This window comes from Bos mutus, chromosome 15 (assembly GCF_027580195.1).
Source record: "Bos mutus isolate GX-2022 chromosome 15, NWIPB_WYAK_1.1, whole genome shotgun sequence".
Taxonomy (NCBI): domain Eukaryota; kingdom Metazoa; phylum Chordata; class Mammalia; order Artiodactyla; family Bovidae; genus Bos; species Bos mutus.
The window spans coordinates 62,115,328-62,403,685 of NC_091631.1; the positions used below are offsets into that span (position 1 = coordinate 62,115,328).

Sequence of the window (288,358 nt, forward strand, 5' to 3'; positions counted from 1 at the left end):
ATCCGGTCCCATCACTTCATGGGACATAGATGGGGAAACAGTGGAAACAGTGGCAGACTTTTTGGGGCGGGGGGGGGGGGCTCAAAATCACTGCAGATGGTGACTGCAGCCATGAAATTAAGACACTTACTCCTTGGAAGGAATGTTATGACCAACCTAGATAGCATATTCAAAAGCAGAGACATTACTTTGCCAACAAAGGTTCGTCTAGGCAAGGCTATGGTTTTTCTAGTGGTCATGTATGGATGTGAGAGTTGGACTGGGAAGAAAGCTGAGCACCGAAGAATTGATGCTTTTGAACTGTGGTGTTGGAGAGGACTCTTGAGAGTCCCTGGGACTGCAAGGAGATCCAACCAGTCCATTCTGAAGGAGATCAGCCCTGGGATTTCTTTGGAAGGATTGCTGCTAAAGCTGAAACTCCAGTACTTTGTCCACCTCACGGGAACAGTTGACTCATTGGAAAAGACTCTGATGCTGGGATGGATTGGGGGCAGGAGGAGAAGGGGACGACAGAGGATGAGACGGCTGGATGGCATCACCAACTCAATGGACGTGAGTCTGAGTGAACTCCGGGAGTTGGCGATGGACAGGGAGGCCTGGCATGCCACGATTCATGGGGTCACAAAGAGTCGGACACGACTGAGCGACTGAACTGAACTGAATATGTTGCTCAGGATATTTGTATCTATATTCATCAGAGATACTGGCATGTAGTTTTCTGTTCTTTTAGTGGATTTTTTGCTTGTGGTTATCAGGGTAATGATGTTCTATAAAATTGTTTGGAAGGATTCCTACCTCTTTTATTTGTTGGAAGAATTTGAGGAGAATTAGTATTAATTCCGGAGAAGGCAATGGCATGCCACTCCAGTATTCTTGCCTTGAAAATCCCATGGACGGAGGAGCCTGGTAGGCTGCAGTCCATGGGGTCGCTAAGAGTTGGACACGACTGAGCGACTTCCCTTTCACATTTCACTTTTATGCACTGGAGAAGGAAATGGCAACCCAGTCCAGTGTTCTTGCCTGGAGAATCCCAGGGAAGGGGGAGCTTGGTGGGCTGCCATCTCTGGGGTCACAGAGTCAGACACGACTGAAGCAATTTAGCAGCAGCAGCAGCAGTATTAATTCTTTAAATGCTTGGTTGAATCCATCTGAAGCTATCTGGTCCCAGACTTTTCTTAATTGGAAGGTTTTTGATGACAGATTCAATCTCCTCAGTAGTAATTAGCATATTCAGATTTGCTTTTGTTTCATGCTTCAGTCTTGGTAGGCTATATGGTTCTAGAAATTTTTCTGTCTCCTAGTTTGTGCAGTCTTTTAGTGTATAACTGGTCAGCATACGCTCCTATAATTCATTGTGTGGTACTATTAATAGTTGTAATATCTCATTTGTAATTTTGAGGCTTCTTCATTGTTAGGTCTAGCTAATAATTTGTGTTTTCTTTAAAAAAAAAAAAAACAGCTCTTCTCTTTTCTATTATCTTTTTAATCTGTGTTTCATTTCTTTCTCATCTGATCATTATCATTCCCTTCCTTCTCCTAACTTTGGGCTTAGTTTGTTCTTTTACTGTGAATTTAGGTTGTTTGTGTGAGATCTTTTTTTTTTTGTTTTGTTTTGTTTTTTAATATTAACAAATACAAGCAGCAGAGAGGGCCAATTGCTCTCTGCTATTCCCTGAGGGGAACCAGAGGACAAAGCTGTTCCTCTGGTCTTCCTCTAACCGCAGGGCCTGCTTAGCTCCTCCTTAGGCAGAGCTGTTATCCAGCCCAACTTCCCTCCTCCCCACTCCCCAGTGTGTGAGATCTTTCTTGATTCTTAATGCAGTATGAACTTCCCTATCAGAACTGCTTTGCTGCATTGTATATTTTTGTGTGTTGCATTTGTTTTCATTTGTGTCAGAATATTTATTTGTTCAGTTTTCTTTGACCCATTGGTTGTTCAGTAGCATGGTTTTTAATCTCCACATATTTGTGGATTTTCCACTTTTCTTATAATTGATTTCTAGTTTCATACCTTTGTGGTCAGAAGAGATGTCTGATGCAATTTCAGTCTCCTTAAATTTATTAAGGGCACTTTTGTGGTGTAACATATGCTCTGTCCTGGAGAGTGATCCATAGGCACTTGAGAAGAACATGTATTCTGCTGCCCTTGGATAGAATGTTCTAATGTATCTAAGTCCGCCTGGTCTATCATTTAAATTCAGTCTTTCCTTATTGATTTTTCAATCTGGATGAAATATCCATTATTGAGTGGGATGTTGAGGTCCTCTATTATTGCATTACCATCTATTCCTTCCTTAGGTCTGTTTTTTTGTTTTTTTCTCCCACCAGCACCACACAGCTCGCAGGATCTCAGTTCTTCAACCAGAGATTGAACTCAGGCCCCAGCAGTGAAGCACCAAGGCTTGGGATTTCCCTGGAGGTCCACTGGTTAAGAATCTGCCTTGCAATGCAGGGGATGCAAGTTCAACCCCTGGCCAGGGAACTAAATCCCACATGCCACAGAGCAACTAAGCCTGTGCACCACAGCTAGAGAGCCCATGCACTCAACAGAACATCCTGCATGCCACAAATAAGAGCCCAGGCAACCAAATAACTAAAACTTTTTAAAAAGCACCAAGTTTTTTTTTTTTTTTTTTTAAAGCACCGAGTGTTTCTAACCACTAGACCACCAAGGAATTCCCTTTGGTCTGTTAATATATGCTTTATAGATTTAGGTGCTCCTATGTTAGATGAACCCACTCCAGTGTTCTTGCCTGGAGAATCCCAGGGACGGGGGAGCCTAGTGGGCTGCCATCTATGGGGTCGCACAGAGTCGGACACCACTGAAGTGACTTAGCAGCAGCAGTAGCAGCATGTTAGATGAATAAATATTTACAATTGTTTTTTTTCTTGTTGGCCTGACTCCTTAATCGTGACCTTTATAGATTATTACATTCTGTGTCTTATTTTGTCCAATATAAATATAGCTACCTTGCTTTCTTTTGGTTTCCATTCATGAGATCTCTTTTTCCATTCCTTCAACTTTCAGTCTGTGTATGTCTTTAAAGCCTAAGTGAGTCTCGTGTAGGCAGCATATAATTAGGTCTTATTTTTGGCTGTGCTCAGTCTTAGTTGCCTTGTGCAGGCTTTCTCTAGTTATGGCAAGCAGGACTCCTCTTGGTTGCAGTGCATGGGCTCCTCACCGTGGGGGTGTCTGTTGTGGAGCCTGGGCTCTAGGCATGTGGGCTTCAGTAGTTGTAGCATGTGGGCCCTGAGCTCAGTAGTTGTGACACATGGCCTTAGTTGCGTGTGGAAATCTTCCCAGACCAGGGACCAAACTCATGTCCTCTGCATTGGCAGGCAGACTCCTATCCACTGCACCATCAAGCCAGTCCAGTTCTTCTTTTTTTTCCCCCAGTCTGTCTTTTGAGAATGTAGTTCATTTAAAGTTCATGGATGGATAGATAGAGACTTATTATTGCCATTTTGTTCATTATTCTCTGGCTGCATTGTAATTCCTTTGTTCCTTCATGTCTTGCTCTCTTCCTTTTTGATGTTTTTTTTTTTTTTGGTAGGGGTGTGCTTAGATTCCTTTATCTTTTGTGTATCTAGTATAGGTGTTTGCTTTGTGGTTACCAGAAGGCTTATATAAACCATCTCATATTTATAACAGTATATTTTAAGCTATAACAACTTCAAATACTTAATTTCTACACTCCTCCCTCCATTTTATGTTTTTGATGTCACAATTTACATATTTTAACCCTGTGTATAACATTAAAAAATCTAAGCTATGGTTATTTTTAATATCCTTTTGTCTTTAGCCTTCATACTAGAGTTATAAGGACTTAGCTGCCACCATTACAACAGTAGTGTATTCAGAATTTAACTATATATTTATCAGTGAGACATACTTTCAAAGGTTTCTTTGTTACTAATTAGCATCCTTTGATTCAGGTGGATGAAGTCCCTTTTAACATTTTTGTAAAGCTACTCCAGTGGTAATGAACTCCTCCAGCTGTTGCTTGTCTGGGAAATTATCTCCTTCAATTCTGAAGGACAGCTTTGCTAGGTAAAGTATTCTTGATTGCCATTTATTTATTTTTTTTAATCTTTCCGTCCTTTTGAATGTATCAAATCACACCCCTCTGGACTATAAAATTTCTGCTGATAGTCTTATGGGGGCTCCTTTGAACATAACAAGTATTTTCGTGCTGCTTTTAAGATTCTCTCCTTTAACATTTCACAATTATAATGTGTTTCAATGTGGAGCTGTTTAGATTTATCTTTTGGGGATTACTCTGTGCTTCCTAAATTTTGGTATCTGTTTCTTTCATCAGGTTAGGAAAACTGTCAGTGATATTTCTTTGACTAAGCTTTCTGCGCCCTTCTCTTTTTCTTCTACTTCTGGAACCCCCTATAATGCATATATTTGTTCACTTGATGGTGTCACATAAGTCCTTTAAGGTGTTTTTACTCATTTTTTTTCTTTTGTTCTTCTGATTGGATGAATTTTCATTGCCTTGAGTTCACTGATCCTTTCCTCTACTTGTCTGCTGCTGAATTCCTCTCCTGAGTTTTCCATTTCAGTTATTGTATTCTTCAGCTCTGTGATTCCTGTTTGGTACTTTCTTATAGTTTCTACCTTTTTAAAAAAATTCTCACATTGTTTAAACATTGTTCTCCTGATCTCAGTAAGCATCTTTATGACCATTATTTTTAATTATTTATTAAATAAATCACTTATCTCTGTTTCATTAAGGTCTGTTTCTGGAGTTTTATCTCATTCTTTTGTTTGAAACATATCCTCATTTTTCATTTTCATTGACTCTTTATGTTGGCTTCGGTATCTTAGATAAAAGAGCTACTCTCTCAGTCTTGACAGAGTGATCTTGTATAAGGGAATCTTATACATCAGCTTGGCCAGATCTTCTTCATGTCTTAAACTTTTGTGATTTTCAATGCTGCCCTCTTTGTTCTTAGTGGCTCGCAGTAGTTCAGAATGTGTAAGACCTGTCGTCATCCTAAAGAGGAAGACTGCAGTTAGTCTTTGGATGCAAGCTGACTGAAAGCTGTACTGGTAGGCAGCAACAGCGGAAGTAGTAAGGGCTCTCCTACAGAGAAATCAGGGTGATGGGCTTTCTTGCATGTTCCCTCTACACTGAGCCCAGGTATATACCCTTGTGAGGTGTGGGCAGGGCTGCTATACCCATTAATAACTGATTCTTTGCTACAGTTCCATGGCATCTATAAGCATAAAACCTGCTGGCTATTTGAGCCAGGTGATCCAGGGGCCTCTCCCTTCCATAGCAGCTACAGAAGTTGAGGCAGCAGACATGTGTATAAGCTCCTTTTAGTGAGATACTGGCAATGTGCAGTGGGTAGACAACTCATTGGAACAGTCCCTGACACTGGGAAAGACTGAGGACAGAAGAAGAGGGCATCAGAGGATGAGCTGGCTGGACGGCATCACCAATGAACATGAACTTGGGTAAACACCAGGAGATAGTGAGGGACAGGGAGGCCTGGCGTGCTGCAGACCATGGGGTCGCGAAGAGTCAGGCACCACTGGGTGACTGAACAACAAGTGGGCTAAAGGGCTTCCCTGATGGCTCAGATGGTGAAGAATCTGCCTGCAATGCAGGAGACTCAGGTTCAATCCCTGGATCAGGGAATGGCTACCCACTCCAGTATTATTGCCTGGAGAATTCCAATAACAGAAGAACACAGTGGGCTACAGTCCATGGGGGTCACAAAGAGTTGGACACAATTGAGTAACAGTAACTTGAGTGGGCTTAAGTGAGAAGGTATAGATGGTATCTGCTGGCTTCCCCAGTCTCCAGGGAGGGTCCCAATCAGCTCCTAAATGCATGCTAAATTCTCGTGTCATCCTTCATAAGAGCCAATTCTTCTGTGACCATCTTCGGTTTCTCCATAACTTCATTTTGAGTAATTGTCCTTATACAGAATAGTTCTTGTCCTATTTTAACACTTTCTGCATTGATGTCTAATAATTTATGATATATGCCAGTCTTCTCTTACTTACTGGGTTTTTCAGCTTTTATCTTCCATAGTAATTTAAAATGTGGAACTCCTTTTTTCATTCCACTGGCATTTGGATTTAGCATATTTATGTTTTTTACCCCTACCTTCCCTTGCTCTTTACTCAGTCCTTAATCATTTTTTAAAAATTTAACTTTCATATTCCAAAATTCATGATTACTCTCTCCACGTGCTGGTATAAAACTGGCATTTTTGAAGGCAACAGCAGAGTACTATATTTTCTAAGCTGCTGCATGCCTTGATACTCCTTCTAGCATCTTCATCACTCTTATTCCATTAAAAATATGTAGACGTTGTTCACTTGTCTTCTGATAGTTAATATAATAGAAACAAGGAGTAAGCCTTCCAATTTTTCTACCTAGATGTCCGAAGAATTTTTTTACTACGTTTCCCCAGAACATTAACATTTCTGTTAATTTTGTTAATGAAGTTGTTCTTGTTGTTCAGTCACTAAGTCATATTTGACTCTTTGTTACCCCAATGACTGCAGCACACCAGGCTCCCCTGTCCTTCACTGTCTCCCAGAGTTTGCCCAGATTCATATCCACTGAGTCAGTGATGCTATCTAACTATCTCTTCCTCTGCCAATCCCTTCTCCTTTGGCCTTCAATCTTTCCAATCATCAGGGTCTTTTCCAAAGAGTCGGCTCTTTGCATCAAGTGGCCAAAGTATTACAGCTTCAGCCTCAACATCAGCCCTTCCAATGAACATTCAGGTTGATTTCCTTTAGGATTGACTGGTTTGATCTCTTTAGTGAAGACACCTTAATGGAACAAAGCCTTTTAAATCTGCCCAATTAGTAAAAATCTTAAGTTTTTATCTTATATTAATTACTGCTTTAGAGTGCCACTTATTTTTCTTTTTAATAAATACCATTTACTTGTTGGTCCTTTATTTTTATTTTTCTTTCATTTTCTTTTCCCCCAGATTTAAGAGAGTTTTGCAGGTGTTTTCCAGATGACTGACTTTTGGATTCAATGTTAATTATGATTATCTTCAGTGAAGTATTCTATATTTGTTTTTTTCCCCCATGTATTTTACCTAGTTCCTGTTATAGTTAGGACAGATACTTATTTGAAAGTACTGAGGAGACAAACATAGTGAATTAAGAACTTGAGCTCTGGAGTAAGACTGCTTGGAACTGAATCCATCTCAGCTACTTACCAGGTAGTTGACCTGAGGAATTCCATTTTACCACTCATGCCTCAATTTCATTATTTATATAGGAGGGATAACAATGGTACCTACCCTATTGAATTTTTGTAAAGATTAAGGGAGTGAATACAAATAAGGCCTCTAGGTCAGTACTTAGCACACAATGATGTACAAAAGGGAGCTAGCTGTAACGACTACAAAGAAATTTTTGAAAGCAGCCTGTCATAGTCCTAGGAACAATTTTTTTCCATATGTTATCTTTTTGTTCCTTCAAAGATAAGGAGTCACTGTGAATTACTTGCCATGAGAGATCTGTAATACCACATTTCTGTCCCCTCAATCATCCACTATTGTCAGTATGAACTTGGACAGAAGCTTTCCCTTCTCTGAACTACAGCTGAGGTCGGTGTGCATAGACCCTGCCTACAATGTGTTTTTTTTTTTTTTTCTAGATAAGATGCAACACAGGATACTTATGCTGCATTTTTTTTTTCTGCTTAAGAACAGGCATTGTAGCATCCTGAATATGACAATCTCTTCTCTTCATAAATCCATTCCGTTGAGCAATTTAGTTTCCACCTTCTTTCCCACTCTCTGTGCTGCTGTAGTAATGAAAATAAAATCCCTAACCTCACCCCCAACAAATTCTGAATGATGAGCTTATGAGAAATTGCACCCACTTCAGACCTGAGTGCATGGGTTCCTCTTATTTCTAGCAACACTACACACAATGTCTTTGGCTTCTTGACTAATAACATAAGACATCCCTAGTTTGCACAGAATAATTACTCTCACTTTGAAGAGTCTATTAAATCTAAATTAGTGACAGGTAATATTCACTTAATCTTTAACAATCTTCAGAAATATAAATTAAGATTTATTCTCTAACATGGAAGCTTCTACTTATAAGTCACTAACATAATCAATCATGCACAATGGTATTTCAAACAATATAGCTTTATAACAAAAATCTGTTCAACATTATCAAAAATGTAAAGAAGAAGAAAAAACTTCTATAATCTCAAAAGGTTTTGGGATTTGATCTTTTTACTTATTTTTTAAAAAGAGTTGAAAATAATCAAAATTTAAATAAATTGTTTCAATACAGGCAGACTCGATTATTCTGACAGAAGTCACCCTGATTATAGCAGGCCTTTCTAGCTACATAGGGTTGTCGCCTTAGACAACAGAAGTCGTCTACAGCTTTTGGATCAGCATGGCAGAAGCACCTCCTCCTCCGTTGCAAATACTGGCAAGACCATATTCTCCTTGCTTCAATGCATGAGCCAAATGGACGACAATTCTGGCTCCAGACATCCTAGGATTAAGAAAGCATTTTGGTACTTTAATGGTTTATAGACTGTGTGAATAACCAAATTAGCCATGACTTATAGCTGAATTTAACTACTTTAACTTGGGAGACTTGTTTCAAGAATGGTTACAGCTTTTTTTTTTTTTTGCCACTCTGAGCAGCATGTGGGAGCTTGGTTTCCCAATCAGGGATTGAGCCCTACCCATGGCAGTGGAAGTGCAGAGTCTTAAACAGTGGACAGCCAGGGAAGCCCCACAAAAGCCCAAACATAATCTTCAATCTTAAATTATCTTCTTCAGCATAAAACAACATTAGTTTTCAAGCAACAGGTGTGACAGATCTCTGTGTTCAGAGGGGATCCTATCAGAAATGGTATTTGGCTTATGAAGGATGAGAAGGAAGAAAAAACGGTAAACCAAGAGCAACAGGCATTATCACGAAGCAGTTTAAATTTAGAGAGAAACACAAAGATAGCCATTAACCTAGCTTTCTTTTTCTTTATGATTTTACCTACCCAATTGGATGTCCAAGAGAAACAGCTCCTCCGTTGATATTCACTTTTTGGGGATCCATCTCTAGCATTTTAATGTTTGCTAGTACGACCACACTAAAGGCTTCATTTACTTCCCACATAGTAATATCTTCTTTTTTCAAACCTGCATCTTTAAGAACCTGAATTTGAAAAAAATAAAGATTATGTTCAGATAATTAAGTCAAAACCTACTTTATCTTCTCAAAATTCTGCAATTTTCGTTTGTGTCTCCCTTGCTCCCAGCAGTAGAAGTGTGGAATCTGACCACTGGATCACCAGGAAATTCCTTAATTTCTCATCTTTATTTGCATTGTCATATTTCTATTTTGAAAAGAGAAAACAATTTTCTTAACCATTCCATCGATCTTGAACATTCCATGGAAAAGAACACATAGTCTTTATTTGGGGGTACATACTTGACATGTACTCTTAAGATCTACTTTACTGATTATATGTTCCTTAGTTCTAGGTTCTTTATCTGTCAAAGAGAGAGGTGTATTGTGTGTGTGTGTGTGTGTGTGTGTGTGTATGCTCAGTCACTCAGTCGTGTCCAACTCTGCGAACCCATGGACTGTAGCCCACCAGACTCCTCTGTCCATGGGATTCTCCAGGCAGGAAAGCTGGAGTGTGTTGCCATTTCCTACTCCAGGGGATCTTCCCAACCCAGGGACCAAACCTATGACTCTTGTGTCTCCTGAACTGGCAGGAGGATTTTTTACCACTGTACCACCTGTGAAGCCCTTACCTGTCAAAAGAGTTCCATTAATCTCTAATAATTTTTCATTGCATCCCCTAGAGTTTCTGCCTTATAAAAGGTTCCATTGGGTTATGTGGGGCACAGTTATTCAGAGCTATTGTGTCTTCATTGTGAATGATTTATTTAAAATCTTATTATGATTTCTTGTTCTGATAGTTCCTCAGCTATTGCAGATGTTATCTTTATGCTTTTATCTTTATAAAATATTGCTAGAGCCCTTTATCTTTAGAACTTTTTTGTTCTGAGCAACAAAAAAATTAACATGAAACTTTCCCTCCTCCTTGCTTTATTCTAACAGCAGGCTCAGGTAGTTTTCAAAGCTGTAGAGCTCAAACAGCTTCCCCTAGTTTCAACAACATGAGATAAAACAGGTACCTAAGTGCAACCACTTTTTTCACTCTCAGAATCTAGCTGAGAACTATTTATCACCCCTCCTTTCCAGTGTGATGCATTCACTTTCAGAAGCTGTTTAACTGTGTGGTTTTCTGAGGTCTGCCACCTCTGGACAGAGCGTCATCACTCCCTGTTGTTCCTTATCCTTTGCTATCCTATTCCCCTCTGGTGTTTTTTTCTCTTTAAATCTGGATGTTACCCCCAGAAGTTCTCTCTCAGGGTGTGGCCTTCTACTTCTGAAAAGGAATATTTGCTGCAGTCTTCTGAAATCCCTTAACCCCTAAACCAAAAAAACACTCTTGTCTTTTCATGTGACCCCTTAGCAACTTCCCACAAAGACTCAAACTGACAATTTGGAGTAGAGTTCTTGCTATCTGTAGTTTTACTCTAACACCAGCTACCAGCAGTTCCCCTCTTAGAAGACTGCTCCTTCTAAATAATGAGTATCTGCTTTGAATTCTAGAACCCTGGACTCTCAACGTTCCCCTTTCTCTGCCATACCAACTTCCCACTTTGTGGTTACCATTCTTGGTGTGTGAGTTCAGCATAAGGAATTCAATTATATAGTTTTTATCTGCTCCACTGAAGACATAGTTTGTGTGTTGCTCTTTTACTTTTGTTGTTATCCTTGTTGCTTTCATTGTTTTCTTCAGGAGAAGTGAGATTTGAAACTAAGCTACTGCTATGCTTTGGCAGATGAATAACACTTAAAATCTAAAACATGCAACCTTGGTATAAGCAAAAGCAGAAATTGGCAGAATGAGATATGATCTATTATTTTGTTCTCACCTTAGGAACAGCATATGCAGGCGCAAGTGGAAAATCAATAGGTTCTACAGCAGCATCAGCAAATGCTTTATATATATACAAAAAAAGGTCATTAAAATCTTTTTTACAAGTACCCAAAGCTATATCTAACAACTTATATAAATGCAAAGATTCAAGTTTCCTAACCTTTTAAAATATTTAAATTTGTTTGTGCCTTTTCTAAGATTCTGTACTTTATAAAATTATACCAATCATCTAAGCCATTGATTTTCACACACAGGAAGTTAAGAGGGAATTGCCTCCCAGGACACTGGCATTATCTAGAGATACTTTTGGTTCTTGCAACAGGTGGAATGCCACTTATTGTAGTATCTAGTGGGCAGAAGATGCTGCCAACTAGATGCTGTTAAAAATCCTACAATGCATAGAACAGGCCCAAAACACAATTATTTGTTTTGCTGAGGTTAAGAAACCATGATCTAAACAAAACGGTATCTGTTTAACTCCTTATGAAGAAGGCAAGGCAGACTTTACAGCTACAAATATGCTTAAAGAGACTGAGGAAATGCTGAGACCACATAGTTAATAATAAATGCCAGTACTATTACATTTTTCATACTCCTAAGCTCATATTCTTTTTATTTTAACTGACAATGCCAGAGGAAAACATGTACCTTGTACTCTCCCACACATCATCCAGAAGAAAAAGATTTTTGAAAACTTTCTCTTATATAAATTAAATCATAACAAAAATATTAAAGGAGATTCTATCTCAATTAAAATGTGTACTAAATTATGTCAAAAAGTAAGACTTACAGATAAAAATCTGTAAGCCAACTTCTATGTATTACTGAGAAAGAATCTCAATATCAAGAAGAGTTTACAGGGGTTTAAGAATAAACAAGGTCAGAACATTTTCTACCTGCTATTCTTGCCAGTGGTTTAACATTGAGCCTCTTAGCTGCATCTGCAGTCATCAGAACCACAGCAGCTGCTCCATCATTCAGTGTGCTGGCATTGGCAGCTGTTACTGTACCTGAAAGTATCAATGAGCATGACATCAGAACATTCTTTCACACTGAATTCACTTGGGTCAATTTAACAAATTCCTACAGAATACTGACTGGGTTGCTGGATGCATGAAGATATGGATGGAGATAAGTCCTGCCCTCAGGAAACATACATAACTAAACGTGTAAGTGTACATAACACAGTGCAAGTAAGTATGTCTTTTTATGTTAGTTTTTTGTATTTATTCAAAGCTAGCTCAAAATGCATACATAACGGCACTGGATGCTGCTGCTAAGTCACTTCAGTCGTGTCTGACTCTGCGCGACCCAGTGGACGGCAGCTCAGCAGGCTCCCCCGTCCCTGGGATTCTCCAGGCAAGAACACTGGAGTGGGTTGCCATTTCCTTCTCCAATGCATGAAAGTGAAAAGTGAAAGGGAAGTCGCTCAGTCGTGTCCGACTCTGAGCAACCCCATGGACTGCAGCCTTCCAGGCTCCTCCATCCATGGGATTTTCCAGGCAAGAGTACTGGAGTGGGGTGCCATTGCCTTGATTCTGGTTTATAATTCATCAAAGATAAGGACCACTTCATGTTTTTCCTAACTCTACATCTTCCCTTATCCACAAAAGAGCAGACACTCATCCCATTTTGCAAATCAGTGTCAAAATCAGATATTTCTTCTTCTCTACAATCACTTGAAGTTAAATGAATACTAAAAATCACTAAGCTATACATTTTAAACAGGAGAATTTTATGGTATACAAATTATATGTCAATTAACCTGTCTCCTTATAAATACCAATGAAGATATTACTATAGACTGCTGCCAAAATTATAAAAATATACTTTGGCAATATAATTTTTTTTTAGCCAAGCCATGAGACTTGTGGGATCTTAGTTTCTGACCAGGGATTGAACCCATGTCCCCAGCAGTGGAAGCACAGAGTCCTAACTACTGTACTGACAGAAAATTCCTTATAATATAAACTTGTGAGAAAATTCGTTACAATATTAAAAAAAAACAACAAACACTGATCCACTCCTATAGCTTGCATTGAGAAACTCAGTCAGAAAAGGGGAAAAAAGTTACTTCAGATTATTATCACAGCTATATACAGCCAATTTTAAAAGCAGAAGTGACCTTTTCTCCTCGAAGGATTTAGAACCCTGGGACCCCATTTAGATAAACATTCAACATTTATTTATTGAGGACTAGAGATAACAACAGTAAAAAAAGAGCTATCAGCTTAGTTCTCCAGAGGCTTATAGACATTTAACATAATATGTAAACTTGACTTTCATATCACAAAAAAACTTTCAAGATGAAATGCAAATGAAAAACTGAATTATACAGTCATCTACAATCTGTTCCAGAGGCTATATATAAATATTAAAAGTATTAACTGTATATAAAATAGATAACTAATAACCTACTGTATAGCACAAGAACCTCTACTTAATACTCTGTAATGACTTAAATGGGAATAGAATCTAAAAATGAATATATATATATATATATATATAAACTGATTCACTTTGTTGTACAGCAAAAACTACTACAACACTGTAAATCAACTATACTTCAATAAAAAATAATTTTTAAAAACTTCAAACACACATACACAAAAACAAAGTATTAATTATTAAACAATTTAAAATATACCTTGGATAAATAAATGTTTTGTTAATTTCATTTGAGCCTGATACACTGAAAATGTTAAATAACATCAAGGTGTTTTCTAGAATTACTTTTTAAAAATCCTTAGGCAAAAAAAAAAGAAAAAAGAAAAAAAATCCTTAGGCAGTTCTACAACTAGATATGGTATACTGTCACTTTTTTTTTCATATGCTTCATTTCTTAATACTAACCATTTTCTCTTTGGAAAACTGTCTTCAGCTTTGGAATTTTGCTAAAATCAACACGTTTATATTCTTCATCTTCTTTCACCACTACATCTGGTTTACCTAAAACAAAAATCTTTTAAATTAAGTCATCTTTGCAGTAAAGACAATAATGACCTGCTCAGTAAGAAACGGTGCAAAAGGTGCCTGATAGTCTCTGCTTCCCTTTGTGCGCCCACATACCTTATACCATCCCAAGTAAATTCCACTCAAGAATCTACCATCTGTAATTTGTTAGTATCTTCAAGAAGAGTTTATTAAGTAGCTTGATGCAATTTAAATCTTCTATTCAGCCACATCCCACTGTCTTCTCTCTTGAGCTCATTCTCTATCACAGACATTCTTCTAACCCCACGGGAAGACGTCCAATGTAGACGCAGGCTGGGTAAGTTTGGTTAAGTTTGGGTCTTCCATCATTCTCATCACAGTAATTATGTCTAGAATGGAAATGTAACCTAAACCAAGTTAATGTGTCTATACTGTGGATGTATTCTGCTGCAGTTGGTGAGAAAGTATCTTTCCTCTGTGACTGAGAGCCCTACAGATGGACTCTGGAGATGGAGGCAGCAGTGGAGGAAGCTGAGAGCACAAAAGCAGCACTGAGAAGCCAAGACAGCATGTCCTAATGGTGCTGCCCATTCTCTTCCAATCCCTGAAGTTCCCAGTGCTGACTGGTTGCTGCCATACATCTTTCAGTTCTGGGACAAACACCCAACTAGCCTTCTAGTAAATACCCCCTTTTTACTTCATGTGTTCAACAGTCTATCAGTTATATTAGAAAGCGTTCTAATAAATATATTTCTCAAAAAAATATGCATAGTGGAATTTGCAATTGAGTTGGAATCAGATATTAAATTGGGTTTAATTATCTCTGAACTAGCAACATTTCCCTTTACTAATTTAGTAGCAGCAGTGTCAGTGTTTTCAGTTGAAATTTAAAAAGTACCAATTTAAAACTTAAACATAAAAAGTTTAGCAACAACAACAACAACAAAAAAAGTTTAGCAACATGTAAAGTCTATTAAAAATTAAAATCTATCTTGGAACATAATCCTTCAACCTTTTACTGTAATTGTGACAGGAACAACTTCATTTCCAAATCTTCCAGCTTCCCATGCTGCTTTACTTCTGGTATAGGAATTAAGAGCATAAGTATCCTGTTCCTCTCGTGTAATATTCAGCTTCTTTGCGGTATTTTCAGCACAGTTGCCCTGATAAAGTTGGAATTTTTAAAGAATCTAAGTAACTCTGCAAAACTTATAAAACATTTGCTTTTTATAACATAAAACAGTGGTTAGCAGTTAAATTTAGTTCTTAAAATATACTTCTTTCTGTACTCAGTAACTCTCTCACTCACATCTCAGCTACTTGAATTAGCCCAGAAGTTGCTATTTTGAGGAGAAATAATTAAACAGTTATGGTATCCATTATTAGAAGTCAGAAAATGCACTATGTCAGTGTGGGGCAATTTATTAAAACATTGAGCCAAACTGATATAATAAGCATAGAAAAACATTTTCCTAAAATGAATGGCTAAATCAACATATTTATATCCTTCAGTTTCTGAAAACAAAAACAAAAACATTTTTAACCAAGCAGTATTATGTATAGATGGCATTTCTCCACTAAAAAGCAATAATTACCATATGAATTTTATTGTAGACATCAGTTAGTCCATCTTTTACAATCAAATCTTCAAGCTTTACCCCACCATATGGTGTTGCTCCTCTGTTCATTACATAGGGGACATTGGACATGCTCTCCATGCCACCTGCCACCATCACGTCCTGCTCAGCAACACATAAAAACCCAGGGTTAATTCAAATGGTACCACTGACTTTTGAACACCATAGTTAGGAACATCAACCCTCCACACTTGATAATCTGGGTGCAACTTCACAGTTGGCCCTTCTTATCCACAGTTCTAGATCCACAGACTCAACTGCAGTACGTATTTATTGAAAAAAAAATTGTGCATTAAGTGGACCCAGACACTTCAAATCTACGTTCATGGATCAACTGTAGTTGCAAATCCATTATACCCTTTACACAGCAACAAGGATTCTACATGAACTTTATGAAACATTGCTATACAGTCAATATAAGAAGTACCCTCTTGATTCTGGTAAAACGAAATGGTCTGAAATGTGTAATGATAATTAAGATCAGAATCAGACAGTAATAAGAATCTTTAATGTAAAACCATCTTCTGAAATTCTTCTAAATCCTTCATTTCACTGACACTGCCAAAAATATAATCTCAGTTCTCAGAAATAATCCTACTTCCTTGATTGTGATCCTCCTCATCAACTCTTTCCAAACAGCTATAATAACTTTCTAACTTGGTCATCTGACAGAAAGCCTTTCCTTGCATCCAAGTGTCATCTACACTCATCTGAGTCATTCTGGCTAGACTAAATCTGGTCATTCCACTCTGTAAAGGACTCCCCAGCATAGTATATAAGACTCTTTACAATCTGACTTTTCACTCCCTTTCCAGTCTCATGCCTGGACCTACACGAGTGGAGGTCATACAGAATTGTTTAAAGGTCTTCAAACAGACCTCCCTGGTGGTCCAGCAGTTAAGATTCTGCACTTCCACGGTAGGGAGAATGGGCTCAATCCCTGGTTGTGGAAATAAGATCTCACATGCCGTAAGGCCAAGAAGAAAAAAAAAAAAAAAAATCAAGGTCTTCAAAGATACCATGCTAATTCACACACCTCTGCACTTCTGACCTATTCACCAACAAGAAAAACACTGTCATTTCCTTTAAAACTAATGAAGACACAGCCCCTTCAACCCAACAAATCAGTTGTCAGCCACTTTCCCTGACTACCTATTTCTATCCCTTTTTTTCCCCCCATCCGTTTTTGGAATAGTCTCCCTTCCTTCTTTCGTGTTCCCCAATTATTGTGTATTCCTTTTATTAATAATATTACACAGTATTGTAGCTATATTTATATGTCAAACCTTTTCACTAAACTAGTGAGGCCTTTCTGGCTCCTCTGAGGCCAGAAACTTTGTCATATCTATTTTTATGTAACTAGTGCCTGGCATATATAGAAGTTTAGTAAATATTAATCAACCAACCTGTAATTACAGATCAACAAGAGAAAATTCATTTGCATTACAAAGGCTAATTTGAAACAAAGTTTAATATAAAAGATAAATGTAAACATAAAATTAAAACTAACGTTATATTCTCACAATCTTTAATTAGGAATAAAGACAAACAGAAACTCCGTACCAAAGAAACCTAAATATTTTGCCTATTTTGAAATATGGAGAGTCTCAAATAGTTCTCATATAAGTTTTATTCTGTTATCCTGAAATACTGAGTATTTCCTGGGGATGATGAAAATAAGTGATGGAAATCGTTATCAGTTCTACAGTCTTAAATAAAATTGATCATTAGATAATATTCAAAATAAGGCAATTCCTAATATTCCTCTAAGTCAGATAATTTTAAAAATATAGATATGAATCAAGAATATTAACTAAAAGCATTTGCTAGAGAACCACAAAAGAATCAACTGAGACAAAATTATTCTTGTCATTCAGTTTTCAAACACCTAACAATCTCATGAGCATTTTCACCCACTGGTTTGACTAGGGTTTGGTTTGGTAATACCTGATGTCAGTGTTACCTTATTATAAGCAAACAAGCTCTCACAACCTTTGGACAATATGTAACTGGTATAACTTTTTTATGGAAAGTATTTGCAAATATCCAAATTTTGAAATCTGTGACTCTGAAATTCTCCTCTTACGAATTTTTCCAAAAGAAAGACCTACACATGATAAGATTTTTTTAAATGTTTTATTCACCTGTCTCCAGTGAATGTCCACATGTAATTCCTCAGCTGATGACAGGCAATGCTAGGATTTGAAATTAGTCTGGCTCCAGACTTTCCGTTCTTAACCACTACATTATAATGTTTAGTATAGTGAATTAAGAGTTGATTTAAGTATTTATAAGTACACAAAGATACACGCATAGGGGTACTCTCTGGAGCATTATTTAAAACAGAGAAGAACTGGAGACAACCTAGATATCCATTCAATAAGGACCCCCAGAATATATTATACTTGTTCAGTTCAGTAGAATACTATCTCAGGTGCTGATAAAGAAAGATCTCCAAGATATTACATGAGGCACAGAATCTAAGCAACTTGCCCAAAGTTTCTCTGCTCTTAGGTGGCAGAATATACAAGAAAGTGATGAATAAATTAGACACTTAGAGCAGGGTAAGAAGAAAGATTTTTCATTTTATAATTTTCTAAACCGTTTCAGTTTTTAGCATACGTATCAGGTATCACTCTTTTTTTCCCCCTCTGCCTTGCCTTACAACTGGAAACAAAGCAAGGGACAAGTAATAGCAAGGGTATGCAAAACTGTGATTCTTATATATATACAAGAAATAATCTGCAGACACCTCACAACTGGTTTTTACCTTGGTGTATTATGCCCTGATAGGCCAGAATGCACTACACAGGGATAGGGACACCTGTTTTCTAATGTAAGCCCTGTAACTATGTTTGTAGTCATCTCAACCTCTTTCTTCAACTGAAAAAAGGGCTTGGATCTGATAAACTCTTAGTTCTGAGTCTAGGTCTAGTCTCCTGATGCAACATATTATTTGCTGAGCAGCCTGTCTCTTGCCCAGTCTCAAACAAAATCAAAATCATCAAGGCCAATAGAAAGCCGCACAATTTTACAGCCAAACCTGGACATGAGGCACTACAAATCAATCATCAATTCTGGGCTCAATCAATGATTTGATCCCCAGGGTAAGCACCTTATTCTCATTTATAATGAAAGCCCTTCTCAATCTAGCAAATACAACATTTATGATGTCTTAAATCCCCCAGAATCTCTAAGTGAAAGGGGGCACTAAAACATCCTAGCTGGAAACTACTTTTAATACGAGACACTTCAGCTATCAATCTAACCTCTACTTCAAATGGAACTGAAATCCAAACACTCCTCAGTGTCTGAAACAACACAGGAACTGCACTTACGAGAAAGAATTTCACTTCTAAAGTAGGAATATGTTTAGGTTTTTAGTGTTTTCTTAGCACTGCATATTATTTTAATTATAAAGTGGAAAAGAAGGTATTTCTTACCTGATGTCCACACATAAGATTCTGAGAGGCCATCATGATGGCTTTCATTCCTGAGGCACAAACTTTGTTTATAGTGGTACATGGAGTAGAAATAGGTAAGCCTAAAACCAATATAAATCATACTTTTTTTGAAAAACAGATTCTTTTCAAATACAACTATGATAAAGATAGAGCATGTTAAACTGTAATCTGAAACATTTCTTTGGTGAATATAAGTCTATTATGCATTTACAGTCTATTTAAGCTGAAATGACCTCCATTTCGCCATGTCAAACATTCAAGTATAAACGCAAAAATGTATTCCTAGTACCTGCTCCCAGTACTGCTTGCCTTGTAGGGGCCTGTCCTTCACCTCCTTGTAGAACATTGCCCATGTATGCTTCTTTCACTTCTTCTTTTGGAATCCCTTTTTTAAAAAAGCAAGAAGCATTTCCATATTTTATTCAACTCAATAATTAGTAATTACCTAGTAAAGTACATGACATTATATAGCAGGAATGGTTTTTGTCAATTTTGAGTTTTATTACTAACACTGTAGTCCAAGGACTTCTTTTCAAGAGAATTCAAAAATGCATTCATTAATTCATTTCTAAGTGTTATGTATATAGTAAGTGCAAAATAAACATTTGTTCCAATGAATCACTATCCTCTCAACACAAAAAGTAAAGCAACTACTGACCTGCCTTTTCAATGGCTCCCTGAATTGCAATGGAACCAAGTTTAGTGGCTGGCAGAGAGGAAAGACTGCCTAGAAAGGATCCAATGGGTGTTCTTATAGCACTTACTATGACCACTTCCTGGCAAGACAGAAGATGGTAAAAATTATTACATTTAAATATTTCATCAAAATCATCTTTCATAAATAAACATGATTCATAGATACATTATTCAAGAAACAGACTTTTATGAATGTCTAATTATTCATCAAAGATGAAAATCTCAGCATTTGAACAGCACTAAAACCAGTATAATGCTAGCACTTTATGACTTAAAACCTAATAGAAAACTAAGACAAACCAGTCCTAAAATAGGCATGGACCATAAGCATAAGTTTCAATTCTATTACTTAGTCAAAATTTAAGAAATGAATACTTTACCCTTGTGAACTGCGTAATAAACAATCCTAATTAATGGGCTTCCTCACTGAAAGGAAACTCTAGGCTAGGAATTAAGAACCTGCATGCTAGTAGGGGCAACACCGCTTAACTGGGACACAGCCAGAGCCATAATTTCTTTGTATTTTATCTGTTACTTGGCTGCACTGGGTCTTTGCTGCTGCACACAGGCTTGCTCTAATTGTGGTGAATGGGGATACCCTCGGGTTGCAGTGCTGGGCTTCCCACTGCAGTGGCTTCTCTTGTTGCAGAACATGCACTCTAGTGCGTGCGAGCTTCAGTAGTTCTGGCACAGGGGCTGACTTGCCCCACGGCATGTGGAATCTTCCCAGACCAGGGATCAAACCCTTGTCCCCTGCATTGGCAGGTGGATTCTTAACCAGTGGACCACCAGGGAAGTCGCACAGGCATAACTTCTTAAACTATTAATAAAACAACATAAAATTGAAGAAAAAATAGATAAAAACTCTCTTAAACACTGCAAAACACTATTTTAACAATTCTCTCCTTACACTTGCTTTCTACTTTCTCTTAAATACATACATACATACATAATTTATCATAGATAATAAGAGAACCATTTTCTACATTCTGGTTGGAGCTTATTACTAAGTCTTTTTAGGAATCCCTATGAAACAAAGAGAGAACCCTTCAGAAAGCATTAGGTGACCAAGTAATGGTTCTTCTTGTCTAATCTCCAGCTCATTCAGCATCTTTCTTCTAGTATCTTCCATGTGGCCTCTGCAATGTACCAGTACAATATCCAGGGGTCCCCGAGAGTAAAGGAAGAACACTGCCTAATTTTAGAGAAGGCTGTTTACCGTAGACAGTGATTGGGGAAGAAGCAGAAATTATGCAGGGCACTAGATCTAAAAAATTTTATGGTAATAAGGGAGTTTGACTTAATGTTTCAGTAATTAACTATCAAGTTGACACTCACCTATACATGCAGTAAGAATATGCAGTTTTTAATTGACTACATTTCCTTTAAAGCACATTTAAATTTATACTTACATTCAAAGTGGGTTTTGATACATAACTTCGCTCTGCATACCTTATTTCCTGTAATATAAATATCTGTTATGATGTAAAAAGTATTAATCTATATCACTTTATATTACTCAGTAATGGGATTATGGTAATTTCTTTTTTATGCATTATACCATTATTTCTAAATTTTCCAGTTAGCATATATTACTGTTGAAATTTAAATATTACTACTTTTGCAATACTCTTACCTGATTAACTATTCATTGGAAATGTATGTTTTAACTTCTGATAAGTTTATCATATTAAAGTTTCTAATCCTTTAAGTATAAACTTTATAAAATGTAATTTTAAATTAAATCTGAGTTCTAAATTAAGTAAGCCCAAATTGGGCTGCTGCTTATATAACCTACTTATACTAAAAGATTTGAGCATATTATCTGCGACCAAACTTTGAATTAAGTTTCTACTTGTAGTAAACATGCCAGTCATTGTCTTTCCAACTACACCCTTTACTCAGAGAGTCTGGGAGGGACAGCCCTAAGTACCTACAAGGTGATTCCCATCCTCCTCCCACTGGCCAGAGCTGATGGACCAAAAACGGAATGAACTATGCCCCATTTCACAAATGGAATGAACTAAGCTAGCACTCTGAGAAACCTGATCATCTGGAGGATGGGCACTGGAAGTGAAAGGGCCAAGGGGCTAGAGTTAGTTAGCAATGCCATGTAAAAGCAGAGGTTACAGTAAAGAGAAAAGCCATGAGTAACCAGAGAAGCAAGGGAATGTAACATATACACTCAGAAAGGAAGGAAAGACCATGGCATACTACAAAAGACAAAACAAGGTAACCTAGTTAACGATTTTCTAGATAGGCTTCCACACCAAGGCCAGCTTCACTTTATTTCCTAACTTTGGATGTCCAAGAGCTTACCTAGCGTATATCTTCAAATAAGCCACTTTCTACTTAGCTAGTGTGGATATTTTTCCTTGCAATCAAAGAGCCTTTTCTAAACCTCTTTGAAGTTTCTGGTTCTCTTTAACTAAGTTCCCTGGGCCTCTCCACTTTGCCCAGGATCCCATTTCAGTTGCTTTTTCAAAGGTGCCACATCTTCAGTTAACCATTCCCTCTTCCATCATTCATCCCCTTTACTCCTCGACTATTCTGCAAGCACAGTAATAGTCTGGCTCCTCCCAACTAAAAGAATTAAAGACAAACAAACATCTCTTAACCCAGAGTTCCACTGAGCGTTCACCCCATTTCTTAGCTCCTCCATACAAGAGAAGTTCTCCAAGTTATCTAGAATATGTCTCCTGTCATCACCTCCTATTTACTATTCAGTCCACTCAGTCTGGCTTTTATCTATCCTACTGTTGGCTTTGAGCAAGATTAACAATATCTGGATAGCAAAATCCAATAAAGACCTCGGTATGTTCATCTCATCCTCATGGCAACCTGGGACTCACTTTTCTTTCTTGGGAAACACCCACAGTGGTTAAGAGCCTGGGTTTACCAGCTAAGTTTTCCCTTTTCTTTTTTTTTTTAATTGGTAGAAAATTACTTAAAGATATGTGTTGGTTACTGTCATATAACCATGCAAATCTGTCACAATTACATATATATGAGTGAGTCTCTTGAGTCTGCCTCACTTCAGTCACTCAGTTATGTCTGACTCTTTGAGACCCCACGGACTATAGCACACCAGGCTTCCCTGTCCATCACTAACTCCTGGAGCTTGCTCAAACTCGTGTCCATCGAGTCGGTGATGCCATGCAACCATCTCATCCTCTGTCGTCCCCTTCTCCTCCTACCTTCAATCTTTTCCAGCGTCAGGGTCTTTTCCAATGAGTTAGTTCTTCGCTTCAGGTGGCCAAAGTAATGAAGTTTTAGCTTCAGGATCAGTCTTTCCAATGAATATTCAGGACTGATCTCCTTTAGGATGGGCTGGTTGGATCTCCTTGCAGTCCAAGGGACTCTCAAGAGTCTTCTCCAACATCACAGCTCAAAAGCATCAATTATTCAATGTTCAGCCATCTTTATACTCCAACTCTCATATCCATACATGACTACTGGAAAAACTGTAGCTTTGACTAGACAGATCTTTGTCAGCAAAGTAATGTCTCTGCTTTTTAATATGCTGGCTAGATTTGTCATAGCTTTTCTTCCAAGGAGCAAGAAGTGTTTTAGTTTCATGGCTGCAGTCACCATCTGCAGTGATTTTGGAGCCCCAAAAAATAAAGTCTGTGACTGTTTCCATTGTTTCCCCATCTATTTGCCATGAAGTGATGGGACAGGATGCCATGATCTTAGTTTTTTGAATGTTGAGTTTTAAGCTAGCTTTTTCACTCTTCTCTTTCACTTTCATCAAAAGGCTCTTCAGTTCCTCTTCACTTTCTGCCATAAGGGTGGTGCCATCTGCGTATTTGAGGTTACTGATATTTCTCCCGGCAATCTTGATTCCAACTTGTGCTTCATCCAGCCTGGCATTTCACATGATGTACTCTACATATAAGTTAAAAGAGCAGGGTGACAATATACAGCCTTGACATACTCCTTTCCCAATTTGGAACCAGTCCATTGCTCCATGTCCAGTTATAACTGTTGCTTCTTGACCTCCATACAGATTTCTCAGGAGACAGGTAAGGTGGTCTGGTATTTCCATCTCTTGAAGAATTTTCTGCAGTTTGTTGTGATTTACACAATCAAAGGCTTTGGCATAATCAATAAAGCAGAAGTAGATGTGTTTCTGGAATTCTCTTGCTTTTTCTATGATCCAATGGATGTTGGCAATTTGATCTCTGGTTCCTCTCCTTTTCTAAATCCAGCTTGAACATCTGGAATTTTTCAGTTCACATACTGTTGAAGTCTATCTTGGATAATTTTAAGCATGACTTTGCTATCATGTGAGATGAGTGCAATTGTGCTGTAGTTTTAACTTTCTTTGGCATTCCCCTTCTTTGGGACTGGAATGAAAACTGACCTTTTCCAGTCCTGTGGCCACTGCTAAGTTTTCCAAATTTGCTGCCACATTGAGTGCAGCACTTTAACAGCATCATCCTTTAGGATTTGAAATAGCTCAGCTGGAATTCTATCATTTCCATTAGCTTTGTTTGTAATGATGCTCCCTCCCTTGAGTCTCCCTCCCCTCCCCTTATCCCATCCTTCGACAGACTGAGAAACTGAGTATTCTTTAGTGTTAACCTTGGTTTTCTAAAATACTCTGCACAAGTAGTTGTGAGAATGAAATGAGGTAATATGTATAAACCATTACCCAAACCCTTTTTCTTGGCTTCCATCTTAACACAATCTTGTGGTCCACCTCTTATTTCTCTAGTTATTTTCTTCAGCCTCCCTATCATTCCCTTTCCAACCTTTAACTGCTGGAATGTCCCAGGGCTTTGTTCCAGGCCCCTTTTCATTTTCAAACTTAACTGTCTCCATAATCATATCTAGCCCCACGGCTTTAAACAGCAATTATGTCCTGATGATTTCCAAATTTCTATCTCTAGTCTTGACCACTCAATTGACCTCCAGACTCATATATCCAAGTGCCAACTTGATTAGCCTGATTTTACTGTCCAGCACATGGCTCTCAATTGCCACGCTAGAACACTAGTTTCTTTCCAGTATTTCCCACCTGAGGACATCACATCACAATCTGCCCAGGAGCTAAGCCAAAAATCTAAGGACTCACCCTCCATCTAAGCCTAATAGTCAGAGATATTCTATCACAGGTACTGTCAATATTGTGTCTAAAATATACCTAAATTCTTCCACTTTACTTCATCTACACAGCCACCATTTCTTGCCACTATTACAGCCTCTACTTCATTTCCTGCATCCCCGATTTCCCTTCTTCAGTGCATCTAGTTTTTAAAACGTAAATCAGGGAGTTTCCTAGAGGTCCAATGGTTAGAACTTGGCACTTTCACTGCTGTGGCTCAGGTTCAATCCTTGATCAGGGAATTGAGATCCCAAGGGAATTAAGATCCCATAAGCTGCATGGTATGGACCAAAAAGCAAAATCAACATACACACACACACACACACGTGCATGCAAAACATAAATCAGATTGTATCATTCTCCTGGTTAAAATCCTGTGATGGCTTTCCACTGCCCTTGGAATGATATCCAAAGTTTATCCCTTACTCTACAAATTCCTGGCTCTTGGAACTGGAGCTCCTAATGACCTGGATGGTATGATCTGGCTCCTGACTTTCTTTCCATCCATACCACTCTTATTCTGTGCCAGCCACACCAGCCTCCTCTTTGTTCTGAACCCATTTCCACCTCAAGCTCTTTACAGTGTGTCTCCACCACTTAACAATCCTTCTCCAGCTTGCCTTGCCTGGTTCATTTTTGTTCTTCAGATTCGGCTCAAACAACACAACCACACAATACCTCTCCCTGACTACTTTTAAGTCAGCTTCTATTTCAACATGATTATTTCCTCTAAAGCACTTCTCATACTGTGTAAATACAAGGTGTATATATTTATTTTCTCTGCACATAATACAAGAATCCTCTCTTCCACCTTCCTGGCTCACTGTTATATCCTTGTCACTTGGCATAATGCCTAGAGCTCATTAAGTATCCCAGGAATGGCAAAATTATAGTAGGATCAAGACACATGATGAATGAACATGGCCACTTAAATTTTATTTGCATGTCACAATCATCTTTCAAGGACAGCTCATCTGCTCCAAGCACTCTAGAGACCACCCCTGACAATGCAGGCAGGCACTTCAATCTTAGCTTCTGCAGCACACCTATAAGCATGCTCTATTTTCCCGAACATATAATTCCCTCACTAGCCTGACTGTCTCCCTATCAGCCTGTGAGTTTCAAGAAGAGACTAATTTTATTTTTTTATCCCAATGATGACAAGAAACACTTAACAAATAAACAAAGTCTGGTCTTACTAGTACCTCTGAAAAACATTTCAGGTAGGGTAAGTACATTTTGAAGTCAACAAAATGGGATAATGAGTTACAGAATGAGGGCCTGTTTTACATAGGATGGTCAGAAAAGGGCTCTCTGGAGGTGTCACTGGAGCTGAGAAAATGAATATTAAGAGAATCGGCCTGGGAAAAGTCTAGGGAAAGAGCATCTGAGGCATTAGGAAGAACTAGGACAAAGGCCTTGACTTAGGAACAAACGTGACACATGCATAAGTAGAAAAAGTGGACTAGTGTAGTGGGAGCCACATACTCAAGAGAACAGACAGTCTGGCTGAGACTAAAGAAGCAAGCAGTGACCAAACAGGGCCTGAGAAGGAGTCTGGACTCTAGTCTGTATAACAAGAAGCCACTGAAGGCTTTACTATTATAAAAAGACCACTCTGGCTGAAGTGTACAGAATAACTGTAGGAGCGGGAGTAAAAAGGGGAAGGAGACTGGGCAAGAGCTCACGTGGCAAACGCTAGGGAGGTCACAAGTGGGGTGGATACAAACAGATGGATACGGAGCATGTTTTATATACAGAACAAGCTAATGGGTGGGTATCATTATTTTTATTTTACAGGTAAAGAAATGTAAGCACTGGCAGGTCAAGTAACCTGCCTAGACTCACAGAGCCAACAAGGTGCAGACATGGGATTTCAAACCCAAGCAGTATCACCCTATTATGGATATATATGGTTTACATATACATACATATGATATAACGGTCCACTGCAAAAGGGAATGGCAAACCACCACAGCATTCTTGCCTTGAGAACCCCATGAACAGTATGAAAAGGCAAAAAGATAGGACACTGAAAGATGAACTCCCCAGGTCACTAGGTGTCCAATATGCTACTGGAAAAGAGCAGAGAAATAGCCCCAGAAAGAATGAAGAGGCTGAGCCAAAGCAGAAACAACACCCAGTTGTGGATGTGTCTAATGGTGAAAGTAAAATGTGATGCTATAAGAACAATATTGCATAGGAACCTGGAATGCTGGGTCCATGAATCAGTGTAAATTGGAAGTGGTCAAACAGGAGATGGCAACAGTGAACATCAGCATTTTAGCAATCAGTGAACTAAAATGGACCAGAATGGGAGAATTTAACTTAGATGACCATTATATCTACTACTGTGGGCAAGAATCCATTAGAAGAAATGGAGTAGCTCTCAACAAGAGTCATAAATGCAGTACTTGGGTGCAATCTCAAATATGACAGAACCATCTCTGTTTATTTCCAAGGCAAACCATTCAATATCACAGTAATCCAGGTCTATGCCCCAACCACTAATGCTGAAGAAGCTGAAGGTCTTCCATGAAAACCTACAAGGTTTTCTAGAAATAACAACAGCAAAAAAAGATGTCCTTTTCATCATAGGGGACTGGATACAAAAGTACAAAGTCAAAAGATATCTAAGGTAACAGGCAAATTTGGCCTTGGAGTACAAAATGAAGTAGGGCAAAGGCTAACAAAGTGTTGCCAAGAGAATGTGCTGGTCATAGCAAACACCCTCTTCCAACAACACAAGAGCAGACTCTATACATGGACATCACCAGATGGCCAGTACCAAATTCAGATTGATTATATTCTTTGTAGTCAAAGATGGAGAAGCTCTATAGTCAGCAAAAACAAGACTGGGAGCTTGACTGTGGCTTAGATCATGAATTCCTTATTGCAAAATTCAGACTTAAATTGAAGAAAGTAGGGAAAACCACTAGGTCATTAAGGTCTGACCTAAATCAAATCCCTTATGATTATACAGCGGAAGGGACAAATAGATTCAAGGGATTAGATCTGATAGACAGAGTGCCTGAAGAACTATGGACAAGGTTCCCGACACTGTAGAAGAGGCAGTGATCAAAACCCACCCCAAAAAAAGAAATGCAAAAAGGCAAAATAGTTGTCTGAGGAGGCTTTACAAATAGCTGAGAAAAAAAGAGAAGTGAAAGGAAATGGAGAAAAGTAAAGATATATCCACCTGATTGCAGAGTTCCAAAGAATAGCAAGGGGAGACAAGTAAGCATTCCTAAGTGAACAATGCAAAGAAACAGAGGGAAACAATAGAATGGGAAAGACCAGAGATCTCATCAAGAAAATTAGAGACACCAAGAAAAAATGTTATGCAAAGATGGGCACCTAGAAGATAGAAATGGTATACAGACCTAACAGAAGGAGAAGATAATAAAAAAAAAGGTGGCAATAATACACAGAAGAACTATACAAGAAAGATCTTAATGACCCAGATAACCACAATTGTATGATCACTCATCAAGAGCTAGTCAAGCTAGAGTGCAAAGTCAAGTGGGCCTTAGGAAGCATCACTACGAACAAAGCTAGTGGAAGTCATGGAATTCCACCTGAGCTATCTCAAATCCTAAAAGATGATGCTGTTAAAGTGCTGCACTCAATGTGCCAGTAAATTTGGAAAACTCAGCAGTGGCAACAGGACTGGAAAGTCACTTTTCATTCCAGTCCCAAAGAAGGGGAATGCCAAAGAATGTTAAAACTACAGCACAACTGCACTCATCTCACATGATAGCAAAGTCATGCTCAAAATTATCCAAGATAGACTTCAACAGTACATGATCCAAAAAATGCCAGATGTTCAAGCTGGATTTAGAAAAGGCAGAAGAACCAGAGATCAAATTGCCAACATCCACTGAATCACAGAAAAAGCAAGGGAGTTCCAGAAACACATCTACATCTCCTTTATTGACGAGGTTAAAGCCTTTGACTTTGTGGATCACATCAAATTGTGGAAAATTCTTCAAGAGATGGGAATACCAGACCACCTTACTTGCCTCCTGAGAAATCTGTATGCAGGTCAAGAAGCAAAAATTAGAACTTGACATGGAACAATGGACTGGTTCCAAATTGGGAAAGGTTTATGTCAAGGTTGTATATTGTCACCCTGTTTTTTTAATGTATATGCAGAGTCCATTGTGTGAAATGCCGAGCTGGATGAAGCACAAGCTGGAATCAAGGTTGCCAGGAGAAATATCAATAACCTCAGATATGCAAATGAGAACACTGTAATGGCAGAAAGCAAAGAAGAACTAAAGAGCCTCTTGATGAAAGTGAAAGAGAAGAGTGAAAAAGTTGGCTTAAAACTCAACATTCAAAAAACTAAGATCATGGCATCTGTCCCATCACTTCATGGCAAATAGATGGGGAAACAATGGAAACAGTGACAGACTTTATTTTCTTGAGCTGCAAAATCACTGCAGATGGTGACTGCAGCCATGAAATTAATTAAAGACACATGCTCCTTGGAAGAAAAGCTATGACCAACCTAGCCAGCATATTAAAAAGCAGAGACATTACTTTGCCAACAAAGGTCCATATAGTCAAAGCTATGGTTTTTCCAGTAGCCTTATATGGATGTGAGAGTTGGACTGTAAAGAAAGCTGAGCGCTGAAGAACTGATGCTCTTGAACTGTGGTGTTGGAGAAGATTCTTGAGAGTCCCTTGGACTGCAAGGAGATCAATCCTGTCAATCCTAAAGGAATTCAGTCCTGAACACTCACTGGAAGGACTGATGCTGAAACTGAAGCTCCAATACTCTGGACACCTAACGTGAAGAACTGACTCATTGGAAAAGACCCTGATTCCAGGAAAGACTGACGGCAGGAGGAGAAGGGGACAGCAGAGGATGAGATGGTTGGATGGCATCACGGACTCGATGCACATGAGTTTGAGCAGGCTCTGGGAGTTGGTGATGGACAGGGAAGCCTGGCGTACGCAGTCCATGGGGTTGCAAAGAGTCAGACAGGACTGAACTGAACAGGATCATGTGCTGTGTGTGCTTAGTTGCTCAGTCACATCTGACACTCTGTGACCCTATGGGCTGCAGCCCGCCAGGCTCCTCTGTCCATGGGGATTCTCCAGGCAAAAATACTGGAGTGTGTTGCCATGCCCTCTTCCAGGCAATTTTCCCTACCCATGGATCGAACCCAGGTCTTCCATATTGCAGGCAGATTCTTTACTTACTGAGCCACCTGCGAAGTCCTATGTATGTAGGATCATACACATCAATAATTATCTTACGTGTAAATGGATTAAATGCACCAACCAAAAGACATAGACTGGCTGGGTGGATAAAAAAAAATAAAACCCATATCTATGCTGTCTACAAGAGACCCACCTCAAACATGTGGACACTTTCAGACTGAAAGTAAGGGGATGGGAGAAGGTATTTCATGCAAATGGAAATCATAAGAAAGCCAGAGCAGTAATATTCATATCCGACAAAACAGACTTTCAAACAAAGACTGTTATAAGAGACAAAGAAGGACAGTACATAATGATTAAGGGTTCAATCTAAGAATAAGATATAACAATTATAAATATATAGGCACCTCAATATGTAAGGCAAATACAAACAAACATAAAGGCACAAATTGACAGTAACATGATAATGGGGTGGACTTTAATACCCCAATTTCATCAATGGACAGATGATCCAGACAGAAAATCAATAAGGAAATTCAGGCCTTAATTGACACTTTAGATGAATTAGGCTTAATTGATATTTATAGAGCATTCCATGCAAAAGCAGCAGACTACTCATTCTTCTCAAGTGCACAAGGAACATTCTCAAGGATTGACCACATGCTGGGCCACAAGGCAAGCCTTAGTAAATTTAAGAAAACTGAAATCATATCAAGCATCCTTTCTGATCACAACACTATGAGATTAAAAATAAACAAGGAAAAAAACTCGAAGAAACACAAACACTTGGCAGCTAAACAGTGTGCTACCAAACAACCACTGGATCACTGAGGAAATCAAAGAAGAAGAAAAACAAAAAGACCTAGAGACAAATGAAAATGAAAGCACAATGGTCCAAAACTTATGGGATACAGCTAAAGCAGTTCTAAGAGGGAAGTTTAGAGCAATAAAATCTTACCCCAAGAAACAAGATAAATTTCAACTAAACAATCTAACCTTATATTTAAAACAGCTAGAGAAAGAAGAACAAACATAAAGTTAGTAGAAAGAAAGAAATCATAAAGATCAGAGCAGAATTAAATGAAATAGAGACAAAGAAAACAATCTCAGAGATCAATAAAACTAAAAGCTGGTTCTTGGAAAGGTAAAGAAAATTTATAAACCATTAGCCAGACTCATCAAAAAAAAAAAAAAAGGGGAGAGGACTCAAATCAGAGTAATTAAAAATGAAAATGAAGCTACAGCTGACTCCACAGAAATACTAAGGGTCATAAGAGACCACTATAAATACTGTATGCCAATAAAACAGACACTTGGAAGAAAGGGACACATTCTTAGAAAGGTACAGTCTCCCTCAGATGAACCAGGAAGAAACAGAAAATATAAACAGGCCAATCAGAAGCACTAAAATTGAAACGATGATTAAAAACCTCCCAACAAATGAAAGTTCAGGACCCTACAGCTTCACAGTTGAATTTTTATCAAATATTTAGAGAAGAGTTAACACCTACCCTTCTGAAAGTGTTCCAAAAAGTTGCAGAGGAAGGAACACTTCCAAACTCATTTTATGAGGCCACCATCACCCCAAAACCAAAACCAGACAAAGATACCACAAAAAAGAAATCTACAGGACAGGATCACTGATGAACATAGATTCCAAAATCCTCAACAAAATACTAACAATTCATATCCAAAAATACATTAAAAAGATCATACACTGCGATCAGAGATCATGATCTCTGGTATCCATCCGAGAGATGTAAGGATTTTTCAACATCCCCAAATCAATAAATGTGATACACCACATCAACAAATTGAAGAATGAAAACCATATGATCATTCAGTAGATGCAGAAAAAGTTTTTGATTTCATCACCCATTTATGATAAAAACTCTCCAGAAAGTGGACATAGAGGCTATATACCTCAACAGGCCAGATATGACAAATCTACAGCTAGCATCAAACTCAGTGGTGAAAAGGTAAACACATTCCCTCTAAGACCAAGAACAAGACAAACATGAAAAGGACTGCCGGGAGCCAGCATATTGCATATTGAGTGCATATTGCATATTGAGTGCATATTGCATATTGAGTGCATATTGCATATTGAGTGCAGCACTTTCCACAGCATCATCTTTCAGGATCTGGAATAGCTCAACTGGAATTCTATCACTGCCGGTAGCCAGCGTGAGGAACTCCGCCCATGACAAAGGTCATGAGGAAGGAGGCTCGGCATACGCAAAGGCGGGATCGAGCCTCAGGAGTCCCCCTGGAAATTCTCGAGCATTTACACCCAAACCAGAGTCTGCCTACTTTCTGCTTTGTGCTTTCACCTACACCTCTGACTCCCACTACCTCTCTGAAAAAAGAGTTAGCTTACAGCTCCAGTTAATAATTCCTGGGTGTGACAGTGTTTAACCTACAAACTCCTTTGGAAATCCTCTAGCCTGCCTGAATAGGTTTTTCCGGCCACATGTGATTGTTCAGAGCCTCCCAACTGTGAGAGGCAGGAGATGTTCTAAACTGTCTAAACACAGATTCTTTTGAGTAGTTAAAAGATTGATTAGAAATTGTATTGGTGAAGGGATTTTCACTTGTTGGGCCAATGTTTGCTGCTAAGTTTCCATATCCCTTACCTGCTGTGTCCCTGGCAGTGTATTGATTAATATAATTGGTGTAAATAGTAGCTTTAATGTTTGTAACCTGGGACCCTTGAGTTAATTCTTTTTCTTGTTATAGCCCACCACACCTTTGCTCTGTAGGAATGCAACTTTATCTAATGCTTTTGGAGGGTGGCTCCTGACCAATCACCTTTAGAGAAAAATAAGTTTTCTGAAGAGAAGGTCTTAAAATGTTAACAGGCCTCCGGGCCAGAAGATGATGCAAATCACCTAAGCTTTTGCATATGATAAGTTTGCAGGAAGAAAGCCTGGCTTGCTGCCTGACTCTACCCCTTCCCCCATTATCCTCTATGCATAACTTAAGGTATAAAAACTACTTTGGAAAATAAAGTGCGGGCCTTGTTCACCGAAACTTGGTCTCCCCATGTCGTTCTTTCTCTTACCTTCTGGCTGAATTACTCAGCCTCTTTTCTCCACTGAATTTCTTCACTGAGCTATCCTCATTCTATTAGTCTTTATATCCTTAATTAACATTTAATTAAGCAATTGTTTCCTGATCTTCGCCTACGCCGTCTCTCCTTCGAATACCCTGGATCAGCCGGTGCTGGTCCCCGGCAAAGGACCACTTTTATTCAACATAATTTTGGACATCCTAGCTAAAGCAATCAGAGAAGAAAAACAGGTAAAGGGAATCCAAACTGGAAAAGAAGTTAACCTGTCACTGCTCGCAGATGACAGAATACTATACATAGAAGATCCTAAAGATGCCATCAGAAAACTACTAGAACTCATCAATGAATTTGGTAATTGCAGGTTACAAAATTAATACACAGAAAACTGTTGCATCTCTATACACTAATAACAAAAGATCAGAAAGAGAAACTCAAGAAGCAATTCCATTTACCATTGCATCAAAAAGAATAAAATACCTAGGAATAAAGCTACTTAAGGAGACAAAAGACCTGTACTCTGAAAACTATATGATGCTGATGAAAGAAATTAAAGAAGATATACACAGATGGAAATATATACCCTTGTAGTGGGTTGGAAAAATCAATACTGTCAAAATGACTAATGCCCAAGGCAATCTACAGATTCAATGAAATCCCTAACAAATTACCAATGACATTTTTCACAGAACTAGAAAAAAAAATCTCAAAATTTGTATGGAGACATAAAGACTCCAAATAGTCAAAGCAATGTTGAAAAAGAAAAAGGGAGCTGGAGGACTCAGACTCCTAACTTCAGACTATACTACAAAGCTACAGTCATCAAAACAGTATGGCACTGGCATAAAATAGAAATATAGATCAATGGAACAGGATAGAAAACCCAGAAATAAGCCCATGGTCAATTTATCTATGACAAAGATGATTCTACACAACGTTGGAAAGAATCTCTTCAACAAAGGGTGCTGGGAAAACTGGACAGTCACATATAAAAAAATGAAATTAGATCATTCCTTAACTTCATACACAAAAATAAGCTCAAAATGGATTAAAGACCTAAATGTGAGACTGGACACTATAAAACCCCTAGAGGAAAACATAAGCAGAACACTGTCTGACATAACTCACAGCAACATCTTTTTTGATCCGTCTCCCATAATAATGGGGGAAAAAAGCAAAAATAAACAAATAGGACCTACTTAAACTCAAGAGCTTTTGCACAGCAAAGGAAACAATAAACAAAATGAAAATACAACCCACAGACTGGGCGAAAACATGTGCAAGTGATGTGACCTTTAAGGGATTAGTCTCCAAAATTTACAAACAGCCTAGGATGCTTAAAAATAGCATCAAAAAAACAACCCACTCAAAAAATGGGAGACAACCTGAATAAACATTTCTCCAAAGAGGACAAAAAGATGGCCAATAGGCACATGAAAAGATGTTTAATGTTGCTAGGTATTAGCGAAATGCAAACCAATACTACAATGAGATATCACTTCACACCAGTCAAAATGGCTATCGTCAAAAAATCCACAAACAACAAATGTTGGAAAGGTATGGAGAGAAGGCACCCCTCCTTCCACTGTTGGTGGGAATGTAAATTGGTACAGCCACTATGGAGAACAGTATGGAGGCTCCTTAAACAACTAAAGACAGAACTACCATATGCCCCTCCAATTGCACTGCTGGAATTAATGATCCAAAAGGATACACATATCCCAGTGTTCACTGAAGCACTGTTTACAATAGCCAAGACATGGAAGAAACCTAAATGTCTGTCAACAAAGGAATGGATAAAGAAGACGTGGATACGATAAAATGATAAAATGGATAAAGATATACAATGGAGTATTACTCAGCCATTAAAAAGAATGAAATAATGCCATTTGCAGCAACATGGATAGACCTAAAAGTCAGTCAGACAGAGGAGGAGAAATCTCATATGGCATCCCTTATACATGGAATCTAAAAATAAACTATACAAACGAAGTTACTTACAAAACAGAAAGACTCAGAGACTTAGAAAATGAATTTATAGTTGCGGGGCGTGGGAGGGAGAAGATAGGGACTTTGGGAAGGTCATGTACATACTGCTATATTTAAAATGGATAACCGACAAAGACCTATTGTGTAGTACATGGAACTCTGCTCAATGTAATGTGCCAGCTTGGATGGAGTGGGCTTTGGGGGAGAATGGATACACCTATATGCAATGCTGAGTTCCTTCGCTCTTCACCTGAAACTACCACAACATTGTTAACTGGCTATACCTCAATACAAAATAAAAAGCTCAAAGTTTAAAAAAAAAAAGAAAGAAAATGAACTTGGTTCAAAACAGCAAGACAGGAGTTTAAAGGAGGGAATAATCAACAGTGTCACGAATACTGGAGTGGGTTGCCATTTCCTTCTCCAGGGGATCTTCCTGACCCAGGGATTGAACACCACGTCTCCTGCACTACAGGCAGATTCTTTACGGACTGAACTACCAGAGAATCCCACAGAGTTACCAGGGAGGCCCCATCAACACTGTCAAATACAGTGTAAATAAAGGTCAAGAAGAAGAAACACAGGAAATGAAAAGCACTGGTATTCTTCAGTTGAGTAGCATAGAAATCAAACTGCAGAGGTTTAAAGGGAAATGGATGTAAAGAAGGGTGACAAGGAGGACTACTCTTTTGACCATAAGAAAAAAGCAATTCCAGTTGGAAAGCAAAAAGCTCTGTTTAAGTCCATAAAAGTTTGTTGCCGATTAAGGGAGACCTGTGTGTTTTCGAAGGCAAACGAGAAAAAGCCAGTTAATAGGTTAGAGATTACGTTTCATTCCACAAAATGGCACGGAATACTGAAAACCCTGTTAAAACAAACTGTATCTCCATGCCTCAGTAAATGACCACTTAATTTAAGTAACAAATGAACACCACAAATCACACACTATATAATCTTCATTTTTCTCATCAGCAACATTTGTGTTTGATTTTGAGCTGTTAATTAAACTAAATTAAGAAGGTTCTGCATTTCGTTTATGTTTTGTTTTTTACTAACTTACGTACCTAGTTTTCACCTAATTCACCTAGTAAACTCTAGTTTGAAACTCAGGATGTGCTGACTTCTATTATCTCAGTCACCCAGGATTAATTTTAGACTTTTCCTTTTCCGTTGGTTCTCCATTCTCACTCTGCATTTGACAAATTCTACATTTATTCTTTCACAATCTCTTGTGATTTTCCCTCTTGCGATCCCCCCCCCTTCAAATCGTTCTAGACCTCTAACTATGACAATAACAAAAATATAAACGGTCCTCACTGACTTAAGTCAAATTCAAACTCTTAACAATAGAACTAGATTTCAAACTTTGCTGCTCCAACCAAACTAGAAAAGTCACGCCTCACAACCACACCCTGAAATTCTAGACCTACTTCTCGGCTTTTGCCAGACCCTAAACCTGTGGTGCAAGCTAGCTTGCTCTGATGGATGGAAAACTGTAGATTCTTCCAAGGCTGTCGCTCCTGTGTTTCTGTTCTGGCACAAGAAGCCAGAACAGAAACAAGGCTCTGGACGCCCTTGGTACGTAAGCGCTCAGTTCAGTTCAGTCGCTCAGTCGTGTCCGACTCTTTGCGACCCCATGAATCTCAGCACGCCATCAAGAAACCGAGGAGCCATTTATTTTCCCTAATAGGCCTGAAGTTGCTCCGAGTTGACAAATCGATTTATTATCACTCTGTAAGCCCAAAATGATCACCTACGGCATGAAATTAAAACCTCTTGACAGTAACGTTCACAAATATGTTTCGAAAAAAAGCTGGGAAGCAGTTTTAGCGGACTTCGCTACCCGTCAGGCAAGGTCGAGACCAAGCCCCGGACTTTCTGCGCATCAAAACACCTGCCCGCTAGAGACTAGAAAGCGATGTCTACAATCCGACAGGGCCGCGGCGAATGGAAACGCTGCGTAGAAGCCTGCGCTTCTGGACGCGAGCGCAGGGTTCGGGGCGGGGGCGGGGGCGGGGGTCTTCCCGAGGCCCTCATTGAGGGCTCCTTCCGGCCGCACGCCCGCGGCCAAGGCCTCGCGAGGCGAGTCCCAGCCCCTCTCACCTGCACCCGCCTCTGAAGCAGGGGGCCGCGCCGCAGAAGGGCCGCTAACACAGGCATGATCTCCGACCTCTCTCTCCGAAATAGAAGTGCTGGCCGGCGCGGCGCGGCGCGACCCCGACTCAGCTCCTCCCGCTGCGCCGCCTCTTCCAATAGCAGCCTCGGACCGCGACGGCCGGCGGCCATTGGCCGGCAGCCGAGGGGTCGGGCGGAGCCTGGCGCAGCGCCAGTGCAGAAGCCACTAGTTCTGAGGCCTGTGGTGTCTGTGTAAACTGAGCCTGTTTTTCTCATTTACACACGCAAAGCACAAAGGAAATTTATGAAAATATTTTTAAGCAATCCAGTCTAGCTTTTCACTTATGATAATTTTTCAAGTGCTTCTTAAGTAGGAGGACGAAGAGGAATAGAAAACATTAATGACTTTGAACAATTAACAAGATTATATTAACCTTCATCAAAATTCCATAAATTACATGTTATTATCTACTCTTTCGGAGAAGGCAATGGCACCCCACTCCAGTACTCTTGCCTGGAAAATTCCTTGGACGGAGGAGCCTGGTGGGCTGCAGTTCATTGGGTCTCTAAGAGTCGGACACGACTGAGCAAATTCACTTTCACTTTTCACTTTCATGCACTGGAGAAGGAAATGGCAACGCACTCGAGTGTTCCTGCTTGGAGAATCCCAGGGATGGGGGAGCCTGGTGGGCTACGGTCTGTGGGGTCGCACAGAGTCGGACACGACTGAAGCGGCTTAGCAGCAGCAGCATCTACTTTTTAATGAGATAGCTCAGGTACAAAGAAGTTAATTTTTTTTGTGCATGCGTGGAAAGTTGTAGAGGTGGGGTCTGGACTGGAATCATTACGTGGAATTGCTTTCTTACACTATTTCCAGAGAATGATAATACTGTTAACTAACATTTGGGGAACCCATTGCTTAATTTTGGATCTTCAGCTGGAGAAAGCAAAACTTAGTTACTTTGTAACATTATTTTTCTTTATTTTTTTATATTTCTTTTGTTGTCGTTGTTGTCTGGGGTTTTTTCCGGGGGCGGGGGGGGGGGTTGGGGGCGTGGTCTGTGCCTCTTGTGGGATCTTTGTTCACCAACCAGGGATTGAAGCCAGACCTTTAGTAGGGAAAGTACAGAGTCCTAACCACGGGCGGACCAAGGAATTGTCTATATTTATTTTACACAGAAGATAAGGTTGTCACGAGGACTTCACTTACCCCAAGGCAAACCCACGTTTTTCCTAAAGTAAAATACCCACCCTTAATTAGGTTTTGTAACAAGTGGGAGATTGTATTTTTCAAAGTTGACCACACTTAAAGTTAGGGTTGACCTGCACCCGGCAGGGCTGAAAGCCTTTTAATTGCTCATCCTCAAGATGGAAAGAACACAGAGTTAGCAAGAGAGACATCAATGGTTTATTGGATAGGGAATCTTACCAGAAGCAAGAGGGTTCTACAGAGACACACTCTTATGGGTGACAGATGGCAGGTTGGCCGTGGCAAGAGTCTTCCCTGTCAGAAGAGGGAATTGTTACAGAGAAAATTGGTATCAGGATGGCTCATTGGTTACCAGGAAAACCAGCAGAAGAGCACAATCCTCACTGCCCCTTTGATAAACCATCTTTGTGAATTGTTCTGATTTAAAGATTACAACAGTCAGTAGCTGGGGTGGGGGCAACTATGTAGGCATTTACTGATCAGGCTCTATGATTAAGAGGCAAGATAAGTCAGGTGAGTAGGATGTAGCTGAAGCAGGGTCTGATTATGAAGGGGATGTACAGCCAGCAAGAGAACAGCCATCTTGGGTGGCCTAATCATACAATTAGTTCACCCTACAAGTTCTTTCAATATGACTTATGCTCACTCCTTCAAGTAGAGGTGGGGGTCTGTGTTCTGTCCTCCCAGGCTAGGTCTAGACAGAAATATGGATAAAGAAGTTTGTCTAATGATTCCAGTCCTCAGACTCCAACCTTCCCAGCTGAGACCCTAGACATCATGGAGCAGAGACCAGCCATCCCTCCCTTTGCCCTGTCTGAATTAATGATCCACAGAAACAAAGATAGAAAATAAATGGCTATTGTTTTAACCCAGTACATTTTGGGATCATTTTTACATAGTAATAGATAAATACAGCACTCCTAACTTCCCTAGTCACCCAAGGTTGGTCCCTTAGAGTGAGGTGTGATGCCTCTGTGTACCAATAGGCTATCAAATCCTGCTTCCTTCCTTTGAATGTCACACTCAAATCTCCTCTCTTGCTGACCCTACTCTAGGCCAGGCACAAACATTTTCATACCTACTGCTATAATAGCTGTGGAAAGGAAATCATTACAATGTGTACCAGTTCTTTAATTGTGTTTGTGTGTGTGTGTGAAATGTACAAGATATATCCTATCTTTATCTGAAAAAGTTGAATTTTTAAAGAACTCAGAAAATTTAACAGCTAGTCTGGCCTAATAAACAAAGGCCAAGGCTGATAACTAGACATGGAAAAAGCAAAAGATGACTGGTTATATTAATAGCTCCTTACATATTTCTAAGTATGGGGCATTTCTTTCACTAATTAACTTAATCCTCACAAAAATTCCATGAATTAGGGAGTTTTATTGCTCACATTTCTATAAAGAAACAGATAAGTTATATAAATTGTCCAAGGTCACAGAGCAAGTAATTAGTGATAGAGCTACAATCTGAACCCAGACTGTTTGGTTGCCAGGACTAGGGTCTAAATCTCTAAATTAGCTGTGCCTTAGGAGAATTCCCTTAGAAGCACAGGGGGTCAACTTTGACTTGGCAATTCTGTTATCAAAAGCACTATCAGGAAATATTGCCTTTATGTTGGACAGGATGACTTCTAGAGCAGTTCAAAGAGACTTAGGGGCAGTTGGGAGAGAAGGATAGCAAATATGCTCCTGAACTACAGCAGATAACTCCTTCAAACTTCAAAATATGAGCATATTCAACATAAATATGAGCAGAAGGCCAAAATGTAGTTAACAATTTCATTTAAGAGTCTAGGATTTTGAAAAGTCAAATTTTTTTTAAGAAAATAGGGAAAATCACTGCAACGCAAGTGTAAGCACTTGAGTGCTTTACACTTAGAACCTAAGTAAATAAAATCTAATTCTGATCTTTATTTACATTAATCAAAAAAAATTAACTGGGAACCAATTCAGGATTAAAGCATAAAATTGGGACTTAGGGCAGAAAGGTAATTACTGAAGGTACTAGGTAGATGAAATTATCCAAAGAGTCTACAGAGAAAAAACTTGGGGAACACCTACTTTTAGGTGGAGGAAAAGGACTTATCAGAGTAGATGGAGCAAGAATTATAAAAAGAAAGGTGTCAGAGAACCAGATTACTCTGTGAGCTAAGCCATGCTGCACTCTCCACCTCCACTTCTTTACACACCTGTGATAATTCCTCATTCACACCTTGGATGTGAAGCAATAACCGCCTTGAGGGGATACAGATCCAAAGAAAACAGACAACAGGACGCTAATTTTTTTTTTTTATGGAACGCTTCACGAATTTGCGTTGTCATTCTTGCGCAGGGACCATGCTAATCTTCTCTGTATCGTTCCAATTTTAGTATATGTGCTGCTGAAGCGAGCACAGGATGCTAAATTTTTTATTCCAAAATTCTGAAGTCACAGTTCAGGTAGAAGACAAGAAATATTTGAAAATCCATTTTTCCTACCCCTACCCAATACTAGTTAAGTAGAATTCAGGAGAAAAAGGCTAGAGCTGGAGAGGAAGCCAGAGGGAGGATCAGCCACTGATGAATATCCCCAAGAAAAGGCCATGATCCTTGTCTCCTCCTAAAGTCCGGCCACAGGGGAATGTGACAGAACCATCCCCTCTACACCCACACACACACACACACACACAGGATACATTCAGGATTATGAGGGAGAGAAGATCTGTTCCCTGATTCAAACCAGCTTATCTGAAAAAGTAGCCCACGTGAGCACTCAAGGTTAAATGGAAGATTGAGGTGGTTGCTTAGGGTGTTTGGATATGAGGAACCTAAGGTAGCCTTACAGAAAGTCCTCAGGACACCAAAAGCCCCTCAAAGAGCTAAATGGATGATTTTTCTGTTATAGCTGTGAAGAGTACAGAAGTTAGCTGAACTGGAGCTGGTGACCCTCAAGAGGCTCCACTACAGGAAACTGGGCCCTACAAGTCTGGAGCCATTACCATGCTGGATATGAGACAGACCGGGATGGTATAACACCCAGGATAGAAGAGGTGAAGCAAACAATCTTCCAAGCAACCTTTAACCTAGGATGTATTAAAAGATGACTGAATTTGACTGAGTTTAAGTGAAAATGACTAGATTAACATTTCTTCCATGAGATAGAAATGAAGTGCTTAAACAAAAACAATTAAGTCAATGGAGAAGGAAATGGCAACCCAGTCCAGTATTCTTGCCTGGGAAATCCCATGGACAGAGAAGCCTGGTGGGCTCCTCTATAGTCCATGGGATCACAAAGAGTTGGGCACGACTTGGCAACTAAATAACAACAAAGAAGCCAAAATAAAATATGGAAAGGCAAGTGACAAGAATTTTCAAGACTGGGGCTTTGGTTTTCTTTGTGTCTTGATCCATAACCTTTGGACAGGTTACCATTCACGCCAATGCTGCCTTTGGCACAGTAAGAACCTCTGAATCACAGACTGATCTACAGCTTGCACAATGTGAATCCATTCCATTCTGCAGTTTTGAGTCAAGGCCCTGGCTTGTTTTTATTGGGCATTACCCCTTAACTGCACAAATAAAGCTTTTTTAAAAAAATTTATTTTTATTGAAGGATAATTGCTTTACAACAAATAAAGCTTTTGATAATTAAAAAAGAAAGCAATGAAGTTCAGTTTAAAGAGAATTAAAGCTTTTTTTTTCATATATGAATTTATAACTTTTGAGTTATTCCTGTCACAGTAGATAACAGTGTTCAGACACAGAGTCACTAATAAAGAGCAACATCTTTTGAAATGTACCTCATCTTAGATTCTAAGTTAACTACAGTTGTTAACCTAGCCAAAAAGTTAGGTGGAGACTTATGTCTTGGAAAGTATACTATCAATATTGATAAAATAAATGTTTTGGCCTCTTCCTCTTTGCAAACATCCGTAACTATAGTCATAAGACCCAGGGTGCTCTTATAGAAGTATAATTTAGTTTTAGAAACATTAGAACAATAGTTCCATAGCAGGGAACAAAGAGGAAAATAACAAAAATTTAAGAGTTTAGAAAAATGTGAGTGTTAGATTCAAAATGCAAGGATGTTTGCTATTCACTTCTAATTAAATTCTTCTATAACAAGTAACTTCTGGGACTTTCCTAGTTGCCCAGTGGCTAAGACTTTGTGCTCCCAGTGCAGATCCCTAGTTAGGGAACTAAGATCCCACATACAGCAATTAAGCCCAGGCATCACCTCTACTGAGCCCACGTGCTCTAGAGCCCCCAGGCACCACAACAAGTGAGTCTTCATGCTGAAGGAAGACCCAGCACAGCCAAACAAGTAACTTCTATTATACTTAGTCTGTTGGAATAACTCATTGTACTAGGTTGGCTAGTGTCCCCCACAAATCCTGCCTGTGAATGACTTGACTCAGAAATATGGTTTCTGCAGATGTAATAAAGATGAGGTCATAGTCCTAAATACAATGACTGATGTCCTTATGAAAAGAGAGGGCACACACGAATGAGAGAGCCATGTGGAGGCGGCAGGTTGGAGTGATTCACCTCCAAAAAATGAAACACCAAGGAGTTCCAACCACCACCAGAAGCTGGGAGAGAAGCAAGGAATATAGATTCTCCCTTAGAACCTACAGAAAGAGCCAACTCTGCCAACACCTGGATTTCAGACTTCCAGACTCCAGAACTCCGAAAAAACACATTTCTGTTGTTTTAAGTCACTCTGTTTGTGGTACTTAGTTATGGCTGCCATAGAAAACCAATCCTTATCTTTTTTATTTATATAACCCATAACCCACATTTTGTGAAATCCTGGGAAGGACAGAGTCAAAAGCTTCATCAGACCTTTGGGAATGTTTGTACTCCATCGTTGAAACAATTTTCTAAGCCCAGTATGAAGCTACTCCTGCCTTGGGTGCCAAATCAGCAAACTGAAACTTAAATAATATAATATTCATGTCCCTATAAATGCTCCACTTGCCCAGAAATAGAGTATATCAAGCCAGAAAATTCCCAATTGCAAGAATTTTTAATAACTTTTTTCTAAGTAAGAACAGATACGCAACCTCAGACAAACTCAAGCCAAATACTCTTTCCTTATTCCCTGATTGACCTAATAGCCTTATAAGGAAATCTCTGACCACCAAGCCAATCATGTGGTTTCCATGTTGCCACTTCTAAAGCTCTGTAAAACTTGCTCTTGCCCCAAATCCCTCAGCAAGAGTGGTCCACTGCTTGTGAGGCACTCTACTCCCCTAATCCATGGCAACTGCATGTTTTCTCTTGAATAAAGGATATCAAACTTGTTATTAAGTTTATTTTTGTCATTTGACATGTATTTGAGTTAAGAAAATGATTACAATAGGAAGATGCAGAATAGTAGCGAGTTCCTAGAAGTAACTTTTATATAATTTATCTTGGAATTTAGAACAAAAAGATACAAAATAAGATATTTTAGGAAATTCTTAGTGATTTAAAGACAGAAATCCTACTTGTCTCAAGAATGACTTTTGAGCTTGTTCCATGTTCCTCCACCTTTGAGGATGGTTTGGTCTGCTCAACAGTGGCTCCCAAGCCTTTCAATTTTACAAGCAGTGGGTCCCCATTGAACAAGGAACTGCACTAAAAATGTGGGAAATTTTTTAAATTATGAAAATCTTTTATGTTTTAGATTGGGGTGGCTCCTCAGCCATAGGCTAAAAGGAATAACTCAATTCATATCCGCTGGTGTCTTAGGCCTCAGCCATTGAGATATGAACTCCAGAGAAAAATTTGACATAGGCCAGTGGTCCAGAAATGCCATGGATTTAAAGCAAACAATCTTACTGACCACTACTTACCACTCTGAACATTTATTCTACTTCCAAACATAGGCCAAGAAGCAACCCAACAGCTAGTCCCGACTTACTTCGCCTGGTATACGCATACTATGAAATGTTCCTATTCATTCAGTGAATACAGTAGAAGTGAACACAAACAAAGGTCAGGTTCTAGAGATACTACCCAAGTAGAATCAATAATATGGTACAGGGAGGGAAGCAATAATCAGTTGCATGATGGTTGCTAACCTGGGAGATGGAGACAGTTATTAAGTGGAGCAAGTCTGTGACAAAAGATGAGATGTTTAAGAAATAGCTGGAAATACATGTTGATCAGTTGGGAGCGATTTGAGACAGTCTGGCACATCAACATTCAGAGGTTGAAGCCACAGAGGTAGATAAAATCACACAGGAAGAGCATGTAGCTCAGTGAGTTGAAATGGAAATGAAATTCTGGGGTGTGCAGGTAGAGGAAGAGCCAGAGAATGAGAAAGCTAAGTGAGATAAATGTGGGACCAGGAGAGAATGGCATCTTTGAAGTCAAGAGATGAAACAAATTAACAACCAGGAGTGTTCAAGGTTCAAATGCTGTAAGGAGATCAAGTAAAAGGAAGATTGAAAATGAACTTCTGATTAAGCAATAGGAGGTCACTGATGACCTTGGCAAGAGGACCAGTGGGACATAAGCCAATGAGTAATAAGTAGAAGAAATAGAGACAGACTGTACTCTTCTTTAAAGATGTTTAGCAGAATATAAAGGGAGTAAAACAAGGTCATAACATGACCAAGGTGGTGGGAGAAATTTTTTTTAAGAATGGTGGATACTTGAATATGTTTGTAAGCCAGTGATTCACAAACTTTAGTGCATCAGCCTCACCTGGAAGGCTTATTAAAATTCAGATTGCTCCCTGGCCCCCCATACACTGAATGGTTGGTCTGGGGTGGAACTCAAGAACTTCGCTTTTCCAACAAGTTCTTAAGTGATGATAACGCTGTTGGTCTGTGGACTAAAACTTTGAGAACCCCTGTTGTAGGCTAAGGAGGAAATAATCAATAGAAGGATGTTTGGAAGATATACGAAATGTTAAGTATCCTGGAGCAAAACACAGAAGCACTTCAGTGAAAGCATAAAAACAGTTGGTCTTGAGTAGGAAGTGAGGCAGCCCTTCCTCTGAGATAGGTAGGCCGATGAAGATGTGCATTACCAGAGGTAAAGTTTAGAGGCAGAGAAGCAGGTTATGAAAGTGCATGTTTCAAAGTCTTATTTTCTTTGCTTATTTTCTCAAAGTAAAGTCATCTGCTGAGAACGGAGGAGGTAAGGTAGAGTGTGTGTGCGCGCTCAGTCACTGAGTCGTGTCTGACTCTTAGTGACTCCAAGGACTGCAGCCCGCTGAGCTCCTCTGTCTATGGGATTCTCCCAATATTCATAAGAATATTGGAGCGGGATGCCATTTCCTTCTCCAGGTGATCTTCCCAATGCAGGGATCAAACCTGTGTCTCCTGCATTGCAGGCGGATTCTTTACCACTGAGCCAAGGTAGAGTAGGGGGAAGGATAATTACACTTAGCAGCCATAGGAAAAGGCCTTGTAAAAATAGTCCCATGCCCCACCTTTTCTTAGAGTTACGAGAATTACAGTCTCTTAACCAGGAGTGTTAATTTTCAAATCTGGCTCATTGAAAGTTGGCTCTTTATTCTCTGCCTTCCTACTTTCCACTGCTACCCTTCAAACATCAAACACTGTTGAAGAAACTTGTAAGTAGTATCAGTCTGTTTCAGCAACCACACACACACACACAAAACTCATTTATCATTAAGTGAAAATAGCAAACCTCAGTACACCCAGGGAAGTTTCCTGTCATTCTTTTAGATTGTTGTTGTTTAATCTTTAAGTCATGTCTGACTCTTTGCAACCCCGTGAACTGCAGTATGCCAGACTTCCCTGTCCTTCACTATCTCCCAGAGTTTGCTCAAATTCATGTCCATTCAGTCCGTGATGCCATCCAACCTCTCCTCCTCCCTTCTTCTCTTGCTCTCAATCTTTCTCAGCATCAGAGTCTTTTCCAAGGAGTCGGCACTTTGCATAAGGTGGCCAAAGTATTGGAACTTCAGCGTCAGTCCTTCCAATGAATATTCAGGGTTGATTTCCTTAAGGATTGACTGGTCTGATTTCCTTGTTGTCCAAGGGACTCTCAAGAATCTTCCCCAGCACCACAGTTCAAAAGCATCAATTCTTCAGCATTCAGCCTTCTTTATGGTCCAACTCTCACATCTGTATGTGACTACTGGAAAAACCATAGCCTCGACAATATGGACCTTTGCCAACATACCCTATCTAGGTTTGTCATAGCTTTTCTTCCAAGGAGCAAGCACCCTTTAATTTCATGGTTGCAGTCACCGTCCAGAGTTTTGGAGCCCAAGAAAATGTCTGCTACAGTTTCCATTTTTCCCCCATCTACTTGCCATGAAGTGATGGGACTGGATGCTATGATCTTAGTTGTCTGAATGTTGAGTTTGAAGCCAGCTTTTACACTCTTTTCTTTCAACTCCATCAGGAGGCTCTTTAGTGTCTCTTTGCTTTCTGCCGTTAAAGTGGTATCATCTGCATATTGGAGGTTGTTATTTCTCTAGGCAATCTTGATTCCAGCTTGTGAGTCAATCAGCCCCACATTTTGCATGATGTACTCTTCATGTAAGTTAAATAAGCAGGGTGAAAATATACAGTCTTGACGTACTCCTTTCCCAGTTTTGAACCTGTCCATTATTAGTTACAACCATGTCAGGTTCTAACTGTTGCTTCTTGACATGCATACAGGTTTCTCAAGGGACAGGTAAGGTGGTCTGGTATTCCCAACTCTTGAAGAATCTTCCAGTTTGTTGTGATCCACACAGTCAAAGGCTTTAGTGTAGTCAATGAAGTGGATATTTTTTTGAATTCCCTTGCTTTATCTATGATTCAGTGGATGTTGGCAATTTGATCTCTGGTTCCTCTGCCTTTTCTGAATCTAGCTTGTACATCTGAAAGTTCTTTGTTCACATACTGCTGAAGCCTAGCTTGAAGGATTTTGAGAATAATCTTGCTAGCATGTGAAATGAGTGCAATTGTACAGTAATTTGAACATTCTTTGGCATTTTCTTTCTTAGGGAATGGAATGGAATGAAAACTAATCTTTTCCAGTTCTCTGGCCACAGCAGAGTTTTCCAAATTTGTTGGCATATTGAGTGCAGCATCATCTTTTAGGATTTTAAATAGTTTAGCTGAAATTCTGTCACCTCCATTGGCTTCATTCATAGTAATGCTTCCCAAGGTCCAGGATGTCTGGCTTTAGGTCAATTACCACACCACTGTTGTTACATGGGCCATTAAGACTGTTTTTGCACAGTGCTGTGTATTCTTGCCACCTCTTCTTAATCTGTTTCTCTTAGGTCCTTGCCATTTCTCTCCTTTATTGTGCCCATCTTTGCATGAAATGTTCCCTTGGTATCTCCAATTTTCTTGAAGAGATCTCTATTCATTTCCATTCTATTGTTTTCCTCTATTTCTTTGTATTGTTCACTTAAGGCTTTCTCTCTTCTTGCTGTTCTCTTAACTCTGCATTCATTTGGGTCCATCTTTCCCTTTTTCTTTTGCCTTTCACTTCTCTTTCCTCAGCTGTTTGTAAGGCCTCCTCAGACAACCCCAGACAACTTTGCCTTCTTTATTTTTCTTGGGGATGGTTTTGGTCACCACCTCCTGTACAGTATTATGAACCTGTCTCCAGTTCATAGAGGTGGTACCAGATCCATGACAATTAGTCCATAGTTGTTCAGGCACTCTGTCTACCAGATCTAATCCCTTGAATCTATTGGTCACCTCCACTGTATAATCATAAAGGATTTGAATTTGATTTAGGTTATACCTGAATGGCCTAGTGGTTTTCCCTTTGCAATTTAAGCCTGAATTTTGCAATAAAGAGTTCACAATCTGAGCCACAGTCAGCTCCCAGTCTTGTTTTTGCTGACTGTAAAGAGCTTCTCCATCTTCAGCTGAAAAGAATATAATCAATCTGATTTCAGTAGTAACCATCTGATGATGTCCATGTGTAGAGTCATTCTTTAGATAAAAACAGTCAAAAACTAATGTAGACCCAAGTTGGGATTAGCACTTGTGACATTAGGATGTTACCAATTGGGACAGCAGGCTGCTACTTAACTCTCTTTACCCACTGTGGATCTATCAAAGATGTTTTAATCTGGAATACTTAAAATTTACACAGAATTGTTTGTATCTTTATGTCTTTTTCTTTAATCAGATGCTCACCAAGTCTGTAACTCCTCAACAGTTTAAGGCACCTGTTTCAGACTGTCCATTGGTTAAAAATAGAAGTTTAGTGACATGCAAAAGCCATATTTGATTTTATTGTCTAAGAATAAGGAATTAGAAAATAAAGTCTTCCCATTTAAAACTTAAAAGTATTGAACTCTACTTTGTTCTCAAGCACAGATGCTCTCATTCATTTGTTCAATTCACATCTCAAAGCCAGACTGTTTCTTTATGCATTGTTTTATCAAGTGGATCCAACTTTGGATATTTAGGGGTATCTCTTTGAGAAAAATATAAATTACAACTAATAAAATATAAATTATGAGTAACAAAATATAAATTACAAGTAACAAAGCTCTTAGGGCCCTTTCCAGGGCCTTGGGAGGTCTAAGGGACCCAGAAGCTAATGACTAATCTGTTCGTAGGTTCTGGTGAATCTTAAACTGAGGTCACAATTTTTACTGCCTTCATTTCCAAGTCAATTTCCACTCACTGCTCAAATCCCAGTTAAAAGTCCAAGGTTGATTTTAGGGTCATTGCCGCTGCTGCTAAGTTGCTTCAGTCGTGTCCGACTCTGTGCGACCCTATAGATAGATGGCAGCCCACCAGGCTCCTCCGTCCACAGGATTCTCTAGGCAAGAATACTGGAGTGGGTTGTCATTTCCTTCTCCATTTAGGGTCATTATGAAGTGCTAAAGACTGAATGACTGCTTCTCTCCAAAGGTCATATGTTGAAACCTAACTCTCGATGTGTCATTACTGGGAGGTGGGGCCTTTAACTTTGGGAGGTAATTAGGTCATGAGAGTGGAACCCTTATGAATGAGATTAGTGCCTTTATAAAGGAGACCCAAAGCCCTTTAAAGTTTCTTTCTGCATGTGAGGACACAGTGAGGTATCAGCGGTCTGCAACCTGAAAGCGGTTCCTCAACAGAACCAACCATGCTGGCACCTTGATCTCAGACTTTGAACCTCCAGAACTATGAGAAATACATCTGTATTGATTTATAAGTCATCCAGTTCACGGTACTTTTTTATAACCACCAAGACTAAGACACAGTCTGTCTTCATAAACTTACTACTAAACTATCTCTAGGTTTGAAATTTAAATACTTCAAAAATTTCAAAATACACACAAAACATTAAATAATTAGTTTTATATTTTTTACTTTGATATAAGATTTAAATTTTGGTAATGACACGGCATATCTAAACAGATGAATGAATGCAGTTTCAGGTTTAAAATTCTGACCTCCTCCAGGCATGACAGCCCTATGCTATCATCAACAGAAAAGATATTCCTGTTAGCTTTCCTTTTGAACTTGAATTTGAAATTTAAAAGAAAGAAGTGGGTTACTTTTTGTATTTCTGATTCCTAAGCCTGGCTAAAATTTACCATTTCACCATGAAATATGTAAATGCACCTATTATAAAAATTTTAATTAAACTCTGAGAAACTACTCTACAGTAGAACATCAACATTTTCTTGATAGGTGAAAGCTTTTATATTACATTTTTATTTTGCAAGAAAATAAATTATACAACTTAAAAAATAAAATCCAAAAATTAAGCAGTTCATCAAAATATTTCAGCCTACTACATACAGAAACTGCTACCATTTAAAATTGTACAGCATTATCATCTCAGTATGTAGTGGCACACATTCAAAATCGTATATACCATACGAGGATAGATTACAACTTAGGAACTCAAATTTGTTCAACACTCCAGACAACGTATATAGTGTAGATGACAGGAAAGCTCTCATTGTAGTGTTTATTTCACCAACATAACATTGGAAGAGTTTATAAGACAGCATCCCAGTCATTTACATGAAAATAGAAAAAACAAGCTTGAGTTTAAGATAGCAAATCTTTCTGGAAAACTAGCAGATCTTTCACACAAATTGAATTTTTAAAATTTGCCCTTTGAGCAGGGCCAATGACATCCTACTCCAAATAATGCAAAATACTTTTAAACTACTCCAGTCATATTTTGTATTAAATTTAATAACAGGTAATTTATTAAGAAAGCTAACATTTCCTTTTTGGAAATTTTAACATTTATGCACAAAATAAGAGTAAAGAGATTTAAATAAAGTTTGCCAGAATGCAGGGATCCCTCCAATAAATGTAAAAATTGGAAGACTTCAGAATTTATTTCAAGATCCTCATTAAATCACTGGAACAGTAGTATTCTAAATATTTAACTCATTGTAAGCATTAAAATTGTTCTATATTTTCACTTGGAAAGTTTTGCTTCATATCTCCTTACTCTGGCAATGAGATGGTAATAAAGGTTAGCATTTGCAAGATGGCTTCACCTTTATATTAGAAGATGAATGCTCAAATCTTAAATTAACCTCTGAAGTGTCCTATTGCCATACTGCTCATGAAAAAAATATATACGTATATTTGTATACATTTTCCCTTAACCATGTCAGATTTCATCCCTGCTCAGATAGCACTAATTTTTAGTTCACATTAGAGCAAAGGGACTTATTAATAAAGGATACTAACAGTGATTCTGTACCTTTAGCAAATTGCTGGTAGGTTTTTGTTTCCAGATCCTTTTTTTTTTAATTTTTAATTAGCAAATTTATTGTCAAAATATATTTAAAGAAAATTCAACAATGGAATAGGCACCTTGTCAACTAAATGATTTTCATGAACACCAAATTGTAGTTAGATAAACTTTTGTATACATAAAGAAAAAAATAATGAAAACTGTAAGTCTACAGTATTTGCTGCTGTTCTATTCCCCAATATACAACTAGGACATAATAAGCTATTAAAAAATTTATAAAATTGTATAGAAAACTTTGCTATGGATTTAGAGTTACCCACTTTTGCATTAAATTTACCTTTATAAATCAAAATATCATGGCTCTCATTCTTAAACGACTGAAAAAGATTAGAAATTCCAAACAAGTTTTGAGAACAATTCTGGTTTAAAACATCAACAAATTTTAAACTTTAAGAAACAGACTATAATTTTTCTTTCCATTGCTTTTTCCTTTGGTGTTCCTGTACTGGATAAGCAAATATGCCGATACCAAACTATTTGTTAAACATAAGGGCCACAATTATTACCAAATTATCAGTTTTTTTTAATTTCAAATTTATTCCATTGTTAACAGTCATCTAGTCAAAGAAAACAGTAAGCACTAATTTAGACTAATTTTCACAATATTCTTAGTCATTGCCATATGCTACCTAAGAGTTCAAGTGTAAGATTTTCCTGTGAATTTCAGAATAGGTCTTTGACTATAACCAGCAAAACCTTAAATGTTTTAAGTTTGCTTTCCTTCATCAGGCCATCTCACAAAGCCTCTTGGGACTGGGGACAGACTCCATGAAATGCTGTTAAAAGCACTCTACAATAATACTGTATGCTGTTCAACACTCTGGCACTCCATTTTCTACTACCATCAAAATCATTTAAAATATTACTTAATATCAAATAAAATATAATTTGCAAGAAAAGTTTTGAAATGGGCACCACAATGAATAAAATCCATGTTGACCCATTCTTTCCCAGTGGGGAATAAGTTTTCCTTTTTTAAGTTGTTCATGTCCTCAAGTCCAAAAATCTCCATTACTCTGGGTATTCAGTTGCCAGCAACTAAAAAGTTGCTACTTTGGATTGACTGAAAAAAACAAGTTTAAGTGTTGCCTTCTGAACATTATTTAAATGTTTACTTTTAAAATATATAAATATACATATACATATTATTTGGCAAGTTTATTGTTCATATTAAGATTGCAACAATTCTGCTTATGCTTTCAGGTCTATGTTGTGGTTTTTCTTTACCTCCTAGGTGACTGATAATTATTACTTTTTAAAACAGAATGTCTTCCTTTCCAGAAACCTGAGGCTACAAATCCCTAATAATGAGACTTTAAAACTTCAAAGTATTTCTATGCTACAGATTAAGAGGTCAGTTATATAATTGTATTATATTAAAGCAGGAGATTTCTGCCTTGTTTTTTAATGAATTCGAGTGTAGCATAATAAATATTAGGTATATAATATTAAGTGTCTTAGTAAACACTTAATACGCGAGTTTTGCTATTTTTGACTCTGAAGTTGAAATGATCTATCTCCATACATTTTTTTAAACAACTAAAATAACAATATGAGCTTCACTTTTTCAAAACAAACTCTCTGGCCATATAAGATAAAAAAAAAAAAACAAAAAACACTCCATTTAACAATGAACAACTAAAACAGTAGTCTCCTGCTTAATGAAAGCCAACATTTTTTAGGTGGAAAAATTTACTATCACTTTGAAGTCACCACTAAAATCCAGTTGTTATACTGAAGCAGTGTTTGAACATATGATAATACTAAATACTTTTCATCTATATCTGCCCTGTCCCAATGTTGTGTAGACCAGCTCACTCTTTTGATCAAAAGAAATCAAGAGTGCTATTTCTAGTTTTAATTGCATTTTTAAAAAAAACAAAACACAACAGCATTTTTCAGTGCACAAACATCTGAAGATCCTTCCTTGTGCAAATACATTTTTCTAAGAGAGGAAAAAAAAAGAAAAAAAAAAGCAACAAGAACCCCACTTTCACCCTCCCAACTGTTATTTCTTCTGGTGGGTATAAATCAGGTTTTTAAAAGCTCATAATGGGCTCTTTGTGAATGCAAGTTTCTCCACAAAACAGCATGCTGTTAAAACAGAGTGGTGCAACATGAAAGGAATGCCACCATGCTAACTAATGTGATTGGCAAAATATAGTTGTTTTGTTAGGTAAGGCAGAGATTTTAATATTTATGTAATCAAAGTCCAACTAAACCTTCCCCTAGCACAAACTGTAAGAACTTTCTGCCGAAGCACTCCAAAATTTGGGTTCTTAATATTGTCCATGATATTCAAAATTATGCCATATATATGAAAGTGTTGATATCAGATTCATCTCTTCTGATGTATTTGTGCTCTATTAGCCATTCTATTTGCTCTTTTATCATTTTCTTTTGTGGCAGGAACATGTTTTTCAAAATTTCTACTAATTCAGTCTGCAGCTGAGCATTACTAATTTTCTTTCTCATCTTCATTATTTGTATGATAGCTTCCTAAAAAAAAAAATAAAAATAAAGTATTAAATTATTTTAAGTAAAACAAAACGAAAAATGACTTTTAATGTTTTTTATCCTCTATCCAACATCTATCCAAAGGATTAGCAATCACTGGATTAACCTTGAGACCCGTAACAAACAAAAGTATCTTCTTTTCACTCTGGAAAACAAAATCTGCATATTATGGATATTCTGAAAAATAAGGAAAAGCAAAATTACTCATATCCCTTTTTACATACTTTTCCCCTTGTATTTACAGTTACTTCTTTGTATAGTAGTAGCAGTCAGTTGCTTTAGTTGCTCTCTGTTTTAAAAATTAATAATCATTACTTTTTATATACTTATCAGATTAATGAGCTGTACTTATTCTCAAGTACCTTCAGTTTATAATGACTCGACTAAATGGTTCAACTTTCTGGAGGAGTAAGCACTTTTCATCTAAGTCAATCTTATTAATAATTTCCTTGATGATTTAATTACTATTAATCTATATAATATAGATAATTAGAAAATTACTAATTATTCTCTCTTTTGTCTTTTCCAGTACAAGGTCTCTTCTTAGTCAACAAAAGGCATCCATCTGCCTTACTGGAGATTAGAATTCATTATAAAAAGTTTGAAAACAGAAATGTGTTAATATTTGCTTTTAAACACTGAAAAACGGAGATTTGCTACAAGGCAATAGGCTTGGGACTCAGGCACTATTCAGTATGAGAAAAGTATACCATCAACTTCCTCTGTACAGACATGAGAATTCCTACACTGCCACTAGCAAGTCAGAAGAATTACTCCTAACAGTATGTCCATATCCACACTCTGGATCACAGGGGTTTATGTCAAGGGTTCAGGGAGAAAGAAGGAAGAGGGAAAAAGTATGTCTTCCTTCAGGCACTTGTACATTACAGAAACCAGTAAGGAGGAAAGAACAATTGTAAATATTCTAATTTCTCTTACTCTAGCTTTGGTGGAGGTGAAAATGATGGCTGTGTTAGAGATGTTAAGAGAAAAACAGAGATCACAGGGGTTCTGGCCCTGGTCTCATTTAATATGTTGGAGGTCACTTGAAAAGTGGCATGATATGATGGAAATAATTTGCAATTCTGAATTTCTCAGTTTCCATATGATATAGATAGAGTTTAGAGCTCATGGACCTGGCACAGGGCCTTCAGTGGCAGGAAAACATGACCCTGTAGCAGCAGATGATAATAACAGTGTGCCATGTAAGCCAAAGGCCACAAAGAATATGTAACAGAGCCTTAGAGGGCTCAGGAACTCAGTAAGAGCAGACAACAGGCAACCAGACCAGGAAAAGAGGCCATGCAGTCTTACTGCTGGAAAAAAAAATGAACCATAGTTCATTTGCTACAGATATCAGCAATATATAGTAACAAAAAGTTATATTTCCATAGGTGACAGATAAAGCCCTCTATAGCTGACAGAACACTGTCACAACCATATAGACATGATAATCCCTTCACTGTCACTATGAGGTCAAGTGAATTTCTCAACTTCAGTACATCCAGATGCCTCTGTGAAAATAGCAAAGAATGGGGGATGGGTGGAGCAGAATCAGGGAGAAATACAGAAAGTCCAACTATAACTTAAAGGGACAGCTTGGATTAGTAGACTGAGCATAATTATGAATTAGTTTTAGACAAAACAAAAAAACTTCATTTTCTCTGCACATCTTATGTTAATAGTATGACTATACCTGCCCATTTCGTTTCATATCTCAACAGAATCCATCTGGATTTACCCTGGTGTAGCCATAAACTAGGACTATGTCATGCTTTTTCCTCCCAGAAGTAAAATTTTCCGAAATCTCTTACTGAGTAATACATTCCCTTTTCATGGGACATAGAAATCATTTCCTTTATTGCAAAGTTCATCTACACTTATATAGGAGGTTTAATTCTGAGTTACTTTCTTCAGTTAATCTGTTTGTTATACTGTTTCATATTTGTAGATACTTTCATAAGTTTTAATATTTGGCAAGGCAAGTTCCACCACCAACACTTTATATTTTAAGGTTCTTAATCACCCTCATCTATTTATTCTGGTAAAACTGTGAATCCATTTTTAAAATTACAAAAATATTCCTTGTTGAAAATTTTTTAAATTTAATTAATTTATTTATTTTTGGCTTTGCTGGATGACTGTGCGGGTTTTCTCCAGTTGCAGCGAGCTAGGGCTGTTCTCTGTTGCAGCATGCAGACTTTTGACTGCAGTGGCTTCTCCTGTTGCCAAGCACAGGCTCTAGGCATGTGAGCCTCAGTGGTCGTTGCACATGAGCTCAGTAGTTGTGGCTCCCAGTCTCTGGACACAGGCTCGATAGTTGTGGTACACGGACTTAGCTGTCTCATGGCATGTGGGATCTTCCTGGACCAGAGATCAAATCTGTCTTTCCTGCACTGGCAGGCGTATTCTTTACCACTGAGCCACCAGGAAAACCTCAGTTGAATTTTTATATGATATTCAGCAGACTCATTACTAGTATGGGGTTAATTCAGCCTTATCATTAAAAAATATGGTATTTCACATTAAACAAAAGCCAGATACAAAAGCATATGCTGTCTGCTTCCATGTATATGAAGACTGAAGAACAAGCAAAACTAAGCAACAGTGACGGGAATCAGGTAGGTTGAAGGGGGAGATTGGCTGAATGAGAGACATGAGGAAAGAGTGATAGAAATGTTCCATATTTTAATTGAGGTGACAGTCATACAGTGATACACATTTAGCAAAACACATTGAAAACTATGAAATGTGTATTCTATTGTATGTAAATTACACCTCAATAAAAAATATACAGTAAGTAAAAAGGAACATGATCTATTTATTCAAATCTCCTTTTGAATCTCTTAGGTGAAGGCTCCTCTCTTCATATAGGTCTGCTGCTGCTGCGGCTGCTGCGGCTGCTGCTGCTGCTACGTCGTTTCAGTCGTGTCCAACTCTGTGCGATCCCATAGATGGCAGCCCACCAGGATCCCCCATCCCTGGGATTCTCCAGGCAAGAACACTGGAGTGGGTTGCCACTGCCTTCTCCATCATATAGGTCTAACTACTTTTTAAAGAAATGTCTGTGAATTCTATGTTTATCACCAAATAGAAAAGCATTTAATTTTTACTTATCTTTTCTCTGCTCCTTTATTATATCATATAATCTACAAGCACTGAAAAATTTTAATCTTTTCTTTTTTGTTTCATGCTTGATTACATTGGCCAATAGTTTCAAACAATATTAAATGAAAATAGTAAAAGTGGGACAACTTGGTTTTAATTAGTTCTAAAGTTAAAACAGTCATTCATTAGTTTGCAATAGGTATTCTTATCATGTTCAGAAGGTTATCAAAATCCTAGTTTTAAAATGTTTAAAATAATCCCTCATTTCCCATTACAATGGAATCAGAAATCTTAAGATTAAATAAAAATGAAAATACTCAATCCTAGAATTGTAACCTGTCACTGATAATATATATATATTCTCTTTGACATACAGTCAGAGAAGCATAACCTAAAACCAAGGTTTGGCCCAACCAATAGAATCTACCATAGACCATCAAGTCATACAAATACCTCTACCAGCAACTAGGAGAATTCTATTAATATAATTTTTAAATTTCAGGAAAATGAAGTAGCTTTCCCGTTACAAGAGGTTTGAGTACCTACATTTCTTTAATTACAAAAAAAAAGATTTAATGATTAAAAAAAAACAACAACCAACTTTTTCAAAATTTAGACATTCTATCTTAACATTACAAACCTGGGTTCTCAGTATTCTTAGTTGAACTATTCCTTCATTCTCTTCCTCTCTCATTCTTTCTGTAGTGAGCTGCAAGCGTCCAATCAAGTTGATTTTACCCCTTTTCTGAACTTTTGCATTTTTTCTATAAAAAAATTAAATCAAATATTTTACGGTGAAAGGTCTTTTAAACATCATTTTATAGCAACAATGTCTAAGAGAAAATATTTAGAAATATTCTAAAAATTAATATTCAGCATTGCTTAAGGGAAAAATAACAACATATAGCTTTATTAAAATGAACCCTATGTTTTCCCTCAAACATGATCAAAGCTCTGTTAATACTTAAGTATGAGTACACTCCATATAATAACAAAGTAAATATAATTTATATTGTCATGAAAGTCATTAGATAATTGAAGATATATCAGTTATAATTCAGCATTATCTTCTAATTGGGATCTCAAGGAAATAGTTCTCTGTGTGGATAAAGTTGCTTTAGAGTACAAAAGGATGTTTATTTTAAAGATGAAAAGCAATATGGTGTAAAGTCAGACACCAAAAGTATCCAGTTCATTCAACTAAATGGCATAAATCTAAAGTGACGGCAGCACACAGATATGCTTTAAATATCATGTAAAGAAGGTAATTATTTTCCTAACAATAAAATATCAAAATTCAAACATGCTAGTTTTATTTTAGATCAACCAACATAAACCTTACATTAAACTGAACTCCTGGTTCACTGAGAAGAGGGTACCTTCTGTAAAGTCTTTGGGTGAGTTGACTTGAGGTTCATACAATAAAACTTGCCGTTTGAGCTTTGGAAAAGCTACTAAAGACTGTGAAGAATAAAGAAAAAAAAATATTTTCTATAAACACTATAGAATTCTCAAACATGACCAATATAGATGAGAAAAATTATGAGCACAAATTCTGAATTCAAACTTTTATTTGCTACTTCATAAACATAACAATGTTCATGCATAATGAGGAAAGAGAATGAGAAAAAGAGTTGGTTATGAGGAAACAATAAATGTTCTCTTTACAATAAGACAAACAAAAACAAAACAAAACTAAAGGGATTGATCATATATGACCACAGCAAACACCACTGTCAGTTACAAACCAGCTGTTTCTCTCTAGAGAGTAATTTATTTTGCAACTATTAAGAGGCATATGGACTAGGGGTAAAATTTAGTTTTGAACAGGAGGGCTAATAAGTACATTTTGCGGGGCCTCAAAAGAACCAAAGTTTTCTAATTCTTAAGAGTTTTGGTTATCATAAAAATCACTGAACAACATTCTCAATACGAAATCTTTGGTCATGCTTTTTCACAGGTAACATTTAAATAACAACTGAATCTTTCTCTCTCTTTTTTGCCATTTGGGCTCAGTAACTTTCATGTTTTCAATTTCTTATTGTTCCATAAGTAATTCACTAGTGTGCTTTTCTTGGTTAAAAGTCATTTGATTGTTATGAATTCATAAATTTATTATAACACAAGACAATACCTATTTCCTGCTATGTGAGAGGACACAATTAAAAAAAAAAACATAAAAACAAACCAACCCATAAAGTCCTCCTAAGCTCAGCATCAGGGAGTTCAGTTGCAAGTTTTAGATTTTCAAAGCTGATTTTCTCTCTGGGTCTTTGGTTCCATGCAAACAATACAGCCAGCTGAAACGTTGTTACCTCCAAATCATATTGGCCTACTTCATTCTTAAATGTTATCTATAATAGATAAAATAATTTTAAAAATAAGAATCTCTTTATGAGGATTACCATTTATCTACTATAATATCTCTTATATGAGATTATATATAAAAGACTGGTAGTTATCTTCCAATATCCATTCTTCCTTTCTTACATGGTAATAAAAATTTCAGCAGACCTTAATGACTATCCAAAATAAAGGCTCATCTCTCAGCTTTCCTGCACAAAATGTGGCCATGTGACTAAGTTCTGGCCAATGAGATTTGAGTAGAAATAATAGGAGAATCTTCCAGAAGTTGCCATTAAAGGAAATTATACCATTACATCTTTCGTCTCCTGTTGGCCTAGAACACAGACATAGTGAGAGGATCATACTGGATTCTGCAGGCAAGGGAATACCTTAAGGATGGTGCTATAACCAATAGTTTATGTCCCTAACAAATTCATGGAACAGATCCACTATACCTGATCAAACTTTCACTTGCAAGAAAAGGAAAGATCTACCTTGTTTGAACAAATCTTATTTGGAGTCTTGCTACAACCAAACCAATATCTGAACTAACACACCATCTACTTACAATTCCATTTGACATGAGATGATGCCAATGTAATTTTCTTCCACTATGGTTCTTTTTGTAGAATTCTTCTACTTCAGGTATCAAATCCTCCAGTTCAGTAGGAAGTGAGACAAAGACTTTTTCAGAGCTTCTTGACCAGGCACCAGCATTCAGAATTTTTATATTAACTGAATCAGCTATAGGAATGTATGTCAGAAAATATAAAGCAAATAATCTTAACAATGGATAAAACTCAAAATACATAGACAGTGGGTAAACTTTGGTGTAAAATAAACAGTACTCTAAAGATTTTGTTAAAAGTGTCTTTTTGTTTCAAAGATCCAACCAGTCCATTCTGAAGGAGATCAACCCTGGGATTTCTTTGGAAGGAATGATGCTAAAGCTGAAACTCCAGTACTTTGGCCACCTCATGCGAAGAGTTGACTCACTGGAAAAGATTGTGATGCTGGAAGGGATTGGGGGCAGGAGGAGAAGGGGACAACAGAGGATGAGATGGCTGGATGGCATCACTGACTCGATGGACGTGAGTCTGAGTGAACTCTGGGAGTTGGTGATGGACAGGGAGGCCTCGCGTGTTGCAATTCATGGGGTCGCAAAGAGTCGGACATGACTGAGCGACTGAACTGAACTGAACTGAAGAGTTAGTAAACCTAATTTCTGCTTTGCAGGATATCTTCAAGGAATGTGGACTTAGAAACATACTTGTATTGATTGCTGCTTAGGTCTATTTTTAATTTACTAGAAAACAAAGTTTTTTTTAAGTTTTTTAAATGTATGTAATTATAAAATAATACCTGGTAACGCCAATTTATTGTTTTTGTGCATTTCCTTAAAAGCTTGGTTCAAATCTTCAGATACTTTTATGTCCTGAAACATTCTAGCAAGCTTGTTTACATAATCTGCTGGCATACCAACTTCCTATGAAAAGCAAAGACAGAAGAAGTAATAAATGATATACTATTAGGAAAAATTTTAATGGAAAACTAAATTTTATATGCTTTAATACAAAATTCTTCTTCTCTTATATTTATATTTATAATCCAATACCTATTAAATTTGATTCTTTGAGACTACACAGAATATACAGGCAATTCTGGCTTTTTGTGCACCATTCTAAAATGCATGAATTTCAGGTACCACAGTGTAGTGAAATAATACCAGTACCTCAACAACACTGCTCAACTTTCAGTTACCATTATACATTAAATTTGAGTAAGGCATAAAGCTCAAACTTTACTTCTAGCTCTTCATTATACAAACCACTAACAAAGAGCACATCCATCAATGACTAATCACAGTATTTCTTTCAAAATCTGTTAGTCATCTGTTTATTCAGTTCACCCACAGACAGCAAAGATGTAGCTTTGTTGCACCCATGTCAACTGATAAATCATGTGATATTTTACAAAAATGGGTAACTGAGAGAAGTCAAGAAAGATGATAAAAATACAGACAAAAAAGAGAGAAAATAATGTTGTAATGAAAATAAAGCAGAACGTAAATGGAGCTTTAGAAGAAAGGGCTGACAGTGACTGTAATGTCTGTTGATAATGCCAATGCGAAAGACTCTATGCAGGTATAGAAACTTAATGAAGGCAAATAATCAACATAAGTGAAAAAAGTGGTATTGACTAAAAAAAAAAAAATTGATGAGGAAGTGATGCCAGCAAAAACTCTGTAAAATCAAAAGTTTGGAAGGTGACTCAAACTTACAAAGAGTATGACAACTCTTCAAAATAAACAAAAGGTGCTCACTAAGTAACTTGTCACTCACATGACAAGAAAGTAAGTACTAGTCAAACTACTCTTCATTTTAGTAACAGTGCTATTGAGATATAAATCATCTATCTCAAAATTTGCCCTTTTAAAGTATATAATTAATCAGGTTTTAGTATACTGAAAGAGTTATGCAACTATCACCAGTATCTAACTTTAGAACATTTTCATCATCACCAAAAGAAACTCTACTTACTAGCAATCACTACCATATTCCTCTACTCTTCCATTTCTGGTAATTATTTATATTTTGTCTCAACAGATTTGGCTACTTTGTATTGGGGGAATCATACTGTATGTGAAACCAACCCTGAATACTCATTGGAACAACTGATACTGAAGCTGAAGTTCCAACACTTTGCCACCTCATGTGAACAGCGGACTCAGTGAAAAAGACTCACTAGGAAAGGCAGAAGGAGAAGAGGGTGACAGAGAATGAGATGGCCGGATGGAATCACCGATGCAGTGGACAAACTTGGGCAAACTCTGGGAGATAGTGAGGGACATGGAAGCCTGGTGTTGCAAACAGTCAGATAAGACTGGGTGACAGACAACAACTGTATGTGGTGTTTTGTGAATGGCTTCTTTTGCTTAGCATAGTATTTTCAAAGTTCATCCATGTTGCATGTATCAGTACTTAATTTCTTTTTATTGCCAAAGATATTCAACTCAGTTCAGTTCTGTTGCTCAGTCGTGTCCAACTCTTTGTGACACCAAGAACGCCAGGCCTCCCTGTCCATCACCAACTCCCAGAGTCCACCCAAACCCATGTCCATCGAGTCAGTGATGCCATCCAACCATCTCATCCTCTGTCGTCCCCTTCTCCTCCTGCCCTCAATCTTTCCCAGAATCAGGGTCTTTTCAAATGAGTCAGCTCTTTGCATCAGGTGGCCAACGTATTGGAGTTTCAGCTTCAACATCAGTCCTACCAATGAACACCTAGGAATGATCTCCTTTAGGATGGACAGGTTGGATCTCCCTGCAGTCCATGGGACTCTTAAGAGTCTTCTCCAACACCACAGTTCAAAAGCATCAATTCTTCGGCGCTCAGCTTTCTTCACAGTCCAACTCTCACATCCACACATGATCACTGGAAAAACCATAGCCTTGACTAGACAGACCTTTGTTGGCAAATTAATGTCTCTGCTTTTCAATATGCTGTCTAGGTTGGTCATAACTTTCCTTCCAAGGAGTAAGCGTCTTTTAATTTTATGGCTGCAGTCACCATGTGCAGCGATTTTGGAGCCCAAGAAAATAAAGTCAGCCACTGTTCCCACATCTATTTGCTATAAAGTGATGGGACCCGATGCCATGATCTTTGTTTTCTGAATGTTGAGCTTTAAGCCAACTTTTTCACTCTCCTCTTTCATCAAGAGGCTCTTTAGTTCCTCTTCACTTTCTGCCATAAGGGTGGTGTCATCTGCATATCTCAGGTTATTGATATTTCTCCCAGCAATCTTGATTCCAGCTTGTGCTTCTTCCAGACCAGCATTTCTCATGATGTACTCTGCATATAAGTTAAATAAGCAGGGTGACAATATACAGCCTTGACGAACTCCTTTTCCTATTTGGAACCAGTCTGTTGTTCCATGTTCAGTTCTAACTGTTGCTTCCTGACCTGCATACAGATTCCTCAAGAGGCAGGTCAGGTGGTCTGGTATTCCCATCTCGTTCAGGATTTTCCGTAGTTTATCGTGATCCACACAGTCAAAGGTTTTGGCATAGTCAATAAAGCAGAAATAGATGTTTTTCTGGAATTCTCTTGCTTTTTCGATGATCCAGCGGATGTTGGCAATTTGATCTCTGGTTCCTCTGCCCTTTCTAAAACCAGCTTAAACATCTGGAAGTTCATGGTTCACATATTGCTGAAGCCTGGCTTGGAGAATTTTAAGCATCACAGACAGCTAGCCAATCTGATCACATGGACCACTGCCTTCTCTAACTCAATGAAACTAAGCCATGCTGTAGGGGCCACCCAAGACCGACAAGTCATGGTGGAGAGGTCTGACAGAATATGGTCCACTGGAGAAGGGAATGGCAAACCACTTCAGTATTCTTGCCTTGAGAACCCCATGAACAGTATGAAAAGGCAAAAAGATAGGACACTGAAAGATTAACTTCCCAGGTTGATAGGTGCCCAATATGCTACTGGAAATTAGTGGAGAAATAACTCCACAAAGAATGAAGGGATGGAGCCAAAGCAAAAACAACACCCAGTTGTGAATGGGACTGGTGATAGAAGCAAGGTTTTATGCTGTAAAGAGCAATATTGCATAGGAACCTGAAATGTTAGGTCCATGAATCAAAGCTAATTGTAAGTGGTCAAACAGGAGATGGCAAGAGTGAACGTCAACATTCTAGGAATCAGTGAACTAAGATGGACTGGAATGGGTAAATTTAACTCAGACAACCATTGTATCTACTACTGTGGGCAGGAATGCCTTAGAAGAAATGGAGTAGCCATCATGGTCAACAAAAGCGTCCAAAATGCAGTACTTGGATGCAATCTCAAAAATGACAGAATGATCTCTGTTCGTTTCCAAGGCAAACCATTCAATATCACAGTAATCCAAGTCTATGCCCCAACCAGTAACGCTGAAGAAGCTGAACAGTTCTATGAAGACCTACAAGACCTTTTAGAACTAACACCCAAAAAAGATGTCCTTTTCATTACAGGGGACTGGAATGCAAAAGTAGGAAGTCAAGAAACACCTGGAGTAACAGGCAAATTTGGCCTTGGAGTACAGAATGACGCAGGGCAAAGGCTAATAGAATTCTGCCAAGAGAACACACTGGTCGTAGCAAACACCCTCTTCCAACAACATGAGAAGACTCTACACATGGACATAACCAGAATGGTCAACACCGAAATCAGATTGATTATATTCTTTGCAGTCAAAGATGGAGAAGCTCTATACAGTCAGCAAAAACAAGACCGGGAGCTGACTGTGGCTCGGATCATGAACTCCTTGTTGCCAAATTCAGACTGAAATTGAAGAAAGTGGAGAAAACCACTAGACCATTCCAATATTATTAGACTAAACCATATTTTATCTATTTATCAGCTGATTGACCTTTGGGTTCTTTTCACTTTTTAGCTATTATGAATAATGATGCTATGAATATTCATGTACGAGTTTTTATGTGTTCATATGTTTTTATTTCTCATAAGCGGAATTATCTAGGAGTAGAATTGCCAGGTCAACACTATGTTTGGCTTTCTGAGGAACTGTCAGTTTTCCAAAGTTGCTGCACCATTTTACACTCCTATCAGCAATGCATGAGGGTTCCAATTTCTCCTCTTCCTCGCCAATATTTGTTATGGTCTGAATTTTCAGCTATCCCAGTGGAAGTAAAGTGGCATCTTATTGTGGCTTTGATTTGCATTTCTCTACTGACTAATGATGTTGAACATCTTTGCATGCACTTATTATACATTTGCATATCTTTGTGAAGAAATGTATACTATTCTAATACTTTGTCCATTTTTAACTGATTGTCTTCACTGTTGGGTTGTAAGAGTTCTTTATATATTCTAGATACAATATCAGACATGTGAATTTCAAATACTTTTCTAACTACTCTTTAAGACTTTTACAAAGAAAAAAACACTTTAAATTTGAAAGTTTGTTTTAAATATTTACATGGTATACTAAATACATGTTAATTTTACTAATTTTTCTTTTTCCTATAATTTATAACAGATAGTAAGAGTTTCTAATATTTTGACAAAAATTTCCAAGTCATAAAACATTGGCACCAATAATTCCCCAGTGATTGTTTATATTAAGATAACCTGCACAGTAATTTTTACTATCCCACACTACCATGCAAAGCAGGGCTATTTGCAAATCTTTAATGTAAAATACACATATAAATGAAAAGCATATATATATATATATATATAAAATACAAACATGCATACAATTATATACATATTTTACTATCATATATTAATATAATATTTATAACACCATGTATATAAATCAAAGACATTCACTTATGGTATGCTAATATAACTCAAATTCCACTAAAATGAACTGAAAGGAACAGATTTAAAGCATTTTAATATGGGAATTTGACCATAATTAGTACTCATTAACTTTTCCTTTATAGGTGTATTTATTTACAAACATCTCAATGGCTAAACATTGAGTACTAAACTTATCTTAAAATTGGCTAAACATTGAGTACTAAACTTATCTTAAAATTGGCTAAACATTGAGTACTAAACTTATCTTAAAATTGAAGTGATTTGTCCTTTAGCTTATTTAATAAGGTCAGTTCAATGAGGGTGGAGATACAAAAGAGTGAAACAACAGAAGCAAAGGAAGAGCAAAGGCACTTCGCTCTTTATTAACAAAATATATTTTATTTTATATAATTGATGCTATAGTCTTATAAAATGTTCCCTATTTCTTCAATATTAAAATATCACCAAAATTCATTACTTATGAATACATATGAACCATATGCTATCTTAAGAAAATCAAATAGTTTTAAAAATTTTACTTACTCTTAGCCACTCTACCATATTCTCTTCAATTTCACTATCAGCAGAGATGTCTAATATAAGACGTCGTGTCAAATGAGCTTTGTGATATCTCATAAAAACGTCTTTGTTTTGTACGTATTTAAGTACCAAGAGCTGTATAGAAAACAAAGTTATTTTCAATATACACACACTCTTAGCCATTCCTTTCTCACTTGGACTTTTCTATATCCCTTGTTGTCAAAATTCAGAGATTTATATAAGCATATACAGATAGAGGCCTACTAAATTGCCCATCTCTGAAAAACAACCAGTCCTGATAGACTACTTTAATACTTCTTCAAGATGTTAGCAAACTTGAGACTATAACCAAATAGCCTTTAGGTCCTAGAAACATCAATTTTTGTGATTTTACATAATATGTGACAAAACTTTACATGAAAATCAGTAGTTCCCCCCTACATTTTTTTCTTCTATGTTTCTTCTTCATTTTATTCTGACACTAATCTGCCCTCTAACCACCACTCCACCCCACTTTTTGGCTGTGCTGTGCAGCTTGTGGGGGTCTTAGTTCCCTGACCAGAGACTGAGCCTGGGCCCAGACAGTGAAAGCTGTAAGTCCTAACCACTGAACCACCAGGGTATTCCCTTTCTTTTTTTCTTTTTATTTATTTTATTTTATTTTTTTTACTTTACAATATTGTATTGGTTTTGCCATACACTGACATGAATCCGCCATGGGTGTACAGGTATTCCCCATCCTGCACCCCCCTCCCACCTCCCTCCCTATCCCATCCCTCTGGGTCATCCCAATGCACCAGCCCCGAGCACCCTGTATCATTCATCGAACCTGGACTGGTGATCTGTTTCACATATGATAATATACATGTTTCATTGTTATTCTCTCAGATCATCCCACCCTCACTCACCCTCTCCCACAGAGTCCAAAAGACTGTTCTATTCATCAGTGTCTCTTTTGCTCTCTTGCATACAGGGTTATCGTTACCATCTTTCTAAATTCCATATATATGCGTTAGTATACTGTATTGGTGTTTTTCCTTCTGGCTTATTACTTCACTCTGTATAACAGGCTCCAGTTTCATCCACCCCATTAGAACTGATTCAAATGTATTCTTTTTAATGGCTGAGTAAAATTCCATTGTGTATATGTACCATAGCTTTCTTATCCATTCATCCGCTGATGGACATCTAGGTTGCTTCCATGTCCTGGCTATTATAAACAGTGCTGCGATGAACACTGGGGTACACGTGTCTCTTTCAATTCTGGTTTCCTCAGTGTGTATGCCCAGCAGTGGGATTGCTGGGTCATATGGCAGTTCTATTTCCAGTTTTTTAAGGAATCTCCACACTGTTCTCCATACTAGTGGCTGTACTAGTTTGCATTCCCATCAACAGTGTAAGAGAGTTCCCTTTTTTCCACACCCTCTCCAGCATTTATTGCTTGTAGACTTTTGGATAGCAGCCATTCTCACTGGCATGAAATGGTGGGGTATTCCCTTTCTAACCCTAACCCTTTTCTCTACATCTTCACTTACTAATTTTTTCCTCTTTGATGTCCTTGGCTTATATCATATTACAACAACAAGCAGAGATAAACAAATATAAAAGCAACTAACTTTTTATCTATACTCATTTATCCATGGTTATCTATTTTGGGCCCTCACAAAAAAGAAGTGAAAAACTCCCAGTCTCTCAATTGGGGATCCAGACACCACCAGCTAGCTCTGTTTTTCCTTTTGCTGTCCTTTAATAGGAATTAGAATTTAATTGACTTTTAAAAAAGAATCAAGAAAGGGGAAGAATTAAATGCTATTTCCTTTTCTGGCAGCTATAGTGTAAACATTTTCAGTAAAAAAACCAAAGAGGTCTTTACTGGCAAAATTTCATAATATTAGTTGCTTATAGGTATATACTTTAAAGAAAAACTGATGCTATCACAGAAAGCTTTATAATCAAAACACAAATTCAAAGATAATTACAAATTTGAAGTTAGAAAAAATTACGTACCACTTCTTTAAGCTTTGCTTCAATCTCTTCCGAGGTTAGCTTTTTGCTTAATGGCGTTTTTCTTAGCAACATGTCACAGTAATTGGCAAGCAGCTCAGGGCATTTTGATTCAGGCTGAGTTTTTAATCCTACCCTAAAAAACACATTAAAAGCAGGTGATTAAAAATGATTGAATCTGCAAATATTTTTTCTAAAGCCAATTTTTCACAGATTTGTTATGTTCTATAAATCCAGTGGGACTAGGGTGAGGAAGTCTACACTGAGGTTGCATAGCTCAAGAAGGCACTCACTCTTGGGCTCCTGTAAGTACACTTACAGAACACTGACAGAGATCTCCTTGAATTTTGTGAGCTACATGCTTCCTAGCCTCATTCTAGAGGCAGCTTTGCCAATAATCTTTAAAAGATTTTATTCAGATGCTGCTAAAATAGTATTGAAAACTGTGTAAATCCTTGTATACTCACAGCAAAAGTCGCTCACTCGTGTCTGACTTTTTGTGACCCCATGGACTATACAGTCCATGGAATTCTCAGGCCAGAATACTGGAGTGGGTAGCCTTTCCCTTCTCCAGGGGATCTTCCCAACCCAGGATCAAACCCAGGTCTCCCACATTGCAGGCAGATTCTTTACCAGCTGAGCCACAAGGGAAGCCCAAGAAGACTGGAGTGGGTAGCCTATCCCTTCTCCAGCGGATCTTCCTGACCCAGGAATAGACCCGGGGTCTCCTGCATTTTAGGTGGATTCTTTTACCAACTGAGCTATCAGGGAAGCCTTGTATACTTATAAGTTAACAATTAAAACTTTTTGTTTTAAAGCACTCAGTGTTCAGTTTATTAGCAAGATGTCACACAATATCCTCTTCTGCTTTTCACTGACCTGACTCAGAACATCAATTAAAAATAGGTTAAAATAAAACTGTTACTTTACTCTTTGAAACATATCAAATGTAACCTAAATTTCACAGTAATATATCTATCATTATCCATTAAAAAAAAAAACTATAAACAAACTTTCCTTAAACAATGAACTTATATCACTATTTCACTTTCCCAACAAAACTTTAAAACCAGTGTATTGTATTTTATGCTTCAAAGTCTTTTATTCTTTACCCTACTTCTCTAAGCTATATATGTAAATAAAATTCAAGATTTAAAGATTGTATATATATAAAATTTAACTGTTATCAGAAATTATAAGTACACAACATAACAAAACAATGTAATTATATTGTGTATGTGTATAAAACATGCATGTGCAAAATTTTTTTGTCTAATGAAGTAGATGTAACGTTTTTTCCCCTTCCAATTATAAAATCAGGAATGATCAATTTTACTTCTACTTAAAAAAATTTTTTTTATGGCTGTGCTGGGTCTTTGCTGCTGTACACAGCCTTTCTCTGATTGCAAGGAGTGGGGGCTACTATTTAGCTGCAGCATGAGGGCATCTCATTGTGGTGGCTTCTCTTGTTGCAGAGCATGGGCTCTAACGCATGTGGGCTCAGTAGTTGTTTTGCATTGGCTTAGTTGCCCCATGGCATGTGGAAATCTTCCTGGACCAGGGATCGAACCTGTGCTCTCTGCATTGGCAGGCAGATTCTTAACCAATGGACCACCTGGAAGTCTTGCTGCTGCTGCTGCTGTTAAGTCGGTTCAGTCATGTCCAACTCTGTGCAATCCCGTGGACGGCAGCCCATCAGGCTCTGCTGGCCCTGGGATTCTCCAGGCAAGAACACTGGAGTGGGCTGCCATTTCCTTCTCCAATGAGTGAAAGTGAAGTTGCTCAGTAGTGTCCAACTCTTTGCAACCCCATGGACTGCAGCCCACCAGGCTCCTCTGTCCATGGGATTTGCCAGGCAAGAGTACTGGAGTGGGGTGCCATTGCCTTCTCCGACCTGGAAGTCCTACACCTACTTTAAAAAATACATAAATATTTAATATTTATTTGGTTGCTTCAAGTCTCAGTTGAAGCATGTGGGATTTTTGTTGCGTCATGTGGGATCTTTCCTCGTAGCGCATGGACTCTAGTTATGGCATGTGGGCTTAGTTGCTCTGTTTGTAGGACCTTAGTTCCACAACCAGGGATCAAATCCATTTCCTCAGCATTGCAAGGCAGATTCTTAACCATTGGACCATTAGGGAAGTTCCTTACTTCTAAATTATATTTATAAATTAATGTATTTTCCCAAAAAAATCGTATTCACATAAGTAAGTGAATAGTACTAGAAGAATTTTTCCTTACAATGTTACTCAATTCATTGACCATTTCCTGAATTATTGTTAAAAAACACATACTGATCTAACAAAAAAAAGTTACTTTTAATAATGGATCAAATTAGTCATCAATTGTGTTGAAAGCAAACAATTAGAAGTCATCTTGCAAACAGATATAATACTTGGTCATCAGAAATTCATTTTCTGTACAATGGTACCAATACTTCAAAATATTCCTTTGTTTACAAAACAGGGAAGAGTAATTCTAGAAAGAAGTGGAAAGGAGAAACTGCAATGATACCTCCACCAGAGGGCTCAATTTCAGAAAGTGATTTCCTGAAAAGTATCTACATTGGCATACTTTGGGGAATTCCTTCTGTATCTCTTGAGGGAGAAACAGCCAGTCTGAAGACCACTAACTTACTTCACAAGAATCTATTCATCTCCTCCGATCTATTTGCACTGCCCATGCCTAGCTTTTGTGTGAACTACTATAATAGCTGAGTGGTCTATCCCCCTTCTTTCAATTCAACAGGTTGAGAAAACAGCTGTCAGTCTTTTATTGTTTCTCTGAAGGTACTGTGTCATTCTCTCTGCTCTCTAGATGTTTTAGTGCTTTGTTCTGTTTCCAGTTTCTAGCTGTTTTAGTATGATGTAGCTAGGAATGGTTTAATTTCTAACTATTATGTTTGGGAATCAAAGAGAGATCCTTGAATATAAAGTTGGCGTCTCTCTCAACTTGGAAAAATTTTGGTCAACAGTTCAAGCCTCCTTTCCCTTTCTCTATTATTCCAATTACATATTGTTATAGATATTTCACCTTTACTCAGGTAACAATTTCCACCTATTTGTCTATTAATTATCCATATGTATTATTTACTCTTTATTATTTATGACCTATTTAAGATTACTGAGATATAATTCACATACTACACAATTTATCCATTTAAAGTGTGCAATCCAATGTTTTTAAAAGTATATTCACAAGGTTGTACAACTATCATTAAAATAAAATTTTAAAACATTTTTATTACTCCAAAAAGAAACCCCATACTTATTAGTAGTCAAATCTCATTCTGCAGTGATGCCTGCCTCTCAGTCCCTGGTTATTATTAATCTACTTTCTGTATCTTCTGGACATCTATAAATGGAATCATATAATATGTGCCCTTTTGTGACTGATAACTCTTATTTAGGATGATGTTTTTATGATTCATTCAGATGATAGCACATATCAGTTCGTTCCTTCAAAAAAATTCTACTTTTAAACATGGTCAAAAGATTTAACATATTAGCCATTTTAAGTGTACAATTTAGGGGCATTAAGCATATTCACAATGTTCTGCAAATATCATCACTATGTCCAGAACTTTTTCAGTATCCCAAACAGAAACCCTGTAAATAATAATCTTCCATTCCTTCTTATCTGTATCAATAACTTTTCCTATCCTAGATACCTTGTGTAAGTGGAATCATAGAAAATGTTTCTTTTTGTGACTGGCTCATTTCACTTAGTAAAATATTATCAAGATTTCACTCATATTGTAGCATATATCAGAATCTCCTTCCTTTTATAACTAAATAATATTTCCATTGCATAGACAAATCACGTTCTACTTATCCTTTCATCAGATAATGGGCACTTGGTTTCTTTCCATTTTTTGGCTATTAAGAATAATGCTGCTATGAACATTTATCTCCAAGGTTTCTAGCAGATGCACAATTTCTTTTCTCTTGGGTATATATCCAGGAGTGGAACTGTGGGTCACATGTTAACTTTATGTTAAACTTCTTGAGGAACTACAAAACTGTTTCGATAGTAGCTACACACCAACTATATATGATTCCAATTTCTCTCTACATCTTCACCAACACTTGTTAATGTCTTTTTAACTTCAGTCATCCTAGTGGGTGTTAGTGGTATATATCACTGTGGTTAAGCTATCAATTTAATTACTTTTTAAAAAATTTTTATTTATCTATTTGTTTATTTATTTTTGGCTGTGTTGAGTTTTTGTTGCTATCTGTGGGCTTTCTCTAATTGCAGCAAGTTGGGGCTACTCTCTAGTTGCAATATACGGGCTACTCAAAGGGGTGGTTTCTCTTATTCTGGAGCAAAGGCTCTAGGTGCATGGGTTTCAGTAGGTGCGGCTTGTGGGCTCTGGAGAATAGGCTCAGCAGTTACGGCGCACAGGCTTAGTTGCCCCACGACATGTAAAATCTTCAGTCTTCCCAGATCAGAAATTGAATTCAAGTCACCTACATGGCAGGCGAACTCTCAATCATTGGACGACCGGGGAAGTCCTAATCTTAATTATTTTAAAGTACTTATCTGATAACTCTAATACGGGGTCATCTGAGAGTCTGCATCTAAAATTATTTTTCTCTTAGTTGACCATAAATTTCTCTGCCATCTTAGGAGTAGTAATGTCACAATGAATACTAGGCACTGCATATAAAGAATCGGGGAGGAGGGGCTGAGGGGTAAATGAGGAGTTTGGGATTAACATATACATACTATTATATATAAAACAGATAACCAAAAGGACCTACTGTACAGCACAGGGAACCATACACAATATTTTATAGCAACCTATAAGGGAAAAGAAGCTGAAAAAAATATATATGTGTAACAATCACTTTGTTATACACCTGAAATTTACACAACATTATAAATCAACTGTATTTCAACTAAAAAAAAAAATCACAGAGGCACCACCAGTTCAGTTCAGTTGCTCAGTCGTGTCCAACTCTTTGGGACCCCATGGATTGCAGCGTGCCAGGGGACCAGATGATGTTTATCTTCCATTAAGAGTGTATTCACCCTTTGTTCTGCTAAGGAAGAGGTTGATGACTTTAACCCAATCAAACTATTTTGGTTCAAGGATGATGACTTGTAGTTTTGAAGAATTGGTCTACATTTGGTTAGCCAATGAGTCTAAGGAATGTTCCTTGCGGGCTTTCAGTTGAGAGCCTAGTGGGCTTTGTCATTCAATACTGTGTGACGACCAAAAGCTCTACTGTTCCCTAGCGGTACTGCCCAGTCTAAGCTCAATCTAGATTCTCAGATACTTCTTTGAAACAAAGCTACAAAGACTCAGCTAACTTCTGAAAGGTTATCCCTCATTTCTATAACTTTTGAGTAGTGTGTTCTAGTTGCTTCTGTAGCTCTTTGATAATATTATATTAAAATAACTATTTTCTAAGTTTACCTGACTCTCCTGCTTGTTCTCAGTGGAAGCATTGCCTCACCATGACTACTATACTCTTCCTCAGAAGTGAGTCTTCCAAATAACCTGGATGTTTCTAGCAGCTTTATTCTCCTAGAACATTAATTACTTTAAGCACCTCCAACAGCCCCAACACTCATGTTCTGCTGCCTGAATAAGCTAATAATACTCATTTTATTCCGGAGAAATTTTCTACTTAGTGTGGACCTAAAGATAGGACATGGTCACCTTAGAATAAAAATAATAGACAGGAACCCAGTAATCCCCACTTCTGGGAATTTAGAGTACAGAAACAAAAAATGGCATATATACAATATTATCCTCTGGAACACTATTAATAAATAGCAAAGTATCAGAAACTACTTAGTGTATAAATAAAGGATAAATTAAATAAACTATGCTGTATCTGGGCTTTCCAGGTGGCACGAGAGGTAAAGAACCTGCCTGCCAATGCAGAGAAAAAAGAGACGTAGGTTCAATCCCTGGGTTGGGAAGATCCCCTGGAAAAGAGCATGGCAACCCTTTCTAGTAGCCTTGTCTGGATAATCCCAAGGACAGAGGAGTCTGGCAGGCTATGGTCCATAGGGTTGCAGAGTCAGACATGACTGAAGCAACTTAGCATGCACATGCTGTATCTACCAGTCATAACACCATGCTTTTTATTAAGAATAACAAAGTTATAAAAAAAGAAAACTACAGATAACATGCTAAGCAAAAATGAGAAGGATGTTTACTTTCACCACTGCTGTTCATCACTATCTAGAGCTGGAAATTCCAGTTAGAGCAATTAGGCAAAAATAAATGAATAAACAAAGTCTTCCAAATTAGAAAGAAAGAAAAATAAAAGTATCTTTAGTAAGAGATGTAATGACCTTCTATATATAAAGTTATTAAAGAACCCACAAAAAAGCTACTTAAAGCCAATGAATGAATTTATTAGCAAAGTTGCAGGGTACAAGATTGACACACAAGAATTAGTTGTGCTTTCACACACCAGCAGTGAACAATCCAAAGGAAATTAAATGAACAATTTCATTTATAGTAACATCCAAAAGAAAAACATACCTAGAAGTAAACTTAACCAAGAACATGAAAGCCCAAGCAGAGTAGAAGAGCCATCTTTGCAGGGTTTAAAGCCTTGCATGCAGTGTTAGAGCCTGCTGCTGCTGCTGCTAATTTGCTTCAGTTGTGTCTGACTCTGTGCGACCCCATAGACGGCAGCCCACCAGGCTCCCCCGTCCCTGGGATTCTCCAGGCAAGAACACTGGAGTGGGTTGCCATTTCCTTCTCCAATGCATGAAAGTAAAAAGTGAAAGTCAAGTCGCTCAGTTGTGTCCGACTCTTCGCAACCCCGTGGACTGCAGCCTACCAGGCTCCTCCGCCCATGGGATTTTCCAGGCAAGAGTACTGGAGTGGGGTGCCATAGCCTTCTCCGGTGTCAGAGCCTAAGCTTGGCAAATTAGACGTTCACTAGAAAGGACTAGCATCCAGGTGTCAAAAACCAACAGACAAGGGATATATGGATGAGACGGAGTGGCCAGGTATGGAGGATGAGAGAACAAATAGGTAAGGAGGGTTTCCACGCAAAGGGAAGGCAAAAGGGGAAGTGTTAAGGCTCCAGTTGGATGAGGAAGGCATTCATGTAGGGGGCGGCCCAGTTGGGGGAGTCAGAGCCTTAGCACGGTGGGGCATGTATCCACAAAGAAACAAGGCCAGGTACTATAGATTTAAATGCTTTTGTGTATACCCACCCTAGTTTGCCAACTGAGGGGGACCAGACCAGTGAAGCAACAATACCAATGAATACACCCAGCACCAGATTTTGCTCACTAAATACCAACATCCACTAAAATCAACTAGGACTTTGTCAAAGTTGCCAAAATGGCTAATCCTGTGGCCAGGCAACGTAAATTGCAAAATGAATCTGGAAATCTCAAGTGCCAAAAAGAAAGGAAGAATTTACTGTTAAAAGGACTCAGAAACCAGTTGCCACTATGAAACCTAGGATAATTTGAAAATGAAAATAAAAAATAAAAGCAAATTATGGGAGTTCCAGAAAAACACCTACTGACTATGCTAAAGCCTTTGACTGTGTGGATCTCAAAAAAATGTGGAAAATTCTTAAAGAGATGGGAGTACCAGAGCACCTTACCCGTTTTCTGAGAAAGCTGTATAAGGGTCAGAAGCAACAGTTAGAACCAGATATGGAACAACTGAATAGTTCAAAACTGGGAAATGGCAAGGCTGTATATTGTCACCCTACTTATTTAACTTCTATGCAGAGTACATCATGCAAAATGTCAGGCTGGATGAATCACAAGCTGGAATTAAGACTCCTGGGAGAAATATCAACAACCTCACATACACAGATGATACCACTCTAAAAACAGAAAGGGAAGAGGAATTAAAGAGTCTCTTGTTGAGGGTGAAAGAGGAGAGTGAAAATGCTGGCCTGAAACTCAACACAAATAAAATTAAAATCATGGCATCTGGTCCCACAACTTTATGGCAAATAGATGGAGAAAAAGTGGAAGCAGTGACAGATTTTGTTTTCTTGGGTCCCAAAATCACTGCGGACACTGGCTCTAGCCATGAATTTAAAAGACACTTGCTGCCTGGGAGTAAAGCTATGACCAATCTAGACAGCATATTAAAAAGCAGAGACATTACTGCTGACAAAGGTCGGTATGGTCAAGACTATGGTTTTTCCAGTAGTCATGTACAGATGTGAGAGCTGGACCACAAAAAAGAAGGCTGATCACTGACAAATTGATGCTTTTGAATTAAAGTGTGGAGAAGACTCTTGAGAGTCCCTTGGACTGCAAGGAGACCAAACCAGTCAATCCTAAAAAAAATCAAACCTGAATAATTCATTGGGGGGATTGAGGCTGAAGCTGAAGCCCCAATACTTTGGCCACCTGATGTGAAGAGCTGACTCACTAGAAAAGACCTTGATGCTGGGAATGATTGAAGGCAAAAGGAGAACAGGGTGGCAGAGAATGAAATGGTTAGACTGTATCACCAACTCAATGGACATGAATTTGAGCAAATTCTGTCAGATAGTAGAGGACAGAGGAACCTGGCATCCTTTAGTCCATGGAGTTGTAGAGAGTTGACAGGACTTAGCAACTGAACAATAACAACAACAAAATGAGAGTTCCTTGGTGTCTAGTGGTTAGGATTCAGGGTTTTAACTGCCATGGCCTGGGAACTGAGATCCTGTAAGCCATGTGGCACAACACCCTGCCTCAAAAAATATAGCGAACCCACTGAATAAATATAGTAATAGTAAACTGAATCCATACTAATAAGAAAAATCAATGTACAAACTGAAAATTTAACAAGCAATGATGGGATCTAAAGGAAATCAGTTCTGAATATTTATTGGAAGGACTGATGCTGAAGTTGAAGCTCAAACACTTTGGCCACCTGATGTGATGAACTGACTCATTTGAAAAGACTCTGATGCTGGGAAAGATTGAAGGCAGGAGGAGAAGGGGATGACAGAGGATGAGATGTTTGGATGGCATCGCTGACTCAATGGACATGAGTTTGAGCAAACTCCAGGAGCTGGTGATGGACAAGGAAGCCTGGTGTGCTGCAATCCATGGGGTCACAAACAGTTGGAGATGACTGAGTGACTGAACTGAATTGAACTGATGGAATCTTTACGTAGTTGTAAAGTACTTGTCAACAAATACCTAATTACTAAACGAAAAGGAAATAACTGAGTGGAGAAGTGTGGCAGGCACCAACTTAATCAGGTGACCAAACTAAATAAAACTGATACTGCAATAAATCAAAATCATGCACTGTTGTTTAGATAAGATGCAGTAAGGGAATTCCCTGATGGTCCAGTGGTTAGGACTCCACTGTTTCACAGACAAGGGTCACTTTCTGGTTGAGGAACTAGGATTCCATAAGCCATGTGGCATGGCCAAAACAAAAACAAAAAATGCAGTTAGAATAATAGACTTTCATTTCTGCCAAAGATGCAAACCTGACTCTTAAGAAAAAAAAAAACCCAACCCATCAGATTAACTCAAACTAACAAACATCCCACAAAAAATCTGGACTGTAATCTTCAAAAATGTCAAGGTAACAAGAGTCAAAGGAGAGATGGTTCCAGACCAAAGAAAAAGGTCAGTTCAGTTCAGTTCAGTCGCTCTGTCGTGTCCGACTCTTGCGACCCCATAAACTGCAGAGTGCCAGGCCTCCCTGTCCATCACCAACTCCCGGAGTTCACTCAAACTCACATCCATTGAAATATAACAACTAAATGTAAAACACGATTGTGTACTGGATCCTTCTGCTACAAAGAATACAATATGGTCAATAAGCTTAGTGATCTGAGTAGAAGGTTATTATGCATCAATGTCAATTTTAATTATTTTGATAGCTCTATTGGGATTATATTTGTAGAAAATATACACAACTGTACTTGGAATAATAAACAACTTACTCTCAAATAGTTCTAGAAAAAAAGTTTTAATATATTTTCAAAGAGAAAAAGATAATGAAACTTCCAACTTTGTGTACATTATTTTGACAACTGAGAAAAAATATGCCTTAAAAAGCACAACCAAAACTAAAATGAGATTAAATTTAAAAATTTGAAGAGCCCTGTATCTATTAAGGAAATTGAACTTGTCAGTATCTGCCCACAGAGAAAACTATCAGCCCAAATGGTTTTACCAATGAATTCTACTAAACATTTAAGGAGAAGTAATACGAATTAACCTATTTCTTTTAAAACCATACAAAAGGAAAGAATAACTCTCAACCCTTTTTATGAGGTCAACATAATCCTAAAATCAGAAAACAATAAAGATATCACAAAATGAAAATTATTCAAGGCACAAAGGCCAGAAAGAGGTGAATCATTCCCCAAAATAAACAAAAATATTTAACAGAACATAAGCAAATTAAATCCAGGAATATACAAAAAGAATTAATACATCATCACCAAGTAGAATTTATGCCAAGAATTCAAACTTGGTTAAATGTTTCCCTAAAAAAATTCAGTGTTTCCTGAGGAAGAAAAGCAGAGCTGAAGGAATCAGGCTTCCTGCTAACTTTGGACCATACTACAAAGTTCAGTCATCAAACAATATTGTATTGGCACGATATTGATATAAAAAAACACACACACACACCGAAATATGTATCAATGGAACAGGGTAGAAAGCCTAGAAATATATCCATGCATCTATGGTTGATTAATCTATGACACAGGAAGCAAGAATATACAATGGAGAAAAGACAGTCTCTTCAATAAATGATGCCAGAAAAACTGGACAGCTACGTGCGAAAGAATGAAATTAGAACACTTCCTAACATTATATACAAAAATAAACTCAAATGGATTAAAGATCTAAGTGTAAGATTGCATACTATAAAACTCGTAGAGGTAAACACAGGCAGAACCACATAAACTGCAGTAAGATCTTTCTGGATCTACCTCATAGAATAGTGGGGAAAAAAAAGGGGGACCTAATTAAACTTAAAAGCTTTTACATAGCAAAGGAAACTATAAACAAAATGAAGACAACCTACAAAATGGGAGAAAATATTTGCAAATGAAGTGACTAAGGACTAATCTCCAAAATATACAAGTAGCTCATGCAGCTCAATATCAAAACAACAAACAACCTAATCAAATGATGGGCATGCGTGTGTACTAAGTTGCTTCAGTTGTTTCTGACTCTTTATGACCCTATGGACTATAGCCCACCAGGAATAATGGGCTTCTGTCCATGGGATTCTCCAGGCAAGAATACTGGAGTGGGTTGCCATGCCCTCTCCATGGGATCTTCCCAACTCAGGGATCAAACCCACGTTTCTTATGTCTCCTGCACTGGCAGGCAGGTTCTTCACCACTAGCACCACCTGGGACACCAAAGAGTGAAGTGAACTGAAGTGAACTGAAGTGAAATGAAAGTCATTTATTCGTGTCCCAACTCTTCGCGACCCTATGGACTGACTGTAGCCCACCAGGCTCTTCTGTCCATGGGATTTCACAGGCAAGAATACTGGAGTGGGCAGCCATTCCCTTTTCCAGAGGATCCTCCAGGTATCGAACTTGCGTATCCTGCACTTCAGGCAGGTTCTTTACTGTCTGAGCCACCAAGGAAGCCCAAATAATGGGCAGAAGATCTAAACAGACACTTCTCAAAAGACAACAGATAGCCAAAAAGCACATGAAAAGATGCTTAATATGGCTAATTATTAGAGAAATGCAAATCGAAATACAATGAGGTATCACACCACCAGTCAGAATGGTTAGCATCAAAAACTCTATATATAAATAGGGCTTCTCTGGTGGCTCAGTGGTAAAGAATCTGTCTGCCACTGTAGGAGACATGGATTCAACCCCTGATCTGGGAAGATGCCATGGAGCAACTAAGCCCATGGGCCACAACTTTTGAGCCTGGGCCCTAGAGCCTGGAAGCAGCAACTACTGAACCCACAAGCTGTACCTACTGAAGCCCATGCACCCTAGAGTCCATGCTCTGCAACAAGAGAGGCCACCGCAGTGAGAAGCCTGTGCACCGCAACGAGAGAGCAGCCCCCTCTTGCTGCAACTAGAGGAAAGCCTGTGCAGCAACGAAGATCCAGCACAGCAAATAAATAAATAAAATGATTTTTTTTTAAATGTCTAAAAAGTCTATAAACAATAAATACTGGAGAGGGTGTGGAGAACCCTCCTAAACTGTTGGTGAGAAGGCAAGTTGGTACAACTGTTATGGACAGTCCTTAAAAAACTAAAAATAAAACTACTATAGGATCCAGCAATCCCACTCCTGGGCATATATCCAGAAAAAAAAATAATTCAAAAAGATACTGTAGGAGACAGGAAGAATAAAAGAAAAACAGGCCCCGTCAAGGGCCTGTTAATAAATAAAGATTTTTATTTATTTATAAATAAAAGAAATTTATAATTATTGATAAACTGGATGCTATAAGGCATGAGACTCTGGAATAAGTCCAGAGGGAACAGTTCATAATCTTGAAAACAAGAATGATCCTGGGGTCGGAAAACCGACCCCAGACTGTTTCTCAACTGGCGTCTCAGAGTCACACGTTTAACGTATCTGGTGAAAAATCTATAGATGAGAATATTAGTCTTAGTTACTGATTTGTTATTGATTACTGTTTCCTAATTACTCAATGGTTAATGATCATTTTGTTCTTTGGCCCTGAAGGCCACAAGAGTTATAGTTTAACTCCCCGCTTACTCTTTCCTTCACGGCTGAAAGTCTAATAAAGCTGGCTTGGATTCAGTTTCGGCACCTTCACCTTGGAGTGGTGTTGGTCCCCTGATCCTTGCTTTTCTCTAATTCTTGTGTCTCGTTTCTCATTCTCTCGCTGTATTGCGCTTTCGGAAACCCTGCTTGTCCAGCTCGTCTCGACAGATACAAGCAACCCAACATTCACTGCAGCATTATTTACAATAGCTAGGACATGAAAGGAACCTAAGTAAATGGCCACTGACAGAGGAATGGACTGCAAGGAGATCCAAACCAGTCCATCCTAAAGGAAATCAGTCCTGAATATTCATTGGAAGGACTGATGTTGAAGCTGCAACTCCAATACTTTGGCCACCTGATGTGAAGAGCTGACTCATCTGAAAAGACCCTGATGCTGGGAAAGATTGAGGGCAGGAAGAGACGGGGAAGAGACGGGGATGACAGAGGATGAGGTGGTTGGACGGTATCACCGACTCGATGGACATGAGCTTGAGTAGGCTCTGGGAGTCGGTGATGGCCAGGGAGGCCTGGTGTGCTGCAGTCCATGGGGTCGCAAAGAGTCCGACATGACTGAGTGACTGAATACACAGAGGAATGGATAAATAAATGCGGTACATGTATACAACAGAATATCATGTAACCAGAAAAAGAACAAAATAATGCCATTTGCAGCAGCATGGATGGACCTAGAATCTGTCATATAAGTGAAGTAAGTCAAAGACAAATATCATATGATTCCATTTACAAGTAAAATCTAAAAAAAAAAAAAGATACAAATGAACTTATTCACAAAGCAGAAACAGAATCATACTTTGAAACCAAACATGGTTATGAATGGGGAAAAGTGGGTGGGGAAGGATAAACCAGGAGTTTAGGATTAACATATATACACTACTGGGCTTCCCTAGTGGCTCAGGTGTAAAGAATCCACCTGCCAATGCAGGAGACATGGGTTTGATTCCTGGTCTGGTAAGATCCCACATGCCATAGAACAACTAAGCACATGCACCACCACTACTCAGCATGTGCTCCAGAGCCTGAGAGCCACAACTACCGAGCCCACGTGCTCTAGAGCCCGTTCTCCCACAAGAGAAGCCACTGCAATGAGAAGCCCATGTACCACAGCTAGAGAGTAGCTTGCGCTCACTGCAACTAGAGAAAAGCCCATACAGCAACGAAGACCCAGCACAGCCAAAAATAACCAGACAAAATTATAAAACAAACATATACACACTACTCTATATAAAATGGGGTTTCCCAGGTGGTGATAGTGGTAAAGAACCCGTCAGCCAATGCAAGAGACATAAGAGATGTGGATTTGATCCCTGGGTCAGGAAGACTGTCTAGAGGAGGAAATGGCAACCCACTTGCCTGGAGAATCCCATGGATAGAGAAGTCCGGCAGGCTACAGTCCATAGTGTCGCAAAGAGTTGGTAATGACTTAGCACGCACACATGCATATATAAAATAGATAATCAACAAAGACCTACTCTAAAGCACAGGGAACTCTATTCAATATTCTGTAATAAGCAAAGTGGGAAAAAAGTCTGAGAAAGAATGGATATATATATATATATATATCAGTTCAGTTCAGTTGCTCAGTCATGTCCAACTCTTTGCGACCCCATGAACCGCAGCATGCCAGGCCTCCCTGTCCATCATCAACTCCCAAAGTCCACCCAAACCCATGTCCATCTAGTTGGCAATGCCATACAGCCATCTCATCCTCTGTCATCCCCTTCTCCTCCTGCCCTCAATCTTTCTCAGCATCAGGGTCTTTTCAGATTAGTCAGCTCTGACATCAGGTGGCCAAAGTATTGGAGTTTCAACTTCAACATTAGTCCTTCCAATGAACACCCAGGACTGATCTCCTTCAGAATGGACTCATTGGATCTCCTTGCAGTCCAAGGGACTCAAGAGTCTTCTCCAACACTACAGTTCAAAAGCATCAATTCTTCTGCGCTCAGCTTTCTTTATAGTCCAACTCTCACATCCATACATAACTGCTGGACAAACCTGAGCCTTGACTAGATGGACCTTTGTTGGCAAAGTAATGTCTCTGCTTTTGAATATGCTGTCTAGATTGGTCATAATTTTCCTTCCAAGGAGTAAGCATATTTTAATTTCATGGCTGCAATCACCATCTGCAGTGATTTTGGAGCCCCCCAAAATAAAGTCAGCCACTGTTTCTACATCTATTAGCCATGAAGTGATGGGACCAGATGCCATGATCTTAGATTTCTGAATGTTGAGTTTTAAGCCAGCTTTTGCACTTTCCTCTTTCACTTTCATCAAGAAAGTTTAAAAAAAAAAAAAAAAGCAGAATTGAGGTTTCTTTCTAAGAAAAAATTCTGCCCCAAGTGTAGAATCAACTCCTGCCCAAGAGTTTCCAGCCTGCTAGCCTGCCTGACAAACTCCCACAGCTACCAGATGATACAGAGTCTGCCCGCAAGGCAGGAAACTGGGGTTCAATCCATGGGTCAGGAAGATCCCCTGGAGAAGGAAATGGTGACCCACTCCAGTATTCTTGCCTGGAAAATCCCATGGATGGAGGAGCCTGGTGGGCTACAGTCCATGGTGTCTCAAAGAGTCAGACACGACTGAGCAACTAATACTTTACTTTTACAATTACACAGTACTGAGGGGCTTCCCTGGTGGTTCAAATGATAAAGAATCCGCCTGCAATGTGGGAGAACTGGGTTTGATCCCTGGGTTGGGAAGATGCCTGGAGGAAGGCAAGGCAACCCACTCCAGTATTTTTGCCTGGAGAATCCCCATTGACACAGGAGCCTGGCGAGCTGCAGTCCATGGCATTGCAAAGAGTTGGTCATGACTGAGTGACTAAGCACAAGACAACACAATTACATAAGCCAATTCCTTCAAATACATCTCTCTTCAACAATCCTCAGCAATCCAACACCCATCAGTGTATGTCACCACATCAAAAGAGGAAGGAAAGAGACTTCCCCGGCAGTCCAGTGGTTAAGATCTCCCTTCCAATGCAGGGGACTCCGGTTCGACCTCTGGTTGGGGATCTAAGATCCCACATGCTGTGGGGAACTAAGCCTACGTGCTGCAACTACTGAGCCCACACACTGCAATGAAAGATCTCACATGCTGCAACTAAGACCTGACACAGCCAAATAAATTAAAATACTTAAAAGAAAAAAGAATAAGCAAGAAAAACCTTATGGTCATTTGACACAGGAAAAGCATATAGTAAATCAACACCCATTCATCATCAAACTTTCCAGCAAATTACGAATAAAAAGCAACCCTATGAAAAATCCTTACCTAACTTTGTTCTTAGAGACAAAATATTAAGGCTTTTCCTCAAAGCTTGCAGAAAAAGGTAAGGACGCCCACTCTCACTGTTTCTTTTTTTTTTTAATTTAATTTTATTTTTTAACTTTACAATATTGTACTGGTTTTGCCATATATCAAAATGAATCCGCCACAGGTAAACATGTGTTCCCCATCCTGAACCCTCCTCCCACCTCCCTCCCCATACCATCCCTCTGTACTTATGATCCTATCCAGTGGGTCAAACCATAAAAAGAAATAACTCTTTTATTTGGAGATTACATGATTTTTTACATAGAAAATTTTAGGAAATCTATAAAAGAACTACTAGAACTAATAACTTTAACAAGGTAACAATATAAGACCAATTTATAAAAAACAACCATATTTTTATATACTAGCAAAATACTAGAGTATCAAAAGCACTCAAGAAAAAAACAAGAACAAAGTTATACCAGCTGACTTAAACTTTTTGCAGAACTTTATTAATCATAACTATTTGAAATGGCCTAAGGATATTCAGTTAATTCACTGGAATAGAATAGAAAGTCCAGAAAAACATACATATTTTTAAGTCACTTGATTCTTCATAAAAGGCACCAAAACAATGCAGTGGGGAATGGAAAATATTTCCAATAAATGGTGATGAAACCACTGGCCACCATACAGAAAAGAAAAAAATTAAACTTAACCCCTAACTTACACTATATACAAATATCAATTTAACGTGGCTCTTAGACTTAAATGTGAAAGCTACAAATTACAAAGCTTCTAAAAGAAAACAGAAGATTATCTTCTTGTCCTAGTGGTAGATGTAGACAGAGGTTTCCTCGATAAAACATAGCAAAATCCACAAAAGAAAAGCACACATATAACAAAGGACCAATATACAGAATATGTAAGAACTCACAGCTCACTAATAAACAGGCAAAAAATCTGAACACTTTATAAAGAAAAATGTAAGAATACCCCAAAAATACATGAAAAACTGTTCAATATCAAGAGTCATGAGGGAAATGGGAATCAAAAATATACTTAGGGGACTTCCCTGGTGGCCCAGTTGTTAAGAATCTGCCTTGTGATGCAGGGGACCTGGGTCTGATCCTTGGTCAGGGAACGAAGGTCCCACAAGCCTCGGAGCACCTAAGCCCACGGCCGCAACTACTGCAGGCTGTGCGCCCTGCAGCCCACACACAACTGGAGGCTGTGTGCTGCAACACAAGGTCCCCAGGCCGTAACTGAGACCCAGCGCAGTTAATAAAACAAAACTGTACTGAGATAACGGAACATACATCCAGTCGATTCTGGATGTATGAGAATACCATTTAATCCTCATTCCCCAAAAATATAAGAATACCAAAAAAATACATGAAAAACTGGTGGGAAATATATGAAAAAATCATGCTAGTGTGAGTGTAAAATAGTACAACCACTTTGGGAAACAAACCACTGTGACTTACAAAAACATGGATAAATCTTAAAAACACTATGGTGAGTTGAAAAAAAGTTTTACACAAATAATACACTATTTTATGAATTCAATTTCTATGTAGTCCTAGATCAGGCAAACCTAACCTATGTTGAAATAATCAGAACAACAGTTGCCTTCTGGAAGAAGGTGGGGATAAGGGTGGGACTGATTGGGAATGGACATGAAGTATCTCTCAAGGATAATGAAAATAATGTTTATTTTAATAGGGATGTAGGCATTTGTCAGATCTCACAAAATTAAAAACATAAGATTTATAGATATGACTGTAGGTCAATTTTATCTCAAAGCAAACACAATATTCAATTAATGACTGCATGATAAAATGTTTAGGGAGTAATGGTTACTGATGCTTGCAACTTCTTTTGAAATGTACTTAAAAAGTTAACTGATGGATATACAGGGAGATACATTATTTAATAAAGCAACAGAGGTGACTTTACTCTTAAGTCTGAATATTTTCATTGAAAAAAGGTGGAAACGGGAGAATAAGGAAGACCTTTATGTATTTATATGAAGAAATCTCCAAGATGCAGGGTTATACGTTTCATATTTATAAAGAGAACACAACAAATGCCCTTCTAAACAATGCCAATTACTATAAAAGTGTATGACCCAGGTGTCTTCCACTGTACTAGTACTTAAATAACTTATATGGTTTAAAAAAGACAAAATGAAAATGATTTAAACAAAACAAAAAACAAAGCCCTATTTTCAAGTATATTAACGTTATGTATAATTTATTTAAAATTACAAAAGATCATTTTTCAAATTAACTTTTAGTGCTACTTAGTACTACTCTAAAGATACTATAACTAGCTTAGATTAATGAATAGATGATTACATTTTCATTTTCAGATTTTTTATAATTGTTGTTAGCATGAATAAATCCATCTTACTTGAGATGAGAACTCACCAACAATGAGTTTAAAAAAATAGTAACATAAACATTTACATTGAAATTTATATCCCTTTGGAAAAAATTTACGTATTTATTTGGATGTGCCAGGTCTTAGTTGCAGCATGCAGGATCTTTAGTTGTGGCATACCAACTCTCAGTTTCAGCATGTGGGATCTAGCTCCCTAACCAGGGGATCAAACCTGAGTCCCCTGCATTGGAAGTGTGGATGCTTAGCCACTGGACTAGTTCCAATTTCTCTTTTTTTAATCATCATGGTGAAGAGAGTCCTATTCTATGCTTTTATACATTATAAAATAACTGGTGAATGATGAGGAAGAAAAAACGAGCAAAGAATCTGAAAGAACAAAACTTTTTTAACTTAAAAAAATAAGGTTAACATTCTTTGGTCACAAGAGGAAATAATATAAAATTTAAAATAAAGATAGAATTTTTAATAATCAAAGGCAGCAAAACCATAACAGTTAAAAAAACAAAAAATAAAGCTCATAGGGTTAGGGAAATAGGGCCCTTTGCATATGCATGTCCAATAACATATAACACACTCCGTAAAATGCAATTATAAACATGATTTAAAACACTTACCCCTTCTGCTTCAAAGGTAATTCAAGTTTAAATATGGTAGCATCATTAACAACTGCTTTATATGCCTGCAAATAATATAAAATAAGATATGAACATTAGTTTTAATACTTAAAATATAGTCAGAGGAATTATTGTAATTCTAAAAAAATCAAATTAGCTTTTTTTTAATGATGCACCTGGCCTGATAGAATTTTTCAAGTGAAGGATTTCAACATGCTCTTGTCATGTTATGATTATCATTATTCTCAAGTGAGGTCTTAATACGGCCTGATAACCATAACATTATCTCTTGTCCACAGTCTCCTACAAAATATTTTCATATCACCTCCTTTTTCTTCAAATCTCCAGTATTTCCTCCCTCATGCATATTCTCAGCTGATGATATGGACCTCCTATTTCACTGAGAAAACCAAAGTAATCAGAATTCCCTCCTCTTTTCTCCAGCATCATCAATTTTCCCTTTCTCCATTATTTTTATAGCCTCAGTATGCATATATATTATTTTAAATCTTAAAAGATTCTCGCTTGGCTTTGTCCACCTTCAGCTACCGCCCCATATTTCTCTCTCATTAAGCTAAACTTCTAGAAGAATGATCTAACTCACTGTCACTAATTTCACTACTACCATTCTTATTTGAAACTGTTTTAATCAGGCTTTCAACACTTCTACTCCAATCAATCATTCTTGTCAGTCACTCACAACCTCCATGTAGCTGAAGACCACAGTCGGTTAGATCCTTATCTTACCTGACCCGTCAGCAGGATTTGAAAACAGCAAACCATGCCCTCCTCCTGCAAAGAGTGTTTCCCACTTGTTTTCTAGCACAGCATTCTCCTCTCTCCTCAGGAAAGATGGTTCCTATTGGGTTTCTTCTCTTTGCTACCCTCACTCTTAATTTGAAGTGTCAGAGCTTTAAAAACCATCTATATGCTGAAGGTCTCAATTTTATTTTTGCAGGCCCACCCCCTCCATTAAGTTCCAGATCTGATGTTGCCATATGGATGTTTAATAAACATTTCAAAGTTAACTTTGTCCAGAACCGAGTTCCTAGTCTCTCTTTAACCATCTCCCCGGAAACCTGCTTCTTTCAAAGTCTTCATCTTCCCTCACCTCAGCAAGCATATACTTTTAACTGATCAGAAAATCTGAGTGTCATCCTTGACTGATCTCTTTCTATCACATTCCACATCTGATTCCAGTATCAAGTCCTATATACTCTATTTTCACAACACATTAAAAATCCAACAACTTTTGACTACCTCCACCTACTATCCTTCCGGGCTGCGCTTCCATCATTACTTAACTGAATTACTTACATAGGTTCTTAACCCATAATCTTGCTTCCTCCCTTGCTTCCTTCAGCCTATTCTTTTTGTAGCAAGACAGGTGATTCTGATAAAACATTAAGTCAGATCCTGTCATTTAGTTTAAGATCTTTCTATGAGTTTCTACACTACTCAGAGTAGAAATAAAACTCCTTACCATGGCTCTCACAGTCTTATGATGATCTGGTCTCCTGTTATCCCTGACTACCCATTTCTGATTTCTTACTATTCTCCCCCTCACTCGATCCACTCTGGCCACAATGATCTCTTTCTTCTCTGGTTCTGGAACATGACAGGCATAGTCTTGCCTTAGAGTCTTTACAAGTGCTGTCCCTTCTGGCTAAAGCATTATTCCCTCAGAAAGCCAGGTGACTTATTTCTTAATCAACTTCAATCTTAATCTGAATGTCACCTCAATAAAGCCTTTGCAGGCCATTCAATTTAATATTTCAAACCACCTTATTACCTCCATACTCCCTTAAATCCCTTTCATATTTTATTTACCTATGTACCTTTCTATCCATTTATCTATCTAAACATAGTGGAGAAAGCTACTATGGAGAAAGCTGATTGTCTTTTTAGAGTCGAGAAAAATATTTCACTTGGGAAGTAAGGAAAGGTAGTTTAAGAGTGGAAAAACTAATGGTAATTTCTAGTGATAGGTTTATGACATTGAAAAAGATACAACTTTAAGGATAATATTATGTTTCATTATCATTATCCTAGACTATAATGATGGGAAATAAGGTATGGAAAACAGGGATAAATGTGATATAACTCTCATAAGAGCCGTAGGAAAGGAAATAGGACAAAGAAATCAACTCTGCTTGGGACAGGATGTTGGAAGAGGCAGAGTATCAAGGAAATTCCAAGAGAAGTATACTTTGAACTGAGTCTTAAGGAAGGATGAGTAGGAATTCAATAATCAGTAATATTCTAAAGAGGAAAACATTCTTGAAAAAATGAGGAAGAGAGCTAATTTCTAGCTAAATTCTGGTCCACAACCATACCCAATCCTTACAAAAGCATATAAGAAATCATATGTAATACGGTTGCCCTCCACTGTTGAAAAATAAGAGTTGCTAGGTTTTTTACTTTGTAGTTTAATAGCATAATGATGCAAGTTTCTTACTACAATTAAATTATGACAATAGTGTTAACATACAGGAATATTACCTTGTCTCTTGCAGTAAGAAATCGTGGGTCATCTTGAAAAGCTTCTTTGACAAGTTTACTGAATCTATTAAATAGTGTAAGTAACTGCTCAACATACTTCTCAGAGTCCTAAAAAATAAAGTGTTTTATATTAAGATGAGTTTTAAAAAAGAGACTAATACACAAAAAATAAGAAAATATAAACATAATTTTAATAAATCATTATAGCTTTAAAATTTGGAAAATTTTCTGAAATATTTTTTTCTTAAGAAAGGTGTTCCAACATCACTGTTTTGCCATCAATTACTAGTTTAAATACCTGATCCTGCATTTACAAATTAACCTTGATATATACCTATTATTGTCATTGAGGAAAACTTACAGTAGTAATAGTTTCAGCAGCTGCTACCATATCTGCCAGGCCCGCACTGATGATATGCTCCTCCAAGTCTTTTAACATTGGTTCTATCCCATTAGGAACTTTGTCCATCAATGAAAACATTAAATGTAATTCTGAAAGGATAGGACATACTCATGTAATCATTTCATCCATCAGAATAGATTTTCTCTTTGATTTGTATCATGGATCTAGAAAGCCTATGATAATAAGAGTGTGGGGAAATATTAGTTGGAAGTTGACAGCTTTAACAGTATTCTGCGAGTACAATTAGTTTAGGAGTTGTTATAATAAGCATAAGCATAATACTATAACTGCCTGACCTACCTTCTCAGTCTGACACAAATTATTTTTAAAAGAAACTCTAAATAAAGTGATCACATACTGTAAAACCCAACTCCTCTTAAAAGGTGAGTCATCTGACTTTCAATAAAATGGAAAATATTTATTCTAAGAAACACAAAAGTTTACACAGAAGATAAGTACATTTCATAAGCTAGATGTAATATTAAACACACGATACACAGCAACATCAAGGGGTAAAATAATCATGTCCTTAGATTATTCAGAGTGATAAGATAATATAAAACTGTATTCATAAAGCATTTTTCAGTTTACAAAATTTTCTCCTGTTAACCCCCACCTTGGATCAGTGGACTCTACTTAGTTTGGCATACAGAAATTCAAATATTTCATTTGTACCGAGTGAGAAACTTGCTTTTACTACAAAAATACTTCTGAAGAATGTATAGATTTAAGTGAACTGAAATACACACTTGAAACACAACTAGAGATTAGATAGGACCTTGCAATTTTATAACATGAAATCTAGAGAGCAATACATCAAAATGTGAAAAGTGGTTGTCTCTGAGCAGTAAGGATATGGGTTAATTTTTCTTTTTGGTATGTATTTCTTTTGGTATTAATATACTTTCTACTTTCCCAAATATAACTTTATGGGGGAGAGGGATCAAGATTACCAACACAGGGAGTTCTATTGCTTTCTAAAAATATTAGTCATAAAGTTCCACACCAAAGTCAAATTACCTAGTTCTATCCTATACTGTACATTTATCATTTAAATTAGCCTTTAAAAGCAGAGTCTTACTTTTGAGAACAAATTGAAATGTACATGAGCACATACAAACATACTGATACCCAAGGAGAAAAAAATCCTTAAAATACAAGTTCATAATCTTCTTTACAGCATTTCTAACTATGCTAAATATTTTTATCCTTTTCTTTACACAGTTTGCCATAATGAAAATACCTATGTATAAAAGAATGATCTAACAGTAATGTATTAAAAGCGATGTGCTTCAAAGATATCCTATTAAAAAAGTATAACTTTATGTACTGTTTTACCTACTTTCAGTTTCATTTCGCTTGATCATGCCTTGGCACTCTGCTAAGATAGTCTCTTTAAAGGATGTCACCAGGGCATTTACACAGCATTCCATGAGCTGAAATATATCAAAAATTGGTCAAGGCTATTATAAGCACAAATAAAGCACAAATCTACTCCACTCTATTTTGCTTTACAGTTCCATAAAACCACATTGTACAACAACAGCAAAAAACTAAGTATACTGAAAGTAGATTTTACTTACCTTTATTAGAGGGTTGATGAAGATAGATACTCTATATTTGTTTACCAAATATACTCCCCCATAAGGAAAAGCCTAGGAACTCAGGTTCTCTATAGAAATTTCAGTAAAAGTCCCCAGTGAGGGAAGGAAAAAAATTTTTAATCTACAAAATCAAATTAAAAAACAAACAAACAAACTTTAATTAACTCTTATCTGGAGAGAACCTGTGTTGGAGTTAGATGCTAAAATTCTAAAAGTATGAACATTCAGTTCAACTCATAGTAGGTATTACTGCTGTGGGCACCAAAGAAGTGTTAGAATACCAAGAAAAGAAAGCTATAACCTCAGATCTGGAGAAGATCACTATCTTATAAAGGGCAAACTTTAATAAATAAACTAAGTTAAGTGGCAAAACACACACATACAAACAAAGGAACTATCATTTTTTCTGGGTAGTTAAAAAGGTCTCATCCACCTGATGAAATTTAAATTGGATCTTGAAAAGTGAATACAGGTCTTAAAATGGATTGGTTATTCTAAGAATATGAAACTGACTATGGCAGTGAAGAGATAATAGGAGAGAAAGCTAGAAAGGTAGACTGTAGCGAGATTACGAATAAAGATCTAAGGTTTGGGACTTCAAAGGTTGTTGTTGCTGCTTAGTTGCTAAGCTGTGTCTGACTCTTTTGCAACCCCTTGGACTGTAGCCCACCAGGAGCCTCTGTCTATGGGATTTTTCAGGCAAGAATATTGGAGTGAATTGCCATTTCCTTCTCCAGGGGATCTTTCCCATCCAGGGAATGAACCTGTGTCTCCTGAATTGCCAGGCAGATTCTTTACTCCTGAGGCACCAGGGAAGCCCATTCTATAGGTATGAAAGGTTTTAAACACAAGATAAATGTAATGAACTTCTATTCCCCCACCAAGTCATTTTTAAAGGATCAGTCTAACTGATCAGCAAGGTAGGTAGTACTGAGTGGTAGTAGGGAGACTGACAAACAAGGCTGTTGAAAGATTCTAAGTAAGATGATCAGGGTGTAACGTTCTGGTTGGGTCTCAGGAAAATCCACCCCACTCCATCACTGCTCCTCTGTGTCATATATTTTTACTCTCCTTGCAGGTATCAAAATGAATAGGTTGTGATTACCTACACAAGGTACACTAAGGCTGATATCTCTCTTCTTCTTAAAATAGATCAGCTATCTGTATTAAGGAAAGGGAATTATATGTGCCTTACAAGTTCTTTGCTAAAAATTCCTCTTAGAACTGACTTAATGTTGCTAATTACTGAAGCTGAATTTGGGAATGGAGATTCATTATACCACTGTTTCTACTTCTTAAAATGTTAAAAAAAAATTCTGCAATAAAAGTTTTCAGGTCCCTCCCTCTTTGAGAATTATGCTAATGACTTTAAAGTCCATGTATGTCAGTTCTGTCCTAAGACAAGCAATAGATATATGACGTGGTTGAGAAATTTCTGCCAAGGTGGGGAGCTCTGACCCAATTGCTGAGTAATTTCATTCTATACCGGCTCTGGAATATGCACAACAGAACACTCCCACTTTCAACAGAGAACAGGTAAATCTAACTATATATAACTTATAATGAATAAGAAAGTGCAACCAGAATAAGCTCTGTTTTCTAAAATAAGCTCTATTTTCTATAATCATCTGTTTTCTATTTCACTGAAAATTTACACTTGAACATAATCTAGCTCTGGAGTAGTCCAAATTCTGCAGACTCTAAAAAATCTAGAGTTGTGTGTTTCAACCTGTTTGTTGTGAAATGTTTTAATGACTGTGACCAGCTTTTCTTTTTAAAATAATATAGAACAGAACTACAACAAAAATATCAAAGTGCTTCACATACAATAACAATGAATATTATTTCATATAATTTTGTTTCAGATATGAGTAAATAAACAAAGAACATACTAAGTTACAATAAAAAATGTATTTCTTATTATGGGTTTCAGTGAGGATTAAAAGGAGAGGCTAGGGAGGCTAGGTGGTACAATGGTTATGACTCAGCCGTTCACTGCTAAGGGCCTGGGTTTGGTTCCTAATCAAGAAACCAAGATCCTGCAAGCCATGTGGTACAACCAAAAAAATAAATGAATAAATAAATAAAATAAAGGAGAGGCTACATTGACAAGATAGCTGAAGTAAATTGAGCAGAATTTGGTAACTGCTTAGATGACAGGAGTTAGGGTTATAACAGGTTACTGAGGAAAAAAAAGAAAGGTTACTGAAGCACTTTCTAGCTTGAAAGGTTAAACAAATTATTACAATAACTAATATCTTTTAATAAGAATCTATGCTGTACCAAACATTGTGCTAAATCCTTTACATACATTATCTGATTAATACCAATATGTCATTTAACCCATGACAACCTTATGAAACAGGTATTTAACATATGAGCAAATACGCTTAGAGAGGCTAAGTTACTTTCAAATATTATACAGTTCATAAGATCTTGAGCTGTAGTATCAGGTCAGGTACGTTACTCCAAGCCTATGACTTTTGATACTATATTAGAGAGCAAGTATATACTTAGTAATGGCTGTGTGCTCAGAAATTAGTTAAGTGTTGTAAGAAATAGAGAAGATAAAACATGGTTTATATGCACAATACTCTCACAATATAGTTGGGGTTATGCAACTATAGTATATCTAAAAATGTATGTATTCTTCATACATAACAGAGGTATATGAAAAGTTCAGTTACAATAAAGCAAAGAAGTGGAAATAAACACACTATTACTACACTATAAACTTCACAAGGATAGACTGTGCTCTGTCCAGCTATATACTTATGGACTCAACACAGTGCTTGATAAATAACATAAAGCAGCCTATAATCTGCTACTAAATCAAGTTGTAGAAACAATAGCTACAGTGGGAATTCAAATAAGAGAAAACGGATGAAGGCTAGAGTATTTAGAGAGACTACTGCAAGATGGGCTTTAAGAATTCTGAAGGATTTGAATAGGAAGAAAAGAATAGTAAAACGATACTTAAAAGCATGAATCCAAGAAAAAAATGAACAGAATGAAGTATATGAATCAGTAATTATTTCTTAGTGGGTAGGATGACTCTTATTGGACAGTATTAAGTTGGAAACAGAACTTAGGACCAAATTATGAAGGGCCTTGAAAATAATGATATTATGGTTTCTGAATAAATAAAAATTGAAAGTGATGCTTATAAAAGAGTAGCCTGAACTCACAAAAGAAGAAATACAAATGGTTCAATATAAGAATAAACACGCTCAGCCTCATTAATTTTTCTTCTTCTTCTTTTCTTGGTCATGTCATACACCATGTGGGATTTTAATTCCCCAACCAGGGATGGAACCCATGCCCTCTGCACTGGAAGCACAGAGTCTTAACCACTGGACTGGCAGGGAAGTCCCCCAGTAAGTTTTAAATGCACATAAAAAATCTTTTAAAATCTACAACACCAGGAAACTGGAAAAATTAATAGACTGACAAAACTCAGATCAGCAAAAATAAACAAGCATACTGTTAATGGAAATAAGAATTAACAACAATATTTCTGAAAATCAGTTTGGTACTATATAGCAATCTGTAAAAGGTGCATACTCTTTGCTTCAGCAATCTCATTTCCAGGAAATTCCATTCCAAGAGAATGCCACATGTAAGAAAGATGTATGCATAAAGATGTCAAAAATATAGAAGGATATAAGATATAAAGATATAAGCATGTAAATATATTCCAGGAAGAACTATTCATAAAAAAAAATCTATAATAATAATGAATAATAATGAAAATTCCCATCAGTAGAGAATTGGTTTCTATAGTGCATATATATGATGAAATACTTAGAGGCATTAAAAATAATGTTATAATACAGACGTGTTTAGCATACCAATGTACATCATATTTTTTTTCAAACTTTGGGGAAAAAAGAGAAGAAACAAAAAAGGGAATTCCCTGGTGGTCCAATGGTTAGGACTTTGCACTTTCACTCTGAGGGCCTGGGTTTGATCCCTGGTCAGGGAACTAAGACCCTGAATGCTAAAAAAAAAAAAAAGAGGGGGAAGGAAAAGAAAGAGTAAGAAAGGTGGAAAAGGAAAAAAGAAAAGGAAAGAAATGAAAAAAGAGATCTTAACGAAGTAAGTATTACAAAACAGTGATGATTGTTGAATCTGCTGGCTGAGTTTGGAGGGTGGGGTTCATTCCACTATTTTCTATACTTTTGTAAATATTTGAAAAGTTTCATAGCAAATAATTTTTTAAAAAAAGAGAGAAGAATTATGGTATAGATCCCTGTGTATTGAAAAATCCTTTAGAAAACTACTTTATATAGGCAAAAAGAAGAAAGGGCAGTTGCTTATTTCCAAAGAGTCTCGCCATCACAAGAGGGTCAGATCCTTGAGGGCAGGGACCATGTTATTGCTCTTTTGTATTTTTCTCCCCATCATTTACCAAAGTCCTACAAACAGAGTCAACCCTGAGTATATACTGGTTATTTGAAAAATACATCTTGAATGGAAAGGATAGTGATAAACCATCTCTCTCACCTTGTATTCCCTTTCTGTCTCCTTTTGCTAGCTTCCGTGAAGAAAAAAACTTTTTGCCATATGTCATCAATTCCTGTATTTTGCCTGAGATGAGCACAACTTCTAAATCCATAGCAATCTCCCCAGAGGTCTGCAAGGTGAAACACTTTAACTATCAATGTGCTTGATGTTTTTTTTACCTTCCTTTATAGCAAAACTCTTCAAAGATGATGCCTGCCATAAAACACAGCAGGCACTCAGTATTTGTTGAATGAATGAATGCATAGGTCTGTGAAGATGAAAGTTTGGATAGGTAGGCTAACTGACATAGTAGAGTCTTTTTTAGTGGTATTCAATTTGCACAATTAATGCTACTTCACTGAAGTTTAATGAAAGCAATAGGAACAGTTCTGACTTTTGTTATGTAATTTCATACAAGTAATAATTTGCTTTTCCCTGAGCTATAAAATAGAGTCATCGAATTAAAAGTTATTCTAGATTACTCCACCTTAAGATTCTACTTTATCATTATCAGGTCTTTAACCATACAAAGATATCTATAATGTATTCAAGAATTCATTTATTCCATGTATGGCTATTCTCAACATTAACTTTTTTTTTTAAAACTTTATAACCAGTGTTAAGTTGCTTCATTTCTAAACTAATTATACAAGTAACTCTCTATAGACCAATGAAGCCAATTAGACTCACCTTGACTTTTTAAATACCACCCTTAATATACTTAAATACTTGAAGGTTAACAAGTACTTTAATGCTAATAACTTATGACTTGTGACCTTGTTGCTAATTCAGTTTTTTACTCAATGTTTTGCATATGTAGTAAAATAGTTTCTGTCTGAGAATAAGTAAGCAACTTCTGTAAACCACAGCCCTAAAAGTAAAAGTACCATCCTAGGCACAGCACTTAAATGTTTTGATATGGTAGTGCATTAAACACAAGTAGGTATTACCCCACTTTACAATTTGAAGAAATTGATAACGGGCACACAGCTAGTAAAATGACAGTGGAATTAAACTCCTCACCTTCTTCCAACATGTATGCCCCTAATCAGTGTAACACACTGCCTCCCTTTCAGAGCTTTGGTCACTGTGAAGAAATGAAGACTAACCATCACCATTTCACTCTCTCTATTCCATCATTCCATTTAACTCTAGTGTTACTTTGAAGACAGGAAGCAGTTCTATCTTCTTATTCTTGCTATCACAAGGCTTGACATAGTTCAGATGCATAATAAATAATAAACATATGACTTCAGGTAAAACCAAGGTATATAAGACTATCACCTAAAATACTAATAGCCTCAGAAAAAAATTTTTTCAAGTTATTTTCTTCTATATTTTTTCTCATTCTTTTGGGCATGAATTGATACATAAAAGGAAATACTTTATATACTTTACATAAAAGAATAATCTCACTACAATGAGATTATTGTAAATAATCTCACTATTTGCTACAATGTAGGCAAATGCCATGCTTTTGTTAACAGTTTGTCCCAGGCCCTCTAATCTACTTAATAATCAGTAAATTTGCCATAAAATTTCTAAATTTGGAGAAAATGGAAAATGTCACAATATTAGCCACACTTTTAATCCAACAGTGTTAATTTTCTCAACTTTTTAATGCATAATAATGTGAAAATTTTTGAAAGAATGGCAACATCATTTTAGAGGGACTGTTTTTTTCTCATTCTTTTCTTACTGTTAAGTGTCACTTTCTGTGGTCAATAGCACCTCTTCAGGCAGCAGAGCTCTGAAGTCTTTTACCCAGTTCTGTTCATCTGCCACAGGCCCATCAATGATAATCAATCTTACTAAAACTGTGTGTATAACTGGATCTAAGTGGGATTAAGTTGCTCTCCTATAAGTAAAAGTTGAAGTAGGCCTATCAGACATCTAATACAATGCAGCTGCTCAGAACTCTTGGCCTAACTTTCTAGTTTCTCCACTGAACTGCAAGTAGCTAAAGTTGCTAAATGGGTTATCTTCTAGATGAGTCAAGTATCACTATATAATACCTACTACAAACACATATATACTGATGACTCAAGCATGCTTGCAACATGTATACAAAGACACACTTACACACAAAGTGTATGATCCACTCAGCCCAAACTAGGCCAATTAGAGTGAGGCTAATTAAAACCAGTGGGTTAAGACTCCTCTCAGGTCACAAACCGGAGGGACAAACTGGCAGCATTCATGATCCTGACTTCAATTCAACACAGGTGCACTGGTGACTCAAATAACATGAACACTACTACTATAGATAAGATAAATATCCAACAGTGAAAAAAATTTAAGATTTCAAACAAAATATATATTCAGTTCAGTTCAGTTGCCCAGTTGTGTCCAACTCTTTGCGACCCCATGAGCTGCAGCACGCCAGGCCTCCCTGTCCACCACCAACTCCCGGAGTTCACTCAAACTATATTACCATTCTTTAATTTACAAAATAATATCATACCTAGAAAATGAGGTGTATTACTAGTATCATGCAAAAGTGTTTTGGTTTATAAGTAAAATAAAATTAAATTCTAGATTCAAATAAGTATAAAAAAGATTTTCTCTTACATGAGTGGCCAGTGGGACCACTGAACATTAAAATGCCTCTACAAATTCACACTTCCTGGAGGTAGACACTACCTTCACTGAAAACTTTTAGCCTAGAGATTTCAGTTCAAAATATCCAAAACAACTATTTAAACAATTCACAGCATAACTCACTTTTCTTTGACTCATCTATTATAATCTGCTGTACTGATAACAGAGAAATTAAAATGAAAGTTACATTAGGATAAATCTATAAGGGGATCCTAAAAATATTTTTGTGATTATGTACTAAACATAAAATTTAAACATTTTACATATAAAAAACTGTTAGAGAAAAATCTTGAGAGTAACTTTTATTGGCTATACATGTAAAAATCCCTTTGGGATATAAATTTTTATCCATTAAAAATGGGACTTTGTGTTCATTCTTAAAATGAAAGAATGGTATAATGTTAGAAACCCTGTTAATTCAATTTCCTGATTAGTTCAATGGAGGAAAATGCCATATGATCATCTCCACTGATGCTTCCCACCTCCCCTCAAAAAAAGGCATTCTTCATAATATCCTTTTTTTTTACATTTTATTTTCATTTTGGCACATAAAAGTAAAAATAACAGAGCATGCCCAAACATACATCACCCCATTTCCTATAATGGTAACTTTTTACATAACTATAGCACAACTATCAAAACGAGGAAAATAATATTGATTTACCGCTATGAATTAACTATTGTTAGAAATTCACCAGTTTTTCCACTAATGTCTCTTTCCTGTTCCAGGATCTTATCTATAAGCCCATGCTGTTTTTGGTTGTTAGTTTTCCCAGTCTCCTTCAACCTGTGACAATTCCTAGGTCTGTGTGTGTGTATTATGATCTTGATACTTTTAAAGAACAGTAGCCAGTTATTTGTAGACTGCCTCTCAAATAGGGATTGTCTAGAATTCTCTCATTTGAATAAGTTATTCAGTTATAAATTTTTGACAATAATTCCATAGAAATGATTTTTGTACTCTTCTTAAATGTATCATATCAAGGGGTACATAATGTCACTATGTCCTATTACTTGTGATGCTAATCTTGATCACTTGATTAAGATAGTGTTTCTTGAGTTTCTCTATCTTGAGTAAGTTAAAGTCACTCAGTCATGTCCGATTCATTGTGACCCCAAGGACACCAGGCTCCTCTGTCCATGGGATTTTCAGGCAAGAATACTGGAGTGGATAAGCCATTCCTTTCTCTGGGAGATCTTCCTGACCCAGGGATCGAACCCAGGTCCCCTGCATTGCAGGCATATTCTTTCTGTCTAAGCCACCAGGGAAGCCCATCATAGTAACTATTTTTCCATTACCAAACACTTAATACTAAGTCCAACCATGTTGCTGCAAATAGCAGTATTTTGTCCTTTATGGCTGAGTAATATTCCACTGGTGGTGTGTGCGTGTGTGCAGACACACACACCCTCCCTCCCATATCTTCTTAATCCAGTCATCTGTTGATGGGTACCTGGATGGCTTCCATGTCTTGGCTATTGTAAATAATGCTACAATGAACACTGGGATGCATGTATCTTTTCAAATAAAGTGTTTGTCTTTTCCAGACACATGCTCAGGAGCGGAGCTACTAAATGGTGATGTAACTTTATTTTTAGTTTTTTAAGGAACCTCCATGTGTTTTCCATAGTGACTGCACTAATTTGCATTCTCACCAACAGTGTACAAGAGTACCTTTTCTACACATACTCGCCAACATGTGTGATCTGTAAACTTTTTGATGATAGCCATTTTTATAGGTGTGAGGTGGTACATCACTGTAATTTTTATTTGTATTTCTCTAATAATTAGATAGGTTGGACATCTTTTTGCGTGTCTTTCAGCCATCTGTATATCTTCTTTGGAGAAATGTCTGTTCATGTCTTCTGCCCATTTTTTTTGATTTGGTTGCTTTTCTGATATTGAGTTGTACGAGCTGTTCCAACACTGCAGACATTACATTCTCAGCTGTATCATTTGCAAATATTTTCTCCCAGGTTGCTTTTGTTTTGTTGACAGATTCCTTTGCTGTATAAAATCTTTTAAGTTTAATTAGGCCCTACTTGTTTATTTTTGCTTTCATTTCTTTTGCCTTGGAGACTGATCCAAGAAAATACTGCTATGATTTATGACAAAATGTCTTGAATATATTCTCTTCTAGGAATTTTATGGTTTCAGGTATTACAGTTATATTTTTAAATGACTTTGAGTTTATTTTTGTATGTGGTGTGAGGGAGTGTTCTAATCTCATTGGTTTAACATGGTAATATAGTTTCACCAGACATCACTTGTTGAAGAGACTGTCAGACTGCTTTGGAAATCCAGGGTCTTCTACAGTTCCATATAAGTTTTAGGATTATTTGTTCTAATTCTGAGAAAAATGTCATGGGTATTTTGATAGGGATTGCATAGATTGGGTAGTATGGCCATTTTCATAGTATTAATTCTTCCAATCCAAGCCAGCATGGGATATATCTTTCCATTTTCTTGAATCATCTTCAAATTTCTTTACCAACAGCTTATAGTTTTCAGAGTATATGTCTTTCACTTCCTTGGTTACGTTTATTCCTAATAATTAAAACTTTTCTTGATAATTTCAAATTTTTTTTTTTTTACTTTCTCTTTCTGACATTTCATTATTACTATATGGAAAGGAACAGATTTCTATACATTAACCTTGTATTCTGCAACCTTGCTGAATTCATTTCTTGGTTCTAATAGTTTTGGGGTAGAGACATTAGGGTTCTCTATATCAAGTATCATGTCATTTACAAATAGTGACAGTTTTACCTCTTCCCTTCAATTTGAATATCTTTTTCTTTTTCTTGTCTTACTGCTGTGGCTAGGACTTCCAATATCATATCAAACAGAAACAGCTAGAATAGCCATTCTTATCTTGTTCCTAAATGTAATGGGAAGGCTTTCAGCTTTATGGTGTCTGCGGGTTTACTGTAAATGGCATTTGTTTTGCTCCCTCTATACTCACTTTGGTAAGAGTTTTCCTTGAACAAATGTTCATTTTTTTCAAATGTCTTCTCTGTTTCTATGGAGATAATACTGTGATTTTTATCTTTCCTTTCTTTAATGTGGTGTTATCACATTGATTTGCATTCACTGAACCATTGCTGTGATCCTGGAATAAATCCAACTTGATCATGGTATATGATCCTTTTTACGAATTATTGTATTTGGTTTGCTAATATTTTGCTGAGGATTTCTGCATTTTGTATTCATCAAAGACATTGGCCTGTAATTTTCTTTTCTTGTAATGTCTTTGCTATGAGGACTCACAGAATGAATCTAGGAGTACTGCCTCCTACTCAACTTATTTTATTTCTATGGTTTTAGCTGTTCTTTCTCCTCTTTTATTATTTTATTTTGGCCCTATCTCTTTTCTTCTTTGTGAACCCGGTTAAAGATTTATCAATTTTGCTTATCTTTTCAAAAAATTAGCTCTTGGATTCAATGATCTTTTCAAATATTTTGAACTTTATTTTCTCTATGATCTTTATTATTACATTTCCTTCCTTCTGCTGACTTTTGGCTTTGTTTGTTCTTTTTTTATTTCTCTTAGGTGGTGAATTAGGCTGTTTGAAATTTTTCTTATTTCTTGAGGAAGCCTTTAAATGCATCAACTTCCCTCTTAGAACTGCTTTTTGCTGCCTCCCACAGATTCTGGAAAATTGTGTTTCGATTTTCATTTGTCTAGAGGTATTTCATGATTTCCTCTTTGATTTTCATCACGTACTCTTTGAAGTTTTAGGAGTATGCTGTTTAGTCTTCCCATTTGTTATTTTCCCATTTTTCTTTCTTTAGTTATACTAGTTACACACTATTGTCATTAAAAAAAAACAAACTTCTTGATAGAATTTCTATCCTTACAAATTAAGGTTTGTCTTGTGACCTAGTATGTGATCTGTCCTAGAGACATCCCAGGTACACTTATAAAAAATGTATTCTGCCTTTTTCCCCCCCATGGAATATCCTGTAGATAACAAATCCAACTCATCTATTCTTTTTTCAGGATCTCTGTTGCCTTACTGATTTTCTGTCTGGATGACATATCCACCCATGTCAGTGGGGTGTTAAAGTCTCTACTATTACCGTATTACTGCCGATTTCTCCCTTTATATCTGTTATAATTTGCTTTATATATAGATGTTCCTGGATTGGGTGCATATATGTTAACAAGTGCAATATCCTCTTCTTGTATCATACCTTTTATCATTATATAATGCCTGTCTTTGTCTTTCATCATGGCCCTTGTTATAAAGCTTATTTTTTCTGAAATGAGTATTGCTACTCTTGCTTTCTTGTCATTTCTGTTTGCATGAAATACTTAACCCAACCCCTCACTTTCAGTCCCCTTTTAGAGAGAGTCTTTTGTAGGCAGCATATTGATGGGTCTTGTTTATTATCCAATCAGCCTCCTATGTCTTTTGATCAGAGCATTTAGTCCACTGACATATAAAGTAATTATTGATATGTATACACTTACTGGGGCTTCCCTAGTGGCTCATATGGTAAAGAATCTGCCTGTAATGCAGGAGACCTGGGTTCAACCTCTAGGAATTTAAGGAAGAACTGACATCTATATCATTTTGAGTAACAAAATTTAAGAATAAGAGGTATCTTCCCATTTTTTCAAATCTATTTTTGTGTCTTTGGAGTGTCTAAGGTTTTCCTCTTACAGGTTTCACAAATTTATTAAATTTTATACAAGTATTTAATTTTCTTTGTTGTTGCTGTAAGGTTTGTCCTAATGTTATAGCCTCTGTTTATTATTTGTATATACGAAGACTGATATTTGTATGTTAATTTTATATCCTATTACTTTCCTGAATTACTTTACAATTTGAGTTAGTTTTATCATCAACTGAAGTTTTTCCAAAGTACTATCATATCATCTTCAAAGTGAGAGTTTTCCTTCTGGCTTACCCATTCTTTTGCCTCTAATTGATTTCTGTAATTTAGTTTCATGGGCTAATACTTCTATTGCAATGTTAAACAGCAACAGAAATAATGGATACGTTGCCTTGTTAATGATCTTCATGGAAATGCCTCTTATGATTCTCCATAAAATAAGATACTGGCTTTAGGGCTAAGGTAGATACATTCCTGATAATATTCTTAATAAAATAAAAGTAAACTGAATACTTTATTAGCATCATAAAATGCATACATCATGCCAAAAAGAAGCATCATGCTTAATGGTGAAAATTTAGAAGCACTCCTTTCAAAGAGTGAAAGACAAAGATCCCAATATTATTAACATTTTTCTAAAATAAACCACTAGCAGATTTAATCCACTGAAGGAAAAAATGAGATATTTATACTAGAAAGATATAATCAGATGCTTGGAATACCCCAAAGAACAAAATAAAACTCTTATAAATAAGGAAGGAATTCAGTAAACTGCTAAGCACTATATGAATATTACTTGAAATGTGTATTTGGTCTTTATTAGGCCTGGCCTCATAACTGGGTACTACTTAGGTAAGACTTGTTCTATTATATAGAATACTAGTCCAGAAATTTGTTTTCTTGCATATAAATTATATGCAAGGTTTTGAAGATTAAGTCTTACAACTTTCAAACAAGGTAACATATATCATAATAATTTCCTAATTTTCAGAGAAAACACAAATGTCAAAAATGTACATACTTTAAAATTAAACTTTGGTGTGCACTGCTGTGTATGCATCATGCATACACGTATCCCCATATGAACTGATAGGCAATTGTCCTCCACTAGTAAGAATAGCCTAACAGGTAAGTTTTGATTAAAATCAGTATCAATAAAGCATTAAGAGATAGCATACCATTTTCTGATGGCTAATAATTCCTCTAAAACAGAGTTTAGGCTAGTAAATTTGGTCTGAATAATTTTCAGGGATGGCAGTAATTCTTTTCTGATCTGATCTGATTCAAACTGTTCATACTTTGTGGAATTTTAAATTAGAACCCAGGACTTGGTGATTTTTGGTTTACTGTTCCTTCTATTAGAACTTATTTCATCTTAACACATCATTTCTCTTGGAAACAGAAACTGTAAATTAACAAATATATAACAAATATTATATATGTAGTATAATAGCCTTACCTCAATGAGATATATAATAACGTATCTGCATTAAGCCTAAATTCCCAGTGTTACAGTTAAGTCCACAGTTTTCATGCTTAATGTCTTCTCTGCACCAAATTTTGCTGTACAAACTATATAAGTGGTCACTGATTAATATTAATCTATGTTCCTAAAAGTTAGAAAAGTGATAACCTTTGGGGAAAAAAGATGGTAATAATAATTTGCAAGAGCATGATGGAAGGCTCTTAACTGCTGATAATTCTTGTTCTGGTGATTTCACAGGTACCTTCAATTTGTGATAATTCACTTATTAACCTCAGATTTCTGTACACTTTCCTGTATATATATTTCAATCAAAATAGTTAATTTATAAAAATAAACAGAAAATAAAAACAAACCATACAAACAGACTTCTCACCTCCCCAGTAAAGCACCATTTCTTTGCAAGCATATTATATTGCACTTAGATCTTTCTTGAAACAAAACAAAAATGTATCTTTAGACTCTAGAATCATTCAGCATGATAAGATGTTCATACTACTTGGATTCCTTGAAAGAGCAAGTTCACATCTTCTATCTCAAGTTTTTTCCCAAAATGTATAGATGCATATTTTAAAGTAGAGAGGGAGATTTAACTGTTCTATATAAGCTTTCATGTGTATTTGTTTATCTCTACCTTTCTCATTCTCTTTTTCTTCCTCTCTCTTATTCACCCTATTAATTGGACCTCTATAGTTGAATTTCTGTTCAGGTTACTATAAATATGATACAACTAAGATGTATAAACTATAGTATAAGAACAATTCTACCTTATAAAATTACAACATCCCCATCAAGTGATACATGCAGACCAATCAACTCAAAATATTCAAATCCCTCTAACTAAACTCATCTCTCTCCCTCACTACCAAGATATATTATTATACCAAGTCTCTCTGCAGCAGCACAATTCTCCTAAGCCAAAACCTCAGAAACATTGTTGATTTTAGCTATATCATCCCCATTCATAAGACATAATGTTCCACCTCTGGGAAGTCTGTTTCTACCCTCTTTCTTTCCATTTCCATTGCTATAACCCTATTTGGTACTCCAAATACCCTGCTTGAATTATTGCAAAAACCTCCCACTTCTAACCCAAGCTATTACCCACTCCAATTAATCTTTCATATTGTCACTAGATTAATCTTTCTGAGGGATAACTTTGAACATGGCATACTTGTTTTAAAAATATTCAATGGCCTTCCCTAACTTCTGAATGAAGCTCAAGTGAAAGTCACTCAGTTGTGTCCGACTCTGCAACCCCATGGAAATCTCCAGGCCAGAATACTGGAGTGGGTAGCCTATCCCTTCTCCAGTGGATCTTCCCAACCTGGGAATCAAACCAAGGTCTCCTGCATTGCAGGTGGATTCTTTACCAGGTGACCTACCAGGAGCTACCAAGACTGGTTTTAAATCTCTACAGAGAACTTCTAAAAACAACCATTACATATGCTCCCTTTTCTGCCAGTATCAGAGTTATTTGAAAGAGGAAATGTACTGCACATAATAAAAAGCAAAACAGACAAGAGAAAAAAGGTCCAACTCAGTCCAATTACTAAACAAATAAACATCACTATCACTCAAGATGGAAGAAGCCAAAGAAAAATCAGAAGTAAGAAAAAAGAAATCCCAACTGTAGTTCAAAAGTCTGGTTGTAAGCAAACTTGAATGTTACATTTTTGAATGTAAATCTAAATTTAGTTAGTAGGCTCCAAAAACTGAAAGAAACTAGAGGAAATATTACTTCTACATTAAATTTGATTCTTAAATTGCTTAACAAAGCACACTGTCACCCTCCCTGTAAGAGAAAACACCAGAATATATACTGTAGCATGGCAAATACCTCTGGTCATTTTTTTAAAATGAGGAACTTACAACATAAAACAAACACTATATAAAAGACTGATGTTCTCTTATCAAGTAATTAATATTTTATTTCCTACAAGAGAAGTATGAAAACATCTTCCCATAGTAACAAGAAATATCCCCCTGTAGTAATGATTTGGTGCTCACTCATTTGATGTTCGCAGACACTATTTTATAAAATGTAATTACCATGAATAGTGAGAATTAACTATATCTCTCAGGAGCATATTTTACTTGCCACCTGAAAATCCATAATATGATTAACTTTAGGTATGCACAAAATATAATAAAAGGTGACTGATTAAAAACTAAATAAATATAGAAAAGTCTAGAGCAGGAATGGCAAACAGATTTTATCTTGCACATCACCTCTGTGGAAAAATAATGAGTTCTGAATAAGGTGCCTTCTGAAGCTGTGCTTTGGCTCAGTGGGAAAGAATACTATAATCAATTAGTAATACTGGTCACAGGAGTGAGAAATGATAAATAATGTTACTTGCATCATGTAGTTGCCACCCTTGTGCTATTGCACTTTAAATAATGTCAAAAAACAAACAACTACGAAATTACTTACTGCTTCAACAGAGTTACATTCTCGTCTTGTTTCTAAATAACGTAGGGCTCGTTTTTCTTCTTCTTTTAATTTAGCATCTGCCTGTCCAGAAGCAAAATAGCAATCATTTTAAGAACATCAAGAAAACAGCTCAAATGATCACATATACTAGGTTCTGACTTACATATTTCATATAATTCTGTACACCATTTTGTTGTAAATACGAGGGTGCCTGTGTTCTATAAAATCTCTCTGTTGAATCCAAGTATGCCTTCTCAAAATTGTCCCTATAAATTTGGAGCTTATCCTCTGGATTAGAACAAAGGTTAACTGAAAAACAGAAAATAAAATTTTACTCTAATTATGATTGAAATCAGTATTTTGAGTACAATAAATGAAAAACAAATATTGAGGAGTCATGTTCAAGGGACTGTGACCATGCCCATAAGAACACACAGTCATATAAGACAAAATCCTTCTCTATAAAAAACTTGAAAAGGTAAAAACACAAAGGAGTAAAGTGACATATAGTACAGAAAATGTGAACTGTTTTTGAATGGGAACAAGACTGATGAATAACTGGATGATCAAGAAACCATTCACAGAAAAGATGGGATTTGAATGCAGTCTTTTGGAACAAATTAGTATTTACACTGGTTAGTAAATACTCAGAAGTAGAACAATACAAGATCAAACCAACATAAAACAATGAGGTTATCTGAATGGATTGTAAGGTTAATAGAAGATAAGGCAGAATGGCAAGCTGGGAATGTTTATGGAGAACCTCAACTCTCTGGTTAAGTAACCTAAATTTAGCATGGCATACCACTAAATGGGTAATACCAATACAACAGTACTTAAAAATTAATCTTGTGAAAGTATATGGGTTCAATGATAGCAACAGTATCACTATAAGAAGACTGTTTCAAAAGTCTAGAAGTAGAAATTAAAGAAGTCTAAGCTGGTGGCAATTGAAATAAAAAGGAAGAAATTTCAGGGACATGGCTAAAGAAAATATAGATTTTATATCTAAAGAAATACAAGGACAACACAGAAAGCAAGTCAAAGATAACCAAAGGTTCATTAATATAAAATCTTCTTACTGAAAACTAGTTTGTGTCAGACATCCTATGATCAGTAAAGATACAGTGTCAAGAACACAGTTAAAAATGCTAAAGTATTATGACAGGAAAGCATAGGTACTATGAAGCACCTAACCTAGTCTGGGAATTAGGAAAGACCTCTATGAGGAAACAGAGGATTTGACTGAATGAATAAGAAAAGTCTGGAAAGGAATGTACACACATGAAATTAACTGATGCCCTAAAAATATAAGTTAAAAAAATGGTTACTTTTTATAAGCTAGAATTTTAGGACTGTTTCTCTAATTTACATAGCTAAAAAGATTTACTAGCTAAGAGATGAGTGAAATGGAGAAAATAAATATTAACTACACAAATATGAATTTTTCCAGGTTTCATTGAAGAATATCTTTTCTGTACTCTTAAAGCATAGGGCACTAAAAGCAGATGTCACTATATGCTAACAAACATAACTGTGATAGTACTATTCTATAATTGTCTTAGAATTTCCATGAAGAGGATATTTGATCATAAAGTTCAGAACATACCATAGGATTCTCTTACTCCAATGACAAGCTGGGAATCAAAAGCTTCTCCTAACCTTTCAGCATGGACCAGCTTCATTGCACTATCTTGAAGTCTGTTTTTTATATTTGAAAAGATTGATTCATTCCATGTATCTAGCATGAGCTAGGAAAAAAAGAACAAAATAGGCAATCATTTTAATTATTAATATACCAAGTACCATATATACACACAAAAATTTTAAGTACAAATGCTAAAAAAGGAAAGCAAACTCTTAGTCCTACATTCACTTGAATACTATAGGAAACCAATATATTTAAATTTGGTAAATATCATCTGGTAAACAACAGCAAAGAACAAGTGTTTGTTAGAGTCAAACACAACTGGATTTGAATTCCAGCTGTTATTTATATGTCTCCTTTCTCAACTGTAAAATAGTGAAAATAACAGTACAAATTTCATGTGTTTGTTGCAAAATTAAACATGGTAATACATGGAAAATGTTACTTTCTCTATATAGTTCGAAGGTTGAATTTTAGAAATAATGATATGTGTTTGGGACATTCATATGCATAGCTGTATAAAATATGATAAATGGGAAAAGGATAAATTGAAAATACGTTTGATAATAAATCACAAAAGAATATACAAATTTACTTTATAAATTTTCTATTTATGGAAAGAGCACATACATACTCATGAATATGCTGTCAGTATTAGCACAAACTTTAAGGCTGGGAAAAGGCAACAAAGTACAGGCCACTCTGAATGCCTATGTTGGTTGCTATAACCAGTGAGGTGTTCAACGTTCAAACGGAATATTTTACTTTTAAAATCTGTGGTTCCATTTGATTCTCACAAGTAGAAATACATATGTATTAAATACATATGAAAAACAAGGACAGCAAAGTTAGGTTGTAACTGATTGAAGAACTGAAAGGGAAATCTGGAACTCTTCAATTTCAGAGCTGAGTTCTTTCTATTAATTCATGAGTTGTCACTGGGCACAGAGTTTTTACAGCAGTTTAGCCACAATTAAACACAAAAATTCCAGAAGGTAATATATTAATGGAAGGATTTTTTGAACAGAAAAAAAGTAATTTAATTTATAAAAAAGTAAAAGTATAAAAAAGAAGGAAATAAAATTCTGAAGATAAAACTAGGAAAAGGAGAAAATGAAACAGAAAAGGAGAAAATGAAAAGGAAAAGCAAAGGCGGTAATGTCTGAACACAGATCTACAGCTTAAGACCACATAAAAGAAGAGAGAACTAAAACTAAAAGTAGATGAAAGAAAAGCAGTATTAGTCAATACAACACAGCAAAAGCCGAACAAGAGTTTGTTTATATGTGAAGTAGAAAAACCCATTTCAGTGCAAATTTATTTCAAAAGTCTTCAACTCATCCTATTTCTGAAGAATATTAGGGAAAACTGAGGAAATTGACTTACCTTTCTAACAATACTGTCTTCTACATTTGATTTTTTATTGCTGCCCTGTTTACCCATTAAAGTAATCTCTAGTTGACAGAAAGGCTTCGGTAAAATATCACACTGTGTAAAGAATTTTCGCCATTCAACAATGTAAGCTTTTAGCAAAGCTGTATCATCTTGATGGCTCAGTACTCGCTGAAAAAAAGAGAATCAATTTTAAATAAATACAAGTGCTAAAAGAAAAATAAAACATATTCATGCCATCATAAATTTAGGTTATTGTATACTCTAAATTATACCTAAAAGAAATTAAAACATATATATATATATATACACAAGAAAAAAACATATCATGCCATAAATTTAAGTTATTGTATACTCTAAATTATACCTAAAAGAAATTAAAACTTATGTATATCAGAAGAAAAAAACTATACTATACTATAGTATAGTTCATTACTATAATGAACATTTTACAATATATACAGATGTTGAATCACTACATGGTATACTAATAAAATGTTATGTGTCAATTATATTTTAATTAAAAAAAAATCCTATATCCTTTTAGCTATTACCTTCCTACTCTCCTCCTTTCTTGCTTGCGCCCTCCTCACCTAGCCCTAAGTAATCACTAATTTATTTTCTGTGTCTATATATTTGCCTGTTCTGGGCTTTCATATGGATGAAACTATATAATATGTAGACTTTTATGACTGACTTCTTTTACACACCACAGTGTTTTCAGGGCTCATCCAAGTAGTATTGTAGGTCAGTACTTTATTCCTAAATACTATTCCATTTCATGGACATAACATATTTTATTTATCTACTTATTCACTGGTGAACATGTGGATCATTTCCAACTTTTGGCTATCATGTACAACGCTACTATAAATGGCTGTCTACCAAAATAAGAAAATGTTCACAAAAAACTTATGCACACTTACCAAAAAAAGAGAGAGAGGATTCAAATATCTCAATTCAGAGATGAAAGAGGAGACACTACAACTGATACCACACATGTAAAAAGGATCATAAGAGACTACTATGAACTACCGAATGCCACCAACAAACTTGACAATCTACTAGAAATGGATAAATTCCTAGAAACATACAATCAACCAAAACCTTTTTGTGAAGAAAAAGAAATGTACACAGATTACCGGTAAGTTATTAATATGTCATTCACAATTTAAAAATTCCCAAGAAGGGAGACTGGTTCAAGATGGTAGAGTAGAAGGACATGTGCTCATCTCCTCCTGCAAGAGCACTGAAATCATAACTAACTGTTGAACAACCTTCAACAGGAGGATGCTGGAACCCACCAAAGAAAGATACAAAAGACAAAGGGAAAGTTGCAACAAGACGGCAGGAGGGGCACAATCACAATAAAATCAAACCCCATACCTATGAGGTGGGCAGCCCACAAACTGGAGAACAATAATACCAAAAAAGTTTTCCCACTATTGTAAAGGTTCTGAGCCCCACATCAAGCTTCCCAGCCTGGAGATTCTGGCAAAGGGACAAGGAATTCCCAGGGAAACTGAAGGCTAGTGGGATTGGATTATAGAACTTCCACAGGACTGTGGAAAACAGACTTTGCTCTCCTGGAGGGCAGACACAAAATCTTGTGTGCATAAAGAACCACAAGAAAGGAGTAGTGATCCCATAGGAGATTGAGCCAGACTTACCTGCTACTGTTGGAGGGTCTCTTGCAGAGGTGTGAGGTGGCAGTGGCTCATCATGGCACTGACAGCAGCAATCCTAGGAAGTGCCACTGACACTGGAGGATGCCATGTGCCCTACCATAGAGCCTATAGACTCCAGGGTTCCATCGCTTCAGGCTAAACAACTAACAAGGAGGGAGCACAGCCCATCCATTAGCAGAAAATGGGATTAAAGTTTTACTGATCATGGTGCTGCCCACCAGAGCAAGACTCAGTTTTTCCCACTGACAGTCCCTCCCATGAGGAAGCTTGCCCAATCTTCTTAGACAGCCTCATCCACCAGAGGGCAGACAGAAGAAGCAGGAAGAACTACAATCCTGCAGCCTCCAGAATAAAAACAACAATCACAAAAAGTTAAATAAAATGAAAAGGCAGGGGATTACATCCCAGACGAAGAACAAGATAAAACCCCAGAAAAGCAACTAAATGATATGGAGATAAGCAACCTTCCAGAAAAAGAATTCAGAATTATAACAGTGAAGATGATCCAGGATCTTGGAAAAAGAATGGAGAGGATGCAAGAAATGTTCACCAAAGACCTAGAAGAACTAAATTAAAAACCAACAGAGATAGACAACACACTAGAAAGAATAACAAAATAATTGTGGTAAGAGAATGGATAAGTGACCTGGAAGATGGAATGGCTGAAATCACTGCTGCAAAACAGAATATAAAAAGAAGAACGAAAAAAAAAAAAGGACAGCCTAAAAGACCCCTGGGACAACCTTAAACACACCATTTGTATTATAGAAGTCTCAGAAGGAGAAGAGAGAGAGAGAAAGGACTCAGGAAAGTATTTGAAGAGATAACAGATGAAAACCTCCCTAACATGGGAAAAGAAATAGTCAACAAAGTCTAGGAAGCAGAGAGTCCCAGACAGGATAAACCCAAAGATGAAGACACTGAGACACATAGCAATCAAACTGCCAAAAACTGAAGACAAACATAAAATATTAAAAGCAATAAGGGAAAAATGACACACGCACAAAAGACATACAAAGGAACTCCCATATGATTATCAGCTGATTTCTCAACAGAAACTCTGCAAGTCAGAAGGGAGTGGCACAGTATATTTAAAGTGATGGAAGGAAAGAACCTATAAGCAAGAAAACTCTACCCAGCAAGGATCTTGTTTAGATTTGATGGAAAAATCCAAAGCTTTACAGACAAGCAAAAGTTAAGAGAATTCAGCACCACAAAACCAGCTTTACAACAAATGCTAAAGAAACTTCTCTAAGAAGGAAACACAAGAAAAACAAAAAACATACAAAAATAAGCCCAAAACAATTAAGAAAGTGGTGCCACCAAGGAAGCCCAATAGGATCATACATATTCACAATTATGTTAAATGTAAATGTATTAAATGCATAAGCAAAAGACACAGGCTGGCTGGGTGAATAGAAAAATAAGACCCATATCTACAAGAGACCTACCTCAGATCTAGGGATACTTACAGACTGAAAGTAAACAAATGGGGGAAGGTAGTCCATACAAATGGAAATCAAAAGAAAGCCAGAGTAGCAATATTCATATCAGACAAAACAGACTTTAAAACACAGACTGTTGTAAGAGACAAAGTAGGACAGTACATAATGATCAAGAGATCAATCCAAGAAGAAGATATAACAATTATAAGTAAATATGCACCCAATACAGGAGCACTCAACATGTAAGGCAAATACTAATAACCATAAAAGAAGAAATTGACAGCAATACAATAATAGTAGGCAGCTTAACCATCCCACTTTCATCAATGCACAGATCATCCACAGAACATTTATAAGGAAACACAGGCCTTAAAAGAATGACACATTAGATCTGATAGACTTAAGTGATATTTATAGAGCATTCCACCAAAAAGCAGCAGACTATACATTCTTCTCAGTGCACACAGAACATCCTCCAGAACTGATCACACGCTGGGCCACAAGGTGAATCTTGGTAAATTTAAGAAAACTGAAATCATATCCAGTATCTATTCTGATCATAACTCTAAGACTAGAAATAAACAAGGGAAAAAGAAACTGTAAAAAAAACACAAACATGTGCCAGCTATACAATATGTTACTAAACAACCAATTGATCACTGAAGAAATCAAAGAGAAAATTTAAAAATACCTAGGGACAATAATGATGAAAGCACAATGGTCCAAAACCTATGGGATAAAGCAAAAGCAGTTCTAAGAAAGTTTACAGCAATACAATCGAGAAACAAGAAAAATCTCAAATAAAGAACCTAAGCTTACACCTAAAGAAACTAGAGAAAGGAGGACAAACAAAACCTAAAGTTAGTAGAAGGAAACAAATTATAAAGATCTTGGCAGAAATAAATAAAATAGAGACAAAACAATCACAAAGGCCAATGAACTGAAAGCTGGCTCTTTGAAAAAATAAACAAAATTGATAAACCTTTAGCCAGACTCAGCAATATAAAAAGGCTGAAGACTCAAAGCAATAAAATTATAAATGAAAAAGAAGTTACAACTGACTCCAAAGAAACACCAAGGATCATATAAGACTACTATGAGCAACTGTATGCTAATAAAATGGACAACCTGGAAGAAATGGACAAATTCTTAGAAAGGTACAGTATCCCTAGACTGAATCAGGAAGAAACAGAAAGTATGAACAGACCAGTCACAAGCACTGAAATTGCAACTGTGACTGTCATTTAGAGAAGATTAACATTTAGAGAAGAGTCCACATCTATGCTTCTGAAACTGTTCCCAAAAAATTGATGAGGAAGGAAAACTTTCAATTTCCAAATTCATTCTATGAGGCCCCCATCGCCTTGATACAAAATCAGACAAAGATACCACACACAAAAAAGAAAATTATAGGCCAGTATCACTGATGAACAAAGATTCAGAAACCCTCAACAAAACACTAGCAATTTGCATCCAACAATACATTAAAAAGATCATTCACCATGATCAAGAGGGATTCATCTCAGGAATACAAGTATTTTTCAATATCTGCACAGCAATCTATATGACACGTCACATCAACAAGTTGAAGAATAAAAACAGTATGATCATCTCAATAGATGCAGAAAATTTTTCACAAAATTCAGAACCCATTTATGATAAAAACTCTCCAGAGAGTGGGCACAGAGGGAACATACCTGAACAGAATAAAGGCCATATACAACAAATCTATAAGTAACACCATATTCAATGGTGAAAAGCTGAAAGTATTTCCTCTAAGATCAGGAAAAAGACAAGGATGTCCACTCTCACCTTTATCCAACATAGTTTTCAAAGTCCTTGCTACAGCAATCAGAGAAGAAAAGAAAGTAAAGGGACTCTAAATTGGAAAAGAAGTTAAACTGTCACTGTTTGCAGATGCCATAATACTATACATAGAAGATCCTAAAGATGCCAACAAAAAACTACTAGTGCTCATAACTGAGTTTAGTAAAGGTGCAGGTTACAAAATTAATACACAGTAATCTGTTGCATTTCTATACACTAACAATGAAAGACTGGAAAGAGAAATTCAAGAAACAATTACATTTACCATCACATCAAAAAGAATAAAATACCTACAAATAAACCTACCTAAAGGGACAAAAGACTTGTACCCCAAAAACTGCAAGACACTGTTGAAAGAAAAAGACAAACAGATGGAAAGTCATACCATGTTCATGTGTTGGAAGAATCAACATTGTCAAAATAACTATACTGCCTAAGGCAATTTACAGATCCAATGCAATCCCTATCAAATTACCAATGATATTTTTCATAGAACTAGAACAAAAAAAATCTTAAAATCTATACAAAGACACATAAGATACCGAACAGCCGGGCAACCTTGGTAAAGAAAAACAGAGCTAGAGGAAATCCAGACTCCCTAACTTCAGACTATACTACAAGCTACAGTCATCCAAACAGTATGGTCCTGGCACAAAAAAACAGAAATATAAATCAATGGAACAGGATAGAAAACCCAGAAATAAATCCATGCACTTACGGTCAATTAATCTATGGCAAAAGAGGCAAGACTACATGTTGAAAAGACACCGTTCAACAAATGGTGCTGGGAAACTGGACAGCTACATGTAAAAAAAAAAAAAATTAGATAATTCTTTAATACCATATACAAAAATAAGCTCAAAATGGATTAGAGACCTAAATGTGAGACCGGACACTATAAAACTCCTAGAGGAAAACAGGCAGAACACTCTCTAACATAAATGGCAGCAATATCTTTTTTGATCCATCTCACAGAATAATGGAAATAAAAGCAAAAATAAACAAACAGGATGTACTTAAAAGGGTTCGCACAGCAAAGGGAACCATAGAAAAACAAAAAGAGAGCCCACAAACTAGGAGAAATGATGTGGAAAACAAGAGTCTCCAGAACTTACAAATACCTCATGATGCTTAACAACATCAAAACAAACAACCGAATCAAATATTGAGCAGAATAGTTAAATAGGCATTTCTCCAAAGAAGACATACAGATGGCCAAGAGAACATAAAAAGATGTTCAACATCACTAATTTACAGAGAAATGCAAACCAGAACTACAATGAAATATCACTTCACACCAGTCAAAATGGCTATCATCAAAAAATCCATAAACATAAATGCTGGAGAGGGTTTGGAGAGAAGGTAACCCTCCTACACTGTTGGTGGGAATGTAAACAGGTAGATATACTATAGAGACCAGTATGGAGGTTCCTTAAAAAGAATAAAAATAAAGCTACCATATGACCCTGCAGTCCCATTCCTGAGCATGTATCTGGAGAAAAACATGATCCAAAAAGGTATATGCACCTGTGTTCACTGAAGCACTGTTTACAATAGCCAAGACATGGAACCAACCTAAATGCCAGTCAACAGAGGAATGGATAAAGAAGATGTGGACATATATACAATGGAATATCACTCAGCCATTAGAAAGAGTGAAATAATGCCATTTGTAGCAACATGAATGGACCGAGAGACTGTCACACTGAGTGAAGGAAGACAGAGAAGGAGAAATATCATAGCACATCCCTTCTACATGGACTCTAAAAAGAAATGATACAAATGAATTTACTTACAAAACAGAAAGACTCATAGACTTAAAAGAACAAACTTATGGTTACCTGTACACACTGCTATATTTAAAATGGATAACCAAAAAATACCTGCTATATAACACATGGAACTCTGTTCAATACTATGTGGCAGTCTGGATGGGAGGGGAGTTTGGGGAAGAACAGGTACATGTATATATGTGGCTGAGTCCCTTTGCTGTTTACCTGAAACTACCACAACACTGTTAATCAGCTATACTCCAATACAAAACAAAAAGTTTAAAAAAATGATCTTGAGAAAACTGGTTAGCTCTTTGGAAAAAGAATGAAGTTAGATCCTTACTCCAAAGTATAATTCAAAATAAATTCCAAATAAACTAAGTGTCCAAAATAAAAAGAACTGGCTAATCAGTTTCTGGATGGAGAAATCCATTACAAACAAAACAAGAAAGGTGGAAGATACTATTAAAAAGATTAATAAAGATTTAGAATCTAAATGTTAAAAAAAATAAAATAAATGATACAAATAAACTTACTTACAAAACAGAAACAGACTCACAGACTTAGAGAACAAACTTAAAGTTGCAAGTGGGTAGGGGAAGAATGTGGGGAAGGGATAAGTAGATATTTCGGGATTGACTTATACACACTGCTATATTTAAAATAGTATTGATGTATGGTAGAAACCCACATACTATTATAAAGCAATTACACTTCAATTAAAAATAAATGCATTTTAAAAAATAATAAAATGGATAACCAACAAGGGCCTACTAAAAAGCACTGTGTAATTCTCCTCAATGTTACGTGGCAGCCTGGATGGGAAGGGACTCTGCAGGAGACAGATACATGTATATGTATGGCTGAGTCCCTCTCTGTTCCCCTGAAACTATCATAACAGTGTTAACTGGCTATATCCCAACACAAAATAAAAAGTTAAAAAAAAAAAAAGCTCACAAATACACACAGATCCCAATGGAAAAGGAAACTTCGTTTTCATTCTAATCCACCAATTACAAATGCGTTTTGTAGAAAAAAATATTTCCAACAAATAAAGTCCAAGATCAGATGGTTTCACTGCTGAATTTATCAAACATTTAAAGTAGAACTAATACTAATCCTTCTCAAACTCTTTCAAAAAATAGAATAGGAGGGAATACTTCCAAACTCATTTATTAGCCTAGCATTACCCAAATGCCAAAATCAGACAAAGATGCCAAAAGAAAATTACAAATCAGAATCACTGATGAATGTCGATATAAGGAATTCTGAAAAAAATCAGCAAGCCAAATTCCACAGCATCATACACCATGATCAAGTAGGATTTTATTTCAGGCATTTAAGAATAGGTTCACACTTAAAAATTAATGAATGTGATACACCACATTAACAAAATGAATTAAAACCATGATCATTTCAATGGATGCAGAAAAAAGCATTTGACAAAACTCAACACATATTTACGATTAAAAACTTTCAACAAAATGGGTATAGAGGGAATGTACCTCAACTTAATAAAGAACAAGCCCACAGCTAACATTATATTCAATGGTGAAAAGTTGAAAGCTATTCTTCTAAGATCAGGAATAAGACAAGGATGCCTACTCTTACCATTCCTATCCAACACTACTGGAAGCCTTATCCAGAGCAATTAGTTAGGAAAAAGAAAGAAGTAAAACTGTCACTACTTGTAGATGACATGATACTATATATAGAAAACACTACAGACTCCATTAAGTAATAAATTCAGTGAAGTTGCAGGATAGAAAAATCAATATATAAAAATCTCCTGAGTTTTTATACATTAATAACAAACTATCAAAAAGAAATTAGGGGGAAAATATCCCAGTTAAAATCTCATCTGAAAGAACAAAATATCTAAGAATATTAATAAATTTAAGAGGTAAAAGACCTACACTGAAACACTGATAAAAGAAACTAAGACACAAATAAATAAAAAGATATTCTGTGCTTACAGATTGTTAAAATGTCCCTACTACTCAAAGTAGTATAGGTTTGTTATAATACCTATCAGAATTCTAATGACATTTTTCACAGAAATAGAACCAAGAATACTAAATTTGTAGAACTATAAAAGACCCTGAATAGCCAAAGTAGTCCTGAGAAATAACAAAGCTGGAGGCATCATGCTTCCTGACTGCAAATTATTTTACAAAGCTAGTAATTAAAACAGTATGGTACTGGCATAAAAGGGTCTTCCCTGGTGGCTCAGAAATAAAAAATTCTCCTGCCAATCAACAGTGCTACAAAGAGTTGAACATGACTTACCGACTAAACAACAACAAATGGAAAAAAGTGAATACGTTTTTCAATAAAGTTTTTGGTGAAAATGAAAAATGCGCCTCTTATTTTTTACTTAAAAAAAAAAGGAACCTTTTGGCCAACTCAATACAGCATGGTGACTACAGTTAGTAATAGAGTACACATTTGAAAGCTGCTAAGAAAAGTAAATCTTAAAAGTTCTCATCATAAGAAAAAAATTGTTTAACTATGTGTGGTGATGGTTATGAAGTAGACTTATTGTGGTGATCATTTTGCAATATGTACATATCATTTTACAAAATATACAAATATCAAATAACTATGTTGTATACCTGAAACTAACAATGTTATATGTCAATTATATCTAAAACAAAACTTGTACACAAATATTTGTTTACAGCACCATTACTCAAAATAGACAAAAAATAGTAACACGCCAATGTCTATCAATGACAAATAGGTAAACAAAATACAGCACAGTCATACAATGGAATAGGTCTTTCCCGGTGACTCAGTTGGTAAAGAGTCTGCCTGCAACGTGGGAGACCTGGATGCAATCCCTGGGTTGGGAAGATCCCCTGTAGAAGGAAATGGCAACCCACTCCAGTATTCTTGCTTGGAGAATGCCATGGACAGAGGAACCTGGTGGGCTCCATCCAGTCCATGGGATCACAAAGAGTCAGACACACAACTAAGTGACTAACACTTTCACTTTCATACAATGGAGTATTACTCACCCATAAGAAGGAATGAAATAGTGCTAAATGGTACAACATAGATGAAACTTGAAAAACATTACTCCAAGTGAAAGATGCCAGTCATCAAAGGACAAATATTATAGGATTCCATTTATAGGAAGTATCTAGGATAAATAAATCCACAGGAACAGAAAGTAGATGACTGCTTGCCAAAGGCAAGGGGGAGTTTATGGGGGCGTAACTGCTAATGGGTACAGAGTTTCTATTAATATCTGGGCTGATGTATGTGTTAGTCACTCAGTCTTGCCGGACTCTCTGTGACCCCACAGACTGTAGCCCACTAGGCTTTTCTGTTCATGGAATTCTCCAGGCAAGAATACTGGAGTGGGTTACCATTTCCTTCTCCAATCTGGGCTGATAAAAATATTCTAAAATTAGGCAATAGTTATATAACTTAATGAATATACTAAAACACACAAAATTATACACGTTTTAAAAGGAATTTTCTGGTATGCAAATTTATCTCAATTTTTTTTAAAACAGATCCTAATCTATTTCTCCACTGGACTTTAGCAGGTCCTGTGATTAACTATGACCAACAGAATGCTGCAGATGTGACTCTGATACTTCTGAGCCAAGATCTCAAGAGGTTTGCAAGACTCCACTATCACCACAAAGACTGGTTTCCTTGAGAACAAGAAACCACATGAGGGGGAAAAAGCCCCAGAAGGAAGCCAGTACAGTGCTAAACACCAGAAATATGAAAAAAGCTCTCTTAGACCATCCAGTCCCTGCAGATCCACCACCTTATTGCTGCCACATTAATAAGCTTAGGCAAACTCAGGTGAGTCTAGCCCAAAATGCTAAGTCACAGAATTACGTACAAATAGAAGAGTTATGTTAATCTTAAAAAAAGAAAAAAATTCAATATCCTAATAACTTTCTAAGCAGTGCACATTTATTTTTACTTCCCTTTTTTGTCATTTAAAATAATGCTATAATAAACATTTTAAGGCTCACTACCTGTCCCATTTGGGAGATTTGGTCCTTCCTAACAAGATAAGCAGAGAAGGCAATGGCACCCCACTCCAGTACTCTTGCCTGGAAAATCCCATGGACGGAGGAGCCTGGTAGGCTGCAGTCCATGAGGTCGCTAAGAGTCAGACACGATTGAGTGACTTCACTTTCACTTTTCACTTTCATGCATTGGAGAAGGAAATGGCAACCCACTCCAGTGTTCTTGCCTGGAAAATCCCAGGGACGGGGCAGCCTGGTGGGCTGCTGTCTATGGGGTCGAACAGAGTCGGACACGACTGAAGCGACTTAGCAGCAGCAGCAGCAACAAGATAAGCCAAAGAAATACAGGAAAACAAGAGAATGGGAAAGACTAGAGATCTCTTCAAGAAAATTAGAGATACCAAGGGAACATTTCATGCAAAGATGAGCTCGATAAAGGACAGAAATGCTATGGACCTAACAAAAGCAGAAGACATTAAGAAGAGGTGGCAAGAATACACAGAAGAACTGTACAAAAAAGATCTTCACGACCCAGATAATCATGATGATGTGATCACTGACCTAGAGCCAGACACCCTGGAATGTGAAGTCAGGTGGGCCTTAGAAAGCATCACCACGAACAAAGCTAGTGGAGGTGATGGAATTCCAGTTGAGCTATTTCAAATCCTGAAAGATGATGCTGTGAAAGTGCTGCACTCAATATGCCAGCAAATTTGGAAAACTCAGCAGTGGCCACAGGACTGGAAAAGATCAGTTTTCCTTCCAATCCCAAAGAAAGGCAATGCCAAAGAATGCTCAAACTACCACACAATTGCACTCATCTTATATGCTAGTAAAGTCATGCTCAAAATTCTCCAAGCCAGTCTTCAGTAATACGTGAACCATGAACTTCCTGATGTTCAAGCTGGTTTTAGAAAAGGCAGAGGAACCAGAGATCAAATTGCCAACATCCACTGGATCACTGAAAAAGCAAGAGAGTTCCAGAAAAATATCTATTTCTGCTTTATTGACTATGCCAAAACCTTTGACTGTGTGGATCACAATAAACTGTGGAAAATTTTCAAGAGATGGGAATACCAGACCACCTGACCTGCCTTTTGAGAAATCTGTATTCAGGTCAGGAAGCAACAGTTAGAACTGGACATGGAACAACAGACTGGTTCCAAATAGGAAAACGAGTACATCAAGGCTGTATATTGTCACCCTGCTTATTTAACTTATATGCAGAGTACATCATGAGAAACACTGGGCTGGAAGAAGCACAAGCTGGAATCAAGACTGATGGGAGAAATATCAATAACCTCAGATATGCAGATGACACCATCCTTATGGCAGAAAGTGAAAAGGAACTAAAAAGCCTCTTGATGAAAGTGAAAGTGAGAGTGAAAAAGTTGGCTTAAAGCTCAACATTCAGAAAACGAAGATCATGGCATCCGGTCCCATCACTTCATGGGACATAGATGCGGAAACAGTGGAAACAGTGTCAGACTTTATTTTGGGGGGCTCCAAAATCACTGCAGATGGTGACTGCAACCGTGAAATTAAAAGACACTTACTCCTTGGAAGGAAAGTTATGACCAACATAGATAGCATATTAAAAAGCAGAGATATTACTTTGCCAACAAAGGTCCGTCTAGTCAAGGCTATGGTTTTTCCTGTGGTCATGTATGGATGTGAGAGTTGGACTGTGAAGAAAGCTGAGCACCGAAGAATTGATGCTTTTGAACTGTGGTTTTGGAGAAGACTCTTGAGAGTCCCTGGGACTGCAAGGAGATCCAACCGGTCCATTCTGAAGGAGATCAGCCCTGGGATTTCTTTGGAAGGAATGATGCTAAAGCTGAAACTCCAGTACTTTGGCCACCTCATGCGAAGAGTTGACTCACTGGAAAAGAGTCTGATGCTGGGAGGGATTGGGGGCAGGAGGAGAAGGGGACGACAGAGGATGAGATGGCTGGATGGCATCACTGACTCAATGAATGTGAGTCTAAGTGAACTCCGGGAGTTGGTGATGGACAGGGAGGCCTAGCTTGCTGCGATTCATGGGGTCACAAAGAGTCAGATACAACTGAGCAACTGAACTGAACTGAACTGAACAAGATAAGCCGGAGAAGGCGATGGCACCCCACTCTAGTACTCTTGCCTGGAAAATCCCATGGACAGAGAAGCCTGGTAGGCTGCAGTCCATGGGGTCCTGAAGAGTCGGACACGACTGAGTGACTTCACTTTCACTTTTCACTTTCATGCATTGGAGAAGGAAACGACAACCCACTCCAGTATTCTTGCTTGGAGAATCCCAGGGATGGGGGAGCCTGGTGGGCTACCGTCTATGGGGTCGCACAGAGTTGGACATGACTGAAGTGACTTAGCAGCAGCAGCAACAAGATAAGCTCAATTAGTCTAGTAATTGAGTTTACTAAACTCACAAAGCTGTATCTTCTTAAAAGTTTTGAAAATGTTTTAAAATTATATACTTATGTTTGGCACTGCTGGTCCTGAAATTTAACAGCTCTGAATTACTGGCGCTAAATCCTAGCTTCAAGTTCTTGCTAAGGCCTACATTCCAAACTGTTTCGGATCAAGTTACAGTGGAACACTTAATATATTTTGTTTTCTAGTATGGAATATATTTCTAAATATTTCTAAGATGATTCCTTCTGAGCCCATTTCCAGAAACTAAAGAATAATACTCTATTGATTTGAAATAAACATGATTTATCTTCATCAAAAGTCATTAACAGGTAAGCTGATATGCTTTCCAATGCAAGAAGAAACCATTTTTCCTTAAACAGTTCTAGAAAAATGTATGTTTTGATTAAATTGTGATTTGAAAGATTTAATTTTTCTAAGCAAACGAGATGATTTATTTTCATTAAAAGATAATTTTCTTATAATTTTATAATTTTCTTATAAAACTCTAATTTTTAAAAAATCACTGATCAACATGGCAGAATTAATGGTATCAAGAACAAGACATTTCATTTTGTAAGTAATATCCAATGTGACATCATCCTTATGTCATCAGAATTAAATATATACCAATCATATATTCAATTTCAGTATCTTCCTTCAAGTCATATATTCATTTTTAATTTCCAACTGCTAACACATTAATATTCAACAAAATTTCTAACAGACTTTTACTAATGTTGTACAAGATAATGATGCAAAAATTCAAATAAAGAATAAGAAATCCTAACTCTATTGTTCAAACTTTATTTTATAGAAAGGAAATTAACCTTATGTTCTTAGGCCTTCTTCAAAGTGATAAACAATGCATCAGTGATGCCAGAGTTGATCTGAAATAACACTTTACCTCTGCATTAATTTTTCCCAAAAGACAAAAAGTGTCAGTAAAGACAAAACAAACAAATACCTAAATGAGCTCTGCCTTCATTTTAATATTAAACATGTGTACACAGTACCAACCCAAGAGTACTGAATTTCAGCTCATCAGGAGCAATGCAAAGGACAGTCCAAGAATTATACAGTCAGACAATTATTCAGAATCGAAAAAAACTACTTTCAGCCTGAAAACAGGTATTAATTGTGAGAAAAGAAAAGATTTATGTGGACTGATGTGTGGCCAATAATAATGGTGGGGGGATTCTTAAGAATGTATAAGAATGAAATTCTTTATGGCATCTTTTAATTGAGGTAACTAAATATTCGTTTGAAAGAAATGCCACTGTGGGAGGAGACAACAATAAATGACTATCATTTCATTAAAAAATTTTAACTAGCAAGTGTGTCAAAAGTTTATGTGATATTTTAAAATTACTTCAGGATGATACTGAGTAAAGTCTTAAACAATATATAGATACAAAACTTACTGCCTGTGCTTGCTTAATAAACTCAAGAATATCTTCTTTCAAAGCCTGATGAATTTTTGCTGGGCCTTTATCATCCCAGAGACAGACTGCATGTACATCCCTGCAAAAAATAAAGCAGGTAAACAAACATTAACACTGGAACAAGAACAAACACAAAACTGTTTTGTTTCAATACGGTTTCCATGGATCATGCTAAGGGTGCTTGAATCCATTCATATGAACAAAGCATTCTTTGTAAGCTTTCTCATACAGGTACACTTGCTTCTATTTTTATTTTCTTTGTTACAGTTTTCCTTAAATCTTTGCCACTTTATTGATTAAATTTATAAATTACAAAAGCATCTCCTAATCAGACTTCCAAAGTTAAATACTACCAAAATTTTCTTGTGCAAAGACAAATATAAATTCTTTAACATATAACACAATATATATATACATATAAACTATCCGTTTTTAGAAAGTTAGTAATTTAAATACTATTACAACAAAACTCCAAATTTCTCCCAAATATTCATCACATTTACACAGCAATTATCACTGTGTCTCCTTTATTTAGAATACACATATACTCACTGCTGATTCTCGTTACTATACAGCAGAAACTAACACAACATTGTAAAGCAATTACAGTCCATTTAAAAGATAAATCTAAAAAAATTAAGAAGAAAAAAAGAAAGAAAAGAGTGACTATTTCAACTTTCTAATACAACAAAATACAAAACTTAACTTTTTTTTGGGAAAAAAAAAAACTATAATTGATTCAAATAAAAAAAACAAATAGTGGGCTTCTCTGGCAGCTTGGTGGAAAGAATCTGCCTGTGTCTGATCACTGTGTTGGGAAGATTCCCCTGGAGAAGGAAATGGCAACCCACTTCAGTATTTTTGCCTGAGAAATCCCATGGACACAGGAGCCTGATGGGCTATAGTCTGTGGGGTCGCAAAAGAGTCAAACATGACTTAGCGACTAAACAACAACAAAATAAACAGAAACAAAAGCTCCTTAAACTCTAAAGCTGACATATTTTACCCAAAAGGTCATTCATTATAGAAACATATTTAATATTAATACATGTTCACAGAATGAGTTTTTTAATTACTACATAGTAGAGCAGGGAAACATACTAAAAGCTAGAGTCTCATACTGTGTGTATGGGTGCTGATTCACATTACTGTACAGCAGAAACACAACATTGTAAAACAGTTACAGTAAAGCAATCACACACAAGCACTTAGTCGAGTCTGACTCTTTGCAACCCCATGGACTGGGGCCCCACAGTCTCCTCTGCAGAATTTTCCAGGCAAAAATTGCCTGGAAAAGTTGCCATTTCCTTCTTCAGGGGATCTTCTCCACCCAGGGACTGAACCTCAGTCTCTTGTGTCTCCTGCATTGGCAGGCAGGTTCTTTACCAGCTGAGCCACCAGGGAATATAGTCTTATACTGGGGATTCTCTTACTCAAAAAATGTTCCCCAGTACTTTATAGAGCCCTATATACATTTTAAAATCTACATTATGATAAAAAAAAAAAGGCCAAAAAAATTATCTCTAGAATTCTAACATATAATAATGGCCAAATAGTTGGTTTTATATTCAGATTCTTAGGGGCATAATCATAACCCAAAGTTTCACCTATATATTAATTTGAACTTGTTTTCATCATTTGTTGAATTCAGCTTAATAGTGGTATCTGGTCCAGAGTAGATGTAGTTAAGCACATAAATATTTGTTAAATAACAACATAATAGGTAACATCCAACTGCTCATGCTGTACTAAATCGCTTCAGTCATGTCTGATTCTTTGCGACCCTATGGACTATAGCCGGTCAGGCTCCTCTTCCATGGAACTCTCCAGGCAAGAACACTGGAGTGGGTTGCCATGCCCTTCTCCAAGGGATCTTCCCAACCCAAGGATCGAACCCACGTCTCTTCCATCTCCTGCACGGGCAGACAGGTTTTTTTTTTTTTTACCACTAGCACCACCTGAGAAGCCTCATCCAACTGCTTGTGTGTCAGCTGCTCAGCTGTGTCAGGTTCTTTGCAATTTCATGGATTGGGGCCTGCCAGGCTCCTCTGTCCATGGGATTTCCAGGCAAGAATACTCGAGTGGGTTGCCATTCCCTTTTCCAGGGGATATTCCCGACCCAGGGATAGAACACAGGTCTCCTGCATTGCAGGCAGATTCTTTATCATCTGAACCACCAGGGAAAGCCCTCCAACTGCTTCAGTTCAGTTCAGTCACTCAGTCGTGTCCGACTTGCTGCTGCTGCTGCTAAGTTGCTTCAGTCATGTCCGACTCTGTGCGACCCCATAGACGGCAGTCCACCAGGCTCCCCCGTCCCTGGGATTCTCCAGGCAAGAACACTGGAGTGGGTTGCCATTTCCTTTTCCGTGGGAAAGGTACACTGACTTTAATTCAGTTAAGTTAAAAGTGAAAGGGAAGTCGCTCAGTCGTGTCGGACTCTAGCGACCCCATGGACTGCAGCCTACCAGGCTCCTCCATCCATGGGATTTTCCAGGCAAAAGTACTGGAGTGGGGTGCCATTGCCTTCTCACTTGCAATCCCATGAATTGCAGCATGCCAGGCCTCCCTGTCCATCACCAACTCCCGGAGTTCACTCAAACTCATGTCCATCGAGTCAGTGATGCCATCCAGCCATCTCATCCTCTGTTGTCCCCTTCTCCTCCTGCCCCCAATCCCTCCCAGCATCAGACTCTTTCCCAATGAGTCAACTCTTCACATGATGTGGCCAAGGTACTGGAGTTTCAGCTTTAACATCATTCCTTCCAAAGAACACCTAGGACTGATCTCCTTTAGAATGGACTGGTTGGATCTCCTTGTAGTCCATGGGACTCTCAAGAGTCTTCTCCAACACCACAGTTCAAAAGCATCAATTCTTCAGTGCTCAGCTTTCTTCACAGTCCAACTCTCACATCCATACATGACCACAGGAAAAACCATAGCCTTGACTAGGCGGACCTTTGTTGGCAAAGTAATGTCTCAGCTTTTTAATATGCTATCTAGGTTGGTTATAACTTTCCTTCCAAGGAATAAGCGTCTTTTAATTTCATGGCTGCAATCACCATCTGCAGTGATTTTGGAGCCCCCCAAAATAAAGTCTGCCACTATTTCCACTGTTTCCCCATCTATTTCCCAACTGCTTACTATATGCTAAATACTATTCTAAGCTATTTTAACTCAACTTTCACAGCAACTCTGATATAGTACAATTTTATTGCTATCTTAGAGATGGGGAAACTGAGGCAAAGAAAGGTTATGTAACATTCCCAAGATTACACAGCTAGTATATAGTGAACACAGGCAACTGGGCTCCAGAGCTCACATCAAACTGTTTTCTCTTAATTTACTCTTGCACCTCTCCAAACCATCCAACAGTCCAACAGTAGCTAAAATGACCTTCATAAAATTCAAATTACATCTTATTGCCTCTGTATTTGTGGCTTTCCAGGAGGTGCCAGAGGTAAAGAACCTGCCTGCCAATGTAGGAGACTTAAGAGACTTGGGGTTTGATTCCTGGGTCAGGAAGATCCCCTGGAGGAGGAACTGGCAACTCATTCCAGTATCCTTGCCTGGAAAATTTCATGGACAGAGGAGCCTGTCAAGCTACAGTTCATGGGGTCACAAAGAGTCAGACACACTGAAGTGGCTTAGCAAGCATGTCCACCTCTATATTTAAAATCTTCCAATGGTTTACTATTGTTCTTTGAATAAAGTACAAAATAGTTAACTGACCTCTGTAATACCTCTGCAATCTCACCTCATGGCTAAAGAAATCTAGAGTTTAAAAGAAAAAACTGATACAAATATAAATTGATTATATTTCAATAAGTTTACAACTTCTAAGCCTATAAACATAAGATGGTTTAGGAACCCAAGGAAAAGGAAAGGGTGGAAATGAGAGGTAAAGAGAAAAGGGGCAGACTCCCTGGAAGAGATGATTTCTAAGTTTATCTCAAAGAACAAGTGGGATTTTGCCAGACAAACGTGTAAGAGGGTGAAGGAAGGCCATTTTATGAAAAAGTCACAATGTGAGTAAAGAACTGTAGATCACTAGGGTGTACACAGTGAACTATTAACCACTCAATGTGCATGTCAAGTGTGAAGCAAGAAACTGGGCAAACTTTTTTTTATTCATTCAGTCTTATTGTATCCATCACCTAAGTGTCTGTGCAATTTGGACATTTCCATCCATCACCACTACCACAGTCAAAATTACCATCTTCTCTTACTTAATTTACTGTAACACAAACTTGCATGTATTGACTGCCAAGGACTTTACACATACTGACCTATGTATTAGTTTAGGTCTTCTGAGAAACAGCCGGGATCAGACATGGCAAAAGATTTATTGAAGGTAATGCCTGTGAGGGGTTCCCTGGTGGCTTAGTGGTAAACAATTCACCTACCAATGCAGGAGACAGATTTGATCCCTGGCTTGGGAGTATCCCCTGGAGAAAGAAATCGCAATTCACTCCAGTATTCTGGCCTGGACACTACCATGGACAGAAGTGGCTACAGTCCATGGGAGTCACAAAGAGTAGGACACGACCGAGTGACTGAGCACACGTGCAATGTTTGTGAGGGAGAATGGGAAGTGAGTTACATGAAGCTGGGCGAGAGAGAAGCCCACAATGCCAGTCTGAGCCCTGTGGGAAAGAGTAGGAAGAAAGAAGGTTGAGTAGCAAGAGTCTTAAGACTACAGTTTCAAGAAAATTTTGTAAAGAAAGTTTTGAAGCATTCTGGAGCACAAGTCACTCGTCAGCAGAGTCCCCTAGCTCTCTAAAATAGGACTACCTTAGTATCCCTGCTTACTCAGACCCACTGTGGCACATGCTGGAAAGGCTCAAATGTGACTTGAGTCTCATAAGGGCAAGAGAGAATGGTGTGGCACTGGGTACCCAAGAAAGAGCCAAACTTGTGATCCACATGTCTTCTCCAGCTCCCTTTCCTCAACTTCCAGGTACTTCTGTATGTTGTTATATCATGGAAGAAGATCGGCAATACACTCTTTCCTGTTTGAAACACAATACTTCTCACCACCACACGACAGAACATGTTGAGGCTCCTGGCCAATTCTCATACACATTTTGAGGAATATAATATATATTGTGCTGGCCAAGAAGTTCATTGGGTTTTTTTCTGTAAGATATTATGGAAAAACCCAGAAGAATTTTTGGCTAATCCAATTCTTGAAAAGTATATGATAATACCCTTAAAGCCCTTTATGTTCCTCTCTCTAATCCTACTCTCTCATTCCTCCCCAAAAGTAACTAAGTCTGAATTTGCTGTTTTAGGTTTTCAAGTTTTACAACACACTATGAGGGTTTCTGATTACAGAAATATATCAAATAATATTTTCAAATAATTTTTTTTACTCAACGTGTTTCTGATATTTACCCACGAAAGTGCATTAGTTCTGGTTCGTCTGTTACATCAAGTGGTACTTCAACATAAAAGGGAAGGAATTATGGATGAGCAATAAACATCTGAAATTAAGTCTGAATGAATAAGAACACACCGTCTTGGAACAGATAATCAAAGTGCTTTTAAAAAGGGACCTGGTGGACTTCCCAAGTGGTCCAATGGTTAAGAATCCGCCTGCCAATGCAGGAGACTCCGGTTCAATCCTTGACTTGAGAAGATCCCACTTGCCAACAAAGTCCATGTGCCACAACCACTGAGCCTGTTCTCTAGAGCTCACAACCCACAACTAATGATCCCTTGATCTGTAACTAACGAGCCTGCATGCCTAGAGCCCATGCTCCACAACAAGAGAAGCCACCGCACCACGACAAAGTATCCTGCGCTCACCGCAACTAGAGAAAGCTCATGCACAGCAACAAAGACCCAAAGCAACCAAAAACTAAATATTTTTTTAAAAGTAAAGGAAATTGTTTTTAAATACTTAAGTATATTAAAAAAGTCAAGGAGCTGGGAAATGGGAGAATGATGAAGTAAAAACTTTTTTTAAGGTTTAAGTGGAGAGACAGAAAGGATGACAAAAGAAGCAAGAGGTAAGAAGTATTTCAAAGGTTTCAACTCCTTTAGGTTAAAAAGATGGAGAAGGCAATGGCACCCCACCCAGTACTCTTGCCTGGAAAATCCCATGGACGGAGGAGCCTGGTAGGCTGCAGTCCATGGCGTCGCTGAGGGTCAGACACGACTGAGTGATTTCACTTTCACTTTTTACTTTCATGCATTGGAGAAGGAAATGGCAACCCACTCCAGTGTTCTTGCCTGGAGAATTCCAGGGACGGGGGAGCCTGGTGGGCTGCCGTCTATGGGGTCGCACAGAGTCGGACACGACTGAAGTGACTTAGCAGCAGCAGCAGGTTAAGAAGAAAAGAGAAATACTGTGACCGTGATGCAAAAAATAGGTATGCTGCTTTTAATTAACAGTAGTACCATATACTACTTTTCTTTTTTGCCACATGGCAGGACATGTGGGATCATATTGAACCGGCACTTGAACCGGCACCTTTTGTAGTGAAAGCATGGACTCCTAACCATGAGGGAAGGTCCAATACCATATACTTCTGATTAAGAGTGAAAAGCAGAAAGGAACCACTCATGGAAGTAACTTTCAGATTAACAAAAAAAGGAAAAGGAAAAATGAAGAAACAATAGTATTTAAAAAGTGGTAAATTATAGAAGGAATAAAAAGTATATCAGTTATAATATTAAACCTAAATAAACCATCCCAATAGAAGAGAATATACCTTTCAAAAGGACAGATACTATGATTCTACTTTGTGAGGTACCTAGAATAGATAAATTCAGAGACAAAAAGCAGAATGAAGGTTACCAAAGGCTGGGGGAAAGAGGTACAGGTATTATTTAATTGGTACAGAGCCTCTGCTTGAGATGTGAATGTTCTAAAAATGGAGAGTGTTGGTGTTTGTACAACATTATGAATGAACTCAATGCCACTGAATCATACACTTGAAAAAGGCTAAAATGATAAATTTTATGCAACATACAATTTTACCAAAAATAAAAAAGGTAATGGCTTAAGAGATACTAGGCAAGTATAAACTGAAAGAAAGCAGAGTGGCAATATTAGCATCATCCAAAGAAGAATTTAAAGTTACAAGGATTAGTGATAGGAACATCATGTAATGATTAAAAAAGCATCATTTATTAATGTATGTCCATTTATTTGCACCAAAAATATACATAGTAAAATGCAAAACAAACAGAAATGTAAAAACTTGACATATTTGAATACTTTAAAACATCCTTATATCAGGAGGATGAAAACATTAGGCTCAATCAACAATGGCTTAGATTACTAGATTCTTTTTCTTATGTAACAAGAAGTTTAGAAGTAGGAAAAGGCTGGTGTTTTGTTCAGAGACTCATTAAGACCTTTCTCTACAGTTTTGTCACTTTAGCATGTTCAGCTACGACTGGTCAAAGGCGGAAAGGGAAGAGGGCGCCAGGCACATTAGTTAAATTCATCTGGAAAGCAAAAAACTTCCTAGATGCCCTCTGATAGGTGTATTTGCCAGAATGTGTAATGTACCCAGCCACCTTAGCAGCAAGAAGTGAATATTAAATTATCCAGCCTCCATAGTAGGAGGAACACAAGGCAAAGGAGTAAGGCCTAGCCAATCAACAGTGTCTGCCAGAGACTCTCTCAACCTTACGATCCAGCAATCCCACTGCTTGGCATACACACTGAGGAAACCAGAAAGGAAAGAGACACGTGTACCCCAATGTTCATCGCAGCACTGTTTATAATAGCCAGGACATGGAAGCAACCTAGATGTCCATCAGCAGATGAATGGATAAGAAAGCTGTGGTACATATACACAACGGAGTATTACTCAGCCATTAAAAAGAATACATTTGAGTCAGTTCTAATGCGGTGGATGAAACTGGAGCCTATTATACAGAGTGAAGTAAGCCAGGAAGAAAAACACCAATACAGTATACTAACGCATATATATGGAATTTAGAAAGATGGTAACAATAACCCTGTATACGAGACAGCAAAGGAGACACTGATGTATAGAACAGTCTTTTGGACTCTGTGGGAGAGGGAGAGGGTGAGATGATTTGGGAGAATGGCATTGAAATATGTATAATATCATATATGAAACGAGTCGCCAGTCCAGGTTTGATGCACGATACTGGATGCTTGGGGCTGGTGCACTGGGACGACCCAGAGGGATGGTATGGGGAGGGAGGAGGGAGGAGGGTTCAGGATGGGGAACACATGTATGCCTGTGGCAGATTCATTTTGATATATGGCAGAACCAATACAATATTGTAAAGTTTAAAAATAAAATTTAAAAAATAAATAAAATAAAATCTAGAAGAAAAAAATTAAAGACACACAGGAATTATCGAGGAATTCCCTGGCAGTCTCCATGCTCTCACTATTGAAGCCTTGGGTTCAATCCCTGGCTGGGGAACTTAAATCCCATAAACCAAGGGGCACGACCAAAAAATAAAAAAGTTAATGTCTATGACTTACTAGGCAGAGATTCTTGCAACTCACAAAAAGATAAATTTTTCCTAAGAGCTCAGGCAAACACACAAAATTTTTTAAAAATAATTTTACAGGCTGTTTCACTGATCATAATCCATAAATAACTAAATTAAAACTTCACTATATGGAAATTTCAGTTCCTAGATAATGCATGGATTAAAGAAAAAACAAAAATTACTAACAACCAAGAAAGAAAAAGAAAAACATTTCATACCACAAAACCTATGGTGACCATAAAAGTAGTATTAAGAAAAGAATACAGGAGGCAGGGATCAAGATCATCCCCAGGGAAAAGAAATGCAAAAAGGCAAAATGGTTGTCTGAGGAGGCCTTACAAGTAGCTGTGAATAGAAGAGAAGCAAAAGGCAAAGGAGAAAAGGAAAGATATACCCATTTGAATGCAGAGTTTCAAAGAATAGCAAGAAGAGACAAGAAAGCCTTCCTCAGAGATCACTGCAAAGAAATAGAGAAAAACAGTTGAATGGGAAAGACTATGCCAAAGCCTTTGACTGTGTGGATCACAATAAACTGTGGAAAATTCTTCAAGAGATGGGAATACCTATAGACCACCTGACCTGCCTCTTGAGAAATCTGTATTCAGGTCAGGAAGCAACAGTTAGAACTGGACATGGAACAACAGACTGGTTCCAAATAGGAAAACGAGTACATCAAGGCTGTATATTGTCACCCTGCTTATTTAACTTATATGCAGAGTACATCATGAGAAATGCTGGACTGGAAGAAGCACAAGCTGGAATCAAGATTGCTGGGAGAAATACAAATAACCTCAGATATGCAGATGACACCACTCTTATAGCAGAAAGTGAAGAAGAACTAAAGAGCTTCTTCATGAAAGTGAAAGAGGAGAGTGAAAAAGTTGGCTTAAAGCTCAACATTCAGAAATCTAAGATCATGGCATCTGGTCCCATCACTGCATGGCAAATAGATGGAGAAACAGAGGAAACAGTGGCTGACTTTATTTTCTTGGGCTCTAAAATCACTGTAGATTTGTAGATGATGACTGCAGCCATGAAATTAATTAAAGACACTTGCTCCATGGGAAAAAAGTTATGACCAACCTAGACAGCATATTAAAAAGCAGAGATATTACTTTACCAACAAAGGTCTGTCTAGTCAAAGCTATGGTTTTTCCAGTAGTCATGTATGGATTTGAGAGTTGGACTATAAAGAAAGCTGAGCACCGAAGAATTGATGCTTTTGAACTGTGGTGTCAGAGAAGGCTTTTGAGAGTTCCCTGGACTATAAGGAGATCCAACCAGTCCATCCTAAAGGAAATCAGTCCTGAATATTCAATGGAAGGACTGATGCTGCAGCTGAAACTCCAATACTTTGGCCACGTGATGCAAAGAGCCGACTCATCTGAAAAGACCTGATGCTGGGAAAGACTGAAGGTAGGAGGAGAAGGGGACGACAGAGGATGAGATGGTTGGATGGCATCACTAACTCAATGGACATGAGTCTGAGTAAACTCTAGGAGATGGTGATGGACAGGGAGGCCTAGTGTGCTGCAGTTCATGGGGTTGCAAACAGTCGGACACAACTAAGCAACTGAACTAAAGAAAAAAATATGACTTGAAAGCTTTGATTGTAAAGAAAAATGTTGAAAAGAATTTAAAAACTAAGAATCTAATAAAAGAACTAAGAAACCAAAGAACAAAATAAACTGGAGACCAAAAAGAAAACAAAAAAGGAATACTATTTTTTCTGAATAACTAATTTTTCCCTTTTTTCTTTTCTCTATTTACAATTATTTTGTATTTCATTAATTTTGTCTTTTGTCTTTCCTTCCTTCTACTTTCTTTTAGTTTGTCGTTTTTTTCCACATTTCTTGAAATAAAAACTTAGACTGTGCACTTTTAGCATTTTCTGTGTAATATATGAATTGAAGGCTATGAATTTGTATTGCACAGTTGGTTCTAATATATTTTGATAAATCGTATCAAAGTAATTTTTATAGCTTGATTATGTGAAAAGACCTATAAAATGGATCAACTCCTTAATATCCATATGGAAGAAAAATATGTAGGATTGAGGATAAAAAGTGAGATATAACCACATATAAAATATAAGCATACTACTTATAATTCTAAGGCAACAAATTTCTAAACCTACCGGAAACTGAAATGAGGTGTGTAAATAGATACTTGGTCCCAATTTTAAATTGAATGCTTCCAACATACTATTATTGGGATATAGCTGCTAAGAGACTTATAGATGATCTTTACCAGTTTAAAGAATAATATTTTCATTTTTTATATTTCATTTTGGAAAGATCCTATGTCTTTTCTCCATCTACTAAGATGATTGATTTCTGATATTATTCTGTCTTGTTCTATTTGTTTTCTGAGCTCAATTTTCACTTCATTATTTCCTCAACTTTTGTTGATTTCTCTCCTCAGCTCTTAAATTTTCAGTTCAAGTTTGTTTTATAACCCCACATGGTTGGGTGAGAACATAGAACTCAATCTAAAGTGCTGTATTTGTGTTCTACTTCATAGCTGGTTTCTGTGGGACAATTTTTATCACCTAAAATGTTATAATTTATGTACTTTTTAAAATAGTTTTGGATAGGTAATGTCTGCTTTTTTTCTATTTACATTCATTTCATGGTCAGAGCTTCCCTGATAGATCAGTTGGTAAAGAATCCACCTGCAATACAGGAGACCCCGGTTGATTCCTGGGTCAGGAAGATCTTCTAGAGAAGGGATAGGCTGCCCACTCCAATATTCTTGGGCTTCCCTTGTGGCTCAGCTGGTAAAAAATCTACCTGCAGTGCAGGAGACCCCAGTTTGATTTCTGGGTCAGGAAGATCCCCTGGAAAAGGGATAGGCTACACACTCCAGTATTCTTGGGCTTCCCTTGAGGCTCAGCTGGTAAAGAATCCGCCTGCAATGAGGGAGACCTAGGTTCAATTCCTGGGTTGGGAAGATTCCCTGGAGAAGGGAAAGGCTACCCACTCCAGTATTCTGGCCTGAAGAATTCCATGGACTATGTAGTCCATGGGGTCGAAAGGAGTCGGACACAACTGAGCGACTTTCACTTTTATGGTCAGGATTCCTAGTTCAAGAGCACCTCCTTCAGTTTAGTGTAGTAAAGCCCAGTTTCTTTTATGGCCAGTGTTGATACCAGTGGAGAAAAGGGTTCCATTTCTGCAGAATCCTTAAATCTTCTACTAAATATTTAGTTGTCTGAAAATACGTTCATCTTGCCTTGAACATAACTGAAAACTCGACTAGGTAAAGAACACTAAGTTCAAAATAACTTCCCTTTAAATATTTAAAGAAAAACGTGTCAACCTCCTCCTTTCAATTTGGCCAACGAAGTGCACAGACAGTCTGTTTTGCTTGAAAGGTTAACTGTTTTTTTTTTTTTTTTAATTTCTAAGAATTAGATTATTTTCTTTATCCTTGGAATTCTGAAATTAAAGGCATGTGTAGGCATGACTTTTTTTAGCACTTTCAATATGAAGATGGGGAGTGGGATGAATTGGGAGATTGGGATTGGCAATATTTACACTACTTATAAAATAACTAACTAATGAGAACCAACTGTATAGCACAGGAAACTACTCAGTGCTCTGTGGTGACCTAATAGGGAAGGAAACCAAAAAAGAGGGGATATATGTATATGTGTGGCTGACGCACTTTGCTGTACAGCAGAAACTAACACAGCACTGTAAAGCTGTTTAAATATGTGTATGTGTGTGTGTATGTGTGTGTGTGTGTGTGTGTATATATAACAGTCAAAAAGACAGAAGAAGAAACAGGAAAAAAAAAAATAAGAAGAGGAGGAAGATCTGTAGGGCTAGGTAGGGAGATACAAGATTTCAGCCCCAGGAAATTTCCTTCTTATCCTTTGGGACTATATCCTCCCCTCTACTATCTCTGTCCTCTCCTTCTGGAACCTCTTTTAAGTATGTGGTGGCTTAGCTGCTAAGTCGTGTCTGACTTGCGATCCCATGGACTGTTGCCCGCCAGGCTCCTGTGTCCATGGAATTTCCTGGGCCAGAACACTGGAGTGGGCTGCCATTTTCTTCTCTTTCCTTCTTCTTCTAAGTCAGCCAAATTCTAAAGACATTCTCGTATTTCTTCATTTTTATTTAATTTTCCACACTCTGGTCTACATTCAAAGGGAACTCTTTTATTTTTCTACTAATTCGGTATTTTTAAATTAATTAACTTTTATTTTTTATTATAAAGATCTTTATCTTGACTATTTCATTTTCAAAGTTGTCTCTCTCATTTTACTTCTCTCTAGTGATATAAACTAGAATGTTTTTTGAGCTATCTTCTAAACCTTTCATCATCTACTTACTCTGAGGTACACAGTCTTGAGGATGGCCCCCAATGATCCCTGTCTCCTGGTTGGTATCTGTACCCACAAAAAAGTTCCCTCCAACAGTGTACAAGCATTTGTCTGTGTGATCAATAGCATACAAAACATATGATGGTCTAAAGAACCTGCTGTGTAGTACAGGGAATTCTACTCAATATTATGTAATTGCCTATAAGGGAAAAGAACTAAAAAGAAAAAAAAAAGAGTGGATATATGTATTCATATAACTGATTCACTGTGCTATACATCTGAAACTAGCACAATATTGTAGATCAACTATAATTAAAAGAGAGCGAGAGAGCGAGAGAGATGATGGTTTGTAATTTCCAAGATTTATAAAATGGGCTTCCCAGTGGTTCAGTGGTTAAGAATCTGCCCTACGATGCAGAGGACGTCGGTTTGATCCCTGTCCAGGAAGATTCCACATGACACGAAGCAACTAAGCCAGTGCGCCACAACTACTGAGCCCCTGCTCTGGAGCCCAAGAACCGCAACTACTGAAGCCCAAGTGCCTTGGCGCGCATGCACCGCTAAAGGAGAAGCCACCACAATGAGAAGCCCGCTCGCTGCAGCTAGAGAAAAAAATGAGCAGCAACGAAGACCCAGCACAGCCAAGAAAAAACCACCATGACTTCTGTCTTGGGAACACTCCTGCTCTAGGGAAACCAAGCTGCGCAACAGTAAGCAGCTTTATGGAGGGTTCCACACAGTGAGAAACTGAGCAGCTAGTGAGGAACTGAGGCCTGACAATACTCATGTGGGTAAGCTTTGAAGATCATCCACTCCTAGCTGAATATAGGCCTAGATCTTTGCCTGGAGCTTGACTGCAACCTCGTAAGAGATCCTGAGTTAGAGTAACTCAATTAAGCTGCAATCAGATTCCTGACTCTCAGAAAGTGTGAGATAATAAATGTTTGTTATTTTAAGCTGTTACACTTCAGGGTAATTTGTTTTGTGGCTGCTGCTGCTAAGTCACTTCAGTCGTGTCCAACTCTGTGCGACCCCATAGACGGCAGTGGGCCCGCCTTCACTGGGATTCTCCGGGCAAGAACACTGGAGTGGGTGGCCATTTCCTCCTCCAATGCATGAAAGTGCAAAGTGAAAGTGAAGTCGCTCAGTCGTGTCCGACTCCTAGCGACCCCATGGACTGCAGCCTACCAGGCTCCTCTGTCCATGGGATTTTCCAGGCAAGAGTACTGGAGTGGGTTGCCATTGCCTTCTCCAAGATTACCTATAAATTCTATCTAAAGAAAATTTTAAAGTGGCTTTCCTCTACCTTCAGGTGCTCAAAAGTTACATTTTAAAATTTATTATTAATCTAAATCCTCAAGCTGTTGTTGCAGAAAATCTTCAGAGAAATCTTATTTGGGAGGCCAATATATAAAACTAATTAAAGTGAGGCTGTTTTGGTGGTAAGGGACCTAGAGCCCTGAAGCCTCCTTGAGAAACCCTTAAGGCAGTGGTAGGGGTCACACAGGCAAAATGAATGGAGGTACATAAGACAGTAGGAAGCTGTGCGGAAAGTGGGGACCATGTCTCGCTAGACAATAGTCAGCTTTAGTCAATTGTTCCCACATGGGAATGTGGTGCCTGTGTTGCCACATCATGCATTTTTGTAAGAGAATCTGGAAAGTCGGATTTTATGTAAAATCTCTTTAAGTAGTGGCAATAATTTTATATCACCAAGAGATAATCATACTTTGTGAGAAAAATGCATGCACAGGCTAAACGGAACTCATTGGCCCGTTTGCTCTCTCTGGTTTAAGATGTGAAAGGTTACTGGGAAACTGCAAGATAAATCTTGCTCCACCACCCCTAACCTATCCTACCCATGCAAGTCATAGTTCATTCCAATATTCCAAAATGGCTTTTGTAGTACACAATATTTTTAGTGTATATAATTCATAGGCTAATATATTTTGTTTTGTGGCAGTAGATAACTAATAGAAACAACAAAGAAGGCAGGAGACTACTGTAATCATTTAGGCAAGACAGTGGGGGGAAAAGACAAATGGGATGGAAAGAAAGTCAAGAGATAATAAAAATCTATGAAATCTAGTAATCATGAATATGAAGGAGTAAAAAGAAAAAACAGGAAGTTGACAGAAGCTTCCAGATTCTTTATTTCAGACTACAAATGACAGATTTTCATCATTCTGTACCTGGAGTACTTACGGAACTTAAGGGACAGACATATGCAGGAAACAAAGGCCACATGGATATGGAAGTTCCACTTTGAAGCTGATCTGGATTGCTTACACAGACATGAGAACTCAGATAGAAGAGTAAGAAAAAGCAGAACTCGGCAGAAAACCAACATTTAAGAGGCACAAAAGGGATGAATCAGCTAACATGACTGGGATGAGGCAGACAAGAGATAGGAGAAAAACAGGAAAAAGTGGTATCATAAAAACCAACTTAGGAACAAGAAAAACATTTCAAAATTATTTAAAGATGAATTTAAAAAATTAAAAATAAAATCTCACAAATTAAAAATATTTTTCAATTTTGGCCTCAATGTCATAAACCAGAGTCAAACCAAACAATATATATCTAAAGCAGCAGCTCTCAACTGAGGATGGTACTGTACCCTCAGACACTTGGAAATAAGAGCTTTTTTTTTGTTCCAATAAATGAGGGGTGGGGAGAAGTGTACACAAAAAGTATCCACTACTAGAGTTTATGAGGCTGAAAGCCAGAGATGATAAACATGTCACAATATGCAGAACAATCTTTTATAACGACCCAGAATACCAATAGCACCTCTACTGAAAAATGATTCAAGTTATGAGAAAACAGTCAATACAGTCCAATACAAATATATTATTTTAGTACTTCAGATTTAGAAAGATTGTAAGTAACCTAAAAGTTATTAACTAACAAGGCTAAATAGGCTAAAATTTGGAAAGGTTTTAATTAATGTAGGTCTTACAGTTGGTGATGCCATGGTAAGATATACAGGAATTTTCTTTTTTTTAATATTCATTTATTTGTGAGGCTGCAAGGGGTCTTAGTCACAGCATGTGGGACCTTCGATCTTCCTTGCAGCATGCGTGATCTTTAGTTGTGGCATGCGCGATCTAGTTCCCTAACCAGGGATCAAGCCCAGGCTCCCTACATTGGGAGTGCTGAGTTTTAGCCACTGGACCACCAGGGAAGTCCCCTACAGGAATCTTTTAACCTAAAAGGATTACACATATTGAGCAGCCTTGGATAACTCCAAGGAGATCAAGGATTTAAATAGCAAGTACTATTTCAGCTGAGATGTATAGTTTAAGCAGAAAACACCACCACACTATGCTAACTTTCCCAGTCAGAAGTGCACAGAGATCAAGCATTATTCTACATGATAAATCAAATTATCAAACAAAGTGGCAATAACAAAACAAAATAGAAAAACCCACACATTCAATATATTGTTCATAAAATACATTTGATTAAATAATTTAAGAAAAATAAATTATTTTTATATACATATACAGGAATGCTATAAAGTTTTTAAATGTCTCAGCTGCTTCTTACTAAATTCTAACTTCTCAAAAGGCCAAATCATGGATATAGGTTAATATAATGCAAGAAGTTCTATGTAATTTAAGATTAGACTATTTTCTCATGAGGGAAAGAAAAAAAATGAGAACAGCTTAATGTGTATGGATTATTCAGTCATGCATCTACAATTCACTGATATAGTATTTTACTAGTGCGCATGCACACACACACACACAAATTATACCAGGTGTGAAACTACTATCCTTAGGAAGACACGGTTGCAAGATTAGTTCTTGACTGGCAGGACTTGAGTTTTGCAAGAGCTCTTACCATTTCCTGATAAAAATTACTCACTGTGCCTAAACTGCTACATAAAAATTTTATTTTTGTCAAACACTTGCTTTTTGCCTAGGAGTCTAGGATTTTGGTTCACCTTAGGCAGAACCTGCCTTTGTAACCATCTCTATTAAAAGCCCTGGGCACTGAATCTTTAAGAAGCTGCCCTGGTAGACAGCATTTCATATGTGTTGTCACAATTAGTCGCTATAGGAATTAAGAGGATATGTTCCACTAGAAGAAGATGCTTGGAAACCTGTATCTGGTTTCTCCTGGCCTTTACCAAAGGCACCTTTGTTGCACTTTGCTTTGTACCCTTTACTGTATAATGATAGCCATGAACACAATTATATGCTGAGTCCTATGAGTCTTCCTAACAATCACTGAACCTGGGAGTGGTCTTAAAGACCACTGACAGGGCTGATGTCAGGAAGTGGGATTCATTAAACATGGTGAAAGCATTGTTTGAGAAAAGGAAGGATGAAGTGGTAGGATGATGAAACTTTGTTACTTGCATGGCTATGAAATTACCCACGATGAATCAGCAGCTGAGTTGCTGTCTGTTGAGAGAGGTAAAAGTTACTTTTGAAATTTGAAAATGACAGACCTAACTCTAAGAGAGTTGGCTCATTCAATCTTCAATCTGCTTTGGCCATGATGACTGAAGTGAGAAGAGAAAAAGTACAGTACAGGTGATACCTCTGGTTTCTGTTCTCACCTCTGAACCGCAGGAGAAAAGGCCCAAAGTTCTCAAAGGTAAGCTTTGGCTGGACCAAAATTGTTAAACACTTGTGTTGGTCTCTCTTCCAAGCATGAGGAATTAAAAGTTATATTAGGTCTCAGGGTTGGAGAAAGCTTTAGATAACAAAAGGAAAGGAAACTATTTCAGCTGTTTCTTCAGCCTAACTACTGCTGCTTTAGCAACCCCTCCATGCCTCCTACTTTCCAGTCAGGAACTTCCAACGACTGTAATGTTAATACTGTAAATGTTAAATTTATCGCTAGAAGTTTGAATAAATATGCAATAAGAAAAAGAGGCAGGGAAAGTTTAAAAGATGCATTTGTATTTTGTGGCTATTGCATCTGGAGGTATGAGAAATAAAAATATACAGTATTATATGCTTGCACTCTCATAAATGCTAGATGGATCATATCAATCAGGAAAAGTTGCAAAACAAAGAGAGACATACCTTGCTTGCTTTTCACTGCTGGTGAGTGGATTAGAAAATTAAACTGTTTGAGTATAAGAAACAGAATAAATAAATCTCCATAATGGATACTATTAGGTTGGCCAAAAAGTTCCTTCAATTTAAGTAAAAATGAAAAATGCAATTTTTATTTTTACCAAGAACGTGACTGAATATTGTATTCACTGTTTTGTTTCACTACCTTCCGCCCCTTTTCAGGCAACTTCATAACTCCATCTTCCCAAAGCTTTTTATCTTTTGAGCAAAGAACTGCTGCAGGTGCCTTTTGTAGTCTTTCAGAGAATTGAAATATTTTCCATTAAGAGAATTTTGTAAAGACCAAAACACTGCATTTCCTGGCAGTCTTACTTGTTAGGATTTCACATTAACTGCAGAGGGCAGAGGAGCCTGGAAGGCTGCAGTCCATGGGGTCGCTGAGGGTCGGACACGACTGAGCGACTTCACTTTCATGCACTGGAGGAGGAAATGGCAACCCACTCCAGTGTTCTTGCCTGGAGAATCCCAGGGACAGGGGAGCCTGGTGGGCTGCCGTCTATGGGGTCGCACAGAGTCGGACATGACTGAAGTGACTTAGAAGCAGCAGCAGCAGAGGGCCAGGGTTCAGTCCCTGGTCAGGAAACTAAGATCCCACAAGCTACATGGCACAGCAGAAAACAAAAACAACAAAATAAATGGACATCCACAGGTGCAATGTCTGATGAATACGGCAGATGAATCTGAACTTTTCAGCCAAGCTGTAACAATTTTTGTTCAGTCATCAAGCATGCTGCCTTGCATTATACTGATGGAAGATTATCAGTTCTCTGTTGACTAATTCTGAATGCTTTTCATAAAGTGCTGCTTTTTAGTCTCATTGGGAGCAATACCTGTTGGAATTAAATCATTTGGTTTTCCTGAAGGAGCTCATAATAGAAAACTCTCTTCCAATCTCACCATATATACAAAATCACCTTCTTGGATGAAGATCTGCCTTTGGTGTGGTTGGTGGTGGTTTATTTCTTTCGCCCCATGATCTCTTCCATTCCACATTATTGTACACTATTTACTTTTCATTGCCCATCACAGTTTGTTTTAAAAATGGAACATTTTTGTTACATTTAAGTAGAGAATTCCATGTGGAAATATGGTTTAAAAAAAAAAAGGTTTTTTTGCTCAACTTATGTGGAACCCAAACATCAAAGTTATTAACATAAACCAAGCTGGGGCAAATGATTTTCAATGCTTCATTTGGGTATTCTGAGTATGTCAGCTATCTCCGTCATCATACAGCATGACTGTTCTCAATTAATGTCTTGATTGGAGTACTATCAACTTCAACTGGCCTACCCAAGCATGGACCATCATCCAGGGAGAAATCTCCAGCATGAAACTTTGCCAGCCACTTCTGACATGTTGGATCAGTCACAAAACCTTCTCAATATAATGCACAAATCCTTTTTAGGGTTTCAGTTGCATTTTTACATTTCTTGAAATAATAAAGCACAATATGCCAAAAATGTTGTTTTTTTCTTCTTCTTCAATAATAAAATGGATATATAAAAATTCATCAATTTTGATAAGTGTGTTTTAAAATGCACACTGATAATGACAGCTGTTATAATACAATCTTAACAAAATTGTTTCAAATGACATTCAGTTCAGTTCAGTCGCTCAGTCGGGTCCGACTCTTTGCGACCCCATGAATAGCAGCACGCTAGGCCTCCCTGTCCATCACCAACTCCCGGAGTTCATTCAGACTCACGTCCATCGAGTCAGTGATGCCATCCAGCCATCTCATCCTCTGTCATCCTCTTCTCCTCCTGCCCCCAATCCCTCTCAGCATCAGAGTCTTTTCCAATGAGTCAACTCTTCGCATGAGGTGGCCAAAGTACTGCAGTTTCAGCTTTAGCATCATTCCCTCCAAAGAAATCCCAGGGCTGATCTCCTTCAGAATGGACCAGTTGGATCTCCTTGCAGTCCCAGGGACTCTCAAGAGTCTTCTCCAACACCACAGTTCAAAAGCATCAATTCTTTGGCACTCAGCTTTCTTCACAGTCCAACTCTCACATCCATACATGACCACAGGAAAAACCATAGCCTTGACTAGACGGACATTTGTTGGCAAAACCTTATAGAAAAACCAAACGAACTTCTGGCCAAACCAATATTATTTTTATTTATTGCCATCTCAGAGAAAAGGGAGACATGTAAACAAAGGAAATTTCCAAGCAGAAATACACCTTTGGAGTTTTAAAAAGCAGTTTTTAGTTGTTACTGAGCTCTTGTGAAGTCAGATATCTAATCCGGAAAGGCTGATGATTTTCCAGCACGATATGCATTACTTTTGAGTGATTAATTTGAACTCTGAGACTAAGAAAATGAAAAGGGAATAGGAAAGTCTTGCTTGTCACTTGGACTTAGAACATAACTATCTGCTCTGCCGCATCTTGGCTTGGCCACTGCTGAAGAAAAGTCACTGGCTTTTTCAGAATCCTGAATTCACAAATCCTAATTACTTGGCTCTGACTCTAAGCTAAAAACTGACAATAGTCTGATACTGGCTATTTAAACCTCAACACAAGCTGTGCTGAACTAAAGCAAGCATATGCTCAGTGAACAGGGCTTTGACTTAAGGACTGTAGAAGATTTAAGACACCCTCTCTGAAGCCTAAATTGAAAACATCATGGATTCTGGCTAGACCATCTGAATCACTTGCAGATGCCCATAGGAAAGGGCTCATTCTATGACAGGGCCATCTCCATCAAGCTGTCAGTTACACAGGCCTAAAGTACATTCCTAACTTATGACTACTGCCAAAAGTTGTAAGTTGGGAGAATGCACTCTACTCACTTGTTACAGACTGGAGTCACGATTCCTTTTCAGGGAAGTCTCACTGCTATGGACTTGTATCCAGCTTTCTGGATTAGCTGCAGCTTTCAAGAATGAATTAATAACTTGATTTTATTTCCCTCACATTCACCTTACCATTCCTTGCACACACACACTTATTAAGGCAGCTTCATTATTAACCACAGCTATCTCCAGAAAGGAACTGATCTTTTCCCAGGTGGCACTAGTGGTAAAGAAAACACTTGCCAATGCAGGAGATGTAAGAGACCTGGGTTCGATCCCTGGGTCAGGAAGATCCCCTGGAGAAGGAAATGGCAACCCACTCCAGTATTCTTGCCTAGAGAATCCCATGAACAGAGAAACCTGGCAGGCCTCAGTCACTGAGTTGCAAAGAATCTGAACACAAGTGAAGTGACTTAGCCAGCATAATACACACACTGCACTAGGTAAATAATCAGGACAAAAAAGGTATAGGAGGTGACATAAACTTATTTGGAAAATTTTTGATTTCATACAGACTAATCCCAAATCACATATCTTTCTAGTTAAGTTGTATAAAAAATTTTTTTTTGTAAAAATGTTTCTGTTCATCCTCCAGGTCTGGGTGATTGGGAGAAAAATGAAAAGTCTTCATTGCTGAATGGGACACACAGATTCTACAAGAGAGAAAAAAATAAAACACAGCACCTGGTGAAGTACAGAGAGGAGGACATTGATGTTTGCTTTTTGTAAGTATTCTTGAAATCTTTCCCTTCTTCCTGAAGGAAAACTCTGGGGGTTGGCTTCCCACACTCCTGTGAGTCCTTTCAATTCAAACTGAATGCCATGTTTCAATCATACCTACCAGTGCTCTGAGATAGCAGGAAGCAGCTCCAATTGCTACACCTTTCACAATGAACACCTCTAAACGATGTCCACACTATGAAACCAATGAGAAGGTGTCATGGATAAAGAAACTGATTGGAACTAATTGCCTTCAGGCAGTCCATCTGAACAAGTCATGAACTAAATTAAACAGACTAAATTTAGAATGCTAAAGTGAATGACCCCATGGGATGACATACTGAGGGGGCCTGTTAGCTTACACTATCGAGTTGGCCAAAAGATTCGTTCCATCTTTTCTGTAAGATGGCTTAAGTAGTGCTTAGTTGTCTTTAACTTCATTTGAAACAATTTTGTGACAGCTGTCATATCAGCAGGGATTTTTTTTAAAATTTCACCAAAACTGGTGAATTTTCGTGTACCCATTTTAATATTGAAGATGGAAGGAAAAAAGCTACATTTTCAGGATACTATGTTTTATTATTTTAAGAAAGTTAAAACACAAAATGAAAAAAAATGACTTGTGCATTATATGGACAAAGTGCTGTGACTGATCCAACATGTCAAAGTGGTTTGCTGAGGGAGGGAATCCTGTCTTATGAGCTCCTTCCAAAAAACAAATGATTAGTCCAACAAGTACTGATCCCAATAAAATCAACTGGAAGCAGCACTCAACTTAAAGTATCCTTAATTAGTCAACAGAAGATGCACAATATTCCCTCAGGATGACACAAAACCGCATGTTCCTTTGATGACCAGGCAAAAACTGTTACAGCTTGGCTGGGAAGGTCTGATTCATCCACCATATACACCAGATATCGCACCTTTGGAAGTGCATTTATTTTGGTCTTTACAAAATTTTAATGAAAAAAATTTCAATTCCCTAGGAGACTGTGAAAGGCACCTGCAAAAGTTCTTTGCTCAAAAAGGATGGAATTATGATGTTGCCCAAAAAATGGCAAAAGGTAGTAGAACAAAACAATGAATATGATGTTCAATAAAGCTCTTGGCAGAAATGAAAAATATGTCTTCTATTTTTACTTATACTTTTCTTATTTTTACAGGAAAAGGTCAGTTTTCATTCCAATCCCAAAGAAAGGCAATGCTAAAGAATGCTCAAACTACTGCATAGTTGCACTCATCTCAACACACTAGCAAAGTAATGCTCAAAATTCTTCAAGATAAGCTTCAACAGTACGTGAACCAGGAACCTGCAGATGTTCAAGCTGGATTTAGAAAAGACAGAGGAACCAGAGATCAAATTGCCAACATCTGTCAGATCATAGAAAAAGAAAGAGAATTCCACAAAAACATATACTTTCTGCTTCATGGATATACTAACGCTTTTGACTGTGTGGATCATAACAGACTGTGGAAAATTCTTCAAGAGATGGGAATACCAGACCACCTTACCTGCTTCCTGAAATATCTGTATGCAGATCAAGGAGCAACAGTTAGAACCGGACATGGAACAATGAACTGGTTCAAAATTGGGAAAAGGGTACTTCAAGGCTATACATTGTCACCCTGCTTATTTAACTTATATGCAGAGTACATCATGCAAAATGCCGGGCTGGATGAAGCACAACCTGGAATCAAGATTGCTGGGAGAAATATCAGAAATCTCAGATATGCAGATGACATCACCCTTACGGCAGAAAGTGAAGAGGAACTAAAGTGCTCTTTGATAAAGTAAAAGAGGAGAGTGAAAAAACCTGGCTTAAAATTCAACATTCAAATAGCTAAAATCATGGCATCTGGTCCCATCACTTCATGGCAAATAGATGGGGGAAAAAATGGAAACAGTGACAGACTATTTTCTTGGGCTCCAAAATCACTGCAGATGATAACTACAGCCATGAAGTTTAATGATGCTTGCTCCTTGAAAGAAAAGTTATGACAAACCCAGACAGTGTATTAAAAAGCAGAGACATTACTTTTCCAACAAAGGTCCATCTAATCAAAGCTATGGTTTTTTCCATTAGTCATGTATGGTTGTGAGAGCTGGACCATAAAGAAGGCTGAGCACTGAAGAAAAATTGATGCTTTTGAACTGAGGTGTTGGAGAAGACTCTTGAGAGCCCCTTGGAATGCAAGGAGATCCAACCAGTGAATCCTAACGGAAACCAGTCCTGAATATTCACTGGAAGGGTTGATGCTGAAGCTGAAGCTCCAATACTTTGGCCACCTGATGCGAAGAGCTGACTCATTAGAAAAGACCCTGATGCTGGGGAAGACTAAAGGCAGGAGAAGAAGAGGACGACAGAGGACAAAATGGTTGGATGGGATCACTGACTCAATGGACATGAGTTTAAGCAAGCTCTGGGAGATGGTGAAGGACAGGGAAATCTGGCGTGCTGCAGTTGATGGGGTCATAAAGAGTTGGATATGACTAAGTGACTGAACAACAACAATTTTTACTTTAAAAACTGAGGGAATTTTCGGCCAATCCAATATCTAATTTATGTCTTGCCTGGAGTACCCAGAAATGCAAACTTTTTCTTTCCAGGGGTACCATGTGGATCCTCTGAAACTGTATTTCTTTTCATGTGTACCCTGACTATCACGACACTACCTTCAACCCTGAAAAATTTTCAGGTCAAATTGAACTTTATGGCCACAGTTGTACTTTACTTGACTCAACGCCTCAGGCATGTAAAAAGCGTTCAGGGCTTCCCTGGTGGCTCAGTGGTAAAGAATCCGCCTGCCAATGCAGGAGATGTGGGTTCCATCCCTGGGTAGGTAAGATTTCCTGGAGAAAGAAATGGCAAACCACTCCAAAGTTTTTGCCTGAGGGGCAATAGTCCATGGGGTCCCAAAAGAGTCAGACACAACTTAGTGACTAAACAATACAACAGACAACAGAAACTGAGGGAGAAAGACAGCTGTTTTTCTAAGACAAATGTCATGGTTAGGAGGAATTAATTTTAACTAGGCAAATTTATGCCTTTGAAGGAAACAATAGCAAAGATCAATAAAACTAAAACCTGCTTCTTTGAAAAGATAAACTTTTCAAAGAAAAGTTTTCAAGAAAGTTTTCAAAATTCAAGAAAAATTTTCAAGAAAATTGACAAACCATTAACCAGCCTCCTTAAGAAAAAAAGGGAGAAGACTCAAATCAATAAAATTAGAAATGAAACAGGAGATGTTACAACACACAATGCAGAAATACAAAGGATCATTGAGAGACTACTATGAGCAACATTGTATACACCTATAAAATGGACAACCTCTTAAAAAAGTATATCCTTCTAAGACTTAATCAAGAAGAAACTGAAAATATGTACAGACCAACTGAAAATAGGTACAGCACTGAAATCAAACTTGTGAGCAAAAAATTTCCCCAAAAACCAAAGTCCAGGGCTACATGGCTTCATGGGAGAAGGCAATGGCACCGCAGTCCAGTACTCCTGCTTGGAAAATCCCATGGATGGAGGAGCCTGGAAGGCTGCAGTCCATGGGGTCGCTGAGGATCGGACACAACTGAGCGACTTCACTTTCACTTTTCACTTTCACGCATTGGAGAAGGAAATGGCAACCCACTCCAGTATCCTTGCCTGGAGAATCCCAGGGACAGGGGGGCCTGGTAGGCTGCTGTCTTTGGGGTCACACAGAGTCGGACGCGACTGAACCAACTTAGCAGCAGCAGCAGATGGCTTCACAGGTGAATTCCATCAAATGTTTAGAGAACAAATAACAACTATCTTTCTACCAATACACAAGCCTTTCCCAAATACAGATTTCTGAGTCCAGGTGAAACAAAGCCAGCTATTTGGAAGCTATCAGCTACTTCCTCCCCTGTGAGCACTAAGGAGCTGAGGGAACATGAGAGGCAGCCATCCACCACATATGCTATTTCTTACCATAAACAAGGAATTGGTATGTGAACAATAAAGGAAGCAGGATTGGCCCCAAATACCTAGATGCATATGAAAGAAATGATTTTAGCAAGCCCAGACGCTTGTATTTTCCCATACATAGAAGATCGCTAAATCTCTTAATGTGATAAATTTAGTTTTCTCTTAATTAACAGTAATCTTTTAATATTCAGATTACCTGCCCCTTGCTACAAACTTATACACAGCCTGGCTCCTCCCCCACCTCCTCTGAGTCAACTTTCTTGGGGTCACTTGAGATGATGTCTCCCACCATCCTAACATTTCCACCAAACAAAACCTAATTCTCAACAGTCAGGTTGCTTGTATTTTTTTTAGTCTACAACACACACAATATTACGGGTCAGTATCACTGATTTACATATGCAAATATCCTCAACAAAACACTAACAAATGCATCCAATAACATGTCAAAAGGATCACATACCATGATCAAGTGGGATTTATCCCAAGCATGCAAGGATTCTTCAATATACATAAATTAAAGTGATCTGTTGTTGTTGTTCAGTCTATCAGTCATGTCCAACTCTTTGTGACCACAAGGACTGCAGCACGCCAGGCTTCCTTGTCCTTCACTATCTTCCAGAGCTTGCTAACACTCATTTCCACTGAGTCAGTGATGCCATTAAACCATCTTATCCTCTGTCATCCCCTTTTCCTGCTCTCAATCTTTCCCAGCATCAGAGTTTTTTTCCCAATGAGTTGGCTCTTTGCATTAAGAGGCCAAAGTATTGGAGCTTCAGCACCAGTCCTTCCAATGAATCTTTCTTTAGGAATAACTACTTTGATCTCCTTGCTATCCAAGGGACTCCCAAGGGTCTTCTTCCAGCACCACAATTTGAAAGCATCAATTCTTCCACACTCAGCATTCTTTATGGTCGCACTCTCACATTCATATATAACTATAGGAAAAACCATACCTTTGACTATACAGACCTTTGTCAGCAAAGTAATGTCTCTGCTCTTTAATACGCTATCTAGGTTTGTCACAACATTTCTTTCAAGGACCAAGCATCTTTTAATTTTATGGCTGCAGTCACTGTACACAGTGATTTTGGAGCCCAAGAAAATAAAGTCTGTCACTATTTCCACATTCTATCCCATCTATTTGTCATGAAGTAATGGGACCAAATGCCACGATCTTAGTTTTCTAAATGTTGAGTTTTAAGCCAACTTTTTCACTCTCCTTTTTCACCTTCATCAAGAGGCTCTTTAGTTCCTCTTTACTTTCTGCCATTAGGGTGATGTCATCTGCATATGTGAGGTTATTGATCTTTTTCCTGGCAGTCTTGATTCCAGCTTGTGATTCTCCCAGCCCAACATTTCACACGATGTACTCTACAGTTCAGTTCAGTTGCTCAGTTGTGTCCGACTCTTAGCGACCCCGTGAATCACAGCACGCCAGGCCTCCCTGTCCATCACCACTCCCGGAGTTCACTCAGACTCACGTCCATCGAGTCAGGGATGCCATCCAGCCATCTCATCCTCTGTTGTCCCCTTCTCCTCCTGCCCCCAATCCCTCCGAGCATCAGAGTCTTTTCCAGTGAGTCAACTCTTCGCATGAGGTGGCCAAAGTACTGCAGCTTTAGCATCATTCCCTCCAAAGAAATCCCAGGGTTGATCTCCTTCAGAATGGACTGGTTGGATGTCCTTGCAGTTCCAGGGACTCTCAAGAGTCTTCTCCAACACCACAGTTCAAAAGCATCAATTCTTCAGCGCTCAGCCTTCTTCACAGTGCAACTCTCACATCCATACATGACCACAGGAAAAACCATAGCCTTGACTAGACGGACCTTTGTTGGCAAAGTAATATCTCTGCTTTTCAATATGCTATCTAGGTTGGTCATAACTTTCCTTCCAAGGAGTAAGGGTCTTTTAATTTCATGGCTGCAGTCACCATCTGCAGTGATTTTGGAGCCCAGAAAAATAAAGTCTGACACTGTTTCCACTGTTTCCCCATCTATTTTCCATGAAGTGATGGGACCAGATGCCATGATCTTCGTTTTCTGAATGTTGAGCTTTAAGCCAACTTTTTCACTCTCCCCTTTCACCTTCATCAAGAGGCTTTTTAGTTCCTCTTCACTTTCTGCCATAAGGGTGGTGTCATCTGCATATCTCAGATTATTGATATTTCTCCCAGCAATCTTGATTCCAGCTTGTGCTTCTTCCAGCCCAGTGTTTCTCATGATGTACTCTGCATAAAAGTTAAATAAGCAGGGTGACAATATACAGCCTTGACGTACTCGTTTTCCTATTTGGAACCAGTCTGTTGTTCCATGTCCAGTTCTAACTGTTGCTTCCTGACCTGCATACAGATTTCTCAAGAGGCAGATCAGGTGGTCTGGTATTCCCATCTCTTGAAGAATTTTCCACAGTTTATTGTGATCCACACAGTCAAAGGCTTTGGCATAGTCAATAAAGCAGAAATAGATGTTTTTCTGGAACTCTCTTGCTTTTTCCATGATCCAGCAGATGTTGGCAATTTGGTCTCTGTTTCGTCTGCCTTTTCTAAAACCAGCTGGAACATTTGGAAGTTCACAGTTCACATATTGCTGAAGCCTGGCTTGGGGAATTTTGAGCATTACTTTACTAGTGTGTGAGATGAGTGCAATTGTGCGGTAGTTTGAGCATTAAGTTAAATAATCAGGGTGACAATATACAGCCTTGAAGTACTCATTTCCCAATTTTGAACCAGTCCATTGTTCATGTCCGGTTCTAACTGCTGCTTCTTGGCCTGCATACAGGTTTCTCAGGAGGCAGGTTAGGTGGTCTGGTATTCCCATCTCTCAGAATTTTCCACAGTTTGTTGTGATCTACACAAAGGCTTTAGCATCATCAACAAAGCAGAGAGTAGATGTTTTTTGGAATTCCCTTGCCTTCTCTATGATCCAGTGGATGTTGGCAATTTGATCTCTGGTTCCTCTGCCTTTTCTAAATCCAGCTTGCACATCTGCAAGTTCTCAGTTCATGTACCGTTAAAGCCTAGCTTAAAGGATTTTGAGCATTACCTTGCTAGCATGTGAAATGAGTGCTATTATGCAGTAGTCTAAACATTCTTTGGCATTGCCTTTTTTTGGGACTGAAATGAAGACTAACATTTTTCAATACCGTGACCACTGCTGAGTTTTCCAAATTTGCTGGCATACTGAGTGCAGCACTTTAACAGCATCATCTTTTAGGATCTGAAATAGCTCAGCTGGAATTTCATCACCTCCACTAGCTTTGTTCATAGTAATGCTTCTGAAGCCCCATTTGAGTTAACACTCCAGGATGTCTGGCTCTAAGTGAGTGATCACACCATTGTGGTTATCCAGGGCCTTTTTGTATAGTTCTGTGTATTCTTGCCACCTCTTCTTAATCTTTTCTGCTTCTGTTAGGGCCTCACGTTTTCTGTCCTTTACTGTGCCCATCTTTGCATGAAATGTTCCCTTGGTATCTCTAATTTTCTTGAAGAGATCACTAGTCTTCCCCATTCTTCCTCTCTTCTTCCCATTGTTTTCCTCTATTTCCTTGCATTGTTCACCTAAGAAGGCATCTTATCTTTCCTTGCTATTCTTTGGAACTCTGCATTCACATGGGTGTATCTTTCCTTTTCTCCTTTGCCGTTCTTTTTCTTCTTTTCTCAGCTATTTGTAAGGCCTCCTCAGGCAACCATTTTGCCTTGCTGCATTTCTTTTTCTTGAGGATGTTTCTGATCACTAACTCCTGTATAATTTTACACATTTCTGTCCATGGTTCTTCAGGCATTTATCAGATCTAATCCCTTGAATCTATTTGTCACTTCCACTGTATAATCATAAAGGATTTGATTTAGGTCATACCTGAATGGCCTAGTGGTTTTCCCTATTTCAATTTAAGTCTAAATTTTGCAATAAGGAAGTGATGATCTGAGCCACAGTCAGCCTCAGGTCTTGTTTTTGCTGACTGTATAGCGTTTCTCCATCTTTGGTTACAAAGAATATAATTCATCTGATTCTAGTATTTACCATCTGGTGATGTTCACATGCAGAGCTGTCTCTTGTGTTGTTGGACAAGGGTGTATACTATAACCAGGGTGTTCTCTTGGCAGAACTGTTAACCTTTGCCCTGCTTCATTTTGTACTCCATGGCCAAACTTGACTGCTACTTCACGTATCTCTTGACTTCCTACTTTTGCATTCCAGCCCCCTATGATGAAAAGGACATCTTTTTTTGGTGTTACACCACATTAACAAAGTAAAAGATAAAAATCATATGATAATCTCAATAGATACAGAAAAGGCTTTTGAAAAAATTCAACACCGATTTCTGATGACAACCTCTGTAGAAAATGGGCATAGCAGGAACCTATCAACATAAGAAAGGTCATATATGACAAACCCACAACAAACATTTTTCTTAATGGTGAAAAACTGAAAGCATTTCCTCTAAGATCAGGAACAAGATAACACTTGCCACTATTATTTCAACACAGTTTTGGAAGTCCTAGCCATGGCAATCAGAGAAGAAAAAGAAATAAAAGGAATCAAGAATGGAAAAGAAGTCCTAAAACTCTCACTGTCTGCAGATGACATGATATTCACACATAGAAAACCCTAAAGATACCCTCAGAAAATTACTGGAGCTCATCAGTGAATTTAGTAAAGTCACAGGATACAAAATCAATACACAGAAATCCCTTGCATTCCTACACACTAACAGTGAAAAATCAGCAAGTGAAATGGAGGGAACAATCCCACTCACCACTAAAACAAAAATAAAATACCTAGGAGTAAACCTGTCTAAAGACACAAAAGACCAGTATGTAGAAAATTATAGAACACTGATGAAACAAATAAAAGAGGATACAAAGTTGGACTGGATGAATCAATATTGTGAAAATTACTATACTACCTAAAGCAATCTACAGATTCAGTGCAATCCCTATCAAATTACCAATGGCATTTTTCACAGAACTAGAACAAAAAACTTTACAATTTGTATGGAAATACCAAAGACCCCAAATAGCCAATGCAATCAAGAAAGAAAAATGAAACTGGAAGAACTCAACCTACCTGACTTCAGACTATGCTACAAAGCTGCAGTAATCAAGACAGTATGGTACTGGTACAAAAACAGAAATATAGACCAATGGAACAAGATAGAAAGCCCAGAGATAAACCCACAAATCTATGGACACCTTATCTTTGACAAAGAGGGCAATGGAGAAAAGACAACCATTTCAATAAGTAGTGCTGGGAAACCTGGACAGCTATGAGTAAAAGAATGAAATTAGAACACTTCTTAATACCATACACAAAAATAAACTCAAGATAGATTAAAGACCTAAATGTAAGGCCAGAAACTACAAAACTCTTAGAGGAAAATACAGGCAAAACATTCTTGGACATAAACCCCAGAAAGACCCTCTTTGACCCACCTCCTAGAGTAGTGAAAAAAAAAAAAACAAAAATAAAGAAATGGGACCTAATTAAATTTAAAAGCTTTTGCACAGCAAAGGAAACTTTAAACAAGATGAAAAGACAACCCTCAGAATGGGAGAAAATAATCAAAAAAGAAGCAACTGTCAAAAGCTTAATCCCCCAAATATACAAGTAGTTCACATAGCCAACATCAGAAAAACAAACAACCTAATCAAAAAAATGGGTGGAAGATCAAAACAGACATTTCTCCAAAGACGACACACAGACAGCCAACAAATACATGAAAAGATACTCAACATCTCTCATTATTAGAGAAATGCAAATTAAATTACAATGAGGCACTATCTCATATAAGTCAGAATGGCCATCATCAAAAAAAATCTACAAAGAATAAGTGCTGGAGAGGATGTGGAGAGAAGGAAACCCTCTTACACTGTTTGTGGGAATATAAATTGATATAACCATGATGAAAAACAGTATGGAGATTCCTTTAAAAACTAGGAATAAAACCACCACCAAATGACCCAGCCACCCCACTCTGGGTATATACCCTGAGAAAACAGTAATTCAAAAGGACACATGTACCCCAACCTTCAAAGCAGCACTATTTACATTAGCTAGGAAACAGAAGCAACCTAGATGTGTCCACTGACAGATAAATGAATAAAGAAGTTGTGGTTCATAAATACAATGAAATATTAATGAATGAAAGTCGCTTAGTCGAGTCTGACTCTTTGCAACCCCATGGACTATACAGTCCATGGAATTCTGCAGGCCAGAATACTGGAGTGGGTAGCCTTTCCCTTCTCCAGGGGATCCTCCCAAACCAGGAACTGAACCGGGTCTCCTGCATTGCAGGTGGATTCTTTGCCAGCTGAGCTATCAAGGAAGCCTAGGAATGGTTCAGTGATTGGTGGTACCCCAATACCAGTAATGGGCTTCCCTGGTGGCTCAGACAGTAAAGAATCTGCCTGCAAGGCAGGAAATGCAGGTTTGATCCCTGGGTTGGGAAGATCCTGGGAGAAGGAAATGGCAACCCACTCCAGTATCCTTACCTGGGAAATCCATGGACAGAGGAGCCTGGTGGGATACAGTCCACAGCTCATAAAGAGTTGAACTCGACTGAGTGACTAACATTTTCACTTTCAATACCAGTAATTACTTCAAACAGGTAAGCAGTCCAATCTGGAGCCAATATTCCATTTGAATACAGCCACCAAAATTTCCTTTATGTTAGCACAAAGTTAGAATGAACCGATTACTTACGAAAACAGATCAAACCACTGCTGTTTTGTAACAGATTCCTGGCGTAAAAGCTTCAGAACAATTGGACGCATGAAATCCCATTTGTCTTCAAACTGAAGAGAACCTTTATTCTAAAAAAAAAAAGGACAGAGTAGTTGAAGGGCAGTTAAATCAGAAGTGTGTTATTTTTATCTCATAAGAGACAAACAGAGAAATTTAAAAGAGTCAGACTTCCATAATGGAATCCCTATAACTTTATCTGGTATCAAGGAATCACAGGAAGAACTCACCATAAGAGAAAAAAAAAAAGGTTACATGAAAGGGTATAGTGAAGAATTTGGCCTTCTCCAAAGAGCAGGTCTGGACTTTGCCCTTGGCTTCTAGTAAGCAGTATCCCTGAGTCCTGGGAAAGTTGGGATAAGAGAGTCCCTGGGGGCCTTGAGTCATACTGGATAATCTAACAATGTGATTTAGAGAGGGGACTGGTAAACCTATATAGTTTTAGGGTGGGAGCTGGTCAATCCAGAAATACCAACAATGAGATTTTGGGGTCATTGTGATTTGGGGTCATTTGCGATTTGGGGTCAACCTGGAGACTGAGATTACCCACATGAGCAATGCCTACATGATGAAGCCTTAATAAAAATTTTGGACACCAAAGTGTGGGTGAGCTTCTCTGACTGGCAGTACTTGTATGCCCTGCGTTTAATGAGGGAAGGAGAGAAGACCTGACAATACCAGCGAGGACATGGGAAGCTCTGTTTTTGACCCTCCTGGACACGAGCCTATATGTTTCTTCCTTTAGCTGAAAAAAGGCCCTTAATAAACATAACCATCAGCAGAGCAGTTTTCAGTAAGATCTTATTGACTATTTTCACAAATTTATGAATATCTCTAACAAATTATTGAGTCTCAGTATTTTGGGAATCCCCCAAATTTGCAGCTTGTGTCAGAAGTGAGGGTGGTCTTGTGTTTAGAGACTGTGCCCTAACTCCTCACAAAAAGTACACTGAAAATCCAAATAAACTCTGATAGCTGAGGAAGGAAGAAAAAAACAGAAAGATACTCATCTCATTTTATAATGCTTACAAAACCTTGATACCAAACTGTGAGACAAGAACAAGAAATGGTAATTCTAGACCAATCTAATTTAAAAATATAGATGTAAAACTCTTAAAAATATTAGTAAATTAAGTGGCATATCAAAAAAATAATACCTCATAATCATACATGTTTATTCCAGTAATGTGAAAGTGGTTCAATCTAAGGGGAAAAAAATCAATTCATTATTAAAATGGGGGGGGGACACCCCATATGTGTTAGTCATGAATACTTTTCATTTGCAAGTTAACTATGGCTATGGTTTTTCCAGTGGTCATGTATGGATGTGAGAGTTGGACTGTGAAGAAAGCTGAGTGCTGAAGAATTGATGCTTTTGAACTGTGGTGTTGGAGAAGACTCTTGGGAGTCCCTTGGACTGCAAGGAGATCCAACCAGTCCATTCTGAAGGAGATCAGCCCTGGGATTTCTCTGGAGGGATTGATGCTAAAGCTGAAACTCCAGTACTTTGGCCACCTCATGCGAAGAGTTGACTCATTGGAAAAGACTCTGATGCTGGGAGGGATTGGGAGCAGGAGGAAGAAGGGACGACAGAGGATGAGATGGCTGGATGGCATCACTGACTTGATGGACATGAGTCTGAGTGAACTCCGGGAGTTGGTGATGGACAGGGAGGCCTAGCGTGCTGCGATTCATGGGGTCACAAAGAGTAGGACACGACTGAGTGACTGAACTGAACTGAACTGATGGCCATATGACTTGGTTTAATCAATAAATTTCAACAAAAATCATTAATTTTCTAATATGGCAGCACCAAACACCCTTATGAATTTCACTACTGATTTTACTATATGTTTGTTGAGAATATTGCTCCCTTGTGTCAGATAAGATCCATGTACTGAATGGAATCTTCAAACTCCCTGAAATTATATTTCAGAAGCAGTTTTTAAACATATGGTCTAACAAGAATCTACACCAGGATCATGTAGAGTGGTAATTACACAAATATTTATAAAACCTATTACAGATTTGCTGGATCAGAAATCTCTTGAGTTCAGAATTTACATGTTTAGCAAATTCATGATAAAACTACATAAAAACATTACAAAGTCTATGACCCCAAGAAGATTAAGAACTACCAACATTTAACTTTTGTGAAAGCAAATGATACTTCTTCTTACATCTACACAGGTGATCCTAAAAGTAACTGTACTGTCTCACCCCAGGTACCTACTTTTATCACAAAACAATCTTCTTATAAAGACCCAGGAGATACTCAAAAATTAGTACTGGGATTAGCTGTGCTTCCCTAAACAACTACTTTGTTTTTACCTTATGGACTTAAGTGAATCATGCAGGTAACTTTGCTTTTCTTTGTACTGGTTAATGAGAAATTCAGTCAGGTTTGTGATCCTATGGTATATACTTTGTGTACTAATCTTATGGCTGGTTTCATTTTTCCTGTTACTAGTTTCCTATAACCATCTTCTTCATTTACTCTTCCCTCTGAGGGAAGAGTGGGCAAATAAACAAATATGGAAGAAACACAGAAAGGACATGTAAATCTTTTCTTGACTATGACATGAAGACTCATCAGTTCAGTTCAGTTCAGTCACTCAGTTGTGTCCGACTTCTTGCGACCCCATGAATCGCAGCATGCCAGGCCTCCCTGTCCATCACCAACTCCCGGAGTTCACCCAGACTCACGTCCATCGAGTCAGTGATGCCATCCAGCCATCTCATCAGCTGTCATCCCCTTCTCCTCCTGCCCCCAATCCCTCCCAGCATCAGAGTCTTTTCCAACGAGTCAACTCTTTGCATGAGGTGGCCAAAGTACTGGAGTTTCAGCTTTAGCATCATTCCTTCCAAAGAAATCCCAGGGCTGATCTCCTTCAGAATGGACTGGTTGGATCTCCTTGCAGTCCAAGGGACTCTCAAGAGTCTTCTCCAACACCACAGTTCAAAAGCATCAATTCTTCGGCGCTAAGCCTTCTCACAGTCCAACTCTCACATCTATACATGACCACAGGAAAAACCATAGCCTTGACTAGACGAACCTTTGTTGGCAAAGTAATGTCTCTGCTTTTCAATATGCTATCTAGGTTGGTCATAACTTTCCTACCTAGGAGTAACTGTCTTTTAATTTCATGGCTGCAGTCACCATCTGCAGTGATTTTGGAGCCCAGAAAAATAAAGTCTGACACTGTTTCCCCATCTATTTTCCATGAAGTGATGGGACCAGATGCCATGATCTTGTTTTCTGAATGTTGAGCTTTAAGCCAACTTTTTCACTCTCCTTTTTCACTTTCATCAAGAGGCTTTTTAGTTCCTCTTCACTTTCTGCCATAAGGGTGGTGTCATAATACCCTCTTAAAAAGAGAGTATTTTATAATGTCAACTAAGTCTATTTCCATAGGCAATTCTGACAACTTATAAAATGAAACATAGTACAAATCCTGCAATTAAAAATCAAAAAGGTACAGAAGACTAAACAGGTATCTGAGATAAACACTGGTTAAACACTGGTTAGGCTCTGAAATCTATCAGTGATGGCAAAATGACAGGAAAATTTATCAGCAAAAAGACAGGAAACAGTCTCCTATTTGATGAAACATACAAGATTAACTACAGAAACATTTCCATCTAATACTCAGTTAAAGGAGGAATTAAATAATTGAATTTTCCTATCAAGCTTTTATAGTAGATTCCAAAAATGATGCTCAAGTAGTTCCTTGACCTATTCTCTGTCAAACTGAAGAGCACATCATTAAATCATAGCCAAGCATCAGACACCAAACCTACTATCTACGAAAGATATTAATAAGCAAAAACACCTTCAAACTATGAACTCTGATTTATGAATGTTTCCGAGGTCTAACTAAGGGCTGCCTCACCTTTACTGATGTGCTACAAGTCTCTTCTGCTTTAATTCTTTCATTACACTCAGAATAGCTATTAAGTCTAGGATTCTCTCACCCACTGGCTCTTTTACACCAACAGGATTTCAACATTTGCCAAAACCCAGTCCCTCTATCCTTCATTTCTTACAACACAACTAATTCCCTCAGATGGGTCATGGAGAAGCCGATGGGGGATAACTAGAAGAATTTACCAGGCAGAGAAAGCAACCATGGCAAAGATCCCACAGTAGAAGCATGTCTGATATATTCAAGGTAGAGAAAAGTAAGGACAGAGGAGAGAGTAGATGAGGTCAGAGAAGCAACACAGAGCTGGATCTTATAGGGTCTTGAAGGCCATTGTAAAAGTTTGGCTTCTATTGTAAGTGAGATGGGGAACCATTAAAGATTCTGAGCAAGAAGTGACACGAATTGATTTATATTTTTAAATCTCCTGATTGCTATGTTGAGAATACATTATAAGAGGCAAGTGTTACAGCTGTGTATAGGAGGCAAAGTTAGAAATACCAGTGATACAGACCAGGGTGGCAGCAGTGGAGGTGGGGAGTAGCAGTTAGATTTGTATGTTTTAAAGGTAGTGGTAACAAGATTTCCTGACCGCAGGTATCTGAGATGAGAGAAGGAAATAAAGCATGACTCAGGTTTTTGTCTGATAAATTTGTATACTGGGACCCACAAAATGGGAGGCCACCCTATTGGCCCAGACCACATCTAAAATCTAAACCTAAATCAGCCTGCACACATGGTAAACATCTCACAGTCAAGAAAATATAATGCCAATCACAATCCTTCAACTCAGCTTTATCTAGCTAACCTTATCTAAAAAAATAGCACCAGCTTACCTCAAAATGAAATCCCTGACCTCCTAGTCAATCATGCCTTGTTTCTGTATTGCCTCTTCTAATGTTATATAAAACTCGCTCCTCCATAAAAATCCTTCAGGAAGAGTACTCCACTGCTTGTTAGGAACTCGAATCCACTGATTATTTTCCTTTGACTGAAGGACATCAAACTCCTTAGTAAACTGTTTTAGTTTTGTGATTTGACATGTCCAAGAAATATGGCATTGCCATCAACTGAAATGGAAAAGACTGCAGATATAAAGGCTTAAGGAAAGCTCAGGAGGTCAGACAGTTACATTTGACATGTCTATCAAACAGTCTTTTGAAGATGTTGACTAGGCAGCTCAATAAGTAAATATAGAATTTAAAAGAAAGATCAGGCCAGCAAAGAAAAATTTGAAAGTCATCAAGAGTACATTTAAAAACAGAAAGTTTTTAAAAGTTGCTACTGGATGAGATCACAAAGGGAGTAAATATAAAGAACCAGGCCTGAGTCCTTATGTACTTAATATTAAGAGTTGGCAGAAGAGTAAGAACTAGGAAAGGAAAAAGAAAGCAACAGAGAGGTGGCAAGAAAATAAAGAGGGTAGTATTCTGTAAACCGACTTTTTATTGTTCAGTCACTAAGCTGTGTCTGACTGTTTGGGATGCCATGGACTGCAGCATGCCTGGCTCCTCTGTCCTCTACTATCTCCCTGAGTTTGCTCAAATTCATGTCCATTGAGTCAGTGATGCTATGTAACCATCTCATCCTCTGCAGCCCTCTTCGCCTTTTGCCTTCAATCTTTCCCAGCATCATGGTCTTTTCCAATGAGTTGGCTCTTTGCAGCAGGTGGTCAAAGTACTGGAGCTTCAGCTTCAGCAACAGTCCTTCCAATGAATATTCAGGGCTGGTTTCCTTTAGGATTGACAGTTTTGATCTCCTTGCAGTCCAAGGAACTCTCTAGACTTTTCCAGCACCACATTCGAAAGATGGGGGAGGTGCCAAAGGTTTGACAGGAAAGATATGAAATAGACATCTAGGAAAGTGGAAGAATAAACGACTATGGAAGTGTAGTGTGATTGGGCTCTATTATAGTTTGTGGTTATGCATTTAAAGTGAAAGTAGCAGGTGTGGATCTTTTTCTCCTGCAACATTCAACTGCATAGAGGCTGGCACTGAAAGGTGAAGAGATGGATTGAACCCAGGTGTGGTTTTCCCCAGTGAAACAGGAGAGGAGCAAAGGAGTCAAAGTGTATTTCAGGGAGTGATTATAATGACTGAATAAAAAACTTAGGCTGGGAAGGTAAGGGGAAGAGAAAAGACAAGATGATGAAAGACAGAGACCTGTGCTTCCAACCAGGATGCAATAACAAGTGCCAGACTTCCCCTCCTGCCTAAACGACTGGAAAGCCAAAGGGCAGTACAGGACAGTATTTCCTGAAAAGGTACACAAATGGGGGTGAGCCCTACAAATGCCCAAGCATGCTACCTATGAGTAGAGTTTTCAGGACTGAGCATAACCAGAGGGAACCCAAAGAGCCTGGTGGTTTTACTAAGATTCGGAGACAGAGTTCAGAGTTTGGGGAGGCCAAAGTGATGAAAATGTGTGGCACAGAGTATCAAAAAAAGGAATCGTACAGACAGGGAGCTCTGGAGATATGCAGAGGAGTCCCTTCAAGCCTCTGACTATTAAATATTGACCCATACGTGTGAGTGAGAAAACTATCAAAGTCTGGGGAAACAACTGTTTGAAAGAAACAGAACAATCACCAGAGTCCACACAGACCTAGTAATAGGTCACATTTCCACCAGCTAGAGTGGAAACACTCCTTAACATGCCAGCTATCTAGCAGTCTTCAGAAAACTACTCCATCTATAATGATACCAATGTACCCCTACCTTCAGTGTTGTTCAGACCCACTCTAACAAAACTCATCAATAAAAGCAAGCTTTAGAAAGATCAAACTGATTTCAAGTAACTTAACTATGTCATAGCCAAACCTAAAAATATTTAAAGGAAATTTTAAAACTCCAGTTCCTAAAACATAAAACTCACAATGTCTGGAATCCAATCAAAAATAATTAAGCAGGTCAATGTTATTCAGCAGCCAGGATGGGAGGGGAGTTTAGGGGGGAACGGATACATGTATATATATGGCTGAGTCCCTTTGCCGCTATAACTGTCACAACATCATTAACTGGCTATGCATGGACTGTAGCCTACCAGGCTCCTCTGTCCATGGAATTGTCCAGGCAAGAATACTGGAGTGGGTTGCCATTTCTTCCTCCAGGGGATCTTCCCAACTCAGGGACTGAACCTGCATCTCTTGTTTCTCCTGCACTGGCAGGCGATTCTTTACCACTGAGCCACCTACTCCGATATAAAAAAAAAAGTTAAAAAAAAATTATCAAGCAGACAAGAAGCAGGGAAATATAAACCCACGATCAGGAGAAAAACCAAACCACAGAACCTGATCCAGAAATGACATGGATGACAGCTTCAGTAGACAGTGATGTTAAACCAGCTATTATACACGTACTCCACACATTTACAAGAAGATAGTAGAAAGCGTGAACATCACAAAAACAAAAGATGTTTTCAAACAAGTATCAGGGAGGATAAATTAGGAATCTGGGATTAACATATACATACTTACTATAAATAAAACAGATACCAACAAGGACCTACTTTATAATACAAGGAATTATACTGAATATTTTGTAACCTATAAGGGAAAAGAATCTGAAAAAGTATGTGTGTGTGTGTGTGTGTGTATAACTGAATCACCTGTAACTAAAGCAACATGGTAAACCAACTATACTTCAATAAATAAATAAAATTTAAAATGAAAAGAATATCAGTGAGCAGTGAGAGAACCTCAAATGTCCTCACCTAATATAACCAGAATCTTGGGGTACAGAGAATATTTGAAGAAATAAAGGCCAAAATGTTTCCTAATTTGGTGCAAACTATAAACCCACAGACTTAAGACATTAAACAATAAGGTAGAATCAGTGAGTTGGAGACTGTAGTGGAGCTGAATTATCAGAATAGGAGCACTAGACTGAGTTAGAAAAACAGAAAAAGGTAAAAGTACATACGATGCTTGACACTGTAATGAAAACAATTTCCCTGGTGGTCCAGTAGCCAAGACCCCATACTCCCAACTGCAGGGGCCTGGGCTTGATCCCTGCTCAGGGATCTAGAACCCGCATGCCACTACTAAGACCTCACACAACCAAATAAATAAAAAAACAAATATAAGGCATGTGGCTACACAAGCCAATAAATCTTGTATTTGTGATAAATGTCGTACAAAAGAGCATTTCCTTTTACCTTCAAATAGTCTCCTTTACATTTCCATGGGTAGCTCAAACATTTAAGATCTGTGGAAAAAAATATGAGTTCAGCTATTTTTACCCTCTATCATTTAACTTCAATATAGATCACTCCCATCACTGTGATCATTTTACTTTAAATATCTGATTGCTAATCATGTGTTCGATTCTGAATACTTACAAATATTAATTCATTTAATTTTTACAACTACCCTGTGTGTTAGGTGACACTTAGAGGTGAGAAAACTGTACACTGCAACCTGAGATTGGGTCAGATCACTTCCCTCAGGTTACAAGCACGAAGTGCAGAGCAAGGGGCCAAGTCCAAGCAGTTTAGTTCTGTCACATTCTTAAACATTCCCTGGATCCTTCCTGGAAGAGGACTGGTGGGACTTCTAAACTATGGGTCAGATTCAGCCCTTGGCTTCATCTCATCAGGCTTATAAATTGAAGGGAAAAGAAAATCTATGAATATAAAAATTTAGTGGCAATTATCTAGAAGCCACAAGGTGAAAGCATCAATACATAAAAGACATATTTCTCTTTAAACCTGCTGGGGGAGTAGGACACTATTTTCCAAAAAGTTAAAATTTTTTTCCCAATGAAATGAAAAATTTGACATTATGCTCCCCTTTAAATCTTTTATATTTCTTTTGACCCATAAATGGGGAGTCAAAAAAAAGAAAAAAGGCTTTTAGGTTTCTTCTAGAGGCAAAAAAAAAAATTTTTTACACAAATTCTGATGATGCCTATATTTTTAAAAACCCAAACAACTAATTTTAAGGAAGAAAAAATAACTACTAATTAAAGAGTGTGAACTTATTGGGGTTCTTTATCATTTATTATTACACTTAATTCATTCAACAAACATCTGAGTGCCTACTGTAGAAGAATTATGCTAGTCACTGGGACACATAAATGAAAGGTTCTCAAGTAATTCACTTGCTAGTACAGTGTCTGTGACTTTAATGAATGGCTGGTGGGATCACTGATCACAGAAGAAATGGCAGGAGAATAACTCATTTGAATTGGAAGGTTTGTAAGTGGTGATGCATTTTGGATGTTGTCCAATAAAAGCAAATGCTGAAGTTATAATTCTTCATGTTCTTTTTTCCTGTGTTCTCCCTTCTTTATTTTAAATAAGATAAAAACTTATCTACTACTGAACTGCTTTTTACTTAAGATCTCTCCCTGAGGGCTAAGGGGGGGAAAAATCAGTGTAAAGTTTCTCACAATTAGAACACAGAGAATAAAAACACTAAAATAAAGATGAAAAGAAAAACAGGGGAGCAAAGGTTCAGCTCCCTTTCCCCGCTCTACTCAGTACAAAGAATCAGGATCTCTTAATACAGCATGTTGGCTGCCCAGACTCACATTACGTACATTCAGCTTTACCTGAAAAACACTGCCTAGTAGAATAATCAGTTCTAAAACAGATTGACAATGAAGTTCCACAATCTCATATTTTTAGCCCTGTTGGTTGTTTCAAAGAAACAAACAAGCATTAGAAAATAAATTACAGAAAAAATAAATAAATTTTTGTAGTGCCCTGGAGTGGGTGGAGGTGTTACAGGTCAGAAATGAAAGATGCTTTATAGATCTGTCTAGAATATATCATCGCTTTAAAAATCTGCACGCCTCCCATTGAAATTCACAACTGCTTTTTCAAGCAATGAGTTCAACTACAATCCCATGTTATTTAATCCCAACAAAGAGTAGATGTGTAACTGCTTATGCACAAATATAAAATTTGTATCATGCTAAGAAGTAGGAATGCTTCAGTAAACACAACAAAAACAGAAAACCCCACTGGCTTGCAAAATGTTTTAAAAGTAACAGAGTCAGATTTTCAAAAATCTAGTTGGCTATGCCAGGTTTTTAGTGGCGGCACACAGGATCTTCCATCTTCGTTGTGGCATTCAGGTCCCTTAGCGGTAGCATGCAAACTCTTAGCTGCAGCATATGGGATTTAGTTCCCTAACCAGGGACTGAATTCAAGCCCCCTGTACTGGGAGCACAGTCTTAGTCACTGGATCACCAGGGAAGTCCCAACAGAGTCATTTTTAAATTACTCACTTACTTTCCAATAAAATAATACAAACACTGACCTATTAGTTTGCCCTGAAAATGTCCTAAAATCCTAATACAACATATAAGACAAAACATACATACCCTCATCAAATTGTGCAAACAATATCACAACATTTTATGATGATGTCAAACATTGTATATTTAGAAGGAAACAAAGAATGTAATTATTATTGCTATAGGTCTTCTTGCTACATCTTCATGGATGACAAAAATATAAGAAAAGTTAAGGAGAAGTTGTAACCAAGACAAGAAATAACATTCACACAACTGATAGCAATTATTTTTTGTCACCTGTATTCCTTCAAGCCTGTAACATTTGTACCACAATACAAGGAGCTTAGTTGTTTAATGTTTGTATTTGTTCTCTCTTTGAAGTTCCTGGTTTAGAATTCCTTGGCGGTCCAGTGGTTAGGACTCGCTGCTTCCACTGTAAAAGGCAATGGATTCGATCCCAGGTCAGGGAACTAAGATCCTGCATGCCACGCAGTGTGGCCAAAAAAAAAAGTTCCCAGTGTATTGAATGTGGATTATATCCAATGATGGCCTTCTAATAACTTTCAAAAGGAAACAAATCAGTATATTTTAGGGCTTTTGTGTAAATCATGAGGCTAGCTATTTGAATGTGTGGGTTCCCATAACATCTACAAGCCACTATTGCTCTCAGTTATGTGATCTGAAACCACATTTGCAATCCCCATTAACCAAAAGAACCACAAAACTACAGTATGTATTTGAGTACTGGCAATTCTCACTATGTTCCAGCCACACCACCCTTTTAAAGGTGTTACTCAAATATTCCAAGCTCACCACCGCACCTCAGACCTTCGCCTAGAAAGCAGATCATTCAGGTCTAGGGTCAGTGTCACCTCAGAGAGGCCTTCTCAAGCCTACCTAAGGAAAATGCCCTTCCCTTTTCCTTTCTGCAAATCCAGAGCCAAGATCTAAAGCCAGTAAAACAGCTACTTTGATTAGCTATAAGAATGAAATTTTAATTCAGACTAAACAGTACTTTTTTTTTGGCCACATTACTCGTCTTATGGGATCTTAGTTCTCTGACCAGGTGTCAAACCCAGCCCCCACCCCACCCCCACCGACAGTGGAAGCACAGGGTTCTAAATAGTACTTGGGGAAACAAAAACCCAGAAAGCTCTGGGATCTGGCTGAAATGTCATCAAATAGCAGGGAAAGACAATTCAATAGAACGTAACTGAAAGCTATATTTACAGGAAAAATGACTTTCTGTTGTAAATAAGGAAGCAAAATATTGGCACCGTCTTCTGAGCACTCTTGATTATACTCTTTTCATCACAGACCTCATTACTATAAAAACCACCACTTTAATAAATAAAGTGTTACTTATTCCTTTAGTGTCAGTATTTACACATTAGAAATATAAGCTCCAAAGAACTGGGGACCTTGTCTATCATATTCACTACTGTGTTACTGACACTTAAAATAGTATGCAACAGAGAGGAGATACTAATGTATTTGTGGAATGAACAAGCCCAGTACGGATCAAATATCCTTGATATTACCTTTATGTATTCCAAGTATAATGACCTATGTTTTAACCTGAGCTGTAACTTGTTCCTTTTCAGAGCCTATCAGGCACCAGTCACAACCACAACTGGGCACTGTTTTCTCTTTGGCTCTGTCCTTTCAGTCTTTCTGGAGTTATTTCTCCACTCTTCTCCAGTAGCATATTGGGTACCTGTTGACCTGGGGAGTTCATTTTTCAGTGTTATATCTTTTTGTCTTTTCATACTGTTCATGGGGTTTTCAAGGCAAGAATACTGAAGTGGTTTGCCATTCCCTTCTCCAGTGGACTACGTTTTTTTCGAACTCTGACTACGCCAAAGCCTTTGACTGTGTAGAACACAACAAACTGTGGAAAATTCTTAAGGAGATGGGAATACCAGACCACTTTACCCGCCTCCTGAGAACTCTGTATGCAGGTCAAGAAGCAACAGTCAGAACCAGACATGGGACAATGGATTGGTTCCAAATTGCGAATGGAATTTGGACAAGGAATACACGACAAGGCTGTATATCGTCACTCTGCTTATTTAACTTATATGTAGAGTACATCATGAGAAATGTTGGCCTGGATGAAGCACAAGCTGGAATCAGATTGCTGGGAGAAATATAAATAACTTCAGATATGCAGATGACACCACCCTTATGGCAGAAAGTGAAGAGTAAATCAAGAGCCTCTTGATGAAAGTGAAAGAGGAGAGTGAAAAAAGCTGGCTTAAAACTCAACATTCAGAAAACTAAGATCATGGCATCCAGTCCCATCATTTCATGGCAAACAGATGGGGAAACGATAGAAACAGGGACAGATTTTATCTTCTTGGGCTCCAAAATCACTGCAGATGGTGACTGCAGTTGTGAAATTAAAAGACACTTGCTCCTTGGAAGAAAAGCTATGACCAACCTAGACAGCATATTAAAAAGCAGAGACAGAACTGATTCATTGGAAAAGACCCTGATGCTGGGAAAAATTGAAGGCAGGAGGAGAAGGGGATGACAGAGCATGAGATGGTTTGGATGGCATCACTAACTCAATGGACATGAGTCTGAGCAAACTCCCAGAGACAGTGATGGACAAGGAAGCCTGGAGTGCTGCAGGCCATGGGGTCACAAAGAGTCAGACAAGAACTGAAGTGAACAGAACTGATTAGGCACCAACTTACTATATACACTACACCAAGGCAGGAGCCGTGACTTTCTATAATATAACTAGGTTCACTAGGACCCTTGCAAAATACCTAATAAGAAACACCTGTCTTTGTCTCATTTTTCTCTATCCACCGGCTGGATGTCTAACGTCCTCTTGAAATCTCACTGCAACCTAAAGTTCCTCTCTTCTAATCCATTGATAAATAATGGATCTCTCACAGTTTATCTTAAACTGTCATTTCCCATGAGTAGCTTTAAGCAATATATCACCTCCAGATTATGTAACTGCTCACTCACTTATTTTCACAAAACATGAAAGATTTCCACACTTTTATAGTAAGTATCACATAAAATAAGTATACGATTTAGTCTTCTATTCCCACTCCCACCCCTACCCTTGGCCAATATATGCAGCCTTGACTTGGTTGGCCAATATATGCACCCCTGAATTGGTTTTCTCCCTCAGCTGTGAGTGTCAAATGTAACCAGGTCTCTAGGTCAGGCCACTGGAGTGAAGGACAGTTGCCCTAACGATCACATTCCCCTTAGATGCTCATTCAAAAGGGCAATTTCCATCAACCCAATGAAAAGTTAGGATCTAAATAAGGCTCTCGTTTATGTTTAAATAGACATTAAAAAATAATTCCAGTTGTGTATCTTAATCACATTCACTGACATTATTCAAATCTGGGTATCACATTCATATTCTCTGCCAAACATGTTCTACCAAAGTTTCCCCCGATCATCACCAACAAAAAGTCTACCTTTCTTCAAAATCCAGTTCCAATACTTTCTAAATAAAACTTTTCTTGATCATCACACTAGAAGTGATCTCCTCTGTCTATGAGAGACCAATCCAACACATGGTAACACTTCTAAAGTTCTTGCCTTAAAACCTTTAATATCTGGTTAATTCCCTAAGACCATGAACACTGTTTTCCATTATCTTTATATCCTGGTGCCTTGCACATGAGTCTATAAAATTATTTTAATGAAAATTAATTCTATACGCACTTTGAACCACTCCTTTGTATTTCCATTTTCTTTCCTCTCAAAGAGTAAGAAAGTTTCCACTGAAAAAAGTAGTGCTTCACATTTCATTTGTAAGTTTGGACTGTCTTGTGCGTTGCTTTTACTCTTCTACTCCCTTCTCTCCCCCTCTCTCTAGATCTAATTAGAAGGAAATAAAGCCAGAAATTCCTCCCTTTAACCAACCAACGGTCATTTACTGAGCCATCTACAATGCATGGATACTGCACTGGACTTCTCTTTTCAGTCAACTATCACTCATTTATGGAACACCTACCATGAGTAAGTTGGCTTAAAGTTTAACATTCAGAAAACTAAGATCATGACATCTGGTCCCATCACTTCCTGGCAAATAGATGAGGAAACAGTGTCAGACTTTATTTTTTGGGGCTCCAAAATCACTGCAGATGGTGACTGCAGCCATGAAATAAAAAGATGCTTACTCCTTGGAAGGAAAGTTATGACCAACCTAGACAGCATATTAAAAAGCAGAGACATTACTTTGCCAACAAAGGTCCGTCTAGTCAAGGCTATGGTTTTTCCAGTGGTCATGTATGGATGTGAGAGTTGGACCATAAAGAAAGCTGAGCGCTGAAGAATTGATGCTTTTGAACTATGGTGTTGGAGAAGACTCTTGAGAGTCCCTTGGACTGCAAGGAGATCCAACCAGTCCATCCTAAAGGAAATCAGTCCTGAATATTCATTGGAAGGACTGATGTTGAAGCTGAAAGTCCAATAATTTGGCCACCTGATGCAAAGAGCTGACTCATTTGAAAAGACCCTGAGGCTGGGAAAGATTGAAGGTGACAGAGAAGGGGACGGCATCACCAACTCAATGTACGTGAGTTTGAGTAAACTACGGGTGTTGGTGATGGACAGGGAGGCCTGGCGTGCTGCAGTCCATGGAGTCACGAAGAGTCAGACACAACTGAGCAACTGAACTGAAATGAAGCATGAATAATCACCACACTAAATGGTTAAAAGCATCAACAAATATAAAGTCCCTACACTAACAGTGCTTACAATCCAGAAAGGGAGTTAAGATACACAAACAGATCCTGTAACTAACATAAAAGGCAAAACGTAAATGCTCGAAGATACTGATGCAGTGCTATGGTCATGCAGAGTAGGCAACAACTAATTCCAAATGAGAGCTCTCAGAAAAAAGGAACTATCTGGGCTGAGTCTTGATGACTTAAATAGGATTTTAACAGGTTGGTGGTGGGGCGGGGGGGGGGCGGTGGATATTCCTAACACAAGAAACAGCAAACATAAAAAGTCTTGAAGACTCTGGTACAATAATAAACCAAAAAGTAACCAGCAAGGAGGGAGGGAAGGAATGTATGTGTATGTGTGCGCTCCTGCAAGGCCATGCACATGTGGGAGGAAGGGGGAGAGAGGGGAAGGAGAAGGAGAGAGAAATTAAGGAGAAGACCTCACTAGAAAGATCTCGAATAATTTGAACTATCAAAGGTATATGAGCAGGAAACTGATACAGTCAGCACTGTGCTTTGTCCTAGCTCTCAGATCAGAGTTAAGAGATAAAAATAGTGAAATCATGGGAGTTAAGACTTCTGGGCGGTGGGGAGGGTGGAGAGGAAGGTACAAAAATAGAGAAACGATGGAGACTAAATCCCGCGAAATAATTATATTGGGAAAGGAGAGAAGGGAGGTCGGTGAAAAACACAAGAGAGGTGAGGATAAAGAAGATTGAAACAACGTAACAGGGAACTGGCTGCTAAGTCCTGGTGGGAAAACATAAGCTGATTAAGAACAAGCGGAAGGAGGCAATGGAGCAGGTGCCTTGGAAAAGAGGAGAACATAGGGGAAACTAGGAAACGTTGTGTTATTGACCAAAGAAGTTAAGGGCATTCAAATGGCTACATAATGTGCTAAGAACTGAATAGTTTTGTTAGGTTTAACAAAAAATATTTGAACAGCTATTCGGAGTAAGATGCATGATGCATGCTCAGTCGCTTCAGTCTGTTCCAACTCTGTGACCACATGGACTGTAGCCCACCAGGCTCTTCTGTCCATGGGATTGTTCAGGCAATAATGTTGGAGTGGGTTGCCATTTCCTCCTGCAGGGGATCTTCCCGACTCAGGGACTGAACACAAGGCACTTGTGTCTTCTGCATTGGCAGGTAGATTCTTTACCACTGAGCCACCTGGCAAGCCCATAGAAAAGTGAAGTCACTCAGTTGTGTCCAACTCTTTGCGACCCTATGGACAGCAGGCTCCTCTGTCCATGGGATGTTCTAGGCAAGAGTACTGTGGGTTGCCATTTCCTTCTCCAGGGAATCTACCCGACCCAGGGATCGAACCCAGGTCTCCCGCATTGTAGACAGATGCTTTACCGTCTGAGCCACCAGGCAAGCCCATAAGCAACTGGTAATTGCATATGTCAAAATGTACAACACAAAACCTTTGTATATCCAAAAGAGTTCTAAAATCCAGCAAAGGTCTACTTGCTTTAGTGAATACATTATTAATACAATCAAATTCCAATATGAAAAAAGTAGGTGATTTCTACTGCATTAGGTTCTTACTTTTAAGTTTCATAACAAAGTTCTGAATCATGTTATCTTTCATAACATATTAGCTATCCCTCCAAACTCTTCATTCACAAATTCAATAAACTTAACTTCTTACTGGTACACAGGAAGAGGGCATTATTTTTCAGCAGAACACTAAAGGCCTCCCTTCAGGGTTGATGACATTACTCATCATTCTTCAGATACAGCTGTTTACCTGATAGTCAAATTCTAACTGTATTCTCTTCTAGGCCACACTTCTCAATTTTGACCATCAGTTCAGTTCAGTTGCTCAGTCGTGTCCGACTCTTTGCAACCCCATGAACCGCATAAGACATGGTAATTCTGTCAAATATGCTCTGATGAAATCTAATTGCACCATGTCCAAGGCATCTGTCTAGTGAACCAGCCTACTAAACCTGTTAAAAAAGGAAATGAGGCTAACTTGGCCATTCCCTAGCCAGATCGATGACTATTGAAGGTATTACCAAACTTGAATTTATTTATTGATCTATTTATATTTTAATTGAAGTACAGTTGATTTACAACGCTGTGTTAATTTCTGCTGTACAGCAAAGTGATTCAGTTATACATATATATATATAAACAATCTTTTCATGTTTTTTCCACTGTGGTTTATCACAGGATATTAAATATAGTTCCTTGTGGTATATAGTAAGCAGCACCTTGTTGTTTATCCATTCTATTTTCTATATATACAGTAGTTTGCATCTGCTAATCCCAAACTCCCAGTCCATCCCTTCCCCCCAACCTCCTCCAGACTTTAATTCAAATGACCCTACGAATTCTGGTAAGGGTCTCCCTGCCATTTCTCCAAAACAAATTTCCTACTTTTTCATTAACTATTTCTAAAGGCATAAATACAGGACAATCCCTCCATCCATACACACACTTCAATGAGGAGAGAAAAAAAAGAAAAAAAAGTTTTCTGACCAATGTGAATAAGGAAACTTTTGGTGATACAGATAAAAGAATCAAATGTCTACTTATAATATCCATTGTTAGTTGTATGTATTTAAAAAACACATACTACATAAAATATTGAGAAATTCTTTTCCCCCCTTTTCAACATTTCACTAAATAATTGAAAATTTTCAAGTGTATCTGTCATCTTTTCATATTCACTAGAGACTGTGACTTTTACCAGTTTTGTCAAAACATTATCACTTTCCTTTTATTTATAAAAGTTATTTGAGTTACAGAACTGCTCAAATTATGATCTTTTTAACCTAAGTCTTAAGCACCTATTTCTATACATTCAGGTGTCATTTTCAGTTTATAGGTGGGTGTGTGCTATACATATAGATTGATAATCTCTACAAGGTAATGACTTAAGAGTATTGAATGAAGGAGCTTCAGACTTATATCTCCTCCAAACAATGCTTTGTAAGGCTTTGTGTGGAGTAGAATAAAGTGACTCACTCTTTTCTGAGACACAAATCCGGAAGGAAAAAAGACTTTGCTTTATATCCACATTATCAGTAAGTCAAAAATTCACAATTACTTCTTAAACACGTTTCAATTAATAACATACACTATTGGTTATGTAAATGCATGGATACATTAACAGGAGTCTTTGCAAGTTAAAGTTTTCTTTCTGAATTAATATATTAGAACTTTGCTATACTGCTATAAAAGTAGTGAGTTACTCAACTCCCATGAACTTGTTTTCTTAGAGAAACAGCAGAGGTAACTGTAGTAATTTATGTGTATTGCATACCAGTTAAGATCCAGTCGCTGTTTTAAGATTATATATATACTAGCTCAATCTTCACAAAGTTCCTATGAAATAAGTGCTATTGATAATTCATTATATTGATGAGGAAACTCGGGAACGGAGAGATTTAGAAACTTGCCCAAAGTCATGGAGCAGAAATTCTAAGTAGCAGAAATTAGGTCTAGTTCTAGGTTCCTCCCTCTTTTAAAAGATGACCCGGGGTTGGGTAGGAGGGGCGGGGCGGGGCGGGGCGGGACGGTGGAGGGGCGTGGCGTGGCCGGGCGGTGTATATGTGTTTGTTAGTTGCTCAGTCGTGTCACTCTTTGCGACCCCGTGGACTGTAGCCCACCAGCCTCCTCTATCCATGGAATTCTCCAGGCAAGAACAGTGGAGTGGGTTGCCATTCCCTTCTACAAAAGACGACATACTGCCTCTAAAATTAGTAAAATTAGAGGGACTAATACAGTTAGTATCCGTAGTCTAAAGAAGACAAGAGTGAGGTTACAGTAAGTTTTAATATATTTTCTATTCTCTATCAACACTGTCTGAAGGCCTAATTGAGGGAGAAGTAGCTCATCTACTACCCCCATTTCAGTAATACTTTTAAGGTATAAAGTATTGCCTACTACAAACATACCATAGAAGAAACTAGTGTCATGTCTTCCTCTTTCTCCTCTCAACTTTGTAACTGATGGTAGAGAATCTGCCTTTCTGGGCCTAGATCCCCCTTGCTATCCCAAATACATAAAACTAACTTTAACGGTTGTCTTTGATAAGGCAACTTTCCTAAGCCCTAAAACAACGGCAGTGCTTCCACTATAGTCATCTGGTTGTGTGGTGTAATGGGGTTGGGGAACAGTTTCCTAAGTTAAAAAGGTAAAAATACGAACTCAAGAAAGGAAGAACAGAAGGGAACGTGTAGCCTGCAGTTAAGGGAGGGAGTGGGGCTACAGGCGCTGCCGTCTGACTTGGAAATCCGCGCAGACAGAATGAGAAGAGAAACTGAGGCGGTGGGGGTCCAAGTCATTAAAACCTGTTAACAACATTTTCTGGGATTTTCTCTTTTTTTTTCTTATGCGTCTCAAGACTCGCGCTTCAGAAGAAACTGAGACCCTAAGGACACTAACTGACCGATCCGTCAGGACACGGCATCACCTTTCTTCCGGGGTCCCGGGCCAGCGCTGGCCCCTTGAGACCACTGCCCGCCGTAAGCCCTTGGCCGGGCCTTTCATCCACCAGGCAACCGGCAGCAGGGACAACCAGGGCCTCTCGACCCCAAGGCCGGAGAACCGCGTTCCACTCCTCGGCGGCTGCCTCCCCGTCTTCCCTTCCGGTAGACAACCCCTGAACACTTCCCCATTTCGCCGCTGAACCAGAACCGAGCCATTCCCCAAGAGCTGAACCCACCGCTCCCGGAGTAGAAATCCAAGCCGGACTGAGGGTCTTACCTTTAACAGATTAGACGTCGCCATGTTCCTTCAACTTAGACTCTCGCGAGACCGCGCGAGATTTCGTGGCGCTCCGTGCCAGGCCACTACTGCAGGCCCGAGTTTCCCACCTGGGCCGAGGGGGCCCCGGGCCCGCACTGTGGATAAGGTGGGCGCCGGCGTGCACACAGCGCTGACCTCGTCCCTCACTCCCGGAGCTTCCTCGCTCTTCCCTCCCTACATGGTCACCGGGGCCTCCCCAAACGAGAGAGCTCATGCAAACACTCAGGGAGACGGCAGCGGCGAAAGGTGAGAGGGAACAGGAGCCGACCTGAAATCGGAAGAGGAAGCATCGGCTCCACGAGCCTCCCCACTCCTTCAGATGAGCCTCTGTGGTGGCACCCGCAGAGGCCACTGGCAACGAATTTAGCTCGGTTTGGGACCGGCCGCTCTGGTTCGGCGGCCGCGTCACGTGACGCGGCGGGCGGGGCCGCGCTCGGGAGCGAGCGTGGGAGCCTGAAAGCGTCGTGGGCCGAGATCACGCCGCGAGGGCAGGGGGACGCCCTCTGCTGGCAGGAGTATGTGTCTTCCGCCGCCGAGTGCTGGGGTGAGGTTACGAAAAAGACATTATCCGGAGTGAAATGCTTGTAATAGCTGTCTTTGAGAACTGGCGCATAGAAGGGACCCAAGAAATATTTGTGTGCATGAATCAATGAATACATGCACGAACGTGTTAACTATTAATATTTCTACTCAAGAGGGCCTGGCACTGAAATAACCTCTAAGAGGTTGATCAGGTATACCAGAACATCCTATACTGTAAGACCCCTAAGCTTTATCCCTTCAGACCTCAAACCACTGGCCAAATAAAGGGAAAGTAATTTATATGTAGAACCTACATGTAATACCTACCTAGTATTGTATTCTACACGTTTCCGAACTGTTCGTTCATACATAATATGTGAGAAATAAGTTAGAGCTATAGAGTAAAATAGAGAAGAGGGATGCAGTTTGCAGTTTTAAACAGCAGGATCCAAGTAGGTCTCACTGAGAAGATGGCATTTGAGCAAAAAGACTTGAAAGCGGTGAGGGAGAATGCCAGGACATATTTGGGAGAAGAGCATTCCCAATAGGGGGGAACACAGGTGGCAAGTTGCCCAGAGTTTCAGAGGAACAGTTAGTTAGAAGGTTAGTGTGTTTAGAGTAGAGAGAAAGAGCAGAAGGCCTTATAGGGCCTTGTAGACCACAGCAAAGACTGGCTCTTATTCTCAGTGAGATGGGCAATCATTGCAGGTTTTTGAACAGAGGAGTTGTATGATCAGATTCCCATTTCAACGTGATTGGTCTGTAGTGAATCCAATGAGAAGGGTAATTTAGAAAACTTTAGTATTATCTCATTCGATGGACACAATCATGCCACCTAGGTGGCCAACATTTTGCAGTGATTTATTAGAGAGTAATCTAGGCATGATTAAACAATGACTACATGGTAGAACAAGGATTAAGAGCCACTAGGTCTGTAATGTCCTGTCAACATGGGGATGACTCTTAGAGGTCATCTTTGTTCTGCTGCTGCTGCTAAGTTGCTTCAGTCGTGTCCGACTCTGTGCGACCCCATAGATGGCAGCCCACCAGGCTCCCCCATCCCTGGGATTCTCCAGGCAAGAAGAATGGGTTGCCATTCCTTCTCCAATGCATGAAAGTGGAAAGTGAAAGTGAAGTTGCTCAGTCGTGTCCGACTCTTAGCGACCCCATGGACTTCAGCCTACCAGGCTCCTCCATCCATGGGATTTTCCAGGCAGGAGTACTGGAGTGGGGTGCCATTGCCTTCTCCAGTCTTTGTTCTACAGATGAGAAAGTGAAAACTTCTTTCTGGTCAAGGTCACAACTGGGTGGGCCAAAAAGTCTGGTCCAGAATAAACTGTGTATCATTATGGATCCCTTTTCCAGTGACACTGGGTTGTCTTCAACCCTAGTCCAGCTCTACTGCTTTATTTGCAAAGTGTAAGTTGATTAATTTATAACTATGTACCATTAAAAAGTTAGGCAACAAACTGCAATGTAACAGTTGAATTTGTTCATAAATTAATGATCCTTCTTAAAGAATTCATTATTAAGTAATTAAATATCTAATGCCTGTTCCAGTTTCTTGTTATGTACTGAGCACTGGAAATCTAGGATTAAATGAGACAGATAAGACCTCTGTCCTCTTGGAGCTTATAGTCTAATAAGGGAGCTAGATATTAAGCATAGTTACACGAATCAAATGTTTCTGAAATGGAGTTGTGATAAATACTGCAAGGGTAAAATAAAATGTGCAGTTTCGAACATATGGTTTGGAAGGGACTACTATCCTGTACTATTCCTATGATCACACTCTGAACCTTATGACTACTTCTGAATTTTCAGTTTCAAATATCCCACTGTCTAACAAGACATTCCTTTCTCCAAACTTGCTTGCTCTGGCAATCCCATTGCTACAGTCTGACCTCAAATGAGTTCTTCATTCCATTGACCCCACTATTTCCTTGTTCTCTATCATTCCCTCCTTTTTCACTTCCTTCCTCACCCAGTTTAGCTTCTGTAAACCATCATTATTAAAACATTTAAATATTTTATTTATTTAAAGATAGAGAACACAATCACATAACATAAAATTCAGAAGGTACTAAAAGGAATACAGTTAAAAGTAAGCCTCCTTCCCTTTCCTAGGGTAATGTTCTATATTGTGGTAGGTATTTGGTTTATTTAGGTGTATTGTTATTGTGTTGTTTAAACACTAAGCCATGTTCGACTCTTTGTGACCCCGTGGTCTGTAGCCTGTTAGGCTCCTCTGTCCATGGGATTTCCCAGGCAAGAATACTGGAGTGGATTGCCACTTCCTCCTCCAGGGGATCTTCCCAACCCAGGGATCAAAGCCATGTCTCCTGCCTGGCAGGCAGATTTTTACCTCTGTTTATTTGTCAAAACCAGCCCGTGTACCCATTAAGATTTTTGCATTTCATTCAAAAGAAAAAGCAAAACAACATTTGAGTTTAGTTAATGATATTCAGGCTGAAGAATTTAGGGATAACTGAAGTTATGTTTACCATTTGCTTTGAAATGTATCAAAAATAAGATGGATTGATGGTTGCATAGAAGAGTTGACAAAGCAATTATAGTAAAAAACGTTAATGGCAGAATCTGGGATGGATTAACTAGTGTCCTCTATGTAAAATCTTTCAGTTTATCTATATGTTTAACCCTTTTCATAATTAAATGTTGGGAAGTTTTTTGATAGACCTCCCTTCCTTCACAGTCCCTCAGGCAACCATTGTCCCTTACTCAGAAATAACAATTATAAATTTCTTGTGAATCCCTAGGACATTTGCTGCATATATAAACATTCATATGTGTATGTCTTTTCTCTTCCCACAAACGATGGCATACCACTTACACACTTAACATCTTTTTTCCCACTCAGCTGTATGATATAAATCTGAAAAATATATTCGTGTTTATTTTTTCACACTTCCTTATAGAAATCCAAGCAAGACTGGCAGACCATAAAGCATCTGTTAACTACCAGGAAGTTTGGGATTGTTACTTCCAAAATAGGCTCTTGAAGTCCATTTTTAGCACAATAATAAATTCAAAGCTTTTCATTTGTAAGAAGAAAAAGCAAAGCTTTGTACATATAAAGGTGGTGTATGATGCGTAATCAATAAACTCTTAGTTAAGGACTTCCCTGGTGGTCCAGTGGTTGAGTCCACCTTCCAGTGCAGATGATATGGGTTCAATCCCTAGTTGGGGAACTAAGATCGCACGTGCTGCCTGGCAACTAAGCCCTCATGCCGCAACGGCTGAGTGCACTTGCTTTGGAGCTCGTGAGCCACAACTAGAGAGAAGCTCTCATGCCACAAAGAAGATCCTGCATGCCACAACTAGGATCCAACACAACCAAAAATAAATAATTATTAAAAAAAACTATTAATAACTGGTAAAACAGTAGATGGAGCATCAAGGGTTTTCAAGATTTTGGAGTGGGAGAGGAAGGAAGATAGCTACTGGGGCTTCTTAGACCTCTGTCTGGGTACTACATGGAGAAAAAGAAGAGTTCACCCCAAAAAACTGTATGACCGCCTGGCACCAGGAAGACCCACAAAGCCAACCTTAAACCCAACCGTAAGCCTAACAGTAACTGGAATCTAACTGTATTCCTATATCAATTTCTATCCTTATTCCTAAACCAGAAACTCCTTCTTTGCTGTGCCAGAGGATGCCACACATTGCCAGTGCAGACAGGTGTATTAGTTGTCTTTGTTGGGAGAGAATATCCCAGAGGTAGCTGCCTTCTCCGTATTGCCTGTTGGCAATCACCTGTACCTTAAGTCTGCTTAAGGTACTGCTTAAGGTACCTTAAGTCTGCTTAAGGTACTGCTTAAGGTACCTTAAGTACTGCTTAAGCAGTACACAGGACTGCTCTGTTTGGATGACTTCCTCTTCCGTGACCCCAAACATTCCTAAGCTCCATTCCTATTTTCAGAAAGTGGGGCCCTGGACAAGATGGGTAGCTGGAGAATGGAGAGGTAAGGAAGTGAAATCCCTACTAGCAACTTATTGAAACTGAAGAGAACCATCCTAAGATTTTCACCCATGTGACAATGGTCAGGAGTGAAATTCCCACAGTCTAATTTATACATGTTAAATAATCACTTTCTTAAAAATATCTGCAACAACCTAGTCCCTTTTCTCCTCTGTCATACTTAAGTAGTAAAAACAACCTTTCAATAAATCCTCTCTATCTTCTTCATGCCTACACCCAAGTAGCTGAACATTGCTAGAGAAAAACTCAAAACTGAGTTGTGTGATTTTACTTTAGACTCAAACTCAGAGCTCAGGTGGGAACTTAACACTACCCAACAATCCTGTCCTATTTTTCTCTAGTGGGCTTGCTCTTCCATTCCATTTCCTAGTACGCCTACTTCATTTTATAAGCACTTACTCCTCTTCTTCCTCCGCAGTGAATTACCTCCATCTCTACTTCCTTGCAAATATAAATGGCATCTTTCTTTTCTCCCATGAAATCTTCAGTCTGAGGCAGGAGATAGATAGGCTTCAGGCAAGATGCTTAAAACTAGCCCCCTGTTTGCATTTCCTGAGACAGGAGGTAGGTGAACTCCAGGTTAGGCATTTACAGTCAGCCTCCTGTTTGCACTTTGAAATAGAAAGAACAACAGAAACAGGGTAAAAAAAACAGGATTTGTTTCCTTTGGACACTTTGAGATAATAGTTACGGCAGGTACAGAGAGGGGCTAATCCCTGTTTGAGTGAAAGATCAAGAGTTCACATATTTCCCCTCCTTGAGGCAAGGGAGACATTTCACATGCCCAGAAAGGCCCCCTGAGGGTCAAAAAGGAGGGAGCATCACCCCATAGTAGACCTCTGGGCTGGAATACTTCTTGGGAAATATTTGTGCTTGCATGTTGGGGAGGGTTCTTCTAGGGTGGGTCAGGTGTGGAAAAAAGAAACAGACAACTAGCCAGAAGTAAACAAAGATCCAGAAGAACTGCCCTATATAAGTGGTTTAACTGCCTGTTGGTTGCACTTCTCATTAGTGAGGGTGCCCCATCCTTGCTCTTTGCCTTGCTTCTGTCTTGACTAAACTGTTTCTCTGTGTGCTTTCCCACTTGTGCTGTGTGGGAAATAGCCTTTATACCTAGTATAAAGGCTATCTATCTATCTATACATATACTATATATCTATCTAGTAATAGCCTTTGTACCTACTTTTACAGTCTTGGCTTCTTGAGAAATGCATTTTTCAATGGAGACAAAGGCAAGAGGAATTTTACTTCCAGCCTCTAGCACCTGCTGGACTGGCGGTTAGGATTCCTGGTTTTTATCCAGACTACCTAGATCCTATTCCTGGGCAGGGGAGAACTAAGATCTCACTTCAAACCACTGCTCACTGCTGTCTCTCCAAGATCAAAACTTCTGTCCTTCCAGCTTTTAATCCCTTTCTCTTACTGTGCTATTGGCCAGGGCCCCTCTCCAGCCCAGTACTTCTACTTGTATTCAGGATCCTATCTCAAGAACCATCCATCCCTCACCTTTTTTTGTATTATCAGTTTTTCCCCCTCTCCTATTTTATTTCATTCTTATATATATTTTTTAAAAGTTCAGAAGCATCTTTCATCTCCAAAGAAAAGAATCCTTCCTTTAACTCCCTCATCATTCTAGTTGTCACTGCCCTGATTTTAATTCTCAACATCTTTTAGTGCAGTTTTCCACTTTCCCTTTCCTGAAACACTTTCCTCACTTGGCCTCCATGACACCAAACTCTCTTGTTTCCTACATTACGGTTATGTCTCTTTCGTATTGTACCCTTCTCCTCTACTTAACCTTTATTGTTATAGTTCTTTGGAGCTCTATCTTGGTCCCTCTTTTCTTTATATACAATTTCTCCTTTAGTGATCATACCAAGTCCCATAATATTAAATATCAGCTATAACACTGAGAACTTTCAAATATGTATTTCCAGACTTGAACCTCTCTCCTGGATTCCTGACTCGTATATCCAGTCACATGCTTGTCCTCTCTACTTGGGATCTCACAAACATCTCAGGTATAACATACTGACACCATTGATCTTTACATGAGCCCTGTGCTCCTACAAAACAGTGGCAGGTAATCCCCCTACCAAACTTTGTTTTCCAGAGACAGCTTACTACAAAGGAAGACCCATCTGCATATGGCATAGATTATCTGTTCTTTCTTTTTGTATGTCTATTATTTTTCTTTTATTTATTTATTCATTTTTGGTTGTGCTGGGTCTTTGTTGCTACACGTGGGTTTTCTCCAGTTGCAGCGGGCAGGGACTGCTCCCTAGTTGTGGTGTGTGGGCTTCTCGTGTGGTGGGCTCTCTTGTTGCTGAGCATAGGCTATAGGGTGTAGAGGCTTCAGGAGTTGTGGATCATGGGCTTAGTTGCCCCAAAGGATGTGGAATCTTCCTGGACCAGGGATCGAACTGTTACTGGGTCCAAGTTCACTCTGCTCACCATACAACAGGTCAGTGAGTCAGACACAAGGTGTTAAGGCAAGGCATATGACTTTATTTGGAAAGCTAGCAGACCTAGAAGATGGCATACTAGTGTTTCCAGAAAACCATCTTATCGCAGTCTGAATGCCAGGTTCTTTTATAGAATAGAGAAGGAGAGGAGGTGAGAAAGTAAAATGGTCATAAGTCTTGCAGATATTTCCTGGAATGACCAGCCTTAGGGAGGGAATGTGTTAATTTCTTCCACCCTATAGCCATCTACTAGAAGACAAAGTCCTAAACAAACATACTTTTGTTTAACTTTTAAGGGTTCCTCAAGGCAGGCCGTTATGTATGGACAGTATCCTTTTAGTGAACAAAACCAACGGGAGGCAAAAGTTAAAGTAAGAGAAACAGACTCAACGTGGAGTCAGTTCTTCCCTGTAACAATTCCCCACTGTCAATGTCCATTCTACAATCCTGTGGAAAAGGGGGAGATGACCATTCTAATTGCTTCCTATTGTATCTTGTCAGATGGATCTCTCTGGGAGTGTCCCACCATCCATGCCAGTGTTCCAAATGTTGCTTCTTTTGCTCCTATGTGGAGAGTATGTACTTTACATCTGTAGACTGTAAAAATATTCACAACCTAAAAGTTAAGAGTTATGTTTTATTCAGTGGGAATTTTGAGGACTTCAGACCCAGGAGGCAGCACTTCAAGTTAAAGAATTTAGTACTTTTCTGTATCCCATGCAGAAGCAAGTGTCAGGGATCACTGTATCATTCCCTTGATATGCACCTCAGCTATCTAGGGCCCTGTATTCTCATATCCCGAGTTTCCTCAGAGTTCACTATAGGTAGTGGCTGCAGTCTGATGGCTGCTAGATGGCAGGTATTATTCTCCTTCCTGAGTTTCCTCAGGTTTCACCAGCTCACATTGGAGGGCTGCGATCGCTGATGGCTTATAGTGGCAGAAACTATTCCATTTCTCAGATCCTCCCCTCGTGATAAGGAATTTGACCAATATTTAGGAGACATTTTGTGATCAAATTTTGTCCCATAGCAGTGGGAGGCTCATCCCAGATCAGATGAAAATTCTTGATATATTAATCGAAGTGTTAATTTTTGGATTTGGAGAAGGAAATGGCAACCCACTCCAGTACTCTTGCCTGGAAAATTCCATGGATGGAGGAGCCTGGTAGGCTACAGTCCATGGGGTTGCAAAGAGTTGGTCACGACTGAGGGACTTCACTTTCACCTCTGGATCCTATGTCTAATTATGACCCAGGAAACATTTTCTCTTGTTGCTTCTTCCCATACATAGAATCACACTATTACCATTATTTTATATTATAAATGTGATCCATTTCCTCAAAATGCTTAGCTATAAAAGTTTTGTTGGAGGCTTTATTACATACTGGGTACTATAAGAGACAATGATCTCATAAAGTAGGAGAATATAAGTAATGCAGCTAGTAACATTGACAAAGACAGTATAGCAGGGAGACACAAAAGTACAAACAATTTGAAAACAAAGAACAAATTAAGACAATGATTAGTATGACTAGTAGTAATCCAGTTGCAGTAATTGAGTGACCAAATGAGCCATAACTGATTTAATGAGTTATCCACAGATTCACTGTAATGGAAGTGCATACTTAGATATGTATGGCTTAATCTTTGAGACAAGCAGGTGCTACTGGCAGAATCAACCAGGTAGAGAGAAAAATATAAATGTTTCAATTCTGCTTACAAAGGTATAATTTACTCAATTACTGTTAAGTCATAATTAAAGGGGAAGGTTTTCCCCATACCTGGAAAACACAGATGTAAACCAGTAAATTTTTTTTAGATAGAAATCATAAAAGTTATAACCATATTTACCAGTTGACTAAGTGCTATGTAACTGATCCTTTTGTTAACAGCTTTATGAAGCCATGAGATTTTTATATTAGAATTCTTCAATTTCTTACCCAGTTCAGCATTATGATGTGAAAGCCAGAAACTTATATTATCCAAAAGTCCTTTTTATAAATTTTCTTGAACAGGAGGCATTTTTACAAAGGTGTCAAAGTGAAACCATAACTGTCTATAATGATAAAAGACTTAAGAAGTCATATTTAAATCTGATTACAACACAATTGACAAAGTATTAATAACTCAATTACTGCTGTTACATATAACACACTTCAAATATTATTTTACTAAGACATATCATATTTTAGGGGCTCCATATAATCTCAAGAATACCTAACATTTACCATACAATGTAATTGAAAAAATTTATCACTCATTTGACAACACTTGGTATGTAATTTAACATACCATGTAGACTGAATTAGTTTAATATCTCCCTTTGCCGATGTTTTAGGGGCTCTTTGAAGCATCCCAAAGTTAGCTAGAAGTCAAAGGAACTTCATTATAATTTGACTTCAAAAAAATCAAAAGGGTTTTAAAACACAACAGGATCATGACTGTGAAACAATGGTTGTTTACTTAGCCAAAGTGATAATAAAGATTTCAAAGGCAAATTCAGAAGAGATCACTTAAAAGGAAAAGAAATTTAAAATCTGTTCAATATCTTAAGAAAACTTGTCTTTTTAACAGAGAGAAAAGCCAAATTCAAGTTTTGCACCAGTTTACTTTTTAAAGTTCATTTACTCAACTAAACTTATTTTAAACTTAGTCCTGACTGATCATGTACAGAACTCTTTTTTTGAGGTCCACTGTCCATAAACTTAAATCACTTAACTTACTTTAGCGCAATTCTAACTTTCAAGTTGTCGAATATCTGGAGAGACCCTAAAATATAATTATTTCTAAAAGTTCACCTGAATCGCTTATCTCATTTGCATTTTCTTTCATTAAATTTTCTTCACATCAAGTTATTTTTCTTGTTGACAACTTTGTATCAATAAACAAACATTAATCAGTTCAGTTCAGCTCAGTTCAGTCACTCAGTAGTGTCCGACTCTTTGCAACCCCATGAATTGCAGCATGCCAGGCCTCCCTGTCCATCACCAACTCCCAGAGTTCACTCAGACTCACGTCCATCGAGTCAGTGATGCCATCCAGCCATCTCATCCTCTGTTGTTCCCTTCTCCTCCTGTCCCCTATCCCTCCCAACATCAGAGTCTTTTCCAATGAGTCAACTCTTCGCATGAGGTGGCCAAAGTACTGGAGTTTCAGCTTTAGTGTCATTCCTTCCAAAGAACACCCAGGGCTGATCTCCTTCAGAATGGACTGGTTGGATCTCCTTGCAGTCCAAGGGACTCTCAAGAGTCTTCTCCAACACCACAGTTTTACCTGGTATTAAATTATTTCCTAGTTCATTTAGCTTAATTTATCTTGTGTTTAGAATTGTTTGGTTTGCAAGTACTTACTTTAAATTTTTTTTTTTTTATATTTTAACTGAAGGATAATGGCTTTATAGAATTTTGTTGTTTTCTGTCAGACCTCAACATGAATCAGTCATAGATATACATATATCCCTTCCCTTTTAAAACTCCCTCCCATCTCCCTCCCAATCCCACCCCTCTTGGTTGATACAGAGCCCCTGTTTGAGTTTCCTGAGCCATACAGCAAATTCCCGTTGGCTATCTATTTTACATATGGTAGTGTAAGTTTCCATGTTACTCTTTCCATACATCACACCCTCTCCTCCCCTCTCCCCATGTCCATAAGTTTATTCTTTATGTCTGTTTCTTCATTGCTGCCCTGTAAATAAATTCTTCAGTACCATTTCTCTAGATTCCATATATATGGTTTAGAATACAATATTTATTTTTCTCTTTCTGACTTACTTTAGTCTTTATAATAGGTTCTAGGTTCATCCACCTTATTAGAACTGACTTAGATGCATTCCTTTTTATGACTGAGTAATATTCCATTGTGCATATGTACCACAACTTCTTTATCCATTCATCTGTCGATGGACATTTAGGTTGCTTCTATGTTCCAGCTATTGTAAATAGTGCATGAACAATGGGGTACATATGTCTTTTTCAATTTTGGTTTCTTCAGGGTATATGCCTAGGAGTGGGATATACTGGGGTATATTGCTGGGTCATATGATGGTTTTATTCCTAGCTTTTTAAGTCATCTCCATACCATCTTCTATAGTGGCTGTATCAATTTACATTCCCACCAACAGTGCAAGAGTGTCCCCCTTTCTCCACACCCTCTCTAGCATTTATTGTTTGTAGACTTTTTGGTGATGGCCATTTTGACCAGTGTGAGGTGATATCTCATTATAGTTTTGATTTGCATTTCTCTAATAATGAGTGATGTTGAGCATCTTTTCATATGTTTGTTAGCCATCTGTATGTCTTCTTTGGAGAAATGTCTGTTTAGGTCTTTTTCCCATTTTTTGATTGGGTTGTTTGTTTTCCTGGTATTGAGTTGTATGAGCTGCTTGTATATTTTGGAAGTTAATCCTTTGTCAGTTGTTTCATTTGCTATTATTTTCTCCCATTCTGAGGGTTGTCTTTTCACCTTGCTTATAGTTTCCTTAGCTGTGCAAAAACGTTTAAGTTTAATCAGGTCCCACTTGTTTGCTTTTGTTTTTATTTCTGTTACTGTAGGAGGTGGGTCATAGAGGATCTTGCTTTGATTTATGTCATCGAGTGTTCTGCCTATGTTTTCTTCTAAGAGGTTTATAGTTTCTGGTCTTACATTTATGTCTTTAATCCGTTTTGAGTTTATCTTTGTGTATGGTGTTAGGAAGTGTTGAAATGTCATTCTTTTAACCTAGGTGTCCGGTTTTCCCAGCACCAGTTATTGAAGAGACTGTCTTTGCCCCATTGTATATACTTGCCTCCTTTCTCCGGAGAAGGCAATGGCACCCCACTCCAGTACTCTTGCCTGGAAAATCCCATGGCTGGAGGAGCCTGGTGGGCTACACAGTCCATGGGGTCGCTAAGAGTCAGACACGACTGAGCGACTTCACTTTCATTTTTCACTCTCATGCATTGGAGAAGGAAATGGCAACCCACTCCAGTGATCTTGTCTGGAGAATCCCAGGGATGGGGGAGCCTGGTGGGCTGCCGTCTATGGGGTCGCACAGAGTCGAACATGACTGAAGTGACTTAGCAGTAGCAGCAGCCTCCTTTCTCAAAAATAAAGTACCCATAGGTGTATGGGTTTATTTCTGGGCTTTCTATCTTGTTCGATTGGTCTATATTTCTGTTTTTGTGCCAGTACCATACTGTCTTGATGACTATAGCTTTGTATTATAATCTGAAGTCAGGAAGGTTGATTCCTCCAGCTCCATTCTTCTTTCTCAAGACTGCTTTGGCTATTTGGGGACTTTTGTGTTTTCATATGAATTGTGAAATTTTTGTTCTAGTTCTGTGAAAAATGCCATTGGCGATTTGATAGGGATCACATTGAATCTGTAGGTTGCATTTGGTAGTGTAGTCATTTTCATAATATTGATTCTTCCTTCCCAGGAACATGGAATATCTCTCGATCTTTTTATGTTGCCTTTGATTTCTTTCATTAGTGTCTTACAACTTTCTGTGTACAGTTCTTTTGTCTCCTTAGGTAAGTTTATTCCTAGATATTCAATTATTTTTGTTACAATGGTGAATGGGTTGATTCCTTAATTTCTCATTCTGGTTTTTCATTATAGTATATAGAAGTGCAAGTGATTTATGTGTATTGATTTTGTATTCTGCAAGTTTGCTAAATTCACTGATTAGCTCTAGTAATTTTCTGATAGTATCTTTAGGGTTTTCTATGTACAATATCATGTCATCTGCAAAGAGTGAGAGCTTTACTTCTTCTTTTCTGATCTGGATACCTTTTATTTCTTTTTCTTCTCTGATTGCTGTAGCTAGGACTTCCAAAACTTCTTTGAATAATAGTGGTGAGAGTGGACACCCTTGTTTTGTTCCTGATCTTAGGGGGAATGCTTTCCATTTTTCACCATTGAGAATAATGTTTGCTGTAGGCTTATCATATATGGCCTTTACTATGTTGACATAGATTCCTTCTATGCCCATTTTTTGAAGAGTTTTAATCATAAGTGGGTGCTAAATTTTGTCAAAGGCTTTTTTCTGCATCTATTGAGTTTATCATATGGTTTTTATCTTTCAGTTTGTTAATAGAGTGTATCACATTGATTGATTTGCATATATTGAAGAATGCCTGCATCTCTGAAATAAACCCAACTTGATCATGGTGTGTGAGCTTTTTAATGTGCTGCTGAATTCTGTTTGCTAAAATTTTGTTGAAGATTTTTGCATCTATGTTCATCAGTGATATTGGCCTGTAGTTCTCTTTTTTGGTGTTGTCTTTGGTTTTGGTATCAGGGTGGTGGTGGCCTCGTAGAATGAATTTGGGAGTGTTCCTTTCTCTGTAATTTTTGAAAGACTTTTAGAAGGATAGGCATTAACTCTTCTCTAAATGTTTGATAGAATTCTCCTGTGAAGTATCTGGTCCTGGGCTTTTGTTTTTTGGAAGATTTTTGATCACAGCTTCAATTTCAGTGCTTGTAATTGGTTTGTTCATAATTTCTATTTCTTCCTGGTTCAGTCTTGGAAGATTGAACTTTTCTAAGAGTCTGTCCATTTCTTCCAGGTTATCCATTTTATTGCCATATAGTTGTTCATAATAGTCTCTTATAATCCTTTGTATTTCTGCATTGTCTATTGTAACCTCTCCTTTTTCATTTCTAATTTTGTTGATTTGATTCTTCTCTCTTTTTTTCATGATGAGTCTGGCTAAATGTTTGTCAATTTTGTTTATCTTCTCAAAGAACCAGCTTTTAGTTTTATTAATCTTTATTATGATTTCTTTCATTTCTTTTTTCACTTATTTCTTCTCTTATATTTATGATTTCTTTCCTTCTACTAATTTTGGGTTTTTTTTTGTTGTTGTTGCTCTTCTTCTTTTTCCAGTTGTTTTAGGTGTAAAGTTAGGTTGTCTATTCGATGTTTTTCTTGTTTCTTGAGGTAGGATTGTATTGTTGTAAACTTCCCTCTTAGAACTGCTTTTGCTGCATCCATAGGTTTTGGGTTGTCATGTTTACATTGTCATTTGTTTTTAGAAATTTTTAAATTTCCCTTTTGATTTCTTAGTAACATGTTGGTTACTTAGAAACATGTTGTTTAATCTCCAAGTGTTTGTGTTTTTTACAGTTTTTTCCTTGTAATTGATATCTAGTCTCATAGTGTTGTGGTCAGAGAAGATGCTTGATATGATTTCAATTTTCTTAAATTTACGGAGGTTTGATTTGTGACCCAAGATGTGGTCTATCCTGAAGAATGTTCCATGAGCACTTGAGAAGAAGGTGTATGCTTCTGCATTTGAATGGAATGTCCTGAGGATATCAATGGGATTCATCTCATCTACTGTATGATTAAAGACTTGTGTTTCCTTATTAATTTTCTGTTTTGATGATCTGTCCATTGGTGTGAGTGGGGTGTTAAAGTCTCCTACTATTATTGTGTTACTGTCAATTTCTCCTTTTAGATCTATTAGTGTTTGTCTTATGTATTGAGGTGCTCCTATGTTGTGTGCATAGATATTTATAATTGCTATGTCTTCCTCTTGGATTGATTCCTTGATCATTATGTAGTGTCCTTCTTTATCTCTTGTAATATTCTTTATTTCAAGGTCTACTTTGTCTGATATGAAGATTGCTACTCCAGCTTTCTTTGGCTTGCCATTTGCATTGAATATATTTTTCCATCCTCTCACTTTCAGTCTATATGTGTCTTGAGGTCTGAAGTGGGTTTATTGCAGACAGCACATATATGGGTCTTGTTTTTGTATCCATTCAGCCAGTCTGTGCCTTTTGGTGCATTGGAGCATTTAATCCATTTACATTTAAAGTAATTATTGATATATATGTTCCTATTGCCATTTTCTTAATTGTTTGGGGTTGATTTTTGTAGATCGTTTTCTTCTCTTGTATTTCTTGACTATATGAGTCCCTCTAACATTTGTTATAAAGCTGGTTTTGTGGTACTGAATTCTCTTAACTTTTGCTTGTCTGAAAAGCTTTTTATTTCTCCATCAGTTTTGAATGAGATGCTTGCTGGGTACAGTAATCTTGGTTTTAGATTTTTCTCTTTCAGTACTTTAAATGTATCCTGCCATTCCCTTCTGGCCTGTAGAGCTTCTTCTGAAAGATCAACTGTTATATGTATGGGGTTTCCCTTGTATGTTACTTGTTGCTTTTCCCTTGCTGCTTTTAATATTCTTTCTTTGTGTTTAGTCTTTGTTAGTTTGATTAGTATGTGTCTTGGCGTGTTTCTCCTTGAGTTTGTCCTATTTGGGACTCTTTGCACCTCTTGTGGACTTGATTGACTATTTCCTTTTCCATGTTGGGGAAATTTTCAACATAGTTTATAGACTATAATCTCTTCAAAAATTTTTTCATACTCTTTCTTTTTCTCTTCTTCTTCTGGAACCTCTATAATTCAAATGTTGGTGCATTTGATATTGTCTCAGAGGTCTCTGAGACTATCAATTCTTTTCATTCTTTTTACTTTATTTTGCTCTTCAGAACTTATTTCCACTATTCTATCTTCCAGCCTACTGGTTCATTTTTCTACGTCAGATATTCTGCTATTGATTCCTTATAGATTGATTGCTTTCAGTAATTATATTGTTTGTCTCTGTATGTTTATTCTTTAATTCTTCTAGGTCTTTGTTAATTGAGTCTTGCTTTTTCTTCATTTTATTTTCAAAGTTTTTTATTATCTTTACTATCATTATTCTGCATTATTTTTCAGGTAGTTTGCCTATTTCCTCTTCACTAATTTGGACTTCTGTGTTTCTAGTTTGTTCCTTCACTTGTGTAGCATTTCTCTGCCTTTTCATTATTTTTTTCAGCTTATTGTGTTTGAGGTTTCATGAATGCGTTCTTCCTTTTGGTTTCTCCCCTCCTAAGGTTGGTCCAGCAGTTTGTGTAAGTTTCGTATAGGGTGAGATTTGTGCTGAGTTTTTGTTTGTTTTTCCTCAGATGGGCAAGGCTGAGTGAGGGGGTAATGCTGTCTGATGATAACTGGATTTATATTTTTGTTTTGTTTGTTGTTTAGATGAGGCATCCTGCACTGGGTGCTTCCAGTGGTTGGTTGGGTGATGCCGAGTCTTGTATTCAAGTGGTTTCCTTTGTGTGAGTTCTCACTATTTGATACTCCCTAGGGTTAGTTCTCTGGTAGTTTAGGGTCTTGGAGTCAGTGCTCCCACTTCAAAGTTCAGGGTTTGAGTTCAGCATTCCATGCTTTAGGAGCTCCACATCAATGGGTGTTAGGAATTCGGTCTCCCTCTAGCAAGGGCAGGGGAAGCAGGGCCTCAGTTTCCATCTCTCTGGACTTGCAGCTCCGTCCACATGTGGCCAGCCTTCCCCTTGCCTGGCGGGGGCTGGTCGTCCCCACGTCAAGTGGCACTGATGTGACCAACCCTTCTGCCACACACACTGTGAGCCCTGTTTTGAGACTGAGGTTTGCCCGGGGAAGGAAGCTTGCAGAACAGGCCTCAAAGCTGTCTGGGGAAGGCTAGGGGCTGGGATTTTTTGGCAGGGACAAGCAGGGTGGTGGGATGCTGTGGAATAGTAAAATGTGACCGGAAAGAGGAATTAACCCAGGGAATTGTCATTCTCTGCTGGCGCTGCTGAGCTCCAGGTCCCTAGCAGGTAGTCTTCAGAAACAGTCAAGCACTTACTTTTCATTAAGGCAATTAAATAGAGCTCTTTAACAAATTATCCTCAGTGATAATATCCAAAGACACATACTGAGCCATATATATATCCAGACAGACATGGGAGATCACATAGCTTCATTTTTCAAACTTAGTCATGAATCAGATATCACAATATGAAACTCACTAGTTTATAAATAACAGTTGGAATGAGAAAGCAATTTTAAGGTTTTTTTTTTCTCTTTTTACTAATATTTATGGAAAACAAGTCAAGTTCAAATTGACTCTCCTTTTAAAATTTGTGTTTTAAACTCTCCAACATAAACCACAGCAGGATCCTCTATGACCCACCTCCCAGAATACTGGAAATAAAAGCAAAAATAAACAAATGAGGCCTAATTAAAATCAAAATCTTCTGCACAACAAAGGAAACTATGAGCAAGGTGAAAAGACAGCCTTCAGAATGGGAGAAAATAATAGCAAACAAAGCAAAGGACAAATAATTAATCTCAAAAATATACAAGCAACTCCTGCAGCTCAATTCCAGAAAAATAAACGACCCAATCAAAAAGTGGGCCAAAGAACGAAACAGACATTTCTCCAAAGAAGACATACAGATGGCTAACACATGAAAAGATGCTCAACATCACTCATTATCAGAGAAATGCAAATCAAAATCACAATGAGGTACCATTTCACACCAGTCAGAATGGCTGCTATCCAAAAGTCTACAAGCAATAAATGCTGGAGAGGGTGTGGAGAAAAGGGAACCCTCTTACACTGTTGGTGGGAATGCAAATGAGTACAGCCACTATGGAGAACAGTGTGGAGATTCCTTAAAAAACTGGAAGTAGAACTTCCATATGACCCAGCAATCCCACCGCTGAGCATACACACTGAGGAAACCAGAATTGAAAGAGACATGCGTACCCCAGTGTTCATTGCAGCACTATTTATAACAACCAGGACATGGGAGCAACCTAGATATCCATCAGCAGATGAATGGATAAGAAAGCTGTGGTACATATACACAATGGAGTATTACTCAGCCATTAAAAAGAATACCTTTGAATCAGTTCTAATGATGTGGATGAAACTGGAGCCTATTATACAAAGTGAAGTAAGCCAGAAAGAAAAACACCAATACAGTATACTAAGGAATATATATGAAATTTAGAAAGAAGGTAACGATAACCCTGTATGCAAGACAGCAAAAGAGACACGGATGTATTGAACAGTCTTTTGGACTCTGTGGGAGAGGGCAAGGGCAGGATGATATGGGAGAATGGCATTGAAACATGTAAAATATCATATGTGAAGTGAATTGCCAGTCCAAGTTTGATGCATGATACAGGGTGCTCGGGGCTGGTGCACTGGGATGACCCAGAGGGAAGGGATGGGGAGGGAGGTGGGAGAGGGGTTCAGGATGGGGAACACTGTACACTCATTGCTGATTCAAGTCAATGTATGGCAAAACCAATACAGTATTGTAAAATAAAATTAATTAATTAACTAATTTAAAAAATAAAAATTAGATCCCTTGAAAAAATAAAAAATAAAATTTGCGTTTTAAAAAGACAGAAAAGTTAGAGTTCCTGAGAAGACCAGATAGGACATTTGCATCCCCAAAATATGTTTCTCCTAGGATGACTTTGTTTCCCCTTTGTTTAATACTTACAAGCCTTTTAAGATAAACATGAAAGGTTTTGGGAGTGGTAAAAGGATTGGTGGGTTTAGGATTATTTTGGAACCATACTTATGGTCCTGTAAAGACTGCCACTATAAAACAAGGAGAGTTTTGTTTTTCTTTTCTTTTTTTTTAAATAATTGAGTGGTTACCTCAGTCATATTTACCTATGTTGGAAAATTTTATTTTTCTTCATTTAGCCCATTTTGGTAAACTATTTACAAATACTTTTGGGGCAATCAGTCATTTAAAATTTTCCAAGGGGCTCCCAGGTCAGGGTGGAATCTTGGAGGAAGCACTTCACATTTTAGCTTGAGCAGTTAGTACCAGAACCGTACATTACCAAAGTAACCAGATCAAACTAAAACCCCATCATCAGAAAGTCACACTCAAAGTCAAATGGCAAAAAGGCCTCAAACATGACTTCCCAGTCACATTAGTCCTATGACCTTTGTCCAAAGTGCCAAATAAATGGGGTTTCCCTTCAGAGGAGAACTCCCCAAATTGGAACCAAAGCTCCCCAAATGGAACTGAAGTTCCCCCAAATTGGAGCAACTGTTCTCCAAATCGGACAAGGTCAAAAATGCCCTGGTGGGACACTGATGTCAAACTCTTCTGGCAAAAATGTTACTTGAGCATTTAATTTACAAAGGAGAGTGGTGTCAGAGAGTCAGTCATCTTATTCCCTACTGTCAAAGTTACCCAGGGCTCCTGTGGTGAAATTAGAATCAGACACCTCAAGTCCAGGGGAGACACCTGGCCTCATGCAGGATATCAGCACAGAGAAATTGTCCTGCCATGGAAGTGGCTTCTGGTCCAAAGTGGGCGCCCTCTGACTTCTTTTCCTCCAGATGCAATAGCATAAATGTTTCTATGTATGAGATCTCATTTCCTTTTCCTGTTCTTTTGCAAAACACTTCTAACTGCAAGATTGTACAATAACTGAGTAAGCCATTCAAGGGCCATTGTTCTTCTGATCTTAACATATCTAGCATATGCCCAAAGAGCTTTCCTTCAGGAAAGATTAAATAGTTCCCATTTTATAAGTTTGGTAACACCAAAATACAAAAGACACAAAGAAATTCCAATATAAAAGGCACAAATTTCAGCACTGATGCACACAAAACCAAGACAAAAACCAATGAACTAGTTCCCAAATCGGTTTTGTAGGCTTACCCTATAAAAAACAATGAATTAGTTCCCAGTGAACTGGTTCCAACTCAGGTAGAGTCCAACAACAATTCCACTCTCCAAAAGGGTGAGTGAGTGTATGAGTGAAAGTCGCTCAGTTGGTTGTGTCCAACTCTTTGTGGCCCCATGGGCTATACAGTCCTTGGAATTCTCCAGGCCAGAATACTGGAGTGGGTAGCCTTTCCCTTCTCCAGGGAATCTTCTTAATCCAGGGATTGAACCCAGGTCTCCTGCATTGCAGGTGGATTCTTTACCAGCTGAGCCACAAGGAAAGCCCCTCCAACAGGGTACTACAACTAAATTGGCTTGTTCCGTAAAGAAAAAGTCTAAACTGAGGGATGACTATGTTCCCAGTATCCACTGGAGTGACTTCAGTTCAGTTCAGTTCAGTCGCTCAGTCGTGTCTGACTCTTTGAAACCCCATGAATCGCAGCACGCCAGGCCTCCCTGTCCATCACCAATTCCTGGAGTTTACCCAAACTCATGTCCATCGAGTCGGTGATGCCATCCAGCCATCCCATCCTCTGTCGTCCCCTTCTCCTCCTGCCCCCAGTCCCTCCCAGCATCAGGGTCTTTTCAATGAGTCAACTCTTCACATGAGCTGGAGTGACTTATGCTACAAAATGGGGTCCATTGATTCACAAACCAAGACATAACACCAACAAACTGGTTGCTGAAATGGGTAGATGTACCCTACAAAATTGAGTCCATTGACTTGCCGAAGTTTGTTGGTTCTTTGTTTCAATTGCCAAGTGCTGTGGCAGACAGTGCTCCTTTAGGGAATTTTGAAGGGGAGAACCACAGGACAAATGGTCCCAGTACCTACTAGGGCCTTGTCCTAATATTCCCGGACTGGGGCTGACTAGCCACAAGCAGCAAGTCTCCTGGTTGGCTCATCAGATTTATTACCAATTTCAAACTTGTTCTGCTTGCTGCACAACAGGCCAGTGAATAAAAAACGAGGCATTGAGGCAAGGAATACAACTTTATCTGGAAAGCCAGCAGTCCAAGAGAATGGCCAACTAGTGTCTCGAAAAAAAACCACCTTACTGGGGTATGGATGCCAGATTCTTTTACAGAACAGAGAGGGGGAAGAGATGCTCCTCTGTCCATAGAATTTCCAGGCAAGAATATTGGAGTGGGTTGCCATTTCCTTCTCCAGGGAATCGTCCTGTCCCAGGGACCGAACCCAGGTCTCTTTCATCTCCTACATTGGCAGGCAGATTCTTTACCAGCTGAGCCACCGGGGAAGCCCCAAAAGATCATAAGTCTTGCAAATATCTCCTGGAATGACCAGCCTCAGGGAGGGAATGGGTTAATTTCTTCCTGTAGCCATCCACAGGTGGACAGCTTCCTTAACAAAGGCACTTTGGTTTAACATTCAGGCAGAGGCGCAGGGTTCTCTGAGGCAGGACATTATGTATGGACAGTATCCTTTTAAGTGAATAAAAGCAATGGCAAGTAAAGGTTAAAGTAAAAGAAACAGACCCAACATGGAGTCACATTTTGTTCTTCCCTGTAACAGAAGCCATGTCCCCTGCATTGGCAGGGGGATTCTTAACCACTGGACTAGCAGTGTCCATGCTTTTTTCATGACTCCCTGAAGACTCACAGGTGGCTGCCTCATTTACCTGTGATAAGGCCAGACATAGACACAAAATTCACATTCTTGATCTCATAAATGATAAGCTGAACTATAGTCCTCTGTTGAAACTGTCTTTAGACACAGAGATAAACATTTTTTGTTTAGCTGACTGGCAGAGATTCTCAGATTATAAAAACAACTCTACCTGTAAAATAATTCCTGAACCAAACTTGGGTCTGCTCACTTGCATACAGTAAAGACAATCTACTTACACGAGGCTGTGATGAAAGAAAGAGCAGCATTTATTGGGTTGGCCAAAAAAATTCATTTGGGCTTTCCAAAAGAACTTTCTGGCCAACCCAGTATTTCAGGGCACCAAGCAAAGTGTTAGGAACAGCTAGTGCTTAAAAAGCCCAAACTCTTGAACGAGTTTCAGCAAAGCATTTTTAAAGACAAAGTGAGGGAGGGGAATCCCAGGGTACGTGATCAGCTTATGCACAGTTCTGTCATTGGTTGATGGTAACGGGGCGGTGTCCTAGGGGTTAATATTATCAATCCATAGCCACCAGTTGGTCTGGAGGCTACAGGCTCATAGTCATCAAATAGTTAACTTCTTCCACGTGGTAATGGTTTAGCATATGTTAAACAACTCAGGAAATATGCATCAGACACTATTATCTATGTACTTCAGAGACGAGCTAAAGCAGAGGATATGGGGGAGAGATCTCTTCTGGGAAGGTCTGATAGGGTTCTGCTTAGTTACAAAATCACCTCACCTATAGTTTGGCTGCTCTTGCAGGCAAAATCAACCCAAGAAACCACCTTTAATCTTCAGGTTTGCAGTGCTCCCCACATTGCAGTGGCCCCAGTAAAATCAATTACCTTACATGGTCTTTTCACCTTGACAATATGGAAAATGTAACTTCCAATCTTCTTTCTTCTCTAACAGCCGTTACTATAACTTTTACTGGTCCATTTGTGTTTATCTTTCATCTCCCCAAGGCTTTCCCGTCTCAGTTTATTTATTTTTATTTTTTTCAATTGAAGAATAATTACTTTACAATGTTATATTGGTTTCTGTTGTACAACATGAATCAGCTATAATGAGACATACACCCCTCCCACCTGTCCACCTCACTCCCCTAGGTCATCACAGAGCACTGAGCTAAGTTCCCTGTGCTATACAGCTGCTTCCAGGTAGCTATTTTGCATATGGTAGCATATATGTCAATGTTACTCTCTCAGTTTATCCCCTCCATCCTTCCCCTGCTGTATTCACAAGTCCATTCGCTATGTCTGTGCCTCTATTCTTGCCCTGGAAATAGGTTCATCAGTACCATTTTCCTGGATTTCATATATATATGATAATATGCAATATTTGTTTTTCTCTTTCTGACTTACTTCACTCTGTAAAATAGACTCTAGGTTCATCCACCTCAGTTCAAATGACACAGATCCATTCCTTTTTATGGCTGAGTAATATTCCATTGTATATGTGTACCACAACTTCTTTATCTATTCATCTATTGATAGACACCTAGGTTGCTTGCATGTCCTAACTATTGTAAATAGTGCTGCAATGAACCTTGGAGGTACATGTGTCTTTTTGAATTATGATTTTCCAGGTTATATCCCCAGTAGTGGGAATGCTGGGTTATATGGCAAATTTATTCCTTGCTTTTTCAGGAATCTCCATACTGTTTTCCATAGTGGCTGTATCAATTTATATTCCCATCAACAGTGCAAGAAGATTGCCTTTTCTCCACATCCTCATCAGCATTTATTGTTTATAGATTTTTTGATGATGGGCATTTTGACTGGTGTAAAGTGATACTTCATAGTAGTTTGGTTTGCATTCTCTAAGAATGAACAAAGTTGAGCATCTTTTCATGTGTTTATTGGCCATCTGTATGTCTTCTTTGGAGAAATGTCCGTTTAGGTCTTCCACCCATTTGTTGATTGGATTGTTTGCTTTTCTGATATTGAGCTACATGAGCTGCTTGTGTATTTTGGAGATTAATCCTTTGTCAGTTGCTCCATTTTCGATTATTTTCTCCCATTCTGAGAGTTGTCTTTTCATCTTGCTTACAGTTTCCTTCACTGTGCAAAAGTTTTTAAGTTTAATTAGGTCCCATTTGTTTATTTTTGTTTTTATTTCCATTACTCTAGGAGGTTGGTCAAAGAGGATCTTGCTGCGATTTAAATGAAAGAATGTTCTCCTCTAAGAGTTTTATAGTGTCTGCTCTTACATTTAGGTATTTAATCCATTTTGAGTTTATTTTTGTGTATGGTGTTAGGAAGTATTCTAATTTCATTCTTTTACACAGAGCTATCCAGTTTTTCCAGCACCACTTATTGAAGATGCTGTCTTTTTTCCATTCCATTCATGCCTCTTTTTTCAAAGATAAGATGCCCATAGGTGCATGGGTTTATCTTTGGGCTTTCTATCCTGTTATATTGATCTATATTTCTGTTTTTGTGTCAGTACCATACTGTCGTGATTACTGTAGCTTTGTAGTATAGTCTGAAGTCAGGAAGATTGATCCCGTAGCTCCATTTTTCTTTCTTAAGATTGCATTGGCTATTTGGGATCTTTTGTGTTTCCATTCAAATTGTAAAGTTTTTTTGTTCTAGTTCTGTGAAAAATGCCATTGGTAATTTGATAAGGATTGCATTGAATCTGCAGATTGCTTTGGGTAGTAAAGTCATTTTTCATAACACTGAATCTTCCAATCTAAGAACATGGTATATCTCTCAATGTTTGTGTCATCCTTATATGCTGAGAAAATGATAATTCAAAAAGACACATGTACCCCAATGTTCATTGAAATAACCAGGACATGGAAGCAACCTAGATGTCCATCAACAGATGAATGGATGAAGAAGTGGTACATATATATATTAAAAAATTGTATCATTTGTAGTGATGTGGATGAACCTGGAGTCTGTTTTACAGAGTGAAGTAGGTCAGAAAGAGAAAAAAATATCACGTATTAATACATATATGTGTGTATATATATATATATGTATACATACACACATATATGAAATCTAGGAAAATGGTATCCAGGGCAGGAATGGAGGCACAGACACAGAGAATGGACTTGTGGACATGGGTGGGATGAACTGAGAGAATAGCATTGACACATATACACTACCATGTGCAAAATAGACAGCTAGTGTGAGGCTGCTGTACAGCACAGGTAGCTCAGCTTGGTGCTCTGTGATGACTTAGATGGGTGGGATGTAGGGGTGGGGTGGGAAAGAGGTCCAAGGGTGAGCAGATATATGTATACATATAGCTGATTCACTTTGTTGTACAGCAGAAACTAACACAACATTGTAAAGCATTTATACTCCAATTAAAGATAAAATTTAAAAACTCATAGAAGGCTAATTACATGAGAAAATGCTCAAACTATACATGAAAATAGAAGATGCAAAAATCCACATATGTACTATGATTCTAACATTTAAAGAGCTATAATTTTATTTCCTACTCTGAATAGGGGGAAACTGTAAGAATATCTTAAATATGTTATCAATGCTTAGATGTGTTTGATAGAAAATGAAATAATTTTTGTTTTATTCATTTAAAATATTTTGAAAATAACCTGCTCATTGAAGATCTAATTATTGTTGTTGTTGTTCAGTAACTAACTTGTGTCTGACACTTTGTGACCACATGAACTGCAGTACTGCCAAGCTTCCCTGCCCTTCACTATCTCCTGGAGTTTGCTCAAACTTATGTGTATTGAGTCAATGATGTTATCTAACCATCTCATCCTCTGCTACCCCCTTCTCTTTTTGCCTTCAATCTTTCCCAGCATCAGGGTCTTTTCCAGTGAGTTGGCTCTTTGCGTCAGGTGGCCAATATATTAAAGCTTTAGATTTAGCATCAGTCCTTCCAGTGAATATTCAGAGTTGATTTCCTTTAAGATTGACTGGTTTGATCTCCTTGCAGTCCAACGGACTCTCAAGAGGCTTATCCAGTATCACAGTTGAAAAGCATCAGTTATTTAATGCTCAGCTTTCTTTATGGTCCAATTCTCACATCCATACATGACTATTAGAAAAATCATAGCTTTGACTGTACAGACCTTTGCTGGCAAAGTTATGTCTCTGCTTTTTGATATGCTGCCTAGGTTAGAAAATGAAAATTTTTTATAGTCTCCTCTCTCTCCCACCTCCTAAGAAATCAATCCACTGTCAACTTTTTGTTTTATTCTCATTTGTTTTCTGTGTATTCATTAAGTATATATGAAGGAGTTTCTTAAATGTGGTGAATATATCAGTTAAAATAAAAATAACCTGGTTCAGTTCAGTTGCTGAGTCATGTCCAACTCTTTGTGACCCAATGAACTGCAGCATGTCAGGCTTCTCTGTCCATCACCAACTCTCAGAGTTTGCTCAAACTCATGTCCATCGAGTCAGTGATGCCATCCAACTATCTCATCCTCTGTCATCTCCTTCTCCTTGTGCCCTCAATCCTTCCCAGCATCAGGGCCTTTTCGAATGAGTCAGTTCTTTGCATCAGGTGGCCAAATTACTGGAGCTTCAGCATCAGTCCTTCCAATGACTATTCAGGACTGATTTCCTTCAGGATTGGCTGCTTTGATCTCCTTGCAATACAAGGAACTCTCAAGAGTCTTCTCCAATACCACAGTTCAAAAGCATCAGTTCTTTAGCACTCAGCTTTCTTTGTGGTCCAACTCTCACATCCATACATGACTACTGGAAAAACCATAGCTTTGACTGTACGGGCCTTTGTTGGCAAAGTAGTCTCTGCTTTTTAATATGCTGTCTAGATTGGTCATAGCTTTTCTTCCAAGGAGCAAGTGTCTTTAATTAATTTCATACCTGCAGTGCATCATCTGCAGTGATTTTGGAGCCCAAGAAAATAAAGTCTGTCACTGTTTCCATTGTTTCCCCATCTATGTGCCATGAAGTGATGGGACTGGATGCTATGATCTTCAGTTTTTGAATGTTGAGTTTTAAACCAGCTTTTTCACTCTTCTCTTTCACTTTCATCGAGAGTCTCTTTAGTTCCTCTTTGCTTTCTGCCATAAGGGTGGTGTCATCTGCATATCTGAGGTTATTGATATTTCTCCTGGCAATCTTGATTCCAGCTTGTGATTCATCCAGCCCTGCATATCACATGATGTACTCTGCATATAACTTAAATAAGCAGGGTGACAATATACAGCCTTGTCGTACTCCTTTCCCAATTTGGAACCAGTCTGTTGTTCCATGTCCGGTTCTAACTGTTGCTTCTTGACCTGCATACAGATTTCTCAGGAGGCAGGTAAGGTGGTATGGTATTCCCATCTCTTGAAGAATTTTCCACAGTTTGTTGTGATCCACACAGTCAAAGGGTTTGGTGTAGTCAATAAAGCAGAAATAGATGTTTTTCTGAATTCTCTTGCTTTTTCTACGATCCAACAGATGTTGGCAATTTGATCTCTCTCTGATTCCCCTGCCTTTCCTAAATCCAGCTTGAACATCTCAGTTCAGGAAGTGCTCAGTTCAGGTACTGTTGAAGCCTAGCTTGGAGAGTTTTGAGCATTACTTTGCTAGCATGTGAGATGAGTGCAATTGTGTGGTAGTTTGAACACTCTTTGGCATTGCCTTTCTTTGGGGTTGGAATGAAAACTGACCTTTTTCAGCCCTGTGGCCACTGCTGAGTTTTCCAAATTTGCTGGAAAATAACCTAGAGTGTTTATTAAAAAGGCAGACCTCCAGGCTTCATCCTGTGAAGATTCTGATTTCATAGGCAAGGAATTAGGCCCCAAATTTGCCTATTCCAAGTATCCCAGGTGATTTTCATATGTACTAATGATGAACATGTGCTTAAGAACATGTGCTTTAGAACCCAACAGGTCTGACCATGTACAGGCTGTAAGAGACTTTGGGTGCATTACTAACCTTGATGAGTCTTAGTTTCCTTATCTGTAAAATTAGGATAGAAATAGTAGCATCTGCATCATAGTTATTGCAGAAATCAAATATGATAATATGTGTAAAGTATAATGTATTATAATATATTGCACATGTAAGAATTCAATAAGTGTAATAAGACCTAATACGTTTATAATGCTTACTATATGTCAGACACTGCTCTGTGCACTTTGCATAGATGAATACCACAGAACGGCCAAGGAATTCCCTGAAGAACAAATTTTAATGACTAGTTTGGGCGTAGTTTTCTCAAAGCAACTGGTGAATAGTCACCTGTTCTTTCAAGGTCCTTCATTAACCATTGCTAACTAATGCCTAAAGCATATGCCTCAATTATATTCATAATTAAATAATTAAATGATCTGGGCTTTAACATTTTCAGCAACATGGAAGGACATAGAGATCGTCACACTGACTGAAGTAAGTCAGACAGAGAAGGAGAAATATCCTATGGCATCCCTTATATGTGGAATCTAAAAAGAAATGATACAAATGAACTTGTTTACAAAACGGAAACGGACTCAGACTTAAGAGAACAAAATTATGGTCGCTGGGGGTGGGGTGGGGTGGAGAATGAGGGGAAGGGATATTTAGGGAATCTGGGATGGAAAACATATACACACTGCTATATTTAAAAACCAACAAGGACCTTCTGTATAGCACAGGGAATTCTGCTCGATGTTATGTGGCAGCCTGGAAGAGAGAGAAGTTTAGGGGAGAATGGATACATGTATGTGTATTATTGAGTCCCTTGGCTGTCCACCTGAAACTATTGCAACATTATTAATTGGCTATACTCCAACATAAAATAAACAGTTTAAAAAATAACATGGGGTTTATAATAGTCTCTTCATGTAACCAAAAATTCACCGAATGTTGAAAAATAGCAAAAGCATACAAAGGTTCAAAATATTGTTTAAAAAATACTGTAAGTCTTCACAATTATCAATTCTTGAAAAACCAGCAGTCAGATATATGATTTCTAGAATAAATAGATATTTTAACCAATTTGTTCTGTTGACTAACTTGTTTCCTATGAACTTGCTTGGGGTCACATTCAGTTCAGTTCAGTTCATTTCAATCACTCAGTCTTGTCTGACTCTTCGTGACCCCATGGACTGCAGCACGCCAGGCCTCCCTGTCCATCACCAACACCCAGAGTTTACTCAAACTCATGCCCATCAAGTCAGTGATGCCATCCAACCTTCTTATCGTCTGTCATCCCCTTCTCTTCCCACCTACAATCTTTCCCAGCATCAGGGTATTTTCAAATGAGTTGGTTCTTTGCATCAGGTGGCCAAAGTACTGGAGTTTCAGCTTCAGCATCAGTCCTTCCAATGAACATTCAGGACTGATTTCCTTTAGGATGGACTGGTTGGATCTCCTTGCAGTCCAATGGACTCTCAAGAGTCTTCTCCCAACACCACAGTTCAAAAGCATTAGTTCTTCAGCTCTCAGCTTTCTTTATAGTCCAAATCTCACATCCATATGTGACTACTGGAAAAACCATAGCTTTGACTAGATGGACCTTTGTCAGCAAAGTAATGTCTCTGCTTTTTAATATGCTGTCTAGGTTGGTCATAACTTTTCTTCCAAGGAGCAAGTGTCTTTTAATTTCATGGCTTCAGTCACCACCTGCAGTGATTTTGGAACCCCCAAAAATAAAGTCTGTCACTGTTTCCATTGCTTCCCCATCTATTTACCATGAAGTAACGGGACCAGATGCCATGATCTTTGTTTTCTGAATGTTGAGTTTTAAGCCAACTTTTTCACTGTCTTCTTTCACTTTCATCAAGAGGCTCTTTAGTTCTTCTTCACTTTCTGTCATAAGGTTGGTGTTATCTATGTATCTAGGTTTATTGATATTTTCCCTAGCAAACCTGATTCCAGCTTTTGCTTCATCCAGTCTGGCATTTCATATGAACCACCATATCAGCTGATTTTGTTGACTGACAGAACTGGGACTAGATCCAAGTCTTCAGATTTGTGATTTAATGTTTTTCTTGTCTGAAGGATGATTTCGGTAAAAAAACAAACAAACAAATACTCAAGGCATGTTTTGCTTGTCCTGTGAGGCTGAACTTTCACTCCTGGACCTGATTCTTAGCTCCTCTGCAGTTGCTTCACAGAACGCTTGAACTCTAGTTCCTCTTTGCCCTCTGTCCACAGCAATGAATCTCCCCTGCCCTACTCAGATAATGTACCCTAACTCTCTTCACATAGGAGAGGAGGGGCTAATGCAGAGATGGCTGCAAGATTTTGAACTTTTTTCCTGGACCTGTTTTTGTATCCTCTGGACCTCCAGTATCCTCCAGTGCACAAGTCAAGCTTATCCATTCTCTCTTATCCTCCCAATAAGTAGATGCACCAGTAGCTGCAAACTCTCCTCCATGAAAAGAGAAGACAAGTCAGAGATTTTAACTCTGGGATCCTTAACCTTGCTTAACCTTGCCTTCTGGGGGCCTCCAGAAACCACTGTTGGGCTTGTGGCAGCTGTGATGGAAAGTGTTCCAGTAGCATCTCCTGCTTCCCTGGTGCTCCAGTGGTTAAGACTTTATGCTTCCAATACAGGGGTCATGTATTCCAACCCTGGGTGGGGAACTAAGATCCCACATGCCATGTGGTGTGGCACAAACAAACAAGCCTAAAACAAACAGCATCTCACTCTCTCTCCACTAGCGCTATGTCAGTTAGCTACAGTGGCAGGAGCCGCCATAGGAGGTCACGTTAACTTTTCACCTTAAGGGATTTATAAAAGACTCTGAAAGAAACATCCCAGTACTTCTAATACTTATTTTATTAGACAGTTATCATTACACAGTTATTCACTTAATCAATACCAGGAAAAAAACTTTATGTTGTCTAATCAAATGCTAGGTAGAACAAAAATTAGCAGATGTTGGCCAGTTATAACACTTTATTAATGCTATCACTTGGAGACTTAATCTAATCTGAATTTTATGTTTTTAAGTTTTATTTATTTTAAAAATGCCTTTGGCCATGCCATGTGGCATGCAGAATTCTGGTTCCCTGACCAGGGATTGAACCTGTAACCCCTACACAGGAGTCTCAACCACTGGACTGCCAGGGAAGTCCCAGAATTTTATTTTTTAATTATATAATACTTTTAATTCAAGCAACTATCTTTTAAAATCCTTATTTTTAAATTCTCAGTTTAGACAATTTATAAGAATGGATTATGAAAGTAATATTTTAGTAATCAAAATTAGAAAGTTACCTTCTACATGAAACTCAAATTTTTAGCTGAATTATATGTGAATTGTCAGAGTATTTTTGCTGTGCCAAAGCAACCTAGTAATTACAGTATGATAGATGGGTCCTGCTGTACTTTTGGTTAGTAACTTATTTCTTATAAAACTAAAATATTCCCAGGCATCACAAGTCTAAGTAATGACAGCACATCAATATTAATACCTAAATTTTGCCATTTCTTCCACTGGCCTTCACTTCTTCCCCCTCAGTTTTGTTTGTTTATTTTGTTTTGGTTCAAAATGTTCGGAATCAGTTCTGCTTGTGTTCTTCAGGTCCATTCAGGTCCATCATTTAGTTGACTACTTACAATGTATTGGTGATTTCAGAGAATATATGTACTTAGAAATGCTGATTAGGAGCCAACTGAGAACAAATATAAGGGGACAAACAGATCTTGAAATATTTAAATCATGGTGGTAAAGCTATACTGGAAAATGAGTCTTGAAAGGAAGCTAAGTACTATTTTATTTTTCTCTCTCTTCTCTCTGAATAGAACTTATCCACTTAGTTGTAGGTGGGGCAGTTAGAGAACTCCAGACCTCCCTTAACTCTTGCAACTTAGAAGCAATGATGGCATGGAATATATAAGAATCAGCTTGTACTAGCAGGGACATCCTGTTACATCTATTTTTTTATGTGATTTTCCACAAGTTAATTTCTATATTCAATAAAATTGTAATAAAATACCTAATTTTTATAGAAACTTGACAAGCCAATTAAAATGTGTTTGAGAGGTAAAAATGTGAAAGAACAACAAAAAATAATTTTAAAAAGCAAAAGAGGACTTGTCCAACTATATATCAAATGATGTGTTACTTTTTCAATGCTGGTTTTTCTTTTTTAAAAAAACTTTTTATTAAAGAAAATTTCAGGACCTCCCCTTGTGGTCCAGTGACTAAGACTCCATGGGCCCAATGGGGGGCGGGCAGATTCAACCCTTGGTCAGGTAACTAGATCCCATGTGCTGCAACTAAGTTTGCATGCTGCAACTAAAAGGGCCTACATGATGCAACTAAAGATTTTGTATGCTGCGATGAAGACAGATGATCCTGTGTGCCACACTAAGACCTGGTGCAGCCAAATAAATAAATAAAAAGAAAAGATCATAAGAGGAGGAAAAAGCACAATGAAACTCTGTGTGCATACTTTATTAGATTCCTATTGCTGTTGTAACAAATTACCATGAATTTAATGGCTTATAGTGGCTTCAGTTCAGTTCAGTTCAGTTGCTCATTCGTGTCCGACTCTTTGTGACTCCACAAATCGCAGCACACCAGGCCTCCCTGTCCATCACCAACTCCCGGAATTCACTCAGACTCATGTCCATCGAGTCGGTGATGCCATCCAGCCATCTCATCCTCTGTCGTCCCCTTCTCTTCCTGCCCCCAATCCCTCCCAGCATCAGAGTCTTTTCCAATGAGTCAACTCTTTGCGTGAGGTGGCCAAAGTACTGGAGTTTCAGCTTTAGCATCATTCCTTCCAATGGACACCCAGGGCTGATCTAGTGGCTTAAAACAATACAAATTTATTTTCTTACAATTCTGGAGGCCAGAAGTCTAAAATCTAGGTGTTAGAAAGGCTGAATTTCTTCTAAAGTTTTCAAGCAAGAAACTGTTCCTTATATTACTGAACACAAGTTTGTGTGCCTGACACACAGTGAGGCCAGCCAAACTGTCAGAGTTTGGAGCATAGAAAGGTTCATTGCTAGGCCAAGCAAAGAGAACAGGTAGTTCATGCTCAAAAGCCCCAAACTCCCTGATAGTTTTCAGGGGAAGAGTTTTTGTAGACAAAATGTGGAGTGAAGGCTTCAGAGTGTGTGACTTTCTTCTGATGGGTTGGTGGTGAGCAGTGCTCCAGGAATCTTTTGCTCAGTCTGAAGTTGCCATCTTCCACCTGGCTGGGGGCCTTAGTTCCTGCAAAAGAACTCAAAGACACTGTTATGTATACGGTATTCCTTGAGGAGGAACCGAGACCTTTCCCCAAAGTTTCACTATTGTTTCTTTTTTATAAATGTCTTTTAAAAAATATTTATTTACTTATTTTATTTACTTAGCTGTGTTGCGGTTTAGTTGCAGCTTATGGGAACCTTCATTGCAGTGTGTGGGCTTCTCTAGTTGTGGTGCACAGGCTTGGTTGTCCTGTAGGCATGTAGGATCTTAGTTCCCCACCCAGGGATTGAACCTGTGTCCCCTGCAATGGAAGGTGGATTCCTAACCACTAGACCACCACTATTGTTTTTGGACCACTCTTCCCTTGTTTCTGCATTCCCTCCCTTCCCTGATTAGCAACTGTTTGACTCTGCCCTTTGGAACTCAAGAGAAGGTCAAGGAAGCTGAATGAAGCCTATTTCTTACAACAAGAAATGGGGGATGCAGAAAGGATACGTACCAGGGAGGTCCTACCATTTGTACCATAGGGTCTTACTCAGCTTCACTTAGCTTTTCCATCTTCTAGTGGCTGCTCACCTTCCCTGGCTGGTGGCTCTTTGCTCCATCTTCCAAGCCAGCAACATGGCATCTTCTCCCTTTGACTCTTCTCTCTCTCTTGCTTCCTTGACCACATGCTCTTCTTTTTGTTTTGACTTTGACCCTCTTGCTTTCCTCTTATGACTCTTGTGATTACAATGGGGCCTTACATGGATAGTGAGGATAATCTTTCCTTCTCAAGATCCTTAATCCTTGGCCTGCAAAATTCTGCTTGCCAAGTAAGATAGTATTTTCACAGGTTCTGGAGATTGAAACCATGCACTTCAGATTGGGACTTGAACCTGGGACTTGAACCTGGCCAAAATTGTGATTGGGACCTGAATCCACAGTCTTGACTATAATCACTCACCCAGTGTCTGGACTTACTGAGGTTCAGGTTCTTTGTGTCTCAGTACAGAAGGAATTCAGCAAGAGGCAAAGTAATAGGCAAGAAGTAGATTTCTTAATATAGGACACATGTGAGAGATGGGCTTCTCCTGTGGTTCAGATGGTAAATAATCTGCCTGCAATGCAGAAGACCCAGGTTTGATCACTTGGTCGGGGAGATCCCCTGAAGAAGGAAAGGGCTACCCACTCCAGTATCTTACCTGGAGAATTCTGTGGATAGAGGAGCCTGGCAGGCTGCAGTCCATCAGGTCACAAAGAGTCGGACATGACTGAGGAATGAACACACTTGTGAGAGATGCAAGCTGACAGGTGAAGGGGCTCTGCCCTGAAGATTAAGTGGGCTACAATTTTATAATCAAAGCAAAGTGGGGAAGGGGGAAAAGACCACCTTCTTTGGGTAGATGTCAGGCTTATATCACTAGCTCCTCCTTTGTATCAGGCAGGAAATTGTCTAACCCTATGAGGTCATAGGATTATCATAGTGCTTATAGTAGAAGGGTGATAACATTTTTCTTTCACCTAATGACCTGGGGCATTTCTTGTGCTCTTACTTTTGGTTTTATAGTTAAGCAAGCCTGCTTTGTTCCACAATGTTCGGATAGCTTTCTTGAGCAGTCATAACTTACAGTGGGCTTCCAAAGTTTCTTAGGTTTCCATCTCTATCCACAGTTCCCTACTGGGACTTCTACAATTACCTGTATCCCTATCTTATTCTATCCCTATCATTTCCCCACCGCCCGCCTGCCAGGTGTTTTAGCCCTTTATGCTTGAAGGGGAATATGGGGTGATGACCATTCATTAACTACTTTCTGCTGAGTCTGGAGTTGGCCTGACTAGGAAAGCAGAAGAACACCTGGCTAACTGTCCCTTCTCTTTTGGGAGGGCCATAGGTGGCACTAATGGTAAAGAACCCGCCTGCCAATGCAGGAGACATTAGAGACACAGGTCCGGTCCATGGGTCAGGAAGATGCCCTGGAGGAGGGCATGGCAACCCACTCCAGTATTTTTGCCTGGAGAATCCTGTGGACAAAGGAGCCTGGTGGGCTATAGTCCGTAAGGTTGCAAAGAGTCAGATACAACTGAGGCAACTTAGCCCACTCGCAAGGCAGTGTTGCTCGGTTAACATTATTTTTACAGCCATCATAGAGGTTAAATAGTGTAGGATAAGTCTATAAAAAAAACAAATCAAGAGAAATACAACAATGAGCATCAAAAGAGTCATTAAGAGAGATTGTAATCATGATCTTGGGGACTCAAACCATTTTCCCAAAATAGTTTCTAAATCTGGAAGAGGGTCATTTAGGACCTCTATCTGTGCATGTGACTCAGTAATTGAGATACATTAGCAGATTTATTGGAGAAGGCGATGGCACCCCACTCCAGTACTCTTGCCTGGAAAATCCCATGGATGGAGGAGCCTGGTAGGCTGCAGTCCATGGGGTTGCTGAGAGTCAGACACGACTGAGCGACTTCACTTTCACTTTTCACTTTCATGCATTGGAGAAGGAAATGGCAACCCACTCCAGTGTTCTTGCCTGGAGAATCCCAGGGACGGGGGAGGCTGGTGGCTGCCATCTATGGGGTTGCACAAAGTCAGACACAACTGAAAGACTTAGCAGCTTAGCAGCAGCAGATTTATCTGGAATAAATCATCCTGGTGGAAGCTACAGCAAGATATTTCTGCCATATATTCACTGGGTGCCATTAGGAGACATCCAGTATATTCCTGGTCTCCTCGCTCATTGGTTATTTTCCTAGCCAATGTCTCTAAGGATCCTAATGTGGTGACAAGAGACCCTAGATAACCATCCCATGTCTCTAGTCCTGTTTGCCCAGAGCACTCAAGAATGGTTTCTCTGTTCCAACATAAGGGAGCTCTGTTACTTGGTCGACCATGTCCTGGAGTGAACCAAATGAATCCATACCAAATCTGAATCAAATTGTATTCCCACAATCTTGTGTTCTTATCCTTGACCATGGAATATGCTATCTGATGGGCTTGGGTGACCATTTTATTGTGGGAGAATTTCAAAGAATGCCCATGACTTTGTACAATAGAGGCTCTATGCCAGTTAAGGGGGTCCTGCATAGTAATGGACCTCTCCTTCAAAGTCATGCTTGCATTTCTCTCTTCAATGATTAAATCTCTTAATCCCAGCCAATCGGCCCCCTGGAATGGGGAAATCCACCATGGCAATCCAGAGGCAATGGAGAGGGGAAGTTGCCCACATAGCCAACAACTGGAATTATTAGTAAAATCCACATAAGCTTTAGCCAAAGTCAGGAAAACATTAGAACTTACCTTGGCCCTTGCCAAAGGAACACTGTAGAAACAACCATGCACCACAGTATAGCTTCTGATATAGAAATTCTTGCTGAGCACTTATCTGTTTCGAAGGTGGTAATGTGGTCTCTTCTGGTTCTCTTCCAGCAATTGTAATAAATCAGTATATCCAGGTAAGTGAAGGAATCACAGAGCAAGAAGCAGGAGAATCTTTCCCATCCATATTGGTATTCCAGAAGTAATCTGCATATCTTATCTAAGGCTGTCTTTGGACAAGAATTTAAAATCTTGACAGGTTTACAAGAGTAAGCGGGTTCATTTCAAAAGAGTTATATGGTTTAACCCTTGAGATGTGGATTCAAGTGGGATGCCCCTCTATTTTCATTGTAGTGGGAGTTGATAATATCACTTTGTAAGAACCCTTCCTTGGTTCTAACTGATCATCTAGTGACCCCTTCTTTCCAGCTTTTGATTAAAACCCAATCTCCAGGGTTGTTGCTAACAGTATTTCATTGAGTCGCTTTACCCATAATCTATGAGAGTCAGTTGTACTTGTCCTAAGTTTGCAGCATAATCTCTAATAACAGCTATGTATTTAGTAAAAAGTCATTCATTAAGAAGGGTTTCCTATACATTAATTCATAGGGACTGAGTCTTAGCTTTTGTTTGGGGGCATGCCCTTATTCTCACTAGACCAGTTGGTAGTATTTGGACCCAGTTTTCCTGAGTCTCTTGGCATACTTTGACTATAATTTGCTTCAAAGTATCATTCATTTTTTCCACTGTCCCTGAGGACTGGGGTCTCCATGCTGCATGAAGGGAATAGTTTATGCCTAAGGCTTTAGCTACTTGAAGGGTAATTTTAGAGGTAAAGCCTGGTCCATTATCACTTTGTATAGATTGAGATATTCTGAAATGTGGGATTATCTCCTTAATCAAGTTCTTTGTTACCTCTTCTGTCCATGTGGGGAAAGCCTCTACCCATCTAGTGCATGTGTCTACCATTACAAGTAAATATTTGTATCCTCTGGACTTGGGCATCTATATAAAATAAATTTGCCAATTCTCCCCTGGGTAGCTTCCCTGGCATTGAACAGGTTTAATCAATAGAGGAGAGAGTGATGCTGTTTTAGGATTATTTGGTAAACATGTGTCACATGATTTGGTAAACTGGGCCACCACCATTTTTATTCCTTTACCCACAAACAAACTTTGCAGTAAATTCCAAAGAGCTTCGCATTCATAGTGGATGGTTTCATGTAAGGCCTTGGTTGCTTTTCATTGCTGAGCTTGTGGAATCATAATTTTTTCATTTAATATGTAACATCCCCTTTGATTTATTAACCCTCTATTTTTAGCCCAATCCTCTTTTTCCTTGGTATAGCAAGTTTGTGGCATTTCCTCTATCAAGCCTAGGGCTTTTAAAACTGACTCTATTCTATCTGCTGGTATGCGAGCTGCTTTCTTTGCTTCTTGGTCAACTTGGGGGTTTCTCTTTTCAATTTCAAACCCAGAATCTGAGCCTGATGTCCCCTACAGTGAAAAAAGTGAAAGTGAAAGCTGCTCAGTTGTGTCCGACTCTTTGTGACTCCATGGACTAGTCCATGGAATTCTCTAGGCCAGATACTGGAGTGGGTAGCCTTTCCCTTCTCCAAGGGATCTTCCCAACCCAGGGATCGAATCCAGGTCTCCCACACTGCAGGCGGATTCCTTACCAGCTGAACCACACAGTGAACTACAGCTATTTCTTGAGGATCTTGTCCTACCTCTAACAATTCAAGAATCTCTCTGCCATATTTAATAGGGGAATTTTTGGAGCTCAGCATACCTCTTTCTTTCCAGGTGGTGGCATGAGCATGGAGGATCAAGAAAGCATACTGAGAACCAGTATAAATTGTGACTAATTTTCCTTTTGCTAGTTTAAGTGCCCTGGCCAATGCTATAAGCTCAGCCCTTTGAGCTGAAGTCCCATTGGTAGAGGTCCTGAGTCGATGGTATCATAAGCACTTATTATGGCATATCCTGCCTTTCTTTTTCCTTCTCCTATGAAACTATTTCTATCTGTATTCCATTCAACATCGGGGTTTTCAAGGGGAGTCTCCTTTGAGTCAGGCCTACTAGAATATACTTGTTCAATAGCCTGTACACAATCACAAAGCAAAACTTCCTCTTCCTGATCTCCTCATACATGCAAATTGGGCAGAAAAGTTGCATGGTTTAAGGCTTGATATACATTCAAATCTACTTCTGGGTATCTAGAAGAAGGGCCTGATACTTAATGATGAATCCTCTGGTCATCCAATGGTTTCCCTTTGCTTGTAAAACAGAAACCACCTGATGGTCTGTGAGCACTGTCATCCTTTGGCCCAGCATCAGCTTAGCAGTCTCTAATAACTAGTGAGGCAGTTGCTGCCACTGCTCGTAGGCAAGGTGGCAATCTTGCTGTTGTATGGTCCAGGCTCTTAGATAGATATGCAACAGGCTGATATGTGGGTCCTAAATGCTGAGTTAACACACCAAGGGCCATACCCCCTCCTTCAGTCACAAAGAGAAAAAATGTTTTTTTTTCTAAATTAGATAATCCCAGAGCAGAGGGATCTAATGATTTTCATTTTAGAGTTTGGAAGACCTGTTCTTCTATATCTCCCCAGTTTAGTGGTCATATAGTTTAGGAGCTCATATAATGGTTTGGTGTCTAGTCCATAACCAGCAATCCAAATCCACAACATTCAGTTACCCCTCAAAAAGGCCCTAAGTGGTTTTACTGTTTTTGGTGACCTTAATCTCTGAATTAACACCATTCTATCAGCAGATATAGACCTCTTCCCTGGGGGTAAGCATGCATTCCAGATAATGAAACCTCTGTTTAGAAACTTGCATCTTAGACACTCCATAACCCTTTTTCCATAAATGAGTTAGAATCTTAACAGTGTCCTCATCTAATGCCTTCTTTGAAAAATTTGCTATTAAAATATCATCTACAGAGCATTTATAAATGGTGAATGAATCTTATTAAGAATAGTTTACAATAAAGGTATGCATTCTTTATAGTAAGGTATTACTACATTACATCTTATTTATTTTAGCAAATCAGTATATTTTCTGTATTTAATTATAAAATGTTAACTTCGTTTTTGAAGCTTATTTGCAAATACACTTTTTCCATTTGGCCTATGGTTTGTTGCCTACTTAGCTGAATATATAATGTCAGCTTATCCTAAGGCTGTCCTTAATTTACTTAAGAATTCATTGTAAGTAAAGTGCTCACAGTGTATAGGAATTCATATTTTGGAGGTGCTTGATATATCTACAAAGAAAAATTAGGAATTACTTTGTTATAGAATGCTCCTAGAAGTCTTTCCCCTAGAAGCCTTAATTGTGTTTATTAAAAAAAAAAAAAAAAAAACTGTAATGTTAGACTTGTGTTCATGGAAGTAATTAAGGTACAACATTATTACAGTTTCAGAGTTGTACGTGATAAGCCATATTTTGTTTTTACTCTGTGTTTTTACTGAATGATCTATTCCCCATTCCAAGGAAAGCATGAAAAAAAAAAATTAGGTTAACTGTAGCATGTGGCATCACAGTCTATATTTCATCTATTTTATTTTATTGAATACTGTCTGGATCTTTGGTTATCCTGTTGAAGACAAAGGACAAATAAAACATAGTCAGAAAAAAAAAGATCATTTACATATTGCAGAATAACACCATCTGTTAATTTTAATTCTCTTAGGTCTTGTGCCAAGGCATTCCCCAAAATATGTGGGCTATCCCTAAATCCTTGGGGGAGTCAAGTCCAAGGATATTGTTGGGTTTCTTTTTGTCTGGGTCTGTCCACTGGAGGACAAAAAGAAACTAAGATTCTTTGGATAATGGAATGCAGAAAGCATCCTTTAAGTCTAGTGCAGTAAAGCAATTGGTTTCTCCTGGGATCTAAGTCAAGACAGTATAAGGACTAAGCACAATCGGATAGAGGGGTTCCACTGCTTCATTAACAACCTTAGATCTTGTACAAATAGATATTCCTCAGTAGGTCTAAGAATGGGTAATATCAACGTATTGGGGCTTCCCAGGTGGCCCATAGGTAAAGAATCTGCCTGCCAACGCAGGAGATGAAAGAAATGTGGGTTTGATCCCTGGGTTAGGAAGATCCCCTGGAGAAGGAAATGGCAACCCGTTCTATAAGTATTCTTGCCTGGAAAATTCCATGGATAGAGGAGCCTGGTAGGTTACAGTCCACTCAGACATGATCGAGTGACAAAGTGCATGCACACACACACACACACAATATCACCAATGGTGTGTCTGACAGAGTACCAATAAAACATGCAAAACCAGTAAACCGTTCCAGGGTCTACTAAGGCTTTTATCTCAGCTTCAGATTCAATCTATTCCTTTCTGCTTTCTGTTAAAATGATTTGGTGGTGAGGGTCATTCCTTTGCCCCTTGAGAAACAGAGTGGCCCCTAGCTTAGTTAATAAATCTTTTCCCATTAAAGAGATGGGACAATCAGGCACCCACATAAACGAATGTACAAATAGCTAACCATTGATGTTACACAAAAGGGGCTCCAGGAAAGTGTGCTCTTGTCTCTTGCCTGACAACCCCATTAAGTATTCCTTATGACTGCTAACTTTTCCAATCCTTTGGGTTAAGGCTGAGAAGGTTGCACCAGAGTCTATGAGAAATTCTATTAAGTGGCCTGCCACATCGATGACCGCCTGAGGCTTGACATTAGTTATGTAGATGGTATCTCTAGACAGAGCCACTCTCAACCATAGGCCCTGTCAGTCTTCTGATTGCAAAACCATCAGTGGCTGAGGGGTCCCTGTCACTCTCTGGCATCTGAGGCTTTCCCTCTGCCAATGTCCTGGCTGTTTGCAAAGGGTGCATCAATCACAATCCTCCCTCGGTGCTCCTCTGTCCACACAGAGTACACTGGCCTTGTATAGGTACCCATGGGCCTTGTGGTCTGCCAGGGCCAGACTGGCCTGGAAAATCTAGCCTCCCAGTTGGTGGTCTCTGAGCAGACAAAGCCATTGCAATCGTTTGGGCCTTTTGCATATTTCTTTGGGTGCATTAGACCTTTTCGGTCATATCCCTATTATTGAAAACCAAAAAGTCTTTTGAAGCAAATTGTTCATTGGAATCTGAGGACCAGCAGTTGCTTTCTGAATTTTGCATCTGATGTCTGGGATACACTGGGATATGAAATGCATAGCCAAAATAGCCTGTCCCTTGAGGGAGGAGGGATCCAAGTTTATATACTTCTTAAAAGCTTCTACTAGTCTCTTTTGGAAGACTGAAGGATTTTCATCTTGTCCCTGTTGGCACCTCTTTCACCTTTTCATCATTAACAGGTTTTACTCTAAGTTTCTTCATGCTCTCTATTAAACAGATAATCATATGGTCCCGTCTATCTCTATCAATAGAATTCACCTGGTAATTCCACTGGGGATCTGCCCCAGGGACAGCATCATTTCCCACTGGATACATTGCATAGTTTTATCAGGCTTGAGCTGCTAGTTGGTCTGCATGGGATCTGGCCACTAGTATTACACGATGCTTTTCCTCAGGGGTACAGCAGTGGGACAGTAAGATCTGTAAATTCTCCAAGGTGAGATCAAAAGATCTCACTAGTCAGGTAAACCCCTTTGTAAGAGGTTCAGGATCCTCAGAAAAACTTCCCAACCTGTCTTCTGCCATACTTAGAACATGCATTGAGAAAGGTACAGGGATTCTTGTTGTTCCTTGATTTTCATCAGGAACTTCTCTCAGAGGCAAAAGTGTAGGGGCACTCAGTTGGTAACTTACACTGCTGCAAGTGCTAGCTGGGCTAAGGATGGACCCATTGGGAAACTCAGGGTAAAAAGAAGAGGATCCTGAATATGGGGAAATATCTTTTCATTCCTAGCTGTGTCTTCCCCTGGGGCAACAGCCTCGGCTGGAGGGGGCTCCTACCTGAGGTGTGGCCTTTGTTGGAGCCACAGCTGCTTCTGGTATAGCGGCTACCACCTGGTGATTGCGGAGTAGCTCTAGCTGGAGGAGCAGCTCCTCTTGTGGAGGGTTTGATTATCTGACGGCCCTTTGGTGTAGATGAGTTAAAATGTCTTCTATGTCCTTGCTAGAATTATCCCCCAAGATACACGTGCCTTAAATTCCTTTTCAGTCTCAATGTCTAAATACAAGGCCATGAAAATTTGAACACTCAGAAGCTCATTTCATTTAAATTTCCTTCTACAGTATAAAAGAAAGTGTTAGTTGCTCAGTCATGTCTGATTCTTTGCAACCCCATGGACTGTGGCCTGTCCGTGGGATTCTCCAGGCAAGAACACTGGAGTGGGTTGTCATTTCCTTTTCCAGGGAGTCTTCCTGACCCAGGGGATCTTCCTGACCCAGGGGTTGAATCCAGGTCTCCTGCATTGCAAGCAGATTCTTTACTGTCTGAGCCACCACTGAAATACAGTGTCATAACTCAGGGACCTGTTTAGTGGCCACTTTTCTTGGCTTTGTAACTCATATTGTGGCCAAACCTGATTACATAACCTCATGGACTGTAGCCTGCCAGGCTCTTCTGTCTATGGAAATCTCCAGGCAAGAATACTGGATCAAACCTGGGTCTCGTGCATTTCAAGCAGATTCTTTACCATCTGAGCCACCAGGGAACCCTATATAACCTAATACGTTTCTTTCTTTTTTTTTCTTTTTAATTTCTGTTGTCTGAACTTGTCCCCATCTGGAGGATATGACCCAGAGGGGTATTGGTTGGGGCTGATGCAGCCTGACTCACTTCAGACCCAAACCTGAGATGATGTCTCTAACTCCCATGTTATCCAAAATTCCACTCTTAAGTCAAAATTCACACAATTTGGTCAAGATTTGCACTTATGATTTTAGATTTATCCCTTCCAATGTGGTCTCCCATTCAGGTGTTAGTGCCCAAAGAGTCGTCACCAAGCAACAGCACAGCCCCGGCCGCCATCTTGGATTGCAAAACCACTTAGCTGTGGTGCTGGAACAGCCATTCCACAGGAAGAACTCTAGTCTGAAGAGCAGGGTGTGAGGCCTCTGCATGTGGCCTCCTGTGGGCACATGAAACCCGACTAAGCCCAAAGGGGAAAAAAAGGGGCTTCTGGTTCAAGATGTCAGAGTAGAAGGATGTGCGCTTATCTGCTCCCGTGAGAGCTCCAAAATCACAACTCGGTGTTGAACAACCATCAATAGGAGGACACTGGAACCCACTAAAAAAACATAGCCCATGTACAAAGACAAAGAACAAGCCACACCAAGGTGGTAAGAGGGACACAATTACGGTAAAAACAAATCCCATACCTGCCATGTGGGTGACCCACAAACTGGAAAACAATAATACCAAAGAAGTTCTCCCACTGTTGTGAAGATTCCGAACCCCACATCAGGCTTCCAGCCTGGGGTTATGACAACAGGGCTGGGAATCCCCAGGGAATCTGACCTTGAAGGCCAGAAGGATTTGATTATAGAACTTCCACAGGACTGGGGGAAACAGAGACTCCAGTCTTGGAGGGCACAAACAAAACCTTGCATGTAACCGAGACTCAGGGGAAAGGAGAAGTGACCCCACAGGAGACTGAACTAAAACTACCTGCACGTGTTGGAGGGTCTCCTATGGAGGATTGGGTCTGCAGGGGCTCACCACAGGGATGGAGGCACTGGCAGCAGCAGTCTGGGAAGGTCCCCCTTGGCATAAACTGTCTTGGAGGTTGACATTAATCCGACCATGGAACCATCAGCAGATAATTGGATTAAAACTTTACTGAGCAAGGCCCTGCCCATCAGAGCAAGATCCTGTTTTTCCTACTACCAGTCCCTCCCATCAGAAAGCTTACACAAGCCTCTTAGCCTCCTCCATCAGAGGGCAGACAGAAGAAGCAAGAAGAACCACAGTCCCATAGTGACTAAAACAAAAACCACATTACAGAGAGTTAATCAGAAAAAAGAGGAAGCTATGTCCCAGATGAAGGGACAAGATAAAACCCCAGAAAAACAACTAAATGAAGTAGAGATAGGCAACCTTACACAAAAAAAATTCAAAATAATGATAGTGAAGGTGATTCAGGATCTTGGAAAAAGAATGGAGACAAAGATAGAGAAGATGCAAGAAATGTTTACCACAGAACTAGAAGAACTAAAGAACAAAAAAACAGAGAGGAATAATACACTAGAAAGAACCAATAGCAGGCAAAAAAGTGAATAAATGACCTGGAGGACAAAATGGTGGAAATCACTGCTGCAGAACAGAATATAGAAAAAAGGATGAAAAGAAATGAAGACAGCTGAATTTTATAATCAAAGGAAAGTGGGAAAGGGGGAAAACATGGCCTTCTTTGAGTAGATGTTACTAGGATTATCATGGTACTTATTCAAATTAGTTGAAGGGTGGCAACATATTTCTTTCACCTGATGACCCACAGAATATCTTGTACTTTTATTTATGGTTTTATAGTTAAACAAGTCTGCTTTGTTCCACGACACCCTGATAGCTTTTTTGTGCAATCGTAACTTACAGTGATCTGCCAAATTTTCCTGTTTCCATCTATTCACAGTCCCCCACTGGGACTTCTACCACTACCTGTATAACTATCGTAGTCTAACCCTATCAAAGTTAGGACATGAACATCTGAGGCATTATTTTGTCCTCAGTTCACAGCAACAACTCATAGTCACTCTTTTCCCATGTATACTCCAATCCACTTCTAATCTATTACTTTGAAGCAAATTCCTCACAGCCTATTATCTCACTCATAAGCATTTTAGTATGTATCTCTAAAACATTAAGAGCTCATTTAAAAACCATTGTAATACTATTGCAGGAAGGGGGATCCCTTCCCAGGGCCCGAGAGTGGGCTCTTGTCTAATATTCAGAAATTAATTGTTTGAGGAGACACCCGTTCTGACAAAGCCAGATACTTTATTGGGAAGAGCAGCCTAGGCAGACAGCAGCAGGATAAGGAAATGCAGGAGAACTGCTCTGCCATGTGACTCACAGTCCCAGGTATTATGGTAGTGCGGTTAGTTTCCAGTCTGTCTCTGGCCAATCATTCTCACTCAGGGTCCCACCTGCTGGTGCACGCATCTCTCAGCCAAGATGAATTCCAGTGAGAAGGATTCTGGAAGGTTGGTAGGACATATGGACTGAAGACTCTTCTCTCCTTTGGATCTTTCCCAAACTCTTCTGGTTGGTGGTAGCTTGTTAGTTCTTCTTCCTTACAAGGACCACCTATTAGAAGATAACTCATCCAAGTGGTTACTATGATGCCTGGCCAGGGTGGGTGGTTTCAGTCAGTGGTTCTGATAACAATACCATTATCACACCTAAAACTCAGCATAATGTGTTAATATCACTGTTTCATATTCACCTTTCTTTGACTGTCAGAAAATGCTTCTTTACAGTTAAAACAGGTTCACATGATCAATATAACACATACGATCAATATATCCCTTAAATCTCTTTTAACTCACAAGTTCTATGGTAGACATTGAGATATCCCATCCTGATCCCCTCTTGTGAAGAACTTATTGCTCCAGCTCTGCTGTCCAACATTCCAGAAGACTACATTCAGCTGTTAGTTCCTGCGGGAATTGCCTCAGATGCAGAGCCACCTCACCCAAAGTCATACCCAAGGCCACACTTCCTCTGGGAGGCCCATCTCTGGCAACTTACCAACAAAAAGGAATAAAGGCCTCAACATCTCAGCTTAACTATCTCACAGTCAGCTTCCTTCCTGTCTCACAGACAACTTCACAGTCATACATCCTGTGATAGTTGCTACCAGGAGGTTTTCAATAGAAGAGCAACTAAAATGAGGTTTTGAAATGGAATCACTTCTTACTAGTATGCTAAGTACACCATCAAAGGTTAAAACTTTCCCCAGTGATGAATACATGCCAGAACAGAACAGCTGGTGTGATATATAAGGTACTTGAGTAATATGTGCTAACTATACGGGTAATTATAGTTAAGGTTGCCATTGCCTTCTCCGATAAGGACAGTGGTATTGGGTGGCTATCATTTAGCACAAGAGTATAAAAATGCAAAGCTGAGAGCAATAACTGCCAATTGCAAACTAAGTTTGAAATCTAGAAGGTTCTCTGGTACCTTACAAAGAGGCTTTCATCTCTTACAGTCGGAGGATAGAGAAAGCCAAGATTTTAATCATTAAAGTAAATGGGCTTCAAGAGAGTTAAACTCCCTGTAAGGCAGGTCTTTTATGCCAAGGTCAGGCCTGAGGCCCTGAATGAGAAAGAATGGACACATGGAGTGAAGTCATCTAGTTTGATGACTTAAAACATCTTGAATTACCAAATTCCCCTGAACCTTCTGAGGCTGAGAAGGCCACACTTCCCTATTAAGAACTCACACATCTCCCTTGGCTTGTTGATGATATCGATTTTTTTTTTCCTCATAAGGCAATATGTGCCTCCCTTCTTAGCCTTAACAAGGGTTAAGTCACAATATAACCTAGTCAAGAATATGCTGAGTCTGATAATGGAAAAAAAGAGACTATATTCCAAAAGGAACTGCAGGACTTCCAGGATGTGCTGTCAGGGTCTCAGGGATTAAACATACTATTGATGTCTAAAGGTGCTTGATCAGTAAGTCAGAATATAAGGTTGGATAAGGAAATTTTATTGATTTGGGAACACTGTCACAGATATTATATTTAATACTCTGGCAAAGACCTCAGGAGGTGGTGCCAACTTTCTCCCAGGATGCCTTCTAGAAACATAGAAAAAGTAACATCCAACACTTACCATGACTGATGGTAGAGAAAGGGATAAAAGTCTCAAAAAAAAGAGCATGCTGAAGGGGATATACTTCGTAAAGGGGAAAATTCTCCGGATGAATGTCCTGGTAAGAAGGACGCCTATGTCACTAAGTTCAGTTTTAGCTCTTCTCTGCAGGCTAGGGCTTATGGTAGGGAGGTCATTACAGAACTAGGGTTCCCAACAGGAATAGGGATGATAGTATACCACTGTCCCCCTTTGCCTGAAAAAGCAATGAAGCTATTCTTTTCTCCTTCACCCAAAACTCTGTCTGTCCCTGAGATTTGACTTGGCACCAATTCACAGAGGTGGTTTTCCACATCACACTCTGCAGCATCTCAGCAAATGTACATAGTAATGGCTTCTCTTTCCCTTCCTCCTCAAAACATACAGCTATTTGTTTGGGTGACTATGACCAGGGGAAAAGGGAATACTTATATATTTCAAGACCATTGGCCATGGGGGACGTAACATAGCAGGCCTGACTACTGTGCTTTGAAAGATCTGCTTACAAGGTTGGCCTTGGTTGGCATCTGGAAACTTGGATTTCAGGAAGGTTCTCATTATCCCCAGAACTGATAAGAGCGGCTTATGATGCCAAAACTGTACAAATAAGTGGTTTATGCTGAATATGTGCCAGGTAAAGGCTGCTGATGTGATCAGCCCCAATAAAAACTCTGGGAGCCGAGTCTCAATGAGCTCCCATCATGGACAACATTTCTTAAGTGTTGCCACAAGTTTTTGCTGGGGGCATTAAGCACATCCTATGTGATTTCACCTGGAAAGGACCCTTGGAGTCTCATGACTGTTTTCCCCCAGGCTTTGTTTCATGCACCTTTTTCCCTTGGCTGATTTTGCTTTATATCCTTTGCTGTAATAAATCACAGCCATGAGTAGATTATCTGCTGAGTTCTCTGAATCTTTCTGTGAATTACTGAAACTGGGTGTGGTCTTGGAGGTCCCCTTTGACAGGGACTGATCACTCATTGAAGGATAATCACATTGGACCTTTACAGTCATGAAAGGTATGCAGATTTGTCCACATTGGAATAGGTACATATTGAGTATGGTTTTACCTTCACTGTTTGCAATGCTTTTGGCTTCATGGCCATACTTGAACTCAAAAGATTCCCTAATAGCTTTGGGTCTGATCAAGGAACTAACTTCACAGCAAAGGAAGTACAGCACTGGGTTCATGCTTATGGAATTATTTGGTCTTCCTGCATACCTCATTACCCAGAAGCAGCTGGCCTAACTGAAAGGTAAAATGGCTTACTGCAGACTCAGTTACAGAGTCATACAGGAGATAAAATCTAAAAGGATGAGGTTCAATATTAAAGAATGAAGTATATGCTTTGAATCAGTTCAGTTCAGTTGCTTAGTCGTGTCCAACTCTTTGCGACCCCATGGACTGCAGCACACTGAATCAGAGACCATTATATGCTATAGTTTTCCTATATCCTGAATACATGGGTCTGGGAATCACAAAACAGAAGTATGGGTGATTCTGTTCATTACACATTGAGTTTTTCTATCAATTTAACTCACAGATTTTAAAATATTTTACTACACTATTATTCATTGTGACACTCATATTGTCCCAGTTTTAGCCTCTTCAGATTTGCTTCCAAGTCCCTTTGCTATGTCCACAGTGTTCTTTGATAGCTTTTTTACTTTCTGATGTGATAAGATACCCAGGGTCATTTTGTTCATTTACCGCTTCAGACCAAGAATCAGGCATGTCATAAAAGAGCCCTGGCTCTTTTCAGTGCAAAATAGTACTTGGACACCAGAGTCTGGATGTTGGTGGATGTGGGAAGGACTGAGAGCAACTGATTTCGTCATTGTGACACCTATATTTTAAAAATTCAGTAAATAAAAATGTGGTAAGCTCAACAATAGAACAATAATCAATGACACTGAAGTCTGGAAACAACTTTTGTATCAGATCAGATCAGATCAGTTGCTCAGTCGTATCCGACTCTTTGCGACCCCATGAATAGCAGCACGCCAGGCCTCCCTGTTCATCACCAACTCCCGGAGTTCACTCAGACTCACGTCCATCGAGTCAGTGATGCCATCCAGCCATCTCATCCTCTGTCATCCCCTTCTCCTCCTGCCCCCAATCCCTCCCAGCATCAGGGTCTTTTCCAATGAGTCAACTCTTCGCATGAGGTGGCTGGAGTTTCAGCTTTAGCATCATTCCTTCCAAAGAAATCCCAAGGCTGATCTCCTTCAGAATGGACTGGTTGGATTTCCTTGCAGTCCAAGGGACTCTCAAGAATCTTCTCCAACACCACAGTTCAAAAGCATCAATTCTTCGGCGCTCAGCCTTCTTCACAGTCCAACTCTCACATCCATACATGACCACTGGAAAAACCATAGCCTTGACTAGACGGACCTTTGTTGGCAAAGTAATGTCTCTGCTTTTCAGTATGCTATCTAGGTTGGTCATAACTTTCCTTCCAAGGAGTAAGCGTCTTTTAATTTCATGGCTGCAGTCACCATCTGTAGCGATTTTGGAGCCCAGAAAAATAAAGTCTGACACTGTTTCCACTGTTTCCCCATCTATTTCCCATGAAGTGGTGGGACCAGATGCCATGGTCTTCGTTTTCTGAATGTTGAGCTTTAAGCCAACTTTTTCACTCTCCACTTTCACTTTTATCAAGAGGCTCCTGAGTTCCTCTTCACCTTCTGCCATAAGGGTGGTGTCATCTGCATATCTGAGGTTATTGATATTTCTCCCGGCAATCTTGATTCCAGCTTGTGTTTCTTCCAGTCCAGCGTTTCTCATGATGTACTCTGCATAGAAGTTAAATAAGCAGGGTGACAATATACAGCCTTGACACACTCCTTTTCCTATTTGGAACCAGTCTGTTGTTCCATGTCCTGTTCTAACTATTGCTTCCTGACCTGCATACAAATTTCTCAAGAGGCAGATCAGATGGTCTGGTATTCCCATCTCTTTCAGAATTTTCCACAGTTTATTGTGATCCACACAGTCAAAGGCTTTGGCATAGTCAATAAAGCAGAAATAGGTGTTTTTCTGGAAGTCTCTTGCTTTTTCCATGATCCAGTGGATGTTGGCAATTTGATCTCTGGTTCCTCTGCCTTTTCTAAAACCAGCTTGAACATCAGGAAGTTCACGACGGTTCACATATTGCTGAAGCCTGGCTTGGAGAATTTTGAGCATTACTTTACTAGCGTGTGAGATGAGTGCAATTGTGTGGTAGTTTGAGCATTCTTTGGCATTGCTTTTCTTTGGGATTGGAATGAAAACTGACCTTTTCCAGTCCTGTGGCCACTGCTGAGTTTTCCAAATTTGCTGGCATATTGAGTGCAGCACTTTCACAGCATCATCTTTCAGGATTTGGAATAGCTCAACTGGAATGCCATCACCTCCACTAGCTTTGTTCGTAGTGATGCTTTCTAAGGCCCACTTGACTTCAGATTCCAGGATGTCTGGCTCTAGTTGAGTGATCACACCATCGTGATTATCTGGGTCATGAAGATCTTTTTTGTACAGTTCTTCTGTGTATTCTTGCCATCTTTTCTTAATATCTTCTGCTTCTGTTAGGTCCATACCATTTCTGTCCTTTATTGAGCTCATCTTTGCATGAAATGTTCCTTTGGTATCTCTGATTTTCTTGAAGAGATCCCTAGTCTTTCCCATTCTGTTGTTTTCCTCTATTTCTTTGCATTGATTGCTGAAGAAGGCTTTCTTATCTCTTCTTGCTATTCTTTGGAACTCTGCATTCACATGTTTATATCTTTCCTTTTCTCCTTTGCTTTTCACTTCTCTTCTTTTCACAGCTATTTGTAAGGCCTCCCCAGACAGCCATTTTGCTTTTTTGCATTTCTTTTCTATGGGAATGGTCTTGATCCCATCTCCTGTACAATGTCACGAACCTCATTCTATAGTTCATCAGGCACTCTATCTATTAGATCTAGGCCCTTAAATCTATTTCTCACTTCCACTGTATAATAGACAGTGCTAAAATATAGAAATGTAAATCTATGTGATAAAGATGGCAATTCAAATGTTTGGACAAAGGAAGGAATGACATTGGAACAATGGATTATTTAGACTAAATAGAGTTGGACTGTGAAGAAAGCTGAGTGCTGAAGAATTGATACTTTTGAACTGTGGTGTTGGAGAAGACTCTTGAGAGTCCCTGGGACTGCAAGGAGATCCAACCGGTCCATTCTGAAGGAGATCAGTCCTGGGTGTTCTTTGGAAGGACTGATGCTAATGCTGAAATTCCAATACTTTGGCCACCTCATGAGAAGAATTGATTCATTGGAAAAGACTCTGATGCTGGGAGGGATTGGGGGCAGGAGGAGAAGGGGACGACAGAGGATGAGATGGCTGAATGGCATCACCGACTCGATGTACGTGAGTCTGAGTGAACTCTGGGAGTTGGTGATGGACAGGGAGGCCTGGTGTGCTGCAGTTCATGGGGTTGCAAAGAGATGGACTCGACTGAGCAACTGAACTGAACTGAACTGATTCAGAAATAGATTCCTATGTCATACCATCATGTATAGGTAAGTTCTGATATGTAAAAGAATAAACATCAAAAGCAAAATGTAGGAGAGTATTTTATAATTTGGGGTCAGGGAAGAAATTCCTACCCAAGACAGAAATTCTAGAAAACACAAAAGAAAACAAAAGTTTTACAGCAAAAGATACCATGCTGCTGCTAAGTTGCATCAGTTGTGTCCGACTCTGTGTGACCCCACCAGCCTCCCCCATCCCTGGGATTCTCTAGGCAAGAACACTGGAGTGGGTTGCCATTTCCTTCTCCAATGCATGCAAGTGAAAAGTGAAAGTGATGGCGCTTAGTCATGTCCTACTCTTAGCGACCCCATGGACTGCAGCCTACCAGGGTCCTCCGTCCATGGGATTTTCCAGGCAAGAGTACTGGAGTGGGTTGCCATTTCCTTCTCCAAAGATACCAGAAGCAAGTAATAACTGGTTGGAAGAAAGTAACTTCAACACACAAAACAAGGGACTTCCCTGGTGGTCCAGGATAAGGGTCTGTGCTCCCAATGCAGGCGGTTCAGATTCCATCCCTGGTTGGGGAACTAAGATCCCACATACTGTAGCTAAGCCCATGCCCTGCAACTAGAGATGTCCGTGTGCCACAGTGAAGACCCAGAGCAGCCAAAATCAAATAAAAACAAATAATTTTTATCTGTACTATAAAAAGCTTTACTTAAAAAACAGTAAGAAAAATTCTAATAATCCAGTTGAAAAAGAATATCAGTAGGCAATTCACCATAGAAAAAATCAATGATCAATAAATTTGTGAAGGCTGCTCAGCCTCAGGACAGAAAAATGCAAATTAAAATGAGAAAAATTTTCTCCAGTATTTAGTATTAATAAAGATGTGAGGGGAACAAATTTTTTGGCTGTGCCATGCAGCTTGTGCCATGTAGCTTAGTTCCCCATCCAGGGACTGAACCCTGGCCCTTGCAGCAGAAGTGCTGAGTCCTAACCGCTGGACTTGCAGGGAATTACCAACAGATGTTGTTTTCTTTTCTTTTTTGAGACTATCACTGACTTCTTTTTAAATGAAATTTGGCAATAGCTACTGAAAAATGTGCAATGCCCTTTGACCCAGCAAGGACACTTTTAGGAATCTATCATATAAACTACCCACACATTTGCACCAAAATATGTTCACTAATATGTTCATTGTAACATTATTTATAGTAGAAAAATTGGAAGAAATATAAATTTCTACTATTAAAAGTATGATAATTCCCTTTATATTGTGGTACTCTATAAAACTGTCAGAGAAGGCAATGGCACCCCACTCCAGTACTCTTGCCTGGAAAATCCCATGGGCAGAGGAGCCTGGTAGGCTGCCGTCTATGGGGTCACACAGAGTCAGACACGACTGAAGTGATTTAGCTTAGCTTAGCTATGAAGCTGTCAAAGAGAAAAATCAATGTATGTCAACAGAAGGAAATTTCCAAGATCTTTATTATGTGTAAAAAGCAAGTAACAGAATAATATAAATGAATTTCATTTATGTAGTCCCTCTTCCACTGTCTATGTGTGTATAGCATGGGTAAATACATAAGAAAATGACATGAAGGATATACATAAAATTGTGAACAGTTATTTTCTCTTCAAGGAGAATGGAATTGACTTAGGATAAAAGGAACCTTTCATTTTCTACTTTATGTATCTCCCTTCCTATATATATATATTTCTTTTTACATTACTAATACGGAATAAATTAAATATTGACATAATTATTTTCAGAAATGAGTCTAACAGTGATTCTTCTGTCACCACTCTATTTTTCTATATTTTCCAAATTTTGTACAATTAGCTAGTATTCATTACATAATGGGAACACTTCTGTTAAAATGTGTGTGTTTGTCGCTCAGTCAAGTCTGTCTGACTGTTTGCGACCTCACAGCCTGCCAGGCTCCTCTGTCTATGGAATTCTCCAGGCAGGAATACTGGAATGGGTTGCCATTTTCTTCTCCAGAGCATCTTCCTGATCCAGGGACCAAACCCAGGTTTCCTGCATTGCAGGCGGATTCTTTACAGTCTGAGCCATCAGGGAAGCCCAAAATGATGGTACTACCTTAGAAACATTATGCTAATTGAAAGAAGTCAGTCATCAAAGACCACATATTTTACAATTCCATTTATATGAAATGTGCAATATAGGCAAATATAGGGACACAAAGTAGATCAATGTTTGTTTAGGACTCTGGTAGTGTGGGGTGGGGAGGGTATTGGGAGCGACAGCTAGAGAGTACAGAATTTCCTTTTTCAGGTGACACAAATGTTCTGAAACTGATTGCAGTGATGACTGCACAACTTTGAGTGTACTAAAAACCATTTAACTGTACACCTTAAGTGGGTTTTGTCTGTAAACTATGTCAATAAAGCTGTTACCAAAATATCTTTTAAAAAACAATGCTGATAACCATTTTATATATAACTAAGAAGTCCAATCCTTTGACCTGCAGTTCTTAGCACAGAGTGCACGTGCACTGCTGGTGGTGATGACTTCCCAGAATTGCTTTACAGGCATGATGTCCTATGCTCATTCAAGCACCTGTCCATCTGGTCAGATGCTGCTAGGGATCGCCAACAATCCTTGTTAAAGCGTTCTTCTCTGACTCCAAGAATCGGACCAGTGAGATAGCCGTTATTAACAATTAGTTCCTGGCACATCATACGGATTAAAACTGGCTTCATGGCAAGTTTGTAGTTAAAAGAATTTTCCTAAAAATAAAATAAAAATTATAGGTGACATTTATCAAGTGCTTACTATGTACCAATCATTGTTGTAAATATTTTACATGTAAAACTGTTTACGTATGCTGAAGTTAAGAACATTTTGTGTGGTTTAACAGCTCAATTCAAAATCTAATAAGTTCCTACTATGTGAGAGGCTGAAGCATGACAAAGATGAACCAACTACAAAAAAGTCACAAATTCTGAAATATCTGTTAAAGCAAGGTGGATGATCATGTTCCCTTTTCTGCAATTCTGAAATCCAAAAAACTGAAAATCTGAAATTCTTTTTATAACTCATTTGGCAACAAAAATTTGACCTGATCTGGTTATTGATAAACTTGTCTTTTTAGTGTGAATATTCATATATTTTGCTGCATATATGTTAATGCTTGATTATACTGTTCTACCCCACACTCTGCCAAGGTATTATGTAATATATTAGAGATTTCAGATCTCAGATTCTTATTCACACTTCACTTGTGAATAAATACACACACGTATTTAGTAGTTGCTTCTGCTTTAAAAGCACCGCTAAAGATGGCGCACTAAAAATAGATAATGTAACAATCATGTGACAATGAGTTCTCATTCTCATTCTTTTTATTCATTATTTAAAATCAAATAACATACTTCAAAAACTATGCCATATTTTTCTTCCATTGGCTGTCATTCTGAAAAAATTGCAAGAGAAATTGTAGCAAAACATGTTTGTTCCTCCATGGAATATATAAACTATAAATATACGGATCCCACATTAAATAGGATTAACTCAACATAATAATCATTAATTGTCACTGAATGTCACATAGATAATGTTTTAGGCACTATTAAAAAAAATGATGAAAAATTTACCCAGAGACATAACAAGGAATACCAGTTTTTTAATATCTTTAAATTTTTTCTTTTATATTTATTCTATATCATAATGATGTGAATTAGATTGTATAGTAATTGATTAGATTGTCATAGCTCATCACTCATATGTTATTAAGATTTTGGAAATACCAAGTCATGTAGCAGTTCATTCAGGTTCAGGAGAACAGTTTGTTAGTTATTTTAAGGTCAGTTGCTCAGGAAAGTTTAATGAGAAAACTGGAATTTAGAAAGATTCTGAAGCAGAGATGGTTGTTTATCAGCTGTGGAATATCCAAAAGTAGGTTCTGATTGGGAATCCATTCTATTTTAAAATACTAAAAATCTAACTTTAAAGCCTTCATAGACTTTATTTTTTCTTAATGATTTCCTTTGCATTTCCAGCTGAATCTCTTCAGGCAGTTACTGGGGAACAAATGAATTAGCTTATCAAACAGGTCTTTAGTCTTTTGAATGTTTCTGTGTCATAAGTAAGGAAATAGAGTGCACTCTTTTAAGATGTAGAAGAAACACTATTCAGTCGACCTAAGAAAGAATTGGAAAATTTTATTCAAGCTGAATTTGAGAAATAAAACCTGGGAAGTGTATCTCAGAAAGCTCTGAGAACTATTCTACTTGTTATAAGTCAAGGCATAGTTTATAGTTCTTTGAGACAGAAGGCTGTACATCAAATGACATATTATTAGTGACAGTTTACATAATCCAGGTCTAAGTGTCATCGTGGTAGGTTATGTGATCCTTTATAAGACCAAGAAGGAATGTTATCTTTTAAGGAGTTGTCTTTTTGATGTTAGGCCAATGGTGCTCTTAATGATTGAGCAGGTATTCCTGCTGATGAAAGAGATTTGGTTGATGCACAGTGGGGGAGAAAGGAGGCCAAAGGGCAGAGAAGAATTCTTTTGTTTAGATTTTTCTTATCTTGCCATATCTGTGAATTTTATTTCACAAAGTCAAAGGAAACTATATTCTTTTTATAATTTCATTTATGTTCTTATTTTTGCTTTGCTAGGTTTTCATTACCATGCATGAAGCCTTCTCTAGTTGCGGTGAGCAAGGGCTACTCTCTAGCTGTTGTGTGCGGGTTTCTCATTTTGGTGGCTCTCTTGTGGAGCACAGGCTCTAGGACACAAGGGCTTCAGAAATTGAGGAGCTTGCGCTCAGTAATTGCGGCTCACAGGGTCTAGAGCGTGGGTTCAGTAGTTGTGGCACATGGGCTTAGTCGCCCTGCGGCATGTGGGATCTTCCTGGATCACGGATGGAACCAGTGTCCTCTGCAGTGCAAGGCAGACTTTTAACCCAACTAGACCACCAAGGAAGCCTGAAGCTTTGTTCCTAATTTAACCAATGGCAATATAAAATCTGACAAAAGCAGCACGAAGATGATTTTATTAATCCATAGATTCAGTTTTTTCATGATGTAAAGTTAGATAAAAAGACTGCCCAAGTTATCTTAACAATAATAGAAATGACTGCTTTGGTTGCTACCAAACCAAACCAACTAACCAACCAACCAAACAAACCAAAACTGGTTTGAAGCTTTGGGAAACCTAGAGTAAACTCTCAAGTGTCCAGGCTCAAAAACTCTTGTTTGCTACTACTGCGTATATAAAGGCCACATTTACACACTCCACACTCCAATTACATAATCATTTTGGCTTAAGCTTACCATTTAATGAAACATATCACTACATGCCCTGAAAGTGTTAATAATACTCAAGATGAACAATTTCTCTCAGGGACAAATTTGTTATATGCTTGGATAGTTTTTCATTTCTTTTTAATCATATTTAAAATATTTAATAATTAGCTAATTATTAAATTAGCTACATTGTTCATTTTAAAAATTTTAATTTAAGTAAGGTTTAAATTAAATATTAAATTATATAATTCTAATGTAAAATCAGTATTTTTGATTTATAAGAACCTTAGTCAAAATGTTTTGCCTGGAGCTAATATCTTTACTACATTGGCATTATTATCCCTATGCTACATAATGATGTGTAAGAAAATAGGTCAGTTACTTATATGTATAGGGAGATAGGCAGATAAATAGATAAAGATATCTGGCTAAGGTTATAAAGATATTTGGCAATCTGGTATAAGAACTCAAAAATTTTAGCTCCTCTATAATATAATGATTTGGCCCAATGTGAGACTTTGTGGATTCAGTTAGATAACATTTCCCCTTTTCTTCAACACACACACACAAACACACACACACCCTGACACAGCATGATTATGGAAAGAATACCAACCAAGATATAAGAATTACACTTCGATGCTTGCTTCTGCTCATGTGTGATTCTGCTAAGTATCAGCTTTATGGGGCCCTGCCTTCCCATTTGTTTCTTTTGATTCCTTAATTCGATTCTAAATCTTAGAACACATCATACGCTTTGACCAAACATGAGTGCTATCCCAACATTAGTATTACAAAGGGTATCCACTGAAAGTTAAATCACATTTTATATTTTAGCCATTTAACTTTACAAGTAGCCACAAATAACCGTACTTTAAACTACTGTTAAGTATTCACTATGTGAGTTTATGCTACTTTGAACTGATGAAAATTATAAGATTTTAAATTGTAACAATAAAAATAGACTACTTCACATTAGGGGTGACAGTATTGTCTTATCTGGCCAGTTATAGTTTGAACTTATTCAAGTAAAATTAACCCAAGGATATCAGGAAAACATTGACAATATATTCAAAAAATTATAGCGATGGTATAATTTATAGTCTCTACAGGCACTATAAAAATACTTACATTAACCTAGAAAGGTACTAGTATTTAAACATTCAAAGAGGCACAAAAACCACATTCAAACATGACTTTTGATTGAATTAAGTCTCGTCGGATTTTCTTGCCTATCATTTCCACTTTAGAGGAGTGGAGTTTCAGGGTAACAGTCTACAGAAATACATCAAACCAAGAACTGCACCAGGTCCATGAAAGCATATACCTTCTTTGCTCCTTCTGTGTGGGAGGGAAGGAAAAGAACATGGGAAAAATTCTCATCCATTGTACAAATTCTCATTCATTGTAAGTATAATAGTATGCCCATCAGCAGTTGATATTGATCTCACATTTGTATAATTCTTTCTGCACTTACAAAGCTTTTCTAAATGATTCACTGGATTCCCAAAATAATTCCATGAAATACAATTAATGAAGTCATTAGCCTTGTTTTACAGATGAGAAAACTAACAGAAGTTAAGTTACTTACTCATGTATGAATACTGGAAAGCAAAGGCAAGCTTAGAACCAGGTTTTCTGATTTCTCATTAAGTATTCTTTCTACTATACAAATTTGGTTTTCAAACAAATGAAGCAACTATAGTTAAACAGTAAAGACCTTATGATTCCAAAAAGCAGTTTCTTTGTGATCAAGAATGGTTTACAGAACAGAATAGAAATGTATATTATAAAATATTTGACATTGTCATAAAAATGTCCCTTCCAGGAGGGGAATTTAATTAACAAGTTAAAAATTAGGAAACTCAAACATTATCTTATAGCCTTAACTCATTATTTTATTTTTATTTTTACTGATGATATTTTAAAATAAAATTTGAATGCTATTTCAAACATCTAGCCAATTTTTCTTGCCCAGAAAAATATTTTCTACACTTTCCTTGTATTGAAAATGGGGAAATTTGGAAATTCACTTGAACATAAAAAGCAATTATTAAAAATATTCTACACTTACCTATATTGATAATTTTGACAATACTCAAGGTAGACTGGATTTACTTTCTTTGAAAATATCATCAGTATATGAATTCATTTTTCTTATTTTATTAAGGACAGTATACTATAAAAACAAAACATTTGCTGATAGTGATCCTTCATTTTGATTTTTACAAATATTTATAATAAAATATTTTGCTGAGATCCTTAGATGTCTCTATAAAACATAAAATTTTCAGGAGCAATAAATCAGAGAACAAAAATTAATATAAAACTTATCTTTTCATGTTCAGGCAAAATTAAGGGAGAATATTTCAGAGAATGGTTACAAACCTGCCACCTTAAGCAAGAAATTGTTATTTTAGGCCTAGTTAATAACTCTGAGATTGTTTACTTTGTAAATGAACAGTGCACTTTTAAATCCACTTTACTATTTAATATTAATTAATGCTAGAGAATGTAATTCCTGATAAAATCTTTCCAATAGATTATATGTGTGCATAAAACATCCATTTCAAACTATTAAGAAAGATGAGTAATATTGACATATTTGGATATTATGGTCAGTTATATGCTAACAAAATGAGAATGAAGGCAATTATGTAGACACTCCAATTTCCAGAAAATGTTGTCTGCTTTGCTTGATAATTTAGCAAAATACCAATCTGGTAGTTTAACAAGTTAGCATATTGCTCTGAATTAAATACCTTACAAAACAGCGTTAGCGTGGGTTTATAACTTTTTAAAATGCTTTCATCATATCATTCTGTTGTTAATGTTGGTATTTATTCTGAAATGACACCCAATCTGTTCTTAATTCTTTGGCATGTTTGAAGTCAGCAGAAGCACTCTTTCCTGGGCTTTACTGCTTCCTCAGAAGAATGCACAGTATTTGGAACAAAACCACTTTTAACCCCTTCCCAGCCATCCTGAATACAAATCTCTCCCCTTTTAATAAGTTCATATATGTCTCTTGTCAAGATAGTGAAGGATTCCTCAACATTCGTAGCATCTTTTGCTGAGGTTTCTATATACTTCATACCACAGTCTGCTGACAGTTTTTCAGCTTCTTCCCGTGTAACTTGACGTTGTGAAGCTAAATCACATTTATGTCCCACTAGCAGAAATACAATCTGAAATGGCTGTACGTGCATTTTTGCTTCTTCCAGCCAATCTTTCACGTGTTCAAAAGACCGTCGGTTAGTAATGTCAAATACTAAAAATCCACCAACCGAGTTGCGGTAATAAGATCGAGTTATTGATCTGAAAAATAAATAGAAAAAAAAGGTTGTAAGAGGACAACTTGTTCTATTTCAAACAATGTAGCACCATAACAAAATCTGAAGATACTTTAAATGTGATTTAACTAGAGTTTATAAATCAAATATGAAGTGTCTCAAGTGAACAAAAAAATTCTATGAAACTAATATGCAAGCCAGTTTCATCCACTGACAATATTAAAGTAGATATTTTTAGATAGACAAATAAGCACTTATATGTCATCTCACACTCAGGATTACTTATTTTTAAATATCCGATAGGATAATTATCACATTACTGTGATTAAAAGTATGTACACAGAAAGTTTTGGTTCAGAGCAGAAGTTACAATGATCTTAAGACTCTTTTCCTATCATTTAGGTCAACAAGCTACTCCTTATGTCAGTTAAGGAAGAAGAAACGAGGGCAAACTCGTCACTTCAGTTAGAGGTTTAGTCCTGGGTTAGCTATACCTGTTCAAGAAGCAGGAAATTGTTCAGACACAGGATATGAATCTGAGATGCATGTACTAATGATTGTTGGCCTCTACGGATCTAGTCTCTGCTCTCCTGGCCTCAGAAAGCCAACCTTTACAGAAGCTTTCTCAAACCCCTCTGGCCTCTGGCCTGCAGTGGGGTTCAGCTAGCAGGAGGGGGGTCTGCTAGAGACTGAAGGAAAGGGAGGACAGGGTGTTTACCCCTCCCTTTTTCTCTGCCAGGCTGTGATTTCGTAGTGGTTGTTTTCTTCTGCTTCTTGCTGAGGTTGCTGTTGGGTAGTCCCTCTGCCTCTCAGCAGGTTCTGGCAGTCTCATTCCCTTTCCCTGCCCTTTCTGGCCACGGCATTATAGCTTCCCACTGAATGCTTCACCATTCTTTGTTGGTGCCCTTGACATGGCCCACATTTCTGGAAATAGTCATCTTCATTAAACTCTTTGCAGTTAACCTTTCAAGCGTGCCATTTGTTTCCTGACTAAATCAAGAGGCAAGATGGCAAGGCCATACTATTTTATATTTTTTGCCTTTATGTATGTTGTTTTCTCTACCTAGAATGTCTTCTACATTTTTCTTTGCCTAGCAAACTCCCATTTCTTCTTTAGAGCGTCAGTTAAAAAATCCTATCATATAAAAAGCCTTCCTTGTCACTGTCTTCTCCTCCTCTACCTCTCTTAGGTATTTCTCTAATAACTCCATTGAACCTTTGGCATACTGCCATTATTTATCAATTTTCATAATGTATTGATTGGATTTGTTGGTATTTCTTCTACTTAATGAAGACATAACAACAAATATGTTCCTTCTTGAGGGCCAAACATATTCCATCTATGTATCTAACAATTGCCTGACAAGTGATGGATGTACTTTAATATTTGTTATATTGGATTAATTAATCTTATTGGAGAGGGAACATGTTAAATGTTATATGAGCCACAGATCACATAAGTGTCTCAGCTTCCAAGTTGTCAGTGATTTTTTTTTTTTGGTAAAGCCACGTGGCTTGCAGAATCTTAGTTCCCTGGTGGTGGTGGTGGTTTAGTCGTTAAGTTGTGTCTGACTTTGCAACCCTGCAGACTGTGGCCGGGCCAGGCTCCTCTGTCCATGGGATTTCCCAGGCAAGAATACTGGAGTGGGTTGCCAGTTCCTTCTCCAGGGGATCTTCCCAATCCAGGGACTGAGCCTGCATCTCCTGCTTGGCAGGTAGATTCTTTACCATTGAGCCACCTGGAAAGTCCTTAGTTCCCTGACCAGGGATCAAACCTGGGACTCCTGTAGCGGAAGCATGGAGTCCTAAACACTGCACTGTTAGGGAATTACCCAAGTTGTCAGTGATCTTAAGCATTTAGATCATCCTTAAGCAAGTGTTCCTGTTACTTGCCTGAGGCACCAAAGATATTTGTGAAGTGTCAGTTACTTTACATACCTTCTTTATCCTTATTGCTGAAATCACAGCTCAGTTCAGTGTCTGGATACCACAAGTACAATTTGTTGAAGAAAGATTACCTCACTTCTGCATATCTCTTGCTTGCCCTTCTCCTTGGAATTCCTAATAGAGAGGCTCTTAAGTGACTGCTTAAAAAAACCTCTTTCAAGGACTGCTGTACCATACAGTTGGAGACAGTAAGAAAAAACTCCCCCTATGATTGTGTGAGTGCTAAGTTGCTTCAGTCATGTCCAGCTCTTTGTAACCCTATGGACTGCAGTCCACCTGGCTGCTCTGTCCATTGGATTCTCCAGGCAAGAATACTGGGGTAGGTTGCCATACCCTTCTCCAGGGGATCTTCCAGACCCAAGGACTGAACCTGCAACTTCTGCATTTGTAGGGGAGCTCTTTACCACTAGCGCAACCTGGGAAGCACACTCCTATTACCACTGGCAGGCTATAAATAATGCAGTTCATTTAAGTTGTTGCTGTTCTTTTTTAATTTTGCGGGATAACGAATTTGTTATTGTTTTACTGCTCATCTATATGCTGGAATTTAGGCAGATGTGCAGGGGAGAAGGCAATGGCACCCCACTCCAGTACTCTTGCCTGGAAAATCCCATGGAAGGAGGAGCCTGGTAGGCTGCAGTCCATGGGGTCGCTAAGAGTCGGACACGACTGAGCGACTTCACTTTCACTTTTCACTTTCATGCATTGGAGAAGGAAATGGCAACCCACTCCAGTGTTCTTGCCTGGAGAATCCCAGAGACAGGGGAGCCTGGTGGGCTGCCGTCTATGGGGTTGCACAGAGTCGGACACGACTGAACTGACTTAGCAGCAGCAGCAGCAGCAGCAGGGCTCCCCAGGTGGCGCTAGTGGTAAAGAACCCACCTGCCATTGCAGGATACCTAAGAGACAGGGGTTTGATCTCTGGGTCTGGAAGATCTCCTGGAGGAGGGAATGGCTATCTACTCCAGTATTCTTGCCTGGAGAATTCCATGGACAGTGGAGCCTGGCAGGTCAAGTTCCACAGGGTCTCAAAGAGTCGAACACAACTGAAGCGACTTAGCACATAGTGTCTTCAGTTCAGTCACTCAGTCGTGTCCGACTCTTTGCGACCCCATGAATCACAGCACGCCAGGCCTCCCTGTCCATCACCAACTCCCGGAGTTCACTGAGACTCACATCCATCGAGTCGGTGATGCCATCCAGCCATCTCATCCTCTGTCGTCCCCTTTTCCTCCTGCTCCCAATCCCTCCCAGCATCAGAGTCTTAGGGAAACCTACATAAGGCTGACATTAGACTGAAAGCTTTCACTTACTCAGAACCAAGTCTGTATTACTCCCCCTTCACCAATTAATTTCCTAACAGTATAATTTAAAACAATATGCCTTTAAATTTTTTTTTTTTTATTTACTTTTAACTCTGCTGGGTTTTTGTTCCTGCACGTGGCTTTCTCTAGTTGCAGCAAGTGGGGACGGGAGCGGTGCGTGGGCTCCTTGTTGTGGGGCTTTATCTTGTTGCTGAGCATGGACTCTAGGCTACATGGGCTTCAGTAGTTGAGGCATGGGAGTTCAGAAGCTGCAGCTGTTGCGCTCCAGAGCACAGGCTCAATAGTTGTGGCACGTAGGCTTAGTTGCTTTACAGCATGTGAGGTCTTTCTGGGTCAGGGATCGAACCCATGTCTCCCGCATGAGCAGGTGGATTCTTTATCTTTGAGCCACCAGGGAAGCCCAAACCCACATGCTTTTGTGGTTAAAAACGCAACACTGTTCAGGATTGGGGGACACATGTGCACCCGTGGCTGACTCATGTCAATGTATGGCAAAAACCACCACAATACTGTAAAGTAATTAGCCTCCAATTAAAACAAATTAATTAATTAAAAAAACTCAACACTGAAATGCTTGTCTATTGGGCAGAGGCATGTCTTACACTGTAGGAAATGCTATATATTCTAGCACTCTGTATTTAATTTTGAAAACATATTTGGAATACAGTTGGCAAAACATTCTATAGAATAAAATAATAGCAAAATATATGTAACATATTCTATAAAACAGCCCTTATTAATAATTAGTTGAAATAAAAGGCCTCAATAGGACATCTGCCTTTTTTCAATATAATAACTTGATCTCCAGTTTGTATCCAGATATTAGATTTAGAATTCTGATATAGTTAGGCTTCAAATTCAGAATTAGTTGTCCTAAGAAGTGGGGTTTTCCCTAAAATAATTGGGTATCCCTGCTGTCAATTATTTAGGGGAAGAGACAGGCCTCAAGATTGAAAAATAGAACTTGAGAGTCAGGTCTTACAGAGATGATGAGGGGGCATCTATCTTTCTCTGGAAGTTCCTCTCTTGGGTTGAGACACCTAGGTCTTCAGAATGTCTTAAAGGTGTTTTAAGGAGGCAGGGAATAAACCCTAAAAGAACTAGGTAGATAGGTCTTCCTGTAAAGAATCCAAGAGTTGTAAAGAATGAAGAGTAACAATTTTTTTTAAGCAACAACATCTTTTGCATGTTATTTTATATCTATTTCCTTCTGGGCTTTGAAAGTCTCATTGAATGAATAAATGATTTAAAGAAAGCCTGGGAAAGGTTCCACTGGACAATTACAGGCATGACATTTTAGAATACAGACATGCCCTTTTTGTCAAGAGCTATTATGCTTTTGAGAAATAGTTCTTGGCTTAAAACCTGGCTTTGATAGAGATTAACAAACAACAGGTGTCTGTGCAATCTGAGTGCTCATCAAGAGCTAGGTGTTCTGATTCATAGGCAGGAACTATGTCATCAAACAGAAGTCATATATACAGGCAGGAATAGGGGTGGAACCTGAGGAGACCTGGAGCAACAGGGCACACACATCTAGCATGTCTACTTCTGCAACACCCTCTCAACCTACAGCCTTATGTGGATTTCCCCTATAATCAAAGAGGAAAAAAATTCAAGTCTGCCTTACAGTTGGCCCCATGGACTGCAGCCCACCAGGCTCCTCCATCCATGCATTTTCCAGGCAAGAGTACTGGAGTGGGGCGCCATTGCCTTCTCTGAAATAATATCTTGGTATCGGTCAATTCCACTCAATAGTGGAAAGGAGAAATCCTTCCATTTCTTCCAAAGGAGAAATCCTCCATAATGAGGAACTTTCACCAGAGGAAGAGATGGAGAAATGTATGTTAAGGACCTACATCAATTCATGAGCAGAGGCTAAGGGTTAGGTATGTTGGAAAAAACAAAATCAGAAGATTGATAATAAGGATATTTGGGATGTGTGGATGGGTCTTGAGTATGCAAATACTGTATCCAATGAAAATATTTACCAAAAGCCTCCTCTGTGAAGGAGTTCTTAATAATCGGCTAAACAAAATGTCCTGTCCTACACTCATCAGTCAGTATTTTTATCCTATTTTGGACTCAAAGTGATCATGGTAGCAAGCTGACTGGGCTCAGCATAGACTTTCTCGTATCTCAAGTTTAATAGCTTAATACTCAATTTTCTAGCAGTTAATGATATCTTGAATATGGTACCTTACCTGGGAAAACCATCACAAAGGGGACACTGATATGTTCTCACTGTAAAAGACATTTAATGTGGACTCAAGCCATGCTAGCACCACCATCCATGAATTTATGGAATGCCTTATACAGAGTCATGATATCCCACACTTTGCTACAGACCAAAAGGTTTCAGTTAACGGGAAGAAATGGGCTGATTCCGTAAGATTCAATGAGCTTATGTCACAATCGCCTAGAAGCATACACCTATAAAACTGTGGAATGGGTTATTAAGATCCAGTTATGTTAACAGATACACACACACACATATGTATAATAGATAAACAAAAAGTTTATCTATTTGTTTAGATAAACTTCCCTGGTGGCACAGTAGATAAGAATCTGCCTGCTAATGCAGGGGACATGGGTTCGATCCCTGGTCCAGGAAGATTCCACATGCCGAGGAGCAACCAAGCCCATGTGCCACAACTACTGAGCCCATGTGCTACAACTACTGAAGCCCAGGTACCTAGAGCCTATGCTCGGCAACAGGAGAAGCCACTGCAATGAGGAGCCTGTGTGCTGCAACAAAGAGTAGCCCCTGCTTGCCAGGACTAGAGAAAGCCTGGGCAAAGCAACAAAGGCCCAGCACAGCCAAAAATAAATAAAATATTCAATACACATTACAATAACTTAAGTGGAAAAGAATCTGAAAAAGAACACACACACAACTCCTCCCCCCTACCACACACACACACATATAAAAAACTCAATCAACTTGCTGTACACCTGAAACTAACACAACACTGTAAACCAACTATACTTCAATTAAAAAAAAGATTTGGTTATGCTTATGTCCAGGGGTTGACACCCTGTAAAATCTTAGTATGATCCTTCAGGATGTATATGTTCTAAGCTAGTGAGGAATATAGTAGGTAGTGATTTTTTCCCCATAAAAAGATGTTGTGGTATGGGAAACAAAGGGTAAAAGTGGGGTGATGGTACCTTTCACAATTACACTTAATGAGTCACTAACATTTTTTGTTGCTTCTAATCTCTGTGACTCTGAACTCTGCTGATACAAAGGTTTTAGCATCCAAGGGAGAAACGCTTTCACTAGAGAACCTCGTGACACTTCTATTGAATTTGTAGCTGAGACTGCCAACTGTCCATTCAGGGTTTCTTATGGTAATGGGTGAAAAGGCAAAAAAAGGGGCAACTATCATGGGGACCACACTGGCCTCTTATGGTTCTCGCCCTGGGATCTTTGGGTTCATTCCAAGCCTGGTCCCCCGCTATCCTGTCAAGGCTCTGCGACCCAGACATGCTTCCAGTAGCTTTTGTTTTTTATTAAAGTCCTCAAATTGATTTGCTGCTGGCAACCAAAGATCTGATTGACAGAGGCTACAGATATTTTGTAGGAAAGAATGATGGAAAACAAAGTTACAAACATAAACTTTCAACATAGTTTTATGAAGCCAAAATTCATTCATTAAAAAAAAAATTGTGGTAAAAAACACTTAAGATTTACTCTCTTAACAACTTTAAAGTATACAGTATTGTTAACTATAAGCACAATGTTGTACAACAGATTCTCTAGAACTTTTTCATCCTGCATGACTGATACTTCCATTCTCATTGAATAGTAACTTCTTATTTCCTACCCTCTCCCACATGCCCAGCCCCTAACAACCACCATTCTGCATTCTGCATTTGTGAGTCTGACTTCTGCAAATACCTCATATAAGTGGAATCATGCAATATTTGTCCCTCTGTGACTGGCTTATTTTGCTGCAGGAAAATGGGGAACAAGAGGACAGTCATGTCCCAGGTCTCAGGTGAGTCCCTGAGACAGGCCACCAAGTAAGTGTCCTTGGCAGGGAAGAATTCAAGAGTAAGCCATAGTAAAGTGAAAACAAGTTTATTCTGGGAGATACACACTACAGAGACGAAGTGTGGGCCATCTAAAAAGTCAAGAGGCCCTGATAAATGGGGAGTTTTTATGGGCTGAGTAACTACCTATGCTAACAAGTAGGAGGATTATTCCAATTCTTTCAGGGAAGGGACAAGGATTTCCAGGAGTTGGACCACTGCCCACTTTTTGGTCTTTTATGGTCAGTTTGGGAATTTTCATGGCACCTGTGGGTATGTCATTTAGCATGCTACTATATAACAATGAGCATACAATGAGGCTGAAAGTCTCAGTTCAGTTCAGCCGTTCAGTCGTGTCTGACTCTTTGCGACCCCATGAATAGCAGCACGCCAGGCCTCCCTGTCCATCACCAACTCCCGGAGTTTATTCAAACTCATGTCCATCGAGTTGGTGATGCCATCCAGCCATCTCATCCTCTGTCATCCCCTTCTCCTCCTGCCCTCAATCCCTCCAAGCATCAGGGTCTTTTCCAATGAGTCAACTCTTCGCATGAGGTGGCCAAAGTATTGGAGTTTCAGCTTTAGCAGCAGTCCTTCCAATGAACACCCAGGACTGATCTCCTTCAGAATGGACTGGTTGGATCTCCTTGCAGTCCAAGGGACTCAAGAGTCTTCTCCAACACCACAGTTCAAAAGCATCAATTCTTCAGCACTCAGCTTTTTTCACAGTCCAACTCTCACATCCATACATGACCACTGGAAAAACCATAGCCTTGACTAGACGGACCTTTGTTGGCAAAGTAATGTCTCTGCTTTTCAATATACTATCTAGGTTGGTCATAACTTTCCTTCCAAGGAGTAAGCGTCTTTTAATTTCATGGCTGCAATCACTATCTGCAGTGATTTTGGAGCCCCAAAAAATAAAGTCTGACACACTTTCCACTGTTTCCCCATCTATTTCCCACATAAAGTCTGACACACTTTCTACTGTTTCCCCATCTATTTCCCATGAAGTGATGGGACCAGATGCCATAATCTTCGTTTTCTGAATGTTGAGCTTTAAGCCACCTTTTTCACTCTCCTCTTTCACTTTCATCAAGAGGCTTTTTAGTTCCTCTTCACTTTCTGCCATAAGGGTGGTCTCATCTGCATATCTGAGGTTATTGATATTTCTCCCGGCAATCTTGATTCCAGCTTGTGCTTCTTCCAGCCCAGTGTTTCTCATGATGTACTCTGCATAGAAGTTAAATAAGCAGGGTGACAATATACAGCCTTGACGTACTCCTTTTCCTATTTGGAACCAGTCTGTTGTTCCATGTCCAGTTCTAACTGTTGCTTCCTGACCTGCATATAGGTTTCTCAAGAGGCAGGTCAGGTGGTCTGGTATTCCCATCTCTTTCAGAATTTTCCACAGTTTATTGTGATCCACCCAGTTGGAAGTCAAATCTTCTGCAATCTTGGCCTAGCTGGTTCTAACCAGTTTATGTCATCTCTTCAATGACTATGTCATTCTTTTAAAGATTGTGACCTGCCCATTTCTCTCCTGTCTCAATTTCACATATTAATACATAATGCTCCCAAGATTTATCCTCGTTATAGCATATGACAGGGTTTCTTTTTCTTTTTTATGGCTGAATGATTTTCAATTGTATGTATATACCACATTTTCTTTATCCATTCATCTCAAAATTTATTCCTACATGTATATTTACTTTAGAATAGAAAAGGAAAAAGTTTGTCTTGTTTATGTAAACATTTTAAACTGTTTAATCATTCTCTCTAATTTTTTTTCCTGAAATACATATAGACAAATGAACTTGAGAGCACTGGAGTTAGCTTACATTTATAGAGTTACTTAATATATGGACAATGCAACCAAGTGTGAATGAGATCTTATATGTTATTACTATGAACTTTATAGGATGTGCACTAGCCTCTTACAAAAGCAACAAAACATAGAAAACACTTGCTGACTTGACTTGGGTAAAATGAGCCAGTTGTTCCATTCTGGAAATGCCCTTCCTGTGGCTTTGCCAACTGCCAAATAGGCATTTGGAAGATGGAAGTACTTTGATGTTAAAAGGCTGTTGGCAGCAAGCAGCCTACAAATGCAATAGCTTTGGGAGTGCCTTTTTTCACCATGACATTACATTCCTATTGCCCTTCTGGGAATAGTCATTGTGTTGATGTTTTACTTACCTGCTTCATTTGTAATCCAGGCCCTTAGGACTGCTTTCAAGACACCGAAACACATCTCCCCCGCCCCCCTCCTCTTATTATTACTGACTTTAATAGTCCCTGCTCTTGCCTTCTGAAATGTGTTAAGTCGCTTCAGTTGTGTCCAACTCTTTGCAACCCCATGGACGGTAGCCCGCCAGGCTTCTCTGTCCATGGACTTCTCCAGGCAAGAATATTGGAGTGGGTTGCTGTTCCCTTTTCCAGGGGATCTTCCTGACCCAGGGATCGAACCAGGGTCTCCTGCATTACAGGAAGGTTCTTTACCCTCTGAGTTATCAGGGATGACTTCTAAAACTTGGGGTTATAGGATATCTTTTTTCATACAAATAAATATTAAAATTCTCTTTGTATAATTCCAAGGTCTTTTCATCAAAAATCAAATTTGTGGTTTGGAGGCTATATGTAATATTTACAATACCCAATGGCCACATTCTCTCTTTGGATATGGGAATTAATTCCCGTGTGACCATCTTTTTTTTTCCCCCCCTTTACCACAGATCATCATTTTATGATAGTGAGGCCTTCTTATCACCCTCCCCAAAGCATGCTCTATTCACCCTGTATCCTCTATTTTCCTCTGTAGTAATTAACCCATTCTAATGTCTATATAATTTTTCCAACTTATTTGGTTATAGCCTATCTCCCCTAAGTAGAAGACAAGCTACACAAGAGCAAAGATTTTTTTTTTCATTTTTTGGTGCATTGTAGCCTAGTGTCTATTGGAGAAGGAAATGGCAACCCACTCCAGTGTTCTTGCCTGGAGAATCCCAGGGACGGGGGAGTCTGGTGGGCTGCCGTCTATGGGGTCGCACAGAGTTGGACACTACTGAAGCGACTTAGCAGCAGCAGCAGCAGCAGCATCCTAGTGTCTAAAACAAAACTGGGCATGTGTGAGGCCTATTGCGAGTTGTAAATAAATAAACAACTGAATTAGTAAGTTGAGACTCTGTAAGGCTATGCCCAGGCAGCATGCAAATAAGCAAATGGGAGAATAACAGAGGAAAATATAAAAGAGCTTATCTCCTTTAGATATTTATAGTGGGGATTCATGAAATAGGCCAAATAACAAAGAGGAGAAGAGGGCTGAATAGCAGCACACACTATAAACATATAGGTGAAATCATTCACCTTTTCTAAAGAACTACCGTATTTAAATTGGTAGTAATTCAAATTGTCCTCTGTAGTGGATTCTAGATGGTAGACATGTCATGTGAAAATCCAAATAATTTATTTAGAAATTAATGAGAAATGTTTCTAGCTTCACCATGTGTCTGTAAGGTAATAATGAAAGATGCTTATTTTCCATTTGGTATGGTACCAGAAAGTGTAGAAAAGACTAGCACTTATTCTGACACTCTCTGGCATCCTTTTGCAGAACAAAAATGAGATGATGATAGCGTCTCATATTTGATCTTCCGTGTAACATAATGCATTATGTGATTTAATGTAAGTAAAGAACATTTTCTCTTGGGCTATAATCCTCCTACCATTTTGTGACGTCTGCTTCCATATGACTCTCTCAATATTGCTTCATTTCATGTGGCTTTGTATATCTCTCCATATTTTATAATTTATGTTGGTGTTTATCCTTTTCTCATTTCATTCTGTATCTGAAATTATGCAGCTTTTATTTTCAAGAAATTAGAATAGGTTCTTTTCTATTCTTTTTCTAAATTCATGTTTTCATCAAAGTTAACTGTGTACTTATAGAACATCCTTATTTTTCCCATTCCCCAAACCTGCCAATACTGTATCATATCATAATTGTAGAAAGATCATTTCCTGGCATTTGGTTATTCTGACCATGTAAACTTTTCAATGCTGAGCCCTGAAATAAACTATGATTTTTTTCCCTTAGAGTTGATGACTATCTTGCATATTAATCAAGATAGACCAGGCTATGCTACAGCAAGAGATAACCCACCTCTTGATAGGAAGAAGGTTAAAAAAAAAATCTGGGCTGTACTTTAAAACTATCACATGTGAGTTCTGGTCAAATCTATTGGCCAGAAATAGTCATATGATTCTAAGTGCAAGAGGGAAAGGAAATATATTCCTCCCATGTGTCCAGAGGAAAAGAAGCATCAGATAATGAGTGAGCCCTCTCTACCACATTTTTTCCTTCCTTTTTTTTTTTTGCTAGTTTTCCATGCAGGCCTCAATAATCCAACCCCAAACTCTGCCAGTTGCCATCTTTTAGAAAGTTAATTCCAGTTAGCTCTTCTGTCAATTTCACCTTCTGGAGGATTCTCTCCTACAATTTTCTGCCCTGCTCCAGTCAGTCAGGCCTGGTTGTCCTTGGTATCTGGGGCAGAGAAAGCATCCTGGATCTCCCTTCACCATTTTCTAGGGCATTTCCTTTGCTTTTCTTTAGAAGTAAATCTCCTGTTCCTCATAGCCCATGTCTTCATTCCTAGTTTATTCTTTTACATGCATGTGTGTGCTTGTCTATGTATATATAGAGAGATACAGAGCATATCTTCAAGTGCCTTCCTAAAAAAGATGCATGAGGGAGACTTGTTCAAGATGGCAGAGTAGAAGGATGAGTGCTCACATCCTCCTGTGAGTGCACCAAAATTGCAACTAGCTGTTGACCAACCATCAACAGGAAGATTATGGAACCCACCAAAAAAGATATCCCACAACCAAAGACAAAGGAGAAGCCACAACAAGATGGTAGGAGGGGCACAATCATGATCAAATCAAATCTCATACCCACCAGTTGGGAAACCCACAAATTGGAGAACAATATTACCAAAAAAGTTCTGCCATTGTTGTGAAGCTTCTGAGCCCTATGTCAGGCTTCCCAGCCTGGGTATCCAGCAAAGGGACTAGGAGTCTCCAGTGAAGCGGATTTTGAAGGCCAGCAGGATTTAATTACAGGACTCCCACAGGACGAGAGGAAACCGAGACTCCACTCTAGGAGGGCACACACACAAAAATCTTGTGTGCCCCAGGACCCAGGGGAAAGGAGCAGTGACTCCACAGGAGACTGAACCACATCTACTTGTTAGTGTTTGAGGGTCTCCTGCAAAGGGTCTCCTGCAAAGTGGCTCACTGCAGGGATGGGGGCACTGGCAGCAGTAGTCCTAGGAGGTGCCCCTTGGTGTGAGCCCTCTTGGAGGCTGCCATTAGTCCTACCATGGCAGCTTCTCAGGTGGCTCTACTGGTAAAGAGCCCACCTGCCAATGAGAGAGACATAAGAGATGTGGGTTTGATACTTGGGTTGGGAAGATCCATGGACAGAGGAGCCTGGCAGGCTACAGCCCTGCTACTGCTAAGTCACTTCAGTCGTGCCTGACTCTGTGCGACTCCATAGATGGCAGCCCATCAGGCTCCCCCGTCCCTGGGATTCTCCAGGCAAGAACACTGGAGTGGGTTGCCATTTCCTTCTCCAATGCATGAAAGTGAACAGCGAAAGTGAAGTCGCTCAGTGGTGTCCAACCCTCAGTGACCCCATGGACTGCAGCATTCCAGGCTCCTCCATCCATGGGATTTTCCAGGCAAGAGTACTGGAGTGGGGTGCCATTGCCTTCTCCGGGCTACAGCCCATGGGGTTGCAAAGAGTAGGACATAACTGAATCGACTTAGCATGAAGGCATGCATGCAGGGCCTTTAGACTCTAAGGCTGGGTAACATCAAGCCAAACTAATAAGGAGGGAGTGCAGCCCCACCCATCAGCAGATATTTGGATTAAGAGCACAGCCCTGTCCACTAGAGCAAGACCCAGTTTTTCCCACCATCAGTACCTCCCATCAGGAAGCTTGCACAAGCCTTAGCCTCATCCACCAGAGGGCAGACAGAAGAAGCAAGAAGAACCATGATCCCACAATGGTTAGAACAAAAACCACATTACAGAAAGTTAATTAGGATGAAAAAGCAGAGAGTTATGTCCCACATGAAGCAACAAAATCCCAGAAAGACAACTAAATGAAGTGGAGGTAGCAATCTTCCAGAAAAAGAATTCAGAATAATGATAGTGAAGATGATCCATGATCTCAGGAAAAGAATGCAAAGGATGCAAGAAATGTTTGCCAAAAACCCAGAAGAACTATCAAGAACAAACAGAGATGCATAATACTAGAAGGAATCAATAGCAGAATAACCGAGGCAGAGGAACAGATAAGTGACCTGGAAGACAAAAGGAAAAAATCACAGCCACAAAAAAGTATATTACAAAACAAAACAAGAGATGAAGACAGCATAAGAGACCTCTGAGACAACATTAAATGCACCAACATTCATATTTATAGGGGTCCCAGCAGGAGAAGAGAGAGAGAGAAAGGACCTGAGAAAATATTTGATGAGATAATCAGCTGAAAACTCCTCCAGCACGGGAAAAGAAATAGTCAGCTAAGACCAGGAAGTGCAGAGAGTACCAGGAAAGATAGACCCAAGAAGGAACATGCTGAGACACACAGTGATCAAATTGACAAAAATTAAAGACAAAGATAAACTATTAAAAGAAATGAGGGAAAAATGACTAATAACATATAAGCCAACTCCCATAATTTTCAGCTGATTTTTCAATAGAAACCCTCTAAGCCGGAAAGGAATAGCATGATATATTTAAAGTGATGAAAGGGAAGAACCTACAATGAAGAATACACTACCCAGCAAGACTCGCCTTCAGATTTGATGGAGAAATCAAAAGCTTTCCAGACAAGCAAAAGTTAAGAGAATTCAGCACCACCAAACCAGCTTTACAATAAACGCTAAAGGCACTTCTCCAGGCAGGAAACGCAAGAGAAGGAAAAGAAAAAATAAACTCCAAACAATTAAGAAAATGGTAATAGGATCATATATATCAATAATTACCTTAAATGTAAATGGATTAAATGCACCAACCAAAAGACATAGACTGGCTGAGTGGATACAAAAACAAGACCCAATATATGCTGTCTACAAGACAACCACCTCAGACCTAGGGTCATTTACAGACTGAAAGTAAGGGGATGGAAGAAAGTATTTCATGCAAATGGAAATCAAAAGAAAGCTAGAATAGCAATACTCATATCAGACAAAATAGACTTTAAAACAAAGACTCTTATAAGAGAAAAGAAGGATACTACATAAAGATCAAGGGATCAATCCAAGAAGATACAACCATTATAAATATATATGCACCCAACACAGGAGCACTTCAATATGTAAGGCAAATACTAACAACCATAAAGGGAGAAATCAACAGTAATACAATAATAGTGGACCACTTTCATCAATGGGCACATCATCCAGACAGAAAATTAATAGGGAAACACAGACCTTATGTGGCACTTTATACCTGATGAACTTAATTGGTATTTATAGAGCATTCCATCCAAAAATAGCAGGCTATACATTTTTCTCAAGTGCACATGAAAGGTTCTCCAGGATTGACCACATGCTGGGCCACAAGGTAAGCTTTGGTTAGCTTAAGAAAACTGAAATCATATCAGGCATCTTTTCTAATCACAATGCTATGAAATTAGAAATAGAAGGACTGATGCTAAAGCTACAATACTTTAGCCACCTATAACCAAAGAATCCCACTCCTGGGCATATATCTGAGAAAACATGGTCCAAAAGGATACATGCACCCCAATGATCACTGCAGCATTGTTTACAATAGCCAAAACATAGAAGCAATCTAAATGCCCATCAACAGAGGAGCAGATAAAGATGTGGTACATATAAAAAATGGAATATTACTCAGCCATTAAAAGAATGAAATAATGCTATTTGCAGCAACATGGGTGGATCTAGAGATTGTCATACTGAGTGAAGTAAGTCAGACAGAGAAGGAGAAATATCATATGACATCCATTAATGTAGAATCTAGAAAGAAATAGTACAAATGAACTTACTTACAAAACGGAAACAGACTCACAGACTTAGAGAATGAACTATGGTTGCCAGGGGAAAGGATGAGGGGAAGGGATAGTTATGAAGTTTGGGATGGACAGGTACACACACTATATTTAAAATGGATTACCAACAGGGACATACCGTACAGTACAGGGAACTCTGCTCAGTGTTATGTGGTAGCCTGGAAAGGAGGGGAGTTTCGGGGAGAATGGATACACGTATATGTATGGGTACATATATGTACATGTATATGTATGAGTCACTTTCCTGTTCATCTGAATCACAACATTGTTAATCGGCTGTACCCTAAAACAAAATAAAAAGGTTTAAAAAAAAGATACATGAGGAAGAAAAGATGCATGAGGTAATATTTTGAAGTTTTGCATGTTTTTATTCTGTTTTCACAGTTGAATGGTCAGACACAGAATTCTTTCAGAATTTTGAAATCTTTCCATTGCCTTCGAGGTTCAATTGTTATTTACAGGAAGTGTGAAGTCAATCTGATTCCTGATCTTTTTTATGTGACCTATTACCTATTATCCCATATCCCTTTCCTGCCCTACTCCAGAAGTTTGTAGGAACTTTTCTGTGGCCCCAGGGTTTAGAATTTCATGACAATGTCCCTTAGGATGTGTCTACTTTCATCTATTGTGCTGGACTCTTCTAATCTGAAAACTCAGGTCCCTACATCTTGGAAGTATTTTTTAAATTGCTTCATTGACCATTTCTTTTCTGTTTTTTTTTCTGTTCCATTTTTCTGGAATGCCTGTTGTGTTTTTATTGAACCTAATGGAACAGTCCTCTAAAAAAAAAAAAAAATATATATATATATATTTTTTTTTTTCCTATTTTCTAAGTCTTTGTCCTTTTGTCCTATTTTTTGAGAGACTTCCCCAACTTTATTTTGTGTTTTATTTTTTTCTATTGTGTTTCCAAAAGCTTTTTTTTTCTCAGAATATTCTTTTGAAAAAACAGTATCTATTCTTTTATGATTTCAATATTTTCCTATTTTCTCTCTGAGAAAATAAAAGACAGGGGTTTTTTTGGGGGGGAGGGGTTGTACTTCGGAAACATTCCCTTCTCCCTTATCAAATTTGTTTTTCTGGTTGCTTTTGGCTTCTGTTTATTTCAGTTTCTAGATTTCTATTTTGGATTTCCTAATATTTCTTGTAATCTTTCATTGAGACTAAAAGCCTAACTCATAAGATGATCAGGATGGTTCACTTAGTTGAAGAATTGCTAATGCTGGTATCGTAAGTCTTTCTTCTTGGCCTAGTCAAATTCTTCTGAAATGATTTCACCAATGTTCTGTTTGAAGGTCTGATTGTCAGCATTCTGGAAGCTAAGACAGGGAAGAAGGCTAGACAGTCTTAGCATACAACATGTACACAGTCACTTAAAGTCCTTACTTTTAATAAGGGATCCGAACCTCAATTATGCCTAATCATTTCAGTAAGAGATTCTATGTTTAACTTTTTCAAAGAATGAATTTCTAGTTTTTTGCCGATATGCGGGAAGAGGAAGTCAACTGTTGCATGGAATGGTGGAGGAGATGTGAGGACCCAATCTTTCTTAAACAGATTGACAATCAATGATCCTTATTCAGAAGTATCCCTAATTCAGAAGTATTTGGTGTCACCATTTACTGGGTCTTTAGACAACTCAATGATATATACTGGTTTGATTTTTCGCTTTTCCCACCCCCTAGCTTAGAAGCTAATTTTCTTTAAATTGCTAATTCATGTATCATTCCTCCATCAGATTTTTTTTTGCTGTTGTCTTGTTACCTGTTCTTGCTAGGATCTATGGTTAAAAACCAAAACTGTCACTTTGGTGAGGTTTCAGAAAAAAAGCTAAAAAAGGCATAATTATTCAATCTGCTGTCATTACTGGAAGCCACTTCTTCCAGTTTATTGTTATTGCTTCCTATTGTTATTTCTCTTACTACTGACATACCCTTCATGTCTCAGCATCAAGGACCACATTCTTTCAGATACATCCTCTGAAACAAGCCCTCACCCTACACACAGAAGACAATTTTTCCCTTTGTTCTGCCACCAGAACTTATTTTAGTACTTACCAGCCTTTATTCCAATTATTTATTATCTTTCTTTGCTATGAGTCTGTGAGAAAGATCTCTAATTGTCCCCCAGGGTCTATTCTCCCTGTCTTCTTTTAGTAATAGAACTCCATGAGTTTTTGCTTGCACACAGCAACTCATATAGAAACTATATTTCCCCAGTTTTCTTAGTTAGTTTTGGCATATCACTAAGTTTGGATCAATGGAACATGATAAATTACATGTGCAGTCTGAGGTTCATCTGCTTAAAGAAGCCATTTACCGTAGGCTGCTTCTTTCTCCTTTTTGCTTGTTAGGAATGGCAATGACTGGAAAACCCTGGAAACTGATGCTGAGGCATAGTCACCTAAATAGTCCAGAACTGCTCATGCTGGACCATTAACACAGGGGAGAGAGAAACAAAATTCTGTATCATTTAAGGTACCATATTTGGCCAGTTTCTGAATTGCAATATAGTCTGTACTGTATCCAGTATAGAGACAACATGGGCCTTGAATGTGAGACTACATCTTATTTATTTTTACATCTATTTTTGTATAGTGACTTGTACCCAGTTAATTTAAATAAATGCATAGATTTCCAAGGGTAAATCATCATCCTGATGGATTTCAGTTTCTCTCAAAAAAAATAGAAAGCTAGTTCATAGTACTTTTGAAATTTTAGGACACCATAGCCAGTATTTGCTTGTAGCTTTGCTTAATACCCTATCATTTTGCCTTTTCATACTGTTCATGAAAGAGGAGAGTGAAAAAGCTGGCTTAAAGCTCAGCATTCATAAAACTAAGATCATGGCATCTGGTCCCATCACTTAATGGGAAATAGATGGGGAAACAGTGGTAACAGTGTCAGACTTTATTTTTTTGGGCTCCAAAACCACTGCAGATGGTGATTGCAGCCATGAAATTAAAAGACGCTTACTCCTTGGAAGGAAAGTTATGACCAACCTAGATAGCATATTCAAAAGCAGAGACATTACTTTGTCAACAAAGGTTCGTCTAGTCAAGGCTATGGTTTTTCCTGTGGTCATGTATGGATGTGAGAGTTGGACCGTGAAGAAGGCTGAGCGTAGAAGAATTGATGCTTTTGAACTGTGGTGTTGGAGAAGACTCTTGAGAGTCCCTTGGACTGCAAGGAGATCCAACCAGTCCATTCTGAAGGAGATCAGCCCTGGGATTTCTTTGGAAGCAATGATGCTAAAGCTGAAACTCCAGTACTTTGGCCACCTCATGTGAAGAGTTGACTCACTGGAAAAGACTCTGATGCTGGGAGGGATTGGGGGCAGGAGGAGAAGGGGACGACAGAGGATGAGACGGCTGGATGGCATCACCAACTCGATGGACATGAGTTTGAGTAAACTCCAGGAGTTGGTGATGGACAGGGAGGCCTGGCATGCTGTGATTCATGGGGTCGCAGCGTTGGACACGACTGAGCGACTGAACTGAACTTGCTTAATACCCAGTATCTTTCCATGTTTATCAAGGCAAAAAACTTCATATAAATTCTTCTGTTGCAGTGGTTTGGGTTCATTCCTTTTACTAAGTGTGGCAGTGCAGTCACTGAGTACTGCATGCAGGGGAAAGTTGATTGTCATTGCAGCCACAAGTGTTTGCTGTCAGTTATCAGTACCACTTCTATTGTGTAAAGCTGTTTCTCCTTTTGTTTCTGAATATAGCTGAAAAATAATGGTTTGAGTAGACACAGTAATTAACTTGTATCTATAGAGATGGGAGTGTGGTGGGGTTGTACACAAACAAAATATTTTTCAGGGTAGAAGCTACATGGAGCTGAGGTCAACGTCACTCACTCATGACCAACTCTTGGTGACCCATGGACTACACAGTCCACGGAATTCTCCAGGCCAGAATACTGGAGGGGGTAGCCTTTCCCTTCTCCAGGGGATATTCCCAAACCAGGGATCGAACCAAGGTCTCCTGCATTGCAGGTGGATTCTTTACCAACTAGCTATCTGGGAAGCCGAAAAGTGAAAGTCACTCAGCTGTGTCTGACTCGTTGCCACCCCGTGGACTATACAGTCCATGGAATTTTCTTGGATTTTATTTTCAATTCAACTAATTTACCTTGCTTCCAATAGATCTCTCCTATACAATTAGTTATGCCTTCTCTTCTACTTCTAATTCTCTTTTCAGAGTCTATCCTCCAGTCCTATCAAATATGTCTTCAATTTCATCTCATATTTGCTTCATTAATTTACCTTGCCTCCAATAGATCTCTCCTATACAATTAGTTATACCTTCTCTTCTACTTCTAATTCTCTTTTCAGAGTCTATCCTCCAGTACTATCAAATATGTCTTAAATTTCATCTCATATTTGCTGCATTAACTTTTGATTTTCTACTCCCAGAACCTTTCTGTAGCCCTTAAAACAAGTGAAGGAACATTTTAATTTTGAAACGGAGACCTGACGAAGTCATCTAGAAGCACCAGCAAAAGAGAGGGCTTCCCTGGTGGCTCAGCATTAAAGAATTCGCCTGTCAGTGCAAGAGACATGGGATCAATCCCTGACCCAGGAAGATCCCACATGCCGTGGAACAACTAAGCCCGTGTACCGCAACTACTGAGCCTGTGCTCGAGAGCTTGGGAGCCGCAACTACTGAGCCCAGGTGCCTCAGGTACAAAGTCTGCACACCTGAGACCCTGTGCGCTGCAACAAGAGAAAGAAGCCTGTGCACCACAACTAAAGAGTAGCGACTGCTCATTGCAATTAGAGAAAAACCTGTGCAGCAACAAAGACCTAGCACAGTCAAAACTAAAATAATAACTAATTTTAAAAAAGAGACAGAATCAAATGAGAGAAGAAACCATGAGAGGTTCTCAAATATATTCTAAAATTTAAGGAATTGCCTACTTTCTTTGAAGTGTTCTAATCTATCGATTCCCAAAATCAGTTCAGTTCAGTTCATTTCAGTCGATCAGTCGTGTCTGACTCTTTACAACCCCATGGACTGCAGCACGTCAGGCTTACCTGCCCATCACCAACTCCCAGAGCTTACTCAAACTCATGTCTATCGAGTCAGTGATGCCATCCAACCATCTCATCTTCTGTCGTCCCCCTCTCCTCCTGCCTTCAATCTTTCCCAGCATCAGGGTCTTTTCCAATGAGTCAGTTCTTCCCATCAGGTAGCCAAAGTATTGGAGTTTCAGCTTCAGCATCAGTCCTTCCAATGAATATTCAGGACTGATTTCCTTTAGGAGGGACTGGTTGGATCTCCTTGCAGTCCAAGGGACTCTCAAGAGTCTTCTCCAACACCATAGTGTTGCATCAATTCTTCGGCGCTCAGCTTTCTTTATGGTCCAACTCTCACATCCATACATGACTACTGGAAAAACCATAGCTTTGACTAGACAGACCTTTGGTGGCAAAGTAATGTCTCTGCTTTTTAATATACTGTCTAGGTTGGTCATAGTTTTTCTTCCAAGGAGCAAACGTCTTTTAATTTCATGGCTGCAGTCACCATCTGCAGTGATTTTGGAGCCCAAGAAAATAAAGTCTGTCACTGTTTCCATTTTTTCCCCATTTATTTGCCATGAAATGATGGGACCAGATGCCATGACCTAAGACAACTTTTTCACTCTTCTCTTTCACTTTCATGAAGAGGCTCTTTAGTTCTTCGCTTTCTGCCATAAAGGTGGTGTCATCTGCATAGCTGAGGTCATTGATATTTCTCCTGGCAATCTTGATTCCAACTTGTGCTTAATCTAGCCCAATGTTTCTCATGATGTACTCTGCATATAAGTTAAATAAGCAGGGTGACAATATACAGCCTTGACGTACTCCTTTCCCTATTTGGAACCAATGTTGTTCCATGTCCAGTTCTAACTGTTGCTTCTTGACCTGCATACAGATTTCTCAGGAGGCAATTCAGGTGGGCTGGTATTCCCATCTCTTGAATTTTCCACAGTTTGTTGTGATCCACACAGTCAAAGACTTTGTTATAGTCAATAAAGCAAAAGTAGATGTTTTTCTGGAACTCTCTTGCTTTTTCAGTGGTCCAGTGGATGTTGGCAATTTGATCTCTGGTTCCCCTGCCTTTTCTAAATCTAGCTTGAACATCTGGAAGTTCATGGTTCACGTACTGTTGAAACCTGGCTTGGAGAATTTTGAGCATTATTTTGCTAGTGTGTGAAATGAGGGCACTTGTATGATAGTTTGAACATTCTTTGGCATTGCCTTTCTTTGCGATTGGAATGAAAACTGACCTCTTCCAGTCTTGTGGCCACTGCTCAGTTTTCCAGATTTGCTGGCATATTGAGTGCAGCACTTTCACAGCATCATCTTAGGATTTGAAATAGCTCAGCTGGAATTCCATCACCTCCACTAGCTTTGTTCGTAGTAATGCTTCTTAAGGCTCATTGGACTTCGCATTCCAGGATGTCTGGCTCTAGGTGAGTGATCACACTATCGTGGTTATCAGGGTCATGAAGATCTTTTTGTATAGTTCTTCTGTGTATTCTTTCCACCTCTTCTTAATATCTTCTGCTTCTGTTAGGTCCATACCATTTCTATCCTTTTTTGTGCTCATCTTTGCATGAAATGTTCCCTTGGTGTCTCTGATTTTCTTGAAGAGATCGCTAGTCTTTCCCATTCTATATAATGGGACCCTGGGTTGGGAAACACTATGTATGTCTTGGGTGTTTACGAAGTATATTAGAATATTAGTATTATACTAAAGCTCTGAGAAATCTTGCAAAACCCCAGCATTTCTAACAGTATTTGATCAAGGAAACTTTTACTCAAATTATACCTATTACTTTGAAAAATGCTACTCTGAAGAAAAATGATAAGCAATGCCTAGAATTTGAGAATCTATACTCTTTTTTTTTTTTTAATGTCTTCTCTTATAGCCAAGAAGTTCATAGTATCTATTAACTCTCATTTGCAGTATTCTCTCTTGATCTCTCCTCAGAGAAGAGGGTTCAGCTCAGGCCACACACTATTATTCTTTTGTATTTCTGAGGCAGGAGTCTGTTATTAAAGCTATCCTTTAGCCTTATCTGTTTCAGGCCATATCGCACTATGTCCTACAAAACAGAAATACATTTGGAAAGGCTGAAGAATCAGATGAAAAACTACTTTTGATACAGGAAGATAATTTAGACAGAGATTCTGACCAATTACAGAAAAAGTAGGGGAAGAAATAGGCATATGCATGCATTCTAAATAGCTTCAGCTGTGTCCAACTCTTTGTGACCCTAGACATTGTAGCCCACCAGACTCCTCTGTCCATGGAAATATCTCCAGGTAAGAATACTGGAGTGGGAAGCCATTCCCTTCTCTAGGGGATTTTCCCAACCCAAATATTGAACCCGGGTCTATCTGTACTGCAGGCAGATTCTTTATGGTCTGAGCCACAACAGAAGGATAATATTTTGTCAAGAAAAGTCACTGATAACTTTTGGGGCCTGGCTTGCTAAAGACCTTTCTCAGGTGACTCTAATGCACTCATTATACCAGTGAAGTGGAAATAAACCTAGGAGAGAAGTCTCTGTTACCCTACCAATTTTTTTGGCATTGTGACATTTTTGATGGTTTATTTATATCTTAGATATTGGTACGAGTGGATGGTCTTCAAGACTTACTCCCAGTAAAAAATAAAATTTATTTAGCATATTATTCCTCAATTAAAAATGAATCATTACCATAGGAAGGAAATAGAAAAAACAAAATTCAGTACATTTTAAGAATGTTTTAAAGAACACTAAGATTTTCAGCCAAAATAAAATAATATGCCACCAAGCCATCTACAGTTTCTCAGTCATGCTTATATACAGAACTGCTGCTGCTGCTGCTGCTAAGTCGCTTCAGTCGTGTCCGACTCTGTGTGACCCCATAGACGGCAGCCCACCAGGCTCCTCCGTTCCTGGGATTCTCCAGGCAAGAACACTGGAGTGGGCTGCCATTGGCTTCTCCAATGCATGCATGCACGGTAAGTCGCGCCAGGTGTGTCCGACTCTGATATACAGAGCTATTATCGCTACTTTGAAACTCTTTCACAGCTTAAAATAAAAATATACTTTTAACTTTGAAGTGTACTGGACCTCTGTTTCACATTTTTCTGGAACTCCTATAGCTCAGAATAGTACTTTATTACATGAAGTGATTCCTTTCAGAAAACAATGGGTTTTTAATGATATTTGTTTCATGATAAGTGAGGTAGACTGTGTAGGGTAATAATTTTTAAATAAACTCTGAATTACATATTGTCAGAATTGATTAAAAGTTACTGATGTTTGGAGGCAGATTTATTAGTATCATAAAGTATAGGTTTTGTAGGATTTCACTTCAGAAAGAATGAAAATATTTTATTAAAGTAAAATCTGATGTTCTCTGGTGTGTGTGTGTGTGTGTACCTCAGTATTATTTGAGTGGCTCACCTTTCTTTTCCACTACTTCATAGAACAAACTGGAAGAATGCAGATTTCTTCTAACTCAGGATAAGAATAACTGGCTCTTTAAAACATCAAAATAAATAATCTCTGATCATTCCAAGAAGTTGCTCTTTAAACTTTAAGTAAAATGGCTATGGAGGCTAAGTTGTTAAGAAATCTTTATATGCTATCGAAACTGACCAACAATGGGTAGAAATTTATTCTCTCTCTTTCTCTGAGACTAAGCAAAAGCACTTTTCTTCATGGGAAAACTTTACTGAGTGATCCATATACTGACAACATTACTATTTTTTTTTCTAGCCGTTTCCTTGAAAGCTAAATGTGGGGCCAGGGTGTCAGAATAGGTGGTCACTGACGCAGCATGATGAGAGGAAACTCCAACATCCTTCAGCCACAGATTCACAACTCCACCAACAGGGAAACATTACCTCAAGATGATACAAGGTGGTCATTTTCTTTTAGAACAGAAATACTCCTAGAAGAACCCTTATTCTTTTAATATTTTTGTATCTCTTGGTCTTCCAGCTACTTCTCTCTCTGAAGCTAGGATGGAGAAGTAAGGAACGGCTTTTCAACTGAGATGTGAGGGAAAATAGAAGAGTTGGTCAAGATCTTACTATTCAAAAACAGTAGGAAAGAAAACGTGGGCAAGCACCAAAGGCCCTAAGAATGCATTCTACTTATTTTGCAATTTTGCCTACTGCTGGCCTAGGGTCTTCAAACACTAAAGTACAATATTTAGTCTACTTTATTTACAATATTTAGTTACTAAAGAGGATGTATAATCACCTTCATATACCAATATGTCATTGAGGTTATGGCTACATAGGAGAAATCAATTGATTCATTGAAGAAAAAGGAAATTAAGAAAACTAATCACAGATTTTTGAAATTAATGGCTAGCGTCTTCTTTTTTTAATGGCTAGTTTCTTAATTGTACTGACTATGCAATCACTCAAAATGGCCTGAATGTTCTGAATGGACAGTGAAAATAAATTTCAGCATATAAAAATATACTTGGCTACAAGGGTCATCTTTCTACATTCTGCTACACTTGTTAGAAATGATGCTGGCTTCTTTTTACATATCATTTTACTCTGAAACATGAGAAAGTATACTTTTTGGGGTGACTGCTCACTTTTTTCTTCTGTGAATTTCTCTTTCCCCAAAAGTAGACTCCTACAGAGTCATCTGCTTTGTATGACTCATAAAACATATCTCAATATTTGTATAATTCCTTTGTATTTTATGTGTATATTATCTTAATAACCCAACCCTAGGGGAGCTGACTCACTGGCCAATCAAATATCAATGATATTTTTTCTTTTAAGAATTTGAATAAGAAGCTGAGGGACTGACACAGTCGGGAGCTGACAGCACTGGATAAATGGAAATAGAGAGAAAATCCACAAACACATGTTGTTAGAACACCTGTATGTTCATTGAGATTTTGCTTCTCATGAAATCGGTATCATTTATAATTTATCCCTTATATCTAATCTAATTTGGCTTTATTTCTGTTACTTACAACACAAATAATTTTAATCAAAACACTGTATTATCTGATCACTCAATACAAATAGAGCCCAGCTTTCTATTGTTTCTAATAACTTGGAACTACAGCAGACTGCAATGATTATAGCACTTAACTGCAAACAATCTTTCTTCTGTTACCTATGTAATTATGAGCCCACCAATCCACTATCAGAAAATCTGTATTGACAATCATGAACCACAGTAAGGAGGGTGCAGATCAAATAAAGTTTCCTTAAAAAACAAAAACAGGACTTCCAGGGTGGTGCAGTGGTAAAGAATCTGCCTGCCAATGCAGGGGACATGGGTTTGATCCCTGGTCTGGGAAGATTCCACATGCTGTGGAGCAACTAGGCCCATGCCGCCACAACTACTGAGTCCATGCATCCTAGAGCCTGCATGCAGCAACTCCTGGCCTGGAGTGGTACAGCTACTGAAGTCCACGCGTCTAGAGCCTATGCTCCTGCCAACAAGAGAAGCCACCACAATGAGAAGCACATGTGCTGCAATGAAGAGTAGCCCCCACTTGCTGCAATGAGAGAAAGCCTGTGCAAACCAGTGAAGACCCAGTGCAGCCGAAACTAAATAATTAATTAAAAACAAAAGAAAAACCCATTTAGTTTAGAAAACTTAAATGATCTCTTAAGGAAAAATAGAAAATGTTCATGATGCTTACTTTTAAAATTATGAACAGAAAACAAACCACTTTTAAATATTTACTTCATATGAATGTTTTGAAGTGACAAAGGAGAAAACAGAGACATAAGGGAGGCAGAGGGATAAATAAGGAGAAATAAGCTAAAAAGAAATGAGATCAAAAAAGACACATTAAAATGAAATGAAAGAAGAGAAGGTGGGAGGAAACTATGAGTAGAAACTGACAGATGAAGAGGGTAAAGGAAAATTAAAAAATAAGGAGTTTAAGGAAGGGTAAGACACATAAGGAAGAGAAACATACACAATAGGAGAGGAGCTAGAGGAAAAGGTTTTCCATTGCTCCAAACTTCAAAAGTTTACTTGGTTCTGCTCAAAGAATGTGACTAAAACAATTTGTCAAATGGGTTTCCCCCAAATTATAATACTTAGAACACTACCAATCATAGATTTTCATATTTTAAGAACAGCCCTTCAAATAAATGGTGAAAATGCTAGTTTAATCAAAGGTAAATATGTTTCTTTACTCAAGACTTCTTGGCGTCTTTGATATGAATTTTGTAAGAGAGAAATGGAATACAAGGATTTTCAAACATATTTGATTAGAGAACCCATCCTTTAAAAAGAATCACATGGTCTGAGTGTTCTGCAGAACACACTTTGAGAAGCACTGCACTAGGAGGCCATTATTCTCTGAGCTTTACAACCTCTGGCTGTAATTGTAATACCCCAAAGGCCAGACAACAGGAAATAAAAGGCCAAATCTGGCTTGAAGCTTCAGATTTTCTATCCCCACAGCTAATGTTGCTATATCTCATTTTATCTTCAGATTGCCTTAAACGCTTTTCATGAGAAAAATTCAAAATTTATGTTCTTACATTTGGTGCTCTCTATATGTCTAGCCATATTTACACTTATTCATCCCTATTAATACTGTTAAACAATATTTTTGTTTCCTTTCCTGCTAAACTTCTTCCACTATGATGACTGAAAAATAGAAGTGGTGACTGTTAGTTTCACCCAGTGCCTGCAATGCCGAATCCACCTTCCCCTTTCCCTGAGCACGTGGCAGCCCTGCATAAGTGTGGCCTTGTGACCTCTTTCTCCTCCACGAATTGAGAACTGAAGTAATCTGCACCACACTGGCCTCACCTGCTTAAAAGCAACATTCCTTGATGCAGATCCTTTCTTTCCCCTCTCCCTGAACAGGCACACAGTGTGCCTACAACCCAGCTTTGTCCACAGAGATGATGATAATGTTCTAGGGATGGTAGGAAAGAAAGAGAGAAGGCATCTGAATGACGCCCTGGATAGTAAGAGAGTAGAAGGCATCTGAATGATGGCCTGGATAGGAAGAGAGTAGAAGGCATCTGAATGATGGTCCTGAATGATGGACCACTTACCTGGAGACTGTTAAACAAGAGAGAAATGAACTATCGTTAAATAAGGCAATGTAATTTTAAGTATCCTTAATTAAACAAGAGAGAACTGTCGTTAAATAAGGCACTGTAATTTTAAGTATCCTTAATATAGTAATTTAACATTTATTCTGACTAAAACACAGTTTTAATAACAAAAACTTTAACAATTGAGTATTCAACTCAGTTCAGTCGTTCAGTCATGTCCGACTCTTTGCGACCCCATGAATTGCAGCACGCCAGGCCTCCCTGTCCATCACCAACTCTCGGAGTTCACTCAAACTCATGTCCATCGAGTCAGTGATGCCATCCAGCCATCTCATTCTCTGTCGTCCCCTTCTCCTCCTGCCCTCAATCCTCCCAGCATCAGAGTCTTTTCAGTGAGTCAACTCTTCGCATGAGGTGGCCAAAGTACTGGAGTTTCAGCTTTAGCATCATTCCTTCCAAAGAACACCCAGGACTGATCTCCTAAAGATGCTCACATATTCATCATTTTTCTAAACTTTCGTCACTTTGATTTTGTTCTCTTTTATTTTTTGTGACTAGTTACTGGCTACAAGCATATTAATATATGCTCTGAACTTTAAAAACTAAGGCTTTATTAATTATTACTTTAATAAATTTGGGTAAAAAAAAATGACGAAAAGTGAAAGTTGCTCAGTCCTGTTCTGACTCTTGGCAACCTCATGGTCTGAAATTCTCCAGGCCAGAATACTGGAGTGGGTAGCCTTTCCCTTCTCCAGGGGATCTTCCCAACCAAGGGATCGAACCCAGGTCTTCCACATTGCAGGCAGATTCTTTACCAGCTGGACCACAGGGGAAGCAGATTCTTTACCAGCTGGACCCTGCCCCGCCACCCCCCCTAGAAAAAGATATCTTAAGGCTATTTATATCATAATCATCAGCTCACTATTTTGTTGTCCTGTAACATATTTGTTTATGCTTTTAAGCTATCTCCTAAACTGTCTAAAACCGATTTGTTTTTGTTTATATCTGATCACCAATAAACCTTCAAATAGAATGTAAATGGAATGCTTCCCACAAATTCCTGATTACAGTTAAACAGTATGATTACAACTAATGACAGGGCTATACATTCATGAACTGAATAGTACCTTTCTATGAAACAAATGCACTTACTCAAAATAAGTATCTGTATTTTCTTAGGGGAAGGTACAGAATGATTTAACAATAACTGTTTAATGCAATTTTATGGAGAAATTGTTCTGCTAAATGAGAGAAAAGCAAGTATTTGGAGGCAGCTACTGATATATATATGATTTTAGGAATACATCATTGGTAAAGAGCCAAACAAAATATAGTATGACTCACTGTCAGTAAATGTTCCCTAAATGTCCTTGCATTATTATGAGTGTTACTGTCTGATTTAAATGTGTGCGTGTGCTCAGTCATGTCCGACTCCTTGTGACCCCATGGACTATAGCCCACCAGCCTCCCGTGTCCATGGAATTTTCCAGGCAAGAATACTGGAGTGAGTTGCCATTTCTTACTCCAGGGGAATCTTCCCTACCCAGGGATCGATACCTTGTCTCCTGAATTGGCAGGTGGATTCTTTACCACTGGGCTACCTGGGAAGCCAGTTTAAAAAGTATCTATAAAATAAATGTACATTTTTCTTAAAGGCAATAAAAAACAATGATGTATTTATCAGAAAAGATCTTTAAAATCTAACAATTTAACCATCCCTTACAATAAGTTTAAGAGCTGCTTTTATGGATTAAAGACCTAAATGGAAGACCAGAAACTATAAAACTCTTGGAGGAAAACAAGGGCAGAAAACTCTCTGATGTAAATCGCAACAAGATCCTCTATGACCCACCTCCCAGAGTAACAGAAATAAAAACAAAAATAAACAAATGGGACCCAGTTAAACTTAAAAGCTTTTGTACGATTAAGGAAACTATAAGCAAGGTGAAAAGGCAGCCTTCAGAATGGGAGAAAATAGCAGCAAACAAAACAACTGACCAAGAATTAATCTCCAAAATATACAAGCAGCTCACAAAGCTCAATACCAGAAAAATGACCCAATCAAAAAGTGGGCCAAAGAATTAAATAGACATTTCTTCAAAGAAGACAGACAGATGGCTAATAAAAATATGATAAGATGCTCAACATCACTCATTATTAGAAAAATGCAAATCAAAACCACAATGAGGTATCATCTCATACAGGTCAGAATGGCCGCCATCAAAAAGTCTACAAACAATAAATGCTGGAGAGGGTATGGAGAAAAGGCAACCCTCCTACACTGTCAGTGGGAATGCAAACTGGTACAGCCACTATGGAGAACAGGGTGGAGATTCCTTAAATAACTGGGAATAGAACTGCCATGCTGCTGCTGCTAAGTCGCTTCAGTTGTGTCCGACTCTGTGCAACCCCATAGACGGCAGCCCACCAGGCTCCCCCATCCCTGGGATTCTCCAGGCAAGAACACTGGAGTGGGTTGCCATTTCCTTCTCCAATGCATGAAAGTAAGTGAAAGTGAAGTCGCTTAGTCGTGTCCAACTCTTCTCAACCCCATGGACTGCAGCCCACCAGTCTCCTCCATCCATGGGATTTTCCAGGCAAGAGTATTGGAGTGGGCTGCCATTGCTTTCTCCGAGAACTGCCATAGGACTCAGCAATCCCACTGCTGGACATACACACTGAGGAAACCAGAATTGAAAGAGACATGTATACCCCAATGTTCATTGCAACACTCTTTACAATAAATAAGACATGGAAGCAACATAGATGTCCATCAGCAGATGAATGGATAAGGAAGTTATGATACATATACGCAATGGAATATTGCTCAGCAATAAAAAAAAAAGAACACATTTGAGTTAGTTCTAATGAGGAGGATGAAACTGGAGCCTATTATACAGAGTGAAGTAAGTCGGAAACAGAAACACCAACACAGTATATTAACATATATAAATGGAATTTAGACGGTAATGACAATCCTATGTGCAAGGCAGCAAAAGAGACACAGATGTAAAGAACAGGCTTTTGCATTATGTGGGAGAAGGCCAGGGTGGGGATGATTTGTGAGAATAGCACTGAAACATGTATATTACCATATGTAAAATAGATGACCAGTGCAAGTCTAATGCATGAAGCAGGGCACTCAAAGCTGATGCTCTGGGACAACCCAGAAGGATGGGGTGGGGAGGGAGGTGGGAGGGAGGTTCAGGGTGAGGGGGACACACGTGTACCCATGGCTGATTCATGTCAATGTATGGCAAAAACCACCACACTATTGTAAAGTAATTAGCCTCCAATTAAAATAAATTAATTTTTTAAAAAAGAGTTACTTTTAAGGAAAGTGTTTTAGATTCAAGAAGATTTTACTACATATGCTAATGTTATGCTAAGTCACTTCAGTCGTGTCCGACTCTGTGTGACCCCATAGACGGCAGCCCACCAGGCTCCCCCATCCCTGGGATTCTCCAGGCAAGAACACTGGAGTGGGTTGCCATTTCCTTCTCCAATGCATGAAAGTGAAAAGTAAAAGTCAAGTTGCTCAATCCTGTCCGACTCTTAGCGACCCCAAGGACTGCAGCCTACCAGGCTCCTCCGTCCATGGGATTTTCCAGGCAAGAGTACTGGAGTGGGGTGCCACTGCCTTCTTAATTATTAGTAGTTGCTAGAAGTTTAAAGTATAAAGTTATGGTATAGAAGTTAAGGTATAAAGAACATGTTTTTACTATATTCACTTTAGTGGCTCAGAAGGTAAGAAGTCTGCCTGCAATGCGGGAGACCTGGGTTCGATCCCTGGGTCAGGAAGATCCTTCGGAGAAGGAAATGGCAACCCACTCCGGTATTCTTGCCTGGAAAATCCCATGGACGGAAGAGCCTGGCGGGCTACAGTCCATGGGGTCGCAAAGAGTCGGACATGACTTAGCAACTTCACTTCACTTTAGAGGGTAGAGCAAGATCTACTGTAAATGCTTTTTACTGACCATGAAATATCTTAATGTTCATCTCTGACTGAGATCACAAGTGAATGAATTTGCTGTCAACCTTACAGTGGTAAAACTGTAATGAATCTTAGAGATCATAATGACTCCATTTTACAGATGAGGAATTAGAGTTTGAAAAATTATTTTAAAGGAGGCTCTTTCTCTTTTTCTCAGAGAAGTAGGCTGATCTCACTCAGAACGGGTGTTGGATGGGGTGAGGGGGAGCCATGTTTGGGAAGTATGGTTAAGAAGTACCGATTCCAAAAGTAGAAGACTACCAAATGTTTGCTTTAATGAGTTCCAGTTGATAATAGAACCTTAAAAGAGTCCCAAACACTACAATATATCAGATCCCTTACCCTCCTCTAAAAAAAAAATGTTCTTGAATCCTAAAAATTTTAAATGTGCTTCATATCTGATTCCATCTTAAATATCTAGGAAATGCATACAATTTACATTTAGTTTTTATTTGGCAGTCACTTTTGTGAAATCCTTCAGGGTTTCAGTGAGCATGGAGAATGAGACTATTTATTTGTATTCCTCCTCCATGTAGAAAAGTATTTCCTGATCTATTATCACCCTGGAACGTTAAGTACCTATTATAAATAAAATAAAGGAAAAGTTCCTAACAAATCTCAGTATGTACATCTCTCTTTTCTCCATCAAAGCACCAGCGATGACAAACTTCTAAAGACAACTCAATCCTTAAAAAACAATAACAATGAAACAAACAAAAACTCCTCAGTTGTGACTGTGTCCTTGGTTGCTGTACAAAACACACTCTCACGGGTCCTGGCCCTGTATTTCTGATGACCACATTCGGTGCTGTGAGATATTCAGACCATTACCGCATTCATCTCCGTCTGCACGGTGCCCAATGAGCTCATGCTGTAATCTGGGCTGGAGCACTGCTTGCTGTAAAGCTAAACGAATCAATCACGAATCTGGGAATCCTTCTATGCAGTTCTCCGGGGCTGCATAGATGGGAAGCTGCTCGGTCAGAGGAGGAAAAGTGGAGCTTGGAGAAGGGTAGCCAGGTCAGGGCGTGCGCAGCGAGGGACGCTGAGTTTGGGGAGAAGGCAGCAGGGGAACCGAAGAGTTGGGGATTAAAATGCCAGCAGGGCCAGAGCGCTGGGTAAGAGGGGCTGGTGAGGGTAACCTGGGTTCAGGCGGGGAAAGGAAAAACGGAAAGGGGGCGCAGGAAATGGGAGCCAAAGAAAGAAGTGAGAAATTGCGGAGGAGGAAGTCGTCCCTGGAAGAGGAGGGGCAAAGGGGAAGCGAGAATGGAGTGTTTGCACTTTCGAGAGGGAAGGGCCAGATCTACTCCCGACTCGGGCGGGTGCAGCCAACGCTTAGGGAGGGGGCCCCAGGCGGACGGAGGGGGCGGCGCGGTCCCTGGGGGCGGGGGGGTGGGGTCCCAGCGCCCGGGGTCCTACCTGAACCGTTCCTGTCCCGCCGTGTCCCAGAGCTGCAGCTTTATCCTCTTGCCGGGCTCGATCTCCAGCAGGCGGGAGAAGAAGTCCACGCCGACGGTGGGGTCGCAGGCTGGGGAGCGCAGCCCAGGAAAGCGGCCCTGAGTGAAGCGGTGCAGGAGGCACGACTTTCCCACGGTGGAGTCCCCGATGACGATGAGGCGGAACTGGTAGATCCAGATGGTCTCCATCGCTCACGTGCCCAGCTGACTCTAAGGCCGCCCCACCCTCCTACCCGCCGCCGGGCAAATAAAGCGGCGGGAACTGTCCGTTCAGCACCTCCCCGGCGCCCGCCAGCCGGCTTCCAGCATATTCCTGCGGCTGCGGCCGCCACCAGGTCCCCGCCCTCTCTGGAGGGAGAGGCGGGGCCCGGCCGGGGAAGGGGCGTGGCTTCAGGCCAGGGGGCGGGGCAGGGCCTTGGGGAGGAAGCGGCGGGGCGGGCGGGGGGCGGGGGGCGCGGAATAGTCTAGCTGCTCGCGAATTCCCGCCCCCGACCTCTGTAAATCAGTTTTCCCCAAAGCTCACTGGGCGCTTTGGGTGTGGTGAAAGGACGTGACAGCAGCAATGACCAATGAAAATGAAACAAGGTCTCAATTCTGGGAGGGTCAGCCAATGAAAAGTGAAAATCATTTTCTTTTACAGGCGTCAGGGCGGGCTCGTCAGATTTCGGCTCTGATTTTTGAAAATGTGGTTTCCACTTTCATCGGGTTTGACCAGCTCTGTGACCACTGTTGCTGAACCAGATATCTCTTCGCGGCTGTCTCCATCCTTGTTGACTGCCACCTCCCAGGTGTTCTAAGGTGAAGGAGTTGAGAGCAAAGTTGAAATAAATTTGCAGAGCAAGTTCTGGATGCTTCAATCAAGGACGTTGGCCGTTGCTCATGCCACCACCGTCTCTTCCTCACTGCTTTCATTACTACGGAAAAATAAGAAAAATGCCAATCGCCTCCATCGTCTCTAGGGCCCTTTAGTTTGGGGAAGGAGAGAAGGAAAGAAAATGAAATAGTGAGATGTTCATAAAAGCTCCCATTCTTCTCAGTCTCTGTTCTACATACATGTCGGAAAAATCCCATAGTGTTCTCTACTTACCTTGTTTCTGGTCAGGAATCTGAGTAAACAAAGCACACCTGAATTCTGGCGAGATTCTCATGCCTTTCTTCAAACTGGTTAATAATGAATTCAAGGTTTATCTTTTAAAAGTTAAGCAGTTTTAAAGTGAATTTTTGTTAAAATAGAATTTTAACAATTCAACTTTTTTCTTGTCCACATCCAAACTTATACTTTCGTTATTCAGCTTTACTTCCTTTCTTATTTAGGAGGAATAAGTTTTGTTTTCAAAGATATGTTTAATCCTTTTTAAAACCTTTTTTTTGAAAGTAGTCTTTATTTCATACCATTTATCCCTCAAATCTCCCCATTTCCAATTGTTTGTACTTCCAAAGGACATACTCAAATAATCACAATCCTGAAACCAAGCAAAACATCTTTCTATTGTGTCTTTTCTTTAGATTTTTGTTTTGTCCATTTTTCTCCTTTTCAAATGTTAAAAAAAACTATCTATTCCCATTTCTTACCCACCAGTTAATCTTCAGCCCTCTGCATGCCCAATATGTACCTGATATTGCTTTTGATAAGGTTGCCAGAGACTTTCCAACTACCAAATCCTCCTCACCCTGAAATGGAGCAGGACTCTGTGGTCCTTGCGCCTGCCCCATCATGTCCTCTGCCTGCCTGTTGTCTGAGGAAAACTTTAGCCAAGGAAAAGGTTTAATCAGAGAAGTGAGAAATGCTGAAACAAAGGAAAACAAAGGAAACTAAATAATAATAATGTAGTCATTAAGCATAGTCAAGGACTTTTAGCTTTTTCTCAAGGGCTATAGATAATATTATGAGCCATATCCTGTGAGCTGTCTTATAGATACTAAAACACCAGGTGGGGAAGTTAGCTACATGATGGCCAGCCTGTACCCAGGACATGACCTGCCACAATTCCAAGAACTGGCCGCAAAGAAATGGGAACAAATGAACCTGGAACTAAAGATTAACTGTATCTAAAACAACCAAGTCAGACCACTGATGACCGATTTGAAGATAACTGTTAGAGATGACTGTGCTGTTTCTGCCTTAGACCCTTATCTCTCTATAAAAGCTCTCACCCACTACTTGTCGGGAGTGGGGAGGATAGTCAGCCTTTGCACAGATGTGTCCACCACCCTCCCCCAGTCCAGTTGCCAGTGTCTGAAATAAAGCAAACTTTCCTTTCCACCAAGCTGGCCTATTTCTTGGCTTTTGAGCATTGAGCAGCCAGACCCGATGACTCCCCACCCACCACACCCTTTTGGTAACAACCTCATCATTTGTCTTTAGTTATTCTTGACCCCTCTGTAGTTTTTGTTGATTAAACTCTTTGGCTGAAAGCTAATTGGCTGACTCAACTCTTAAAACCACAGTCTTCTTTCTTCTAGTCCTTCTCCAGTTAGGGATGGCCAAATGACAGAGATGGAATCAATGAGACATAAAGCTTTTGTTTTTCTGATGACAAAACCCTTACTGGCCATCACTTTATGGCCTTTCTTTTTCCTTCCTACCTGGAAAATGTAACATCCATGTGTGACCATAGAGGTGAAGGCTAGATGCTTCAGATGGTGGTAGGAGAGAGGAACAACCTGAGACCCTGATGGAGTTGTTGATCTGCGGTACCAGTTCTGGACATCTTCTTGTTTGAGATAAATTAATCAGTACCTGTTTAAGCCAGTGGTGATTGAATTTTCTATAAGTATAGCCTAAAAGATGTCCTTTTCATTATAGGGGACTGGAATGCAAAAGTAGGAAGTCAAGAAACACCGAGAGTAACAGGCAAATTTGGCCTTGGAAGACGGAATGAAGCAGGGAAAAGACGAATAGAGTTTTGTCAAGAGAATGCACTGGTCATAGCAAACACCCTCTTCCAACAACACAAGAGAAGACTCTACACATGGACATCACCAGATGGTCAACACCAGAAGCAGATTGATTATATTCTTTGCAGCCAAAGATGGAGAAGCTCTATACAGTCAGCAAAAACAAGACCAGGAGCTGACTGTGGCTCAGACCATGAACTCCTTATTGCCAAATTCAGACTTAAATTGAAGAAAGTAGGGAAAACCACTAGACCATTCAGGTATGACCTAAATCAAATCCCTTATGATTATACAGTGGAAGTGAGAAATAGATTTAAGGGCCTAGATCTGATAGATAGAGTGCCTGATGAACTATGGAATGAGGTTCGTGACATTGTACAGGAGACAGGGATCAAGACCATCCCCATAGAAAAGAAATGCAAAAAAGCAAAATGGCTGTCTGGGGAGGCCTTACAAATAGCTGTGAAAAGAAAAGAAGCGAAAAGGGAAGGAGAAAAGGAAAGATATAAACATCTGAATGCAGAGTTCCAAAGAATAGCAAGAAGAGATAAGAAAGCCTTCTTCAGCGGTCAATGCAAAAAAATAGAGGAAAACAACAGAATGGGAAAGACTAGGGATCTCTTCAAGAAAATCAGAGATACCAAAGGAACATTTCATGCAAAGATGAGCTCGATAAAGGACAGAAATGGTATGGACCTAACAGAAGCAGAAGATATTAAGAAGAGATGGCAAGAATATACAGAAGAACTGTACAAAAAAGATCTTCACGACCCAGATAATCACGATGGTGTAATCACTGGCCTAGAACCAGACATCCTGGAAAGCGAAGTCAAGTGGGCCTTAGAAAGCATCACTATGAACAAGGCTAGTGGAGGTGATGGAATTCCAGTTGAGTTATTCCAAATCCTGAAAGATGATGCTGTGAAAGTGCTGCACTCAATATGCCAGCAAATTTGGCAAACTCAACAGTGGCCACAGGACTGGAAAAGGTCAGTTTTCCTTCCAATCCCAAAGAAAAGCAATGCCAAAGAATGCTCAAACTACCGCACAACTGCACTCATCTCACACGCTAGTAAAGTAATGCTCAAAATTCTCCAAGCCAAGCTTCAGCAATATGTGAACTATGAACTTCCAGATGTTCAAGCTGGTTTTAGAAAAGGCAGAGGAACCAGAGATCAAATTGCCAACATCTGCTGGATCATGGAAAAAGCAAGAGACTTCCAGAAAAACACCTATTTCTGCTTTATTGACTATGCCAAAGCCTTTGACTGTGTGGATAACAATAAACTGTGGAAAATTCTGAAAGAGATGGGAATACCAGACCACCTGATCTGCCTCTTGAGAAATTTGTATGCCCGTCAGGAAGCAACAGTTAGAACTGGACATGGATCAACAGACTGGTTCCAAATAGGAAAAGGAGTGTGTCAAGGCTGTATATTGTCACCCTGTTTATTTAACTTCTATGCAGAGTACATCATGAGAAACGCTGGACTGGAAGAAACACAAACTGGAATCAAGATTGCCGGGAGAAATATCAATAACCTCAGATATGCAGATGACACCACCCTTATGGCAGAAAGTGAAGAGGAACTCAGGAGCCTCTTGATGAAAGTGCAAGTGGAGAGTGAAAAAGTTGGCTTAAAGCTCAACATTCAGAAAATGAAGATCATGGCATCTGGTCCCACCACTTCATGGGAAATAGGTGGGGAAACAGTGTCAGACTTTATTTTTCTGGGCTCCAAAATCACTGCAGATGGTGACTGCAGCCATGAAATTAAAAGACACTTACTCGTTGGAAGGAAAGTTATGACCAACCTAGACAGCATATTCAAAAGCAGAGACATTACTTTGCCAACAAAGGTCCGTCTAGTCAAGGCTATGGTTTTTCCTGTGGTCATGTATGGAATGTGAGAGTTGGACTGTGAAGAAGGCTGAGCGCTGAAGAATTGATGCTTTTGAACTGTGGTGTTGAGAAGACTCTTGAGAGTCCTTTGGACTGCAAGGAGATCCAACCAGTCCATTCTGAAGGAGATCAGCCCTGGGATTTCTTTGGAAGGAATGATGCTAAAGCTGAAACTCCAGTACTTTGGCCACCTCATGCGAAGAGTTGACTCATTGGAAAAGACTCTGATGCTGGGAGGGATTGGGGGCAGGAGGAGAAGGGGACGATAGAGGATGAGATGGCTGGATGGCATCACTGACTCGATGGACATGAGTCTGAGTGAACTCCGGGAGTTGGTGATGGACAGGGCAGTCTGGCGTGCTGCTATTCATGGGGTCGCAAAGAGTCGGACACGACTGAGCGACTGATCTGATCTGATAGCCTAAATACTTGTATGTCTTGGTTTCTACAGAAGCATTCTTTCTTAGTTTCTTGTTCCTTTGATCCATATCTTACATATTAAAGTTCATAAGAGATCTGTCTTTCCTTTCTTTACCCTTTCCCCTGTTTTCCTTCAGTTTAAGCTGTTACTCATGATTTAATCTACTCTAGTGACTTCAGTTACTCCCTTATCAAAATCATATGTCCTCCCCCAACCCTTGCTCTGTATTCAGATTCATATTTCAAACTGCCTCTCCTCTTAGATGTCATATAGACATTTCACAGTTGACTCTGTGTTGGTCAGGATTCTTTGAAAAAAGTTTTAGTTAGGGTGATATAAAAAGATGGGTGTGCTTATCACAAGAGTACAGAGGTATTTTCAGAGTCCACAGGCTGGTCTGCAGCTGTTATCAGGAAGGGGTTGGAACCAGGAAAGGTAAAGATCTGAAGAACCCAGGCAGCATGTGTCCCTGTCTCTCTTATATTTCTTTCTGTCTGACATCTGCTTAATCCTTATCTCCCTGCAAATCAGCTTTCCCTGCTACTTAGTCCATATGGAAGACTGTAGTTGCTTCAGTTTCCAAGTTAGATATTTAGACACATATGGAAATCAATTTCCATTTTTCTGTAGAGACAGTCTGGTTGACCCAGTTCAGAATACGTGTTCATACCAAAGAGATATGGTCAGGAGAAGAGGAACATGCTGATGCTGGGAGGGATTGGGGGCAGGAGGAGAAGGGGACGACAGAGGATGAGATGGCTGGATGGCATCACTGACTCGATGGACGTGAGTCTCAGTGAACTCCGGGAGTTGGTGATGGACAGGGAGGCCTGGTGTGCTGCGATTCATGGGGTTGGACACGACTGAGCGACTGATCTGATCTGATCTGATCTGATACATATATCCACTTTTTTTTTTTTATATTCTTTTCTCATATAGGCCATTACAGAGTACTGTTGTTGCTATTCGGTCGCTCAGTCATATCCAACTCTTTGCAAACCCATGGACTGCAGCTCGCCATGCTTCTCTGTCCATCACCATCTCCTGGAGTTTGCTCAAACTCATGTCCATTGACTCAGTGATGCTATCCAACCAGCTCATCCTCTGTCATCCCCTTCTCCTCCTGCCTTCAATTTTTTCCAGCATCAGGGTCTTTTCCAATGAGTCAGCTCTTTACATCAGGTGGCCAAAGTATTGCAGCTTCAGCTTTAGCGTTGGTCCTTCCAATGAATATTCAGGATTGATTTCCTTTGCACTCAAAATAGGATTGACTGGATCGATCTCCTTTCAGTCCAAGGGACTCTCAAGGATCTTCTCCAACACCACAGTTCAAAATTATCAATTCTTCGGCACTCGGCTTTCTTTATGGTCCAACTCACACATCCATACATGACTACTGGAAAAACCATAGCTTTGACTAGATGGACCTTTGTTGGCAAAGTAATGTCTTTGCTTTTTAATACACTGCCCAGATTGGTCATAGCTTTTCTTCCAAGGAGCAAACGTCTTTTAATTCATGGCCTCAGTCACCATCTGTAGTGATTTTGGAGCCCAAGGAAATAAAGTCTGTCACTGTTTTCATTTTTTGCCCATCTATTGGCCATGAAGTGATGGGACCAGATGCCATGATCTTAGTTATTTGAATGTTGAGTTTTGAGCCAGCATTTTCTCTCTCCTCTTTCACTTTCATTAAGAGGCTCTTTAATTTTTTTTCACTTTCTGTCATAAGGGTGGTGTCACCTGCGTATCTGAGGTTATTGATATTTCTCCCAGAAATCTTGATTCCAGCTTGTGCTTCATCCATACTGGCATTTCTTATGATGTTCTCTACATATAATTTAAGTAAGCAGGGTGACAATATACAGTCTTGACATACTCTATTCCCAGTTTTGAACCAGTCTGTTGTTCCATGTCCAGTTCTAACTGTTGCTTCTTGACCTGCATACAGATTTCTCAAGAGGCAGGTAAGGTGGTCTGGTGTTCCCATCTCTTGAAGAATTTTCCACAATTTGTCGTGATCCACACAGTCAAAGGCTTTAGTGTAGTCAATGAAGCAGAAATAGATGTGTTTCTGGAATTCTCTTGCCTTTTCTGTGATCCAATGGATGTTGGCAATTTGATCTCTGGTCCCTCTGCCTTTTCTAAATCCAGCTTGAACATCTGGAATTTCTTGGTTCATGTACTGTTGAAACCTGGCTTGAAGAATTTTGAGCATTACTTTGCTAACATGTGAAATGAGTGCAATTGTGCGGTAGTTTTGAACATTCTTTGGCATTGCCCTTGTTTGGGATTTGGACAAAAACTGACCTTTTCCAGTCCTGTGGCCACTGCTAAGTTTTCCATATTTGCTGACAAAGATGAATTCGGTGGCTTTCTTGCTATTTTCTTTTGCTGTGTATTACAATTTGGTTAATGGTGTTAGTATTTATCCTAGCTCCTTAGACACATGAAAGTTTTTGGTACTGAATTAGGAGGCTGGGAGTTTGTGTTGCATAAAGGGGAGAGGTGAAATTGGTCTAAAGGTGGCAGAATGTAGAGCTAATTATTAGCTAATAATCTGATAGATAGTATTCAGAATAAAACTAAAATGGAAAGGAATTTAGGCAGGCCTTAGAAGAAATGGGTAGAAGGACCAGATATAGCTATAAGCTAACAGAATGAAAACTGGGGAATCCATACCAAAGAAAGGTTTGTATGGCTTGGTTAGACACCTCCAGCCAGAGGAAAAGCGTGGGACTTTTTATAAGGTCCTCAACCTCAGGAGAGATCTAATGAGGACACTAAGGATTTAGACACTAGATTCAGTTCATTAAGATAGAATGAAAACTTCATCTATCTTGGAATCTCCACTCTTCTTTGTTGTATTCTACCAATCATTAAGTCTTGTTGCTTTTACTTTAACAGTATCTTATAGATTTATGACATTTCTGAACTTCCCACTATCACTGTCTGTTCATTTCATTCTCTTATCACATTAGGCTACACTGCTCAAGGGCATCTCTATTAGTTTCCTAGGCCTGAAGTAAAAGAATACCACAAAAAGAGTGGCTTAAAATAACACAGAAGGAATGGCTTAAAATGCTGGACTGGATAAATCACAAGGTGGAATCAAGATTGCCAGAAGAAATATCAATAACCTCAGATATGCAGATGATACCATCCTTATGGCAGAAAGTGAAGAGAAACTAAAGAGCTCTTGATGAAGGTGAAAGAGGAGAGTGAACAAACTGGCTTAAAACTCAACTTTCAAAAAATGAAGATCATGGCACCGGGTCCCATCACTTCATGGCAAATAGATGGGGAAACGATGGAAACAGTGACAAACTTTATTTTCTTGGGCTCCAAAATCCCTGTGGACAGTGACTGCAGCCATGAAATTAAAAGACGCTTGCTCCTTGGAAGAAAAGCTATGACAAACCTACATAGCGTATTAAAAAGCAGAAACATTACTTTGCTGACAAAGGTCTGTATTGTCAAAGCTATGGTTTTTCCAGTAGTCATGTATGGATGTGAGAGTTAGTCTATAAAGAAAGCTGAGCATGGAAGAATTGATGTTTTTGAACTGTGGTGTTGGAGAAGACTCTTGAGAGTCCCTGGGACTGCAAGGAAATCAATCCAGTCAATCCTAAAGGAGATCAATCCTGAATATTCATTGGAAGGACTGATGCTGAAGCTGAAGCTCCAGATGCAAAGAGCTGACTCATTGAAAAAGACCCTGATGCTGGGAAAGATAAAAAGCAGGAGGAGAAAGGGACGACAGAGGACGAGATGGTTGGATGGCATCACCAACTCAATGGTCATGAGTTTAAGCAAGTTCTGCAAGATGATGAAGGGCAGGGAAGAGTGAGGTGCTGCAGTCCATGGAGTTGTAAAGAGTTGGACACGACTGAGCAACTGAACAACAACAAAATAACAGAAATTTATTGGCTTATAGTACTAGTGCTAGAAATAAAAAATCAGGGTATCAGCAGAATTGGTTGCTTCCTTTAAAAAATTGTATTTATTTGGCTGTGTTGGGCCTTAATTGACGTATGTGGGATCTTTCATTGCAGGGAGTGGTCTTAGTAGTTGCCCCACAGCATATGGGATCTTAGTTCCCTGACCAGGGACGGAACCTACATCTCCTGCATTAAAAGGTGGGTTCTCAATCACTGGACACCAGGGAAGTCCCAGCTTGATTCCTTCTTAGGGCTGTGAGCAAGACTATATTCCATCCTTCTTTCTTAACTTCTGGTGGTTTACTGGTGATCTTTGTTTGGAGTTACTTGGACTATGGATGTATCACTCCAATTCTCCACCTTCACATGTCATTTTCCCCTTGTCTCTTCACATAATCTTCCCTCTGTACATGTCTGTGTCTGTTTCCAATTTTTTTCTATTTTATAAGGACACTAGTCATACTGCATTATGACTTAATGTGTGCTGTCACTTCAGTTGTATCTGACTCTTTCTGATCCTATGGACCATAGCCGGCCAAGCTCCTCTGTCCATGGGATTCTCCAGGCAAGAATACTGGAGTGGGCTTCTGTGCCTTCCTCTAGGGGATATTTCCAACCTATGGATCAAACCTGCAATGGCAGGCAAGTTTTTCACCACTAGCACCATCTGGACTGAATGGCCTCATCTTAATTTGATCATCTGTAAAGACTGTTTACAAATAAGATATACATCTAAAGTACTGAAGGGACTTCAAAACAACTTAATCCTTAGCAGGCCCCCGTTTTGTGTCTACACCGCTTCCAAAATTATTTTGTTGGGGCTTCCCTGATGGCTCCATTTTATTAAACACCTCCAATGACTTATTCATCCTAGGATAAAATCTAAATACCTAATAGTATCATGTGTGACCAATAATAATGTGATATCTGTAATCTAATCAGTAATTCCTCTACATGACATGCTATTTATATTATACTAGCTTTTTTTCCCTTGCTGTTCTCCCTTTCCTTATATCTTTTTACCAGATGAAAATATAGTTAGCAAATTTCTATTTATCTTCCAAAGGCTCCTTTGTAGTCTTTCTAAACCATCTATGCCTTTCAAGGAGAATCAATTTGTCGCTCATCTGTGTTACTGAAGCAGGTAAGCAAAGAGTACTCTGTACTTGTACAATATCTCTTATATCTTCTATAAGATATCTCATTGAATCATGGTTATGGTTTGACTATTTCTTGCTAGATTGTAAGTTCCTTAAGGCTGGAGGGACTTCTTAATTCTTTGCTATTTCCCCAGCACACACAGAACTAGCAGTACTATACTATACAGTACTATACTAGTACTATATAGTAGTACTCTATAAATGCTCATTGAGTGAAAATGAATTGTCAGCCGTAATTATCATGAACCTGAACTTTTAACATATGCAGTGTGCACACAACACGATGAGGTTCATGATGAATTAGAATTGATTAATTTTATGATTGCTAAAATTCGTCTCTGAATAATTCATGAATAACTTTAAAGTACATTTGAATTATGTAAGCTGAGTACAAATAATTTAATACTTTAATAAAATACTTTGTTATGTTTGTAGACATTTAAGCTTAGGAAATGGCAACCCACTCCAGTGTTCTTGCCTAGAGAATCCTGGGGATGGGGGAGCCTGGTGGGCTGCCATCTATGGGGTCACACAGAGTTGGACACGACTGAAGCGACTTAGCAGTAGCAGCAGCAAGCTTAGAAAATAAGGCAGATAGTAGGGAAAATTTAATTTAAGAAAACGCCGTAAGCTGCTACTCAGGACATTCTGCTGAGAAAATATGGAAAATGCTAGAAAGGAGAATACTCTGTTTGTTGTTTATTAACCAGGAGTTAGGAGACTTGTGTTCTGATCCCAGCATGGCCGCTAAGTTTGGGGGACCTTTTATAAATCACTTACTCTCTCTGGATCTTTGTTTCCTCATCTGACACTAAAAGGGTTGAGTTGCATCAGTGTTTTTCAAGCTAGGGGTCGTAAAATCAACCTGGTGGGAAACTACCAGAATTCAGAACAAAACTCCAGAGTACATCATACATAATAAGGATGTTTGTTGCATGAACCTTTTCTTTCAGTGACGTGTGTGTGTGTGTAAGTGTGTTGTGTGTGTGTGTGTGTGTATGTGTATTTTCATACTTGTCTGTGCTGGGTCAAGATGTAAAATTTATTTCTTTTGAGTCAAAGTAAAAAATTGTAAAAGCTAGATGATTTTTAATGCATCTTCTGACTTTGAGATTCTCTTAAAATGCTCAGGAATTCTCCATGCAGTATCCATGTTTGCTACATTAAATCTATACATGTGTGGTGTGATTTACAAGTGAGAAGACAACAAAAATTTTGCTGTTCTTTCAGTCTTCACCACTTAAGTAAATGGAAACACCATTTTTTTACTTGCTCAGTTCAGAAATCTCAGCCTGATGCCACACTTTTTATGTCTCCCATAAGTGTTCCACTAACAAATTTGATAGGACAATGGCTCTGGCTGCAGTAGACCTGAGAGGTGCTGCGTGTGGCATAAATCCTCTTGGAGGAAGTCGCCATTAGCCCCACCATAGGGCTACTGAGCAGATGACTCACAAATTGGAGAACAATTATACCAAAGAAGTTCTTGCACTGTTGCAAAATTCTAAGGCCCACAAAAGTTTCCTCAACCTGGGGATCCAGCAAAGGGACTGAAAACCCCCAGGGAATTCGACTTTGAAGACCAGTGGGATTTGATTATAGAGCTTCCACAGAACTGGGGAAACAGACTCTTGGAGGGCACAAACTAAACTTTATGTCCACCAGGACCAAGGAGAAAGGAGCAGTGACCCCACAAGAGACTGAGCCAGTCTTGCCGGTGAGTGTCCAGGAGTCTCCAGTGGAGGTGTGGGTTGACAGTGGCCTGCTGTGGGTCAGGGGCACTGAATACAACAGTCCTTGGAGCGTGGGTGGTGTGTTGGCTTAAGTCCTTGAAGGAGGTAGCCATCACTGCCATTACACCTACCACAGTTTGGCCTCAGGGAGGGAACTACAGGGAGTTACCCATCAACAGAAAATTGGATTACAGATTTACTGAGCATGGCCCTGCCCATCAGAGCAAGACCCAGATTCCCCCACAGCCAGTCCCTCCCATCAGGAAGCTTCCACAAGCCTCTTATCCTCACCCATCAGAGGGAAGACAGAAAGGAAACCACAAACACAGAAAACTAACCAAACTTATCACATGGATCACAGCCTTGTCTAAGCCAATAAAACTATGAGCCATGCCGTGTAGGGCCACCCAAGATGGATGGGTCATGGTGGAAAGTTCTGACAAAACATGGTCCATTGGAGGGAGAATGAGAATGGCAAACCACTTCAGTATTCTTGCCTTGAGAACCGCATGAACAGTATGAAAAAGCAGAAAGATATGACACTGAGAGATGAAATCCCCAGGTCAGTAGGTGGCCAATATGATACTGGAGAAGAATGGAGAAATAGCTTCAAAAAGAATGAAGAGGCTGAGCCAAAGTGAAAATTACACCCAATTGTGGATGTGACTGGTAATGGAAAGAACAATATTGCTGTAAAGAACAATAATCCTTGGGAACCTGGAATGTTAGGTTCATGAATCAAGGTAAACTGGAAGTGGTCAAACAGAAGATGGCAAGACTGAACATTGATTTTTTAGGAATCAGTGAACTAAAATGAACCAGAATGGGTGAATTTAATTCAGATGACCATTATATCTACTACTATGGGCAAGAATCCCTTAGAAGAAATGGAGTAGCCCTCATAGTCAACAAAAGAGTCTGAAATGCAGTACTTGGGTGCAGTCTCAAAAATGATAGAATGATCTCTGTTTCTTTCCAAGGTAAACTATTCAATAACACAGTCATCTAAATCTATGCCCCAACCAGTAATGCCGAAGAAGCTGAAGTTGAATGGTTCCATGATGACCTACAAGACCTTCTAGAACTAACATCAAAAAAATATGTCCTTTTCATCATAGGGAACTGGAATGCAAAAGTAGGAAGTCAAGAGATACCTGGAGTAACAGGCAAGTTTGTCCTTGGAGTACAAAATGAAGCAGGGCAAAGGCTAACAGAGTTTTGCCATGAGAATGCATTGGTCATAGCAACATACCCCCTCTTCCAACAACACAAGAGAACACTCTACTCATGAATGTCACCAGATGGTCAATACCAAAATCAGATTGATTATATTCTTTGCAGCTGAAGACAGTATAGATTATATTCTCTACACAGTCAGCAAAAACAAGACCACGAGCTGACTGTGGCTCAGATCATGAACTTATTGCAAAATTCAGACTTAAATTGAAGAAAGTAAGAAAATTATTAGACCATTCAGGTATGACCAAAATCAAATTCCTTATGATTTACAGTGGAAATGACAGATTCAAGAGATTAGATGTGATAGAGTGCTGAAGAACTATGGACAGAGGTTCGTGACATTGTACAGAAGGTGATGATCAAGACCATCCCCAAGAAAAAGAAATGCAAAAAGGCAAAATGGTTGTCTGTGAGTTCATTCCTCCAAACACTTTTCTTGGAAAATGTATATACTGTGAGGATGTATTAGATATTCTGACATTTTCCCCCAATGATAAGATATAGATTCTCAGTATATTTTTTTAAAAAAATGAGAATGGTAATGTTTTAAATAAGTTGACTGCTGGGATAAAATAACAAGCAAAAATATGCTAATCAGGAATGGTGGTGTTTGAGTCAGTAAAAACATGACAATTTACCCCTTTGTGTAGGGATTCTGGGTGTGGGTAAAAGGACCTGTGACCTTCCTCATCGTGTGGCCCACAGCGTCCTTACATGGAAACTAGCATGACCAGTCAACTTTCAAATTTCTGGGTAAAGCTGAAAAAATTGAAAAACATTTAAGGTAGAGTAAAGTTTATTCTGACATTGTACAGGAGGCGGTGATCAAAACCACACCCAAGAAATACAAATGCAAAAAGGCAAAATGGTTGTCTCAGGAGGCCTTACAAATAGCTGGCAAAAGAAGAGAAGCAAAGCGCAAAGGAGAAAAGGAAAGATATACCCATTTGAATGCAGAGTTCCAAAAAATAGCAAGGAGAGATAAGAAAGCCTTCCTCAGAGATCAATGCAAAGAAATAGAGGAAAACAATAGAATGGGAAAGACTAGAGATCTCTTTAAGAAAATTAGAAATACCAAGGGAACATTTCATGCAAAGATGGGCACAATAAAGGACAGAAAATGTGTGGACCTAACAGAAGAAGATATTAAGAAATGGCAAGAATACACAGAACAGCTATACAAAAAAGATCTTCATGACCCAGATAACCATGGTGGTGTGATCATTCACCTAGAAGCAGACATCCTGGAGTGTAAAGTCAAGTGGACCTTAGGAAGCATCACTACGAACAAAGCTAGTGGAGGTGATAGAATTCCAGCCAGCAATTTCAGTCCTAAAAAATGATGTTGTAAAAGTGCTGCACTCAATATGCCAGCAAATTTGGAAAACTCAGCAGTGGCCATAGGACTGGAAAAAATCAGTTTTCACTTCAATCCCAAAGAAAGGTAATACCAAAGAATGTTCGAACTACCACACATTTGCACTCATCTCACACGCTAGCAAAATAATGCTCAAAATTCTCCAAGCCAGGCTTCAACAGTACATGAACTGTGAATTCCATATGTTTAAGCTGGATTTTAAAAAGGCAGAGGAACCAGAGATCAAATTGCCAACATCCACTGGATCATTGAAAAAGCAAGAGAATTTCAGAAACACATCTACTTCTGCTTCACTAACCATGCTAAAGCCTTTGACTGTGTGGATGTCAACAAATTGTGGAAAATTCTGAAAGAGATGGGAATACCAAACCACCTGACCTGCCTCCTGAGAAATCTGTATATAGGTCAAGAAGCAACAGATAGAACTGGACATGGAACAACAGACTGGTTCCAAATAGGGAAAGGAGTACATTGAGGCTGTATATTGTCACCCTGCTTATTTAACTTATATGCAGGGTACATCATGCGAAATGCCAGGCTGGGTGAAGCACAAGCTGGAATCAAGATTGCCTGGAGAAATATCAATAACCTCAGATATGCAGATTACACCTCCCTTATGACAGAAAGCAAAGAGAAACTAAAGAGCCTCTTGATGAAAGTGAAAGAGGAGAGTGAAAAAGTTGGCTTTTAAAACTCAACATTCACAAAACTATGATCATGGCATCCAGTCCCATCACTTCATGTCAAATAGATGGGAAAACAGTGGAAATAGTGGCAGACTTTGTTTTGGGGGGGGCTCCAAAATCACTGCAGATGGTGACTGCAGCCATGAAATTAAGATGCTTGCTCCTTGGAAGAAAAGCTATGACCAACCTAGACAGCATATTTAAAAGCAGAGACGTTACTTTGCAAACAAAGGCCCATATAGTCAAAGCTGTTTTTTCCAGTAGTCATGCATGGATGTCAGAGTTGGACCATAAGGATAGTTTTGAAATGTGGTTTTGGAGAAGACTCTTGAGAATCCCTTGGACTGCAAGGAGATCAAACCAGTCAATTCTAAAGGAAATCAATCCTGAATTTTCATTGAAAGGACTGATGCTGAAGCTGAAACTCCAATACTTTGGTCACCTGATGCTAAGAACTGATTCATTGGGAAAGACCTGATGCTGGGAAAGATTGGAGGCAGGAGGAGAAGGGGGACTCAGAGGATGAGATGGTTAGATGGCAAGACTTGATGGACATGCATTTGAGCAAGCTCCAGGAGTTGGTGATGTATAGGAAAGCCTGGCATGTCGCAGTCCATGGTGTTGGAAAGAGCCAGACACGACTGAGTGATTGAAGAAATTTAATAGGCTATATATATATATATGTGTGTGTGTGTGTGTGTGTGTGTGTGTGTGTGTGTATACATACATATATGTATATATACATATTCACATATATACATATATGTATACATGTACATGTACATATATATGTATATATGTATGTGTATATATATATACACTGAGTGACTGAGGAAATTTGATAGGCTATATTATCAATAACCTCAACTATGCAGATGACACCACCCTTATGGCAGAAAGTGAAGAGAAACTCAAAAGCCTCTTGATGAAAGTGAAAGTGGAGAGTGAAAAAGTTGGCTTAAAGCTCAACATTCAGAAAACGAAGATCATGGCATCTGGTCCCATCACTTCATGGGAAATAGATGGGGAAACAGTGGAAACAGTGTCAGACTTTATTTTTCTGGGCTCCAAAATCACTGCAGATGGTGACTGCAGCCATGAAATTAAAAGACACTTACTCCTTGGAAGGAAAGTTATGACCAACCTAGATAGCATATTCAAAAGCAGAGACATTACTTTGCCAACAAAGGTCCGTCTAGTCAAGGCTATGGTTTTTCCTGTGGTCATGTATGGATGTGAGAGTTGGACTGTGAAGAAGGCTGAGCGCCGAAGAATTGATGCTTTTGAACTGTGGTGTTGGAGAAGACTCTTGAGGGTCCCTTGGACTGCAAAGAGATCCAACCAGTCCATTCTGAAGGAGATCAGCCCTGGGATTTCTTTGGAAGCAATGATGCTAACGCTGAAACTCCAGTACTTTGGCCACCTCATGTGAAGAGTTGACTCATTGGAAAAGACTCTGATGCTGGGAGGGATTGGGGGCAGAAGGAGAAGGGGACAACAGAGGATGAGATGGCTGGATGGCATCACTGACTTGATGGATGTGAGTCTGAGTGAACTCCGGGAGTTGGTGATGGACAGGGAGGCCTGGCGTGCTGCGATTCATGGGGTCACAGAGTTGGACATGACAGAATGACTGATCTGATCTGATCTGATCTGATGTGTGTGTATATATATATATGTATATATATATACATATTCAAAAAATATATATGTATATATGTATATATATATATATACATATATATATATATATATATGTATGTATACATATTCAAAATATATTCAGATTCTAACCACTTCTTACCACCTTTACCCCTACCACCATGATCCAAGCTACCATCATCTGTAGTCTGGGTTACTGTAATAGTGTCTTACTAGGCATTGCCATTGCTATTTTCAACCTAGCAGCTAGAATGATATTGTTAAAATATAAGTCAGATCGTGTGACTTCTTTGCTCAAGAACATCTAAATGGCTTCAAATCTCCCAGCAAATGTCAAAGTCCTCAGTCTTTCTTTACCTCTTAGCTCTCACCTTCTACTGTCCTTTTAATACCTCCACAACAAACATATTGGCAACAAACGTACTCAGTATTTCTCAAACACACAAAGCAGGCTGCCACCTCAGAACCTTTCAACTTGCCATTTCCTCTGGAACAGCTTTTCCCCTTTGTCTTGCATGGCTTGCTCCTTTACTTTATTCAGTTTTCACTAAAATGTTTCCATGAGGCTTTCCTTCCCTACAATATGTAAAACTACCCCCTCTGCTTTATTTTTCTCCATAGTACTTATCACCATGAAATAAAATACGGCATTTTTTATTTTGTCCACATCCCTCATGAAAATGCTTCCCAAGTGGCGCTAGTGGTAAAGAACCTGCTTGCCAATGCCGGAGACAAGATAGGCAGCTTCAATCCCTGGGTCAGGAAGATGCCTTGGAGGAGGGCATGGTAACCCACCCAGTATTCTTGCCTGGAGAATCCCATGTTGGGCCACTGTCCATAGGGATGCAAACAGTTGGACACAACTGGCATGACTTAGCATGCGCAAGAAAATGCAAGCTCCATGAGTATGGATTTCTTGTTGTTGTTTATTCACAGTAGTATCCCAGTGCCTGGCATAATACCTGGAATATGGTAGATAGTCAATAAATATTTGTTAATAAATTTAAGGTCTCCGTAAATTTTGTCTAAAAGACAAAATCAGGATAACTGATAGAGAACTTTAAACAGATAATGATATTTGATTTTAGACATGGAGACTGAAGACTTCGGGTGTAAATTAAAGGAAGAAAATTCTAGATATGGAAAGTAGAGAGTGTATTATCACTTCCAATTTTGTTTTATGAACTGTTTCATAACCTTTTACTACCAAGGATTAAGTTGATAAATGATTAATTTTGACGTGAAAACTGGATATTTTCCTAGTGGTTTCACCATAAAGTCATGAAATATACCATTGAGGAGAATGTATGAGGTGAGTAAGATCTTCAGCATCCTCAATATCCTGATCACAGTCACAATTGATCAAACTGGAACCAAAGTTCTGATTTGAACTAGTTAACTAGTCTTGGGTAAACTCTCCTTTAACTATCTAGAGACTGAATCAAGTGAAGTTTTCCTAGAGTATGAATAGTGTGGATAGCAATAATTGCATAAAATTAAAAGTCAGCTTGGAATGTATGTTCATGCCATTCTCAATACTTAAAATTATTTTTGTCTTTACAATTCTTTTCTGAATAAGACAGTCTCTCCAAAGTGAAGCAGAAGTTAACTTACACTTGAAAAATATAATAAAAAGTTTCTAACTTGTGTAGATATTATTTTAATTTTGTTATATTTGCAGTGGGGGGGGGCATCTGAGTGTTAGAATTTCCTCTGTGTTGCTCTGTACTTAAGAGATAAAACTGCAATGTGAAGACCTTCACTATGTTATCTCTCAGTTGGACCAATGACCAATTCCACTCCCCATCTACAATACAAAGAGCTCATACAAGCATCCAGGGGTTTAAATGACCTGAACTAAAATAGGGAGGGAGAAAAAAATTATGAATTGACAAGAGTTTAAATCTCCAATGACTGGGGAGAAAAAAAAACACCTTAAATAACTACATTAGGTTATTAGGTGGAATGGAGGCTTAAGATAAAGACTAAGTTGAGTTGCAGAAAGTTAAAGTTACTTGCATGCCTGAGGCAATAAATTGAAGACATCTTGTTTGCTAAAAGAGGAAGAACTGATCCAAATAATAACTGACAAATAATAGTGATTTAAATAAGTGTGCATTCCAGTAAACTAGGCACATTCATTCAGACACAACATGCATGTGAATCTAAGGATTTTGTGAGTGGTAAATATGTGAGGAGTGAAAAATCTACAACATGAAGAACTGCTCTTTTTTCATGCCATCTCTCTGAAATGCTCATTTTGAACCTCTTATATTAGCTGGTTGTGGTCTTATAATGGAGTCTATTTGCCCCTAGTGGAGCTTCCCAGGTGGCTCAGTGGTAAAGAATCAACTTGCCAATGCAGGAAACCACAAATTTGATCCCTGGGTTGGGAAGATCCCCTGGAGAAGGAAATGGAAACCCATCCAGTATTCTTGATAGGAAATGCCATGGACAGAGGAGCCTGACCAGCTGGATCACAAAAGACTCAGACATGATGTAGTGACTAAAACAACAACAACAACAACAACAACAAAATTTGCCTCTAGAGCTTTAGAAGTTATTCAGGTTGACTCGACTTGGTCAATTCTTTCTTGTATATATTAAACATTTTTCA

At 38.7% G+C, this 288,358-nt stretch overlaps 3 protein-coding genes and 1 non-coding gene across 6 annotated transcripts; all 4 read right to left on the bottom strand.

The window, feature by feature from the left end:
- Positions 1–8,053: 8,053 nt before the first annotated feature.
- On the bottom strand, positions 8,054–37,273 carry ACAT1 (acetyl-CoA acetyltransferase 1). The gene is made up of 12 exons (XM_070384274.1): positions 37,161–37,273; positions 21,129–21,176; positions 19,679–19,796; positions 19,310–19,405; positions 19,000–19,100; positions 15,515–15,658; positions 14,932–15,082; positions 13,839–13,934; positions 11,882–11,995; positions 10,981–11,045; positions 9,024–9,181; positions 8,054–8,515 (listed from the first exon to the last, which is right to left on the bottom strand). Exons 1-12 carry the CDS (start codon positions 37,215–37,217, stop codon positions 8,395–8,397), a joined length of 1,269 nt encoding a protein of 422 aa, XP_070240375.1. The 5' UTR covers positions 37,218–37,273; the 3' UTR covers positions 8,054–8,394.
- Positions 37,274–40,673: 3,400 nt separating this feature from the next.
- LOC138991047 (U6 spliceosomal RNA) lies at positions 40,674–40,781 on the bottom strand. Its single transcript, XR_011467095.1, has one exon. It is a non-coding gene; the product is annotated as a U6 spliceosomal RNA (small nuclear RNA).
- A 9,202-nt stretch (positions 40,782–49,983) lies between these two features.
- On the bottom strand, positions 49,984–178,444 carry CUL5 (cullin 5). Of its 3 annotated transcripts, XM_070384275.1 has the most exons (20): positions 176,415–178,444; positions 164,891–164,940; positions 156,773–156,882; positions 124,653–124,752; positions 110,087–110,263; positions 108,662–108,803; positions 107,216–107,361; positions 107,053–107,133; positions 91,140–91,233; positions 89,756–89,886; positions 89,395–89,502; positions 86,893–86,957; positions 67,907–68,039; positions 65,903–66,034; positions 60,405–60,528; positions 59,611–59,786; positions 58,889–59,050; positions 58,039–58,157; positions 57,337–57,460; positions 49,984–53,570 (listed from the first exon to the last, which is right to left on the bottom strand). In XM_070384275.1, exons 3-20 carry the CDS (start codon positions 156,841–156,843, stop codon positions 53,376–53,378), a joined length of 2,280 nt encoding a protein of 759 aa, XP_070240376.1. In that variant the 5' UTR covers positions 156,844–156,882; positions 164,891–164,940; positions 176,415–178,444; the 3' UTR covers positions 49,984–53,375. The 3 variants fall into 3 exon arrangements, with proteins under 3 accessions (XP_070240376.1, XP_070240377.1, XP_005903862.1); XM_070384276.1 differs by lacking the exon at positions 164,891–164,940 and having other exon boundaries at positions 176,725–178,444; XM_005903800.2 differs by lacking the exon at positions 164,891–164,940.
- A 50,327-nt stretch (positions 178,445–228,771) lies between these two features.
- RAB39A (RAB39A, member RAS oncogene family) lies at positions 228,772–269,024 on the bottom strand. Its single transcript, XM_070384277.1, has 2 exons — positions 268,686–269,024; positions 228,772–235,821 (listed from the first exon to the last, which is right to left on the bottom strand). Exons 1-2 carry the CDS (start codon positions 268,910–268,912, stop codon positions 235,395–235,397), a joined length of 654 nt encoding a protein of 217 aa, XP_070240378.1. The 5' UTR covers positions 268,913–269,024; the 3' UTR covers positions 228,772–235,394.
- Positions 269,025–288,358: the final 19,334 nt, after the last annotated feature.

What these genes read in the sequence shown, in the direction of transcription:
- ACAT1 (XM_070384274.1), bottom strand. Translation starts at nt 37,217, where the DNA reads ATGCCTGTGTTAGCGGCCCTTCTGCGGCGCGGCCCCCTGCTTCAGAGG. An exon ending in TATCAAAACCCACTTTGAAT is followed by an intron (nt 19,797 to 21,128) that starts GTAAGTATAAAT and finishes CTGTCTTGCCAG; the next exon opens with GAAGTGGTCATAGTAAGTGC. An exon ending in GGGAGCCATTGAAAAGGCAG is followed by an intron (nt 19,406 to 19,678) that starts GTCAGTAGTTGC and finishes TTTTTAAAAAAG; the next exon opens with GGATTCCAAAAGAAGAAGTG.
- CUL5 (XM_005903800.2), bottom strand. Translation starts at nt 176,438, where the DNA reads ATGGCGACGTCTAATCTGTTAAAG. An exon ending in AAGACAGTATTGTTAGAAAG is followed by an intron (nt 108,804 to 110,086) that starts GTAAGTCAATTT and finishes TTTTTTTCCTAG; the next exon opens with CTCATGCTAGATACATGGAA. An exon ending in AGCTTAGGAGGACTTTATGG is followed by an intron (nt 58,158 to 58,888) that starts GTTGGTTTGTTT and finishes TATTCTTCACAG; the next exon opens with TCTTTAGTAGCTTTTCCAAA.
- RAB39A (XM_070384277.1), bottom strand. Translation starts at nt 268,912, where the DNA reads ATGGAGACCATCTGGATCTACCAGTTCCGCCTCATCGTCATCGGGGAC. An exon ending in GCGGGACAGGAACGGTTCAG is followed by an intron (nt 235,822 to 268,685) that starts GTAGGACCCCGG and finishes TTTATTTTTCAG; the next exon opens with ATCAATAACTCGATCTTATT.